The 272,063-nt window shown below is 50.4% G+C and overlaps 14 protein-coding genes across 31 annotated transcripts; 9 read left to right on the top strand and 5 right to left on the bottom strand.

Moving 5' to 3' along the window:
- Positions 1–2,853: 2,853 nt before the first annotated feature.
- On the bottom strand, positions 2,854–10,515 carry LOC142061213 (adhesion G-protein coupled receptor G5-like). Of its 2 annotated transcripts, XM_075101982.1 has the most exons (14): positions 10,431–10,515; positions 9,202–9,289; positions 8,978–9,062; positions 8,742–8,868; positions 7,632–7,766; positions 7,365–7,481; positions 7,146–7,188; positions 6,885–6,991; positions 6,405–6,523; positions 5,997–6,262; positions 5,811–5,910; positions 5,056–5,318; positions 4,824–4,917; positions 2,854–3,849 (listed from the first exon to the last, which is right to left on the bottom strand). In XM_075101982.1, the coding sequence occupies exons 2-13, from the start codon at positions 9,278–9,280 to the stop codon at positions 4,841–4,843; spliced, it is 1,518 nt and encodes a 505-aa protein (XP_074958083.1). In that variant the 5' UTR covers positions 9,281–9,289; positions 10,431–10,515; the 3' UTR covers positions 2,854–3,849; positions 4,824–4,840. The 2 variants fall into 2 exon arrangements, with proteins under 2 accessions (XP_074958083.1, XP_074958082.1); XM_075101981.1 differs by having other exon boundaries at positions 2,854–4,917.
- A 3,907-nt stretch (positions 10,516–14,422) lies between these two features.
- On the top strand, positions 14,423–21,411 carry CCDC102A (coiled-coil domain containing 102A). Of its 5 annotated transcripts, none has more exons than XM_075101978.1 (10): positions 14,423–14,507; positions 16,283–16,874; positions 17,871–17,909; positions 18,140–18,342; positions 18,457–18,565; positions 18,818–18,934; positions 19,021–19,230; positions 19,496–19,666; positions 19,753–19,856; positions 20,916–21,411. In XM_075101978.1, the coding sequence occupies exons 2-10, from the start codon at positions 16,341–16,343 to the stop codon at positions 21,040–21,042; spliced, it is 1,614 nt and encodes a 537-aa protein (XP_074958079.1). In that variant the 5' UTR covers positions 14,423–14,507; positions 16,283–16,340; the 3' UTR covers positions 21,043–21,411. The 5 variants fall into 5 exon arrangements, with proteins under 5 accessions (XP_074958079.1, XP_074958076.1, XP_074958081.1 ...); XM_075101975.1 differs by having other exon boundaries at positions 19,735–19,856; XM_075101977.1 differs by lacking the exon at positions 14,423–14,507 and adding an exon at positions 15,807–15,896 and having other exon boundaries at positions 19,735–19,856.
- A 1,867-nt stretch (positions 21,412–23,278) lies between these two features.
- DOK4 (docking protein 4) lies at positions 23,279–27,721 on the top strand. Of its 2 annotated transcripts, none has more exons than XM_075101968.1 (8): positions 23,279–23,432; positions 24,301–24,408; positions 24,824–24,938; positions 25,022–25,141; positions 25,224–25,413; positions 25,722–25,860; positions 25,946–26,069; positions 26,223–26,316. In XM_075101968.1, exons 1-8 carry the CDS (start codon positions 23,367–23,369, stop codon positions 26,231–26,233), a joined length of 873 nt encoding a protein of 290 aa, XP_074958069.1. In that variant the 5' UTR covers positions 23,279–23,366; the 3' UTR covers positions 26,234–26,316. The 2 variants fall into 2 exon arrangements, with proteins under 2 accessions (XP_074958069.1, XP_074958068.1); XM_075101967.1 differs by having other exon boundaries at positions 23,285–23,432; positions 26,171–27,721.
- A 1,298-nt stretch (positions 27,722–29,019) lies between these two features.
- POLR2C (RNA polymerase II subunit C) lies at positions 29,020–37,417 on the bottom strand. 2 transcript variants are annotated; one of them, XM_075101973.1, is made up of 10 exons: positions 37,231–37,404; positions 36,927–36,976; positions 36,103–36,171; positions 35,866–35,918; positions 35,611–35,739; positions 34,556–34,607; positions 33,876–34,044; positions 30,170–30,244; positions 29,358–29,529; positions 29,020–29,237 (listed from the first exon to the last, which is right to left on the bottom strand). In XM_075101973.1, the coding sequence occupies exons 1-9, from the start codon at positions 37,314–37,316 to the stop codon at positions 29,385–29,387; spliced, it is 828 nt and encodes a 275-aa protein (XP_074958074.1). In that variant the 5' UTR covers positions 37,317–37,404; the 3' UTR covers positions 29,020–29,237; positions 29,358–29,384. The 2 variants fall into 2 exon arrangements, with proteins under 2 accessions (XP_074958074.1, XP_074958075.1); XM_075101974.1 differs by having other exon boundaries at positions 29,020–29,529; positions 37,231–37,417.
- Positions 37,418–37,636: 219 nt separating this feature from the next.
- COQ9 (coenzyme Q9) lies at positions 37,637–45,977 on the bottom strand. Its single transcript, XM_075101969.1, has 9 exons — positions 45,865–45,977; positions 44,609–44,777; positions 43,857–43,992; positions 43,358–43,500; positions 43,002–43,086; positions 41,708–41,812; positions 39,667–39,822; positions 39,206–39,259; positions 37,637–37,746 (listed from the first exon to the last, which is right to left on the bottom strand). Exons 1-9 carry the CDS (start codon positions 45,923–45,925, stop codon positions 37,711–37,713), a joined length of 945 nt encoding a protein of 314 aa, XP_074958070.1. The 5' UTR covers positions 45,926–45,977; the 3' UTR covers positions 37,637–37,710.
- CIAPIN1 (cytokine induced apoptosis inhibitor 1) lies at positions 45,916–54,095 on the top strand. Of its 2 annotated transcripts, none has more exons than XM_075101970.1 (9): positions 45,916–46,042; positions 48,383–48,558; positions 48,865–49,017; positions 50,370–50,446; positions 50,720–50,888; positions 51,097–51,170; positions 51,501–51,616; positions 52,143–52,209; positions 52,790–54,095. In XM_075101970.1, the coding sequence occupies exons 2-9, from the start codon at positions 48,402–48,404 to the stop codon at positions 52,898–52,900; spliced, it is 924 nt and encodes a 307-aa protein (XP_074958071.1). In that variant the 5' UTR covers positions 45,916–46,042; positions 48,383–48,401; the 3' UTR covers positions 52,901–54,095. The 2 variants fall into 2 exon arrangements, with proteins under 2 accessions (XP_074958071.1, XP_074958073.1); XM_075101972.1 differs by lacking the exon at positions 45,916–46,042 and adding an exon at positions 46,141–46,432.
- A 10,564-nt stretch (positions 54,096–64,659) lies between these two features.
- LOC142061207 (uncharacterized) lies at positions 64,660–69,125 on the bottom strand. Of its 2 annotated transcripts, none has more exons than XM_075101964.1 (7): positions 68,870–69,125; positions 68,173–68,469; positions 67,291–67,560; positions 66,870–66,920; positions 66,367–66,471; positions 65,825–65,871; positions 64,660–65,527 (listed from the first exon to the last, which is right to left on the bottom strand). In XM_075101964.1, exons 1-7 carry the CDS (start codon positions 68,928–68,930, stop codon positions 65,339–65,341), a joined length of 1,020 nt encoding a protein of 339 aa, XP_074958065.1. In that variant the 5' UTR covers positions 68,931–69,125; the 3' UTR covers positions 64,660–65,338. The 2 variants fall into 2 exon arrangements, with proteins under 2 accessions (XP_074958065.1, XP_074958066.1); XM_075101965.1 differs by having other exon boundaries at positions 68,173–68,466; positions 68,870–69,093.
- An 8,609-nt stretch (positions 69,126–77,734) lies between these two features.
- On the top strand, positions 77,735–95,056 carry GFOD2 (Gfo/Idh/MocA-like oxidoreductase domain containing 2). The gene is made up of 3 exons (XM_075101963.1): positions 77,735–77,877; positions 83,303–83,646; positions 92,791–95,056. The coding sequence occupies exons 2-3, from the start codon at positions 83,388–83,390 to the stop codon at positions 93,687–93,689; spliced, it is 1,158 nt and encodes a 385-aa protein (XP_074958064.1). The 5' UTR covers positions 77,735–77,877; positions 83,303–83,387; the 3' UTR covers positions 93,690–95,056.
- Positions 95,057–102,247: 7,191 nt separating this feature from the next.
- On the top strand, positions 102,248–116,426 carry ENKD1 (enkurin domain containing 1). Of its 2 annotated transcripts, XM_075101962.1 has the most exons (9): positions 102,280–102,932; positions 103,987–104,096; positions 106,930–107,054; positions 107,354–107,578; positions 108,846–109,018; positions 112,460–112,621; positions 113,812–113,981; positions 114,913–115,049; positions 115,558–116,426. In XM_075101962.1, the coding sequence occupies exons 3-9, from the start codon at positions 106,970–106,972 to the stop codon at positions 115,716–115,718; spliced, it is 1,113 nt and encodes a 370-aa protein (XP_074958063.1). In that variant the 5' UTR covers positions 102,280–102,932; positions 103,987–104,096; positions 106,930–106,969; the 3' UTR covers positions 115,719–116,426. The 2 variants fall into 2 exon arrangements, with proteins under 2 accessions (XP_074958062.1, XP_074958063.1); XM_075101961.1 differs by lacking the exon at positions 103,987–104,096 and having other exon boundaries at positions 102,248–102,359.
- A 2,386-nt stretch (positions 116,427–118,812) lies between these two features.
- Positions 118,813–124,418, bottom strand: LOC142061204 (partitioning defective 6 homolog alpha-like). Of its 2 annotated transcripts, none has more exons than XM_075101959.1 (3): positions 124,105–124,415; positions 122,705–122,927; positions 118,813–119,890 (listed from the first exon to the last, which is right to left on the bottom strand). In XM_075101959.1, exons 1-3 carry the CDS (start codon positions 124,165–124,167, stop codon positions 119,103–119,105), a joined length of 1,074 nt encoding a protein of 357 aa, XP_074958060.1. In that variant the 5' UTR covers positions 124,168–124,415; the 3' UTR covers positions 118,813–119,102. The 2 variants fall into 2 exon arrangements, with proteins under 2 accessions (XP_074958060.1, XP_074958061.1); XM_075101960.1 differs by having other exon boundaries at positions 119,023–119,887; positions 124,105–124,418.
- A 3,524-nt stretch (positions 124,419–127,942) lies between these two features.
- Positions 127,943–135,057, top strand: HERPUD1 (homocysteine inducible ER protein with ubiquitin like domain 1). Its single transcript, XM_075101957.1, has 8 exons — positions 127,943–128,188; positions 129,241–129,318; positions 129,398–129,472; positions 130,602–130,723; positions 131,078–131,200; positions 131,821–132,165; positions 133,326–133,431; positions 134,063–135,057. The coding sequence occupies exons 1-8, from the start codon at positions 128,057–128,059 to the stop codon at positions 134,228–134,230; spliced, it is 1,149 nt and encodes a 382-aa protein (XP_074958058.1). The 5' UTR covers positions 127,943–128,056; the 3' UTR covers positions 134,231–135,057.
- Positions 135,058–142,125: 7,068 nt separating this feature from the next.
- On the top strand, positions 142,126–153,046 carry CETP (cholesteryl ester transfer protein). The gene is made up of 16 exons (XM_075100990.1): positions 142,126–142,363; positions 143,412–143,526; positions 144,332–144,466; positions 145,985–146,055; positions 147,106–147,193; positions 147,321–147,390; positions 148,305–148,365; positions 148,982–149,073; positions 149,360–149,539; positions 149,930–149,980; positions 150,332–150,499; positions 151,967–152,034; positions 152,155–152,197; positions 152,283–152,352; positions 152,691–152,776; positions 152,872–153,046. The coding sequence occupies exons 1-16, from the start codon at positions 142,219–142,221 to the stop codon at positions 152,950–152,952; spliced, it is 1,524 nt and encodes a 507-aa protein (XP_074957091.1). The 5' UTR covers positions 142,126–142,218; the 3' UTR covers positions 152,953–153,046.
- A 1,747-nt stretch (positions 153,047–154,793) lies between these two features.
- Positions 154,794–209,091, top strand: NLRC5 (NLR family CARD domain containing 5). Of its 5 annotated transcripts, none has more exons than XR_012662072.1 (49): positions 154,794–154,873; positions 156,003–156,146; positions 159,560–159,724; positions 160,267–160,567; positions 163,894–163,956; positions 168,080–168,145; positions 169,389–171,144; positions 172,985–173,068; positions 173,444–173,527; positions 173,611–173,694; positions 175,373–175,462; positions 176,335–176,385; positions 177,244–177,309; positions 178,017–178,100; positions 179,069–179,152; positions 179,566–179,655; positions 180,281–180,346; positions 181,398–181,475; positions 182,225–182,308; positions 183,337–183,420; positions 184,804–184,893; positions 185,017–185,064; positions 185,558–185,632; positions 186,693–186,776; positions 187,542–187,625; positions 188,100–188,189; positions 188,299–188,361; positions 189,622–189,705; positions 190,192–190,275; positions 190,914–191,003; positions 191,966–192,031; positions 192,531–192,614; positions 192,691–192,774; positions 193,393–193,479; positions 193,942–194,022; positions 194,559–194,636; positions 195,030–195,113; positions 195,772–195,855; positions 196,547–196,630; positions 196,723–196,806; positions 197,468–197,572; positions 198,499–198,582; positions 199,424–199,507; positions 200,598–200,681; positions 201,796–201,879; positions 202,042–202,125; positions 204,192–204,275; positions 205,399–205,482; positions 206,586–209,091. XR_012662072.1 is itself a non-coding variant. In XM_075101953.1 (49 exons), the coding sequence occupies exons 3-49, from the start codon at positions 159,719–159,721 to the stop codon at positions 206,689–206,691; spliced, it is 5,607 nt and encodes a 1,868-aa protein (XP_074958054.1). In that variant the 5' UTR covers positions 154,794–154,873; positions 156,003–156,146; positions 159,560–159,718; the 3' UTR covers positions 206,692–209,091. The 5 variants fall into 5 exon arrangements, 4 of the variants coding, with proteins under 4 accessions (XP_074958054.1, XP_074958057.1, XP_074958055.1 ...); XM_075101953.1 differs by having other exon boundaries at positions 197,489–197,572; XM_075101954.1 differs by lacking the exon at positions 156,003–156,146 and having other exon boundaries at positions 154,804–154,873; positions 197,489–197,572.
- Positions 209,092–211,682: 2,591 nt separating this feature from the next.
- On the top strand, positions 211,683–271,573 carry CPNE2 (copine 2). 3 transcript variants are annotated; one of them, XM_075101949.1, is made up of 16 exons: positions 211,683–211,748; positions 226,938–227,134; positions 236,456–236,635; positions 239,862–239,936; positions 244,801–244,872; positions 249,011–249,094; positions 251,964–252,053; positions 252,396–252,494; positions 254,501–254,587; positions 255,356–255,415; positions 257,840–257,973; positions 258,829–258,883; positions 263,754–263,805; positions 265,008–265,141; positions 269,760–269,996; positions 270,990–271,573. In XM_075101949.1, exons 2-16 carry the CDS (start codon positions 226,967–226,969, stop codon positions 271,095–271,097), a joined length of 1,635 nt encoding a protein of 544 aa, XP_074958050.1. In that variant the 5' UTR covers positions 211,683–211,748; positions 226,938–226,966; the 3' UTR covers positions 271,098–271,573. The 3 variants fall into 3 exon arrangements, with proteins under 3 accessions (XP_074958050.1, XP_074958052.1, XP_074958049.1); XM_075101951.1 differs by lacking the exon at positions 211,683–211,748 and adding an exon at positions 217,094–217,246 and having other exon boundaries at positions 269,763–269,996; XM_075101948.1 differs by lacking the exon at positions 211,683–211,748 and adding an exon at positions 217,094–217,246.
- Positions 271,574–272,063: the final 490 nt, after the last annotated feature.

Raw genomic sequence — 272,063 nt, 5'->3', positions numbered from 1 at the left:
CGAGGGGGGTGAGAAGCAGGGCAAGGAGCCCAGGCCCCAAATCAGGGGGAAGCTAGGGAGGGAGTCTCCCATCCCCCCCGTGGCACATCCCTGGAGGAGGTGGGCTGAGATGTAGAGTGGAGGGCCTGCAGGTGACCCCGTGGCCAGGGCACATGGCTCCCACCGCCTGTCCCAAGGCCAGAGACGGGCATCCTGCCCCTCACCCTTGGGACCCCGCACCCGTGGTGGGAGCTGAGGCTGGAAGAGTTGTGGCAGTGATGGGCACTGCAGGAGCAGACAAAGCTGCTGCCAAACAGTGCCCACATCCATGCCAGCCCTTTGTGCGCCCTGAAAAACAGCCAGACAGGAGAAAGCCGAGGCTGCTGGGAGCCAGAGGAGGGCAGGCGGGGAGGGCTCCGGGAAGTGCCCTGGGTAAATAGTTGCTCTTGCAGATATTTTCAATGCCTTGAATGAGACTTTTATTTCTGCTGGGGGAAGGGTGGAAACAACCTCCCACTCCTGCAGGGAAAGCGATGTAGATAAAAAGGGGCCGTGGCACTGGAGGTGCCATGGCTGCACTGGAACCCCCAGAATGAGGGACATCCCGCATGCCCGCATCATCCCCCAGCTTGGTTTAATTTCCAGCTCCAAGTCCTGAATTTCCCCAGCTCCCACAGGAAGGGGCTCCCACGGGAAGAGGCTCACGTGGCCTCACGCGGCCAGACCGTGGCTAACAAAGATGACTTTGAAGCCCAACCATCCCCATGCCGCAGGGAGCGGGGCCGGCTCTGAAACACATTCTCATGGCAGCTGGAGCCACGGGAGCACCACGGCAAGCCAAGCCTCCCACTGTGGGTCATCCTGACCGGCTCCTTTGGGAAATGCTGTAAATCCACCTCCCAGGAATAACACTGCTAAAGCCAGCAGCAGCTCCCACAGGATCAGGCCCTCCTGAAGGGGGGATCAGGTGTGGACTCCATGTCCCAGTGAGGAAAGGACATTTTAGGCCATCTTTTTGCCACTGTTTATGGAACAAAGAGCCTTTTGTCTGCGCTTGATGTTATCAGGTGTTATTTTTAGGTCAAAGTCTGCACTTGATGTTATCGGGATTAAGGTAAATCGGCAGGCCAGGCTGCTGCCTTCAAAGACGCTGGCTGAGCGCAGGGAGGGAGGAAATCCTTGTGCTGTCCCTTGCAGGGGACATTTGCTCAGGCCGGTGGCACTCACTTATCCTGATAAAGATTTATTGCTCGAGCTGGGGAGTTCCTCAAAGCCCTAGAAGTTCCTGAAAACCCTCAAATTCCTCAAAGTTGTAAAAGTTCCTAAAAACCCTGAAAGCTCCTCAAAACTCTGAAAGCTCCTAAAAGCCCTGAAAGATACTAAAAACCCTAAAAGCCCTAAAAGGTCCGAAAGCCCTAAGAGTTATTAAAAGCCCTAAGCATTCCTAAAGCCCTAATAGTTCCAAAAAGCCCTGAAAGATCCTAAAAGCCCTAAAAGATCCTAAAGGCTCCTCAAGGCCCCAGTGCTGGCAGTGGGCGAGCGGGAACGTGCCGGGGGAGTGCAGTGGCACAGCCATGGTTCAGGCAGGATCCAGCAGCCAAGGGCGCGTCCTGCTGGGCTGCTGCCAGCCAAGGCGAGGCAAGTATGGGCAGAGGTGCCCCGGCCCCAAAGCTGAGGGTGAGATGGCGAGTGACAGCACCCCAGCCCAGGGAGCTGAGACCCCCCTAAAAGCCCTGTGGGAGATCATGGTGCTCCCAGGGGAGGTGCAACCACGAGTGGGGCTCAGCACGGCCCTGTGGGTAGAGGAAGAGGGTGAGGATGAGGATGATGAAGCAAATGAGTACTGGTAGAAGGGGATGCGCGGAGGTTCCCCATCCAAATCCAGTGAATGATGCCAGGGCAGCTTTGGGAATCTTGGAGGATGGTGATTGCAGGGGAGTCCAAGGAAGCTTGGCAGCTGCCTTGAGCAGCTGTGGGTGCTCCCGCTCCCCCATCACTGCTGCTCCACCTCCCTCAGACTTGCTTCTGAAAATACATCAAATGGGGAGGAGAATCCCTCCCATCCCACATCAGGGTTTCTCCCTTGGGCAGCAACAATAACAGCAATGCACCAGGTGCAAGGGCTGTAAAACCCAACTGTAGAGAACACAATAAACCTGACTTATTTGTTTAGGCTTGGCTTTGTAAATAATCATGCAATGATATCAAGGAAGTCTGGGGGGAAATTGGTCCCCGGGGGTATTTGCACAAGCAGTGGGTGAGGATGCTCCCACTGCATGTGGGAAACCACCTTGTCTGCTCTCCTGCAGCCAAGGTTGGATCCCAAACCAGAGCTGAGGTCTGCCACGCCCCCACCACCAATTCCCAAATTGATCTGGCATCTTCCCTGGCTGCTTGTTTCCCAAAAATTTGGAGGACTTGCAATATTTCCAGAGCTTTCCCCCTGGGGCTAGGGCTGGCACCGGAGCCTGAGGGCACCATGGTGATGCCGAGCTGCCTTTCCTCGGGGAAAAAAAGGATGGCACAACCTCCTCCAGTAGCCCAGCACTGGGCCTCCTGCCTGATAAGGCACAGGGGAAGGTAAATGAGATTATTTCTCCTTGGGGAGGTTAGATGAGCCAGCTCCCCCTTCTCCTGCCCTTGGTGCCCTGGGGCTGGGGCAAGCTGGCCCCAGTGCTAGGGGGGCACTGGGGGTGGTAGGAGATGGGAGCCCACCTGGTCTTCCAGGGGACCTTGGGGAGTATTTTGACCCCACTCCTGGCAAGATGGTGTGGGAAAAGTGCCTTTTCTGCCCCTGGTTGCCAGCAACGGGCTCAGCTCCCCAGGGACCACCAGAGGCAATCACCAAGCAATTGTTTTCCAGGCACCATAGGATACCAGAACAAGGTTTATTCATGTGCCAGTGTTGGTGCATATGCAGGTACTGGCAGCTGGCATGACTCACACTGCAAGCCCTGGAATCTCAAGATGGGAAGGAAGGGGCACAAAAAGCACATCCTGAGAGTAACCAGGGGGATGGAGCCACCACAGTCAGGATGTGACTCTCCCATGGTAGGGCTCATGGGGACAAGTTGGGTGCTTGGCACCTCACCAAACCCCCACACTTATTTAATAGCTGAAGTCAGCTGCTGGAATGGTGAGACATGCACAGCTCATCACCACGAGGCAGGAGTGCGCCAATGAGCCTGGGGCACCATTGTGCCTGGCGTGCTGGAAAGCGGGTGGGGGGGGCACATGGCCCCAGCAGGGTGAGCTTTTGTCCTGGCCACCAGTGGGAGGGATAGAAACTCGGCAGTGCTGGCTGCCCTTTGTGCACAGAACAAAGAACAAGAGCTAGCAGCTTCCTTCTCTGCCCAATACCAGGCTCTGGGAAGGAGTCAGAAAGGGAAACGCTGCTTGGCAGAGCAGCACGGGAAGGCAGAGAAAGGCAGCGTGTCACCCCATGAGGTTGCCCAGTGATGCCCAGTCCCCTGCCACCAGACAAGAAACAGGCAGCATCAGCAAATGGCACCTCACTGATATACCCCACAAGCTACAAGCATGGGGACGATGGGAACCCCTCTGCCACCACAGACAGATTCGTGGCCATGCCAGCTTCACTGCAGTGTGATGCTGCTCCGCATCCCAGCAGGCAGTGCGAGATGCCCAGCTCCAAAATCACAGGCACCAGGAAAGGCAAAACTGTGGGTGCAGTTCCAGGTTAAGCCTGGTATACAGGGATGCACTGGGATCTCAGGGCTGACTTGCCACCTCCATCTGATGATTTTAGTCCCTGCAATTTGTCCTTGCTGTTTATTTCCTGCAGGCTGGACTGCTTAAACCCCAACAAAGCACTCGGTCGCATGGAAGAGCTGTTTGGGGTCTGCCTTCCTAAGTGAGAGCAAGAGGAAAGCTGAGTTATAGGTTCACTTACTCACTTACCACCCTCTCTTCCACCCTGGCTCGTCCACCCAATGCCAAGCCAAAGCCCTGCTCACCTGTTTGCCCACCAACCTGGAGCTGCAGGTGGCCTCCATCCCCATGCTGGCTTTGGGGCAAGCAGGAGGGCTTTTGGTAGTGAAAACCCCAGGTCAGGGAGGATTTGGGGGTGCCATAGCCCTACAGCCATGCTCACAAGCCCATAGCTGTGCTGGACCACATGGGTTTGGGGGATGTAGCTGGGGAGATCCCACTTCCGCCTGTCCCATGTGAGATGATCCAGTGGCAGCTCCCCAAGGGGGCTCAGATGTCCCCTCCCAGCTGTCAAGGGGGCTCCTCTGCACCGCTTACAAGCACCGTTAACCAGCACCGCTAACCACCACCACCAGAGGCCCGCGCTGCTGCTGGCTGGCCCTGCTGCGTGCACAGTCCAGAGTTGGGACCATCTTCAAAATCCTTGTGCCATCTAGTGGGACCTTCACTAATGACAAAGCAGAGTGTGGCTGCCGGCTCTGCCGGCTCTGCCTGCCGTGGGGCTGGGGTGACGAGGTGGCAGCGAGCCACCACACTCCTCCGGTGGTGGAGGAGACCTGCATGGGCAATTGAACGGCTCTTTTAATAAGTGTCCACCTTTAGCAGAAGAAGTCAGTGTTGGCTACTAACGGAGGGGCTGTGAGCCAGAAGGGCTGTCCTGGGCTGGCATGGGGGCAGCCACAGTCCCCAGGGGAGTGCAGCACCTGCAGGGTCCCAAGCTGCAGCCCCCCAGCAGCAGACAGCTCCCACCACCCAGAAATCCAGCTTTGCAGCCCAAATGCTTCCCCTGAAGAAACCTGCAGCACCAACAGCACTGGCTGTTGAGCCCAGGGGCATACTACCACACCACATCCTTGGGGAGCAGCCCCCAAGCTCCCCTCACAGCCCCTCACCCTGGCACTGGGACATGTTATCTGGAGGCGTTGCTGATGGAGCCCGGCTTGCTCCGGCAGTGCACAGTGATGTACCAGAGGCAGACAAAGAGACCTGTGGGTGGGTGGCAACATGGTCACTGCCATGGGTGCACCAAACTCCTGTGAGGAGCAGGAAGGTGATGAGGACCCCACTGCTCCCAACCCATGGTGTGCTGATCCCCCCCAAATCCCCCCAGTGCTCCCCACTGACCTTGCAGAGAGTTAAGGATGGTGAAGAGGTAGAGCTGGGGGATGAGGAAGACGTCAAAGCTGAAGAAGGCCAGGCCCCAGGTGGTGCCCAGCAGGCAGGTGAGCCCCAGCACAGTCACCCAGTCCTTCCTCGCCTCACCCTTCTGCCGCCCAATCCTCTGGAGTATCATCACCACCCTCCCCAGCACCACCGTGTTGAACAGCAGGATGAGGCCAGCGTAGCAGAGGGTGGCGTAGTGGGCCGGAAGGCTGGTGAGCCAGCACCTGGTGGAGGGGACACTCTTGGCGACAAGGGCCAGCTCCCTGGAGAAGGAGCTGGGTGCAGGAGGTGCATGGCAGTGGGTGCCCCCACATGCAGTGAGATGGAGGCAGGCAGCCAGCAAAGCTGGGCTCACCAAAAAGTGGCACCCGGCAGAGCTATGGCTGGCTCCTGCTGGCCCCAGCCCTGGGTCAGCCCTGTGCGCCTGGGGTGCCCAGGGTGTCCAGGCTGCATGGCATGCCCAGGGTGCTCAGTGTACCCCATGTGCCCAGGGTGCCCAGGGTGTCCAGAGTGCCTGGTGTGCCCAAGGTGTGCTTGAAGTGCCCAGGGTGCCTGGTGTGTCTAGGGTGCCTGGCATGCCCAGGGTGCATGCTGTGCCTGGCATCCATGCTGTGCCTGTTGTGCCTGGGGCATATAGTGTGCCAGGGGTGCCCGGGGTCCATGGGGTGCCTGGTGTGCCCAGGGTGCCTGGGGAGCTGGCAGCCCCCTTCACTCACATAGTCGCATTCCTGTTGTCTTCGGAGATGCTGATGGTGTGGTACCCATATGTATCGCTCTTGAAGACTAAAACAGCCACCACAACCAGTGTGGGCAGACCTGCAGACCCAGGGACAGGCTGTGTGGAGCCATGCCAGGGCCACAGGCGGGCACAGGCTGGCAGGGCTGGGTGGGTGCCCACTCACCCCAAGCGAAAAGGCAGAGCTTGAGGAGGTAGTGCTGGATGTAGACATTGTAGACCTTGATGATGAGGAGGAGGAGGTGGAAGGCCTCAGCAGCCATCCATGCCAGGGCGCAGAGAAGGCCGATGTGCAGCAGTGCAGCAGTGACCCGGCAGAGCCCCTCGGTGCTGGTGGCCAGCAGTGTGCTCAGCAGGAAGCTGCAGTTGAGCAGGAGGAGCGTGGCTAGGAGGTGCATGTGGATCCTGGTCGTGTTGTCCCTCAGCCGCTGCCTGCAAGAAGGGAGGGCAGGGGGTCTTGGTGGGTGCCTGCCATATGGAATGATGTGGCATGGCATGGTGAAGCATGGCATGGCACAGCCCAACATGGCATGCATGGCATGGCACAGCATGGCACGGCATGGCATGGCTTTACCTGGAGAAGCAGCAGAGCAGGAGGGTGCAGATGGTGGCAGCAGCCGACAGAGAGCAGCCGATGGTGCTGATGTAAGTGAGCGATGCCAGCTGGGCTCGGCTCAGGGTGCTCGATGGGAGCTGGAGGGAGAGGGTGAGCTGGGGCAGGTCCTGCGGCAGCACCTGCCCGCTGGGAAAAGAGGGAGCCCCTTGCAAAACCACCCCCCGGCCACCCTCTCCTGCCGGACACCCCACACCCCCCACATACACCCTTTACCCCCACATACAACCCCTACTCCCACACCCATCTATACCCACACCTCCAGGAAGGAGGAAGAAGGATGGAGGGGAGAAGGAAGAAAAGGAAAAGAGGAAGACAGAAGGAGGAAAGGAGGAAAGGAGGGAAGGAGGAAGGAGCATGGGAGTAGGAGAAAGAAAGAAGGAAGAAGGAAAGATTGAAGGGGGAAGAGGGAAGGGGGAAGGAGGAGGAAGGGCTGTGGACCAGCAGGACAGCGAAGTAGGTGAGGTGGTCGCAGTGGCAGATAACGGTGCCCTCCCTGTGAATGGTCTCGCAGCCCTTCCTGCTCCAGCTGCCTGTGCTGCCCACACCTGCCAGGAAGTTGCCATCAGAGGGTGACACGGTGGCCAGGGCATATCGAGGGGACATCAAACCTTGCCAGGGCTGCCCAGGAGGCAGACAGGTGATGCCTTCGGGGTGGCACTGAGCTGGCATTGCCCCCATCCTGGCCGCAGCCACACTTACCAGCTCCAGGCTGCCAGAAGACGCAGGTGGCATTGGAGGCATCCTGGTAGAAAGGGGACAGAGGAGGAGAGCTGGGGTCTCTTTCCACTCCCCAGGGACCCCAGAAACCTTCTAGTCCCAATGCAGAGAGGGGACAATTTTTCTTTCCCCAGCTCCAGGGGAAACGCTTGTGCTGGGGATCCCCACCCCACCCAGGCTCATGGGTGAAGCCCTGCTCACCAGCACCATGTCATGCCAGAACTGGATCTCCACAGGGCGGCTGAGTCCAGCCACGTGCCCACTCTGCAGGAAGGCTCCCAGCACATTGTTGTTCAGCACGGAGCTGTTGTGGGCATCCTGCAAGAGTTGGGGTGCCTGTGGGGAAAGCCCTGGGCCCCCGGGACATCCCACCCACCCCCCGAGCATCTCAGCGAGGGATGGGTGACAGGGCAGGCATGCTGCTGGCCAAGGATGCTCAGGGGGTCTGTGCCAGGAGCTGTGGCTCACCTGGAAGATGCAGGGGCTGTGGATATAGATGCAGATGAGCTCCTGCTCCATCCCCCGCATCTGGACACCCTCCACGAGCTCCGCCGGGAACTTCATGGCGTGTCTGAGCCTCCTGGCGCCACCTGGCTTCCCATCCTGTGCCAGCAGGCAGGGGAGAGATGGGTTTCACCAGCCTGTGCTCAGATAGGTTAGTGGGGTGTTCAGGGTGCTCTCCTGGCTGCCCCCCCGCCCCCGGCACAGCCATCCCAGTTACTGGCGTGGCCCAATGGCATCCCCCAGCCCCAGCAGCAGCTCCAGCTCCACCATGGTGCCTGCGGACATGCGGATATGGCAGCCACTCCTGTCTCGACACCAGAGCCCTTCCAACCTACAGCTCATGCGAGGGCTGTAGGTGGGGGGGTCCTGTCACCTATGGGTGGGCACACCTGTCCTGCCAGCCCTGCCATGGGACAAGCATGGGGCAGAAGCATCGCACCGGGATGCTTTCCCAGTGGGATTTCACATCTTGGTGGGCTCGCTGAGATGGTCTCTGCTCCCAGGTCCTGAGCTGGGGGTCCCAGCTGGCAGGCAGGTACCCCTGCCTGCAAAATCTGCCTAGTCCTGTAGGAAGGAACCTCAGGCTGGAGCGGTTGGACCTTCATGGCAGGGCAGCCCTGTGGCTGGGAGAAATGCCACGGTGCTGCTGCGTGACCCCCTTGCACTGGGACAGGGAAGTCACCCTGCATGGTCCCCACTGTGGTTTCCCTCTCCCTTTACCACTGCAGGGAGGTGAGGGCCAGGGTTTCCCTTTTTGTAAATCAGAAGAGCTTCAGGATGGAAATCCTGGCTCTCAGCTGCAAGGCATCCCTGGCTTTAGAAGCCCCTGGATTTATTCCAGCAGTGGTGCTGGGGACCTGCAGCCCCAGCTGCCTGCTGCACCCTGGCAGAGCTGCATCTCAGGAGGCTTTGGTGGCATAAAGCATCCTTGGAGGATGATGAAAATCCAGTGTGGGCAAGCATCAGCCACCCTAGCATCCCCCTGGTACCTCCCACCAGGGGTGGAGGGATGGAGGGGGCCAGGGGGGTACCAGCATCCCCTGGGAATAGCCCCGCAGTCTTGGGGGGACCAACCATCCTGCTGCTGAGGTTTAACCCTCTGAAGTGCTCAGTCATGAACTTGAACACGTAGGTCTCGATCATGCTGCCCGTGAAGTTGTATTTCTCGTGGTGGGCCAGCTTCTCTTCCAGCTGATTTAACCTGCACAGGGAGGGTGTTTAGGGCAGGGTGCAGCAGGAATCAGCCCCTGGGTGGGTCTGGGGCGGATGTGGGAGGTCTGAGGGATAGTGGGGTGGGAGCCAGTGCTCACCTCTCCCTGGTGCGGAGGGTGCTGCTGCAGCCCTGCTGCAGCTCCTTCTCCAGGGCATCCCACTCGCTCTCCGTCTCCTCCAGCACTGACAGAGCCATTTTGAGAGCTGAGCCTTGGCATACAGCACCCTGCCCCACTCCCTTTCCTGCCCCAGCCTGTGGAGCCCTGAACAGCCCGGAAAACACCCAGTCTAACACTGGGATGGAAGAGGGAGACCTCCCTACCTTGAGCCCGCAGGATGGAGGTGGTGACAAGGTGATGGACAAGGACAAGGGTGATGAGCAGTGGGGTACACATCGCCATGGTCCTCTCCTGAAAAAGACACCCAGGACCTGGGCAGCTCCCCGGACCCCTCACCCACGTCCCCCAGGACCTCAGCCCTTTCCCATGTGCTGGGTGCAGGACAAAGATGGGATCCTGGAGGATCCCCCCAACTCCCAGCAGCCAAGCCCCACTGAAGCACCCCACATCGCAGCAGCAAAGCCCCAGCCCAGAAGCACCAAGCAGCTGCACTGGCAGCAGATGTGAGTGCTGGGTGAGGAAGAGGGTGCTTGCCACAGCAACCAGAGTGCAGGATGTCCTTCGCATCCGTTTTACCATTAAGGTTGTAAAACTGCAGGGGGAAGGCTTCTGCTTCACCAACACCACAACAGGGACTCAGACCCGCTGCCATCCCAGCCCATGGCTGCAAATCCCCAGCAAGCAGCCTGCAAGCCAGAAGGGACACCAGCATGCTCTGCCACCATGCAAGGGCTTGCCGGCAGCAGCCAAGCACCAAGCTGGGGAGGAGAAAGTGTCCACAGTGCAGGGTCAGGGGGAAGGCAGCTAGCAGCAAGATTTGCAACGCAGCACCCAGTGCTGCTCACAGCTATGCCTGCTGCGGTAACACTGCTGGCACTGAAAGCAGATAGGGAGAGAGGCTGCAAGTTCAGCAGTGCCGGGGTGCAACCTTGATGTACACATGGTTTTTACTGTGGATGCAGCAATAGGATTGATGCTTCAAGGCACTGAGGCTGGTGATGGTGAGCAGAGCCAGAGCCTCCCAGGGCAGGGGCAGCAGCACAGTGGGTGGCGTGTTGGGCAACTGCCGGCACAGACTGCCCTCTGACCCCCAGTGAGGGACAGCCATCACAGCTCCTTTAGGAAGTTTTGCAATAAATAACCCTTTTACTTCTCACCGACATAACCCGTGGATCCCTGGGGCACCCAGCAAAGGTGCTTGCCCTGACCTCCCCTGCTGCCCAGCACAGCCTGGCAATGCCAAACACCATCCCTGCTGCTGCCGCCAAGCTGGAGAGAGCATCATTTCCTCGCTGTGCCCCCCGGAAATGGCAGGGTGCAGCTGTTACTTCAGGTGGGTTTTGTTTTTCTGGGGAGCTGCTTGCCCCCCTGGCGAACCCACAGCACCATGCCGGTCCCCTGCATCCCCACTTAGCTCTGGCAAAGCCCCTACCTTGGGCAGGGAGCAGCTCTCCTTGTCAGCACCACCACTGTGGAGTCGGCTGCTCCGGATCTACCTCGGTTGTGGTTGGGGCTGCGGAAAAGGAACTGTTCATATGCAGATAAGCAGACTAATCAAGAGAGCTTTTAAATTTCCTTTTCCTTTTTTGCAGCCTAGTGAGGGACTGGGGCAGGGGGGAACTTCCGCGGCACTGCCAAACCCCAAGGAGACGGCAGACGGCTGCAATTCAGTGTGGCCCAAAGACAACCCGCTCCCTGGGCATGTCTGATGTAATTAACCTTCTGCCCCTAATGAGCTTCTCCCCACCACCAGCTCACCAGCAACCCCTGCTCTCCCATGCTGAGGAACCCAGCCAGCCACTGCAGCAGCACTGACACCGCAGCAGTGCCACTGGGTCAGGAGCCAGGCTCCAAGCAGAGCATTGACACAGCACAGTTTGATAAGTGGGGGAAGTCAAGCCAGCGGAGCAGAAGGCCAGTGTGGCTGAGCAGGGATCTGCTGCTAGGACTCAGGTGGAAACAGAAAGCGTACAGACATTGGGAGCAAGGCCAGGCAATGTGGGAGGACTACAGCACTGCTGTAGGGAGAAAATTTGTGTAGCCAAAGCTCAATTAGTGTTCAAGCTGGCCAGCACTGTGAAGGACAACAAAACAGGCTTTTTAAAATGTGTAAATAGCAAAAGGAGGATCAGGAGTAACATTGGTCCATTGCGTGATGAGGTCGGTTTCCTCACAAGTAGGGACACAGACAAAGCAGAGATGTTTAATGCCTTCTTCGCCTCTGTCTTCAACACTGATGGTGGGCCCTGGGATCCCTGGAGCCTGGACTGGAAGACTGTGACTGGGGGATGATAAACTCCCAGCCAAACCTGAACGTGTTCGAAACTTGCTGCTCCAGCTTGATGCACGTAAGGCTATGGAGCCCCATGGGATTTATCGTAGGGTATGGAAAGAGCTAGCCAATGTCATCATGGGACCTCTCTCCATTATTTTTCAACAGTCTTCGGTGTCTGGAGAGGTCCCAGTTGACTGGGAGCTGGCAAATGTTGCCCCCATTTTCAAGAAGGGTAAGGAGGAAGGCCCTGGTAATTACAGACCTATCAGTCTCACTTCAGTGCTAGTAAAATTATGCAGAAGGTTGTTCTGGGAGTTACTGAAAAGCACTTGAGAGACAACGCAGTCATTGATCACAGCCAGCATGAGTTCATGAGGGGAAAGTCCTCCTTATCCAACTGCGTTTCCTTTTACAACACAGTCACCCATCGAGTTGGCCAAGGGAAGTCAGTAATGTGGTGTTTCAGGATTTTAGCAAAGCTTTTGATACTGTCTCTCCCAATATCCTTCTGGACAAAATGTCCAGCACACAGCTAGACAAGTCCGTAACATGCTGGGCGAGCAATGGGCTGATGGGTCAGGCTCAAAGAGTTACAGTAAATGGGGTCACACCAGGCTGGCGGCCAGGCACCGGGGAGGGTACCCCAGGGCTCAGTTTTAGGTCCAGAACTCTTTAATGTTTTTATAAATGATCTGGTTGCAGGATTCAAATGTACTTTAAGTAAGTTTGCCGACAATACTAAGCTAGGAGGAGCTGTGAACTCCTTTGAGGCTAGGGGGGCCTTATAGAGAGATTTGGGCCTTATAGAGAGCTGAGCAATCACCAGTCATATGAAAATTATCAAGAGCAAGTGCCAGATTCTCCACCTGGGACAGGGTAATCCTGGTTATATGTACAAACTGGGGGAGGAGAGGCTGGAGCGCTTTGCCCCAAAAGGCTTCACCTTGTGCTCCAGGGGCTGCTGGTTCCAGCTGGAGGGATGTGGTCACATGCAGAGGCGCAGGGTCAGGGGGACACCTCAGCCACACCGGTGCCCACCATGGGGCTGCGATGCCGCCCTGTGCTTGCCCAGCGCCTGCAGCCATTCATGCAGTGAGTCTCCAGGTCTCATCTCACAGCACAGGGCAATGACCTGCCTCTGCCTGACCCACCCCAAAGATGGGAGCCCTTTGGGGATGGATTCAGGGGGGTCTGCTGGTATGGCCAGGCACCCTAGGCCAGGCTGGAAACCCAGAACTGGAGGAGGAAGGTGCCAGGAGGATGGTCCACGGACCACAGAGATGAGTCACTGTCCACGTCCTTAGGTGACATGCCCTGGGTGAAGGAATACATCCTTGAACCTGCTGGTGTCACCAAGATGCTCATGTCCAAGCAAACAGTAAAGAAACACTTGGAAAAAACTTTGCTGGCTTTCAAAGCCCGGTTTTAATGCCATGAGTGGGTTAAAACCTCAACATGATAGCACGCACCAGCAGTTCTGGCCAACCGCCTGCAAAATTGCTTTACCGGCTGCAAGCAAAGCTGCCAGTTTGGGCCTACCCAGCACAGAACACAGGGACAGGGGGGTGGGAGAGCAAAGCAGCTCCCACCTCCAGCTTTTTGGGGTTGTTTCCAGTGGAAAAATACCCGGCTTGGAAAGAACATGCACAGGCATTTGCTGTTTTGCTTTAACTAATTTTTCTCTGCTTTGCTTGATGCTGGGGGAGAAAAGGGTGTCAGTGTCCTGTGGCATCATTTCCCCATCGCATGGGAAACAAATCCTCTTGGCTGCTTGTATTTCCCAATATTTTGGCTGAAAAGCATCCAGCAAAGGGAAGAATATTGGGGGGAAATGCTAGTTTGGGGCTTTGCTGCTTAGTCGGGAGCATGACAGAGCCAGCACTGGGATGCAGGGGCAGTGCTTGTGTGGCTGTCCGGGACTCGCTAATCCGTGGGGATCCTCTAGTGGGGATGTCGTGTCCCGTCTCCCCCCTTGCCCAGGTCCCCTCCCAGGCCCCAGCCTCTGACTCATGAATTTGTAGCAGAGAGATGCCAATCCTGCAGGGAGAGTGTTCAGGCTTGCTCCGGCAGCCAGCACAGGCCTCCCGGCACTGCAGCCACGGCGCCAGCAGCTGCAGGAGCATTCAAACCCCGAAGGGGACCAGGCTGTGGAGAAGCCGGGGGCCAAGCCTGAAGTCTGGCAGCCGCATCCCCATGTGCATCACACTTGTGGGCCAGCACCACTGCGTGCAACTACCCATGCAAATGTGTGTGAGCATGCCCATGTGTGCAGGCGTCTGTGCAATGTGGGTCTATGCACCACACTCGTAGGCAAACACCCGCAAGCAAGCTTGTTCCTGTGCATGTCTGCAAGCACCCGTGAGCAATGACAACCACTTGCAAACAGCAACATTCAGCCTCTCACATGCACACCCTTGCATGCAACACATATGTATGCAGGCACATCCATGTGCAAATACCCATGTGCAAATACCCATGTGCCAGCAGGCACAAAAGCCTCCTGGTTTGTTGTGAATGTGCCCACATGTACGCATGTGCCCGTGCAAGCCCCTCTATGCACTACACTTGTGCAAACACAGTCCTGTGCATGTCTGCAAGCACCCGTGAGCAACTGCAACCAGATGCAACCGCAACCAGTGTTGTGCAACCTCTCGCACGCAAACACTTGCAGGCAACACACTTGGCCACAAGCACGCCGGTGTACAGCTTTGTGCCACCACTTGCAGCAGGTTTGCGTGCAGGCATCACTGTGCACGTGCCCCTTGCTGCAGTCGCTTGCGTGCAACCCACCTGCACGTAAAAACGCATGCAGGAACACCCTCGAGCGAGCTTCCCCGTGGGCAAACACCCACCTGCACGCGTATGCAAGCACGCCACCGTGCATGCACGTGCAACACGTGTGTGCATCACTGTGCACGGTCTCCCACGTGCAAACACCGACGTGAGGCCCGCACGAGCATAACCGCTCGGAAACCCACGCGTGCAAGCCACGGACACACAGCAAACCCCTCTCCCCCGCGCCAAAAGCAGAGTGGAATCCCCCACGGAGGCAAGGCACGCACCGGCGGCCTCGGGCTGGGCTCGGGCAGCGGGACCGGCCCCCTCGGGCGCGGGCGGGGGGCGGGAGCGGCGGGGGAGGGGGAGGAGGAGGAGGAGGAGGGGGAGGAGGAGGAGACTCGCCCGGCAGCGCCCCGGCCCGCGCGGGCTCCCCGCACCGCCGCCGCGCTGACACCGGTGAGGGAGCGGGGTGGGGAGGGCCGGGCCGGCGGGCGGGACGCGGAAACGGCGGCACCGGCGCGACGGGAAACTTGCGGGAAACTTTCGCGGGGGCGGGGCGGGGGGATGGGCAGCCGCGCCGGGCCGGGCCGGGCGGTACCGGGCCGAGCCGAGCCCAGCCAAGCCCGGCCGGGCCGGGCCGGGCCGGGCCGAGCCAGGCGGTACCGGCCGTACCGGGCGGGGCGGGGCCGGGCGGGCGCGCAGGAATGCGGCGGGTCCCGCGGGCCGGGGCGCGTCACCGCCGGCGGCGGAGTGGCAGCGCCTGCGGCCAATGGGGAGACGCGGGGGGCGGGCGGTTCCGCCCCCGCCCGGAGCCCGGGACGGGGCGGAGGGGGTGTGGGCGCGCGCTCGTGGGGTACCGCGATCCACGGGCGCTGCAGGGGTGCTGGTGTGCCACGTGTGCTCTTCGTGGGAGTTCCAGGGACACCCGTGATCCAGGATTGCAGCCCGTGGGTGTTGCACGGGTGCCGATGCTCCTGTGGGCGCTGCAGGGGTGCTGGTGCTCCCGCGAGCATTGCATGGGGGCCCGCGGGCGTTGCACGGGGGCCCGTGCTCCATGCACGCTCCCACGGGCATTGTACGGGTGCCCACGCTCCCGTGGGCACTGAACAGCAGCTGGGGTCTGCCAGTGCCAGATCCTGCCGGGACCTGGGTTTCCTCCCCAGGGCAGAAGCCCATGCAGGCAGCAGGAGAGTGCAGGCCAGGGCTCACCTCTAAGTTTCACCAAAACTTCACCGCTTCAGCAAATATCATCAGAGAAATTAATTTTTTCCCCGTGCAAAGCACATAATTGCTGTCGGCTGCACCGGCACTGGCTCTCACAGCGTGGCCGGATTTGGCTGCGGGTCCGGGCTGCACCATCCCAAAAACCTGCCGGGGCACTGTGGGCTGGCTGCGGGCAGACTCTGTACTTATCCCATTAGGGCGCACAGCAGCCTCCCATTAAGGTTTCCTGGGGTGGTTTACCCGCCTGGCCCAGCCGGGATGTGAGGTCTGTGCTGGGACTTAGGCGGTCAGCGCTGGCCCTTTGTTGCGGGGTCACCGGAGAGCGTGTCTGCTGGCTGCCTCGGCACACATCCTGCTGCCACGCAGGTTCGGCAGCTCCGGCTCTTCTTCCGGAACTGTTCCTGCCTCGCTGGCGCTGGATCCAGGCTTTAACCCTTGCTGGAGCTGTTGGGGTGCAGCTGGGTCCTCCCAACACAGCACCAGGGATGGTCTTGGAGGCCTGCAGATGACATCATCCAGATGACCTCATGTGGATGACATGTAGACGTTGCTGCCTCCAGTGTGCTGACAGAGGTGCCCTGGGCCAGCCTGGTGCCTGCTGCAGTGCCAAGGTGGAACAAGGTGCCAGTGGCTGGGCAGTGGGCTACAATCCTCACTGGGACCTCGCCAGAATCTTCCTTGGGGACCTTGCCAGGGTCCTCAGCAGGGACCCTGCCAGGGTCCTTGCTGGGGACCTCACTGCGGTCTTCGTTGGGGACCTGGCTGGGGCCATCACTTGGCTCCTTGTTGGGGTCATCACCAGCGACCTTGCTGGGGACATCATTAGGGACCCAGCTAGGGACATCACCAGAGTCCTTGCCAGGGACCTGACCAGGCCGCATGCCAGGGACCTCATTGCTCTGTGTGTCATCCCCAAAACCAGTGGCTGTGCCCCCCCTTCCCTCCAGGCCCTTCCAGCCACCTGCTGCAGCCCCCCAGGATCCCCTGACCCCTCCTCTCTCCTGCAGGTCCCTGGGCGGAGGTGCTGCTCCGATGGTGATGGCCATGCCCTAGGGGAGACCTGCCATGAGCCAAAGTGGGGCCTCGCGCCTGGCCGGCTCCCCGCCACTGCCAGGGGGCTCACTGCTGGCCCTGCTGGCCCCCGAGCCCTCCCCATCCCCCCCCAGTGGGACACCCTCGCCCGGTCCCCCCCCAGCATTGCTGGAAGGGGACTGGGAAGGGCGGGAGGAGCTGCGGCTGCGGGAGCTGGAGGAGGCGCGGGCACGGGCGGCCCAGATGGAGAAGACAATGCGATGGTGGTCAGACTGCACGGCTAACTGGCGGGAGAAATGGAGCAAGGTGCGGGCCGAGCGCAACCGGGCCCGCGAGGAGGTGCGGCAGCTGCGGCATCGCCTGGAGGCCCTCACCAAGGAGCTGGCTGGTCTGCGCCGCGACCGCGACCGGCTGGAGGAGCGCCCACCACCCGCCCACCCGCCGGCACGGCTCCATGGCCGGCCCACTGCCAGCAGCCCACCCGACGCTGACGGGGTGGAGGGAGAGGCTGACCCTGAGCATGAGCCAGTGCGGGATGTGGGGGCTGAGGCACCCCAAAAAGCCAAGGTGAGGGTGGGGGGGCTGCCCGGAGGGGCAGGGCTGGCAGGGTGCTGGGGGGGGCTCCTCACCCCTAGCAGCTGCCCGCCTGCGCCCCCAAACCACCACTGCCTGCAGGTGCCTGCAGGGTCGCTCCCTGCCCAGCAAAGGTGGGTGATGAGGGGTGCAGACCCCTCTTTTAGCAGCACGAGGGGACAGACCCCTCTCAGCGGTGTCATGGGGTCAGACCCCTTTTGGAGCAATTGGGGGTGCAGGGACAGTCCCTTCTTGGAGCAACATTTTGGCCTGAGACCCCTCTCGGAGCAGCATGATAAAGTCAGATCCCTCAGAGCAGCCTTGGGGGTCAGACCCCTGTCAGAGTAGTGTCATGGGGTCAGACCATGGAGCAGGATTTTGGACTCAGACCCCTCTCAGACCAGCAGGGTGGGGGCAGGCCCCTCTTGGAGCAGTATCATGGGGTCAGACCCCTCTTGGAACAGTGTTGTGGGGGTCAGACCCCTCTCAGAGCAGTGTCATGGTGGGATCCAGAACACCCATAGCCCCATGCAGCGAGATCACCTTGGCACTGACTCTGGTCCCTTTCTCAGGGCTTCCCCTTTGGAGGCATTAGTCAAAAGTTGGTGTGGCGGTACAGGGGTTGGTGGCTTCGTCATTGCCGGTAGCATCTCCCAGGAATATCTCAAATGCCAGGGTGTCCATACAGGCTTCTGGCAGAGGTCTGTGCTGAAAGAAGGAGGGGGAGGAGGAAGGAGGGGACACCAGAGCCACCCCAGGGATGCTCCTAGTGCTTCTGGCCATCCCCTCTCTGCTGCCATTGGCTCTGTCACGATGCAGAAGTCACTGCTCGGGGTGCCGCACCATGCCAGTTCAGTCCACCTGACAGCACCGCTGCCGAGCGGCAAATCTGAGCCTGATCTGAGCATCCCCCATGGGCTCCCCACTTGGTCCCCAGAGATGTCCCATCCCCAGAAAACCCCTGCAGCTCATTTATTGCGCGCTTCACAGAGTCTGGTGGAGGATCGCCTGCGTGGCAGTCGCGGCGAGGTTGGTGTAATAAATTGGTGTTATCCCAAATTTCCAGTAAGGTGGGGAGTCAGCAGCAGAGCACAATGGTGTATGGGAGCTCCCCTGGGAGGACGGGTCCCTCTCCATCAGCCTCGGGTCCCTGAGGACTGGAGGGAGGGGTGCTCTTGGTTATGGGGGAAAGCCAGGGCTGTCCCCTCACCCATGAGTGACTCCCTGTCCACTACGCTGGGCCACCCATGGCGCTGCAGGAGCTGGAGCTGATGGAAAATATCTTGACAAGCAAGCAGGATGAGAGCTGGGAGCAGCGGGGCCCCCGGGCCTCCTTTGCCCGCCAGGAACGGAGCCGCCTCCTCTGGGAGGACGTCAGTGTCATGGAGGAGGATGCCACCAAAGTCACCGCCCTGAAGCTGAGGCTGGATGAGTCCCAAAAAGTGCTGCTCAAGGAGCGGGAGTGAGTGCCTGGGGTGTCATCCTTGCGGGGTGCCAGCCACACCCAGCCTGGTCGCCACCAGGATGGGACATCCCAGGGGTCCTGCTGGCTGTCACCAGCATTGCCTCTCCCCAGGGACAAGCTGGCACTCAGCAAGAACATTGAGAAGCTGGAGGGCGAGCTCAGCCAGTGGAAGATCAAGTATGAGGAGCTCAACAAGAACAAGCAGGAGGTGATGAAGCAGGTGAGCAAGGTCCCTGGGGAACAGGGGTGCCCCAGGGGGTAGCCTGTCCCCCAGTGGGTGGCACATCCTGATGGTTGGACATGGTGACCCACAGCCACCTCCCCAACTCCAGGGTGCTCATTAAGGGTCTTAATTGGTGCTATTGAGCAGGTTGGTCTGACTGCAGAGGTTGGGTGGATGGGTGCAGGCAGGGCTCAGGTGGTGCAAGGTGGGTGCTCGCTGCCTGCCTTGGGTGCTGTGTCCCCCCCACAGCTCAACATTCTGAAGGAGATCCACCAGGATGAGCTGGGGCGCATCTCCGAGGACTTGGAGGATGAGCTGGGTGCTCGCTCCAGCATGGACAAGAAACTGGCCGAACTGCGTGTGGAGGTGAGGCCAAACCCCAGTGTGGGGGGCGAAGGGAGTGGTGAGGGGGGGTCCCTCTGCCACCCAGCCACCCCACATCCCTATCCCAGATGGAGCGGCTGCAGGCGGAGAACGCGGCCGAGTGGGGCCGGCGGGAGCGACTGGAGACAGAGAAGCTCAACCTGGAGCGGGAAAACAAGAAGCTGCGGGCGCAGATCGAGGACCTGGAGGAGGTGCTGGCTCGCAAGCGGCGCCAGACGGCCAGCGCCCTGGACGCGGACCTCAAAACCATCCAGGCTGAGCTCTTTGAGAAGAACAAGGTGCCATGGGTGTGGTCCTGTCCCCTGCCACCCCATCCCTGGGTGACCCTGTCACTTCAGCAGTGGCTTAGCATGCCCTAGGACCTCCTCAAGCCCGAACTCTGCCACCATCCTTCATCTAGGGGATGGTGGTGACCCTGTACTTGCTCCATCAGCTCCATCATGGGGTGGGGTGGTGGGAGAGGTCCCTGGGGAGGGGCAAGGGGGCACTCAGCAGTAGGGTGGCTTTCACCTGTTCAGCTCCCCCACCCCATGCCTACTGCAGGAGCTGGCTGACCTGAAGCATATCCACGCCAAGCTGAAGAAGCAGTACCAGGAGAAGATGGCTGAGCTGGCCCATGCCAACCGCCGCGTGGAACAGCATGAGGGCGAAGTGAAGAAGCTGCGCCTGAGGGTGGAGGAGCTGAAGAAGGAGCTGGCTCAAGCCGAGGACGAGGTGGGGAGGCTCGTGCTGGTGGCGGGGGTCAGGGTGGGCAGCTCTGCTCCCTCTGTAGCTGCCGACAGCCCCATCCCATCCTGCAGCTGGATGAGGCCCACAACCAGACACGAAAGCTGCAGCGGTCGCTGGACGAGCAGACAGAGCAAAGTGAGAGCTTCCAGGTGCAGCTGGAGCATCTGCAGTCCCGGTGAGCAGGGGACCGGGGGGGCCATGGTGGGGACCAGCAAGAGACCCAGGAGTGGGGTGGTGGTATTCTTGCCACCTTCCCTCAAACAACATCTCCCTAGTTGAACCCCAGGCTAAGTGTGGCCAAAGTGCCTCCAACATTCTTGGAGGGTGTGCAGCCATCCTTGGACCAGCCTTCACCTTGCTGCAAGCTGGATGGCATTCATCTCCCAGTTAAACAAGCACAAGGCTGCCCACAGACCAGTACAGCCCAGTTTCACACTGCCTGGGGTTTCATCCGCTGGTACCCAGGGCCGGGGCAGGCTCCAAGCATGCCATGCCAGTTTGGAGAGGCAGGAGATGGGTTTTATTGCACTTAAAAACACCCTGGCCTTGCTTCGCCTCTCCAGCAGTTAAGAGCTGAAATGGCTGTGAAAGATCAATGCTGTGTCTCCGGGAGGCGCTGGGGAGGTTGTGTTTATGATCTTCCTTTATTTTATTGGGACATCTTCCTTAAATCATGGAGGAATAATGGAGGCTTCATCGTCCCCCCCTCCAGCCTCCCCACGTGCCCACCCTTAAATAATGCATCCTTTCCAGTAAAACACAGCAAACTGGTCAGATCTGACCAGGTCCTGGGCCTTTTGATTTCAAATTTGCTTAATAAATTTTCATTGGATTTTTACATAAGGGGAAGTGAGGAGCTAAAACCACTGCAGGCTCCAGGAATGGGGGACTCTTGGATTTTTTGGGGGAGATTCCTGGTTTTGGGGACGACTCCTCCCCGCTCTGCACTCTTATCTGGGTCTGAGATGCCTGGAGTGGCAGTGTCCAGCTCTGGAGATTTTCAGCTGGTGCCATGCTTGTGCCAAGCATCATCGGGGCTCCCTGGTCCTGCACTGGAGGGTTGGCCTGAGGATGGGGGCGCTGATCCTGCACCAGGAGCTTGGTAGGAGCTGCGGAAGCGGAGTCCCACTGGGGTGCAGCCATGCTGCAGGGGTGCGGGAGGATGGGCTCAGCTTTGGCATTTTCCCGGGGCTGTGCCCAGCTGCCCCCCACCCTGGAAGCTCTTCCTTGGCAGGCTGCGGCGGCAGCAGAGCACCCCGCTCTTTGGCAAGATGCGCAGCGCCCGCTTCGGCCCTGATGATGCTGGGGATGGCACCAGCGACCCCGATGAGGACGAGGACTTGCAGATCCAAGTGCCCTAGAGCCCAGGGCCAGGTGCCACCGCTGCGGGGACATCGCATGGCCTGGCCTTGCAGTGACCCTCGTATAGATGGGGAAACTGAGACATGGAGCGGCAGGAATGAACTTGCCCAGGGATGCTCCAAGCCCACTGCCTCTCAGACGGTATCCGATGCACCTCGGCCACCAGCATTTCCTGGGACATGGATGTGGCCACCCAAGCCAGTATCACTGAGCAGCCCAGGAGGAGGAAGCACAGGGCAGAGAGGGGCACCGACCCCTGCAGCTAGTCACGCTCTGCTGCCCACATTTTTATAGATATATATATATGTATGTATTTGTATATGATTTTTTTAATTATAAATACAGAGCCCAGAGGGGGCCAGCCTCTGGTGGTGGCTTGGGCTGCTGCTTTGTCACCACGCAGGAGTGAGGATGTAGTGGGTGGGAGGGGGAACAGCATCGGGGAGACACGGTGTTCTCTGCAAGCCACAATTGAGGCTGGACGTGTGGCTGCTGGTGTTGCCCTGCTGCCATCGCCATCTCCATGTCTGGGGACAAGCCCAGCTCATGGGTAAAGCCCATCCCTGTGCCTGTGAAGTGAGAAGCAGGGGCTGGGGAGTGTATCATGGCCGTAGAGGTGCCTGCATCTGCAGGGCTGTGGCCAGGCAGTCAGATGTACACACCTGTGGGTGCTTGCCTCTGGGTGCTGAGCCCCCAGCCCAGGCCTCTGCAGCCCAGCCCCCATGGCCAGCCCACAGAGAGGTGCTGAGTGGGGCTTTGGAGGAGCTCAGACACAACCTTATTAAAAATTAATATTCAGTGAGCTAATCCCCTTGCTCTGCCTTTTAATTGATTGGTTAAAAGCACAGCTTTTTACTGCTCATGGGGTTTTTGTAATGTCCTTTTATTTGCAATAATTCATGTTTTATGGCTCAACAAGGCTGCGGGGGTGGTGATGCCTGCAGGTAGTTTGGGGGGGCCCAAAAAGCAGAGTTTTGGGGGGCACAGAAGGGGGGCAGGGAGGAAGGGGGGCAGGGAGGAAGGGATGTCTGCCTGAGCCTAGGGATGGCAGCTCAGCAAGAGGGTGCCACTGCCCGCCAGTTGGTGCTGGGTGTTCACTCTGAAGCCTAATGATGTGCAGGCAGAAAGCCTATTCCAGGACGGCCGGTTGTGGCTCTGGCTGGGCTGGGACGGGCAAGGCCGGTCCCGGAGGGACGGAGGAGGCAGCCCGGCGTGAGGGGACCGGGGGCGGGCCCTGGAGAGGCGGAGGCGGGGGCGGGGCGGGGCCGGGGCGGGAGGGACCGCGCGGTTCCAGGGCTCGCAGGGACACGGAGCCGGACGCCGGAGCCGCCGCCTGCAGCGGGGGGGGGGCCGGGTAAGACCGGGGGGGCCGACACACAAGCCATCCCGGTGGCACCCGGACAGGCCGTGGCGGTGGTTGCGGCGGCTGGAGGGGGACGCTGGGGCGTTGTCGCTGCTGGGTGGCCGCTCTGGGCTGTCACCGGTGGGATGGATGGGGCTGGATTCGCCTGGATACTGGGGCTTTGGGGACCAGGGCGTCACCTGCACGGAGCAGTTTGGCTCCCGAGCATCCCTGGGGATGGTCCCATCCCGTTTCCTAGGTTACTGCCTTCTACAGGGGATTTTTTCCAGCTGGCAAAGGAACCTGGTCCTGCCGTCTGGCGGGACCAGGCAGGGACCAGACTGAGCGAAGCCGAGCTTGCAGCGGGGCTGGAGGGAGGCTGGGTTGTGCCGGGGGATGCGAGGCTGGGAGCCGGGGTTCCTCTGGCACCCAGTGCCACAGCCAAAACAGCCCGCAGCAGAGCTGGCCTGGCCAGGTAGGAAGTTGTTAACACAGAACCCTACTGATGCTCAGTGGCCGGGGCCATGTTGCTGCCCAAGAAAGCAGCCTGGGAGGAAGGAGGGGCAGCGTGAGAGGTGATGGAGACCGGTGGGCAAGGTCCAGCACGGTTGTCCCCTGGGAGACATGCTGAGGCTGCTGTGGGGCAGGGAGACACTACTGTGCACACCGGCTTGGCACTGCCGTGCTGGCAGGGGTTAACACTGGACTGTTCCACTCGATGGTTCAGGCAGCAAGGGAGGAGGAGGAGGAGGAGGAGGAGGAGGAGGAGGAGGAGGAGGAGGAGGAGGAGGAGGAGGAGGAAGATGTCACCCGTCGATCTGACATTTCTCTTTTCCAGCCAGGATGGGGGACGCTGCTAGTACCAAGCTGGGCCGGCAGTGAGGGGGAGGGGGTTAGAAGGAAGAGGATGGAGGGGGGTGGGTGGAGGTGAAGGCAGCCCCCCCCCCCCCCGAATATCCCCCACCTCATTGGGCCATCGCCATGGCGACGAATTTTAACGACATTATCAAGCAAGGCTATGTGAGGATGAAGAGCAAGAAGCTGGGGGTGAGTGGCCGTCTCGGGGAATGGGGGACACTGGGGGGACACCTGTGGATTTGGAGTGCCAGTTGCCATGAGGTGTGACGTGGCCAGGGGACCCAGCCACGTTGCCTCTCACGACAACCAGCACTCCTGGTTTGGGTTGAATAACTGGCGTTTTGGGGGCTGTGGTGGCGGTAGGGGCAGGGACAGGCCGCTTTTTGGTACCCAAATCATCCAGCAGCCCTAGGGGCCCGGATCCAGCACCAGCTGGATCCTGCACTGGGTGGCACCCACTCACTGGACACAGGTCACCATGAGGATTTGGGGGGTGTCACTCAGCCCTCCCCCCTGTGCCTCTGTTTCCTTCCACACACAATTTTAGCACTGGGGATGTCCCATGCATGTTGGGGGGGGGCTGATGGGTGTGAATTAGGGTGGTGCTGGAGTGCAGCACCCATAGGTGGGGGTCAGGGGGGTTGGTTGCTTGCCTCCGTTGCTTGGAGCCGGCAGCAACGAGCATGCTGGGTAATTTCACATTAATTAGGGAGAACAAAGAGGGAGCGGGCTTCAGCTCAGGGACATGCTTGGGGACGATGGGCCCGCTACTCCTGGAGGCTGGAGCTGTGGGAGGTGGGACAGGGAGATGCCAGGATGAGGGTCCCCTTGGGACCCTTGCCCATGTTCATTAATTAAGCTCTGAAATTAGCATTGGTGGGGGTGGAGGGGTATGATGGCAGCCCCAGGATTTCCCCATCCCCAGCATTCCCTCCTGTCCCCCGGCCAGCAGGGTCAGCAGGACCAGGCAGAGGTCCTGGAGAAGGGGATGGGGACAGGGTGGGGACAGGGACCCCCACCTGCACTGCAGCAGCCGCCAATGCTCTCTGTCTGGCAGATCTACCGGCGGTGCTGGCTGGTCTTCCGGAAATCCTCCAGCAAAGGGCCCCAGCGCCTGGAGAAGTACCCGGATGAGAAGTCAGCGTGCCTGCGTGGGTGCCCCAAGGTGAGGGGGTGCAGTGGTGGGGTGCTGGGGTGCCACCTGCTGCTTGGCCCCCCATGCCAGAGCGAGTCCCTCCTTACCTAAATTTGCTGGGCTGGAGTTGGGTGGCTGTTGCCCCGTGCACTCCGGTGGGGGATGCAGCTGGGTCTGGGTGTAGCCGGGGTTTAGGTGCAGCAGGGAACAGGGTCTGGGTGTAGCAGCTGGAGTTTGGGTGCAGCAGGGGCTGGGTGCAGCAGCACATGGGGTCTGGTTGCCACTGGCCTCTGAGTGCAGGGGCAGCTGGGCTCTGGGTGCAGCAGCCAGGATCTGGGTGCCATGGCAGCCAGGTCTGGGTGCAGCAGCCACTGGGGTCTGGGTGCAGTGGGGCTGGGTTTGGGTGCAGTCCTCAGTGATCCCCCCCACACACACGCTTCCGCAGGTCACCGAGATCAGCAACGTCAAGTGCATCACTCGGCTGCCCAAGGAGACCAAAAGACAGGCCGTGGCTATTGTTCTCACTGATGACTCCGCCCGGACCTTCACCTGCGATTCAGGTACTGGGCAGCACCCAGGGGAGCAGGGCTGGGGGTGCTGGCTTTGGCTGGGGTTGCCCAGCGGCTGCTGTGGTGCCTTCCAGAGCTGGAGGCGGAGGAGTGGTACAAGACGCTGACAGTGGAGTGCCTGGGTGCCCGCCTGAACGACATCAGCCTGGGGGAGCCCGACCTGCTGGCGCCCGGCGTGCAGTGTGAGCAGACGGGTGAGTGTTCAGCAGCAGCAAGGCCTTGCTCAGGGCTCAGCCTCGCTACACGCCCCTGATTTATTTCCCCCCCCCCTTCCAGACCGGTTCAACGTGTTCCTCCTCCCCTGCCCCAACTTGGACGTTTACGGCGAATGCAAACTGCAGATCACCCATGAAAACATCTACCTCTGGGACACACACAACCCCCGGGTGAAGCTGGTCTCCTGGCCACTCTGCTCCCTGCGCCGCTATGGGCGTGATGCCACCCGCTTCACCTTTGAGGCCGGACGGTGAGGTGTCACCCTCGCTGAGACAGGGACCACCACCAGGTGCCTTCATCCTGCTGTGCACACCAGGAGGTTCCACTGCTGCCATCACCCAGGGCAGGTCCAACAATGGGGTGATGGCAACCACCCGCCTAGGGTGCCCCACGGCCAGCAAGGTTTGGTGCTGGAGCTGGTCCCAGCTCAGCACCATAGAGGGGACATGGGGACAGCATTAGAGCATGGGAAGCCAGGCCAGCTGCCACCTGGGGGGATGTTTTTTATCGTCCCTTGGCTTGGGGACCCCGGTGACACCCTATGCCCCGTCCCCGCAGGATGTGTGACCCAGGGGAAGGTCTCTACACCTTCCAGACACAGGAGGGTGAGCAGATCTACCAGCGCGTCCACAGCGCCACATTGGCCATTGCCGAGCAGCACAAGAAGGTCCTGCTGGAGATGGAGAAGAACGTCAGGGTGAGCTCCAGCCCACCATGGCGACATGGCAGGGGGGAACTCAGGGCACCCCGCACCACCCTCACCCCCTTCTTGTCCTCTGCAGCTGCTGAACAAGGGCACTGAGCACTTCTCCTACCCCTGCACCCCCACCACAATGCTGCCCCGCAGTGCCTACTGGCACCACATCACTGGCTCCCAGAACATGGCCGAGTCCTCCAGCTATGCCGGTGAGTGTCCCTATCCCCTACTGAGGAGCCACCGTTCCTCTGGCTCCTGGGGTGTCGTGTCCCCCCCCACTACACGAGCCCACCCTCTGCTTCATCCCCAGGGGAGGCGTACGCAGGTGCCCAGGCCAGCTCAGACACCGACCTCCTCAACAGGTTCATCTTGATGAAGCCAAAGTCCTCCAAAAGCGACAAGCCTGAAAGCAGGGAGCCCACATCATCCCCATGAGCTGGTGGGGGGGAAACACCGCGAGGGGTGGCAAGGACACAGCAGCCACCCCTCCGAGTCCCCAGGGAGATCAAGCTGGAGCTTCCTCTGCGCCAGGACCTTGGGGGAGCAGGCACTGGCTCACACCCTGGCCTGACGTTAGCAGAGGCAACAGCTGGCTCAGCCTTGACTGACTTGAAATATATATTGAATATCCGTATCATAAGAGATTTTTTCCTTTTCACATGAATGCAAACTTTGTAGCTGCCGAAGAGTCCTCAGGCAGAGATGCTCAGAGGTTTTTGACTTTAGGGATTCCAGCTGGGAAGAGGAAAAGGAGGGGGGATCAAGACATTCAGTGTTTTCTGCAAGTGGGGAGGAAGTCTGGTGCATCACCGTGCCACGGGGACAGAGCAGCGCTGGAGGATGCAGCTGTGCCAGGCTGAAGGTGCAGGGCACCAGCAGCTCATCCCCCCTGCCAAGTGAAGAGTGGGGTGCTCCTGGAGACTCCCTGCCACCCCTGAGCTGATTTTTTGCACTTCTCTAAGCTATTTTAACACTCGCTGTAGAACTCAGACTCTCAGGAGAAATTGGTTTTCCTTCCAGGGGGGTCAGCTGGGGTGAGCAGCTGTGTAGAGCAGAGACCCCCAGCTTTCCCAGGCTGCTCCCACCCCAGCACCCCTTGCTCCTCCACCTGCAGCTGCTCCACCCAGCCATACCTGTTTTATCCTCTCATGGGCAACCCAGGGACTGGTTTTGGCCAGTAGCATCTGTCCCTTTAGGGGCAGCTTTGCAGATATAAGAAGTCCCTGGGCAGAGAAATCCATGCCAATGGGGGAAGAGCCACATTTCTCCCTGCACCCCCACTCCCATCGTCCTCATTCCCTCCTTGCCTGCTGGCACGGCTGGGTGAAAGCCCTCGCCCAGGGAGGGGGGAAGCTGGCTTCATGTGCTGAACCCAAAAGCAACTGATTTTTTTCTAGTTCTCCTATTTATTGACCTCCTTTAGAAGGGCTATCTTTTTATTGCCATGCAAACTTTGGTGTTTCTTTGGAGTCTTTGGGTTGGGTGATCAATGGTTTTATTTCCACCCTTAAAGCTCCAGGTCTGTGATTTGGGGATGGGGAGTGTCGTGATGTAGGAACCTGTCGTCTGTAAATACTATGTCTTGGGTTTGTGTAGCTTGTGGCTGAGGCTGGGGAAGAGCAGGTGGGAGAAGGGCTGCTCCCCACAGCATGGCCAGGTGCAGAGGGGCTCATCGACACCCCAGCACCACCTGGTAGCATGTCCTTCCCTGGGTGAGAGATGCAATCTGCTCTCTTTTTCCTAGCTACACACCTCAGCTGGAAAAGGTTTAACATTTATTACCAAAAATGTTTGGGTTTTCTTTTCTTTTTTTTTTTTTTTAAGGAGTTGCTCAATGAATAAACAACCCTTATCCACCCTTCCTGTTTGTCTGTTCCATCGAACTGTGCTCAGGAAGTGCAAGTGGGAGTAGCGTCTGCCAGAGAGAAAAATGCTGATGGGGAAGTTCCTAACACTCGCGGCAGTGTGCTTGGCTCAGAGCTTTGTTCTGCCTCCAGCCACAGCCAGGACATTTCAAGTGAAGCCCTAAAAGCACTGGTGAGGGGAGAAGGGTGGGGTGAGTTGCCACCCTCCATCAAACAACCCTAAGTGAAACAGGATGCCAGCACCCCACTGTCACCCATCGGCTCCAGCCACCCACAGCTCCAGGGACGTGCCAGGGCACTGGTGGCTCCAAATCCCCAAGTAAAGAAGTTGCAATCCACTCCATCTTCCAGCTCTTCCAGAATTGTGCCAGTTTGGTTACCCATCCCACAACTGTCTGGCAGAGACCTGGCCTCAAGGTGAGATGGCCATGCCAGCCAGGGGAGGGCTCCCTCCAAGGATGGGGACAGCTCTTGGGGAGCTGTGGTGCAGCCAGCTGTGCCACAGCAAGGACACTGAAGAAGCAGCAGCCCAGCTGCAGCAGCTCTTCCCTAAAAGGGAAAGCAGCACTGACTTGGGTTGCCCTTTCCAGCTCAGCATGAGCACCCATTCCTGCTCCCCAAGCCACTCCCATGCTTCACGTCCACACTGGGACAAGCACAGTGGCACACACACCTTCCCCTCCCTTCCACAGTACGGAAGACGCAGACCTCTCCAGGAAAGTGTCACTGAGAAGCTCATCCCAAGTCCTGCTGGTCACTGACAGAGGGGAGGAGAAATGGTCACCCAGGCAATTGCTGGAGTCCTTCAGCCGCTGCCACAGTGGTCATGGTTTAGGACCCACACCAAGCTCTGGCCCAGCATACAACCGACCTTGGGGCTGTGGGCACAGCAGCAGCTGTCAGACAGGGGTTATTAATGACAGAATCCCTGCCATCCCAGCTCCTAACATAAAGATTATATAGCACATAGGTAGAGCCTGCTCCAATGGAGTCTTTAAATACAGCTAAGCCTGCCTGGCCCATCTGGGCTCCCCTGCAGCACTGCCTTCTGCAACATCTCACTTACCAGCCCAGCTTCAAACATCTGCTTTAAACGTAGCACTGGATCGGTAAATGACAGGCTACCTGCTTGAGGGGGTTCTGGTCTCCTTAGGAGATAATGTCAAGAGCAGAAATCAGCAGTTGAGAGCAATGCTGCCTCCAGAGCAGATCTCATTAAGTTAATGTCTATTGGAGGGAAGTAAATGATGTGACATCTGCCACAGCCCCGGATGAGCTTTCAGGGATGACAGAACACGGTGGGTAAGGCTTTATTCAGCACAGTAAGGAATGGACATGCAAATAAGGTAGGGTTGTGTAACTGAGGTACATGCTTCCCAATCCCCAACACTGCATAGCCGGAATCCAAAACTCTGGCCTAAAGCTCTGGGACCACTTAGAGACAAAGCTTGTCCCAGCAAAGATGACCACTGATTCCTTCCTGCTTTACCATACACATCATGATGGCTTTCCCTGGGGAGGGGGACCAAGGAAGAGGTGTCGCTGACCAGCAGGGCTGGGCCAGGAAAGGCAGAGGAAGATGGGGAGGCAAAAGCCTCGGTCCAGAGTGCTGGAACCTTCTGCATCACTCACCCGAGTGCTCTCTTGCAAGGGGCCACATCAGTTTATAGTGAGGACATCGCTCTGAATCTCATGGCTTAGCTGGGTCTGGAGGTCACTCAGTTTCTTCTTCAGGCCAGACAGCGCGGAGAGAACAATGGTCTCTGGGTGCAGAGAACCACAGGACTCCACATTGTAATAAAACCTGAGGTTACAAGTCAGGGGGATAAGTCAGAATCTGCTCTGTGAGGAGGTACAAAACCATAGAGCATCCACAAAGCAGTTCCAGTCTGTCCTGACCCACCGCAGGGAGATCTGCTGGGAATCCCAACCAGGCAGCCGCCATCACTGCCTCTCTATGACTATCACACCAACACTCGTGACTCCACAGGCTGCAAGAGCACTTCAGAGATTTTCTCCATTCAGCACTGTGACCTGTGAGCCAGCATAGAGGCCCACACTAGGAGTAAGACTGGCTGCAGGCACTTCTGTAGTGCAAGTAACGCGGAACAGGGGGTACCACCAGCAACCAGAGCACAAGAGACCCACATGGGTGAATAAATATCCTAAGCCATTTTCCCCCACAGGCCTCACACTTCACCAAGTGCTGCACTACCCTACTTGATAACATGAACTCAGGAGAACCATCTGGTATCTCCCAGAGGGGAAAATGCCTGGGCACATCACCAGTTAATTCCAACTTCTGCTCTGGTTTTCAGGGAACACCAGCTTCCTGGGCTGGCAAACTTCAGCACAGAGTAGATACTCTGGTATTAATGAAAGCCAATGAGATGTACCCAGCCGATCTCTGTTTTCCAGCTGCAGCAGCGCATTCAGCTTCTTACCTCTCTGGCTTCCCGTTGGGGTCATAGGGAGCCTGAGCATCCTCCTCATCAATCTCAGAGTACTCACTTTTGGGCCTGGAATCAAAGAGCAGGAAAGGTTAGCACGGAGCCCACGCTCTAACCTGGCCCCACAGCACCCAGGCACTCTGTGGCACTGTTTGGCCCCAGAGAGTGAGTGCTGGGGCTCACAACCAGGAGGCAAACGAGCAGCCATCAAAAAATCAAGTAACAGAAAAAAGTTCAGTCCCACACTGCCCTTTCTAGCTCCTCATTATGTCACACAGTCACCCAGCAGTGCAGGAGGAAGAGGATCAGCCCTGCTCTGCCCACACTTCATGAGCCCTGTGCAGGGTATTGTGGCTCCACTGACCTACATCGGTACAATCTGGCAGGTGCTCACAGTGAAGGGATGCCAATGCCTGAAGGGCCTGTGCTTACAAAGCCTGGACACTGCTTATAGAGTAATGGACCTTGTGTTCTGGTTTTTTTTCTACTTTTCACTGGGTCAGGAAAACACCAGAGCATTCTAGCACTCAGTCTGTGCAGCACAGCTGAGACGGGAAGGCTTGGTTGGCCTGTGCCCAGCGGGAAACGATCTCCTGTACTTCAGACACCAGCTGCATTAGTGAGCCCCATCCTGATGTTCTGCACCTCCACTCCACTATACACATCACCACCAAAACCACTGCAATACCCGTGCGCCATCTAGGCCAACACATCTCCTTACCCGTTCCATCCCTTGGCTTATAGAGCATCATACCAGAGAGACTGTTTGGAAACACTTAATCCATGTAAGAAAACCCCAAACCTTGAGTTGTCTGTGAAGCCAGCACAGAAAATCCCATGCGCACTGAGGTCTTCTGCTGGCCTTCCACTGCTCCAGCGATGTCAAAAAAGACTGATCCTAGCACCCTATCATCAGCTGCCTTAAATAAAATAAAACTGCGCTTCCCAAACAAATCTTCTGTCTGTAACAAACCACTGAGAGAGATAAAGCATTAACGGAGCTGGGTCTTCACATTACTTGCAAAATCACCCATGACCAAGAAAAGGGCAGAGGCTTCCACCACAACTCCTTTGAGAGTCCAGCTGCATGCCAGTGCTCTGCCAACAGCCTCAAAAAAGCAACTAGCATGTAAAACCAAGCCAAAAATAATAGCTAGCCTTGGACAGCAGAGGCCTTTGTCTCTGTATTGTCTTCATGGGGAATCAGATTAACTTGGGAAGACAGATGTATCATCAGGGAAGAGGCAGCTCCAATGGCAATCCTTCTCTGGGATTTTTCCAACTTCTACATACATTTTGTCAAGAACTTCTCAAAAACTGTTTCCAGTTACCCAACTTGTTGTATAACACACCAGGTTCCTGAAGAGGCAGCTGACTACCACTGAACAAAAGAATCCACATTAGCAGCTGCCTTGGGCCACCCAGCCAGGGAACCACCTCATTGCCAAGGTACACATGCTCAGCCACACACCTGGGGCTGTTCTCTGTGACACCAACATCTCCAAAAGCCCAATCTCTCCTAAACTCACACTGTGACATTCCCCATCCAAAAAGAAGGCAAACCCAATGATACTTCAGCCTGCCTGGCATCTGTCTGTCCAGCTCAAAGCAGTATTCTGAGTTTGTCACTTCATCAGTGTCAAAGACTTACTATCTAGCGTTACAGAAATTAGAGCAGAGAATTTTTACAGCACCAAAATGAACCCTAAAATGATTTCAGATCCTGATTTGAAATTCCACATTACAGACATTCTTGCTTCTCAAGCATCGAATCAACTCAGACAATCAACTAAACTTTGGGGCAATTTACCTGCAACAAATAATTTGGAAACTTCAAAAATACCCAGCTCCACCCCAAAACTGCTGTTGACAAAGAACAGGCCAGCACATCAACTCTTGTGATGTGCTCCTGACCACAACACTGCCAAGCAGCATCCTCCTTGGCTCTGCACCACCTCACCACAACCGGCCTCTCACAGACTTTCCTCCTGCCCCAACAGCTTGGTCTGTAGCTGGCAGTTCCCAAAGTCCAGCTTCAGTCCACATGTACAGATTATCACTGCTAAAGAAAATGCCCATGTCAAAATTTCCAGCAATACCAGCCAGTCTGGTTCCTACTGCAGATCCCAGAGCACCACCCTGATGAGGTGCTGAAGGAGCCGAATGCCTGCCATGTCCCGTTCTCACCCAGACTGACTTAACTGGACCCACGAACGTGCCCTGCAGAGACCATCAAAGCGAAGTGGGGTTCACTCCTTCCATCTGTAAAACAGAGCCAGGATGGCTGCAGGCAGATCCCAGACTATTTCATGCATGTTATGGATTCACCTGCAACTCCACCCTTGGTGACAAAAGGCTTCTCAAGTCTCCTGAGTGCAAACTTAGCTGCACAGGATCTCCACAATAGCTCCTGAGTAGAAAGCCTCTGGCAGTCCGGCTGAGGTGTGAAGTCTAGGCTAACTGCACCTCTGGGAAGCTCGTTTTCTGATAACTTTTTTACTTTAAAAAAGTAGTTTACTATTTTTAAATTTTATTTAATTTATATTTATATTTTAAAATTTAGTTTACTGATACACTCCCTTAGCAAGGGACTGCGCAAGACTATGCTTTGCGATGTGTCAGAGCGTGCAGGCTCAAAGCAGACTGTGTAAGTACAACAGCCCACTACCTGCCTGCTATTGCTTGCAGCCATTTGCAGAGTGAAATTTGGCAGAGCGGGACCTGGCGGCAACAGGAGCAAAACCCACTGAGCCCCTTCTGCTGCTCAGCCACTTCTTCAGCTGCAGCTCTGCTCAGGCTTTTGTACCCACTTGCTCAGCCCTAGCTTCTGTGGTCCCTGAACCAAATCCCGCTCCTGTACTGAGGTCTTCCCAATCTTGAATGGAGCTCTGGCTGCTGCCCTGCTGTTATGGCAGCATAGCCACCACCCACCCTAGTCCCTGCTCTCAGCCTGCCTTGGCTAAAGCACCTGGTTCCTCACTCTGCTGCTGGCTCCAGCACGCTCAAGGACAGGATGTCTGCTAGGTGGTCACAGGGATGCAGAGCCAGGAGCAGCTCAGGTTTTACGCATGGAAAAGTGCTGCTAGGTAAAGTCCTCATCCTGACCAAAGTAGGGCAGCAGCTTTCCAAAAACAAAATCACATGACTTTTAGATGAGACCCACTGTGCTATGGGTACAGAATGGTAAGTCAGAGCAGAGGAAAGGGCCAGAGAGAAAAACTCCACTGCCAGAGCTCACGCTCCAGGAGTGAGGAGAGGTATGGGTGAAATTAGAGCCACACATGAGGCTTCCTCAAACAAACAGGGCTGCAAAATCAGCCTTGCAACCTAACCTTCTACTCCTTGCTCTCATAGCAACCTCTTCCACCTCACGTGGATCTATTCCTTCCTCAGACCTTACCCTGATTTACATACCACTTGTGTAGGGAAGAAGAAACAGGAACAAGTTGTGAAGAACACAAAAGCAAGCGAGGCAAAACAGCAGTGACAACATGCGAGGAGAGGGCGAGAGGTGGCCACAAACCAGTCCACCTTGCATGCAGCTGCAACCAAGTGACTAACACAGGAGCAGAGCCTGTGCGAGGGGAAGCGAGAGGCACACTAACAATCACTTATGGACCCAAATTATCCCCAGGGCTCACATGCAGGTCCCTGCTAGAAAAATCTTTTCCAGTCCCTCCAGACAGACATTAGGACATACCACTCCTCCGGTTTGGGGTACACTGTGTGCCTCAGGGCATTGTCTGGGTCATACTCAAAGGCTACACCTGCCGTGGGATTCCACTTGGCATGCTCCTTGCCAAAGCCCTTCTTGGCATAGGCTCGCAGTCTCAGCTCCTGGCCCTTCCGCAGCTTCACAATGAGGATGTCTGCAGAAAAGAACATGCCTGTTTGAGAAGGCTGTAGAGGAGAAATGAGTGGGCAGATCACACTAGGGCAAAGGCAGCAATTTTTCATACCCGGGAAGATGTCACCAGAAGCCAGGGCTCGCTTCACTCTTAGAGGGGCTCATCTGTGTCCCCAGAGAAGCTGGGAAACATCTTGCTAAGTAAAAAGGAGTTGCACATACGCCCAGAGGCAGAGCTCAGGCCCCCAGGCAACAGTAGACAGTGCAGCATTTTGTATCTTTGCTGTCTCTAAGATCTCACAAGGAGAGAGAAGCACCCTCTGACACAGAACTTTAGTTCTGGGGATAACCTTTAAGTGGCATTAAGACAAAATGCTAACCCCACTGATTCAGGGATGCCAGTGTCTCTCAACTGCCAGCTTTACAGCTGCCTTACAGTTACACAGCTAGTAAAGGAAGAATGAGTTCAAAGAGCCTGAAAAAAAAATTAATTGCCTTCTCCAGCTCTTATTCCCCAGTGAAGAGCCACTTACCGTCCTGCTCCACATAGTCATTGGGGTCATTGTCTCTGCTCCGAGATGTTACCTGCAGAAGAACAAAGCAAGGAAATTAATGGCAAGACCAACCTTTCTCCCCCACATCAAATAGCAGCTGCTTACAAAAATCAGAGACTGCAAAGAACCACTCTAGAGTGACTTAACAGCAACAAATCCAGCCCACCTTAATGGAAAGTGGGACAACTCAGGCAGCTGCAGCTAGGTATGCAATCTATCATTCCACCAGCCTGCTCACCTCCCAAGCTGCTCCCCCCCACAGGATGCAGAGCGCTCCAGCCCAGCCCAGTCCTGCCGCATGGTTCTGTGACACAGCCCAAAGTCAATCCCATGACTGCTGGCAGGTAGCACACAGCGGGCTACAGCTGGGCTTTAACCAGGCAGACTGTCACCAGCCACCAGAAGCAGCCCCCAGGTTGTGGTGACGTCTGGATGCAGCCTCAATAGCACTTTAAAACGTTCTCCATTAAGCCCCTTTGCATCTGTTCTGCTTTGGCTCCACCAGCCCTCCCCAAAGCAACTGGGCAAGAGCCATTTAGCAGCAGTGCCCTGGCCCGGGCTTCTCACACCTTGCGGTGCTGAAAGCCAAGAACCAGAAAACCAGAGGCCTCTGGGTTGCTGCCAAGCCTTCAAAGAGGCTGACCTTGCCTGAGCCCCGGCAGCAAGTAGGCAGCAGATCACAGTGACATGGCAGCAGGACACAAGCACACACGCTCCGAGGATTCAGGGCAAGATGGAGGGGCTACACCAAAGCCTCCCAGGAGTTTGAGATGAGGGATGCCGGATGAGGCTTTAACAAGGCCATACTGTTTTGGCTCGCCTTCAGACAGCAAATGAAGGACAACAAGGTGAAGAAGAGGAGGGCACTGGCACACACCACTCACTGTTTCTGCAGATATTCCTGCTTTGCTCTCCCACTATGTCTTAAGTGAGGCTTTGGCAACATGAAACATTCTCAAAGGCCTTGTTTTGTCCACATCCCATGTGTTCGCCACCCCTGCCTCAACAGGAATATTGGGAGGAGACTCACTGACCGGTATGACCCGGGGATTGTTGGAGATGAGATCACGGGATGTGACATGACGAGTCTGGTCTTCATTGCACCGGACATCAAGGGTGAACTCCACAGAGCACTCCGGACAGAACTCATCACATGTGCAGTCCTGGGACAGACACGGGTCAAGACCTTTATGCCAAACCTCTCCCAGCAAGAAATTAGTAGTGCTTCCCATCAGATCAGACACCCACCACCATTAAAATAAGCACCTGCAATATTTTGCTTGACTTACTCTGGAATATTGCATTTTATCCACAATGTCATCGCTGGTGAGTGGGATGAGACCTGAGGGAAGACGGAAATCGGGGGAATATCTAAGCGAGGCCGTGGGAGCAGCAACCCTTCTGCTAAGACGGGCAGGAGAACAGCAGCCTCCTGGCAAAGGTGCTCCAGCACCTCTAGACCAATTTCACCCATGACCTCTGCCCTGCTGCTCGTCTTTGTCTTCCTCCCCACGCCCGGCACTCACCCAGCCTGTGAGCAATGAATTCATCATGCAGCACAGAGGAGTTGGCATCTATCTGAACCCAGTCGATGGCTGCAGAGAGGAAAAATCATAGAATCATTAAGGTTGGAAAAAGACCTCTAAGATCATCAAGTCCAAATCCCAACCCAACACAACCATGCCTCCTAAACTGTGCCCTGAAGTGCCACGTCTACACAGTTTTTGAACACCTCCAGGGATGATGACTCCACCACCTCTCTGCGCAGCCTGTGCCAATGCCTGACCACTGTTTCGGTGAAGAAATTTTTCCTAACATCCAATCTAAACCTCCCCTGATGCAGCTTGAGGCCATTTCCTCTCATCCTATAACTAGTGACTTGGGAGAAGAGACCAGCACCCACCTCATTACAACCACCTTTCAGGTAGTTGTAGAGAGCGATAAGGTCTCCCCTCAGTCTCCTCCAGGCTAAACAACCCCAGCTCCCTCAGCCGCTCCTCATCAGACTTGTTCTCCAGACCCTTCACCAGCTTTATTACCCTTCTCTGGACATGCTCCAGCACCTCAATGTCTTTCTTGAACTGAGGGGCCCAAAACTGAACACAGTAGTGTTCAAAACTCACATGACAAAAGTCACAAGCTGAGAAATATTTCTGTGGGGAAAAGGCAACCAGTTCGTGAGAGCACAGAAAAATGTTAGAGACCACAGCAAAGCTGAGACTGCGGCCGGTAATAGATAGCACTGGCTAAACACTGGGTAAGGTGGGCTTGGAGACAGAGGGGGAAGCAATGGGAGTACCGGGGAGCACAGCCCAAGGGACCGTGACCGAGGGTACGCGGAAGGTGGTACCTATGATGGGGACTTCGGCGATGAACACTCTTCGAATGGAATTTGCCACCCTGAGGGAGAGAAACACCCATGTTTAGGCAAGAGGGAACGTGGAGCTCGGCGACGCGCCGACTCACCCGCGGGGACGTGTGAGGGGGCGCTGGCCGCGGCCTGGAGCCATGATCGGAGGCCTTGACCGGGCTCGCACTAGGCCGCGACCCGGCAGCAGCGAGGCCTGCGGGGGCCCGACCCCGAGCTCCGCCACCGGGGTCGACCGCGACCCAGTTCGCCCCTGGGCCCGCCCGCCCCGCCTCGCGGTGCTCACGCCAGGTCCGTGTTCTCGATGATGAACTTGACGTTCTCATCCGTCAGCTCAGTGATGCGCACCGTGGGCTGGTTGGCGTACGGCATCCCGCGCGCCGCCGCCCGAGCCCCGCGCCGCCGCCCGAGCCCCGCGCCGCCGCCCGAGCCCCGCGCCGCCGCCCGAGCCCCGCGCCGCCGCCCGAGCCCCGCGCCGCCGCCCGAGCCCCGCGCCGCCGCCCGAGCCCCGCGCCGCCGCCCGAGCCCCGCGCCGCCGCCCGAGCCCCGCGCCGCCGCCCGAGCCCCGCGCCGCCGCCCGAGCCCGCCCCCTGGCGGGCGCCGCCGCCCGGAGGACCCGCCCGGAGGACCCGCCCGGTCCGATGCGTCCCCACCCCACTCCGCCGCCGGTGACCCAAAAAAAGAATCCGTGCTAGTCTGAGGTGCGGTTTTATTGGTTCCGGGGAAGGGCCGGGCGCGGCCCGCAGTGACTCTCGCCGCTGCCTCCTCACCGGCGCTGGTTCAGCCCCGCTAGGTTCCGGATCTGTGGGGTAGAGGGAGAATGGGGTTTAAGTAGCGGTGCGTCGGGGAGGCCTTTGCCCAGCCTTGGAGGTCTCAGTGTTGCTGGGCAGCAAGTCTTACTCCAGAAGAGGCTGCAGGGGTGAGGGAAAAGAGAGGAAGGAAGCCTGTGTGGCGCCGTTTGTGGTCTCGGGAGGGAGGTGAATGCAAAAGGGTTGGAGAAAGATCGCCCTATATCCAGCCACAGGCATTCCTCTGACCTGAACCTGCTCTCTAGGCCAGTAGGTTTCAGCTTGGCTGCAGACGGCAACAGTGAATTTAAGTCTTTGAGGCATTTAGCTTGCTTGCCCATTTTGCAGAGAGCGGGAGAACTCAGCACACCTGTACAGTGCTCTCAGATGTGGGAGTTTTGGACTGGTTGCCCCCAATATTAATGAACTGGGATGATTTTGCTCTAAAATCAGCTGGCTGCAACCGACCCCCTTTCAGAAGCAGCCTAGTTCCTCCTGTTTATCTGTGCAGTGGATCTGCTGCGTGGACACACTAAACATCCAGTAATAGGAGACATCTTGGGCCCAAACTGCAGGGATGCAATCTGCAGGAGAGCATCCTGTTGACGTACAAGAGCACAAACAGAGCACAGGGATTTCTCTACTGGAGGATCCTTTTGGCCTACACAGGTGTGAAAGCAGAGGGAGGCTGAGAAATGCTAAAGATATGGGATGATTCCACCATAACTGCAGAGGGAAGGAGGTGGGAAAAATTCTTGAGAACTCCTTCATACAGTAAAAATTATTTCTAATTTATGTTTCAGCCTGTTTGTCTTGTACTGGTAAGCACAAGGAAAACGTACTTCTGATAACAAGGAAATAACGTTGCTGTGAAGTGCAATGGGAGTGTCCAAAAATAGAATCACAGGGAAGCCCTGAAGCCCTTCAAAAATCATTTTTGGGTACGCAATGGATTGTTTCCTATCCCAGAGGAAGTGCGGGTCCCCCTGCACGGACACAAAGTAGTCCAGGCTGCTACCAAGAAGTGAATGAATTCTTTAAAGGACACTGCAGTCAGCTGACCAGCCCGAGGAAGTCACCCTGCTGTGGCTCAGGGACAGGTGCTACCTCCCACACACCACAGGGACACGGACCTTCCGTCAAGATCTCCAGTACAGGGACTAGCAGAGGAAGAGATCTGGTGACAAGTGACCAAGACCAGTTGTATTTATTCTGATCACCTGTCTCTCACCCCTAAAGCTCACCCTGCAGACTTAAATTTTTTATACCCTATCACAAATTCTTGCACCACAAAACAGTGAACTAACCCCAAACTACCCAGAAAAATCATCCTTACATGTACTTCAGTTATGAAAGACAATTCTTTTTCATGCTGTCCTCTAGATTTGGGAGGAAAAACATACTGACATTCATCATGGAAGGGAAGAGAAACAATTCTGCCCTTACAGCCCTGATGGTTTCAGCATTACTTACAGTAACTGCAGCTCCCATCAGGCCCTGGACAACTGCTTCTCCAGTTGACTGTACCTGGGAGACACAAGGAAAACATGACCTTTCGCTTTCTTCTGCAGTTACACTTCTGGCCACCCAAAAACAGAGACATAATGCATAACAACACATATTTGCTACAGAAAGGTGCTCACAGAAGCCAAGCACCGCAGACAAATAATACCCAGAGATAAGAAATATGGAAGAGATTTCCTGGGAATATACATCTCCTAACCATTGGGCCAGTCTGACAAATGACATGTCATTTTCCTAGAAAATACATAAGCATTTATTGATGTTGAACTGACAGCATTTATGCCATCACCCACCAGTACAAGGCAGTCTCTCAGCAGACATGATTTGCACAATCAAAAAGCCAGGTCTGTCTGCATATATATCTGGGGGAGAAGGGGGACGCTGCACGTACACCTTGCCCGTAACATTACCTGATGAGCTGTATTGCCCATGTTCATGGCATCAGCTACTCTGTTTTCCAGGAAGCGCCACGTGTCCTCGAAGTCAGGGGATGAATCCTGCATCATCACCAGTTCAGTGGTGTTGTAGACACCAGTGAGCACGGCCCGACGAGTGTACCAGTTAAACTGCAAGGGCATGAAATGAGAGAAAGGTGTGACCTGAGCGCAGATCAAGAATGCAGTTCACGATGTGATGCAGTGGGCCACCAGCCAACACCGGCATCTGACAGCACAGCTGTTCCCGTGGCACCAGACAGAGGTCACAAGTACAGTGTCTAAAACTGCTGAACAAAATCCTCACCACCTGCTTCTGGTTGCAAGGAGGCACCTGCAGTAGACAGCAAGGAATTCTCCCTTGCCCAGGTAGCCTGAGCGCATGGTGCAAGAGTTCATCTTTACAGACTGCTAGCAGACAATGCAAAGCTCCGATTCTATATCTGATGAGATGAGAAACGGCTATATTTAGTACTGAACTTGAGCTGCAGTTCGCACCAGATATGAGCACGGAGAAAGGGAACACACAGAGGACAGAACTGTGTGAGCCTGCACACAGGGATACACCTTTCCCAAATTCTATCATTGAAATACCAGTACTGCCTGCTGAATCATTAAAGGCAGTAGTACGCTGCTGGCAGCAATGCTGTAGGATGTGCTACAAGAGGTTACACACTGCAAAGATGCACAAATAACTCAAACTCTTCAGTTTTTCCAGTTGCACTTGCACCACTGGCAGGCAAAATATACAGACATTTTTAAAAACAAGTCTTCAACTTCATTCACTGCTGTTACAGTGATTAAACTGTTTGGGTACCTGGAAAAAATACTGGTTCTTCCATTCACAATTACAAAGCAACAGAGAAATTAAAACACTGGCCTTGATTTTGAAAACAACAGTTTGCTCGAAAGCTCTACTGTCTGCACCACAACGTGCAAACTTTCATACGGGGAGAAGCATGAGGGGTGTTGCCACTTGCAGCTGGATCTCTCAGCGGCCCAAGACTAAGCTGTTCATGTTGGTTCTCCTCATGCTCCAAAAGAAACACCTGAAAGGGTCTCTGAGGCATGGGCATACTCTACCTAGCTCCTGGCATTGTGAAGAGGGCTCCACTGCAAGTGACATTAAACCCCTTAACTGGGAAAGAGGGAGGGGGCTCAGCACGACAGCTTCCCAAGAAAAATCTTGTAACTGGTCAGAAGGTGCAAACAAAAGACAAACTTTAGAACCTCTCCTATGTCAGTGAGGAGACTTTAGGAACAGTCAGTGCAGACACTGACTCTGACATGTTGATTTGACTTTCATAACCCGTGAGGGACTTGCAGTTCCTGATGCAATCACAGTCTTTCAGTTCTCTTCTGGTATATTCCTTTAATTTTTCTGTCATTTATTTTTCACTGCAGTAGCTTCTCTTTTATACAAAGATAAAAGAAGCTTATTAAAGTAGTTTGTTAAAATGGTTGATTTAGCTTTTCCCATCTCTCCCTACATCTATATAAATTAATTTATTAATTGCTTTAATTAAGGTTATAATTTTCCTTTATTTCCTGCCAGAAACATGAAAGCTTTAATAAGCTACTGGTATTTTTAGGCAGGTTCTTTAAAGGTCTTTCAAGTCAAATCTGGAAATGTTACTGCCGGTAGAAGAGACAGCTGCTTCAACAGGGACACTGCTTGCTCACTGAACACTGTATCAACTTCTTAGTCTCAAAATCTCAACAATTTTGTGTCTTCAACCAAAAAAAAAAAGGCACTTAAAAGAGTCTAGGAAAGTAGGTCCTTTTAATTTGCACTAATCCCATTGGCACTAATTTGCATATAGTCCCATTGGCTCTTAAGTCTCTTTGGAAATTAGGCTATACCTTATAAGGACCCTTGGGTGCTTCTGAAAATGTCTTCCTCATTCAACAAACGTATCATTTCAAGGGAGCCATGGTCTGACGCCTACTTCAACCCATCATTTTGCTGAAGTGATGAGGGGTAGAACCAGCCAGTTTGCAAAGCACAAAAACTTACATCTGTGGACTGGTCTCCAGCATAGTGCCATATATCATCGATCATGCTGGTGAGGAGGTTGAGGCTGGAAGGGATGTTATGCGGGAGCAACAGGATGCTCAGAGCCTGAAAAGGAAGCAGACAGATGAATGGGAGAGTCAAAGAGAGGATGTAGCATTACAGCAGACCAACAACGCTCTGCTCCGTTATCTTCTCCCTGTTGCTGTTGACTTGTCTCCTGCTCCCAGTGAGAAGTCGTCCCAGACCTTTTCAGCCAGCACCAGTCCTTCCAAGCGGCAGGGTTTGCAAGGAATGTACAGTGTGGCAGCCAAGCTCAGGCCTCGGCCTATACTGCAGCCCAAAGCTTCCCGCTCAGCTCAAACACTACTGTGTTGTCTCTCCCAAGCTGCCTCTTCAGGCACAGAAACACAGCACAGGCTGAGCTGACTCACGCTTGTGCTGTGCCCCTACAGCCAGGGAGTCAAATCTCATTTCTCCAAATTTGACTTTGAACTGAAAGCAGCTACCAAGGGCAGAACATCCAGCTATAATGGCCCTACTGGGATCCTGCAGCCTTTGAATGTAATAACACAATGCCAGATGAGTCACAAACCACCCACATCCTTCACAGGCCAAGTTATGCTAATCTGGAACAAAAACATGAGTCCCGTCTTCTCTCTCTGCAAGGAGCACCGGATTTGGCTGCCCAGAGGCAAGCGGTGACTCTCGACAACAGAGGCTGACTTTGCAGCAATCTTTGCAGCCCAAGGTTGGGAACTCTTTGCTTGTTACACAATTCAATTCCCTTCTCACCCTGGGAAGAAAGGTTTGAGACTGAAATCTGAATTTTGAGGTACGGAGCCCCCTCAGTTCACAGATCTATCCTCAGGTTGCCAAGGGTTTGTCATTCGCACTCTAGGCAGGCAGTTTCTTGCAACAAAGCGGTAGTTCTCCATTTCCAGGCATCAGACGATACTGGTGCAAAACGAACAATTCTGTGAGGAGCCCAACTTGCCGTGACACTGCAAATAGGACTGAGCAGAGACATAGGTTATCCCCTGGGAATCCCAGATGGGTGGAGTGAAGGACAGAGAGGTTTGCCTTTCCGGAACTGCAAGAAATAGTGGTTCTAAGGACACCTGTAGTTGCCTTCTTCCAAGACAGCTCTCCTCTTGAAGGGTATGAATCATCTGAAACCAGCACGGGTTTAATTTGCAACCCTGAACTACTCTGGTGGAGAGACTACGTTGAAGGCCACAGAGTGTTTAAAATAAACACACACAAAAAAAAGACAATCTTGATATTCACTTTATACCTGGGGCCATTTCTCAATATATGGAATCAGCATCCGCAATCTAGCTTCCACAGCATCCCTCAGGAATTGATCTGTAGGCTTCCTCCTGGGTGAGGAAAACAAAATACAAGTATGAAGAACATGCAAGTTAAGCTCAATTCTGAACCAGAAAGATCAATCTCTTGCCTGCCTCAGCAATAGATATGCAAAGTATTACATATCCTTCATGCCTCTGGTCCAACTCTGTGTCTGGGAAGGTGGTTCTATTTGGGTAAATTACATTTTTTACTTAAAGTAGCTGTGTCCCAGGTGGCCTCTCTGTCTATCCAGTCCCCAAGGCCTGCCAAGGAAGATGTCTTTTCACACCCAATACTCACTCTGTTTTGCCCAGCTGCACTAATTTTTGTTCCTGCTCCAGCAGCTCAGACAGCTTGGTGTTGCACTGAGACACAAAGTGCAGGATCAGTTCACTGCCATCACTGTGAAACATCCCTGCGGCAGCAACAGACAGGCCCAAGGTCTGTAGGGAAGAAGGCAGAAGCACAGGCTGGGTCATGCACTGCTAAGCAGGATCCAGCTAGAAAATACACTGTTTATTCTGTGAACGAAGTTATATGAATTTACACAAAGCAGCAGCGCATTAAAAAGCTCTTCCTGTACATGTTTTTCTCCCTTTAAGATCACTGCTCTACATCATGCCTTAGTTAACTCTGACAGGGCTATCCCAGAGTAGCTGGGACAAATTCCTGCCCAGTACCATTCGCTGATCAGGGTGCACTGCCCAAGAGTACGTGGGGGAAGCATGCAGGCCTGGCTGTGTTTGGACTTCAGCTCCATCCAGTTTTCAACCGGTTGTTTGCTTCTCTCCCCGCATACCTTGGCTCCCTCTGCAATGGCTTCTGCAGTCCAGCCATGTTCAGGCACAAACTCCAGCGCTGCTGTGAGGATTCGATTCTGTAGCTGCTCCTCGCTCTCATAGTCCTCAGACTCCTGGCCGCCCTGGCCAGTGTAACTATGAGAAGGTATTGTTACAGTGAGGGGAACATCACCATCAAACATAGCAACCTGGACTCTGCCACTCACTTGATGCCACTGCTGTGTGCAGGCATGCTTTGAGATCTGCTTACTTATCTTAAATCTCATCTCCTCCTGTAAAATCCTTCCATTTCCAGAAAAAAGGATTCTTAACAAACCTTTGCCATGAGAGAAGAGAAAAATAAGGGAGGGCTCAATCTAGGTGCCTACCTGGAGACCAACCAGCCTCAGATGCTCCCTCCTTTAAAAAAAAGCTAAACTATCATCTTTTCCAATGGGAGCTTTATAGTTATAGGCACATGGACAACAAATTGTCCATATTTTGTGTAGATTTACACAAAAATCCAGAAGTGAAGGCTTGCACTTTGCAGACCAGAGAGGTTCCCTCTTGAAAGCAAGTCCCATCCAGTCTCCACGGCAGACAGTGGAATTTGCACTGTCACAGCAAACCAGCCCTCCAGATGCTGCAGTCTGAGGCTCCATTAACTCTGGATCTCATTGTCTCTGAGTATCAGATGCAAGTTTCAGGAAAGCAGGGCCTTCTTCTGATCCTGCTGTCAGCAGAACAGCGCTAAAAATAGCTAGTGAGTTACCTGGGGCGAGGGCCCTGAGGTTCCTGCTCAGACTGGTGATCGGTTGGATGTGAATCGAACTGCTGCTGAGAGGAAGATGCCAACGGCTCCTTCTGCTCATCAGAGACTCTCCTCAGCACCGCCGAGGCCTGGAGAGGACGCTGTGGTGGGGAGAGCTGGCACCTGACCACTGAAAGGGAAACCAAGAGACTCAGATGTCTCCTTCCAACAAATGGAAGCACACAAAATTAATGTGAAGAAGAGTTGTGGTAAACACAACTGAAAAGAACATAAATTTGTAGACAGTCTTTTTTTCACATTTCCAAGAAGCACCCGTCTCAGCTGAGCTCACATTTACTTGGTTAAAATAAAGTGAAAATGTTTTGTGAGGAAAAGAACTGCGTAGATGGCACATATTGCAAATAGAAAGGACTTTCCCAGTCTTGCACTGGAGAAGAGGTACACAAGCATGCGCTCAGTTCCCTGCAGCACACCCCCTCTCCTTTTGGGTCCCTGGTGAAGGAGGGGAGTTAGAGGGAGGTGCCAACCACTGAGCTCAGGGCAAGAGGCAAATAACACTCTGGAGGGTGAGCAGTCAACAGATACAACACAGCACATTGTGTGTTTCTCTGATGACTCAAAGGCAATGTGGCTTTCAATTACGGCTACTCTGCAAGAATCTTTAATTTAACTGCAGTAAGGTTTGGGTATTTTGTAATAAGCTGGGGCTGCACGGCCCACACTTTCAAAAGAGACCACCACCAAACACCTCCCCCCCCAACACCTCACCCCCCCCCCCAACACCTCACACACACACACACACACACACCCCCAACCCCAACCCAAACCCAAACCCCCTCCAGCTCCCTCGCATGAGGCGTGGGGCAGTTTCAGGGCCAGGGAGGTGTGAGGGGCCACCAGGCCCCAGGCCCGCTGGAGGGGTCTCCTCTCACCAGCCCTGCACAGCCCCCTTCACCCAGGCACTGTATCCCCAAGGAAACCCTCACGGGCCAGGCTGCGGCCCTCCACCCGCCCGGGGCCCTCCACCGCCGCTGTCAAGGAGGCCTCACCCGGCTGCGGGGCCTGGGCTTGGGCCTGGAGCGGCCCCGCAGCCCCGTGCCGCCCCCTAGCGGCGGCCCGCCTCTGCCCTTCACCTCACCTTCCCCCCCGCCCCGCCCCGCCCGCCGCGGCGGCCACGGGCGCGGCCACGATCACGGGCGCGGTCGCGGGCACGGACTCGGTCACGCCCCTCCCAGCCGCGCCCCCCGCCCCCTCACCCGCGCGGCCCCGCCACAGCCGCCAGCCTGCCCGCCGCAGGCCGCCTGCCGCCGCCGCCATCTTGGAAACGGGCAGAGGCCGATGACGCCACGGGGGCGGGACGCGGCGGTGACGGCGTCAGGCCGAGCCGAGCCGAGCTGAGCTCAGGGAGCGGAGCCGAGCCGAGCCCGTCCGGAGGTGAGCGGGGCCGGTGCGGGCCGGGGGCGCCTCTCAGCGGGCGGGCGGGGGGAGGGGAGAGAATAGGGGAGGGGAGGGGAGGGGAGGAGGGGAGGGGGGGAGGGAGGGAGGTGCGGCGGGAGGCGCCTACCACGTTGGGCGATACTCCCCTTTTTCCCTTAAAAAGACCCTCCCGCGGCCTCGTCTGAGGCGGTCGCCGGGGGGCTCCTGTGTGAAATTCTCGTTCCTCGTCCCCGTACCCCCTTCCCGGCGCTGTGCCTGAGAGGTCCTGCCCCTTCTGTGTGAGGAGAGGTGTTTCAGTTGTCCGGCCGCGGTCGGGCCTGTCTCGCCGCTGCCGCAACCCGGGGGTCCGTCCGGGGCCGCCGGAGGCTGCCCGCTGTGCATCGCGAGGTATGGAGCGCTTGGCAGGCTCTGCTTTACGGTTTTGACATGCTAAATGCGGTATCTTTTTAATCTATTGAAACTCAAAGCCGCCAGTATTGTTTAAAGTCCCTTCGTAGCCCTGGTTTGGGCAGTCCTGTTCCTCAAGGACTGTTAGATGTGTGTGAAGCGAAGATAAGGCCTACTCCCCACCCGTGCCTAGCCCAGGTCCAGGCCTTGGGCCTCCTTCCTGGCGCGGCACAGAGCAGCCTGATCCCAGCTGGCGGGAATCCGCCCCGGTGCGACAGGAGAGCTCTTGCTCGCCATCTTTGCCAAGCCCTGGCCAGCCAAGCACTTGGTTGCTTAAGCAAGACTAGGTCATTGTATTCTAGAGTTGGAGATACTTAAAAGGAAGATGGCTGGTACATAAAATCTTCCATTTTAAATAATTTCCACCTTCTGCTGGAAAATAGAGGGGAAAAGTATCCCCCTGTCATTGCATTAAGAGCTTGACTGTGCATTCTTTGACAATAACTCCTAGCCTTTATGCTTACTGAAGGCACATGTCCTGTCTTTGAGGACTACGGTAACTTCTGACTTTCCTTAGATTGCATCTCAAGGGACTGATGCAGGCTGGTGTTGTTGATATAGTCTGGCCTCTGGCTGAAGCCTCTTCCCTTATGTTGTGCTGACGTTATGTTTAGCATCTGCTGGCATATCTTATTTGTGAGCCTGTCAGGAAGGGTCACAGCCTGCTGTTCTGGGAGGAAGGTGTGACTTTGGATTTTTTTTTGTTTGTTTGTTTCCAAATTAGCTCAACAGCTTACATATCTCTTGAGGTTTTCAGCCTTGTCTTGGGAAAAGTGACTTTTTAATGGGATTAATACTTGTGTTTACTGGTATTGCTATCAGTTGTAGTTACTTAGCTTGCACTGCATATGCATGTGCATGCAAGGCCAACTGTGAGGTGCTGTAGCATACATCCAAGAACTTTCTCTCTGTACTGTGGGCTGTGTTAGCACTAATTCCTACCAGAGTAGCTCAGACAAGGCACAGAGTTGTCCCATTCTGAACTCGTGTGCAGTTTCCAGGAGGTCCACAGCACTCAGAGCCAGAGGAACAGCAGGTCAAAATCTGCTCCACACCTGACTGCAGGCCACTGAGTTAAATTTGGTACAGCATATCTGTAAGCTATGCTTTCACTACACCATGGTGGTAATAAGGTATTGCCCAGGATACGTAATGTAATGATTTCTGGTAAAGGCTTTGCTTACAACAGGCTCTCCTGAAGTAAGTGTGTAGCTGATTGAAGACACGCTGGGCAACTAGTGTCCTCACCGGTGCTTTCTGTTCTCTGAGCTTGTGTTAAATTAGAAAGAAAATAGGTTTGCACCGGATAAGTACAGTGAAAGAGGCTAGGTAATTGGTTTTAGTAGTTGGTGCTGCTGCAACGTTATTGTGATGCTTCTATAGAACAGATTTCCTTCAGACTCTGTTAGGGATGCAATCTTTTTATGAAATATTAGTGCAGACAGGTTTCTCAAAACTGTCACTTCACTGCCCATTCTGTTCTCCTTCTCCTTCTGTGTAACTGCTCACCCAACACCACCAAGGACAAGAGTTGAACGAGCCTCAACCTGGAATGCTGGATATGCCAAAGCTACGTGTTTTCCTTGTATTCTTCTTGTACTGTGGAGGCCAACTCCACCAGGTCATGTCCTGAGTAGGAGAGAAAAGGCAGTGCTTACTGTCAAATAGTTGTCACTAGTCTGGAAATTCAGAAATCCTGTGTCTGTCTCGTATTAGACTCTTTAAAGAAAGCAGGTAAGTTTGGTTGTTGTTTTTCTTTTTAAGCATGGCTTGCAGTCTTCCTGCAAAACTAGGCTCTGAGCTGGATAGAAGCTGAGGTTCATGCTGCATTTGGCACTTACCCTTCCTCTCTATCTCCTCCTGACCCGTTCCTCTGTCTGCCTCTGTCAGGTTTGCTGCTGCTGTGGAAATGGGGGAGTACGGAGTTGCGCCAGGCCAGCGTGTGGCCGTCATTTGGGACAGCTCCTCGCAGGTTGAGGCCCTGAAGGATTTGGTGGCTAAAATTCAGGCACTGGTGGGAGCTGATAATCGTGTGTCTGTGGAAAACATTAACCAGCTGTCTCAGTGTAAGAACGAGCTTAATTTTTCACTGTTTCGTTTAAAGGGAGAGGGTGCTTCTGTTGTGTGAGCTGACATCTTCCTTGGTTTGTAAGTCAGCATTCCAAACAACAATAGCACCTACTGCTAACCCTTAGCACTGGCTGTGGAGCAAAGGGATATTCCATGGTCGTGCTTCCTATGACTGGTGTCTTTATTCAGTTATTGCTGTTGTACGCAAGAATGAGAGATGAGGAGGGAGGTAGAACCAATGTATTAAAGCTATGTGTATATATGTGAAAAATTGTACCATATTCCTCTTTCTTTCTTTTCAGCTGCTCACAGGGAGTCCAGTTTTGATGTAATTCTCTCTGGCGTAGTACCAGGCAGTGCAGTGCAGCACAGTGCGGAGGTACTGGCAGAAATAGCGCGGATACTTAAGCCGGGGGGCCGTGTCCTCCTGAAAGAACCGGTGGTTACAGAATCAGGTGAGAGAATCCACATCAGCCTTGCTTTCATGGCAACATAGCAATTCTCGTGAGGATTGGGCTGAAATGGAAAGGACAGGAACCCTGATTGACACTCAGAAATTTTCATTCTCCTGACACAGTAATCTGAATAGCAAGGTTTTTGTCCTGTGTTTCAGATGGTAGCTGTCAGAGGTGTTTGCAGTCACTCTCCTTCTATCAAAAGTGCTGGATAGGCTTGTTCCTAAACTATGATGAGAAGCTCAGTTGACACTGGCCTTCTCCTAGGGTGTGCAGTGTTAAATAGTTGCAGATGTTGTGTTTCTGAGGAGCTTCTGAAGTGATTTTAAAAGCGGGTGACAAATGCCAAGAGAAGTTGTCTCAGAAGCCAGCTGAGAAATAGTTACCCAGAAAAGGTAGAGGTGTTTGGACTAAGCTCTAAGAACAAAGCCAGAGCACCTGCTGTGGGGCAGCTGGAGGAACATGCAAGGAGGTTAACAAAAGATTCTCTGTCATATACTTGACCTGCATTCAAGCCTTGCTTGCACAGGGAGCTGGTTTGAATGGAAGTGGGAAATGATATGCCACCTGATAAGAACAAAAGCATCTGTGCTGATGGTGTGTCTGTTGGCACTATCTACAGTGCTGAAAATGGCGATGTAAGTCGCAGCAGAAATGCCGCCTTCAGGTTGGGAAGACTTGCCAATGCTTTGAAGCTGGCAGTAGCTCTGTGGTGCAGGGGGGAACACCTCAGGGACAGAACAAAGAACATGCAAAGCCTGGAGCAGAGGAGGTTTCTTTTTTCCAAAGCCACATCTGACAGTCTGGAATTTTGTGGACTTGGAATAAAGTGCAGGTGGGACTAGTGAGAGAGGGTGAATGGATTCTGTTCAGTACAATCCTGTGCCCAGGTGAAGAAGCCTGTAATGAGTTCTTGATTAAACAATTATTATAATAGTTTTTGCCTATGAGAACAGGCTCTTGAATCTCATGTTTCTGAATGTAATGTTCATTTAGGAGTTCATGTTTTGAAAACTTCATGCATTGTTTACTTTTAGGGGTTTTGTTGATTGGGTTTTGGGGTGGGTTTTTTTTCCTTTTTATTGGTGGGTGTAAATTGGGTTGAGCAAAGTTTTGGCATATATAGATAAGATCTGGAGCTAGAACGGCCTTGTGACCCCATGCTGTTATTTTAATGAACAAGCTGCTTACGCTCTTTCTGATTTGCTCCTGCTGTCAAGTAGAAAGGGCCCAATTTTAAAGCAGAGGTGTGACTTGAGTACTTCCCTCTAAAGCTCTTGCTCTTCCAGGTTTCTGAATGACCTCTATTCCCTTTCTTCCCTCCTCCTACTTCCTGCTTTTGTGTCTTCCAGGAAACAATAGTGCAATCAAAACAGCAGCCAAACTGCCTACAGCTCTGACTCTCTCTGGCTTGGTGGAAGTGAAGGAGGTATGTATGTGTGAACCACTTCCAGAAGCTCCCTCATGCAGTTACCCTGAAATGCAGATGGCGATTCCTGGGGGCTTGATGGGTGACAAGGTGTTGAGCTACCCTGGTTTACTGTAAATGTGCATGGACACTGCCTGCTACAAATGTTAGTTACTGCAGAGGTAGTGTTTTTCTTTAGGATTGAAAATGCCAATTGTGTGTTCACTGGAATGCTTGACTCAGTGTTGAAATAAGGGGCTCTGCATGAGATCAACCTAAAATTTTACATTGCAGCTGCAAAAGGAAGTGTTGACCCTGGAGGAGGCCCAGTCAGTCCGAGAGCATTTGGGTTACCAAGGCAATGACCTTATCATTGTTCAGATAGAAGGCAGGAAGCCCAATTTTGAAGTGGGGTCCTCAAGTCAGCTCAAACTTTCCTTTGCCAAGAAACCTGGTCCTTCAGGTAAGGAGCAGTGTATGCTAAATGTCTGGATTTCCTGCCTCTCAGGTGACAAGCATCCCTTGGAAAAGGGAGAGGGCTCCGGGGTAGGGAGTACTACAGTACAAAAATATGAAGCTGAGCTTTCCAAAGTTGTTTGAACTCTATTTCTTGGGAGCAGATGGGGCAAAGGCTGGAGTAACTACTATTTCTTCCTTTGTTTTGGCTCCAGGAAAACCGTCAGTGGACCCAGCCGCTGCCAAGCTATGGACACTCTCTGCCAATGATATGAATGATGAAGAGATGGTATCTGGTCTTCTTTGTGAGGCTTTGCTGTTGTTCCTTCTCTCTCCTCTTCTTTCCTACTCTAAATAGCTTCGGTCATGCCTCTTGGGAAGCTTTATGACTTAAGAGGTAGAAAAGCATCCCTAGGGCAAAATATCTTATCTACTGTGTGAGGTCTTGAGATCCCAGAGGTGTGGTGAGGGCAGAGAGGAGACATGGATAAGAGGGCACAGCTGCAGCACTTCAATGCTAGCACTACGGATAGCACCGTTTCTTTGAACATAACACAGCAGTGACATTCCCGACTGACAAATCAGTTTCCTGCATGTTGTCTTCATGGTGTGTTTTCAGGATCTTTTGGACTCTGATGAGCTGTTGGATTCAGAGGATTTGAAAAAGCCAGATCCGTCATCCCTCAGAGCTCCATCCTGCAAAGAAATGGGCAAAAAGAAAGCCTGCAAGAACTGGTTAGTGCTGGGATTAGCATATTGGTGCACCTTTTAACTGCAGCATTAAACCCTTAGAGTTGGATGGATTTTAGAAAGACTGTAGACACCTTGCCATTCTTCAGAGCATGAAAGGTTCATGTCCTTTCTTACCTTACCTGTTTGAACATAAATCCAAATACAAGGAGAACAGAATAACCACACCAAAACTGCTACAAATTACCATGCTGATATGATCAACACTCTTCTTGAAGGTGGCTACACAGTTTGTCCAGCCTTAACTAAAACCCTGGTTTCTCAGATTTCAAGGAGAAATAGCGCACATAGCAAGTGCTGTGGAGTCATTTCTGATGCAGTTTAAAACTTGAGCTGTCTTAACACTTGTTCTGCAAACTGTGGTGTTGAAGAACAAAGCGTGAGAATCCCAGAGTCAGCTGTGTTGTGTGGCAGACTGAGGGCTGTTGTGCATGAGTAGGGCTGGAACAAGTGTTGGTGATTCACAACCTTTAAGCAGAAAGATGCAGGTGACTTCTTTATCTTTCTACAGCACATGTGGCCTGGCTGAGGAGCTGGAACAGGAGAAGAGCTCACAGCCCAAATCTGCCTGTGGAAATGTAAATAGTAATTTTTGTTTCTATACTGTGGTTTACAGTACATGATTTGTTTTTTAAGGACTGTGATCTTTAGTGACTGCTCCTTAAGCTGGCTTACTGCTTCCACACACTGCTTGTGTCGTTTCTGAAGAGCTTCAGCCTGTTGACCTATGCCCGCATGCCCCGACAGCGCATGCTGTCTCTTCCAGCGCAAGTGCTGCCCGTGTAGGAGTCAGAGCAAACAGCGAACCTTTACCTCCCTGCTGGTGTGCTAACCAGCGATCTGCTGAGGGACAATTGCCTTGTGGGAGCACAGGGGAAGCTGGTTGTGGTTAAGGGCTGCCCAAAACCAGCATGCAGCCATGCCCGAGCACACCAGATGGGGTGGAAACTCACCTCTTCCATGTGAGCACAGTGCCCTGTACAGCTCTGCTAACTGCACTGGCTGGGCATATGTTGAGAGGGGGTAGAAGGGAAATGGTTTCTGCATTGACACATGCTGAGGAGCTTGTTGTCTCTTAAGCTGGAAAAAACATTTCACAGGGAAAGAGGATGGAAATTTTCCCCTGATTACAGAAGGTGCTTTTCTTTCTCTTGCCAGTGCTACCTGGGGGATGCATTCCGCTGTGCCAGCTGCCCTTACCTGGGGATGCCTGCCTTCAAGCCTGGGGAGAAGATTCTTCTGAAAGAGAACCAGCTGCATGACGCCTAACAAAGATGTCTCTGGATGTCCTGCAAAGGACTTCTCTGCTTTCCCATCAGTCTGAGGTTCTTCCTGCAGTCCTCCTCATCCTCTCAAACTCATGTTCTCCAGCCAATACTGGAGAGGGACACTGTGGGCACTGACACTGCGGTGAGCTCATCACTTGTAATCAGCCTTGGGCTACCTGATAATCTTTGGTGACAAGGTGGTCTCATGTGTATTAAGCTTCATTTTATGCCTTGTTTTAGCTGGCTTGACTTGATACTGGGATGCTGGCTGGCACAGCATGTCCCACCAGCAGAGGGAAGTAGAACCGTGTCAGGTTAACTCCATGTGCTTGTGACAGGACTGGTGCTTCCCCATGCCCATGTCGTACAGCTCTAATTTGCCCCGACTTTCCCTGATGAATCAGCAGCTCTGGCTCAGCTCTCAAGGTGACACTGGACTCCTGCTCTCTTTGAAATTTGAACCTGCAGTTCCTTACCATGTGAACATGGCTCAGCAGCTCCTGTTGCAAGTCAGGAGCAGTGGGTACGCTTAGCAGCATATACTTTCAGCAGCATATGTGAACTCCTTGGTAAAGTCTGGCAGGCATGATGAATTCCAAGTGTTATGGGAGACTGCCGATGATATCCCCTGCCCCAACCTATTTCCATCAAAATGACAAAGATTCAGTCCCTCTGAGAAAACTCCTGCCCTTAAGGCAGGGAGCAGATTAAACAAGATCCGTCTTGTGCTCCCACACCTTTCTGTCCAACATGAACTGATAACAGAAGGGCAATCCGAGACTGTCGCCGCTCTTGGTGGTTACCAAGTGATTTAGCTGCAGTGTCCAGTAAGTAAGAATATAGCAATAATTCAATTTCTAGATGATCTGTGATCGCCATCTGCTCCCACTCCACAAGATAATGGCTACTCTTTATTTGTGTAATTACTGCTAGTGAAGCATCTGCGTAGATGCAGGATGAGGGAGCTGTTCACATTCTGTGCCAGGCTTGTGTCTCACCCAGGGAGGGAGAGAAGGAAAACCCAAAGCCAGTGTCTCAAGGGGGATTGCTTTGGAGCTCTTACTATACAGGTGTGACTGCTTCTTGTGTTGCTACCTGAGTCACACACTAAACTCATGGAGAGAGCTGGGATGAAAGGCTGTTCTGTTCTTGAAATAAAAGTGACCAATAGAAAAGCATTTGTTTTAAGACTGGTATTACTGGCGTTTTAAGCGTGTCTATCCTTTTACTCAGCCTCAGTGATGTCTGGAACTGTTTAAATATTGGGTTGCATCTTGGAGTTCTCTGTAAATTGTTCCACTGAAAACATGACTTGAATAAGTGATGCCCACTGGAGAGAACAGAATCAAGCTGCGTAGATCAACTTTTTTATTTGGTCTAGACTTCAGAAAGAGGCTTTCTCCTGGTTGAGTAAGGAGAAGGCAGCTTGAAGGGAGAGAGCCCTCGAGGTGTGCAAACCACACTGTGCATCAAGGGGCAGGTGCTGCAGTGTGAGCTGTGTAGTATGCGGTACTTACCTGGGAGCCAGAGGGGAATATGAAGGACTGGTGGCAACAGAGACCTCTGAGAGCTTGTACATAGAGGGACAGGTGCCCTCCAGCAAGAGCACAGCTTTCCGAGACCCCTTCCTCACCCTCTTCCCTGCCAGAGTCCCTGCCTCTGTCATCAGCAAGAACAACTCCCAGGGCGACACAAATCTTGGATAAACCTCCTGTCCAACAAACCTATTAGCGCTCCCATCTTGTCATCTAAAGAAATGGGTAAAAGCCTCTGCACACCTATGACCTTTTAGGGACTTTTTGCCTTTTTTTCAGCCTTACTGGTAGCAGAAGATCAGAACTCTGCATGCCTCCATGGGAGAGGTTCATGATAAAGGCACCTGAACTCTGCAGTCCTTTCAGGAGTAAATAAGAGAGGGAGGAGGCAGTGGCAGAAGCTTTTGTTTTACAGTGATTCACTGAACTGGAATTTAAACAAGCTGGAGGCACTTCCAGATACTGAGTTCAGTTAATGATGGTTGAGGCTGTTTAATCTTGTTCTCTTTAAACAGTGTTACTGGCTCTTGTTGTGCGAGAGGCACTCAAAGGGTGACAGTTTGTCAGCCGAGCATCAGGTGCGTGGGAATATGCTCCTGTCAGGCTGGTTTTGGGGAGTATTTACTCTTTGAGCCACCTTCCCTTGACTGCTACAGCCTCCAGCTGCTCTGCCTGCCCTCCCCTACTCCTTAAGTCTCGCTGCCCACCCTGTGCCTGGGAGGATGGCACTTGTCCATATGGGGTGAGCAAGCTGAGGCTGTGCCTAGAATAGGGTAGAATATTTCAGTTGGAAGGGGCCTGCAGTGATCATCTGGTCCAACTGCTTGACGATTCAGGGCTGAGCAAAAGTTAAAGCCCATAGTTAAGGGCATTGTGCAAACACCTCTTAAACACTGACAGGCTTGGGGCATCGACGACCTCTCCAGGAAGCCTGTTCCAGGGTTTGACTACCCTCTCAGTAAAGAAATGCTTCCTAATGTCCGATCTAAACCTCCCCTAGCACAGCTTTGAACCATTCCCAGGCATCCTGTCACTGGATACCAGGGAGAGGGGATCAGCACCTCCCTCCCTTGCAGCTGAGATGGTGGGAAGGGGGCTAAAAGGGCAAACTGAAGGAGGATTAACTGAACTCAGCAGATGCAGTTCAGGTCCCAATGTGCTGTTGAGCCAGCTGTGCATCACGGCAATTCTATGGTGGTCTGCAGCAGAAACTAAACATGGCCCTGCAGCAGAGTTAAGTCACTGTAACTTCAGCCATTTTCAGCCAAGCTTTTCTGGTTTTTTGCCCGGTAGCTACCTGGTTCCTGTGTTCCTCTGAGCTCTTTGCTCCAGGCAGCTGAAACCATCTTCTTGACAAGCGACCTGGGTTGGACACACAGTGCCAGGTATAACCCATGGGGAGTGCAGGACTGACCTGCATGCTTGCATCTCAAACAAGGCTGCTGAGAGCAGAAAGGGCTAAAAATCACACCACTCTGGCACAGAGTAAGCTGGGCAGCTGCATGTGCATTGGAACAGGGCCTCCGAGCACCAGCTCCCTTAGGCCAGCCCCTTGAGACCTTACTGGATCCAACCATTGCCTGTCTTCCATCATTCCAGTAGTGGACTTGCTCCTATGTCTCCTACCATGCACTTTTTCTTGTGAGATATTTTACTCTTTGTGTGAAGGTTTTTGAAGCATCATTCAGGTTTTATTTCTTTTGAGGGATTGTATCATCCATCAACCCCTGAAAGCATCCTCTCTGCACCGCTGCTTCCGGGAGTGTTTTAAGGCACTGCAGGCAAACAGGGCATGCAAAACTGGTCACTGTGAAGACGAGCATCTGCTCATCCCCTTCTTGGTGGCTTTGAGTCACATCCCTCTTCCCATGGGCTCGTTGGCAGCCTCATCATCCCTGTTGTTCCTCCTCCAAACCAGGGACTGGGCTAGCCTGGGGGATCCCACCCACATCAGGACAGGACTTGGGGCTGCGACATCTAGACAAGAGGGGTCCAGGGCATGGGGTTTGGTCCAGGACTGTTACCATAGGAATTCCCTCACTCACCTCTTCATATTTCCACCTGAGCAGCACAAAGAAGACAGACATGGGTTTTTTTATCAGCTTCAGAAGCACGGAAAGCTGTCTAATGTGATGAGCACAGGTACTGAGTGCAACCAGGTTGTAGGCAGGAGTGTCACTGAAATCGGGAATAAACCTTGTAACACCAATGTAGTGTTAAAAGGCAGGTGTTCTTTATTGCAGCGCTGGATGCACGGGGCATCGCTCCTCCAAGTGTGCATACCTTACACACTCTTCTCATGTGATTTATAGATCAAAAATACACATATTCATTTTAGCCATACATATTCAATATTATTCTCTTTGGTGATTGGCACAAACTTGCTCGCTTCATTTGTAAATTATTGTGCAGGCTCAGTTGTCCTTTCCCATTGTTCTCTTTTGAGTAGGTGGTATTACTTGGGTCGGTGGTCCGTGAGTCGGTGGTCGCGCTCTCCCCCTGCCGGAATTACCTTTTGCCTACTTGGCTCTTAATCTTGGCAGTCCTGGCCAGTTTTCTCAGTCCACTACACAAAACAACATATTGTCATCTTTTTCTGACAGAAGCACGTTGTCTGTTGTTTCATTCACATTAATGATTACCTAGGGACTAAAATACAGATCAACAGATACACTGATTCGTACACTCCATGTTCCCATAATATAACAACATCCCTGGTTGATTGATTTCATCATTTTGGTTACAGGAGTTACAGGGGACTGGGAGAGGCCCTGGTGCAGGGGGCATGGATGTGCCTCTCCTACCCGGTTTGCTCTGGACAGGCTGTTTCCCATCTCCAGCTATGTCCAAGGGGGTTTTTGCCAGCTTTTCTGTTCCACTGCCTCCCTCCAGTGGCTGTGCCTGCTCAGGATTGCCTGGTCCTTCTCCTGCCAGCTCTGCGGGCCCCAGCATGCAGCGAAATCCTGTGCCATCGGGTTCTCCCAGCGCCACTGGAACCAGTCCTGGTGAATGTCATCTTGGGGACATAGAAATAATCTAATTAACCAAAAAAAGGGCAGGGGGGAGGGGATGTTAAAATAATGAGGGAGGCTCCTCCAACCCTCTCCAGCAATAAAACTGAAACAGAGCGAATTGCCCCAGTTTTCCAGGGGGCTGCAAGATGCAGCCCTTTGTGCTGCAGGCCAAGTTCAGGAGACGCTTTCTGGAGCTGTTCATGGAGAAACACCCCAGTGCATCTACCTCTGCTTCCATACTCGCACCCCAGGATATCCCCTTGCATGGCTGTGACTTGGGGAGGCATAAAGAACTGTGGAGTTCAGCACTGGCTCTGTGTGCATGTCTGCTTTCCTCCCCTTGAATTAGAGCAGCTGCAATTCTTCCTGCTGGGAAGAAAACACATGGCTGTGTTGGTGGCCTTCAGAGGCACATCGATGCAAAGACCTAGAAGCTTTTCTCTGCACCTTTGCAGCTTGCTTTACATGTGCTACTTTGTTCTTAAATAAATGTAATGCCTGCTGCTAACCTTCATTGCCAGAGAAATGTGGTCTCCTGGATGAGAAGGAGATGCTCTGCGAGGCAGGGAGGGACGTGTGCCCTCTGCAGAGTGGGGATAAATCCTCTCCTTGTGCCTGGCCCAGACATCTCTGAGAGCTTCAGAGGTATTAAAGTCCAATGAACTTGCCAGCAGAAATATGATTAATCACCCAACGAATTAACTGCTCTTTTTCCTCAGCCTGAGCCGTTTTCCTCCCCCAGTGTCTTGCCATTCTTCCGACTCTTCTGGTCTCTCCTTCTCTGCTCCACTTCCTTCCACCTCTCTCTTTCTGTTGTTTTTCTAATTCTCTTCTGTTTTCTCTCTTTGCTGGCTTCTCTCCTACTCTCTTTCATGCCATCCAAGTATAATACAGACCCCCCCGCTGCCCCCCTCACCCATCCCTATTCTTTCTCATTCCTCTGCTTCTGCTCCTTGGCTTGTTTTTTCTTTTTCCCTTTCCTCTTTCCATGTTTTCTTACTGTAACCTAGGTCATGTCCCTGTTCTCCCCCACATGGATTCCTGCTGCTTTTCCACTGGGCAGGGAGCGTGGTGGAGGCCAGGTGGCTCCTGTGTGCTCCAGCACAGCTGTAGCTTTGCTCAAGACCTTGTGTTCTGCTGAGCCCTTTCTGCAGGAGATTTGGCTGAGGTCCATGTATGAACTGGGATGGCAGTTGCTGCAGCACTGAGGACTGGTCCACCACTGCCCAAAAGCACCATCATGGTGAGCACGAATCTTGGGGACCACATCAGGCAGCAGCTCCTCGGGAACTGCAGAGAGCTCCCTGCCTGCACCCCGTGGTACACCTCTTCTCCAGAGCCTGGGTGGCTCCTCTGCACTCTCCCCATGTGCCTGCTGCTATGTTTCTGCCCTGAAAAAACCCAAACTGGGAGAAGCAGCACTTTTACTTCTGTTTCTCTGCCTCGCTCAGGCTTCCTCTATGTGGCGAGCAATGCAGCAAGGACACCCTTCATGCTCCTGGCATGGAAACCCATCATGGACATCTCGCCCACCTGCCTTGAGTGCACACAAGGACAATGGGTACCTCTGCCCATTACAGAGGTGGTACGTGCATATTTGGGGCAGGAAGGGCATTGCATTTATTATCCCTTCATGCAATTATTTAACTGCTTGTGATAGCATCTTTCTGAGAACTGAAATTCAGAGGCTCAGCTCTGGCCGTAGCTGCTTCACCTTTTTAAAAATAGCTGATGGACAAAGATGCTGCTCTCACCCTTCCTGGCTGCACTTGCAAAAGCCCCTGAGATCTCGAAAGATTGTCTCAACTAGTTTCTTAAGCAGCCCTGGCTGCATTTCTTCACTTCCTGTTCACTTGTGTAACTGCTCCACAGCTATTTCACAGCTTCTTTCCTGGTTCCTTGTTAAAAATGCTATTCCAGATCTGATCCTCACTAATGCTGGGTGTAAGGGACGATGTAAAAGCAGCACTATGAACATCCCAGCTTTTCCCACCTCATCAGTTAATGACACTTTCTTGGTGAAGCAATGGGTCAAACTTTTCCTTTTCCTCCCTATTCTATTTAAGGCAGTTAAGCAAATGCAAAGCCTTTCGCAGCCCTTGTTAGTCTTAACTCATTTTGTACCTTAGCTTTCCAATGTTGCCTCTGCCATTTAGTGATCATGTCATTCTGCTCATGTCTTTTGTGTGTTTCCTTTCCTTGTGGCCTTCTTTTTTGACCAGTGGGATGCTGAAGATCTCTGCAGCTGTATGTGCCTCCTCTGAAGCTTCCCCTCTTGCCTCTGGAAAGGATAACTGGTAGCCAAGGCCTTTAATACAAGTCTTGGATGTCCTGCTCAGCTCTTCTTGGAGTCATGAGCGGTCCCTCTTACCTGAAGTTGTCTTTTTTTAAACCCTTTTCTCATTAAAATTACAACATTGGCCATTTCATGCTGTAGGAACATGAGAAGGGATGTGCTGGGCAAGCCCAAGGGCCACTCAGCCTGGCTATATAGAATCATAGCATCATTTAGGTTGGAAAAGACCCTTAAGATCACCAAGTCCAACCGTTAACCTCGCACTGCCAAGTCCACCACTAAACCATGTCCCCAGGCGTCACAGGTGACTCAACCACTTCACTGGGCAGCCTGTTCCAGTGCTTGACAATCTTTTAGTGAAGAAATTTTTCCTAACATCCAATCTAAACCTCCCCTGACGCAGCTTGAGGCCATTTCCTCTCATCCTACCACTAGTGACTTGGGAGAAGAGACCAACATCCACCTCGCTACAACCACCTTTCAGGTAGTTGTAGAGAGTGATAAGGTCTCCCTTCAGCCTCTTCTTCTCCAGACTAAAAAACCCCAGCTCCCTCAGCCGCTCCTCATAAGATCTGCTTTCCAGACTCTTCACCAACTTTATCACCCTTCTCTGGACATGCTCCAGCACCTCAGTGTCCATCTTGTTCTGAGGGGCCCAAAACTAAACACAGTATTCAAGGTGTGGCCCCACCAGTGCCCAGTACAGGGGCACGATCACTGCCCTACTTCTGCTGGCCACACTATTCCTGATACAAGCCAGGATGCTGTTGGCCTTCTTGGCCACCTGGGCACACTGCTGGCTCATGTTCAGCTGGCTGTCAACCAACAGCCCCAGATCCTTCTCCGCCAGGCAGCTTTCCAGACAGTCCTCCCTAAGCCTGTAGCATTGCATGGGTTGTTGTGACCCAAGCGCAGGACCTGCTACTTGGCCTTGTTAAACCTCACCCAGTTGTGCTTGGCCTATTGATCCAGCCTGTCCAGGTCCCTCTGCAGAGCCTTCTTTCCCTCAAGCAGATCAACACTCCCACCCAACTTGGTGTCGTCTGCAAACCTACTGAGGGTGCACTCAATCACCTCATCCAGATCATTGGTAAAGATATTAAACAAGACTGGCCCCAACACTGAGCCCTGGGGAACGCCACTTGTGAACGGCCACCAACTGGATTTAGCTCCGTTCACTACAACTCTCTGGGCTCGGCCATCCAGCCAGTTTTTCACCCAGTGAAGAATACACCCATCCAAGCCATGAGCAGCCAGCTTCTTTAGGAGAATGCTGTGGGAGACAGTGTCAAAGGCTTTGCTAAAGTCCAGGTAGATAACATCCACAGCCTTTCCCTCAATCATCAGGTGAGTCACCTGGTCGTAGAAGGAGATCAGGTTGTTCAGGCAGGACCTGCCTTTCATAAACCCATGCTGGCTGGGCCTGATCCCCTGTTTGTCCTGCACTTGCTCAAGATGTTTTGCTCCATAATCTTCCCTGGTACCAAGGTCAGGCTGACATGCCTGTGGTTCCCCAGATCTCCTTCCAGCCCTTCTTGTAGATAGGTGTCACATCAGCAAGCCTCCAGTCTTCTGGGACCTCCCCTGTTAACCAGGACTGCTGACAAATGATGGAGAGTGGCTTGGCAAGCTCTTCTGCCAGCTCCCTCAGTGTCCTTGGGTGGATCCCATCTGGCCCCATAGACTTGTGAGTGTCCAGGTGGCTCATCAGGTCATAAACTGCTTCCTCCTGGATTATGGGGGTTATTCCACTCCCTGTCCCTGCCTTCCAGCTCAGGAGGCTGAATACCCCTGGGATAACTGGTCTGATGGTTAAAGACTGAGGCAAAGAAGGCCTTTTCCTCATCCTCAGTGGCAACATTCCCTTCCGCATCCAATAAAGGATAGAGATTCTCTTTGGTTCTCTTTTTGTTGGTAATGCATTTGTAAAAATATTATTTGTTATCCCTTACAACAGTAGCCAGGTTGAGTTCGAGCTAGGTTTTTGCTTGTTTAATTTTCTCTCTGCAAGTCCTAACAAGGTCTCTGTACTCTTCTTGAGTTGCCTGCCCCTTCCTCCAAAAGTGTTAGACTCTCCTTTTTTTGCTAAGCGTCAGCAGAAGCTCCCTGTTCAACCTGGCTGGTCGTCTTCCCCACTGGTTCGTCTTGCAGCACTTGGGGACAGCCTGCTCCTGTGCCTGCAAGACTTCCTTCTTAAAGAAAGCCCAGCCTTCCCAGACCCCTTTGCCCTTCAGGACTTCCTCCTAAGGGACTCTCCCAACCAGTGCCCTGAACAAGCCAAAGTCTGCCATACAGAAGGCCATGGTAGTGGTTCTGCTGACCCCCCTCTTTACTTCACCAAGAATTGAAAACTCAATCATATCCGTGGTCGCTAAGACCAAGACGGCCTCCAACTGCCCCATGTCCCACCAGTCCTTCTCTTTGACAGCAGGTCAAACGAGGCACCTGTCCAGGTAGGCTCACTTACTAGCTGTGTCAGGAAGTGTCCTCCACACAATCCAGGAACCTCCCAGACTGTTTCTTCTTTGCTGTGTTATATTTCCAGCAGGCATCTGGTATATTAAAGTCCCCCACTAGAACAAGGGCAACCCATTGTGATACTTCCACCAGGTGCTTGTAGAACACTTAATCTGTCTCTTCATCCTGGTTGGGTGGTCTATAACAGACTCCTAGCAGGATATCTGCCTTGTTGGCCTTCCATCCTTACCCATAAGCACGCAACCTTATCATCACTATCGTTAAGCTCTAGGCAATGAAAGCACTCCCTAACATATAAAGCCACACCACTGCCTCCCCTTCCTTGCCTATCCCTTCTGAAGAGCTTATAGCCATCCATTGCAGCACTCCAGTCATGAGAGTCATCCCACCATGTCTCTGTGATGGTGACTGAGTCATAGTTATCTGTGCTGGTTTTGGCTGGGATAGAGTTAATTTTCTTGCCTGTAGCTGGCATAGTGCCAAGTTGATGTTTTAGTTGTTTTTAAGTAGTGGCTAAGTGTTGCTAAGTAGCACCTATAGGAGTTAGGGACCTTTCCAGCTTCCCATGCTCTGCCACCTGCACAAGAAGCCGTGAGGGCCACAGCCAAGACAGCTGACCCAAACTGGCCAATGGGATATTCTATATCATATGACAACATGACCAGTATATTAACTGGGGGAATTGGCGCAGGGTGGAGTGGTTGTGGCTCCAGGGTGGTGTTGGGTCAGTGGGTGGTGAGCGGTTGAATCACATGTTGTTTGTTTTGGTTGTTTATTCCCTTTCCCCCCTCCCACCTGGTTTTGACGCTCTCTCTTGTTATTTTTCTTTCCATTATATTATTATTGTTGTTGTTATTATTTTTGCTTTATTTTAATTATTAAACTCTTCCTATCTCAACCCACGAGTTTTCTTACTTTTACCCTTCCAATTCTCTCCCCTATCCTGCTGGTGGAGGAGTGAGCGAGTGGCTGTGTAGGGCTGAGTTGCTGACTGGGGTAAACCACATTACCCCAATGCACAATGGCTTCCAGCTCGCCCTGTTTGCTGCCCGTGCTGCCTGCATTAGTGCAGATGCACTTGAGCTGGGCTATCAGTTTCACCCCCAGCCCTGGCAGTTGAGGCCATTTCCTCTCATCCTATTGCTTGTTACTTGGGAGAAGAGACCAACATCCACATCACTACAACTTCCTTTCAGGTAGTTGTAAAGAGCAAAAAGGTCTCTCCTCAGCCTCCTTTTCCCCAGGCTAAAAAAGCCCCAGTTCCCTCAGCTGCTCCTTGTAGGACTTGTGCTCTAGACCCTTCACCAGCTTTGTTGCCCTTCTCTGGACATGCTCCAGCACCTCAATATCCTTCTTGTACTGAGGGGCCCAAAACTAAACACAGTATTCAAGGTGTGGCCTCACCAGTGCCACGTACAGGGGCACAATAACTTCCCTGCTCCTGCTGAGCACACTATTCTTGATACAAGCCAGGATGCTGTTGGCCTTCTTGGCCACCTGGGCACACTGCTGGCTCATGTTCAGCTGGCTGTCAACCAAAAGGTGGCCAGCAGACCCCTGCTAATCCCTTGTTGGTCTTCTGTCCCACCCCAGCCTCCCCGTCTGCTTCAGCCCCATGTCAGGAGGGTGCGGGATGGCCGCCCTCATGTTCCATACAAGTGCGAGCACTGGGTCTCCTTGCCATAAGGATAGGGTGGGAGCCATGGATGAGCAGTGTCTGCTTTAAGCCAAATCGCATGGACCTCCAGGCACATAGGTTGGAAACGGTCCCCCAGGAGCAATGGGAAGTGAGATGTTCCCTCATCCTGCTCATTCCTTCATCTTGCTTCCTTTCTGCAGCCAGGAGAAGACCTGCACATTTCCTTAAAAATCCAGTTCATCTTCCAGCTCCTTCAGGAGCTGCTGCTGAGATTTGGCTGCGTTTCATACCTGCCCATTTAACTTAGGCCTTCCCTTTCTGAGCTGGGGCACCACTAGAGATCTTCCTCCTCCTCTACCTGCTCCTCTTCCTCCTCCTCCATGGTTGCAGGTACCCAGGTGGAGGCTGGCAAGGATGTCCTACACTTCAGTTGAGCCTGGTTCTGCTCTGCATCCATGGGCAGCATCCCCCAGCAACCCTGATGCATCCAAAGTTCAACATTTTGACACTCACATCCCACCCCCTTTTCCACTGGTGGCTCCCCCCATATATTTAGGATTCCGCCCCCCGCCCCAATTTTTCCCTTTCTGTAGCCCTTGCCTGTGTCTTCCTGGCCATGCGTGACCTGAGCTCTGTCCCCAGGACAATGGGAGCTCCACTGCCACTGCTTTGGAGATGTCTCCCACAGGTAGCTGCTCTGAAACTGGACTGAGTAGGGAAAAAAGAGCCTCTAGGGTTTGGTGACTATTCCTGATGGACTTCAGCTGGGTCCATCAGTAGTACAAAACTGGAAACACTGAGGGCAAAACCATTGCTTTTTATTTTCCTCTTTTTTTTTTCCAAATTACAGGAAAGCTCTACATGCATGTGGACACCTGTCCACTCCCAGTAGGAAGCAGATCTACACAGAACACTGCAGCAGCACCTGCATTGTACCTCTGCAAAGCAAACAATGCCTTTCCATCCTTGCTCCTTGTGCTTTGAGAGAGTGAACCAGAGCAAGGTCAACCCATGTTACTGCAGGTGCTGGCTCCGGAGAAAATCCAGAAAATTGCTCCAGGACTTTTCCAGCACTGACAGGAGCTTTTCATGATCACCCCACCCAGCATGTCCAGCACCAAGGGGACATCAAGTGCTTCCTGGACCATGGTTGCCATGCAGCGCATGGTGACATCACTGAAACACGGAGCAAGTTGCTAGAAGAGCCCAGCAGTGACTGGAGACTGTGAAAGGAGTTGCTGAGGCTTGGCGGTGCTTGGGTCTGTGGGAAGGCAAGGGAAAAACCAGATGGAAGAGCCCTGTCCTCACTGTGAGAGATGGCTTCTTCCAAGGGAACATAAAGCCCAGCGGTGCAGCCATTTGGGGGTAAATAGGTGGCTTTGGTCACAAAGATTGCACTTTCTATGAGCTAATGCCTAGTTTTCAGGGATGATGACCCCGACAGGCATACAACAAGCTGCTCATCCTTCCCTTCTCCTCATTTGCCTTCTCCCTCGGGGGAGACATCCACCCCCGCATTGGCAGCACCGGCATCCCTGCAGCTCTGCTTTTGTTGCGATGATGCAATCTCAGTGTAAATTATGTCAGAGGAGGCGGGGTTTGTCCCCTTCTTTTCAAACTTCAGGTTGGCATAGGTCAGGTCCTCGGCCCCTGTCACTGGGGCTGCCTGCAAGGGAGAGAGCAATGAGTGGAGTCCTGGCTTTCCCTTCTGCATCTCCCCTGCTGATATTTTTCCACTGGCCCAACTATCTGCACTGCCCAAACATTATCCAACTTGCTCAGAGGTGCCACCTATTCAGAAGCTCATAAGCCCCTATTTAATAGGAATCAGTAAGTATTTAGGAGCATATTTTTAGAAAGAAAAGCTGATTTTACTCTGAAATCCTTTAAATGGGTATTCAGCAGCCAGTGATTTTTTAACAGGGAGAAGGGAGTGACACATGCGAAGCCCTCCCTGGCTTACCATGCTGAGCTGATTCCCCTCTGTCATTTGCCTGCTTGTGAACTCTCCTGAAAAAGCAAACATAGTTTAAATAGTAGTTAAAATAATTATAATGATTGTTATTTCACATGAAGAAAACATCTGCATTGGTCCTGCTTTTGTTGCAGGAGAGGATGGGGCTCTGCAGCTGGCTGGCTCTGAAGATGGCCAAGGGGCAGGAGGCAAGGATTTAAGAGCCCTTGGAGGTGCTGGAGAAGAGCTCTGAGTTGGACACTTCTGGAAATGAGGTGATATGCAAGGCCTGTCTCACCTGCACCATGGCTTGTGCCATAACCAGGTTCTCACCAGCAACTGGCCAGAGGAAAGGGAGGGGGTGAACCTTCTCCCCACACTGGGACAGCTTGTCCAGGACAGTTTCACGCAGGGAGCACCGAGTGAGCAGGAACAGTAGGATATCAAAGATGGGCATCTCCCAAGACTGGGCTTGTCCAGACCACCAGGTAAGGTGGAGATGCCAACCAGCTCCCTCAGGAGACAGAGGCTTGGCACGGGTTCAGCCTTACCTTTTCTGTTCCTTCTGCACTGCCACAGCAGAAGGCCAATTATCGGTATGTAAAGAAGCGTCCCGACCGCTAAGCCGAAGATGATACACAGGAGGCAGTTGAATCCTGCACACACAATCACAGAGGCACTCGTGAGCTGCCATCCCACCATACAGTGATGCATGCTGCAATCACCTTTTTTTGGGGGGGTCAGTTCTTTTCCAAAATTGAGCTTCCAGACTCTGAAACACCCATATCCCCTACAGCCCTGGGGTGCTGACAAAACCCTGTATGGAACAGTCTCCAAAAACTCGTTTGAACTCAGCCAGGAGAGTGGCCAGAGTATCAGAGCACCTTCCCAGCATCACAGCCTCTGATCCACTGGTGCCTACCCCAGTTTGCCAACAGCTCCCACCCACTCACAGGAAAACATCAAGATGTGTTTCCCTCCTTGCTGCTCCTCTTTGTCCCTGAGGACCCCTCCTCCCCCCAACCCTTGCAGCCATGGGGCTATGGGGACTCACCTGTCCCAGTCTCCTTGTTAATCTTGGTCTGACATTTCCCAGGGCTACTGCCTGGAAGACATGAGTGAGAGATTGCCCAGAGGCAGAGGGCACCCAGCTCCCCACTCTGCTTTTGGGCAGGGACCTGGATCTCACAGCCCCGGCTCTCACACTCCTGCCACCACAGCTCCAGCCACCTCAGCATTTGGCTGACATGCTGCAGCTGGAGGGTGTGGCAGGTCCTATTTCAAGGAGTCAATGGCCAAACAACTCTGTGGTGGGATGCATCTGCCAAAAGCGCCGTGCTCTGGGTCTCCTCCTCCATTGCCTGGGATGCTTTCAGGGGAAATGGCGCATGGGGGGACTGGGGGGGAGCATTCATTTGTAGCATCCTTCTCTGCCTGGTCATCACCCCCGTGAAAATGGAAGTGGTGCCACTTACTGGGAACTGCTCCTTGCGTGCTGTTTCCAGTGTCTGTCAAGTTTTTTCTTGTGACAAACACCCTGCACCCATAGATTCTTGTGCTGGCTGCACACACACTGGGTGTGGTGAGATTAGTACTGTTTTCTTTCAGAGCCTTGGGGTTGGTTTTCTTCCCTGCCTCCTGATCTTCAGGTTTGTACCAATTCACAGGTACTGTGAGATTCTCCAACCAAATCTTGAACTCACACTCCACAGTGACTACTGACTCTTCTGGCTGGCTGGCTGTCCCTGGAAGAGACAAAAATATAAGTGACAAGTGAAATATAAGTCATATATATGATCTTGCAGGGGTCATAACCCACTGGCACGTGTCACTCATGAAAGACACAGTGAAGCAACTGTCCTTTCCTCCAGCAGCTGATGCTCCTTTCCAAATCTGGCTGCTAAATGTTCTTCAACACTGAACATTGAAATGTTTCATGTTGTTTAGTGCCACCCAATGCTGTGCAGTGCACAAGCATTTCTCTCTCTCAGGAAGGATTGAAAATGGGAGGACTGGGGGAAGACACCTCCTGCAACCTAGGCAGAAGCATCTTCTGGCACCCAACAGGATCAGGCTCCAGCATTTCATGGAGCGTGAAGTGCAACTGAGGGGCTAGCGGTGGGGAAATGGTCAGCCCTAGAGAAACAAAGAAAATGTAGTAGATCCCCCACAGCCTCTCTGGCTTCATCCCATCCCCTAATGCTCACTCTGGAGTACTTCAGAATTGTTCCTGAACCTCTGAGCTGAAGTCACTTCACACCTTCTCAGCAGAGTCCTCCCTCTCTTCTCTCTCTCCTCTCCCTTCCTCAGTCCTTTCTCTCTGCTCCCGTGGGTGTTGGTGGGCTTGTGTATCTTACCATGGCTGTTGCATTCAGTCTGTCTGTTCTTGGACATACTCTTTCTGTTCTCCATCTTGCATAGATACGTTCCTGTATGTGTTTCATTCACACTGAGGAAGACAAGCTGGGCAGAACCCGAACCGTTTTGTATCTCCACATCACCTTTGTTCTGATTTTCTTCATTGTTTTGGGTGGTATTAAACCACTTCACCTCCTCAGCAGTGCTGTTTGAGCCTGTCTGGAACAGACACTGCAAAATGAGATCTAACCTTACCGACACATCAACCATGGGTGAAATCTGGTGAGCAAATCCTGCTGAAAAAAACAACAAAACAACAATGGCAGGTTGGGTTTGTGTTAAGGAATATCTGCATCCTCCATGAGAAGCTGACCTCCCTTTGCAGTCATCAGGCTTGTAAGCATCTCTGTTTCCTTCCCCCACAACTGTTTTCTCTCCCTGCTGCTGAAGGTGATGCTGGTTCAAAGCCCCAGAACCTGAAACTGGGTCCTTGTGGGCAGAGTCTGCAGCCTGGGCAAAGGCAATTGCAGGGGAGACTATTCTGCAAGGCACATGGTGAGGTGTTGGTGCAGAAGCAGTGGTTAAATGCTGCAAGAGGAGAGAAAAAAAGCAGCAGCAGCCATGTCGCAAACCTCCTGCAGGCATATACAAAGACAGAAGAGTTCAGAGCAGAAGAAAGCACACAGGAGGACTTACCGACAGTCAGCCAGGCAAGGAGCAGCAGGAGCGGAAAGCTACTGGGCAGCCGGACCTCCATGCTGCCTTCCTGACAGCCTCGCGGCAACAACGCTGGATGCCTGTCTGGATTGGCTTGGAGGTCCCTGTCTCTCCCTGCAGCGTGAGGGTAACTGATCAGCTGGGGCAAGCTGCAACACTGCCAGAAACTTGCTTCCTTGCCACTCAGCCAGGCAGTTCCCTCTGTGCTCACTCACAGGCTTTCCCCCTCTTCCCCTTCAGGCTGATTTTTCTCTCCTCCCTTCGCTGTTTGATTCCTCCTGCTGTTTCATCCCAGCCATGTGTTCTTGGCCCTGAGATGGACCGAAATAATGCATCTGAGCACCGCTGATGGCTATTTCCCAGTATTTTAAGTTGCAGCCCAGTAGTTCCCTGTCCCCTGCATGGGCAGGCACAGGGGAAAGGGTTTCCCACAGTGCTGCCTCCCCACACCACCCAAGTCCTTTTTGGTTTACACCAGGGAATGGATCCCTTGGAGAAGGCAATGTTGCCATCACAGCAGGGTGATGGGGTGATGTCCGCCACATCCAGTGTGCTAGCTGAGGCTGGGTTGGGATCTACACACCCTGCCAGACCCCAAACACCGAAGACTTCTGCAGTTTGTCATGGGATTGGGCTTGGTCAAAGCTTTCTGGTTGCTCACATGTGAGATGTACAAGCCCCAGCCAGGCAGGAGCCAGGATCCCTGACCTGGCTCTGGCAGTGAGCACCCAGATCCTAGCTCCTGCCCTTTGGGGATGGGATGCTCCAGGTGGCCCCCTGCATCCCCCTGCCACCTCCAGCTGGAGGGATGTCCTTTTCTCCCCAGAGCTGCATTGTCCAGGCCAGAAGCCAAAGGGCTGCAGGCAGCACAGGCAGCAGGCACAGTCTCCTCTCTGTCCCCATCTTCCGTGGGTGCAATCTGTGTTGCTCCCCACAGGATCTCCGCTGCCTGCCACCGCTCTTCCTCATTCGTGCTCAGAGCAAAACATGCTCCCACCTGCCATTTCCTCCCCTTTAGTTTCCTGTCAGTATTTCCAGTAATCACCCCCTGCCCCATTTTGAAGCTGGACCTGACATTGTCCCTTCTCCAAATGCAGCACCCCCAGGTCCCTGAGTTACATGACCACCCTTCACCACCCACCTCCTCCCATTTCTTCTGCCCCCATCCTCCCATCCCTGTTTTCCTCCTGTTTTCTGAGATGATGGAGCCCAAATTGAGCATGCAGGATGGGGGCCCACCATCACAGCCCTCCCCAAAACAGAGTCTGGGGAGCAGTATCCTACTGGGACCATCTTCTATCACCAGTAAGCATGGTCCCAACATGGCCTTTACCACAGCGTGGGGAGCAGAAGAGGACAGCAGAGCTTCTCCGCAGGGATGTTCCTGGGTTGAGGACCAAAGGAGGGTTGCAGAAAGCAAGCAATGCTGAGAATTTGTGAACACTGGTGCACCCCTGGGCTGATCCTGCACCTCTCTACATGGTGGGTGTGCTCCCAAAGTCCCATGGCATCTCTGCCAGGGACAGACACTTGGCTAGACACTTGCTAGACACTTGGCTGCACCTCTTTGTACTGTGGGTCTCCCCTGAAGTCCCCATGCTGGGCACAAACAGCCCAGCCACAGGCATCTCCTGGAGGGAAGGGTCTTTGCTGGAGCTTTTCTCCACCAGTCAGTGGAACCTCCTGGCTGAAGCACAGCTGGGGTGTCATCTGGAAACCAACCCACAGGGAGAAACAGCAACATCAACAAGATATTTGCTGACGGAGTGTCATAAAATGAAATTCTTGTGGTATAAGAGCCACAAGAATGACAAGCGACAGGCTCTGTGTCTCTCTTGCTTTGTCCTCTGGACTTCTTCATCTCTTCCCCTGCTCTTTCTGATGTTCAGTTCCTCTCTCTCCACAGACAAGTCTTCCTCTCTCACCTCATGACTGAGCAACAATGTGTACTTGTTGCTTCCTTCCCTTTCATTTCTATTCTAGTTCTCACGTCTGCCAGCACTGACAAAGCCAATCAGACACAAGGTGAACCCCACGGTATCCCCCCATCTCAGAGACGTCAGCACCAACGATCCTGGAGTGGGCAAAGCTGGCAGCATACCTCTTGCCATGGGTGAGGTGGGCAGGACCACTGAGCCACTGATGATCAGCATAGTAGGGAGGGTTGCTACATGCCCCTAGCCTTGCCCTGCCCCATCTGCAGGCATGGACACCAGCTGGAAACCTGTCATGGTTCTGGCTGGGATAGAGTTAATTTTCTTTACTGTAGCTGGTATAGTGTGGTTTGGATTTAGTGTGAGAATAATGTTGATAACATACTGATGTTTTAGTTGTTGCTAAGCAGTGCTTAGTCAAGGATTTTTCCAGCTTCCCATGCTTTGCCAGGTGCACAAGAAGCTGGGAGGAGAGGAGGCACAGCCAAGACAGCTGATCCAAACTGGCCAAAGGGATATTCCATATCATACGATGTCATGCCCAGCATATTAATTGCGGGGAGTTGGCCAGGGAAAGCAGTGATCACAGCTCAGGGACGGGCAGCATGGGTCAATGGGTGGTGAGCAGTTGCATCACTTGTTGGTTGTTTGGCTTTTTTATTTCTTCCCCCTCCCCCAGGTTTTTCCTCTCTCTCTCATTATTTTCCTTTTCATTATATTATTAGTGTTATTATTATTACTACTATTACTGTTTTATTTTAATTGCTAAGCTGTTCTTATCTCAACACATGAGTTCTCTTACTTTTGCTCTTCCGATTCTCTCCCCCATCCCACTGGGGTGGAGGGCAGTAAGCAAGTGGCTGGGTGGTGCTTAGTTGCTGTCTGGGGCTAAACCACAACAAACCACTGCAGGAAAGCAGCAGAAGAAGTAGGAGTAGGCACCCAGGTTCTCCTGACCAAGACCTGCTGCAAAAGCTTTTACCAAGATGCTGTGACCCAAGTGCCAAACTGCCAGTTCGCCAGTTCAAGGGAAGGGAGCCGCCAGAAACAGGCGCATAATGCATATCAACTCCTGGCTACGTGGCTGGTGCCACCATGAGGGGTTTGGCTTTTATGACAGTGGGGTGTTCTTCAATGACTACAACGTGCTAGGGAGGGATGAAATCCACCTGTCCAAAAGGGGTAAGGGAATCTTTAGCAGTAGGCTGGCTAACTTGGTGAGGCGGGCTTTAAACTGAAGGGTGGGATCCATTGCAGAAATGCTCATGCCAGCACATCCAACAGGGGAGTAAGTCAGGCCAACCAGTGCAGTGACAAATGTTCCTTAGCTGTCTCCCAAGATGTGAAACAGAAGAGTAATCACCTCAAGTGTATGTATACAAATGCACGCAGTCTAGGAAACATCAGGAGGAACTGGAGCTCCCTGCTCACTCAGAAGGGTACAACATCATAGGAGTAACTGAAACATGGTGGGACAACTCAAATGACTGGGGGATCGCAATGGACAGTTACGGGCTCTTTTGTAAGGACAGGCAGGGTAGAAGAGGTGGAGGAGTCGCACTCTACATCAAGGAAAACCTCAAATGTATCAAAGTCAACTATGGTGATTGCAACTGCTCTGTCAAATGCCTCTGGGTTAAAGTCAGAGGGGTCATCTCCAAGCAGGACCTCACAGTGGGTATCTGCTACCAAATTCCTAACAACGATGACAGTGCCGATGAAGTGATACTTGGAGCACTAAAGCAAGCTTCTGGCCAACAGAACCTGGTCCTGATGGATGACTTCAACTACCCAGACATCTGCTGGAAGAACAATACGGCAGCTCGCATGTCATCCACCAAGTTCCTGGAATGCATGGAGGACGTGTTTCCTGATACAAATGTTAGATGTGCCAACCAGGAATGAGGCACTGCTGGACTTGCTATTCACAAGCTGAGAAAGCCTGCTTCGTAATATCTCGGTTAGTGATAGCCTTGGCTGCAGTGACCACAATGTTGTGGAGTTCGGGATCCTGCTGAGTGTGCTGAAGGTCACCTCTAAGACAATGGTTCTGGATTTTAGAAGAGCAAACTTCAGCTCACTCAGGGATCAGTTGGGAGGGATCCCGTGGGACACTTCCATGGAAGACAAAGGAGCTAGTGAGTGCTGGGAGTTCTTCAAGAACTCTCTCTTGGAAGCACAAAACCAGTTTATCCTCTATAAAGGAAAGGGAAGTAAGCAGAGCAAGAGGCCCCCTTGGCTCAGCCATGACCTCCTGGGTCTACTCAAATCCAAAAGAGAAGCATACCAGAGATGGAGAAGTGGAGGATTATCGTTGACAGTGACAAGGGAATTGCCAGAACATGCAGAGTTGCAGTTAGAAAAGAAAAGCCCAGATTGAATTGAAACTGGCCATAGATGTCAAAAATAACAAGAAAGGTTTCTTCAAGTACATCAACCACAGCAGAAAAAGAAGGAAAACACAGGCCCACTGTTAAACAGAATAGGAGAGTCAGTCACCAACGATGCTGAAAAGGCAGAGATCCTCAACACTTTCTTCACCTCTGTCTTTACCAACACTGTTGGGTCCCAGGCTTTGGGAACGAAATTGTCGATTGATCCAAACATAGACCCACCATCAGTAGACTGGAGGAAGGCAAATGTTACCCCTATCTACAAGAAAGGCTCTAGGGAGGATCCAGGTAACTATAGGCCCATCAGCCTTACTTCAATCCCTGGGGAAGTTATGGAACGAATCCTCCTGGGGGCCATCGCAAGTCAAATGAAGCACATGATTGGGAAAAGCCAACATGGCTTCACTAAAGGCAGATCATGCTTGACAAACCTGGTGGCCTTCTATGACAAAGTGACTGGCTTGGTTGACATGGGGCAGGCAGTGGACATTGTCTACCTGGACTTCTCCAAGGCCTTTGATACAGTCATCCATGGCCTCCTCCTGGAGAAATTAATGCGTTATGGCCTAGACAGGTGGTCTGTGCAGTGAGTGGGGAACTGGCTGACAGGCCGCACCCAAAGGGTGGTGGTAAATAGCTCTTTCTCAGACTGGCAACCTGTCATGAGTGGAGTCCCCCAGGGATCAATATTGGGCCCAATGTTATTCAATATCCTTATGAGTGATCTGGATAATGGCATCAAGTGTAGCCTGATGAAGTTTGCGGATGACACCAAATTGAGTGGGGAAGTAGACACTCCAGAAGGGAGAGCTGCTCTGCAGGAAGATCTGGATAGGCTGGAAGACTGGGCCAACAAGAACCTCATGTAGTTCAACAAGGACAAGTGTAAGGTCTTGCACCTGGGAAAACATAATCTGGGAGTGCAGCACAGACTGGGATCTACTTGGCTGGAGAGCAGCTCTGTGGAAAGGGACCTGAGGGTCCTGGTGGACAGAAAGCTCAACATGAGTGAACAGTGTGCTGCTGCAGCCAAAAAGGCCAACAGGATACTGGGTTGCATCAAAAAGGGCATCGCCAGCAGAGATAAAGAAGTCATTATCCCACTCTACTCAGCGCTTGTCAGGCCACACCTGGAGTACTGGGTACAGTTCTGGTCCCCTCTACAAAAAAAAGATGTGGACAGTCTGGAAGGGGTCCAGAGAAGGGCCACCAAGATGATCAAAGTACTGGGAAGCCTGCCATATGAGGATAGGCTGGGAGAACTAGGTTTGTTCAGCCTTGAGAAAAGGAGGCTTAAGAGGGGATCTCATCACCGTGTACCAGTACTTAACGGGTAGCTACAGAGAAGATGGAGACTCCCTTTTCACAAGGAGTCACATGGAGAGGACAAGGAGGAATGGACACAAGTTGCTCTTGGGGAGATTCTGATTGGACATGAGAAGAAAATTTTTCACAGTTATTACAGTCAACCATCGGAATAATCTCCCCAGGGAAGTGGCTGACTCAGCCACATTGGACACTTTCAAGAGATGGCTGGACAGGGTGCTGGGCCATCTTGTCGAGACTGCGCTCTTCCTAGAAAGGTTGGACTAGGTGAATCCCGAGGTCCCTTCCAACCTGTGATTCTGTGATTCCGTGATTCTGTGATTCTGTGAAGTGCAAACACCAAGGCACCAAGCGTGACTGTCTATCCTGCTCCATGAGTACTGTGCATAAGTACAAGCCTTACCTAGGTTGCCCTTAGCAAGTTGGATTCTCTACTCAGTTAGGATAATTTTCTACATCCCAATTAGGAGAGCAGCAAAACCAGGAAGATTGTTAACACAAGCCTCATCAAGCTCTCAGGGCCCAGGTTGGGTTTCCTGGGCTGGGACACAAGAATGAGTCAATTTTAACTGTAACCTCAGCACATCAGCTGGGGGAGGCGGGGGGGCAGAGCTGTCTGCAGATGCTAGACTAAAGGTTTCATCTTGCTTTTCTAGGTGTATCCATTGCTGTCTTCACCCAGAGCCTCACTGAGTCAGGGCACACCTCAGCACCCCAAACAGTCACAGATCTGCAGCAAGAAGGTGCAAGAGCTCAGCAAAAACAAGACAGTGATAAAAAGAACTGTGAGCTCCATAATTTCCATGCTCCCCCTCCCTCATGGGCCTGCATTCATCTCCTCAGGGACTGGGGCTCAGCAAGACATTCTCTTCTGGTCAATGCCTCGATGTCCAAATAGAGACTGGTGACAAGAGGTGTCCCTCAGGGGTCCATACTGGGACCAGTGCTGTTTAATATCTTCATTAATGACATAGAGAGTGATTTGTGTGCACCCTCAGCAAGTCTGCAGGTGACACCAAGCTGAGCTGTGCAGTTGACCTGCCAGAAGAACAGGATGTCATCCAAAGAGACCTGGACAAGCTGGAGAGGTGGGCCTGTGAGAACCTCATGAGGTTCAACAAGGCCAAGCGCAGGGTCCTGCACCTGGGTCCTGACAACTCCCCATATCAATACAGGCTGGAGGTGAAGGGATTGAGAGCAGCCCCATAGAGAAGGACTTGGGGGTACTGGTGGGTGAAAAGTTGGACATGAGTTGGCAATGTGTGCTTGCAGCCCAGAAAGCCAACCATATCCTGGGCTGCATCAAAAGAAGTGTTGCCAGCAGGTCAAGGGAGGGGATTCTGCTCCTCCGCTCAGACCCCAGCTGCAGTGCTGCATCCAGCTCTGGTATCCTCAGCACAAGAAGGACTATGGAACTGTTGGAGCAGGTCCACAAAAATGATCCAAGGACTGGAGCACCTCTCCTATGAGGACAGGCTGAGAGAGTTGGGGTTGTTCATCCTGGAGAAGAGAAGGCTGCAGGGAGACCTTATTGCAGCCTTTCAGTACTTAAAGGGGGACTATGGGAAGGATGGGGACAATCTCTTCAGCAAGGCCTGCTGTGAGAGTATGGGGGCTAACGGTTTTAAACTAAAGGAGGGTATATTTAGGCTGCATTTAAGGAAGAATATTTTATTTTTTTTTTTACAATGAGGGTGGTGAAGTGCTGGAACGGGTTGCTGTTCCAGCTCGGCCATGGGGCTGAAAGATAGTGGAAGCCCCATCCATAGAAACATTCAAGGCCATGTTGGACAGGGCTCTGAGCAGCATGACCTAGTTGAAGGTGTCTCTGCTCACTGCAGGGCGGTTGGACTAGATAGCCTCTAAAGGTCCCTTCCAACCCAAACCATTCTATGATTCTATGATTATATGACTGATTCTCCAGCAAGACCTTCTCCAGCAGGCAGTGCCTTCCCAGTCTTCCCAAATACAGTGCCTACAGAACTAAAGGTTAATGTCTTGTCTACTGCCAACTCCACAAGCTCCTCTCCTACCAGAGCCCCCTCCAGCTCTAACACAACATTTCACAATGCTGTCTGCAAAGGAGAAAGGAGTGCAGGAAATTACAATGCTGTTAATAACACAGGGTGCCCCTTATTGTCAGGCAGTTACACCATGCATTACACAATATATAAAGCAAGACAGAGGCTGCAGAGTGTCTCAGCAGATCCCTGCTCCCTTGCAGCGAATCAGGGAAAAGCAAAAGGTGCTCAGGAGCACCTGCCTGATGTCCAGCCACTGAGGTCTTCCTCTCCTGACTTCTGCAGCACTGTGCAGCCTGCTGGGAACAGGCGAGAAGCCTCCTGTGCAATGCTGGGAGAGGACGAGGCACAGGGCTGTCCTCAGATGGAGCATGGCAGCTGTAAACAGGCTCTACTTTGGGTGTCATGCTGCTCTGCCCTCCCCAACATCTCCGAAAGTACGGCTTCAGATGCCAAGCAGAATCCTGCCCTCACCCTGCCTGTTAACAAGGAACTCCTCTGAGCAACAGAGACTTGCAGTGAGAGACGGATCCCCTGAGCCGAAGACTACACCCAGGAAATCTCTCTGCATGGGCTCCCTGGCAGACGGAGGAGCTGACATGGCTCGGTGGCACATGGATCCCAGTGCGAGGACCTCCCACCCAGAGCCCCCACTGAGCTGGGCCGGGCAAGCACCAGCCTGCGGCGCATCTCGGTGAAGCCATCAGCAGAAGCACGAGTGGAAAAGACTCTGGGGTGCTGGTGGACACCAAGCTGCGAGGAGAACTCGTGGCGTCCTAGGCTGCGTCGGGCAGAGAATGGCCAGGAGGTGAAGGGGGTGTGTGTGTCCTGCCACTGGTGGGGCCGCCCCTGGAGTCCTCGTGGTGCTGCGCTCCCCAGTACAAGGCAGACGGGGACATACCGGGGAGCCCGGGACGAGACGGAGGGACCACAGCGCCGCCCTCAGGAGAGGCTCGGGAGGAGCTCATCAATGCTATGACAACGGACCGCGCAGATCTGCTACTGGCTGCTGGCGCTGTCCGTCGGCCGAGGGCCCGCCCCCTTGCCCTGTCCGGCCTAGGGATAGACCGCCCTCTGCTCGGGGGGGGAAACCGCTCCGAGCGCCGCCATTTTCGAAGACGCTACCCGACGAAGGGGTGGGGCTGCTTAGCCTGCGCTTGCGCGGGCTGGGCAGGGCAGGGCGTCGCCGCGCGCCGGGGCGGGAGCGAGCGGTCGGCCCCCGCGGGAGCGCGCCCGGCGGAAGGATGCCGGGGGGGGGGGGGGCGAGGCGAGATGGGGCGGCGCCGGCAGCCCCCTCCGCCGGCCGGCGGCAGGTAAGGGCGGCCCGGGACCACCTGGCGGCGGCGGCGGGGGCGCGGCCCTGTCCCAGGATTCTGGGCCGGGCGCGGTCAGGGTGGGTCTCAGCGGGGCTTCGTCCGTGTGAGCCGGTGCCCGGGGGTGAAGTGGGGGCCTGCCCCACCCGGCCCCATGAGGGGAGGTGGGGTAGGGTGGGAGTCTGCCCGGTCCGCTCCCTTAGGGTGGGGGGGGGGGGGAGGGGAGGGAGGAGGCCCGATCCGGTCCCGTCCTGTCCCGTGAGGTGAGGTGAGGTGAGGTGAGGTGAGGTGAGGTGAGGTGAGGTGAGGTGAGGGCCTGCCCCATCCAGTTCCATGAGGGACCCACACACAAAGAGCAGCAGCCCAAGCCCTGCACCTCCGGTCAGCAGAGAGCACCGTAGGCCGTGCTAGAGGCATCCCTGGGGCTGCCATGGCCCTGCCACGAGCTTTACAGCACGGTGGCAGCGTGAGGGCTGTTTGGGTTTCACGACTTTCCAGCTGTGCTGTCTCTGGGACAGCTCTTACCCCTGCCTTTGACCTCGGGCAGTACCTGCGGGGAGCGGTTGCGCATCCAGACCAGGAAGGACAGAGCGCTGCGCTGGCCTTGTCTCGAGGTGTGGTGGGAGTTTCTTGAGGTTTTGGACTCGTGGGTTATTGCACATCCTACTTGCACTGAATTAAAAGCATGTTCAGTAAAGAAAGCATGTCAGTCTTTTTGAGATCGACATGTGAACCATGTGCCTGTCAACCATTACATACAGAACTTCAGGTATATCTGTGCTGGGAGGCTGGATGAACAGTCTGACAGGAAAAAAATGGATTTATGTATGTGATGATGTCCAGCTTCTCAGGGTGGATGAGTGAAGTTCCCCCAGCTCTATTCCTGCAGAGACCTTGCTGGCTTCAAGAGTGATACCTGCAGTCTCTGCCAGCATTTCAGTCCCCTCTGCTGGAGTCCGTGCAGAACTGACAATTCTGGGGTAGCACCTGTTTTCACAGGAGGTCTCTGTAGTGTGTTAACATCACTGGTGCAACACTTCTAATGCAAAGTGAAAATCTGAGTAGTTCCTGTGTAGATTTTGTGAGAAATTCTTATGCAACCTTAAGACCTATGAGGATGTCAAAACCAGTAACAACTCTATTACTTATATAGCCCTTGTTAGTTGTCTTTGCTTTCTTTGCAAACCCACAGCAACAACCACCTGGATGAAAACAGTGCCCCTGTTGCTGGTGTGCTTGTCCACCATATGCCTCACCTTCCTTGGAACCAAAATGGAACTTTTCAGGATGAGTTGGAGAAGCATGAATTGCTTTCTCCTTCTGCAGAGCCAGTGTTACACTGACCAGTGGCTTTTTGGACATGGGCTGTTATTCTTTTACTACCTTTAGCCATCTGTAATGGTCCACAACAGTTTCTGGGCGCCGTAGTCCTTGACTGTAATATTTAGTTTTTGAGACTTCTGCCTTTTGAACTCCCTGACTACTTTAATGTGGCATTGAATTGGATCCTGTAGGAATCAGTGGGGTTTTTGTTGCATTGGGTCCCATAAATGCTTGTCACTATGTATCCCAGAAGAGTCAGACAGCTCCTTTCTATGACTGTAGGATGGGACTTCAAACATGCCATCAAATTAAGCAAAGAATGGAAATGTTTTGTGGCCATAAAAAGGAATTGCAGCTCACAGCAAGATTAAGAAGCTTTAAGTGCCTCTGTTTGAAAATTTAAGTTTAGGGTGATGATGTGCATTGATTATTTCATCTCCCTGAAAAGGAGATTGATTTGTATCTCCTGACATGCAAGATACCTGTTTCAATCTGGTTTTCACTTCCAGATAAAAGCCCCACCTCTTGGTGTTTCTGTTGGGAGGGTCCTCAGAAAAGTCTTCGTGCGAGTGTTTGATCACCAGAGACATCAATGCATGAGGATTTTAATTTCTGAAAGATTGGTTTATAAAAGGCTTTTCATAATTTTTGTAACTAATTCAGTGAGGCTTTGGTATGTCTAATGTCCACAGTATCCTGTGGCAAGGCATTTCACAGCTTACCAAATTTTGGTGCAAGGAACTACATCCTTTAGATTGTTTTGATCCTGCTTTCTCTGAGCTCCACGCAGGACTTGTTCCTGCACTGGAAGAAACAGTGAAAAATTGGTCTTTCTCCACCCTGAGCCACTCATGACTTTATTACCTTCTGTGACATCCTTCTCAGTCATTTATTTTCCAGACTGAGGAATCTTTGCTTGCTTAGGTCATACTTATATATATGTTGTATGCTTCTAATTACCTTTGTCTGTGTCGTTTCCCATCTTACCCCCCACCTCCCCCCCCCCCCCCTTAGGGGAGAAGCATTAGAAATGCATGTAGAGCTCCAGAGAAACATTCTCTGGGGTCTTTTGCAGTGGCACAGTGCTGTTCTTTTGGGGTCTCTGTTCAATCTTAGTAGACTGTTAATTACAGCTGCCTCCCTCCTCAGCTGCGGTCTCATTTTAATACAGGTTTTTTTTAGGTTGCTTCCCCAGGGTGGCCTAGGCTGGAATGTCTCATCTACCAGCTCTTGAGTGTCTCTGAGGTGTGTGTGCAGGCGGATGAGGTACCAATATGTACTCCTCTTCAAAAGCTTCTGCTGAACCTCCCATTACAGTTCTACAGCTCTAGCTCTGCCTGTGCCACGTACGCTCTGTGCCTTGCCCTGTGCAAGGGCTGTGTTTTTGCTGCACTTCAGCACCCCTACCCATCCCACTGTGACTTTCTTGAGAAACCAGGACTTCCCAGTTGGCGAACAACTGGAGAGGGAATAAGAGGCTGTGGGTGGCTCTCAGGTGAGGGAAGAGAATCATGCCCTCTGCTCAGTGCCACTTCTCCTTGCAGAACCAGTGGCTGCTGCAGTATTTGGAGGGTCTCAAGCTCCGCTGGGCCTTATAACTGTGTGAGCTGTGTCTCCATACCCAGAGAGCATGGCTGCCTTGCCAGAAGTGATTGCTGAGGCTGGGTTGGCCAACTGATTTGTACTAGTGGTGAGCTGGTGTCCTTAAGTTCTTGTATCATCAGTAGTTGGTCTGCATGGTAGTAAATCACTAGCTCTTGTGGATTTGTGCTGCTAGTGACACTGACACAGCAGCATGTTACATTTTGGGTTTAAAAGTGAGTTTAAAATTAATTCCACCTGAGTGAGATTTTTAAAGAGGCAGTTGGACGGAAAACAGAAAAAAGTAAAACTTAAAATGAGCCAAGCACTACAGAAATCAGCTTATTTGAATAGCAGGAGTATCTTATTGCACATGTGAAGTGCTACAGTGTGCTCTGAAGAGCATTTTTTAAAAAGTCAACCTTTTCTAAACTTTTGTGTTGTGTAATTTTGATATTGTTGAGCGTGTCTCTGTGATCTGGTACAAGCAGGCACACACTCACCTTGTCTCTATTCCATGTTGCTTAGTTTATGTCCATTCAAAAGAAGATGATGCTCTTTTTACTGTAAGCAGATTTTCTTCTTCTAGCCTGTAAAGTGTCAGATATATATGTGTGGGGACTTGAACAGTTATACTTACTGCAAGACTATATTTTTGTTTGCATCATTTCCAGAAAACAAGCCTGAATACAAGCCATCCCTCCTGGCAGTAAATTACCCTTTTATGTAGAATAGTAAATATTTTCAAGATAATTTTGATACCACCCTTATTTGAGTGTTGGATAAAAAAACCCTGAATTTTAATTAAAATTCAGATGAACTTTGTTCTTGCTTATAAAACGAGACCATGACTGTATCACTGCAAACCTAACATTGCAGAGAACAAGCAAAAAACATGCTGAATTAATTTGGTAAACATTTCTTATAGTGTGTTATCACGTCTGTAAATATTTGATTGTGTTTGCAAAATAAATACTCACAAGCGCTGCTGTTTCTTTTTCTGAGTTCGGTGTCTATACCACAGAAATAACTAGAAATTCAGTCGGGGTTGCAATTCTGTTATGCTGGTCAGTGTAGGCACCCCTGTACAAGGTGCTTGCACTGTGGGTAGTTTGACTTGTGTGCTGGTACTTGCCCTTGCTGTGTCAGTATTTGCTTTCACACATTATAACTTAACACAGGTATTTTAGGATGGGGAGACGTGTGACTCTTTCTGAAACAGATCGTAAATTGCTTGTAGGGATTTTTTCCAAAGGAGTAGATCTGGTGTTGGTACCAGTTCTCTTTGCAACACGGTCTTTGCTTTTTCATAATAAGCTTCTAAAGAAAATGGAATTTGTCATGTTTATAAAGTTAAGTAAACTTTTCCTTTCTTAAAAAAAAAATCAGAAAAGGTCCAGAGTGGGTGTAGTAGATAAAAATTCAAAAAGGCACAGAAGAAAAGCCAGATCATAGGTTGCTGCGGTTTTCCCAGATTGAGGAGACTTCTGACATCCTCCTTGAAGTTAGTGTTCAGGTGAATGTTAAAGGTAGTTCAGCCAGTTGTGGCCAGAAGCAGTTCTAAGACAAACTGGTAAGTAGGTGATCTGAAGGGATTAATTTTCCAGGAAATACTTAAAAGAACAAAAGAGTGTGACTTAACCAAATGTTTGTGTGCAGCAAGTATAATAATTGTGTACAAATCCCTGCATTCCTGGAGATTAAATGGCATAGGCAGAAAGAGATTTTTAACTGTCCCGAGTTAAGTAAAGCTTTTAACTACCCACAATGGGCATAGTGGAGCACACTTTTTCTTTCTAAAAGCAGTCTTCGATGTATTTTAATACTGACATTATGTCTTCCTGTAGCCTTCTCCTCCCCCGGCCAAACAAGCTCGGTGAATCCAGTCTTTCCCCACAGGACACATTTTCTAGATCTTCTCTGGAGTGACTTAACTTTTTGCCATAAAATTTTTAAGCTCCAAGTACTTGTTTTCTGTTTGTGTATTTAATTTGGAAGATTTATGTGCCCAAACACTTGCCTATTATTTCCAGCTATTTCAATCGGTCTAATAAAAGATATTACCTCATCTCACAATCCTTTGTTTCATTTAGAGACTTACATCATCACAAATACAGCAGCGCTGGTTTTACTGCCAATGTGAGAGGTTCTATGTCCTGTCTCCCTGATGATTCCTGTCACTCCTGGTTTGTGCCTCACCATCTCTGGTTGTCCGGGCATGCTCGTGTGTGTTTCTGTACGTGCATCCTGAGTTTTGAAGCTCAGGAGATGCTCGTTACTTGTAAGGCTGCTTGCTTACCATTCTTCTCCAATAGGATTGACTCATCCCTTAATTCTGTAAGGATCGCAAGTTTTAGGGCATGGGGGTTTTTTTGTGTGTGTGTGTTTTGTTTGTTTGTTTTTATGAGGCTCTGAAAATTTTGAATGCTGTAGGAGGGATAGAAGCTAGCACTCAGGCTAGATGCATTTGATGTCAAATATGCCTTTTGTTGATACTGACTCGTAACTTTTCATGTTTTAGGAACTGTGGATGGAACGGAAAGCTGAGGATCTGAACATTTTATTGAAGGCCTATGTGTAGACCCTGATGCTTGAATTAATGCAGAATGAAAATGCTTCCTGGAGTGGGTGTGTTTGGAACTGGCAGCACCGCCCGAGTCCTGGTACCCTTGCTGAGAGCAGAAGGCTTCTCCGTTGAAGCACTTTGGGGGAAGACTGAAGAGGAAGCCAAACAGCTGGCAGAGGAAATGAACATTTCCTTCTACACAAGTCAGACTGACGATGTCTTGCTGCACCAGGACGTGGATTTGGTTTGCATCAATATCCCTCCACCACTAACTCGGCAAATTGCTGTGAAGGCTCTAGGTACCTTTTTATCTTTGGAGTTGGACCACAACTCCGTAGCTCGTTGGCAGATTGAAATTTGAAGCTGTTATCCCAGCATGGTTCTGTTGCACCAATGTGCAAATGTGATGTGAAAGGTTTTGTATGGAATTGGTAGCACCATCTGCAAGAAAGGTTACCTGGAATTTTTTGTAAAATTGCTATTTATAATTGCTTATAGCTTTGCAAATTTTGAACCAATTGGGCTAAAATATCCTGAGTCATCTTCAGACTGCACTTATGGTGGGGAGGTTTTAATAAAAATGAGCTGTGTCAGAGATGATGATGAGAGGGTAAAATGTTTTTATACCCATTTAAAAACAAACAAACAACAAAAACCCCAAACCCAAACAATTTAAGTTGTTTAATTTCAAATCTTCCCACATTCTGCAATCGGAAACTGAGATTTGCCTGGGGTGGGCGATTGTTCGGCTCTGCTTTCTGTTTTCCCCACAAATAAAACCAAACTTGAAAGTTAAAAGCCTTTGAAAAAAGCATTTGCCTGCACACAGTAGAATGTTGTGAGTTAGGACCTAAATTCTGTGCAGATGCTGCTTTCAGCTAGCGTGCTGTGTCCCTGGCTGCTACCTGGAGCTCTCTTTGGACACCCACATCCATAGCAGGCTGGTGTTGTCCTGCATGCAGACTTGCTGGAAGAATCCTTCCACTGGAGGCAGGAGGGCAGATGCTGGGGAGGAGGAGATGTTGGGGACAGCAGAAGGAATCCAGCAAGATGGGCTGGGTGAAGGTGTCTGGGAGAGGAGGGACGACAACCCGAACTGGTTGGACAGGGAGGTGGGAGCCAACTTCCCCAGGCCTCCTGACGTTTCTTAATTCTCCAGCATGTGACTTTGTAGTGTTAATATTCTCTCACATAGTACAGTGTGGGTGTGAGTTTGCATGTAATTCTGTAAATAACAAGTGTGATATTTTTACTGTGTGTACAGGAGATCCACATGAGTTAATTTCAGAAAGGGTAATATCTCAAACCATGTGAGCCACGATGGTTTCTTGTTCTTAGGCTCTTTGCTATACAGTAATTTGTTTTGGAAGTAAATGACCCCCCACAAAAACATTTGCAATGCCACTTAGAGAAGCAGAGAGAGATTTCTGGATTTTTTTCTTTTTTACATTGTTAGATTTGTTTGTTTACTTTGACTACTGTCCTTTAAGTTTAAGGTATTCTGACTTCTGAATGTTTGACCTGTAGCTAGGAATTATCTCTTTAAATATGCTAAACATTTTTTTTTAAACACTTGTTAGGTAGTGTTTTGCTAGTTCTAATGGCTTTTGATGGTAAAGTGAGCTAAAAGGAGAGGATTAAACCTTCTCTGGTGAATTATTATCTGAAATGAACTGAGATTCTTTCTTCGAAGGCTGGGAACCTGTAAGGTGACATTACCCAGGGGAGAAAAGGGGGATAAAGCTGGTGCAGAAGTATAGAGGTGGTATGTATGCTTGACTGCAAGTATAGATAGGTGGAAAGCTGAAGCAGCTGGGGAAATGAGTGGATGAAGGAGTAAAGGGTGGCTTATTCTTCACTTCTGTCTTGAAACGTTCTGATCTGCAAACTGATGCAGGCATATGAGACCCAATATGATGCTGACCTTGTCATTCAGCTTTATAGGTTCATCACAACAGTATTTATAGATGTGCTACCAAGTGTGCTGGACTTGAGGGGAGCCAATGTCGCTCCAGTCTTCAGAAAGGGTCAAGAAGGAGGACCTGGGAAACTACAGGCTGGTCAGCCACACCTCTGTCCCTGGAAAGGTGACAGAACATTTCATCCTGGAGGTCATCTCCAGGCATGTAGAGGTCAAGGTTATCAGAAGTAGTCAACATGGATTCACCAACGGAAGATGATGCTTGACCAACCTGATAGCCTTCTGTGATGCCCTGACTGGCGGAGTCGATGAAGGGAGAGCAGTGGATGTTGTCTATCGTGACTTCAGCAAGGCTTTTGACACTGCCTCCCATAACATCCTCATAGACAAGCTAAGGAAGTGTGGTTTAGATAAGAGGACAGTGAGACGGATTGAGAACTAGCCAAATGGCAGAACTCAGAGGGTCGTGATCAATGGGGCAGAGTCTGGTTGGACACCTGTCACTAGTGGTGTTCCCCAGGGGTCTGTGCTGGGTCCAGTCCTGTTTAATATATTCATCAATGACCAGGATGATGGGATAGAGCGTAACCTCAGCAAGTTCACTGATGATACCAAGCTGGGAGGAGTGGCTGATACACCAGAAGGCTGTGCTGCCATCCAGTGAGACCTGGACAGGGTGGAGAGCTGCACCGAGGGGAACCTGATGAAATTCAACAAGAGCAAGTGTAAGGTCCTGCACCTGGGGAGGAACAACCCCATGCACCAGTACAGGTTGGGGTGACCTGCTGGAACGCAGCTCTGTTGAGAAGAGCCTGGGAGTGCTGGTGGACAGCAGGTTGGCCATGAGCCAGCACTGTGCCCTTGTGGCCAAGAAGGCCAATGGTATTCTGGGCTGCAATAAAAGGAGTGTGGCCAGCAGGTCGAGGGAGGTTATCCTCCCCCTCTACTCTGCCCTAGTGAGGCCACATCTGGAGTGCTGCATCCTGTTCTGGGCTCCCCAGTTAAGGAATGACAGGGAACTACTGGAGAGAGTCCAGCAGAGAGCTACGAAGATGATCAGGGGACTGGAGTATCTTCCTTAAGAGGAAAGTCTGAGAGACCGGGGTTCAGCCTGGAGAAGAGAAGACTGAGGGGGGATCTTATCAATGCTGATAAATACCAGAAGGGTGGATGTCAAGAGGATGGGGCTGGACTCTTTTCAGTGGTGCCTGATGACTGGACAAGGGGCAACAGGCACAAGTTGGAACACAGGAAGTTCCACCTAAACATGTGGAAAAACTTTACTGTGAGGGTGACAGAGCAGTGGAACAGGCTGCCCAGGGGGGTTGTAGAGTCTCTTTTACTGGAAATATTCAACACCCGCCTGGACATGGTCCTGTGCACCCTGCTGTAGGTATATCTGCTCAAGCTCAGGGGTTGGACGAGGTGATCTCCAGAGGTCCCTTCCAACCCCTGCCATTCTGTGATTCTGTGACCTGTTTTAAGCCAGTGTTGGATGGATTGCTATGATTGAGCATTCTGAAGGAATGCAAAATCAGGGTAGGGCCAAAGATGGCAAGTATGTTTCCTCTGAAAGTTCAGATTGATACAGTGATGTTTATAATTGGAGAATTACTGGCTGAGAATTGTGTATAATAGGTTGGTATTGACTAGCTGAGTGGCTGGGTTTTAGGAGAGATCAGGTGTAAGTGCAGTGCTAATGGTCTTGTGTATTTTATTTTGTTGGGGTGGGTTGGTTTGGGGTTTTTTTGAAGTGTTTACACTTTTATTACTTATTCGTATACTTTTTTATACTTACATTATTTATTTTTTTAAAAAATGTGCTTACATTTTTATTTCTGGCAGAGAGGGGAGAGAGAGAGACAGTTTTTCCAGGTGGTGCAATTTACTTGCATAAGTTTCTTACTAACAGACATCCATAAATAAGCCTAGGTACAACTTCGGCGTGACAGGGGCAAAGCAGTAACACTGGATTGAGTTCATGAAGCAGACAGAATGGCTCAAAGTCCAGAGGATAATTCAAATTGATTGGTGTAATGGTATGGTTTATCTCCACAACGGGAAGCAAGAAGCTATCCTAAAATTTGTGCTTCTTTTGATCTCAGAGGAACTAAATTAATTTCACAAAATGTCTGTGTTGCTGTTCATGTCCCACAGTTACAGTGGATCCATCCTTGCATTAGGTGAGCACAGAGTGGAGTTACCAGCTGGAGTGGAATGTAAAAGATGGGATGTTTGTGTGTGAGGCGAAGTTCAGGGAGGCAGAACATGAGAAGTCCTCAGAGTAAAATTTCTTCAGGATGCTAAAGATGATGTTGCTGTATGTACTGCGCCCAGCCATCAAATGGATGGTTTGTGGAACCTTTTACTTGTCTCTCTTGGTTTATACTGGTTGTCTACATCATTTAAGACATCTTTGCAACATAGATTGTTTGACCCCCTGATTTTATGGAGTCCCGACAAATTATAGCATGTATATGTTAATTATGAAGGAAGAAGTCAGAAAGGGCTCTATCACTGCTTTGTGTTGTGACAAATCCAGATTTCCTGTTCTTGAAACAGGATGAACAAGTGTGATATGAGTGCTCTTTGCATATTGTGCTTCCCATCTGTACTAAGTATCATAAAGGTCTTTTCAAACGGTAGGCAAACAAGAAATGAAATAAAGTGTGTTTTGGAATGAACATTCATTCACTGGGAGGCTCCCAAAGCAAGTATGTCTGAAACAGCTGGTTATTTGAGAACACTCCTCAGACACTCCCAGCTTCTTACGGTGGACAAAACAATGGTCTGGTGTGCTTCAACAGTAACCACTTGTACATCTTCCTAGGTGCAACCTCAGGTATCTGACATGGTTCAGGGAAGAACTGGGGCTTCAGTTCAATAGATGTATTTCATGGGATAAATAGATTTGGTAGTTTGAGTCAACATTGTAACTCATGCAGATAGGGGCAAGGCTGGGAACTTCAGCTGCTTCTGGAAAGTGTTGGATGGGCAGCTGTGGCTATGACAGTGAGGCAAATAAACAACCGCAGTGGTGAAGTGGTGGCTGCCATGGTGAGAAGGCTGTCCCAGCCCAACCCTCTCCTCACACTGCCTGGGCAGGCTGCCTGGCACATGGCCAGTCCCCTCCTGACTACGCTGCAGGGGCACCTCTGTGCATGGCTGCCCCTGCTTGTCCCACCCAGACACAGGACGGCAGGACCTGTTGCTGTCAGGAGCCCTGGTGGGCTACCTCCTATTCCAGGCTAGTCAACAGGCCCCCCTGGGACATGAAGGACCTCCTTGATGGAGCGCTGGGCCAGGTGTGGTCTCAGTGTCCTCCTCATGGCCTGCCAGTATGTACCCAGCCTGAGGCAGAGAGGAGACCCCAGCTCACATGCATGTTGACTGAGGAGAGAGCCAATTCTTTAAGGTTTGGGCTGTACTTCTTCCATCTTTTTGTGAATGCTCCCCCTCCTGAGGCCCTATCGGGCTGCAGGGTCCCTTCCCCTTCCTCCTGCCCATGCTGGCACCCTCCCTACCAGGACAAAGGAGTGGGCTGGGGGGCCCAACTGCTGGGACCTGTTTCCATCCCCAGCTCCCATCACGGTTCTGGGCAGCATCCACCAGGTAGCATGAGAAAGCAGCAAGTTTTCTGTGCTTACATTTTATTAAACAGGACTGTAAAATACTTCCCATATGGCAAGTTTTGGATGTGGCGTGGCTGAGGAGCTGCAGGGGAAGCAGAGACCTCGTTGCTGATGGACGGTGTGGATCTGACTAGAGATGTAAGATTTATTTAGGATAAAATAGTCTAGTTTATTCTGCCGTCCAGTAAGTCTCAGTTTGCCTGTTTTTTCTTTGATTGCTTCCATAGGATGTGAACTCACTTTAAATCTGGTATTTCACTGGATGAAGCCGTGATTTGGCTATATTACATTAACGAGAGTTAATAGACCTCTTTTTAAACATTTAGTATATTTACTGAATCAGGAATTGGTTGGGAAACTCAGCAATTGGGCAAATTGCTTTTGCCCCTGAACATGGGAGTAGATGGTTTGTTTAAGGACTCCTGGCAATGCTGACCTTTTATTCTCTTTTCCCTCCCTCTTACTACAACAACCAGTTAAAAAGCCATCAATAAGAATAGTTTCTTCTGTGTGCAGAGCTAGTAATGACTGTTCCAGGGTGCACCTGCCTGGAAATGCAATTGTGGAGAGGTGGTTTCTTGTGCGCTGGGAGCAGAGTAGCAGTTTGTTCAGGGTCAGGTCTGTTGGCTTGTCAGGTGCTTTGGCCAGGGGCATGTAAGGCAGCCTGTGCATCCGTCCTGCATGTAGGGCAGTGCTCAGCGCCGCTTTTCTGGGGAATGCTGAAGCCTGAAGCCATTCAGGGTTAATTACAGTCATGAGCAGTGTAAGAGCTGGTAGAGAGCTACATGCCTTCACACTGCTTAGCCAGTTGCATTAGCCATGTCCTTTCACATTCAGCAATAATGAACGCAGCATTGAGAGCAAGAAACACTTCCCAAGGAACCATTGTTGCAGATTAAAAGAGCCCATGGGGGCTTGGAGCTGGTCACTTTGAGGTGGGCTGGCAGAAAAATGTCCATCTTCCAGGATGTGAAGCAGCAGTGGCTGTCACAAGCCAGGGCAGACAGCCTGTTTCCTGGATAAGGATAAAATGAAGTAAAGTTCTAGGGAGGAAGATTGACTCTCTCTCTAGCATCCTAGGAGCACTTCAGTGGAGTGATAGTCTGCAGAAGCTAATGTGCTCCCTGCAGACAGCGTTTGTTCTGAGGTATGCATAGAGAAGACCATGAGGCATGTTGCTAGGACAGCCTGCACAAGCAGCGGGGCTGTTGCTGTCCTGACTTGCTACCTCTGAGGTGGGGAAACCCAACTCCACAGCTCTATCTCCTTCCTTCCAGGCATGCAACCCTTTCTGTGGGCTTAGACCCACTTGTGAGCTGATTTAACCCCCCTGCTTGAAAAGAGGTTGCTTTGTTTTCTAAACCGGGCCCAGCTGGTGAGCTGAACTGGCTCACAGAGGGCTCCAAGGAGCACCAGAGCCCCGTGGTGGCTCTCATGTCTCCTAGCTGGTGGGGGCCTCAACAGAAAATTTTGCAGCGAGGTTTTAAGAGAACAATATGGTACAAAGTTCAGGTTTTTCATTATCAAAATAACAGTAACAAGACAAGGGTTGTAAGTTGCTGTGCCTTGGAAAACAGAAGGTATGGACATTATGTTGGTAAGGGATCTCATAGCCATCTCCAGCTTGGCCCTTGTCTTTGCTGCATGGCCATCTCGGTGAGCCTGGGGACGGTCCCACTGAGGGCAACCAGAGGATTATCCCACAGATGTTATGGTGTACCCAGGTCTCCATCGTGGCACTCTGGCAGCACTGGATGGGCTGTGCTGAGCTGTCAGTGCGCTGTGCTGCGTGCCATCCCAAAAAAAGGCATCAGTCAGTTTTAGCTCCTCAAGTGGCTCAGCCTACGCTGGCAAAAAGAGCACAGTACTGATGCAAGGATGAGGGTGGGCGCGTGGGTGGCAGAACAATGGCAGCCTGGTGTGATGATAAACCACCTGGTGTGAAATGGCTGTCACTGGGTGGTGGAGGGGAGGGTCTCCTTTGGCTCAGCCCTCTCTGCTCTCGGTCCCCCACTACAGGGACCCAGCCCCTTTTGTGTGGACCCTGCCAGGTTCCTTGAAGTGCCAACTTGGGGGAATAACTTGCCAGAAAGTGAGCGAAGATGAGTGAATAGTTCCATGCTGGGTTTGTACCCTGGGACAGCTCCTGTGCTGCCAAATACATGGTGGAGGGTGGTGGGGTTGTGCAAGGGGGAGAGCTGTGCCCCGTGTGTACATGGATCGAGAGTTGCTTTACTTCCTGAGAACTTTGAGAACCATGGTCTGCTTAGGATGCTTTTGCTTTTTCTTTTTGCTTTTCTTTTACTGTAACCTGGGTTGAGATAAGTGCCATTTAAACAAGAAGGCAGGTAAACCAGGTGCCGAAGCACCTCAGAATGCTCAAGCATCTCGAGATGCCTCAGCTAGCCCTGCAGAATATTGAACAGAGCATTGTATCGTCTCAGCAACAGGGTTGGGGGTGGGAGAGTCAGAAATAGCCCCTGAAAGAGGGGATTACCAGTGGGGTAGCCAGGGTATTTCTGGGGAGTTGGTTCATTAAAGCTTCTGTTGACTCACAACTATTCAGTTGATTTCTTTGGACAAGACCAACAAAAATTGTAGTCTTGTTATTTTCTGACTGGATTTTGCTTGTGTCAATTAGAAATGTAGGTTCTGAGTTCTGTAGTTGTCCCCTGGCTGAGTTGGGCACGGTGATGTGTCACTGGAGCTCAGTGGCCCCTGGACTGCTGGGACGATTCCCAAAAGGCTTGCACAGTGCAGCCAGGAGGTGGAGTGCTGAGAGCAGGAACTGCAGTGTGGGATCTGGCTTCCCCTCGTGAGAGAGACCAGTTGAAGTGCTTGTGCTGGTATCTTCTCAACAGGGAGTCAATTAAAATCTGTCCTGAGCAGGGACCACAGTCTGCTGCTGGGTAAGGGGAAGCTCTCAGAGAGGTGCCTACCACCATGTGGCGGTTATTGCAATTCTTAGGCAGAAACTGGTATGGCGTGACTGACCTTCAGATCTGACATCACCAGTTAATGTCTGGAGACTTATAGGTATACCCCTGGTTGTTACACTGAAAAATGTTTAGATTTTTAGCATTTTATCAGAACAGATGTATATGGAAAAGTTAAGCCATACCATGAGAAAAGGGTGAAGGCGGGGGAGGAAGAGGGAATACCAGCAAAGCACCGAATATAGGAATTTGGTTGAAGCTTGCACTGGGACACTCTTCTATTACTCTATTTCTGCTTTAAAGTTAAAAAAATGAAATATTGATTGCCCATGTGGATTCAGGCTGAGCACAGGACACAGTCACCTCTGCAGTCTAATTGCATGAGTAGGCTGTACGTGCAGACCGAACTGGTTTGCTTTCCAGTTAGCAATGCTTTTAAAACAATCCACCCACCAAAATATTTTTCTAATTTTTGTATTTTCTATGCAGGCCACTAAGTATCTTTTATGTCCCATTTCTATTAATTTATTTAAAATAATGAATTCACAGCGGTGGTGAAATACAAAGTGAAAATCAAATCTCTCCCTTGCTCATCTCTTCACTGCACAGTAGGTGATGGTATTTTTCCTCTGGCTGTACAAGCATTCAAATAATTTTATAGCTATAGCATGCAAATTGTGTTTTGTTTTAATGCCGTGTGATGCCATTTGGCCATTTATGTTTCTTGATGTAAAAATCCTCTCTTTATTTGGAGCCTCTCTCTGTGGGAGTTTGTCAGCTCTGCAGCCGGAGCATCTTGCAAGTAGCTTTGAGTCTTGCCACACTTGGCTTTCCTATTTTAGTTCGAAGATCTTTGCCTTTGAAATTGCAGCAGGAAAGCCTGACTCTTAAACACCCTTTTTTTACAGCCTTTGGGGCATCTGAGTATGTATCGCTTTTTCGTTTGTGCTGCAGGAATAGGGAAGAACGTGATCTGTGAGAAAGCTGCTACTTCTGTGGATGCCTTCAGGATGGTCACAGCTGCCAGGTATTACCCCAAGCTGATGAGCATTGTTGGCAATGTTCTCCGTTTCTTGCCCGCTTTTGTGAAGATGAAGCAGTTGATAGAAGAACACTACGTGGGCAACGTGATGATCTGCGATGTACGAGTTTATGGCGGAAGCTTGCTCAGCCACAGGTACAACTGGATCTGTGATGAGCTGATGGGAGGAGGTGGTCTGCACACAATGGGAACCTACATTATCGACCTCTTAACTCACCTCATCAGCAGGAAAGCAGAGAAAGTCCATGGTTTGCTCAAGACTTTTGTGAAGCAGAACACAGCTATTAGCGGGATCCGCCATGTCACTAGTGATGACTTCTGCTTTTTCCAGATGGTAATGAGCGAGGGTGTCTGTTGCACTGTGACTCTCAACTTCAACATGCCTGGATCATTCATCCATGAAGTAATGGTTGTTGGGTCTACTGGTCGCCTCATAGCTCGTGGGACAGATTTGTATGGGCAGAAAAACACTGCGCTCCAAGAAGAACTACTGTTTACAGACTCACTGACTGTCAACAAGGGCCTTTTGGATAAGGGGTTTAAAGACATCCCGCTGCTTTACCTAAAAGGAATGGTGTACATGGTGCAAGCACTGCGGCAGTCTTTCCAAGACCAGGAAGACCGTCGGACATGGGATCATAAACCTGTTGCTATGGCAGCCTCTTTTGAAGATGGTCTGTACATGCAGAGTGTCGTGGAGGCCATCAAGAAATCCAGCAGGTCAGGGGAGTGGGAGGCTGTGGAAGTGATGACTGAGGAACCAGATGCCAATCAAAACCTCTGTGAGGCACTTCAAAGAAATAACTTATGAATATTCCTGCTTTGGAAGATGGAACAATTAACACTGCTGGTTGTAATGTAAAAACACTCTCTGTTTTATAAGATATGTAGATTCTTATTTAATAACCCGAGTTCCTTGGTTTTTTTGAAATGTGTAAAATACGTCATGTTCTGATAGAAACTGTTCTGATTGCAATTGTTTAAAGAGTTTTAAAAGTTTCCGTTTTTGCAAATGTTTAATTTTTGTCTTGGAGACTGGTAGGAAAACTTGAATTGCCCTTTGCACTTGCAGTAGCTGAAGTGAAGCATGGGATCTCTGCTGTTGCATGGCTTGGAAACAGGGCACACCCCCTGTTGCACAGGTTGCTTATTTTAACAATTTTAACATGAGAGCGTGTAGAGCAAGATCAGGGAGTATCTGTTGTTCAGATGCCTTTTTCTTCTCTCTTGGAGACTGATTAAGTTTTACTCCTCAGTTTGTAAAATTTTATAAATGAGTTTAGTGATCTAACAGGTCTCTAAACTCCTACAGGACAAAAAGTAGAAGGAACAGATTACGGTTCGTAACACAAGGATCAGCCTTTTGGCTCCCTGCACATGGCAAACGTATTTCAAATTAATTTGACCTAGTATGTTATTTACATGATGCTACGAATTCTCTGTAGACAGTGTCTTGGCAGGAGAATCTTCAGGAAGTCTGTGATGATATGTGCTATTCTTCCATATTGGTAGACGTTATTCCTTCTACTCAAGAGGCTGCCTGCATCCAGCAGCTTTTTACCATACACTCTGTGTCCAGCGGTTGTGTTTGCTGCCTGGCAGCACTAGTGCCATGCCTGCGGGGCCATGTTCTCATTTTTGTGACTGTTAATAAATGCCTCCCAGGGTCACAGGATTTCCATGGTGTTGTGGGTAATGAAGTTGTACAGCATTAACCATCCAGGGACCTGAAGATGGAAATAAGGAGGTATTTCCTACCTTTTACGGCTCTCTTAATCTGCTGGCTGGTTAATTGTCACACTACACGCATCCTGGTAGTTGAGAGAATGGGGACTGAACTGTCATGGGTAAGTCTGCTCTTAAACACTGGATATTAACCCTCTGGCCCTGCACATCCTCACGCCTTCCTGCAGCTTGTAGCCAGTGGAGATGTCTGTTGGCAGATCATGGGTGGAAGCTCAGTTCATCTGAGAAACATTTCTCTCTGAGGCAGGTATGCGGAAGCGATAGTCTGATTTTACTACATTTATTTTGTGTACTTGAAAGCTTTTTTTTTAATGTATTGTAAATCTGTGTGTTTATGTATATTAACATTCAAACTGCTGTTTCATAAGCTGGTCCTTCCTGAAAAGTATCTTGTTTTTTACAGAAATAAAAAGTTGTGTTTGTTTAAGGGCATTCTTTATGCAGCTGTGTGCTTGTGTTTGATTGCTCAAGCTGCAACCATCCTGATCAATGTGAACAGGAGACTTAAAGCTGGGGCTCAGTACCTGTTGAGTCCGTCCCTACTTCTGTGCTCTTGTGCTGCCAGCTGGGCAGCTTGGGTGTGGAAAAAGTAGGAGGTAGCTCTCTGCTATCCTAGCAAGTGTCATCCATTTATCACCAAGGGAAAGTAAGTCCCACCAGAAGATCTATTTCCCACCTCTTTGCTGTATCCCTCGGTCTACAGCAGTTGAGTACCTGATTTTGGAGATCCTTTTACCTATCTTGGACTTACCATGTCAACTTTTATGATTAACAGGATCTTTATTTTTCTGCCTGACTCCTCACAGAAATTGCTGGAAGGCACCAACTAAGAAGCAAAACCCCCATAGTGTTGATGGGACCACTTTGCTCCGTATGTAAATCAGGTATTTACTTTACCTTTGGGTATTTACTTCCAACACGTTAAAACTCCTGACAGAAATAAGTCTACTGCCAGGCTGTTTTAAAGGGTAGGAACGAGGCTGCTTCTGTGCCCTGTGCGATCTCATCTCTACTGTGAGCTGGGTGAAAAAAGCAAATAGTTGCAATATATTCTGTTCCCAGCTATAGCAGGTGGAGCAGTGAATGCTGCATGTCTGCAAACCTTCCGTTACAGGTAGAGGACTAGTGTTCTTGCCATAGCTCTGAACATGTCTGTGATGTCTATGTGCTATGTAAAGCAGGTGACATAATGTCTCCTGACCTTGCTTGGAAGTCGCTGCTTTCATTCAAACAGAACAGCTCTGGCTTATTTCATGCCAGTTTTGGGTCTGTTTTGAAGCTGTCCTCCTTGAACCGAGAACCTTCCTTTGTGCCTTTGTCAGTATGTTTGTACTGGGCAGAAAATCCTAAAGTACAACTCCTCCTACAGGAGTAGAAGGAAGCACACGCATCTCCAGATAGACCCAGGTGATCCCAGTGGTGGGAGGAGGGTGCCAAGACACCTGGGTGAGCAGGAGACCTGACCGCAGAAGCGTACAGAGGTGAAATGGGCTTCCCATAGGCTGGCTGCTGCCTCCAGCTGCCCCACGCAGGCTGAGCGGGATGGTGGCCAAAGGAGCACTCCTGGATGAGGCGGATCCCTGTGGTGAGGTCTAGATTCCCCCATGCAATCCCTGTTTACCTAACGCAGGTGCAGTGGAAGCACCTCCTGGTTAGCACTGCTCACAGAGGGGGTCCAGGCCATGCTCTGCTGCAGAAAGGCAGCACCGCACCGTCCCCTCCTGTGTGGGGTGATCTCCAGCAGCAAGGCTCAAGGCTGGTCCCCAGACTCCTACTTCTCACACATGAGGAAGGAATGACAGCACATGCATCCTAAGGCCATTTGATGTGCAGGTATATTTTATAATGAAAAAATGCCTTTTTTTTTTTTTTTTTTTTTTAAGGCAAATCGGGTTCTCTGCTACCAGGAAAGAAACCCAATAAACCCACAGCTGTTTGTATGGGCCAGGTGATGATCACTACCCTGCAGGTCTGGCTGTAGGTAGCCAAACAGGAAGCAGAAAGCTGTGTGGCTATTTATACTGAGGGAAGAGGGGTGGCACCAGGTGAGCTGCGTATCTGAGCATCCTATCAATATCAGCCTGCATGGATATGTCACCCACTCCTGAGGCTGGAATCTCTGGAGTGCTGCTGGCCCAGGTACCTGCAAGAGGAGTAAGTGCATCAACAGCCCAGCCACCTCCTTGGAGACAGGCTGAGAGTTTGTACCAGCAGGATGCCACGTCCCAGTGATGTGGGTGGGATGGCCACTCTTTCTCTCCAGAGTGACCTCCTGCTTGGAGCCAGCCTGTTGCCAGCTGCAGCTCAGGCTGGCCATGGCTGTGTCCCACCAAGTCTTGGAAAACAACTCTAGTCTGGAGGCTGCAAAGTCAACTGAAGATTGCTGTCCTAGAGGAAAGGGTCCTGCTCTATTTGGCTGGGCCATCTCAGAGCTTCAAGAGAAAGGCGAAGCTGCTGCAAATGGTGACCCACAGATATCCAGGCTACTTCTCTAAAAGAAAGGGTGGAAGAAACAGGATAAGGTGACTAAACCTTGTACAGGCGGGCCAAAGCGTCCATTTCGGGGGGGGATGAGATACAGGGACCAGCCATTTTTGGTCACTGGCAGGGCAAGGCCAGCTCCCTGGGGAACAAAGGAGCTGGGTAAACCTTGTTGGATCTCACCCTCCAACTGTGGAGCAGTTGCCCTCCCAGGGGCTGCAGGGACCTGGTTTGGCTGTGCCAGCCCTGGGACTTCATCTTCTTCTGCTGATGGGTGCATCAGCTCTGGCATGTCGAAGTTGATGTACTGGTACAAGGGTCGTAGGCGTGGCAGCTGTCCTGGAGAGGTACAAGAAGAGCCTGACATGGACAACCCCTTCCCTGCCAGGGCTGTGCTGTAGCTCACAGGCTGCAGCAGCCCTGGGAGGTGAGGAAGAATATTATTCCTGCCATGAGAGGAACGAGGCAATGAAGGGGCAGGCAGATGCCCTTAAGCTGAGGCTGCCTGGTGGGAAAAAAGCCAGGGGTACATGGCCATGTCCCAGAGCTAAAACAGCAGCTGGAGGGAAGAGCCAGGGTGAGCCTGCCTGGGCATCACGGTACCCTGCTGAAAACTCACCATTGGCAGAGCCCCCGTCATCACCTTACCCACGGGGATGCTGCCAGGTCTGGGAGAAGCCAAAGGGCTGGGGACCACCCTGTTGCATTATGGATCCAGCCTTATACCAGCATCATTCCCGAGACATGTCAGCTCCAGCACACGCATGCCTGCCCAGCTCAGCTTGTGGGGCAGGAGCCACCAGTTTTGCTTACCCAGTCTGTCCTGGGACATGGCCCCTCCGGGGTGGCACTGACTCCTCACAGGTCTCTTTTTCTTCCTTTTCCTCTGCTCTTTGGCAGAGAGGCCAGCATCGCCTCTGAGGGTGCCCGGCTCCTCAGTGGTGGGATGCACCCTCTGGAAATCAGGATGCTGCAACAGGAGCACTTGCGAGTTGACCCTACAGGACAGAAACCAGCTGTAGGGCATGGCCAGCGAGGGCTATGGCTGTGGTGGGCAATGGAGCCCTGTGGCACATCGGGTGGGGCTCCACGCCCTGGTACAGGAGCAGTGTCCAAGTGCAGCCCCCCTTGCTTCTTGGTCTGTGCCTGTGCTATAGTGCAGCTGTGCCTGGGGCTGGCTGGCATCTCGCTGCTCCTGTCCTGACCATGCTGGCTCAGCTCTGTAGCTGCACCTGGGCATGGCCAGTAGTTGCTTTGGCTGATGGGTTGCTCCAGGCTACTGCGTTGCCATAGGTGCTGTTTCCCTTTCCACCACGAGCCCTGTGACAATCTGGGCTTCTCCCTGTCCATGCTTCTCTGGTTTATTTGCTCTTTTAAACTCAAAGCAACTCTCAAAATTACTACAAACTGAGCTCCTTGATTCTCAACAAAATAAAACCAGAACAATGTCCAGCCACAGATCCTGGATACCAGTATCTTCCATCCCACACTCCTCCCTTCCTCCCAACCTTGTTTCACCCTCATGCAATGCAGCCCACCTGGGGCAGACCCAGGCCTTGCTGGTGGCTGCTCCTTGCATGGTGATCCTGGCTGCACTGCAGCATGAAGTTGGCTTGTGAAGGAGAGGTAGCAACTTACTTTTCCCCCTTGAGTTTGAAACCGTAGGCTAGCAGCCAGACCTGTAGTGCCACAACACAGCTGAGATCCGCCAGCTCTGGGAAGAGCTCTTTGTTCTTCCCCATCTCCTCCTCATACAGCTCGGCGTGGACAAGGACACCTTGCCCATCCTCGGACCACTGCAGCAGGCATGGGGGACAGCACTGATGAGCAATGCTCCCATCCTGCCAGTCCTTGCACCCTCTTCCCTCACACACTGGTGTGGATGACCCTGCCACTGTGGCTTGGACGCTTTGCTGGTCATAAATAACCACCTGGATTTTGGGTTTTACACCTAACGTGGCCCCAAGGTTTTGGAGGTGAGCCTGGCCAGCTGGTGAGCAGGAGTTAAGCTGTGCAGCATTTATCAATGATGGGTGGGAGCACAGGGCTGGATGGTCCCACAAGTTCCACTGGCTCTCCTGGAGCTCTGGCTGCCACGTTGCTCCCCCATCACCCACGGTGGCACTGCCAGCCTCTGAGCAGCAGCTGGGGACACCCTGGAGCATGTCACCAGGACGGAAAACCACTCTACAAAGAATTGGCTGGAAGTTATTTGGCTGCCTTTTCATGCAGACGCTCGCAGATAACTATTTAGGGTCATTTATTCTCAGCTTGAGAAAGGCGTGGGAGTAATATCATGCCTTTTGTTTCTGGCGAGCAGGCCCAGGCCCAGGGACATCCACCCTCTGCAGTAAGGAGTTTTTCCCATTACTTCCCCCTCCTCAACTTTTGGCACGCATTGGGATCCTGTGTTTGCACCCAAGGCTCACATAGGGGCAAGGGCCATGCAGGTGGCACCCAGGAACAAAGCCTGTGCTCATCTCAACTCCCATGTCCAACACAGCATCACCCTTCACCTCCAAAGCTTTGATGTTGGGGTTCTCCAGGGCTGCAGACAGCTGAGCAAGGACATGCCCAGGCTTGCGGCCACCATGCTGCCACTCCTCAGGGCTCCTCACCAGGGCAGGAGGCTCCGGCACCAGGGCTGACATGGCAGCTGCTCTAGGCCACCAGCGGGGTCTGTGTGCAGACAACATCTCCATGAGTGTTTGGTTTGGTATGGGGGCTCACCCCAATGCACGGTGCTCTGCCAGGCTGCAGTGAGTCCCCTCTGCAGGGACATGAGCACTGGCCGCCTCTCCCTGCTGAGCTGCTGGGGCAGCAGTTCCCCTCCCAGCCCTGAGTCTGGGTGGTGGCTTTGAGGGGGCTCAGCTCTTGCCAGCACAAGGCCCCCATGAGCTGCTCCAAAGCAGCCATCCCTAGGAGCTCTCCTAATGCACCTGGAGATGCAAGGAGGTGAAAACCTCCCAGGGCTGAGCTCAGCTATTAGTCCCCTACCTCCACCACCCCACTTGTTCAGTAAACCTGTAACTGACTCCCTCCGCACCCGCCCTGAGCTGCCAGAAGACCCTGCTGGCCCCAGCACACCTTGCACCTCTGCCTCATACCTCCTTCAGGCCAACCATTGGCACCCAGCCCCTGGCCAAAGCCTTGGCATTGCCTCCCCTTCCATCCAGGAATGAGGCGGGGCAGCCCCTAATAAGGGACATTATATTCTGCTCTGTTAAGGACTACCCCTTTCTGATTTAACCTCCGTCCAGAATTCATTCCCTGTTTGCCTGTTAAACGACATTCAAACACGATTTCAGCATTTCCACTGACTGACTGCAACCCTGAGAGGCTGCAGGCACTCATTACCGACCCTGAGTATCTCACTGCTGGTCTCTCCACACGCCTGCTTCCCTGTCCAGCCACGAAACCTCCAGTGAAGTGGTCCTGTGCCCAGAAGGTAGCAGGGGGAGGACTGGTGCCGTCCACTGAAAGCCGCAAAAACCAGCCGTGAGTGCTTTAAGCCACGATAATGGGATGAGTGGTGTCACTTCCAAGCCTGTCCTCCCCACCTCTCCCCTTTGAGCCTCCCCCATGCCCCAGGCTGGGGTCTCAGGATGGTTTGAAGGTGCCAGTTGGGCAAGAGATTCCGGAAGACCGTTAACCCCTGCAGGGGATGCACTGGCAATAGATCCCACAGATCTGGGCTCCTGTGTGAGAAGGGAGGTAGAGAAACTGGAGGCTGCTCCCTGGAACCTGGGGGACACGGAGGAGCTGGGCCGATGGGGCTGGCCGTGGCAGTGACAGATGTTCAGGCATCCTGGGGATGCTGCAGCCCTGGGAGGGGTCGCCAGGAGGTGGGGAGTCTCCATCCTCAGGGACAGAGGGGGTCTGCAGGATATGGCTGCAGCCATCTCAATCTAGCACTGGTGACAGCCCTGCTCTGACAGGGATGAGGGACCCCAGTGGCCCCCTCACCATGAATGCTGCTGCAGGGTCTACCAAGACCAGCACCGAGTTCCATCCCTCAAGCCAGCAGCGTGGAAAACACTAGGATTTTGTTTGACTTTTGAACATGGGAGAGTTCAGGAGAGACTGACTGTGAGCAGAGAAGTGGCCTCTGTCTTCATGGTACCACGGCAGGAGAAACAGGCTCTTGCACAGCTCTTTTATAAATATGATGGCATTTTATAGCCTGGAGAAGGTGATGTGGCAAAGGGGTGCTTCGGCAGGCAAAGGCTGACCTCAGCACCTGTGTCTCCTCCGCTCAGCAATATATGCGCTGAAATTTGTTTGAACACCTATGTCCAGAGTAACAGCACTGAGAGGTGCCATTATGAGGGAAAAGCATAGTTATGGGCAAACACATCCACGCCCATCATGGTCTCCTGGTGCAGCAAACCTGGCTAGTATTGTCGTTCTACTGCTTTTGGTTTGACCAAGCCAAGGGACTCTTCTGTGCTCGCCCAGCAAATGATGGCCTTTCAGCTCGAAGGTGAGCACACCCTAAGTCAGATTTATCTCACAAAATAAAAGTTCAGCTACTTGACTTGGAAAGAAAATGACAGACGGGAGAAATAAGTACTTCACCAAAATATACCTCAAGACTTGTTCTGTAACTGCCTTTCAGGGCTTTCTTCCGAGACATACACCAAGTTATGCGTGGAAGTTTGGATACTGGGAGCCCATTCCCACATTTTTTGCTTGGTGTAGGTGCTTGGATCCACCATAGCAGCCGTGTTCTAAGCCGTAGGGTAAGCACAGAAGCAGAGACAGGCTTTATAACCAGAATTCCTCAGTCCTATGAAGGCTGGGGTAAGTTGGGGCACGTTGGGGCATCCTCTGGCCCCCAGCTCCCGCCATCCCCAGGCCCTGAGAACTGGTGGGGTTCAGCAGCCGGCGGGTGTAAGCCGGGCAGCGATGTCTGACAGATCTCCCCAAAAACCTCGGGGAAAGCAGAGGCTGAGGGCACGGGGCGAGGGAGATGAACCTTGGCTGTAGGGCCAGCCTGGGAGGGCGCTGAGCAGCCCCGGGGACGGCTGACGGGCGGGGTTGGTCCCGCCTGCGGGGGATCGCGCTCTTGTGCCGCCGCCGGCGGCGCTGAGGTGCCTGAGCGCCCCGGGCCCGGCCCGGCCCGGCCCCGCCCCCCGGCCCGGCCGGCGGAAGCGGCGGTTGCCGGGGAGCGCGGCGGGGCCGGGCCTTTGGCTGCCGGCGGGTGGACCCAGCCCAGGCCCCAGCCCGGCGAGCTTCCCTGCGGCCTCCCTCGGTGAGTGCTCTCGAGGGGAGCCGGAGAGGCTCCTCACGGCCTCGGTCCGGGGCTGTCCCTGGGGTGTCCGCCAGGCCGCGGGGCGGCAGAAGCTGGGGGCTGCGGGGGAGCCGGGCTGGGAGAGGCCAGAACGGAGGACTGGGGCCGCCGTGCCCCTTCCGAGGGCAGCGCGGACGAAGCAGAGCCCTAGGGCAGCCTGCGGCCCCCGTCGGGGCGCACAACGGGGGCTCCTGCCCACCCGCCGCTACTGCTTCAGACCTTGACGGCTCTGACTCCTCCAGTTCTGCGTTTCTGGCTGCGGCTTTCCCGCCCGTCCCCTCCCCAGGCACAGGGGGAACGAAAGGGACCACGAACGGTTTTTCCAGGGTACCCAGCACTGTTCAGCGAGGTCTTGGATCTTGGCACGTGCCCCAGAACAGGCGTATCGATTTCCCATGACAACGCAGCCAGGGGAGGCTGCAGGCTGCCACACACAGCTCCAGTCTCCATCACAGGACCCAGTGCTGCGCATCAGGCTCTGTAAACTCGGCACATGGCTTGACCTTGCATCAGAGAGGAATCCCACACGTTAAGGTGGGGCCTCTCTTGTGTTGTCCTTCCTTGCTCTCCTGAGATAGGACTTGGCTGCAGCTTTGCAATACCCACTTCAGTCTCTGCCTACCTTCTAGGGCCGAGCATGGCCCTTGTTAGACTCCTGCTCAAGGCGGCGGCTGCTGCTGCAGGACACGTGTTTGACTCCTTGGGGCAGACTGTACGAGCTGGCTTTGTTCCTAAAGGGCTGTTATTGGATGCATCCTCAGCTCCTAGAGAACAGATGTCCCACCTGCAAACAACAGTACCACTGTACCTGGCCCCCTTTGTTTTCAGAGAGAAGAAAGAGAAAATGGGTCTTGGGGACTGGCAGGTGGGGAAGAGCTGAGGGAACCTGCACAGGAAATGGTATTAAAAGGAGAATATTAATATCTCCTATTGCAGTCTGCAGGGGGTGGCGAGGGGAAAGCATAGGCATGGACTAACATCGCTGGGTAGATTCAGAGCGTGCTGACCTAATTTCCTCAGCCCCAACTGTGCAGGAGGTACAGCCCCAGATCCATGTGCCCCTCTGTTTAGGTGCAGCCCTGGGCCATGGCCATTATCCTGCTGTTAGTTTCCATTTCAGCTCAGACTACTGAGGGAGGAAGCAAACAACAAAGACCAGCTGAACAGAGACTAGTCCTTTGATAATACTGCAGATGTCTTGCTCTGCTTATCACAGCTTATCACAGCTGTGGGACTTTTTTCCCATGCTTTTTGCAGAGATTGGCTCATACAGGCATGAAGCTGGTCTTGCTTTAGCTCTGTGTGTGGTAGTGGCTTCCTGGCCAGGGACCCAGGCACAGTGAAAATGTGGAAGAGGGAGTGCTTCAGGGTCAGACGCAGCAGGTTCAGGGCCATGAAAAACACCTGTCAAAGCCTTGTCTGTTCCTATGTTTTGAAGTTTCCTTAACTACAGTGTCAAAAACAAGCCACAAAAGGAAGCTGTGGTTCATAGATCTCACTTTATCAGGGGCATAAGTAGCATTTTTACCACTTGGTAAGCTGGGGCAAAGGGCACAAAGAATTGAATTAATGGTTCCAAAAATTACAGGGGTGCTCTTCTGGCAGAGATAGGGCTGGAGCCTGCATTGCTGGAATGCCAAGCCAGGATTAAGCTGTGGTCCAGGCAGGGAAATGAGCAGCTGGCCAGGCTCAGAGAGGGTGAGTAAGCACTGCTAAACATTCTGGGTTACTCTGGCAATGGTCCTGCTCCTCTTTGCAGCTGTGCTGATTTCAGGTGAGCAGGGCTGGTGGAGCCCTGTGGCTAGGAGCAGCATTGCTGCTTCCCTAGCGAGTTCTGCAGTCTGGCAGGGGGTTAAGAAGAGAGAGGAGTTGCATACATATATATCTGTTTTCCTGGGCTTAACTGGACTGTGTTTGTAGAGTCTGCTTGCATCTCATAGCCTGAGAACACTCTAAATGGTACCTTTCTGGTGGCAACAGGTTGGATACTGTATTCTTGATGTTTACATTTCTAACATGGTGATAGAGATCCTTTCCTGGGTGCAAATTAGACCAGCAGTCGGGTCACTGCTGAAAAGAGCTGGTCCTGTTCCCTCTTCCTCTGCATTCATAAGCACGTGCTCTTGCTGTGTTTCCCCTGCGCTTGCTCCAGTGCTTCTCTGATCCCCTTGTGGAGGTAACAGCACTTTTGGACAGAAGGTTAAACGGGCAGAAAACTAACCAGCAAAAGAAGTCACTTGGTTCCTGCAGGGGTAGTGAGTTGAATCAGCTCAGCACGGGACCATTTGCCCTACAGAGCTGTCACAAGAGATGAAGCAGAAGGATGAGAATGGCAGTGGAGAAGGTCCGCACATTCCCTTTTGGCAGAAGTGAGCCATAAGGTTCTCTTCACTTCTGTCCCCTGAATATACTCGCAGTCGACAGGAGCAGAGCAGTAGCTTGGGAAGTCTGTACTGATCATTGGTAACTGAGGCTTGGCTGCTGCTTCTCAGGGCTGGGAGGCTAAGGCTAGGGGCTTGTGTCCCACGTGGGTGAGTTTGCTGGAGGTGAGTAGATAGGCAAGACGCTTACTGTTGTAATAAAGTTGTCTGATCTTGCAAGATTCCAATCCAGAGGCGACGTGACTTGCAAATCAGGGAGTGGGTGTCATTTGCAAATTCCCTGCAGCAGGGCAGGATGCTGTTGGGACGTGAAATGTGACTTGTGTGAAGGTAGAAAATGAGCCTTCCATCCCCCACCTCCCATCAACTTGCCTTTCCTCCTTCAATCCCCCACACTAATTGTCTGCTCTGTTACAGGTCTTGATTTCAGCCTGTCATTTTGCATGTAAATTATTGGGTTTGAATGCAAGTTCAGATCAAGATCATATGTGAACTTCAAGACCAGTAGCTGTTCTGGAGTGATCTCATGGTGAACACTCAGTTGTTTTCTTTTTTCTAGAATAAGAGAGCCTTAGTTGGATCCATTATCAAGGAGAATAAATAATATCAAGACCGTGTGCTTTTATCTCGGGCTGAGAGTCTGGGTCTGCTCTTCAAAAATAGCTTTTCCAGAGTAGCTGGGTAGAGTCTGTACATGCATGCTGGTGTGCAACAGTCAACATTGCTTATGTTGCCTCTGCAGTTGTGTCTGGAAGACAAATAACAGCTTTTTGCTAATGGGTCTCATGTCAACAGGGGTGATTTAGCAAGGAAGACTGCAGTGCATTAGTTGCTATGACTCAGACTCGCTCAGCCTTGTACTGATTGTTTATTGGTTTATAAATCAAACTGCAGATGCTGCATCCCGACAGTGCTGGCGTGCCGAGGATCCTGAAACGGGTTCTTCCCATAGAGTTGTCTCAGAAATCTTTAAATTACTGTTTCGAGAGTCAGGGCATGCAGGTTGTAGCCCCAGCTCTTACAGCAGTGACGCCAGTCAAGCTGGCCTGGTGCCTTTCAAAATCATGGTGTGACTCTGATGAGGTATCGAGGCTCTTGTATCTGCCAAAAGCTCACCAGCAGTCTCGGCCTGTTGGCTCAGCATCCTGCATGCTCATTTTCAAGTTTCTTGTAGGCAATAAAACGCCGTCCACAAGGTTTTGGTGAGCATGGCGGGGAAATAGATGCTGGCTTCTCCTGTGCTGGAAGGGTCTGTGTTCCTCCTGTTGTGGGGAGAAGAGAGGCAGCAGGGACCGGTGTGGCCAGTGCAGGGATTTGTGGATCTGTACTCGTCCCTGTTGATCTGCATTGAAAAGTTATTTAAAAATGAAAAAGATGTTTTTCTAAACAGGTAACTCTCTGTTCTCCCCAAGACCCAAGAAACCAGCTGGGCTTTTTTCGTCTCAGAACTCTTCCCTAGAAATTCGACGTCTGCCCCTCCACAGTCCTGGAGCGAAGTGTCCTTTCCTGAGTGAAGTGTCTCAGGTCCTTCTGAGGACCAGTCCCAGCTTGCACAAGGGTGGTGACAGCACTGGGATGTGTCTTGTGAAGGATACAGCAGAGGGGTTTATCTGTGTGGGGCAGGGCCTTCAGCTTGCTTTGGGTAGGTGTGTTTGAACAACAGGAGCTATTTAGAAAGAGCCCAAAGTGCAAGACAATTCAAATCTAAGGCTAGAATGTGTCAGATGATGTCCAGCTACTTTGTGTTTCCTGTTCACTAAAGGCACACAGGGCAGTTATAGCAGCTCAGCTCCTGCTTGCATGTCTGCATTAAATGTTCCTGTATGGGAGAGCAAAGCCAGGAAGGATTTTCCGTACTGAAGATACCAGTATTACAGCAACCGCAGGCATTTCAGGTTCAATGCCAGTAAAAACGCTGATTAACCCCACAGTAGAGACAGTGCTGCTTGAATCTTTGATCCCTTGCCTCACCTGCATGGAGTCCAATTTGGGGTGGTTTCCTAGCTGCAGGTCATCTCTGTAGCTAGGTGTGAGCTCTCTAATGAAGGTCAGAAGTTCACATATATATAAAAAATATGTAGCTTCATCTATATATATATAAAACGTAGCTTTTCAGTGGCTCAGTGAGCCCTGTTCTTTTCTGTTCTCAGTGGTGGCTGGTTTCTGTGGCAGAGGCACAGCAACGGCAGGATGTGTGAAGGGCCATCGAGGATTTGTGGACCCATTCCTCCAGACCCTACGCTCTTTCCAAACTATTACAAACGCCCCTTCTCAGGTGAGTCCTTGACGCTTGTTACAGTTGTGCGGTTTTGTACTTTGGCATAATGCAGCTTGCACGTTAGATGTCCCTATTCTTTGGCATCCTCAACAGTCTCCGCTCACACTGGTGCAGGTCCTTCTGCTGCCTCATGCATGGTGATCCTAAAGGTGGTCTGTACAGCAGGTTGAAAGATGGGAAAGCATAAGGTGGAGGTGGGGAGGGGAGGGGGTCTTCAGCATTGTTTGTGTGCTGCGGGTGAAGAAAATCACGAGGTGAGATTGTTTCCTGATAATCTCCTCTTTCTTTCTCTGTAGCTCGAGGGAGGCTGGAAGGGAATGCTCAGAAGCTGGATTTTACCTCTGGCCCCCTAGGCCCAGTTCCCAACCCGTATCCCGCTTTGGGCAGTGCCCACCAGATCCAGCCAGCCCCTCGCATTCGCCCTAGTGGAAGGGACTTCCTGGAGAAGGGACAGAAGGGGACGCTCAGTCTCTTACTGCAGCTTGAAGGGGTCTCCCTTGATGGGGGGCTGCCAGTCAAGAGTAAGTACAGCTGAGTTGCTGCTGGCCTGAGTTGTGTTTGGGGCCAGGGATGAAGCATCAGGGATTTCGGTGGATCCCTCAGCTCTGCTGCCTGAGGAGAGCTTGAGCTTCTCAGGGCAGGTCGCCGCATCTCCTCTGTTTGTCCTGGCAGTGGTGTCCCTGGGCCATCACCCCTGTTGGATCGGGTGCTGCTGTGGCCTCCCTGACTCCGCTGTGGCCCAGGTCTGCAGTGGGGAGACTGTAAAAAAGATGCTCTTTAGTTTGGACTTGAGGAGCTCATAATGGATGAGAGACTATTGAGAGATGCTGGAAATAAATCACGCCCTTCTAGTTTGCTGCCTCTGAATACAACCAATATCTTTGTAGTCAAACTAAAGATGGATCTTAAAGTATAAAGGTTATTTAACCTGGGGAAATCTTTGTTGTAGAAGCCAAGCAGGATTTGGGAAGGCTGTCTGTACGTGTAGATACTGAGAACATCTTTGTGAAAGACGTTCCCTTCTCCAGGGAGGTCACCCAGAGTACATTCAGAGGTCCAGGGAGGATATAAGGCTGAGCACTGGGTGCCACTTGCTTGGCTTCATGTGCTGGCATCGTCCCTAGCCCTGCCTGGGTGCCAGCTGGTAGTTGCCACAACTGCTGTGCCGAAGCAGGAGGGGAATAGAAGAGGGTCTAGCTGCATCCACTGAGATCTTCCAGGTCTTGGGGAGCCCAAGGAAGGATCATTTTTGATTCAAAAATAAAAAAATATGCTCTGTAGTCTTGATTATGTCCTCCTGAATGTGGGACAGTGGCTGACCCTGAGCCTGAAACTGGGAACAGCATGGATTGAAGGCTCTGCAGCTGCCATTAACCAGCCCACTCTTCACTTCAGAAATTCCATTGGATGCTGAGCTGGGAATTGACCTTGCTCTAGAGAGGATGTGGGCATGGCTAGTCTAGCATAGCTCGAAATGGGACAAGTGAGTCACGTTCCTTCAGAGCAAGGGATTCTGTGAACACCAGTGATGTGCACAGACCTGTGCTGATGGTCGTCTGGGCACTGTGGGATCCTCAGGCAGAAAAGGGTCCATCTGGGAGTGTGCATCTAACATGGGAAAAATGCACAGATTGCCTAGTCTGCAGGAGAGGGGAGAGCTTGCTATTTCTGTGGGTGGTTGGACCAGCTTTGGAGACAGAGCTGTGGGCTCTGGTGCCAGTGCTCCAAGAGACTGCATCCTTTGGTAGTGTCTGAGGGGTGAAGGCTGTGCCTCCCCTTGCTGTGCAGGGAAAGAGTCCAAGGACCACGAGAAGGAAAATGTGAGGCGAATAAAGGAGATTCAGAAGAAGTGCAAAGAGAAGGAGCAAGCCCGAGAGCACAGCCAGCCCAAGCCTGTGAAAGCTTTGTGGAAGTCCCAGAAATATGAATACGTGGAGTCAAAGGTGAAGGCCAAACTGCAGGTTGGTACCCACTGAGTTCTTGAACTCTCCTGGCCTGGAATGCAGTTCAGCCATGAGGCTCTGTGGGATGCGGGTCTGGGGGCAACTCAGTGCTGAAGCACAGTGGGCATATGTGACAGTGGGGCTGTGTGCTGAGCAAGAACATTTGTCTCAGGTCTGGAGAGCGATTGCTGTAATAATCCCCATCCTGTCTGGCCATGTAGACCCCACACACAGGGGAAGCTGGGAAGAGGAAAATCTCATCAAAGCCTCTGCCTGGAGGCTTCTACTTGGCCATTTGGTTGTTGGGGTCTAAAGGTGGTTCCTGGGGCATGCAGAGCAGCCCTCACAGCTGTATTCCCTGCCTAGAGACGCATCCATCCTAGAGGCTTTGCATCTTCCTGATGTTTGGGGTAATGCTAGTCTGGGGTTTGTGCCAAATGGCTGTGGTACTCTGCCCCATGGATCATGGTCTTCAGAGGTAGGTCTTCAGGCTGCATCAAACATTGGTCCAACTCTTTTCACCCTGTGGACCCACAGTGTGCCGTATATCTCCTCATTCTTCTCTGAGTGATTGTCCTGGTGGGTAACCACTGCACAGCATGGGCGCGCAGACATCTGCAGGCAGCTGAGGTGGAGGCCTCGTAGCTCCACCACAACCTGCAAGGGTGTACGTACCTCCTGTCCTCTGTACATGTGCTTGTGGGAAAAGGAATGCAGGGCTGTGCCTTGTTTCCTCAGGGTTTCTCTGCTGCTGAAATGATGGGGCATCTCACTTTGAAGGTTTTGGCTCACTTTTGGCTACTTTCTTTTTCTTTCTCTGAATAATTTTTTCTCCTCTGGTGAGATCCTCATGTTTAAATGTTGGAGGGCTTTGCAAAATGCACTGAAGCAATTGCCTTGGTGTAAGTGTACCTGTTTGTGCGGAAAGTAAAGTTAAGGCCCACTGGGAGAGGGAAGGAGAGCTCCATCACTATCTTTGGGTGGATCCACCGTTATCAGTCTGGATCTGGGAGACCCCTGTCATCCAGGTGACCTCTGTGTTCCATTGGCCTCTTCCTTCATCCAGAAGTAGGCACAGCAGCTCCTACAGATGGGGTTGGTTTCCACCACATGGCGGGTTGTGCCCACCCTCATTATAGTGGTCTCCTGGAGGAGTGGCCTTGGAGCTCCCTTCCAGCTCAGCCTCGCCTGGGAGAAGCTCCCTGAGGAAGGGGAAGTGTAGGGCTGTTGCTTTGGCTGGTAAGCTGGTGGCTCTCCGGAGTAGCCTTGAACTGTTGGATCCTGCATTCCCACTCGCCTCAAGATTGTCGGCTGCCAGGAGAGGGCTTTGCCCTTCCGTGAGTCCTTGGTAGCCTTCAGTCTCTGTTCTATCTTTGCAGCCAACCAGGCTGTGTGGACAGGAGTGGCACAGCAAGCTGCTGCTTGTGCAGACAGTGAGTGCAAGCTGGGTCATGGCTCAAGCACTGCCACTTACACAAGCCCTCCCTTGGTGCTCCCTTCCTTAGCTGGAGCCTTCAAGTTCCTCCTTATCCCTGCATTGCTTCCCTCTGGTCTGTGGCCATTGGGCCAACTTTTGACACTAAAATTAAGCGTGTGTATAAAACAACTGAAAAAATTGGCAAGATGATATCCAAGCCAGTGGTTCCAAATGCTGTGTCCCTTCCTCCTGGTGTGTCACCAACCTCTGATGTCCATGACCCTTCCACACATGGCAGCAAGCCTAGCTGTGCTTCAGGAACACAAGCCTACGCTCCTGTTTGACAAATCCTCTGGGTTAGAGGAAGATGAGGTAATTTCTTCTTTTTGTTTTGGGGAAAGGGGGTGGTCTCTGCACAGGCAGTTTATGCATGGTGCATTACTTGTGCTCAGCGGATTCCCCTGGAGAGAGGTGGCAGGAGGCCGTGGTGCTGACTCAACATTGCTTTAACTGTTGCTGTGGCTCTTCTAGAGCTGGGGTGTTCCCTGTGAAGGATCTCCATCTTCTGTGGAGCTGCTGCTCAGAGTTTAAGTTGATTCTTGATGTCTAACGCAAAGTTTCTTTTCTTTCATCTGTGCCCGAGGCTGATAATTGCAGCAGCTGCCTTGAAAAGGGCTCTGGCAGTCTCAGTGCTCCTGTGGAGGAAGATGGGGCACACTGCACTCTGCTAGCATGCTCCTAAGATCACAGAGTTACTTGACTTCTAACCGACCGCACTAGGTAGAGGCACTTCTCATTAACTTACTGGAGAGATCTGTGTTGCCTGGCTCCTGTTGAAAACAGAATGATCATCTTCGGACCATGATCAACCTAGGCAGTGCTGAGGGCATCGCATACCCTGGTCCTTACACCAAAATCATTGATGTTACTCTCCTGTCCTACCTTCAGTCTTCAGGTCTGCTGAGCTAAGTGGGCCAGGGAACAAGGAATCTGCCTCAAGGGGACTGCGGTTCAGCTTAGACAGCAGCTGAGACCTTGGGTACCTGTAAAGATCTGGAGGCCTAACTGTACAGCTCCTCTTCTTTCCAAGAGCAGAGCAGTGCACTGGTTGTATTTAAGGTCACCCACTTGCCACAGCATCCTTCCAATTTTCAGGGTTTGTCTGGGGACTGCCTCAGACAGTCTGTTGCAGACTGCCTGTTAGACATCGAGGAGTGTCGCCTTGTGCCAGTGCTAACCACGGCCTTTGAAGATGCCTCCCAGATGCAATTCCACCCTCGCAAAAATACCAGACTCCCTCACTCTTTGCTCTTCTTTGTCTAGAATAGGGTAAGTACAGATTTGAGGTGCTGAACAGAAGAGCACTTGAGAACAGCATCTAATTTGTGTCAGCTTCATGCCTGCCTGTGCCATTTCATTAAACCTTGCTGTAGCAGGGCTCTGTAGCATGCTCTGGATTTATGGAGGTGGGATGGCTTCTTCTGGGAGTTCATGTTCTCTAGTGTTGCCAACAAGGGAGGCTGGAAGTCTCTCAGCATGCTTACTCCACGCTGGCATTTGCCCTTTTCACAGGAAGTTTTCTGCTTTTTAAGGAGTTATGATCATTGTCAGTTTGGACCGTCCATCCATTTATATTGTCGCTAGGTCTGGCAGGTATCTCTGTTGGCTTATCTGGTGTTGCTTTCCTTTCATGTCTGCCAGATTAGTCAATAAAGAGGGACTCTGCAATCAATCCGATGCATGCATTTGATCCAAATAAGTGTTTCTGCAGATTTTTTCCCTTTTCTTCTTTTTAAGTGTTTCTTTACAAAGTTCAGTTGCCGGGTCTGGATTTGTTGCTGTAGGCAGTCTGGCTTTTGCTGCCTGTGTACAGATTGCCTTCTCCCAAGAACTTCTGCCAAGTCATGGCAGAAAGAGCGTGCGGTCATTTGCTTGCTGGAAACCTGTGGTTGAGCTTGTGGTTGACCACCCAAACTTCATTGGGTGGGTTTCTCTTTGCTCCAGCCTCCCTCTGCTAATGTGTGTTTTCTCATCTTTCCCAGGAGAGCTCCCCACCTCCAAATCCAGAGGCTCTGAAATTCCTGAGGGCATATTCTCGCTGTGGCCCTGGGATCAAGCCATGTAGACCACTTTCGCCAAGGCCTGCCAGAACAAAAGCAGGGGCAGATGCAGAGGCTCCAGAGGCACTGGGTGCTGAAACCAAGGTGAGTTGCATACTAACTGCATGCTCCCAGGGGTTTCTGGTGCTCATCCATTGCAGGGGTTTCTGGCACTTATCCGTTGCTCCTGCTTTGAGCTTTTCATGTGTTCTTCTAAAGTGTTGGGTTGGATGTGCTGTGTGAACAGGGAGATCTGTAAATACTGTTTCTGAAGGAACAGGGCCTTGGTCATTGGGGTGGTGAGATGGGCAATCATTTGTTGCTAAAACTACTGTCTGGTTTCATCCTTGCTTGTAGTTAAAGAGATCATCAAGTTCCCTTTGAAAATCCCACCTCCTCACTGTAGAAGTGCCAGTGATCTCAAATTTGCTCCTCCTAGGGCTTTGCAGGAGGTCTTGGGGATTTGGAGACTGCTCCCACCTTAATCAAAGGAGCTGTGGCTTCTGGACGTTAGATAAAAATCTGGGATATGGGTGTGCTTTTTAGTAAGGAGAGTTAAATCAGTATTAATAATTAAACCTTTCAGGTAGTCTTGTCTGGGAGGTCCTAAACTGTTCTGTGACTCGTGTCTTCTTTCCTTGGTTAGCGTTGTTGGTTCCCAAATGGCATGGAGTGGCATAATTTAAACAGGACATAAAGTCCTAAGGAGGAAAACCAAGAAAAGAAAACTTTAAACTCAAACCCAGCAGCCTTTTCCCCTGTCTTCATGGTCAGAGGAGCCATGATAGAGGGTGCTGTCTTTGGGGAATGCCCCCAAGGACTGGCGAAGTTCTGGCTCTGTTGCATTTACTGCTCTGGCGAGGGCCTGACCAATTTTTCCCCTGACCTTCTACCTGCTCTGATGGGCTCAAAACACAGCAGTGGGAGCCATGTGAACTATGTCAAGCCTGGTTCTTCCTGTCCTCCTGGCGTTGAGGGCATGGGGTCAGCCTGGGGACCTCAAAAAGATGGGATTTAGATTTTGCCTGGCTTTTGGTGCCAGGCAAACCATGGCATCCCAGGTGTTTTTGGCACTTACTCTGGTCCTGGTTTCTTCTCAAAACATGGCCATAGCTCCTGCCTGTCTCTCTGTCTCCTGAGATGGGATGGGCTGAGGGTACGCCTGTCCTACTGTAGTACACCTGCAGTTCTGTATCTTGTGTGGGTGCCTTTCTGCTTTGTCCCTTGTGGGGACATGGGCAACTGCCTGCGTGTATGTGCTGAGATGGCCCCTGCTGCCTCCCTCCCTCTTCCAGATCCAGGTGGAGGGAAAGAGCATCGACTTCATTAAGCACAATGCCCGCAATGCCAAGCGGGCCCCACTGCGGCGGTCCCACTCCCTGCAGGCGCTGGCTGAGCTGCTGGAACAGAAGCACCGGGAGCAGGAGGAGTACAACGCCAAGCAAAAGGGCCATGTCCCCCAGTAGTATGTATGCCCCTGTCTGGTCCACGAGGCTTTCTGCAATGAGCCCACTTCCCTTCACCACATCACCCAGCTTCTGCGTAGAAGTATGGGGGCTGGGGACAGAGGTGCTCTCACCATATGCAAGCAATGTGATTTACTGTGGCCTGGGGGATAAATGTAGTCCTTCCTGATTTCTTGACCTAATGAGCATCCCATGGCCAGGGTGACTGTGCTCAGAAAATAATTTTGTCTCCTCCTCCCTTGCTTGCTGTCATACAATGGTGCTGACATGGGGTTGCTCCATGTGCTCTGAGAAGTGTGCTCCTGCCCTTTCGTAAGCCTTGCTCCACATGACACAGCTTCAGTATTAAGAGGTCAGTGTTTGGAGAGGCAGACAGCTTGCTCTGCCTCACAAATGTTCATTCTGCCTTGGGCCTGGAGTCTGAGGAACATCCAACTAGTGACTTGCATTTTAGGGTTCTGAGTGGAAAAACAGTTCCTGGGTGACCCTGCTATAGGACTGACCATGGTGTCAGTCCTTTGGCTCTCTGCTGTGCCTGCTGTTCTCTGCCAGCATCCCTGGCTGTGAGCTGCTTTGTCCAGCTTCATTCTGTCACCTGCCCACAGATGGTTTTTGAGAGGACTCGGTGGCCTGGGCCAGAAGCAAGGATCAGAAGCCCTTGTCTGTGGGGAGCTCATTGGCTTCAGAGTGTCTCTTCCAGCAGCCCTTCAGTGCATGTGGAGCATGTTTGCTAGTCCATGCGTGTGGGCTAAGCCCTGGTGTATCCCTCCACGGCAAGGGCATGTGCTGGCAGGGTGGGTCTCTGTGGTCCTCAGGCAATGATGTGGGGGCTAGCAGGGTTTGAAGGGCTCGGTTCCTGGCCTCTCCCTGCATCCCTGGGTGACCTTTCCTGCCTGATGTGCTGACACGTGCCTTCATTTGCCCTGCCAGTCTGCTGGAGAGGAAGGAGCTGTGGTGCAGACAGATGGAGGAGCGGCTGCGAAACCTGCCAGATCCTGACACACCACCTGGTCATACCATGATGCCGGAGGGCCAGCGGCTGGAGACCCTCAGCAATCTGAAGCAAAGTATGAGGAAAACAAATAGGGAATCTAGCTCAGAAAAACAGGTGGTCCTAGCCAGGATTAGGGAGAAGAGAGTTCCGGGGCACAGATTCCTGCCTCTTGGAGAGTTGCCTGGAATAAGGCATGTAGCTGGGATGTGAGCTGTGTGCATGGAAAGAGCAATCTCCTTCAGGCAGGCTACAGGATTGGCTCTCTGGAGCAGGCTTGTCCAGTGGACCTGATGTTCAGGTTACTATTGCTCTTAAAATGGAAGAAAGATTTTGGTTGGAAGGGGTCTTCAGAGGTCTCTAGTCCAACCCTTGGTTCTTCAAAGCTGGAGCAGGTCACTCAGGTCCTCACCAAGCTGAGCTTTGAATTAGAAGGGTGGGTATCCTAAGTCCTTGTTCCAGTGCTTCCACCATTTTTAATGGCTGAGGATGAGGTCATAGCATTAGGAAAAGGATGGATTTCTTTGCTCTTCCACTTACACAATGTTGGGTTTTTCTGGTTGGTTTTTTTTTTTTTTTTGCAGGCCAGGAGCAGCTGATAAAGGACATGGTGATGCTGCCAGTGCGTGCAGACACCCTCAGCATGCAGCAGAGGCGAGCAGAGCTGGAGAGGAAGCTCTCCCAGATAGAAGAGGCCATCAAAATTTTCACAAGGCCCAAGGTCTTCATCAAGCTGGACTCCTGAGCCGGTGGTGCTGGGTGTGTTGGGCTGCTATGTGTGAACATCCTTCATTGCTGGAAAGGGCCTATCATCGCTTCAGGAGGGAAGGAGAGCAAGGCAAGTTCAGGACCCCAGGCCCACGCAGGTGCCAATACGGTGTCCAGTGTGCAGCCGGCTTCTCTTGCTCACCCTCCAGTGCTGTGTCTTGTCCCCAGAAAAGGGAGTGAGGTGCCCTAATATGCTCTCTGCTCTGTGGTCTGGAGAACAGTTGTCTCTGTGCTGCTTCACTCGCTGAGATCAGCTCCCTGCTCTACATCCATGGCATCACCTTTTATTTTCCTTTTTTTTCCCACTTCTAGAAACTGTTAGGAAGTCTCCCGTGCTGCTGCCTGTGGTGTTCCGTGTGCCCCTCTTTCTCCTGAGCTGGCCCATGGTCATGGCTCATTCTGGGCACCTGCAGACCTGTCTGCACAAAAGCCTCGTGCTGTACATCTGTCATGCATGCCCTGCCCCTGAGCAATGAACCCATCCTGCTCATATAGCCTCTGCACCTTCTGACCTGCTGGCTGGGCTCAGCAGCTCGGGGACAGCTTGGGGAAAACAAAGAGGTGCAGAGCTTCAGTCCTTCCTGCCCTTCACTGGCTGCAGGGGGATCTGGCAGGATGTCTGGAGAATCATTTGCTGTCTGTGGGGGTAGGACATGCTCCAATAAAGCATTGTTTCCCTCTTTCAGTGTGTGTGCAGCTCCCACCGGGCTCAGCAGGGTCTGAGGAGTTGTGGTGGGCAGCAGAAACCAGCAGCATTGGCGTAGTGCAGATGGGGGAGAGCTGTGGGTCTCCTGGTCCCATCCCACATTCTGCAGAAGCCTGAAGCGGCCAGGGAGATTGGGCGACACAGCACTGGGGTGCTGAGGCATGGTGGTAGATTTGGAGTGGAGAATGGGTGACGTCCTGCCAGATCTCCCGCTGGCAGGCTGGCAGGATGAGAGGAGATGCCGTTGTGGAGGTGAGCTCACTGCCTCCTTACCTTCAGATGCCACACAGGGCAAACCTTTGTAGGGATCCTGCTGCATGAAGCATAGAAAGATTTAAGCTAGAAGGGATTACTGGAGGGCTTGGTCCATCTCCTGCTCAGTGCAGGGCCAGCAGCTCCGCAGCCTGGGGCCTTGTCCAGCTGAGTTAGGAAAACCTCCGAGGACGGGGTTGCCACCACCACTTTGCTGGGGCTCTGTCCCCGGGCTGTGCTGCCCTCAGGGGGGACACTTTTTCCCCTGAAGTCCCACCAAAATTTTCCTTGTTGCAGCTTGTGGCTGTTGCCCTGTCTCCTTTTGCTGCATGGGGTGGGGATGCTGCAATGGTTGCCCCAAGTAGGTGCCCTTTTGCACAGGGTTACTCCATCCTGGGCAGGATTTTGCAGGGTGGGGATGTTGCAGAGTGGTCCAGCCCTGCCCTCTGCAATGCCCTGGGATTTTGGGGGCCAGTGCTGCTGCCAAGGGGCCAGGGAAGCTTTTAGCACTCGAGGGCTGGAGGAGGTGAGGTGCCAACCGGAGAATCACCCCACACTTCCCTGGAGCCACCCTCAGGGCAAACACCACAGCCAGGCTGAGCTGGCTGAATAAGACTGGTGCTGAGAGCAGCTGGGGACCATGGACACCAGCCCCTGTGCACCTCCCTGCCGTAAACAAGTCTGGACTAACCAGCCCTGCTGTCTGCTTTGCTCTCTTGCCTGTCTGGGCCCCAGCTGTGTGCCCTGAGTGTCGCCCCATATGGGAGCCCCAGGGCTGCCAGCCCCAAGGCTGCCAGCCTCAGCCCTTGCTGTTCTTCCTGCTGCTGCTGGCAGGGCTGGGATGGAGCCCCCCTTTCCCAGGGGAGGTGACTGGCTCTGCCGCTGGCCAGGGTGTGCCCTCCTGCCTGTGCCCAGCATCACACCACAGGAGCCAGGCCAGCGCACCCAGCACCACCTGCTCTCACTTCCAATTGGGTTTAACGAGGGTCATGGGAGAGCCCTTGTGCCATGAAGGGTCTGGCACCATGCCGGTGCCCTTTCTCCCCCTGAGCACCTGTGTCCAGCTTGGGTGAATGGGCTGGAAAAGCACTGCCCTCAGGTGCACCCGACCTTGTGCCTGGGGTGCTTTGCCAGCAAACATTGCCGGTGGCCACAGCGGGTTGGGGCAGAGGTGTTGGTGCTGGTGCCAAGGGTTTGGTGCTGCAGGAGGTCTGGTGAGAGGGGGCGAAGGCCCACAGGGACAGCCAGCCGCCAGCTAGCCATGCCTGTTCCCAGCCAGGACAGGAGGAGAAGCTGTCACCACTGCGGGTCCAACAGGGCCCAGCAGCACCTTCCTGCTGGGGTGTTGCTCTGTCCCTCCCTGCAGGCAGGAAGGTGCTGGTCTGGGGCTGGGCCAAGCCAGCAGCAAAGCAAAGGCCAAAGCCACCATCATCCCAGCATTTCGGTGCTGGGAAAGGAACTGAGGGTGCTGGGAGCCCCAGGTAAGCGGGAGGGATGGGTCTGGCCCCGCTGAGCTCAGAGCTGGAGGAGGAGGATGGAGCTGCACCATCACCAGCAGCATTTACTGAGGCTGAGTGATAGCCAGGGTGCTGTTGCCAGTCCCTGCAGGTGTCATCAGTGTGTCCCCTGCATAGCGAGAGCACCACAGCACAAGGTGTGAACTAGGGGACCAGGCAAGGCTCAGTGCATTGCACCACCATGCCAGGCTCGCTGCTAAAAACATCCTGGACATGTGCTGTGGGACAGGGATGTGCAGGAGGAGGGATGTGCCCCAGCACCTCTCCAACCGCCCCCTCCTCCCCGCAGTGGGCCTCACTGGGGTCACCCAGAGAAGCCACAACCTCCGCCATGGTGGTGCGGCTCCCAGGCCCTGCCTTGCGCATGCAGGGCTGGGGTAGCCACCCACTCTCCCCCTGCTCCTGGGGACCTGCAGAGCTGGTCGTGGGGTTCGTGCTGGCCCACAACAGGATGGGCCACCCCACAGTGGGGCTGGTGGGGGACATGCCTGCCCTGTCCCGTGGCACTGGGGCTCTTTCCTGTCCTGGAGGGGGCTGTGCCCTGCGGCTGTTGGGGTTTGGCCCCTGTGGTGATGCGAAGCAGGGACAAGCGGGGTGCTTTCTAGAAAAGGTTTTACTGTCCATTGCAATATATTAATTGATGATGCATGTTTTCATAAAACAGTTAAAAAAACCCCACTTGCTTGGAAGGAGGGGGGTGGGAGGCAAGGGGGCTGGCAGGAGCAGGCGCCACAGCGGGACTCCTGGGGACATGGGTGGCAGGAGAGGGCAGCAGACAGCCCTGCTCTACCCCTGCCCGCCAGCCCCGTCATCGCCCCTGTGCCCACGACCAGCCCAGCTGCAGGGAAACCTAGCTGGCCACCGAGGGTGGCAAAGGACCCCATGGCTATAGGGTGAGGAGGGTGCCGTCCTCCCACCCGCTGCCCCGGCCAGGGCTGCCATTGTGGCTGCCCAGGGACTGCAGGGAACCCCGTGAGCTGTGCGGGGACAGGCTCTGCTGGAGGGGTCCATCCACGGGGCCCCCATTGGGGCATCTCCCGGGGATGTAGTGGGGTGCGCTGTCACTCTCAATGACCAGGTCCCCTTCCTCATCACTCTCGGCCGTACTGTAGTTGCTCAGGTACTGCGAGGCCGGGCTGGGGGTCTGCTGGCTGGGGGTGCTGTCTGTGGACATGCCTGAGCTGCCCGAGGCCTTGCTGCTGCGGATGACATTGTTGCGCTGGTTGGCCGGCTTGACGGTGATGATGAGGTTGTGGCTGTTGGCCACCATCATGTCCGTCACCTGGTCCAGGGACTTGCCGGACACATCGATGCCATTGACCTCCAGGATCTCGTCGCTCACCGCCAGCAGCCCTGTGCTCTCGGCCAAGCCACCCTTCACCAGGCGGGAGATGAAGATGCCGGGCACCTTCTCAACTCCCTGTGGGGCCACACGCACACTGACGCCATCACGGATGTAGAAGCCCAGTGGCTTGTCAGAGCCGTGCTTGTGGAGCCGCACGCGGCGGTGAGTCTCGGGCAGGATGTCCACGTCGATGATGGAGGAGATCTGGCGGAAGTCCTGGGGCATGCCGATGAGGAGGTGAGGCTTAGCCCGGTAGTGTGTGGGGCGCAGCAGCCCCTTCTTCTTCCGCTGCAAGGAGTTTGAGGCAAAGACGCTGGCGTCAGACTCTGCTGTAGGGAGCAAGGGAGGACACAGGTCAGACACTGCAGCTGTCTGAGGATGCAACTGCGTCTGCCCTTGGCCGCAGTGTTAGGGGAGCTGGTGGGAAAAGGGCCCTCATGCATCTCACCAGCTTTTCCTCCCCAGAACATCACCCCGGCTTTTCCTGCAGCCTGTCTCCGCTGGGCCCATCTCCTAGGATTATCCAGCGTACACGAGACCAGGATTAGTGGGATCGAGGCGGTGATTCAGCCTTAATCACACTTTAAGCCAAACTCTGCAGTTTAACACTAGAACTGCCAGCCCTGATGGCCCAGGAGCCATGGCCATGCCCCAGTTTGGGTTTGGAGAGAAGGAACGCCCCCGGCATGAGGCAGTGCTGTGGCAGCAGCCAGCTCCCCAAGGGGGAGTCCAGCCCCATGAGACAGCACCAGAGTCCCTTGTCCCTGCTGGAGCAGGGCCATCACTGGCATGGGACAGGGATGGCTGCAGCTGTGTCCTGCAGAGCCTTGCAATCCCCAGGGATGGACACTCCCCACCTCCTGGAGACCCATCCCAGGGCTGCAGCGTCCCCAGGGCCCCGAGCATCCCAAACTGTGATTTGTGCCACTGTCTCTTATTTTACCATCTGGCATCACCACACAGGGTCTGACTCCATCCTCCTTGACCCTGTCCTGGGTCTGCTCTGTGGGGCCCAGTTCCGCCACATCACCCCCTCGGTCGCATCCACTGGATGCTGGGGAGCATCCCCTGGGCCCTATCTTGGTTTCTCCCCACTCTTTTCCATGGGGGAGCCTGGGTCTGGATGCTGCATTGCTGGCGCATTCCCCACAGTGCCCCTCAACAGCACCCAGATGCTGCTTTGGCTGCAGGGGTTCTGGGGATGCCCCGAAACACAGGGAACACGGGGTTTCTTCCTAGCCAAGCCAGCCTGCCAGGGCTCCTGGGTTATAAATATCTCCCTGCACACGCAGCCTGGCATATTTTTAGCTCAGGGAAGGGCGGCGGAGGCTTTCCCACAGCTATTTCAGTGCATGGCTCCTCTCCAAGGGGCACAGAATGGCTGGGCCAGCTAGGTCCAGCACCCCATGGACAAGCCCACCAGTGGCCCTGGTGATGTGCTGGGCTTTCCCCTGCCCTTCCCATGAGCCAAGCCCAGCTAAGGAGGGCCAGCACCACTGTTCTGGCTGGGCTGCCCCACAGGGATGGCTTCACCCAGTGGGGTGATGGCACAGAGAGGAACCAAGCTGTGACCTTTGCTTTTTGACCCCCTGCAGCAGAGCCCACTGATGGGTACACACCTATGTACACACATGTGTGCATGGCTTCCTGCACCTGGCATGTGAGAGAGGCTCTGCAGCCACATTCCTCACCGACCCAGACTGGTTCGACGACAGCCCAGCCCTGGGATGACCTGGATCCATTTTAAATCAGCTGTGACTCACCCAGGGCAAGCTCCTGGCCTCTCTGCACGCCTCCTGTGGTGCTGCTGGCCCCACCACCCCTCTCCCGCAGGCACAGCCAGGTGCTGGGGCTTGCTGTTGCTGCCTCCTCACCCTCCTTATTGTGCTGCCCATGATGCCAGGGCCACGGCTGCTGGTCCTCTGCACCGTGTAAGCTTGGCACAGTCACCCATGGGCCCTTGCAGGCTTTTCCCAGCAGCAGATGAGGTGGCTCCAGGAGCAGGAGTGATGCTCCTGTGGAAGCCCTGGCACACCCAGCCCCATGCTAGCTCCCCATGCCGCAGCCTGGGTCCAGTCATTGCTCCTGGAACGAGATGGTTCAACACCAGCAGCAGCAGCCCCAGAGTGCAGCATGGGCTCCAGCTCCCTCCTGCCAGCAGCCTGGATCACTGCTGCTGGCCCCCATGCCGTGTGGCTCCAGAGGAAGCACATGTCCAGGGCACCCCACACCACCCTGATGCAAGAGCCCAGGAAAGCTGGCAGAGCAGCCAGGGCTGGCCACCAGCATCACCCCTTGCCCAGGGACTTTGTACCACTAACGTGAGCTGGAAGCATGGAGTCACTCTGGGCACCGTGCCTGGGAAACTGGGGCTTTTAGACCAGGCCCTGGCTTTGCGCACCGTTGCTTGATGGTGCTACTAAAGAGAATGCCTGGGTACTACCAAACCAAGCAGAAGGGGATGGGCTCATCTCCCTGGAGAAGAGGGGATGTACCCAGAGTTTTTGTCACTGGAAGGCCTTCTTCCTTGCCAGCATGCTGCCATCACAGCAATTTCACTCTTCTGCGTGAGGAAGCTGCTCTCTGAGAATGTGCCACTAAGGTCAGGGTGAGCCCTGGGCAGCTGGGGAGGAGACGAGCCTCCTCCCAACACCAAAAACTCAAGTGGCACCTGGCACCCTGAGAGTTCTGCCAAAACAATGGCTGCCACCGCCTCGGGGCAGGGAGCTGGATGGGGCTCCCAGTACCATGCTCAAGAGAGCAACATGGTGTTTTCTGGGAGCCCATGCAAGCCCTGCCAGAAAACACAACTTCAACGGGGTGAATCGCAAGGATTTGCCTTTGCTCGCTGTGGCACGTGGGGCTGGGCTGGTGTGGGTGCCTTTGCCACAGGGAAGGGCTCCTGGGGAGAGCCTGCATGGGTGCCATGGCCCCAGCGGGGCTGTGGGAACCTCCTGGTGCTGCCCACCTCCAGATCTGTCCACTATAGAGGTGGCTGCAGGTCCATGACCAGCCACCACAGCCACCAGCAGAACCCAAACATGGAACCAGTGGTACCACAGGATGCAGCTCATCTCCCTTGATGGGGAGGACGGATCTGGCACCTTTCTCCAGATCTGGTGCCCTTCTCTGGCTCTGCTTACCCTTCTTCTGGATGATGACCCTGAGGAGGGGGTTGGCGGAGGACAGGGCTTTGTGGTAATTGTCGTCATTGTTGATGGGCAGGAGGTCGCCGTGGACGTCCGTGTAGCCCAGGAGCACATCCACCCGTGGGATCTGGTGCACTGTCTGCAGCAGGCAGTAGAAGTCCTGGAAGCTGCCTGTGCCAGTGCGCTTCATGGCAAAGCGGCGAAATTCTGCATCAAACTGCAGAGGATGAGGAGGAGGAAGAGGGTGAGGCTGGGCAGGGCTGGGTCCGGCCAGCAGGACTGATGCAGGCTGCCCCACAGAGCTGCCCCAGGGCAGGTGGACCAGGGCTCCAGAGCCCCAGCAGCACCAAGGCAGCAGCGCCCATCAGCTAGAGCCTGTCCCAAAAGCAAAATAAAAGGAGTGGAGGCATTTTCCTGCCCAAACACCAAAGCGACGAGGCAGAGAGGTGCCTGGACGGCAGAGGAAGGACCCTCTGGCCCTACCACCAGCCACAGTGGGCACCATGCACTGGGAGGCCCTTCCCTGCGACACAGGCTCTGCCATAGCACCTGCTGAGCAACAACATTAATTATTGTCTCCTTCAGTCACGACGAAGGGGAAGCCAATTAAGAACAGGCTGAGGAAGGCAGCTAAGATCACACTACCTGAGGGGGACTGCAGCGATCCCGGGGCAGGTGGTGGCTGGTGCACCCCAGGAAGGAGGGCACCACGCACCCCCAGGGTACCGGGCAGGCAAGGGCACAGCTGGGTGGGCATAGCTGGATGAGGATGCAGTGGGGGAGTGCGCACCCAGGGGTGAGCAGAGGGCTGCGGGGGGTGGGCACAGCTGAGTGAGGTCATGCATCCAGGCAAAAGTGCACCGGATGAGCCCATATCTGGATGAGTGCACACATCTGGGGGGACCATATCTGGGTGGGCACACAGCCGTGCGAGCAGACACATCTAGGCGCACAGTAGGGGGTTCGTCCCTTGCTGGGGGTCCACAACTGGGTGATGGCATAGCCGGGGATATGCGTGGGCACGCACATCTGGCCGAGAGCAATTCTGGGTGCAGTGTCCACCCGGCGTGACCGCGCACCCAGCCCACCCCACCGGCGGGGCCACGCCGCACACCGGGGCTGCTGGCGCCGCGCATCGGCGAGGGCGCGCATCCGGCGAGGTTCCCACGCCGGCGCCGGCGGCGCCGAGCGGGCCCGCGGCCCCGCAGAGCCCGGGATGGCGGGACGCCGGGGACACCGGGGCGGGCCGGGCTCGGGAGGCCCCGGGTAGCTCCGCCGCAGCACAGCCCGGCCTGGCTCCCCGGTGTGCGGTGCCGTCCCACGTGCGCTGCCCGGAGCGGCGGCAGTGCGCCCGGCCGTGACCCGGCGGAACCGGCACCAGCACCTGCCCTTACCTTGCTCTTGACCTCGATGACGGGCTCGGCGGAACGCGCCGGCGTGCGGTGGTGCTTGGCCATGCTGCGGGGCGGGGCGGGGCGGGGCGGGGCGGGTCGGGGACCGCACCGGACCGGGGGCCACCACCGCCGCCGCTCCCGCGGCCACGGGGGATTTTCACCGGCCGTGATGTCACTGGCGAGCAGGCCAGCCGCCGCGGCGCCATTGGCCCAGGCGGGGCGGGAGGCGTGGCCTGAGGGTTGCTGACAACGTCGCTGTGGCAACGGGGGCGGGGCCGGGCGGACGCCACGCCCCCCCGCCCCGGGGGTATCCCGGGCTCGGCGGCGGGACTGGTGTCCCCCTTCGGCCGTTACCGGGGGAGCCCTCGGTGTGTCCCCGCTGCCACCCGGGCTCGGCCCCTCGCCGAGGGACCCCCGGCGGCGCGGGAGGGTGTCCAGCCCGGCCATGCCACACGCTGCTATGCGACATTCTATACGCTGTCCTGCCACACGCTGCCCTGCTGCTCGTTTCCAGCCTCCTGCTTACATCTTTTCCCCTCCCCCAGTTTTTACCCCGGTCCGTCAAGAAGGTTCTGTTCGCGCTCTGGAGCAGTGAGGGCAGGGGAGGGTCAGCCGTTTCGGGTCACAGCTGCTTTACCAAGTGGGGGAGCAACCGAGCCACTCGGGTTCACTGGCAGAGCACTCGCATCCCAGTGCCAGGCTGCTGGGACGTGCTGCCTGAGCACATCTCTTCGGTTGTGTCCGTGGGTGATGCCCTTAGGATGCGTCTCCGGCAGAACCAGATCGGTTCAGGCACAGAGGAGCAGCCCCTTCCCGCTGCAGTGTACACTGCGAGCTCCTCGCCTAACTGAAGTCTTGTTGGTGGGTGCTGGGGAAGCCACCATACTGGCTAAGGGAGCCACTACAAAAGAGCCGTGAAATGCTTCCTAAAGCCAGACACCCAAAAATTACAGCGCGTCCCACTGAATAAACACATTGAACCAAATCCCAGGAATCCCCCTGGCTTGTCTGGATCACACCGTCCTCTGATCCTTGCCCCATCCCAGCCCACAGAGCAACCTTTGGACAGCATGAAATTGCATCAGACCCTGGCATCACCACAGCAGCAGGCCCGCGTAAGCCAGTCCGCAGCTCCCAGAAGGCTCTTCCCCTGGGTGACTGCACCTGCATGAGCAAAGGGAGCGTGCCAGGCTGCGGGGCCACCGGCACCTCCTCGTGTAACCACAAATTCTCTGCTGGCTGCTCCTGCTGCACCGAAAGATTGCTATGCAGTGACAATGAGCCTGGCAGCACACAGAGCTGTAAACTCATCAGCAATTCTGCGCCCTCCCCCCTGGTTTTTTTTTTTTAAACAGAGTAATTGCGTTGAGGTCAGAAAGATAATCCTGCTTTACACCAGGGTTAATGTTTACGCAGGCACTGGTGACAAAAGAAGCTTGCAGCCCTTCATCTCCGATATTGGTAAATTGGAGTTAATTGTTCGGCAGGATGGCAGGGGTGACGTGCTGGTCACGCCTTCTGGTTTGCGCCGTGGACCTGAACCTGCAGCTCCAGAGTGAGACCTAAGCTAAGCAGGGAGTATTTATTTTGCTTTAGTACCAGGAGCTCTGAATCAGCCTCTGGAACTCGGGCATGCGCTACCAAATGTCCAGATGTGGCCACCAACTTCAGATCCATTGGCTCTTGGCTGCTTTGGGTGAGGGCAGCAAGGGCCTGGCTCTCCAGGGGGTTCGGCACCCCCTCACTTGGAGGAGGCTGCTGAGGTTGCAGCACCACAGGAACACTCATGTTGGCAGGCACCTCAGGAGGTCACTCCTCCACCCCCTGCTCAAAGCCAGGCCGGCACTGGGTTCAGATAATTTCCCTATTGCTATTTTGCCAGCAATGGCTAGGGCAGGAGATGGGCAGCAGGCATCTCAGGTGAGCTCTGCCCTCCTTGTCTGTCACAGGAGGGAGAAAGACAGGAATTTGAGCCCAAGGCGGGATCGGCGCTGTGACTACAGCTGCTCACCCAGTCCACGGGACAGTGATGGCACAGGGAGTCTCAGCCAAAGGCACACACAGAGCCTGAGAACTTGCTTTGCTCCCAGTATCTCTACAGCTTTACCATGCCTCTGCCACCCATGGGAGCCTTCTGGGTACTCTGAGCAAAGGCTGCAATCAAGAGCAGCAAAGTCACCTTGACGTTAATGGGGGACATTGGCAAGGGCAGACTTGGACACAGCATTTGTCTTTCCCTCTTCTGCGGCCGTCAGGAGCTGGGGACATGGATCACGGTCCCTGCCAGCAGAGCAAGAGCAGCAGAGAGCTCTGACGACATCTCCTTGGCTTGGGGAGGATGCAGAGCAGAGGCTGGGGAGGGAAAGCCCACCTAAGCGTTGAGCCTGTTGAGGGACAGCTGAGGGCAAGGCAGGCAGGGAGTGCAACCTCAGCTCTGAAGCAACTCCTGCTGCTGTGGTGCTTGTTGTGGGGAGGGATGCAACACAGGAATGTGCTCCACTGGTATTCTCCATCCTCTCAAGGATGTACCCTGGCAGCCACGGAGTGTTCGTCGGACCAGATGTAAGCTCATTAATGTCTTTGTGATTTTATTTTGTCGGCTCCCAAGGCAGCGATGCCCCATGGCACAGCTCTTCCCTAGGAAGCTGTGAGATGATGCATCCCCTTGGAGGGGTGTCTTTTCTGGTTGCAAAATCCGGTTCTGGCTGCAAACTCATCTGTGCTTTTGGGCAACAGGTCTGGCTGCCAGGAAATACTGAGCACCTAATGAAACACGAAGAGTCAATATGTGGTGCTGACAGATAAGACCAAATTCTCACATTTTTACAATACTGTTCTAAAATATGCTAAAACACCCTCCTGGTGCATCAGGATCGTTGCCACTGCTTTTCCCAGTGCCGGATCACATCTCAAAGGAGGATGGGTATGGGGAGGAGGACTCAGAAATTGCTGTTCTACATTTTTGTTTTTTTTTTTTTGTCGTTGTCAGTAATAATTTCTGGAATTTTCACCTTTCTCCAACACCCCTGCATGCTCCTTTTGACCCCATGCAGAAGTACGATGTGTCCTGTCCAGGAAGCCAGAAGCAAATCTGTTGAGGTAGCTATGCAGATCTGGTAAAATAACGATGGGGGGAAAAAAAAGGCGATGTTTCCCCTGGATCAGGCTGTGCGCCCAGCGTGTGTAGGACCCCACGGAGAGCTGTGCTGCTCCTGCGGGCCAAGGGGAGAGGGAAGAGTCACGTCAGGGACCCCTGAGAGCGGCGGTCCTGCAGGGGCTGGTGTGCGGCAGACGGCCCGAGCAGGCGACTGAGAGGCCGCAGTGCAGGGACCGGTTCGGGAGCGGGCGGGAGTGGGCAGGAGCGGGCAGGCGGGCCGGCTGTCTGAAGGCCAGCCGCGGCAGAGCCCCGGTAACGGGCCCCCCTCCCTGCTTGGTGCCGCAGGGGCGGCGGCGCCGGGCACGGTGAGGCCGCGGCCTGGCGGGCGGGGCGGGCTCGGGTCCCTCAGGCCCAGCACGGCCCGGGGCGGGGCAGGGGGGTCGCGCGGCCACGGTGGCCCGGTGAGGCCGCCCCGCTGCCTGCGGGCGGGCGGGCGGGAGGAGGGCGGGCAGGGCCTGGCCCCGGCGGGGAGAGCGGCTCCGGCTCCGCCGCCCCGTCATGGCCGTCAGCACCGTACAGCCCCAGCCCGCTCACGGTCGCCATGGTGACGCCGCGCCGGCCCCACCGGAGCCCCGCCCCCACAACACCGCCCAATCAGCCCCTCCGCCTCCCTCGGCGCTGCATGCGGGGCTCCCTCCCATTGGCCTACGTAGCAGCCTCCATCCCCGCTCCCACCGCGGCCAATCAGTTGCAGCCACCGCGGCCCTTGCGGCGGGGAGGGGCCGGCGGGCCCCTATAAAATTCTCGGGCCCTCTCTTCTCTCTGTTTATTGCCGATGGTCGTGCTGGGCTCATCATGGAGGAGTCGCTGATACTGCTCGTCCGTAGCCCCATGCAGCGGCACCCCGACCTTCGCCTCCGCGCCGCCCCCGCCTGGACCGTGCGCCGCCTCAAGGCCGAGCTGCGCCGCCTCGTACCCGAGGCACCGGTGAGTCTGCGACAACTTCCCCCCTGCCGCTCGAGCCCTTCCCGCCGCCACGCGCAGCCGTTGAGGCGGAGGCGGGAGCGGTGCAACCTCGCGGGGCCGCGCCGGGGTCCCGGGGCCGCCGCTCGTTCCCCCGGCCGAGCCCTGCCGTCTCTTCCCCCAGGGCATCTCGCACCCCGTCGGGGCGGGCCTGTGGCCCCTCGGGGACTTGGTTTCTGCTTCGGCCGCCGTTAAATATTAACTGACCTCCCTGGGCCCGCGTGTCCTGCGGGCGTTCGGGGCCGCAGCGGGCGAGGCCGGGGCTGGAGGTGGAGGTGGGCAGCTCCCGGCCCCCTCTGGCGGGGGTGGTTCTTTTCTGAAAGCTCTTTCCCGCTGAAGGAGTGGCGGCCCGGCCTGCGCATAGCGGGGGCACTGGGCTTGTGGAGATGGCTGACGCTGAAAATGCAGAAGTCTTGACTTCCTTTCACGGGTCTGGTGAACTGACAGCGGGGAGGCTCACAAGCGCTGTGCTGCTGTGCTCTGCAGCACCGGAGAGGCAGAGTTTTGGCAGGAGGATATGCTGCTTTGCCTCACTTCCCCGAGGAGCGAGGTGATTGCCCAGAAAAAGATTAGTGTGCTTTCACTGACTGCTGCACTGCAGCAGGAAGGCTCCAGGCAAACAGCTGCTGGGGTTCATCTGGTGGAGCATAACAGATCTATATGACACCATCTCCAGTACTGATCAGATTTGATTGTACTTCAAGCCTGTTTCTAAGAAACACAAATGTTTTTGTCCGCACTGTAAAAGAGACAGCATGTAACAAAGTTCTTTGCCAAAGGGATGCTTTATATCCTCCTGCTGATTTAGACCTCGGTGGTGACAATCTTGCACTTCAGTATTCAGTTGTTCTTATCTCATAAGCTGAGTTTAGCTGTGCGCAATTACCTGTGCACCTCAAGGCATTGGGTGCTTCCGGCTGCATGCCTCTGTCTATCCAGCTGTAAGTTGCATCAGTTAATGTTTGCATGTGCTTGGCAGAGCAAGTTGTCCTATTCTTTGTTTTCTCTCTTTAAAGCCCGAAGAGGACCAAAAGCTGATTTATTCTGGGAAGCTGCTGCTTGATCATCATTATCTGAGAGAGTTGCTGCCAAGGGTATAAATTTTTTTTAATTCTGTGCTGAAATATATAAAGAAAAGTGATATATTTTAACATGTCTTCCATTACATTTTAGCATGGGGAGTTGCATGCCCTACATTTGGTATACAACTTCAAGGCTCCTGCAAATGTGCAAGAAACCAATGCAGAGGTACTCATGCTAAGTTAACATACTACTCTGAATCCTGGGGTTGTGACTGAAAATGGGAAATACTGAATGGCTTTTTTAGAATTCACTGATACAGCAGCTTTTTCCTGCCAGTGCAATGGTAGTATTACTTTGTGATAATTTGGTTAGGAATGTGAGAACACGTTTGGATTAAGCCAAGTAAAAAATCGACTCTGCAGTTCATTGGTAGAGATTCTCATGGCATCTGTTAAGCAAGATAGAAACCAAAGTCTAACTCTAACACACAGCTCAGAGGAGAAATGCTTTCTGGTAAATTCAGTTTTATTAAGTAGAGTATGACCTGTTGTGTCCCAGGCTCTTTTGGACGGCGGCTGTGCTTGTGGGCAGAAGACGGTAGTTAGAGTGGCAGTGGTTCTGATCTGTAATTGGGATGTGGGGAAGGAAGGTGGCTGTTTGCTGAAGATGTTTTAACTGCTCTCATTAATGACTCAGCCTGTAGAGAGGAAGCCAAGGATGATGCTTAGTCCTTGAACAGAGTACTTACTGGTTTTGGCCACTTGCATTGAAGACCAGTTTTTGCTTTCAAGTGGACATGCTATTGTATCTAGAGGTGTTTATATTGCCTGTTATAGGCAACTGGAGCTTATCCTGCTTATGTCTGGTGTTTGTAATATGTGAGCCAGCTTTGCTCTCAATATTGTATTGATGCATCACAACAGAGCAGCTCTTGATTTCTGGCTGTGCATGGCAGTTTTTGTATGCAAGTACAAACTCCTCATAGCCAAGGAGTCAGATTGTCTTGTGTGGTCCCTCTTTCTTCCAATTACATTTTTATGATCCGATGGACCTGACTGTATGTGGGGAAAAAAGCTAAAATACAGTGTAGATCTGGTGAAAGTGAAGAGTAATATCGAGTTATTCTTACATGCCATTTACTTTTTGAGCTTTAAAATACTGATGGAGGTGCTGGTCGCATGATGCCAAGAGCTGTGTTAGTACTGTGGCAGCGCCTAGAGGTACTGTGCAGGACAAAGTGCATGAACTGTGTAGCAGTTATAAAAGAAGAGCCTGTTCAGTGTGGTGTAATCTTTTTGCGTAAGGCTTGTGTAGAGTACTGAGTAAACCTTGCTAACTGCTTTGCTGTCCCTAGGTTAAAGCTGATCAGCTGAAGTTATTGTCAGAAGCTAGTCAAGAACCATTGGTATCTTCCTCAAATGGTGAAAGACTGAGATGCTCTTCTGGTGGCCAATCTTCAGCAGAAGCCAATAACAGGTAAATAAAATTATGTTAATCACTAAGATTTTTAAAATGTTGGCTTTGTGTTGGATGCCAGCCCCTTATGCCACACATGCTGTCTTAAACCCACAGAATGTGGGCCAAAGATGGTGAGGATGCATATAAAAGCTTTAGTGGAAAGAAGCTAAAGGAAAATGTGCTGCTTTTAGTGGAAGAGTCCCTTATTCATATAAACATTAATTATTTAAAGAGAGGTCCTTAATACTCTAGAAGGAAGAATTTTGCATTTGGATGCACAAAATGACAGAAGCTATTTATGTTGTCCTGTAACAGATGACTTTTGCAGTTTGTCCAGTATTTGCTAATGAACGTCTTGAAATTTTGACCTAGGCTTGAAACAACTCTGCATCCCTTCCAAAGCGTGGCTCCTGGCTTCTCTGCTTATACAGCCTACAGCATGCTTCAGATGTCCTGGTTTCAGCAGATTTATGCAAGACAGTATTACATGCAATAGTAAGTTTTCTGTCTAAAGCTACCAGTAGAAACGATAATACAAGAAAAGAGAAAGCTTCTGGCAGTTCTTCCTCTTCTGATGTAGTATGATTGGAAGACTTTGTAACTTGTGCTGAATGGTGTGGGAATGTACCTCTAGCTGTGCTGGGGTGCTTGGTTTACTCTTTAGGCCAGTGCTTTTGAATCTTGCAAATTGCAGATCTCTGACTCTTTTTGATTGGGAGAGCTGGTGTCTGTAGGGTAAATGTAATCCTGCTGATGAGCCTTAGCTTCTCACTGTTTTTTTTAACTGCTTAGGTAGCACACAGAGCACTGGCTGGAAATCAGTGACAAAGGTAAAGCTGCAGCAGCCTTCTAGACTACTTGTAGATTGCGCTAAAGAATTTTTTGTCAAGTATGCAAATTATTGTTCATAAAGTGGAAGGTGCCTGTTTTGTCTTGCTGAAGTCACTATGCAACTTGTCATGGGTAGCACAAAAACTTGTTTTTAATGCTTCTGTAGCCTCTAAACTTGCATGTGATCTGACCCTATACTTAAAGGTGGACAGATTTTTGGTTCCTCTGTCAAGTGTGAAAGGATTCGACTAAGCTTTATTCTGTACTTTGTTCTCTGATTTCAGCTTGGCTTCTACTGCTGCATCTGCTGACTCTTCCCATACACAACATTCTCAAGAGATACAGGTGGCACCGGTGACACCCCCAGCTCCTCTCCCAGACCCATTTCCTGCACAAAATCAGCCTGGAAACCAAAATGCTGCTGGCCAGGTTAACGCAGTGGCCAACCAGAACTTGCAGATGAATGCCCAAAGGGGTCCCCTCATGGAAGAAGAGGAGGGTGGCAATCGGGATTGGTTGGACTGGCTCTACTCAGCAACACTGTTCTATGTTTTTGTCAACATCATCTATTTCTACTCCAGTGTCAGCAGATTCCTCCTGGTTATGGGTGGCACTGTTCTGATGTATCTGTAAGTATGTGTTATTAACATCTACTGTTGTACTTCAGTGAAACATTTCTGAATACAAGCTCTGTGCTGGGGTCAGCTTTCTGGCAGTTGTGCTTCATAGGACTCTTGTACCTGGAAAGGATGAATCAGCCCTCTATCCTGGCACAATTTGGGATTTAATATAAGTATAGCCTATGCCTGGATTAAATGAAGAACAGGTGATCTTACCTGGTTTTTGTACTAATGCTTCTGGTGAGGCTGGCTTTCTTCTTAGAAGACTACTTGAAACTGAAGTAGCTCTTGGTGTAAAGCCCCAGCAGCCTGGTAGTGTAAAGGAGACATGTAGGTTCAGTGAAGTAAATAAGTGCTTATAGGGGAATAAAGTGTTTTAAGTCTGGAGAGAGGACGTTGCTCCTGCTGAGTCATGTACCCCTGTGGCCTTTTCTGCTTTGCATTGCCTCTGGAGAGTAGAGCTAGACTGCAGTGTCCTGAAATCTAAGTCTTAGGGCTGTCAGTTGACATGCTTGGGATGTCTTGTCTGAGAAGGATAATCTGCCCCCTTAAACTCTTTGAGCACCAGTGAAACAAGTGATATAGGCTTCTGAATTCCTGTTGGTGGGTCTAGAGTTGAAGCTGGACGAGGTCAAATGATCAGCTCTTCTCTGTACACTTGGAGAGTGAAGGTTAATAATGGTTTCAATAACAGTCCTTGAATTTTACTATTGATAATTCTAAAGTGTAACTTTGAACAGCTTATATTGTGGGTTACAAAGAAGGTCTGTACCTTTACAGCACCTGCACTAAGGAGGTCTATGTGGCCTGTTACCTTTTGGTAAGGTAGGGCTCTGTTTTCCATGTTCTCTGTGCCCTTTTCTAGTGAGTACAGAGTTACCCAGGGTGTATGTAACATGGTAAACAAGCTGGCTGGCTGTACCTCTAGCAGTGTGCTCCAGCAGGCTGATCCCTGATTATAAGTAGATACAAACCTGGATGTAGTGCTGCTTACTTTGTATGCAAGCAGATGCTCAGTCTTCCCCTCCTACCTCATGATTTGCTGACAGGAGGCTTTGAAAGTACTTACTGGGCAGCTCTGAGCAGCCTGATGCTACTTGAACTGTATTGGTGTAACAGGAAGAAGTAATATTTAGTTGATATTAATAAAAATCTGTTGGTTTCCCCAGGCATCATGTTGGATGGCTTCCGTTTAGACGAAGACCAGTTCAGCCTGTCCCAGGCAATGTTCCTCCTCAAGCTGCTATCAACCAGGACCAGAACAATAACTTACAGGTATTGTCTTGGTATTTTTTTAAATGATGAGCATGAAACCCTGTGAAGTTTAATTCCAGTTTACTAATTACAGGTAGCAGCAAAAACTTCTCTCAAAACTTCTGTCAGAAGTTATTCCTCCATGGAAGACAACTGCCAGCCTCAGTCCTCCTTTGGTGTTGCTAACTCCTCTGTTCTACAAAATATTTCAGGCTGAATGTTATCCTTTAGTTGCTTCTGTCCCTTAGGATACTGCAATGGAGAGAATCACAGGCTGAGCAGGTTCTGTAACTGAAGACAGGGTTTAGACTAGTACCTCAGTGGTAGGATTTGAGTATAGAAGCAACCTGAGTCTTGCATTTTCCAGCTGACACTTCTGGTTGATGTCCCTCGGAGTTAATTAGCTGTAAGTGCATATGTAGTTCGCCTGATCTGGTGCTTCACGTCTGTCCTAGGCAGTGTGCTTGGACACACAGCATGAGTTAACCAGTAACAGCAGCTTAGGTGTGTTTGACTTTGTGGTTGTCTGGGGACTCTTGCAAGCTTTTTTGTGTTCTGACAATGACATTTGGGTAACAAACATGCTGTTTGACACCTGATTCTTCTCACTTCTGCAATGATCTCACTTACCAAATAGCCTTTATTTTGGCAGGGAGGAGATGCAGGTGGAGCAGATGAGTTGGAGGCATCCCCTGATGAGGGACAAATTTTACAAGAACTGCAGCAGGCCACCCCTTCATTTATGAGCACAGCGTGGGTTTTTTTCAAGACTTTCTTTGCATCCCTCCTTCCAGAAGGGCCCAGAGTGATCCGCAACTGACTTGTCACCATTCAATTGTCTGAAACTGCAATGGGATTTAGTCTGAGTGAATTGGATACCAACTCCAAACCAGGAGTGAAAGTGGATGGCACTTCTCTGGCTTTCACTGACCAAGCAAACAAAGCTGCAAGAAGCCTTAAGTCATTACAGCCTAGAGACTAAGATGCTTGCCTTCATTACAAAGAACTTTGTTCTGCAGAATTTATTAGGTACTTGTGTAGAGGCTTGGCATTGTGTACTTGTGCACTAAATGCACAGGCTCTAAGCAGGTGTGCAGAAATGTTAGAGAAGCAAATTGCTGCTTCTGTGCAATGTGATTCCTGTTGGAATGTTTCAAATGCTATTTAAATTACACTGAGTGTAGGATCTCAAATTCCTAGATATGCATTAGCAGACTTTTCCTAAAAATCTATTGTTAAATTGCTTCAACAATAGTTTAAATTTTCTGTGTAAATATTTTCCTATGAAGGATGTACAGTGCAATTTCCTTATTGGACAAAGTGGAGGGGTTACAATAAGGTATTACTTAACTCAGTGGAGTTGCAGGCTAAACTTAATGTTGACAAATCTAGATACTTTAAACTCAAAGCTTAATTTCCCCCTTCCCAAATCATGGGAGAAGAGTAAGCATGTTCAGCTCTATCTAGCAAGAACTTATGTAAGATGTAAACTTCACTGCTTTGGGATGCAAAGTTAAAGCAGTCTAATATCTGTATTCAACTCTGTTCTCACTCCACAGCAACTCTTGTGTTACTTCATTGTGTTCCCTTTAATTTCTGGTATGTTTAAGGACTTTGCAATAAAACTTGCAGGCATTTTTATCCATACTTGCATACACTGTACAGCAACTGGAGGACTACCTGTGCAGGTAGCACAGGGTGTGTTCTCAACTTTTTTTATTGAAAAACCATTATAAATGAGCAGGGACGTGAGAGGAAAAGAGGCTTGCAGAGCCTTAAATGTGGCTCCTTTAAGTGTATTCTTCAGCAACCTTTAGTATTTAAAGTGTCTTGGAGAGCTTGTAGCTTGTATTTGCTCACTGAAGGCTGCTGGATGTATTGAAGCAGGTAATTCTGCAGGTATTTGTGGGGTTTGGAGTTTAATGCCGTGAGCCTGGTGTGTGACTCCTTATTGATTTGCCGTGTGTTATCTTGGCTAAGGGATTCAACCTGGCCTGAACTGTGCTGTGTCTGGGGAGGACAGCTGCTCATGAAACTTGCAGTGCTTTTACTCAGTCTTACCTGTAGTTGGCAGAACTGTTTAGGGGTGTCTTGTTGGGACTAATGTGTGAGTTGATACAAGCAGTTGTAAGAGCTTCAGTGGTAATGCATGATCCTGCCACTTCAGATCAGACTGTTAAATATGTTTTTTGGTGTTACCTGTGGCAACAAGGTTAATTTTAGTGATGTGTGGTTCTGGGCTTTGAACAACTGTTTCCTTTCCAAGCACCTTACCACGTAGTTTTTCTGCCAAATTGTCAATTTGCTGGAGACTTGGGGAGGATGGGTAGGGCAAAGTGGTAAAATTTAGCAATGAAGTATTTAAATACTTAGAATGAAGTAATTGGAGAGGAGGTGATATTTGCTACAGAATATACCCATTCTGCATAAGCCTTTGAGGATGTTCTCGCAGGTAGTGTCCCCTCTCTTTTGTCCCACTGGTGGTAAGTCTGCCTGTGATCAGCACTGCATTTTGTGGATGATGGATTTTTTTTTTCCCCGGGGTGTATCTCATGACTTGGGTGTCTCAGCAGTGTGCCTAAAACAAGCGCCTGGGCCTAGCCTTGGGAGGAGAGGGTATTTCCTGGGAGCCAGAAATAAACTGTTTTGATACTTGTTTAGGCAAAAAGCCCCAAGTGCTGGATTACTTATGAAACAGCTCATCTGAGAAGTTACCACTGACAGCAAAACATCTGTTGTTGTCTTAAGGTTTTTTGCCACTCCCAGAAGTAGGCAGACTGGTTTAAAATTAGCTGGAAAACTAATTAAGCATAGCTAATGTCACTGGAGGGATGTAGTGAGGCTCCTGGGCCTTGGAGAATGTTTCCTTAATGGCTTAGTGAAATGCATAGCTCTTTGCCATCAAGGTGGAGGGGAGCTGTGTCTGCAGCAGAGGACACTGGGCAAATAATGGGAAAGCAGATACTGTGTAATTCTGCAGAGACAGCTGCCAGCACTGCATCTAGGCAGGAACAGCTGGAAACAAGGGAGTGGTGCTTGGCTGAGGGCTTGGAGCCCTGGTCACTCTGGCTGAGCCAGCCTGGTGTTATGTGGAGTTGAGAGGGTGGTGTGGCCCAACTTCTGATACTGATCCCTCACCAATGAAGGCCTTATCTGTTGTGGTAGCACCAGCACTGCTCTGGGGGAGATGGCCAGAAGCAAGTGGGGATGGCTGAGGTGTGGGAGCAGTGGAAGGAAGGAGGAAGCCTGGAAAAAGGGCAATATAAACAGATTTGTAAATAGGGTGAGGAAGGGGATATAGCCTGTGTGCCAGCTGTGGGTGAGACAGCATAGGTTCATGGAATGGTTTGGGTTGTAAGGGACCTTTAGTGGCTATTGAGTCCAACCCCCCTGCAGTGAGCAGGGACATCTTCAACAAGATCATGTTGTTCAGAGCCCTGTCCAACCTGATGTTGAATGGTTCTAGGGATGGGGTTTCCACTAGCTCTCTGGGCAACCTGTGCCAGCACTTCACCACCCTCATTGTAAAAAAAAAAAAAAATATCTTCCTTATATGCAGCCTAAATATACCCTCCTTTAGTTTAAAACCACTGCCCCTCATACTCTCACAGCAGGCCTTGCTGAAGAGATTGTCCCCATCCTTCCCATAGTCCCCCTTTAAGTACTGAAAGGCTGCAATAAGGTCTCCCTGCAGCCTTCTCTTCTCCAGGATGAACAACCCCAACTCTCTCAGCCTGTCCTCATAGGAGAGGTGCTCCAGTCCTTGGATCATTTTTGTGGACCTGCTCCAACAATTCCATAGTCCTTCTTGTGCTGAGGATACCAGAGCTGGATGCAACACTGCAGCTGGGGTCTGAGCAGAATCCCCTCCCTTGACCTGCTGGCAACACTTCTTTTGATGCAGCCCAGGATATGGTTGGCTTTCTGGGCTGCAAGCACACATTGCCAACTCATGTCCAACTTTTCACCCACCAGTACCCCCAAGTCCTTCTCTATGGGGCTGCTCTCAATCCCTTCACCTCCAGCCTGTATTGATATGGGGAGTTGTCAGGACCCAGGTGCAGGACCCTGCGCTTGGCCTTGTTGAACCTCATGAGGTTCTCACAGGCCCACCTCTCCAGCTTGTCCAGGTCTCTTTGGATGACATCCTGTTCTTCTGGCAGGTCAACTGCACAGCTCAGCTTGGTGTCACCTGCAGACTTGCTGAGGGTGCACACAAGTCACTCTGTCATTAATGAAGATATTAAACAGCACTGGTCTCAGTATGGGCCCTAAATTAGTTAAAAGAATTCAGTTTAGACATTAGGGGAAAAAATGAGCCTTGAAACTTCCAGAGCAAAGCAGCTGAAAGAGCATAGGAATGCTGGAGAGGTTTTCTGGGCATAACATGACCCTGTGCTGGGACTGAAGTGCCAAAGTTGCAGAGAACAGAAAGGGTTTCAAGGCTATGTGCTTAGGAAGCTGGGTTTATCTTGGCTCACACTTCAAGCTTTGTGATTCTGCAGCTAATTTAAATCCTCCTCATGGCTGCAATCACAGCTGCATGCAAATGTACTAGTGCAGCAGAGCTGCAGCTAACATAGCACACCCGGAGCTGAATAGGTGTGTAAAGGCTTCCCTGAAAGGTGGGCTATGTAGGGGGTGATGGCATGCAAGGTAGCACAGCGAGCAGCAGAGTAAAACTAACTTATTTCTGCTTTGTTTCTTCATATTTATCCTCTGGCAGCTTCACCCAGCTGAGAGCTGGTCTCTGTCCTTGCTGGAATGCAAGTTGCAGGAGAAAGGTACTGGCTGGCTTATCTCAGGCATTTCTCTTCTAGCTGCAGACACTTCTAATGGGCTGCTTATTTTGAGGAGCCATGCAAGTCCTGTTTGTCACTGAAGGCATGCTCCTGTCCTCAACTGACGGGACAAATCTCATGAGAATGAGGCTGAGCAGATAAGCTGGGGTGGGTTGGGTGCTGACTTCCCCTTTTCTCCAAAGAGCAGTTTCACTCGTGCACATGCTTGTTGTCCCTGTTCTCAGCAGCCACGGACATCCCAGGGGCTGTGTGCTTGCCCAGCAAAATGTTTTAATGTCCCTCTGGTCTGTGCTCTGTGATCTATTTTTAGCCTTTTGAGGCTGATGGGATTTGCAGAGCTGTGCATCCAAAGGGTCTCTCCTTGGAGACATGTCAGGCCAGCTGGAGTCCATCCCAGGGCTATTCCCCCATTGTGCTACCAACCATGCCAACAGCACCCTCATCACCTCATCCCAGCCCCTCTCCTTCATAAGAACAGCTCTTGATTTTTTTAAAAAATTGATTTAATGATGTCTGAATATCAAATAGAATGATATGATGGAGGTAAACCCAGGCCTGGTGTACACTCAGGGTCACAAACCCGTAGTGAAGGGCTTGAGGCTCTGCTACCTGCCAAGGAGGACTGGGCAAATGTTACTTTTAGGCTCGTTGGCCTATACTGTGGAGGAACCACCTAGAATTTCTTATATTAGCACTGAAAGTTGTATTTGCTGCTTTTTTCCAGTCTGGATTTGGCAGTGCAGAATCAGCGCTGCAGAAATACAGCTGGTTGCTCTTCCAGGCTTCAGCACAGCTGCCTGTGGCAGCCTCAGCTGCGAAAAGCCTGGGCTGACCTAGGGCCACCTGTGTGTGCCAGCTTATCTTCTGTTTTTGGAAGTGGTTATGGCTGGTACTGGTAGGGAAGAGAAGAAATCAGGTTTGTTTCAGGAGAATTTAATGGAAAACCACGTGAAACAACATAGTTAAATCCTCATGGATGGCTGACCCTCCCAAGTGACAGTCTGTTGAAATCTCACAATTCACAGACTGGAGTTTGTGAGTGTATTTGCTGCTTAACATCCAAGCCTGTCATGGCCACAGTTGTTAACTGTAAGAAACAACCTCTCTTCAAAGCTGAGTCTCTCTTGAACCCAAGATTCCTGCTGCTGGGGCTTGACCACACAGCCCTGGACAATGCAAGGAATATGGCTGTGGTCTCCAAGGGCTGGTGCTGGGTGTGTGGGACTGACCAGGGCCTTGTACTGCCAAGCACTGGATCTGTGTAACATGGGAGCAGCTGGGTTTGGGCTTGCCCTCCTGCCATCCCTGGGCTGACCTGCTGTATGAGTCCTGGAGCTGGTGCTGGAGCCTGTCCTGCTGACGGAGCAGAGTGTGGCCGGGCTACCTGGAAGACTATCTCAGGAAGCAGCTGCAGGGTAACACTGAATGTTTGGGTCAATGCAGCACAACAAAGATTAATGGTGCTGTGATGTACCTCTGCTCTGGATACAGTGGGGAAAAACAACTCCAGTTATAGGACAATCCCCAGCAAGGTGGTGAGCACAGCTGTGCATGGATGGCCTTCAGATAAAGCCTTACACAGCAAATATCTATCAAAACATTTTCTAGCATCCCCTTTGCCAGCACTACACAGCAGCTTGGGCATTTAACTTTTCTTTGGGTTTTAAAGCCTGCCCTGCCTCCTGCTAACTTAATTTAACCTTTCTTTGGGTTTTTAAATCTGACCTGCCTCCTCCTAACCTGACCTTGCACTGTGAGGAGGGTGGGCTGCTGTGTCCCTGCTGCCCTGGCCTCTGCCTGGTTACTCCAGGGCAAGGATGCTTGCGGCACCTCCACCTTCCACATGCTTTTGCTATTGTAGGCAGAAAATCTCCAGCTTTCCTGTTCTCTTTTGAGGTCAATGCCCGGCAGTCCCCTGTCCTCCCTTGCTCTCAGCTCAGGTCATCTGCTAGCAGCAGCGTCTGCAGTGGTGATGGGGCAGAAGAGCTGGCCTGTAAGGGGGCTGTAAATGCACTATATCTACCCCAACCAGCACATTGGCTCTGGGATCTTGGTCTTACTGTCTTTATCTACCCTGGGACAGCAGGGACAAATAACTCTGTATCAAAATGCCCTGATTTACCCTTTTCTTCATGCTGGTATTAAGTGCTGCCCTGGGCAGAGGGGTGGCTGTGGCCTCCTGGGTTCTGCTCTGATTTCATTTACCATGACCAACACCAGACTCAGTGGGGCTGCTTCTCTGCTGCAGTGTCTACTCCGGATCTGTTCCATTGAAACTTAAACTGTGTGCAACACTCCTCAGTTTGTGTCGTGCAATAAATGGGAGTGTGTCCTTTCTCTGACAAAAGCTGTGCTGAGGGCTTGCATGACACCCAGCAGCACCATGTCTCTGATTGCCAATTTAAGTGCCTGGCTGCCTCCGATGCGTTTGCACTGCAGTGCCTGAGCATACCCCTCCTGCTGTGGCTGCAGGACTCCCTCACCCCAGGCCTTGGCCACTGAGCCAACATCCCTTGAACTGCAAGATGCTGGGGTGGGCTGGGCATGTGAGAACCATGAGCTGAAGGAGAGAAACCAGAGCTGTTACAAAGTTAAAGCCTCTTGAGTTTAAAGCCTTTTGTAATGTGTCTTGTCCCCTTTGCAGCTTTCCTGCAGAGACACCTCCCAGCCAGGGCAGCGAGGATGCCGTGGCAGCTGAGGCGATGGCATGGGGCTGCCATGTGGGAGCTATGCTGGTCTGACACCTGCTATCTTTATATGTGGTTCCAACATTTAGTTGTTCATTTATAATGCAGTATTGGCCTGCAGCAGGTAGCCTATCCTAGGCTACCATGCCACTCGCCTGAAGAAGCCTGGGGGAAGCCTGCAGATGCTTGGTTTCCCTTGGCGGGTCAGTGACCGTGAGTGCCTCCCGCAGGGTACCCAAGGCCGTTCACTTTCTCAACTCAGGAAGAAAACAGGGCGGCAGGGTGGGGGCTGCCAGACAGACAGCAGGGCTCCCTGGAGGAAATGTGCTCAGCCGGCACAGGGAGAATGAGGCATCTGCCAGGGAGAGGAATAAGGCTGGCACCTTGTCTCACCTGGGGGGGCTAAGTGTGCTCCTGCCGCATTGCCAGGATCTCATATTTCCTTCTCCACCAGTCTCTGCTGGCAAAATGGTTCACAGGAGCTTCTGGGAGCCTCGCTGCTGAAATAACCTCACTCTGTCTTGTCCTAGAGTTCGTTTTGGGATGGGCTCCTGCACCACAACAGGGGTGTGGAGGGGGATGGTGGCATACAGGGCAGGTGTGCACAAGGAGTGAATGTGAACTTGGGTTTCTAACGTTTCCCAAATAGCAGGTGAGGGGCTAGGGGCATGAAAAACTCCAGCTTAGAAAATTCTTCCCCATCTGGAAGGTGGCAAACCAAAGATGGTCCACAAATCCATCTGAGAGGCAGAGAGCATCCCAGTCCTGTGGTCATGGAGCTCTCCAGGGGTCCAGGAGATGTGGGTGTACCCAGCAGAGGAACCCCCTTCCCAGGACCATGCCTCAGTTTCTCCTCAGTGGAGATGGGAGCAGTTAATAATATAAGTACATTTTGAACAGGGCTTTGCTGGGAAATTGCTGCAGGAATGCAAAATACGGATATTTCTGTGCAAAGAGCAAATGATAAACTGGCTGGAGGCAGAGTGTGAAGCTGATCCCTTGACTTTATCCCCTTCCAATTTCCACCCCCCTCATGCTTTCTCCATCTACCTCAACGTGTGCATGTCCTGAGTTTAAGCAGTTTTGGCAGGAAAGCCAAGTCCTGCAGCCCGAGCGCCTGCTGTGGGAGGAAGGCAGCGTGCGACTTGAAGAGTGTAAAGGAAACTATAGGAAGATTAGGAAATGCGTGATGAGTTTTGATAACTGGAGGAAGCAGATCATGTCCTGCTTTGAATGAGGTCTGCTTAGAGGTATGAAAGCAGCCTTTGCTACAGTCAAGAATCAGTCGATCTCTTCGGCGCACTCTGCTCTGGCCGAGGATGCTCTGGGCTGGCAGGATGAGACTGGGGACCTTCGGGAACTTTCTAATGCTTGTCTATGTGTCAGCAGCCTGTGAGTTTGGACCCTTCCCTTATAGCATCACAGGGATTGCCTGCAGGATGACCAAGCCCGCGGCATTGCTGTGTAAGTGCCTGCTATACGGGTCTGCATTTCCCCCCTCTCCACTGGGAGAAGTTAGTGACATATCAGCCAAGTGAGAGGGTTTCTTGCTTCCCTGGCACTCATGGAAACTGTTTAAACTGTTTATCTGTAAGATGTATTAATACCTGCCTGGGAGCATGGGTTAAACCATGGGGACCTGAACTGAGTAGGCACAAGTTCTCAAAGAAGCTAGAAAATGGTCCTCAATCTCTCCCCCTAGTCCAAACTTTTAGCAATGTTCTTCCTTGGGGACTGGCGTGATGGAAAAGCTAGAGCACCTTGCTGCAATTTAATCTTTTGGGGTCAGTGTGCAGAAGGGGAGAAAAAGGGATGCTCTGCTGTTGTGGGTTTATTTGCAAGGTTTTGGGGGATCTGCAGGTGGTGGAAGAATAATTAGTGCTTCTGTAAAGGGTGGGAACAGCTCTGTCCCATCCCCTCTGACAGTGGTAGATGCACAGAAGGATGCTGGGCCAAACTAAAAGAGGGTATTTATGTAAGGAAAAAATCCTGTACTGGCGTGTGCCTGAGGCTGAGGCTGGAATGGGCTGGATAACTTTAGAAAAATGGATACAGAAACTTTGGTCTCAGAATTTTTCGTCTGGAGACCCAACAGCTTACTGCAATACAAGCAAACAGCAACAGAGCAAAGCACTGGGGCAAAGTTAACAGCTTGTGCAGTGCAAGGACAAGCACAGCCTCAACCTTTCCAAAACCTACAACTAAGGTGAAGGTGAGGTGTGCAAAAGCTGGGCTTGATGCCCCGGAAACAGTCCTGCTGGTGACTCTTGAGCCACATATGCTGCTGTCCTCAGCTGCTGTCGGCTGTTAAAGTTAGGGATTTGTTTTTGTTTTGTTTTTTAAAATTATTTTTATTTTAATTTACTCTGAAGCTACTTCTAGTGCTTCCTTAATCTAATGGAAATGCCTTGGGTAAAACTTTTCTGTAGTACTTTAATCTAGGATGTGCACCCGACTTTACAGCCAGGAGAGGTTGCAATTTGGTGTCTTTGCCCTTTTCTTCCACTAACAGTGAACCAGGAAACAGCGCAGGTCATTCAAGCAGCATTCAGAAATGCCAAATTCCCAAATATCACCGGGGAAAGGTCCATGCGGCTCCTTGGCAGGGTGGCTTATGGGCTGACCAAGTGAGTATCTCTGTCTCTGCCAGGGGAGGTTAGGGCTGACGGAGAGGAACTGAAACTGGCCTTGGAGTGAGCTTTTATCCAGCAATTCCTGGTGAAAGTGAAGGTCTAGACCAGGGCAGACACACTCTCTGATCTATGACTTGCAGACAATTTGTACATTAAGGTTTAGGCTGCGATGTGTTAATAATACATTTTTTTACTTTTACAACTCAGTGGGCAGACAGTGAGGCAGTGTGTAGAGCAAATCTCTGACAGTGGGGATGGGGAGCTCTGTACCTGCGGGCTGGAGCTCCTGGGGTCCGTTACTGGCAGATGGTGCCCATGGCACATTGAATGGCAGAGGGGACACGGCGAGGGCTGCCAGAGCCACTCTTGTCAGCAGGATGTCACTTGGCCTGTCTTTAAGACGAGCAAGGCTGGGTTTTGCTGGTTACTAACTTTTATTTGGGGACAACAAATGCAACGATGCAAATGGAGGACAGATATCCTGCTGTGGCTGCGGCTGACACAGAGCACTGCAGTAAAATGGAGTTCTTTCTGCAGCGTGCTGCTTGGTGTTTCCCGTTTAAAGCATGCGCCTCACCCAGCCTCGTGCCCACACATCGCAGGGTAGGAGCTCACCAAGGCTGAGTGAAAGTACCACTGTCCTTGTGCGCCGTCTCTGTGATTTGCAAAAGCTCCTGAGCACTTCCTGGAGTTGGCACAGCCCCCTTAGAGACCCCACATCCTCAGGAACCAACCTGTCTTGCCCGTCACAGAAAACAGCCCCAGGGTTGGGGATAAACCGGGTTTGTGTTGTTTCTAGTATCCAGGTCAATGACTTGTCCATAGAGCAGAGTGAGGTGGAGCTCAAGGACAACGATGCCATTCACATTGCCATTCAAAATGTGACCGCCTTCTTCAAAGGGACCCTGACCTATAGCTACGCCGGGGCCTGGTTGTAAGTACCCGGGGGCTGGCTGCTGCCGAGCACCACATCCCCAGCTCCTGCTGCTGCCTGCAGGCAGGACTTCCCCGTGGCAGGAGTAGATGTGGAGGGGCTGCTAGCAATGGCTCTCAAGCAATGGCACCACTGCTTACTGTCTGAGTGAGGCAAGATTTTATACACCAGCAGTGCTGCTTAGCCCCCTCACTGCTCGTCTTGCGTTGCTTTCTGCCTTTCTGTCTGCACCGTCATGCAGTCCACACCGCATGAGGAGACAAGTTGGCCAAAGAATACAAGTTGACTTCTTCCCTCCCCGTTGTTGCTTTATAAACTTTGAGTGGGGAAAAAAGGAGCTTAATTCTCCCATCCACCTAAGTGCTGCTAATGCAGTGATTTGCAGTGATTTAACACCACAGTATTTTTGATGGGCTACCATGTGCTGGGGTTTTGCACACTGCAGTGCAAGGACCGATGTGAGAGGTCTTATAAAACCCACCTGTGGCTGTTGTGCAGTCAGGGAGAAGCTGCTCCTGTCACCGAATTTGGGAATAAACCTATTAACACCAATGTAGCATTAAGAAGCAGGCATTCTCTTTATTGCAGCGCTGGATGCATAGGGGATCCTTCTGCCTCACGTGCACACCTACTGGGGTTCATTTTTGACATTTGTACATGACACACATGACACACCACACCTATCTAATACATAATCATTCACCTGACTGAGCATCCTCTTCTTCCATTGGTCTGTATCTTCTCGCTTAAATTTACAGCTACAGTGTGATTTTAATTCACTGCGCATGCTCAAAAGGAGTGTGTGTGTGGGGTAGTCCTTTTGAGCATTTTTTGAGTTCTTTTGAGTTCTTTCATCCCTCAATTGAGTTGGTGGTCCCAATCCCCCCCTGCTGGAATTACCTTTCCCCCAGTTACTGTGACTCTTGCTGGTTTCGTTGTTTCATGGTTGTGGCATCCCTCTATCTTCCTTGTGGGAGAAATTCTGCTATCAGTCCTTGAAGTTTCTCAGCTCATGAGCCTTGAATTCCTTTCACAAGTTGGCTCATTGAGTCGTTTTTATTTCTCAGGATGTGGGTTTAGGTTACTATTGGCTCAAGCTGGAAGTTTAACCCTTTAGTTATTTACAACACCCCTGTGCCTACGGGGGCCACTGGGCACCCCTGCATTGTCCCCACAGCCCTCCCTGTGCACCAAGGGGGTCTGTGGTGACCTCTGTCCTGTCCCCAAAGCCCCCTGGCACCCCAAGAAGTCCCCTGGCACCAGGGAATGGGTGAGCAGATGGCAGCAGCCTCCTGGCCCTGCTGAGCCCCATGCCAACCAGCAGGATGCAGCCAGCCAGAGCTCCCCACCGTGCCAGGCAGCACCGGCCAGTTCCAGGGACATCCTGGTGCTGCCGGAGGTGGCTGCAGGGTCCCTGGGGGGTGTGTGTGTGAGGCTTAAACCTTCTATCGTTTAGCTTTTGTTCCAGGTATCACTCCCAGGATGGGTTGCTAAATGTCCTCTCTCCTGCTGTTACAGTTTGCAGCTTTTTCATTCAGTTGATTTTGAAATCGAGTCTTCCATTGACCTCCAGATAAACATTAAACTGAGTAAGTAACAGTTGGGAATAGCTAGCTGCAGGGGTCTTTGTGCGCGTTCTTCCTTCAGAGCAGCAGGACAGACCAGGTGGGGGGCAGCGAGTCTGGGCCAGCTCCGTTCACCTCTGCGGGGAGCAGTCAGCACCCAGAGGCTGGAAGTGGGTCTCTGACACCCTGTGGCCCTCAAAGACCTCATATTTTTAACAGACCAAGCAGAGGAAGCTGGTACAAATAATTTCAGCAAAGTTATGCTGGTTTACACCAGCAGCAAGCATAGAATGGTTGGGCCTTCTGGACTGTCTTTTTGCCTCTTGCTGTTCAGGATGACTTGAAAAAAAAAGGGGATGTTTCAAAAGAGCGATCCAGAGGAAGGCTTTGGTGCAGGACATACTTATAGTCTACTTTTTCAACTCTCTCCAGGTCAGGCCCAAGGTGTATTCTGGGAAATGAATCCTCTTCCTTAGGAAAGTCAATAGACTTAGACTAGAAAGGGACAGAGGCAAACTATGCTCCTCCACCTCCCATAAGGTATGAGAGGGTCATAGGTTATCACATGTGCCTCAAAATGCATTTTCCTGCCTCAAAATACATTTTCCTGGTAAGGTCCCAGGGGGAGAAGAGCAGCACAAAGCTCTTGATGATGGTATATTGCAATTTCCGAGCTTTTTGCAATACGACTTAATTCCCTTTCAGCTCTGGTTTGCGGGTTGCACATACTGCCCAGGTTCTCCTGGGTAATGAAAGGGGACACCTGAGTCCCTGATGATAGGAGCTATAGCAAGGTGGGCAGATATCCAAATGAAGTGTGAAGAAGGGTGTCTGGTAGACTTGCTCAGCACGAGCCACAGGCAGAAACCCTCCATCCAGATACAAGGTAGCCCAATCTGCCCTGACTTTGCAGGGTCCTGTGTCTTTTGGAAATATCCTCTGGGAGGTATGGGGAACTCTGGCTGCCCCTCTGCAGTGATGCCCTCCTCCAGGTCTGCACTATCTGCAGAGTACACTCATCCTCCTTGTCTCAGTAGCAAATTAGCTTCTTTTTTTTTTTTTAATCCCGTGCAGTGTGCCAGAGGGACCAAGTGGCTGCGGATGCCTCAGACTGTTACCTGACTTTCCACAAACTGATGCTTCGCCTCCAAGGCGACAAGGAGTGAGTCTGTCCCCCTTCCAAATCAGGCTTCACTTGCCCTGCTGCTGGTACCTGAGGCTTCAGCCCAAGCATCGCCCACCATGGGGACCACTAGGTGGTCATTGACTGTGCTCCCTGTCTTATGCAGACCGGGCTGGCTGAAGCAGCTCTTCACAGATTTCATCTCCTTCACTTTGAAGCTTGTTCTCAAGAGCGAGGTAAGATCAGCCACTGCCTCGGGACAGAGGAAAGGTTGGTTTATATGCTACACACTCCTCTGCCCACATACGCCACAAGATAAGAGCAAAGTAATTTTAGTGGTTCTGAAAAATTAGACAAATAAATAGAATCCACAAAAAAACACAGCTTGGATGAGGTGGAAGGTTTCACTGACACTAGGATCTGTGATTGTGCTTGACTCTGACCAACAGCCCCGAGATCTTGTCACCGAAATTGGGAATAAACCTCGTAACACCAATGTAGTGTTAAAAGGCAGGCGTTCTTTAATCACGGTGCTGGATGCACAGGGGATCACTCCACCTACCATGCATACCTTACACACCCTTCCCATGTAATTTATATAGACCAAAAATATACATATTCATTTTATCCATACATATTCAATATGATTCTCTTTGGTGATTGTCACAAACTTGCTCGCTTCACATGTGAATTATTGCACAGACTCAGTTGTCCTTTCCCATTGTTCTCTTTTGAGTAGGTGGTATTACTTGGGTAGGTGGTCCATAAATCAGTGGTCGCGCTCTCCCCCTGCCGGAATTACCTTTTACCTACTTGGTTCTTAATCCTGGCAGTCCTGGCCAGCTTTCTCAGTCCACTGCATGAAACTGCATTTTGTCATCCTCTCCTGACACAAGCACATTGTCTATTATTTCATTTGCATTAATGATTACCTAGAGACTAAAATACAGATCAACGAATGCACTGATTTGTATACTCCATGTCCCCAGACTTAATACCCAGTTGGATAGGGCTGTACAAGGAGTATAGCATCATCCCTGGTTGGTTAATTCCATCACCCTGGTTACAATCTCACCGTGAGGTCTGGCTGTGCTCCACACCCAAAATCCTACCCCCAGCCTTCAGGTTTTCCCCTCTTTTCCTCTTGTAGGTGTGCAACGAAATCAATTTTCTTGCCCAGGTGCTGGCAAGTTTTGTACATGATTTAGCAGGTAAATATCCTTGTTTTTTTCTGCTTTCTTTTTTATGTGCAGCTTTTAACATTTGAGCCCCAGCAGGGCAGTAGCTGCTTCCATCAAAAAAGTCCCTTGAAAATGCGTATGGGATCCCAAGCCCTCAGACAACAGCAAAATAAACCTTAACAATGCTATGCTTTGAAGTTTCTGCATCAGGTTGATTTTTAAGGGTGATTGCACTGGTTGAAAGATGCATTTCAGTTCATAAGGTAATGACTAGAGGTGCAGGATAGATGCAGAAGGACTGATGTTAGCTAGAACAGCAGCATGTATTGAAGTATTTGGGCTGAGATGTTGCAGCATCTGTATCTACCTGCTGAAGATTTTTCCATGATTCCCAGGTCCAAATATCAGGGAAAAGGAGCAGAATGTAAAACTTATCAGTAGTTACCCATATTTCCCAGTGGAGAAACTGAGTCAGTGAGCAGTAGCAGGATCAGCACTAGCACCCAAAGGAGTGAGACCCCCAAGTCCCATTCCTGTGCTCTTTTATAACTCCCAGTCACCTTCTCCAGCAAGTCCTAAAACTGTCTCACAAGCTCTGCTTAAGGTCATATTTCTGGTGTGAGGTTTTTGTTTTTTCTTCCTGTAGTGGATTTTGTGCAGGATGAGGATATCAGCGTTGATATCTCCCTTGCATCAGTTCCTTTGATAAAAGCAAATTACCTAGAATCCCATCACAAGGTAAAGTAACCCAGGCTGCTCAGAGACCAAAGGTTTTCTGGCAATGATGTTCGCCTGAGGGCTGGGAGGGGTTGGTCTCTTTGCTGCCATGCAGTGCTGCTGCGCTGGAGCCAAAGGTAAGTCTGCAGCATGTGCTGATGCCAGCCTTTCGCCCAGCCGAGCAGCTTACTCTCTGCTCTGAGTCCGGCCAGCCAGGCCTTCACCTTGCAATGAAAGTGCAAGTAGTGACATTTTGTTCTGTCTCCCTGCTGCTTATCCCAGCTAACACGTTTGCTTTCCTTTAAAGGGACTTGTTCTGTACAAGAACTACTCTGATGTCTTCAGTGACTCTGTTTTCTCCCCATCACTGCTGACCGAGTCCCGAATGCTCTACTTCTGGCTGTCCGAACACATCCTCAACTCTCTGGCTTTGGCAGCTTTCTTAGATAAGCGCCTGGTGTTGACCATCAGAGGGGAGAAGTTGCAGGTGACTATTTTAGGGGTGGTTCCCTCCTTACCTCATACATATATGTTGGGGAGAAAGTAAAAAAATTCTCTAAATACTAGAGAGTTAGTTTCTATATGTGATCCTGGTCAGAAGTTGGTAGCTTCTTAGCAAGTATGTGTTACCAGGTAGTGTTATCCCTTAGAGTAGCAACACCAGCTGATGGAAAACTTGTCTTCCAAGTTGTAAAGTGACATGATTTTCTGTGCGAGTAGTGAGGTAGAAAGGGGGTGAACTCAGGAGGAACTCTGCCATGCCTCTTAACTGGCCACACACCACACATCAGTGCTCTGGCCCATCCCACCTGCTTCAGTGCTAATCATAACTTTCTCTTCCGTTTTTCTACAATCTATTTCTGGTTTGTTTCTGAAGGCGCTGTTTGAAGCAGAAGACACAGAAGCGCAGCGGAATGTAGTGCAGATGGTAACTGCATTTTATGTCAAATGAGGAACTTTTCAGATGGATTCTGTTGCATTGTAACGTCTTGTGTCATTCCCTTGACAACTCAAGAGTCTTGGGTGGGGCTGATGGGGAAAACCAGGGTCCAATGGAGAAACTGTTGTGCTTTGCAAGGAGGATTTCTCAACCCTTCATGCTCGCACAGCTTCCTTGAAGCCTGGCTGAGTTATTGGGCTTGTGTGAACTGGAGGAGGAGTTGGGTACTACAAAGGGTGGGGACTAAAAAGCTGTGTGTAAAGTTGGCATGAAGTTGGCATGAAATTGGCATGTGGTATGGAAAAAGCCTGGCTCCTCTATTTCTCCTTATTTGACCAGATTTTTCAAGGGACCTCCTATAATGACTCTGTGGCCAAGGTGTGGAGTCTTGACCACCCCCAAATCTCTCTTCAGCCTGAAGGGACAGTTGTGAAGTCCTTGGTAGCAGTGGAGGTCAGCATCTTTCCCCCGGGAGAACAGCCCCTGATGGTTCTGTATATGGAGAAGGTCAGTTCTTGCTTCTCCTGACTGCAAAAACCTTGGGACAGGCTATTTCCCGAGTCTGGACCACTCCTGGTGCTCAGGGACAGTAATGGCAGACAGCCCTTTGGGAAGGGGATGGTGGCTAAACCATTGGAGGTGGAGAAGGCCTATCAGTCCCTTTTAACACTCCTGTCTCTTCCCTCGACATTTGAGGCTGGGAATGATGATAGTGACTGTGTTGGCTCAACACCTCCTCTATTAGGCCAGCCCATCACTGGTGTGCAAGCTGGTAAGTGCAGCACTGGAAAGCTCTGATGAACCCCCATTAACCTGTATTGGACACAGTGAAACTCCTTTATCTGAGGTGCTTTAGGAGAGAATGAAGGCACCATGAGAATGTATTTGTTTTGAAATATTCTCATTCCCAAATTCTAACTCTGGCCCCCACTTAGAGGGTGGCTGTCTTTGAAATGAAGATACAGCTCTGAACAATGTGAAGCTCAAAATATAACTTTTTTCCTCTATGCATGCCTGTATGAAAGTTCCTGCTTACAAGGTGTTTCACCCCAGACAGCTTTATATTGCATCTAAGGAGGCAGAAGAAAGAACTGCCAACAGCCTTGCTCTCATGGGTAACATCTCAAGAAAGCAGTATGTTTGTCCAACCTTGTAATCATGGACTGGTACGGACACTGCACAAAAGCAAATCCCTGCCTGAGGGTAGACCAGACTCTTTAATTTAAAGGGTTAAACTGTAATTGAGAATAATTCCCTCCTGCCCTCTGCAAGTATCCCATGTTAGCAGGGAGTTATGGGGAAATATGCACAGCTGGGTTTTGTGCTCTAGGTGAGATCTTGAAAGAAATTTCTGGTAGGACTACAGAAGCACTGAACTAGATAGAGGTGGTCCCTAACATCGTGGCTCGCAGCATGTGATCTACTCCTGGCCTGCCAGACCCCTGGTTGTGACCTGCAACTGGATCACAAAATGTTCCTTTTAACAAACATCTGCATACAAGCAAAAGCGAGGAAATGAGCCTAAATGGCCAGAATTCAGAGATTGCTTTATTTTTTAATTTGGTTATAAATGAAAGCACTATGGTAAGCCTACCTATAGTAGCCCTGGCTACCCTGGAGCTGGCCTCTCCACATCCAGTCTGATGATCTTTCATGTTGAGACAGATGGTCATTGGGAAAAAACACCCTATGTAACTTCCTTATGCAGGATTTGGTTCACAAAATGGCAAAAGCATCAGTCCTGTGGATAAGCCAGTCTTCAGCCCACAGGCTGAGGCTGTAGGTGTCGGGGAGGAGTTTGTTGCATGTAAACAGAGAGGTAAAATGCAGACCTTCTCTAGTAATATCTGGAGGTAAAAAGCCAGAGGATGTTGAACTCTGGGTCATAGAAAGTAAACCAGAATTTCCAAATGCAGCTCCCTGCTATAAGGCAAGATGTGCTATATCTCAACCCTGCCATTCATCTCTGTGCAGGAAATCACGGTCACTATCCAAGCTGCCTATGCAGAAAAGAAACTAATTTTGCACCCTTTGGACTCCAGGTTGGTACTATGGTGTCTTGTGGGTTTCAGTGCCCCTGAAACCCATGTCTGAGAGCAGCACAAAAAGACAATCTTTGCAGCCCTTAATGACCTTTTTTCCCCCTCCTTCCTTCCCTTCAGGATAGAGTTTAAAGTCTTTAAATGCACAGCTGATCCAAGTGGGGTAAGTCCTAAGAACATATTCTCTAGGCCATTTCTGCCTAAATGATGCCTTAAAAACCTTTTTGTATGTATTTTCTGGCTTTCAGAATGACCTATCCATAAGAAACTACCTGCAGACAATGATCTCAGTTGTTGGGATCCCTGAAGTGATTTCAAGTGAGTTTTCCTTTTGGTGAAGCGTCAACCTACTCTGTAAAGCATCTAACACTGGGTCTACTAAACCTAAGCACTGGAAAAAAAATCCATCAATAACTCTGACAGCTGGGGTGGGAACCACATTACTGATGCAAATATCTGCTGGACTCACTTGGGGAATAGGGAACCCTTTGTAAACGTTTGGGACAAAGGAAAAGTAAGTTCTCCATCAGGCCAAAGGTTGTAGGGTATGGAGGCACAACTAGCTTTTGGCCACAGGCAAACAAAAGTGCAGTACGTGATGAGCAACAAGCCAGGATGGCCACACCTGTAACTGGATGGGTTTACTGATTCCATAGGGATCGAACCAGCTTTGACTTCACTGATGAACAGCAAAGGGCTTCATCTCTTTGAGATCAGAAATCCTGAGATCATCACAAGAAAGGTAAACAGAGCTCAGAAATACCTAGCTCTCAAGTCCTTCTTGGGAGTGTGGCATAAACTAATATAATACTTTTCTTTTTTCTCCTCTCTTTGTAGGGATACATAATTGTACAACTTGACTTTAGCTTCCCAAATCATCTGCTTCTTGATTTTCTTGAGAAAAGATTACAGAGCTGATCTCTTCATAAAAGAGCATAGGAACTTGCGTAAAAACAGAAAGATTGCATGTGAACCAATTAAAAGCCGAGCTGACTGAAATCAGCGTTGGTTGAATTTTCTTTCCTTTTCCTCAGAAACACTCCAATTTCTGTGCAATTGTACTTCCCCAGAGTCTTTCCTCTGCAAAGATCTTGAAGTCTGCACCTCTATACACTCTACTTTTCCAGGACCTTTAAAGGACTTGTGTGCTTAGGAGTAAGGGTTGGGCTCTTGAAGTGCATGTGCTCTGGGTTAGCACTCATGGGAGGCAGCACAAATGGGCTTTGCCCACCTTTTGGCATCTCTGTTGTTACATTTTGGAAACGTAGCACCTTTTGTGCTGATCCTGGGTTTTGTTTCTACCATGAACCAAGAGGCTCTTGATTTTGACAGACTTCAGCAACTCAAGTGACATTACCAAATTCCAAGTAAGCTCAGAACCAGTTATGCTAAAAGACATGTGCATGACTGAAAAAAGTAAACGGCACATGAATTTACAATGCAGTAAAGTAAAAAACTTGAGAAAAGCAATAAAAATAATAAGGAAGACAAAGAGATTATAGGAGAGAATGTGTCTAGTCCAACAGCAGGTTCCTGTTCCTTCCTACTACAGTGTAATCATTTATCTGAAGTGGCTCAGTTATTTTCCTGTACCAATTCACACTTCCCCCTTTTTTTAATTTGTCTTTTTACTTTGAAGAGATCTCAGGTGACAAATCTAAGACTAATGGTGACTGTATTAACAAAGGTGCTCCCACAGGAAGCAATATTAAAGTTGAGGCTTCACAAAGAGCTGTGCAAGGCAATAGCAGGGTGGCTTCAGTTTCTCGAGCTCCCTGGGCATGGTGGTTGCTCCCTCTGCATTGCCATGGATATCCTCCCCAGGGAATGAGCCAGGCGCCTCTGACCTGCTCCTCTCCCACCCTCAGTGCTAGAGGCTACCGAGCTCCCTGAGCACTTCCATGCTCCATGCAACTGCTGGGTTTAACGTCTCTTCAGTGGTCATGGTGCCAAGGGTGGTGGAAGAGAAGGAGCACAGAGTGGGCTGAGTTTACAGGTTGCTCCATGGCAGCCAAGGAAGGTTTACTTTACTGGGTCTCAGCCAGCTGTTTCCATGACACAGCAGGAGCCAAGCAGTGCAAAAGGTGTGACACCATGGTGTGGCCAACAGGCACAGTAGTGGGCAACTTTCTACCTCCCTTCACACCCTGTTCCCATCACTGCCTCTGCCACCCATTTCAGTTCCAGCTAATGACCTGTCCATGCTCCCTCCTGCTCTACAGCCACCAATGCTGCGGTGACATTTTTCTTCTCTGCATGGCAATGTCTGCTGAAGACTATGGGAACTGGCTTCTGTCAAGCCAGGGCCCTCTGGCCCTCCTGAATGACATCCCACTAGAGTCATGAGCATTAATAAAAAACGCATAAAAATGCTCTTTTTTTCCTGCCATGGAGGTCCCTTGCCCCTTGGGGAGGAAGGTGTCTGCTGGGGACAATTCAGTGGTGACAGTCCCTCGGGGCTGGGCAAGACAGCTGCCCTTGCACGGGGAAGTGGGAACGTTGCTGAAGGCGGGGGAAGAAGCAGGAGAGCAGGCATTGGGCCCCCAGAGGGTCCTGAGTTGGCTCCCTGTGGGGCTGCGGCACGCATCACAAAATGGTGGCCATGAGCCTACCCAGGCGCTGCGGGGCGCCGCGAGCCCTTGCACAAAATGGTGGCCCAGCGGCCACTCCGCCCGCTGAGGGGCACCGTCGGTGCTGCGCCTCGCCGAACCTGGCATCGCGCCGCAGCCGCGGCCCCACGTGCTTTCCCGGCAAAGCTGCTCCGCCGTCTGGCGGTTTCGGTTTCAGGGCGGTCCGGAGCTGCCGCTATGCCAGCGCGCCCGGACGGGCAGCCCGCAGGGTGAGTGAGTGCTGGGGCGGGTCGCCCCGCGGGGGGAAGAGGCGTCGTGGCGCGGCACTTCGTGAGGGGGGATCGGGGGGGTGCGGGGTGTGTGGAGGTCGGGGTCTGGCTGCGCCGTTTGCTTGCCCATGCTCAAGTCAGAAGCATTGCTGGAGCTGACTTTGGAACGCAGGCAGTGGGTGCAAACAGATACCACAGCTTTTACTAGCTGGAGGAATGTATGGGAGTCTGTCAGGGATGAGACTGGGGTTTTTTAGGTACAGAATTGTACAGCAGGAGGTGTGGTGGGCCAGACTGGGGCAAAAAAGGTGGCAAAATGGGGCAGAGTGTGGCAGTGGGTGCTGTGTGCGTGGTGCTTCCCCAGCTGCTCGTCACTACCCATAGTCTCCTCATCCAACCCCAGTTCTCTCAGAGCTCTCCCCATCCCCTGCACCGTGCTCGAGGCAAGACAACCAGGGCAAGTATTTCTGTCCAGAGAAGTGGGTGGTGCTGGTCCTCTTCTGTTTTTATTTTTTCTGATTAATGACTTTTGAAACAGGGCTGTTCACATTTTGCCTTGTCTGGGACTTGGCTGCAGGCTGCATCTGGTTTTCCAAGGTCGCTTCTCTGGCATATAGAGAAATATTAATAATATTCTGTTGTTTGTTGCACCCTATCTGGCTTGATCTGGAGATCTCTGTGCACACTTCTACCTAGAAACCTGGGATTTTTTTCCTCAGATCAGTCACAACTACTACACTCTCATTAAACCTTGTCCCTGTTCCAAGGGAAAGGGAGTTTGCTTTTTTTCTCTTAGGTATAATGGAAATGGTAAATAAGTATTTAGCTGTGTCCCAGAATAATCAGACCTATGCATGTAAATAAAAATATTCCCATTACAAAAGCCTTACCTACAACCAAGTCAGTTTATTCCAGAGTGTTTGCCCCCAAGTCCCATTTCTCTGGACCATGTCCCAAAAGTTTTACCTAAACTATTGCCTAACTGCAGATTTTAGAAGAGGATACCAGCTCTTCTGCTGGTCTGATTGGTATTTTTGCTCATCTCTGTCTTTACCAGAGATGAGTTGCAGTTGGGGAATTCCTAGCTGGTTTACTTTCATTTTTCTCTGTGTTTTTTTTTTCTCATCAGATCCCACAACACACCAAAAGGCTGTGTGCCTCAAGCAGGTTAGCAAGTGAAGAAATCAAGGCAAGTGGATGTTGTCCCCCCAGCTCCTTTGTTTTGGGACCCCCACTTTGTTTTTGGTGCCGCTGCTCTGTTTCTGGGCTTCCAGTAAGTAGCACGTGCTCCTCAGAGCATGCACGAACTTGCTAGATTTGCAACAGGGAGCTTCACGTTTCAGTTATATTTTTGGTGGCTGGCAATGGTGTGAATGCCGAGTTGGGGTGAGGTGGCAAGACGTATTATTGCAAAGAGTTTTAATGGTGTTTATGCATTTAAAGGGCAAGTGCAAGGGTTGCGGCTCTTGTTTTCTGGCCCTTCCTGGGAGGTTTTTGTGCTTTGTTTCACGCTCAGAGGCATTTTATTGTAGGTCACTGCCTGTTGTTTCTGATGGTCTGATTTGGCAGAGCAGTACTAATATAGGAGCTGTGTGGGATCGCCTGAGCTTTCATCTAACCGTTCAGTGAATATGAATATTTATTTATTTCATATGAGTCTACTTTTTGCCTGAATGGCTTTCAGTCTTCATTGGCAGAAAGATCTGATTTTTATTTTTTTTTTTAACATGGTCTTATTAAGTAGGTATTTATTGGCCGTCAGGGGAATAAAGTCAGGGCATTGCTGTCTACAGATTTCTGTATTTTGGCTGCAGAAATGTAAAATGACAGTCCCTAAAGGTTCACTGATCAGGCTATTGGGAAATGAAGTTTGTTTTGCAGGAAGCCCTGTTAATTTGCAGTTTGTTTAACTTCGAAATGTTTAAAAGTTTTCTTTCAAGCTTTCCAGTTAATTGAAACATTGTTTCCTTTGTTTTAATGCATGTGTTACTCTTAGCATTCTTTATTTATATAATTGATAATATAATATGAATTTCATAATAAAATATTTTGAACAAAAACTTGCAGAGTCCTTTCCAATAAGGTTCAGAGTTTCAGGTTTTGGCATCAGAGAAATGGCTTGAGGAGAACACTGGTTCTTGTTAAGCCCAATTTTCTTAGAATTTCCCTGGGAACTTTTTTATATTTCTTTTTAGAATGGTGAATGAGAGACATTAGAAAATTTTTACAAACTGGGAGGATTACCCACATTTTGATGGAGCCCAGAGTTGCTTCACTTTTTATGTAATTCATTCTGAAAGCTTGATCTGGAATGGGAACCTGGGTAGAGTCTTTCTTGCAGTAGTACTGTATTATAACAATATATGGTGATGCTGCATAATAACCAACTTGTGACATGGTTTTGACTTGAAGAATCAGAGATTGGTAAAAGAATGTACAGTATCGCCACCTTTGCTCTTATCAGAGGTTTGATTGGCTTTCAGAGCATGAGAAACAGAAGAGACTGATTAGGTCCTTCCCATCCAGTCCTCTGCTGTAGCACTCAGTCAGGTTATATCCCTTTGCTGCATTAATTTGGCTCCGCCTTAAAACATTTAAGTTATTTAAAGAGGCAGTACAGAAAGGGCAGAGAATGGTTCTGGATTATGGGAGAAGGGATATTCTCTTAAACATGAGCGGGACAAACATCTTGAGCAGTTTTACCTCCAATGCTCCAACATGGCTTCTGCTTTTCATTTTTTCTTCAGCTTCTGGGTGTGTGCACTGCCCAGCTACGATGTGGGGAGGTAATGTTCTCTTCATGCAATGTGCCCCATGGAGCAGCGTGGCTCTGCTGTGAGGTTATTCCACCACGAGCATAACTTTCTGATTAATTAGTTGTCTGTGTGCAGATGGGAAGGTCTTGGCTCTGTTCATCAGAGAGCCTTTCTGTCTTCCACTTCTGTTTTTAGTTCTTCCCTCAGTTCCATAGAAATCTCCCACTTTCCTTCTTGGCCAGGTCAAGAAGAAGGCAAAAATAAAAAGCCTGATGGCCTGTGACTCCCTTTATTGTAGAAACCTGAATGGTCAGTGCAGAGGATAGCATGTCTGGGGAGTGAGGGCTGAATGTTAGAGGAGGTGGGCTCCGCAGCACGATTCCCCCATCCCTCCACCCTGGTAGTGGTGGGGTGGCTGCTGCTGTTGGGTTGAGAAGGTGTTTGCTCAGGAAATGGCAGTTACTGGGCAATGGCAGTGTGTGCACCAGCCTCGTTAGAGGATGAAATGATTCTACCCAACAGGATGCTTCCACTCAACAGTGTTACCAGCTTTTTCTTGAACTAGGCTGGTCACTGTCCAGTCCCTGCGCCAAGTAAACTCAGGTGTTAACAGCAGTTGGGAATTTTTCCCATACCACTCACAGTGCAGCAGTCTTATAGAATATCTCAAGTTGGAAGGGATCCATAAGGATCATGAAGCGCAATGCACCGTTCCTCACAGGACTACCTAAAACTAAGCCGTACGACTAAGAACAAATGCTCCTTGAACTCTGACAGGCTTGGTGCTATGACCACTTCCCTGTAGAGCCTGTTCCAGTGGCTGATTCCTAATGTCCAATCTGACCTTCCCCTGATGCAGCTTTGTTCCATTTCCTTGTGACCTACCATGGGTCAACAGAGAGAGGAGATCAGCACCTCCCCCTCCCTGCAATGAGGTCCTTCCTCAGCTTTCCCTTCTCCACGCTGAACAACCAAGTGACCTCAGCTGCTTCTCATAGTCTTGCTCTCAAGACCTTTCACCATCTTGGTCACCCTCCTCTGGACACACTCTCATAGTCTTGGACCTGGAAGGACTGTCCCCTTTAGATGCAAGACAGGTAGTTGGTGGTGGGGTGGAGCATGGAGGCTGCTCCCTGTGGTTTCTATTTCTCAATAGTCTGCCTTTCTGCAAACATGGTGTTGGTAGTTGGAGTTGGAGTTGGCTTTCAACATCAGTGTAGGCAGCTGTCTGCTGGGGCAGTGGCATGGTCCAGATGCTGCTGTAGCCTTGGCTGGGGTCCTGCTGCAGGATGTTTGGAGGTGTGCAGGATGGTAATTGCTTTCCTCATCCCTTTCCCTGTGGTAGGAGTGGTTGGACAGCAGCCAGCACCAGCCGCAGTGCAGGAAGAAACAGTTCCCTTTGCCATCTCTGCTGAGAATTGGGGCAGCTGGTGCTGGCAGTGGCACTGGCACTGGTGGTGTTTTCAGTCCCCTGCACCTACAACTCTTTTGTGAGAGCTGTCTAATTTCAGAGGATCAGCTTTTCACAGTTTTTCCAGTGTGACTGGCTGCCTGACTTGAGCAAGCTGTTGCTTTTTCTGCATCAACTTCCATGGAGGGGCTAAGAGCAGTGGGTTGGCATAGAAGACTAGCTCAGGTCAGTCAGTGACACCAGGAAAGCCTTGATTCCCTTGAAGTGTTCCTGTAAAGCCTGTTTCCACTTGCATCTTAGGACACAAGGCTCAGTCCTGCATTTTCATCATGCCAGGAGTGGATCTTCAAATGTCCAAACTTCGTGGGGCCACTGCTGGTTTGAGTTGAGGTTGCTATCTAGAGATGAAAGTCTCCACAGCTGACCCCAGGATCTAAGGCCTGTGGCCTAGATCTGGGACTTGTGTAATTGCCTGTGCCCTTTCATACCTACATCCTGCTCTGTTGTTATTATCCCTAGGCAGCTGCACAGAGTGAGGAACTGCATATCAGCATGCACCATGTGTTGGGATGTCACTGTATGCTGACATACTGCCACTGGCAGATCAGTTCTTTGTCAGGTTATGGAGCAGAAGCCACCTTTGCATTTGACAACTGAGAGAAGGCTGACCACACAACAATGCAGGTAGGAGATCATATCTGTGTGGCTTTGCTGTGAGAAGTGGAGGGTGACGTTGTCACCAAAGCAGACATGAGTTGTTCAACCCAACAAAATGAGCAGCAAGAACAGCTGCTGAGCCCTTTGTGCAGGGAAATATCTTGCTCTTAGAGTCCCATGCCTCCCCAGAGGCCCTCCTGCATGTGAAAGATACCTGAGATGTTATATTTGGCAGATGGCTACTGCAGCAATACAGACATCAACAGAGCCTCTCCTAGGCTGATGCCAGAGAGACTGACTCTTGTTGTTTGCTCCTGTCCCTTGCAGTACTGCTGCATTAGGCACTGTGCAGACAAGCACTGTGATCCTTGCACCACGTAATGGCTGGGCTGGGACTTGCCACAGGACATGGTGAGGGTAAGGCAGATAAGAAATGCTGGGTTGGACCAAGAGGTAGAAAGCAGATCAATTCATCAAGGGCTGTTCTGACTGCTCGACAACAGGGCTGTGCGGGTGAACATCTCTTACTCCTATGCCCTTTGCTACCCTTTCTGGTTTCATCCCTCTAGCCTCCATTTCAGAATGATGATCTAGACCTGGAAGCAGCCATAGCAAGTGCCCGCCCCCAGCTAGTGGAGTTCCTCAGTCACCGTCTTGACTGGCTGCTCACGACCTCCCGGTGCTTCCTCCCAGAGATGGCCCTGAATGTCCTGGATGGTGTCACCAACCACAGGGAAAAAACCTCAGTGCTTCTTGACCTGCTGGAGAAGGCTGGCCCTGCTACCTGGAAACCGTTTGCACAGCACCTCTGCATGGAATGTGACCTCCCCCTGGATCTGGAGATACTGCTCATAAGCTCTGCAGGAGAAGGTAATGGAGATCTGGCCTGCTTCCTCTGACCATCTCCAAACACAGGCAATGCCTTGGCCCCCTGCTGGCCAGCAGACCAGTCTAGGCAGTGACACCACCAACGCCCTTGCTTGGGTGGTCAGTGCCTCGTTAGTGAGAGGTGGCAGTCCTCTCCATGGTGTCCAGACAGCTACAAGCCTTTTTAACCAAGCCACTCGGTTTAAAAAATGATCTGACTTTCCTTCTGGTTCACCCTGTCTGTCCTTCACCATAATGTCTGGAATAAGATCAGTCCCTCCAAAAATAGTTATTGCCAGCAAACAGCAATAGTTCACATTTTCAGATGTGTGTTTTCAGCAGTTGTGCTACACCTTGTAGGTGTTGGTTGGCTGTTTCTTGGCTCTTTTAATAACAGCTGGCCTGATTTGAGGATGGAGGGTTCTGTGGACCTTGTGAGAACCTGTGTGGTGATATAATCTGGATTCCTGAATTGGAAGTGTCCCCATGGGCAAAGTCACCTTGCCCAGTGAAAATATAGTGTTCCTGAGACACTAATTATGTCTATTTGAAATGTGGGGGAAAAGGTGTGCTGTGCTGTAGGGATTCCCCATTGCTTTTTGTGAGAGTAGAGAGTGTCATGATAGCTGTGAGAGAGAAAACATTGATGCAATAGTAGGTCAGGAGTTTCTCAATGGCAATAATTTTCTTAATCAGAAAATTCAGCTTCAATCCATATTTCTTGGTAAGAAAGTTTATTTTGCCAAGTTTTCTCCTCCAGATTTCTTGAAGGAAGGTTTTGAAACTGCTGAAATTTGTTGTGGTTTTTTTTTCTTAGAAGCACAACTTTTCGCCGCTTAAAAATGTTAAGTTGAGGTAAAAAAAATTAGACGTAAAAAGCCAAAAACAATAAAAATTGTTCACCCCCTCTCCAATAAAGCTGAGATGAAATTTTTTGATAGATTTATTTGAAGAAGAAAAAAATACTTCCTTTTTGTTCCATGGATTTTTAATTTATATTTTTATTTTCCTGATCCAGAAAGGCAAGAAATACAGAAGTCTTAAAACACACCACAAGAAAACCACTTCCCCGTATCTCTTATCTGCAGTTGCAAACTGTTGCTTTGGAAAAAATCACTTGATTTGTAATGAGTGCTGCCAATAACACAGCACCTCATGTTGCAGACTGACAAACATTTTGTGCATGCGCTCTTAGTTATCAGAAGCTGTGGCACCAGCTGAGCTGCGCCTTTCCCTTACTGGATTACTTTATCTGGTTATTAATTATTTTCTGTAAACATCTTTCTCAGTGGTACTGTCTTTCATGTCCTGTTTGCATAAACTTCTTGTCACTTGTGTCAGTTGGACAGATGCAGCCTTTGATAACCAACTGCAGCAGCAGTTACTTTTGCAAAGATGAAATGGGGGAAAGACCAGATGAGCAACAGGGAACAAGGACTGATGGGGGCTACCTCTCAGGACTGAAGCTGAAACAGATTTCAGCCATTTAGTGCTGTTGGCATATCATAAAGGAAGATGCCTCTTAAGGTTTTGGAGTTGGCTTGTGCTTGTTTAACTGTAGCACTAACAGTTTAGCATCATTGATCCTTCTGAAGGTTAATTGCTTTTGGTTTTTGTCTAGGGCTGGTCTAGGGATGGCTTTCAGGTAACCCTAGCCATCTGCATAGCTGATAGGGGCTTGTCGTGGTTCAGCCCCAGTCGGCAACTAAACACCACGCAGCCACTCGCTCACTTCCCCCCACCCCTGTGGGATGAGGGAGAGAATTGGAAGAGCAAAAGAACTTGTGGGTTGAGGTAAGCACAGTTAATAATTGCAATAAAATAATAATTATAATAATTATTATTATTATAATGACAATAATGATAATATAAAATGGAAAAGGAAAAAAACAGAAACACAAATGATACAACCGCTCACCACCCACTGACCGACGCTGCCTGTCCCTGAGCCGCGATTTCTTCCCCCCTCCCCCCCCCAGCCAGCCCCTCCCAGTTAACATACTGGGCATGACGTTACATGATATGGAATATGCCTCTGGTCAGTTTGAATCTGCTCTCTTAGCTGTGCCCCCTCCCCTCCCGGCTTCTTGTGCACCCGGGAGAGCATGGGGAGCTAGAAAAGTCCTTGACTAGTACAAGCACTACCCAGCAACAACCAAAACATCTGTGTTATCTGAACATTGTTTTCATGCTAAGTTCAAAGCGCAGCACTGTGCCAGCTGCAGTGAAGAAAATTAACTCTATCCCAGCTAAAACCATGACAGGGCTGTCCCTAGGATGTGGGCAGGATTTGGTGGTTTGGAGTAGGACAACACTTTAGAGTAGCAAAGCAGTCTTATGTTAGGCAACGTTAACCATCACATTGCCTTAGCTGAAGTGACTCCACGGGAAAAGAGTTTCTGTCTGCATGGTGACCGAGTCTGGAGAACTGATGCAGGCTAAAACCAGCCTGAGGAGCAGCCCAAGCAGTGGTTGGGATGAGTGGTGGAGAAATAGTGGGTCTGAGTCTTCCAGCATCAGAACTGGCTTACTTTGGCATACATGGCACACAGGGCAAGAGTCAGGATATTTGAGCTTTTGAATGGATTTTGTGTGAGGCTGTGGTGCAGCACCTGTGCCCATTTGGACCCTTTTTCTCTGTTGGCTCCTGCTCATGCTAGATCTAGAAATACCAGAGTACTGGCCTGCACTCCCAGCTGGGAAGTGCTGGAATTTACAGTGAGAGGAATTAATGTATGAGGGCTTCCCACCTGATTTTGGAGAGTGATGCTTTCAGGCATGAGTTTATCTGAACAAAAGAGTCCTGGCGGTATGCGACTCCTGTGTGGCCTGAGCAGGTTCTCCCTCTGAAGCTCTGTGAGTGTTGCCTGTGGGGCTGGCTGTGCTGAGTGGGGTTTTGTGGCAGCATGAGCCATGCAGTGACTCAGAAAAGGCTCTTGACTAGGCTGCTGACTGACTCTAACAATGGTTTTATCACAGAAACACCTCCTTTGCATGGGAAGAATAGATCTTTCTTTATGGCTGTGGTGTGTTTTTTTTAGATCAGCCAAAGCCACCCATGCTCTGAGTTTGTATTTATCTTAGAGAAAAATTGTTTCACTTCTCCTTTGAAAGCAGAGGTGAACTATTTTAGAGGAATCAGAAAGGAAAAGATCAGATGGGGAGCCTGAAACCCAGCTGTGTTGCATCAGCCTTTATATTGAGTCTTGGTTTGTACCACTGTGTGCCGTGCAAGCTGCCTGCCCTTTAACTTTGGCTACCAGCACCCCAGATTTCAAGAGCAGGACACTTGCAGTGACTGCATTTCATTTCCAATACAACTCCTTTAGGTAACTTAACCCAGAAACAAGAAGCATGCACAGATGTGGGTGTCCGGTCATCTGTCTCAAAAGGTAAGGATGGAATATACCCTGGGGTGCTATGCTCTTGGAGTTTATCTTCTCTGCCCTTCTCTGCAGGGCTACAAATATCCCACGTGTTGGCCACAGTGCTGGCAAGGTGTGGGGAAGCCACTGCAACTTCAGGTTTGATTTTTCTGTTCTTGCTGCTTTCCAGATGAACCTCCCTTGTTCTGTTTTCTCTCCCTGAATTTCAGAAAAGCATTGTTGGCCCTGACTCTGCTAAGGAACTAACTCGTTTTAGTTTCTCTAGCCAAGGGAATCTCCCACCCACTCTGCCAAATCCCTGATTTTTGTGCTTTTACTGTTGTTGGCTCATTGGTAGGTGGAGGAAGTTGATTTGGCTTCTAAAGGAAGAGCAGAAAGACTTCAGGAGTTGATCCAGCAGAAACCATTGCAGAGTAGTCAGAATCAGAGCTTAAAAGAACAGATAGTAGTAGTTCTAAGGTTTTCTTCAGGGGTGGATTTGGGACTGAGGCCTTCCTACTCAGTGCAGATCATGAAAGGATGGATTTATTTTCAAGATCTTTTCTCTTCCCCTGGCACTTTGCAGCAGCACCCATCACCCGAAAGTCAGCCAGAAGCATTTGGTGCAATGTGAAAATACTGCAGGTATGTGCCACCATTGTGTGATGTTCCTGGGCCCTCATGTAACAGCTGCTGGAATAACTGGAAGCTGCTGAATTGTAGGTTGCCTTCTCAGTCACCAGGTATTCAGTTTCCAGAAAATGAAACACCAGCCCGGGTCCTCCTGTGTGAAGAGTCTCACAGCAGAAGGAGGGAGAAAGGATGTGATTCTGGCATCCAGCATTGTGAGAGGATAAACGGTGGAGGTAGCAGCAAAAAAAATCCAATTATCACAGAAAGCTGCAGTTAGCTTGCTGTGCCCTCCTGAAATGTGTGCTGCGGGAAAACAAAGCAGGAGGAAATGAAGCCTTGTGTTCTGCAGGCTGCAGTGTAGAGGAGTCACTGAGCTGGGACCCTGGTAGTGCAGAAAGCAAGTGCAGGCCTTGTGTCCTGTAGAGGTGCTTAAAGTTGGTGGCAGGGAGTGGATTTGGTCCTGGATTGCCCATTGGTGAAAAATAGATGATTTGCAGATGACACCAAGCTGGGTGGAAGTGTCGATCTGCTGGAGGGCAGGAAGGCCCTACAGAGGGGCCTGGACAAGCTGGATCGTTGGGCCGGAGCCAGCGGTATGAGATTGAACAAGGCCAAGTGCTGGGTCCTGCACTTGGGTCACAACAACCCCATGCAACGCTGCAGGCTTGGGGAGGAGTGGCTGGAGAGCTGCCTGGAGGAAAAGGACCTGGGGGTGTTGGCTGACAGCCGGCTGAACATGAGCTGGCAGTGTGCTCAGGTGGCCAAGAAGGCCAACAGCATCCTGGCTTGTATCAGGAATAGTGTGGCCAGCAGGAGCAGGGAGGTGATCGTGCCCCTGTCCTTGGCACTGGTGAGGCCACACCTTGAGGACTGTGTTCAGTTTTGGGCCCCTCATTACAAGAAGGACATTGAGTTGCTGGAGCGTGTCCAGAGAAGGGCAACGAAGCTGGTGAAGGGTCTAGAGAACAAGTCTTATGAGGAGCAGCTGAGGGAGCTGGGGTTGTTTAGCCTGGAGAAGAGGAGGCTGAGGGGAGACCTTATTGCTCTCTACAACTACCTGAAAGGCGGTTTTAATGAGGTGGGTGTTGGTCTCTTCTCCCAAGTCACTAGTTATAGGACGAGAGGAAATGGCCTCAGGCTGCGCCAGGGGAGGTTTAGATTGGATATTAGGAAAAACTTCTTCACTGAAAGGGTTGTCAGGCATTGGAACAGGCTGCCCAGGGAGGTGGTGGAGTCTCCATCCCTGGAGATATTTAAAAGAAGGGTAGATGTGGTGCTTGAGGATATGGTTTAGTGGTGGACTTGGCAGTGATAGGTTAGTGGTTGGACTCAGTGATCTTAAGGGTCTTTTCCAACCTTAACAATTCGGTGATTCTATGATTCTAAAAGCTGCTCTTCGTTTTTTTCCTGCTGTGTGAATTTGGGGACTGGCTAAGGCTCACACTCACAGCAACATGAGCTTCTTGCAGAGCTGGCTTGGGTTCTTGCTGAGGTTTGCTAGTGCCCTCAGCACCTTATAACTTGTGTGTTTGCATCTGCTCTTTGCATTCCCTGCTCCTGGCCAGACAGAGGCAGGCTTTTAGCACTGAGCTCCCTGAGCAGTGAGCACTCCCTGCCTTGTGCATCTCTGCTGGTGTTACCATTTTAAACTGTATCTTGCAGACTACCGTTTGTGGTTCCAGTTGATGGTTAAGTCACAGAGACACTTTTGCTTCTGCTTTTCACTCAGAGACTGCATCTGTGTCATGGCACTGCAAATACTGTATCTTGTGTGTCACATGCAGTTTTCACCACCTTTCTGTTCTGCATTACAGACTGCTGCTGGTAACTGCTCTGCTGCCCTAATCTCGCAAGTTGCTGGTGGAATATAAATTTGAAAATAGTGCTGAAAGTTACTGGGACCAGTTAAGAAAGGAAAGACTCATGCCTCTCTCAGCTCTGCTCATTCTCTCCATCTGAGAGAGCACCATAAACAAACAAGGAATTAATCACCATAAACAACCCTGGGAATGTGTGGGCTGTGCATTCTCCAGAAATGGCTGTTCCTGCCCCTGTTCCCCAGGGTAACAGAGCAGTTCCTGTGCTCAAAGCAAGGCAGAGATGCATTGCCCAGCTTACAAAAAGACTTACCAGTGAGGTGGTTGTGGTCAGTCTTGGAAACTGCAGGACAGCTTTTCACAACAGTATAGCTAGCTCCTTCACCCAGTGCTCTCTGGGCAGATAAGCTCATAGAGTCTGACCTGCCAGCTGGCCACACTCACAAGGAAACTTTCTGTGGAACTGAGATATGTCTAGTCATTGATATTTCCTGCTCCCGCAGGAAGTATCCAGCTCCTTCTTTCAGGTTCATCACACGGGCTTATCCTGCTTTGGGTGGACTTAAATCCTAAGGAGGACTGGAGAACAATTGAAAGAAATTGGGCTGTGGGCTTTGCTACAGTGTGTAGCTGGGATATGTGGTACTGCTATTTGATTTATTTCTGTCTCGTTTCTGCCAGGCTTCTTTCATATGCTCAGAACCACTTCCTCCACGCACTGTGTGACTTTGCAGTGCTTGTGGTATAAGTCTTTGATTAGGCTGCCTGTAGCCCTTAATGCGCTCTCTACTTCTCTATGCTCCTCCAAACCCGGAGTTGCACATACCTAACTTTTTTTTGCCTTCCAGTAGCTGTGCTAGTGTCATTTCCTAGTATGCTTTTTGATGGGCTGTTATGATAGTTTTTTGCTAAGGTTCTGGCACTGCTTAGCCCTGTGCTTCTAAGCAAATGAAGGGATTGAGCAAAAGGATCTGAGCATCATTTGCTAAACCTAACACATTTCTTGCAAAACATGCCTTTTAAAAGTCACGTTGTTTCCTGCAAAGATTTTCAAAGCAGGGCTTCTACCAGCAGCTTGTACCTCCCTGTTTCTGATGTCCCAGCTGCTGTTGGCTGAGAATGGTAAGATTTGGATATTAACAGTTCTGTGAAGTCCAAAGTCATGTTCCAATATTAGATAAATATTGAATCCTTGTAGCTGATCATGTGTCCCAGGAGGAGGAAAGACCTTCTTGATTTCTCTGCAAAAACACCCAAGTGGATAGAACAGGGAAGTACCAGATCACAGTGTTACAGGCAAGATTGATGTAATGTGCTAGGAAAATCTATATAAGTAATCTGAAATGTTGGAATGAATTGCCTGGAGAAGGTCAGGGAGCTCTATTACTGAAGATCTTTAAACCAGCCCAGACCCCTAGGTCACTCCTAAGACCTATAGCATATTCAGAGTGGGACAAGAAGATGGATTAGCCTCATGAGGACCAGCCCAAGCTGTCTTTCTATAGGTAGATGCACCTCTGCTTTTACTTCAACATTTGCAAAAGCAGTTCTGTAAACTCAGCCTGAACTTGCAAATAGTTTTGTCACTCCAATTTTGCCTCTTCAGCTCCCCAGATGCTTTGCTGGAGAGTCTTGCCCAGCTCTAATAAGCTGCCATTCCAAATGCTCTTTTGACATGTTTCTGACTTTTCCATTTTCAGGGTTTGCTTGCCGCCGCCGTAGCAATAGCCCTGTGAGTGATAAGGATGTTAAACGGCAACGACTAGGTATGTAGATGTCCCAGAAGCAGAGTGGTGGTGTGCCCTCCTCTGAGGAGGGTCCTATTTAACTTATTTAACTTATTTGCAGGAAGACCCAAGAAATCAACCTTCCACATTGAGGGAAACTTTTGTTTAGTAGCTGCATGAGCTCTTAATGCAACAGGTTATAAAACATCCAGACAATGGGACCTGGCAAATAACAAGGAACATCCATTTCCATTTCAGAGATATATTAAATCTGCCTGAGGAGAAGGGATGCCATAGGCTAAGAACTCCTTTAAAGTGCGATATGCTGGTAAAGCATTCAGTTGTAGGTCATCCCTGTATTTGTTTGCCTTTTTTAAAGTAAAAAAGTAAAACATATTGACAATTTAAAACCCACTAAAGGATCCAGTTTCTCTAGCACATTAAAAACTCTTATGATTTCAGCTCACCCTAAAGTAGAGAAATAACTGAATAAATGAGTGATGACGAAGTCAAGGCAGAGTAATTCCAGGAAAGACTGGGTAGCCTGAACAGACCTGTGGGCTGTATAACACCAGTGACTACATCCTTTCCTTCAAAATCTGCCCGCAATCCCCACAGTCCAGCATTGCCCAGTGTCTGGTGGGGGAACGCAGGGGGCATGGCAAAGCTGGCAGCTTCAGCTAGGCTGGAGCCAGTTTTTGACTGAAAGTTGGCATACAGGAAAGTTCTCAAGGAGGTGGTCCCAGGAGACCAGATCTTGTCCCTTGACAAAACTCAGGAAACTTAACAGCAGTGAGGATAGGGTTTTTCAGAAGGTGCTGAGCACCCTTGATTGTCCCCACTGTTCTCTCTTCAACAAAGAGATGCTGATACCATCAGGGATCTCAAATTCTCAAAGTAAAAGATATGTCTGTTCCAAGGTGCAGATAGCTGAGCAAGCGTGGCACAAGGCCAGCATGGGTGAGCAGGGAGCTAGTGAACAGGGAATTGTAAGCATAATACACCAACACCTAATTCTGATCTTAAAAAGATAAGATGATTTAGTTTTTGTATAAAACTGTTTCACCTTTTCCCTGAGTTTTCTTATTCTTTGGCCCCTGTGCAAAATAGGAAAAACGATGGGTTATTTTCATGTGTTCAAAATTTGTCATCCATACCTAGCTCTGTGGAGCAGCCTCTGATCAGGGTCAGTATTTCTCTGTGTATAAGTGGTAGTATTTTGGATCTCTCATGGCTCAGAACTAACTTTTTCACCCTCATACTCTGTTGTCTTCTCTCTCAGATACGGCTGAAAAGTACCGGCATCTCCTCATCAATTCTATCTGCCAAAGGTATGGAAGCAGGAGACCAGCAGGATCAGCAGCACAGGAACAAACACAGCCACTGGCTTTCAACCAAGCCTTTGTCAACCTTGTCATTCAGCAGAGCAAAGCCTCCCGCTTAAAAGAGAGAACAGATAAACCCCGTGAGGATGTGGCAGGTGCTCCTGAACCAGAAGAATGTGCAGATACAGCTGTGAAAGTGTCAGATCTGTTTCGCAGTGTGGTCCCGTCGGGCAAGACAAGAGTCATCTTTTTGTTTGGTAAACCAGGTACAGGCAAGACCATGCTAATGCACAGGATTTGTCAGAAATGGGCAGAAGGTATCCTCCCTCAGTTTCTCTTCACTTTCCTGTTTGAGTTTCGGCAGCTGAATTTATTAAAAAGAAAATTGACTCTGAAGGAGCTTTTGTTTGACCTGTTCCTTCAGCCAGAAGACAGCCCTGATGCAGTGTTCCAGTACCTTCTGGAAAATGCCTGGCATACACTGATCATCTTTGATGGGCTGGATGAGTTTGCAGCTAACATGGATGTGTCATCATCTTCTAAGGGAGGTCCAGTTCTTACCTCCCGTATGTCCATATCTGAGCTCTTTGCAGACCTCTGTCATGGGAAGCTCCTGCCTGGTTGCACAGTGTTGGTCACCAGCCGACCTAAGAGAATACCTGACTTCTTAATAAACACAGTAGATCTGCTAGCAGAAGTTTGGGGATTTGACCATGAGAAGGTTGAGGAATACGTCAGCCACTATTTTCATCAGCATTCATTCAAAGAACAAGCCATTACTCACCTGAAGAGCAACACCAAGCTCCTCAGCATGTGCCTCATCCCTGCCCTGTGTTATGTTGTATGCACCTGTTTGGAGTACTTGCTCCTTAAACATCGGAAGAGTGTGGAGCTTCCTCAGACTATGACACAGTTTTATATTAAAATGCTTCTCATCTTCATAAACAAACAGCAAGGAGAGTGTGCAGGTGGCGAGGAGACTCAGCTGAACTGTAACAAAAAGGCCATTTTGGGTCTGTGTGATCTTGCACTGAAAGGCCTGGAAGATAAGAAGCTTGTATTTTATGTTGGTGATATTCCAGAGCATGTGAAGGAATTTGCTTCCTTACATGGATTGCTGACTGTCTTTGAGGTGAAGACAAGTGGCACTTGCCCAGAGGCTGGCTATGCCTTTGTGCACTTGAGCTTGCAGGAGTTTTTTGCAGCACTGTGTCTCATGGTAAGTAAGAGCGTGGACAAGAACTACCTGAGGAAGAAGTTCTCCTTGAAGTCAAAGTGGACTTTGAAGAATGAGGCAAAGACTGAATTCATGGAGAGTTTTCACATCTTTCTCTCAGGCTTGTCATCAAAAGAATGTAGGACATTTCTCATGCTGCTGGCTGAACAAGATGAAGCTTGGGTGCAGGATAAGCAGGATGCAATCCTGCAATCTCTCAGGAAACTGGCAGCCACTCATCTGACAGGGCCTAAGGTCATTGAGCTCTGTCATTGCACGTTTGAAACACAAGACCTTGAAGTAGCTCAGCACATTGGGAGCCTGCTGAATTTCAAGTATGAGTTTAAAAACTTCAGACTGGCACCTCTGGACATGTCAGCTTTGGTTTTTGTTGTAAACTTGGGGCAGGATTTGACTCATTTGGATTTTGCAGGATGTCTCATGGACATTGGCTGTTTGGAGGTTCTGGCTGGCTGTAGAAATGTAGACCACTTGAGGTAAACACACTGAGTGCTATGAGTTGGTGGGTGGAGAGAAGAGCTAAGGGGGTGGAAGGGCAAGCCTAATAGTTGTTTTAGAAGGGAGGGGAAGATGTGCGAAATTCTGATCTGAACAGCATAACTTCGATACTGAAGAAATTTATGAAATAATGAGTGATTGAAGGATATTAAGCTGATAAATCCATTCTGGCTGTATTTTTTGTATGTTTGTTTTGATTAAAACAATCAGACAACAGGGCAGTTAATGTAGTAGATAAAGAAAATTATAGGCATTTCTTGACAATACAAAGGCAGGACAAATCTTGCAAGCAAATGAGAAAGTTGTGATCTAAGTGAAATCACCATAAACCAGATCAACAGAAGGTGACAACTGAACTCTCAGGTGTTCTCTGTCAGTGCGTTGCTGTAATGCAGCTTGAAGGGCTTTTCAAGGAGGATCTCGTGGGATCCTGTTGTGGAAAGGTCTCATTCTGTATTGCTGTGAATGACTTAGAGGAATATGTGTAGAGTTTGCTAATGTGGAGAAGATGGAGAGCAGCCCAGGTGAGAATTACCTTGACCTGAAGGGAATGATGTCTGCTGTGAAGCAGAGGAGCGGAAACAATGATGTGAAAACTGCTATTCCAGGATATTGATATAATTGTAAAAAGGGCAGTAATCGATTGTTCTCTGCTTCCATTAAGAAAAGTATGAATACTATTTAATTTACCATTAGAAAAGCTGGCTGGTGACACATCTGAATGCTAAATTGCTAATGCAGGCACAGGGCAACACACAGAGTCCTCTACTTTCAAAGAGCAGATTAAGCAGATACCTGAGGACGGTTGGGCTGTTCCCTTGCATTAGGAGAACAGAATAGGGGATTTTTGGACGTTCTTCCTCAGCTCATACGTACTCAAGTCTGTGCTTGCTTTCATTTATGGTGTGCAGGATACTAGCACTCTTGAGTCAGGTCTCTTGGAAGGGCGGGCAAAGGGTAGTGGGACCCCAAGCATTTCAGCTGCATGTTGCTTGTACAGAGCCTGTTTAAAGAAGCAGCATAACCTCAGGCGTTCGTAATGACTGTGGGCCATATCTGTCATGCCACTGTGCTTCTGCAGCTTGTTCCTGACTCCCTCTGGTTTAGGGGAAGGTGGCAGAGGCACTTAGGGCAACAGGGCCATAGGTGGGTTTCTTCTCTTGTGTCCCTCAAACATGCTGTGGGAGACATGCAGCGCAGGGTGTGTTGTACCAATACATCCTGTAATCAGTACATGCTGCAGCTGATACAAAGGAGGGCTTGTGTGCCTGAAAGCTTACCCGTTTGTCTGTTTTTTCCAATGCTACCAGTTCCTTCTATAAAAGAGGTACTTTCCCTAAAAACCTTATGTCTTTTATATTTCGGACAACTCTGGCTACTCTGCCACCCAAATATAAAGTATCTGGCCTGAAATCAACCCTCTTGTAACTCAGCAGCTCATCACATGGGAGCAGTTAGAACCTCTCTGTATGAGTTTGGCTTGCCCCTGTGGGACCTCCCTTGTCTCCACGGTCCTGACTCTGGTGGGATACGCAATAGGGCTGACTCTTCATCTGTGGAAGCACTTACACTTGGTGTTGCTGTACTAAAAGGCAGAAGCTTTCTCTTGAGGTATTTGCAGTTGATGTGCAAATGTAATTTTCTTTTTTTAAAACAGATGTTTGAAAAGATAAAGATGCTCCAAAAAAGAGCATGATAAAATGACCATTAAGAAGAAGTTTGACACTTTTATTCTAATCATGTTTTAACCTGCTCTGTGGGCTAGCTTAGTTTGGGTTTTGTTGTGTTTATGTTTTTTCCCTTTTCTTCGTGTTTTAGCTTTCGTAGTAGGAGATGTGGTGATGACTTTGCTGCTGCTCTTTCAAAGAGCTTACGAGGAATGGAGAGCCTGAAAAAACTAGAGTAAGTCTTTGCTTGTAAGGTCAGAGGCTTCTCTTTTTCTATCTGTCCTCCATTTCTATCTTGCAGTTTAATTACATCTGCTCACTCACGGCTGATCTGCTCTGTGCAGCACTGTACAGAGAATAACGTGGTGCTATGCAGAGCAGCATGCATATGTGTGGCTCTTGTTTTATGCTGGTATCGAGAGGACTATTGCATTGCCCTGGTTGAAAAGGAGTATAAAATTCGTTGCAGGTGGCAGAGTCAGGCCACATCCTCTCTGTGTTGGTGTGCTGGGAGTGTGGCACAGGCCCACATCTGAGGCAGGCTTGCCATGTGCTGCTTGGGACACTAGTCCTTCCTCTGCTTGGTTTGAATGATCCTTTCTTTTTCCAGGTTGACAGGTGGGAGCATCACAGCTGAGGGGATGACTAATTTGGTCCAGGCTTCATCACAGTGCCTCCAGCTTGAGGAAATAAAGTGAGTGTGTTGTGGCAAAGACCCTCAAATCAACTGCTCATTCCCTGGGGGCCTGGGATACTAATGAGAATGAATCTGTGCAGCTTGCAGGACAATCGGATACGGGATCTAGACGTGAAGAGGGTGATGAACCTGATTTCCAGAATCGAAAAGCTGAAGAAAATAGAGTGAGTAAAAATGGCTTAAACCTATTAAAAATGGTAGCCACTATGAAGCCAAGCATAGCATCAGGGAGAGTTTAAATCCTCATCAGAGCAGAGTTACTGGATGTTTCTGCAAGGGGTGACACTTGCTCTTAGAGATGTCAGTAGGGTACATGCGGGGCACTAAGCTGAGGCACAGACATCTAAGTGCAAGCAGGGCTGTGCTAGAGGCCTGGCTCAGTTTGAGGTAGACTCAGCCTCACAGTTCCTACCCAGGTGTTCTAAAATAACCTCAAGCGACTCCTGGCACCAGACACCTCTCCAGGAATTACAATGCATGTGCTTAGCTTGGTGCCTGGCATGATGTTTTCCTCTTCTGCTTCCTCACATCTCTTCCCCTTGGTCAGGCTCAGATTGAGATGCCTCACCTCTGCAGAAGAGAGGATGGCTCCATCCCTGTCTTCCCAGCCTTTTTGTTAGCCCTGTTCTCCTGTACTACTACTTCTAAAACTCCTGGAACAGCACAGTGCTGAATGAGAGGGACTGACTACTAGGAAAACTCCCAGCATAGAGCTACATCTTTTTAGGTGGAGAGAACCAGCTTGATTTGTGAAGGGCTTTAAAGCCTTTTAAAAGCTAGCAGGGACAGTTTAAGCAGCAGCAGGCAAAGCAGAGCAGAGCAGCTGCTGCACTTGTCAGAATCTCAGTGTAGTTTACATTACAGGAGGGGGCTAGCCACAAAGCTGTGCTGTCCCAGTGGGAAGGCAAAGCCGCAACACTGCCTTCCCACCCCAGTTAAAAGGGTGTGACTCTGCCTTTGAAGGTTTTCCACATACCCCTGGGAACAAGCGGGTGAACATGAAATACCTGCAGTTACTGCTGGACCTCATCCCAGAATTAATTACTAACTTTGCAGTATGATTAGAAGTGTTTAAAAGCATGTTGGAAAGAGGGAGGAATGGGGGAATGTACCTGCTCCTCTGCTTTCTGGGGCACATTGGATAATAGCTTGTGGGAAATGCCAGCATGTCCCCAGTGAAGCAGCTTAGCAGGAAAAGGTAGGAAGCTAGTGCAATTTGTACGCCTCGTTCCTTCACGCATTTCTGTTACACGCATACAGTGTTGTTGTCATGGATGATTCCTTTAGGGCTCACAGGGATGGTGCTCTGCGGCCCTGAGAACAGGTAGAGGATTTGTAGAAACAAGAACTTATTTTTCATATTTAATGAGGTACAAGAAGTAACAAAACAGAATAAACATACAATTAAAGAACAAATCCATAGAGGTTGTTGTGTTGAGGGTGTTTTAAATAGGGGAGTTTAGACTATGCTACCTTAATATGCCATACTTAAATTGGATTAGTTGTAGCAAGAGTTTTAACTGCATTGTGGGCTGGTTGTGTAATCATTCCGGTATAATGTATGTTCCCTACACAATCCAAAACCAGTTTATGATGCTTCTGTTGCACATAGAGGAAGTATCTCTGATTCTGAATTCACGGGGCTATAGCTTGCAGAGAAGAACTATGATCTGATAATGCTGTTGTTGGATCCTAACTGCAAAAGTCTAAAGTTTTGGAGAAATTCCCGAACTAAAAGAACGTGTGCTTCATCGTGTTGGGAGGAGCAGAGAACACTTGTGTAACAAAAGAGTCTGCTGGTGGGTCCAGCAGCTGAGGTTGTGTTCTTCCTTATGTTCACAGTTTGAGCAACAATGATCTTTCCTTGAATGCTGTTCTCACTTTGGCAAAGGAAGTCACTGCATGTCAAAACGCTACTGAACTGCGAGTCAGGTACCAATGCATGAGAGCTGTTACCAAAAAAAAAAAGTCTCTTTAGATACTGACATTTTAAATGGACACTTTTACAGCTTAATTGGTGGCTAATCAAAGTCAACAAAAATTAATTTTAATCCTTTTTGTTTTCTGTTTGAAACAAAATTTGAAGTCATATTATGGACTTTTTCTTTGTATTTTTTTAATAGGTCATTTTATCCTTTGTCTGTAAATTGATTTGCAGGGTGTAATATTTCTTCTTATATAACAGAATTTAAACTTGCTTTTAAGCTCTGCAATATATCAATCAGGAAGTTCTTTGCTAGCTAGCATAAATTTGCTATAAATCAGCTAAGTTTACCAAAAAGGTGTGGATTGAAGTAGCTCTAGCTCTGTGTTCAAGTTACAGATTTTGGTGTTTTCATAAGTCCGGGATGACAGACAAAGGGTAGAATTCTTAAATCCTAACTCTTATGGTTGTTTTTATGTTGTAAGTTTAACAGGCCAAATTAATCCTTGGTGTAACTCAAGGGAAGTCAAATCGCATACAGCTTTTTTTCATTTTTCATGCTGGAATGGAGTTTCTACTGAACTTCTTTCCAACAAACTATTGGTCTTAAAAAAAAAAAAAAAAAATAATCCCAGCCCAGTCTTCTTAACTCTGTTACTCTCTTATCTGTCTTGTAGCTCCAGTTCAAAGTGTGGGGTGTCCTGCTGCCTTCTTGCCACATGGTTGCTTGATTGCTCGCCTGTGGCAATGTGCTGGCAGGGCAGATGTCAAGGCCCTCTTTAGAATCCAGGGAACAGCTTTGGTCTTTACTGAGCACCCCAACTAAAGAAATGGCATGCTTCCACCTGTGCCCTAACATTGGCTTGGGTCTCTTTTTCAGGAAGGACACCCTGATTGTGTATTTTTCGGGCTCATCTGGAAAAGTTCCAAGGTGAGAAACCACACTTGGGGTTGTGCTATATTCAGAGTTATGCTGATTCAAACCATCAACTTGGTATAAACCACTCCAGTAACAGAACTGGTTGCCTCTGCCCTTGCATCTGGCAGAGCTGGATCCACCTAAGCAAGGAGGAAGGTAACCAAAAGAGCTGGTCTTTGCCAGTTCCACAAAGGCAGTGCCTTAGTGCCTGTTTAAGCTTAAGCGCTGTGTTTCTATTGCAAAACTGCTGAAAAACAGTTGACTGTGAGGATAAATGAAGGAAAAGACTTTGCTTCTTCTCTGGATGGCTCCTGCATTCTCCCTGCTTGTGCATACTTTTGAGGGAAGGGTGGATTTGACCTTAATGAAGAAACTATGAAACAATCTCTTGTATTCTAATAGGGAACTCACTTTGCCCTGTATTGTGCAGTCATCAAGGGACCTCGTGATATTTGGCATGCACGTGTGAACTGGCTCAGCCTGGCCCTGAGTTAGCTAGAAACTGCTCCTATTCAGATGCCTGCTGTTGTAGGCAGCCTGGCACAAGTAGGTATGTTTATCCCTTCCTGTGGTGGCGCAATCCCACATGGAGGCACAACATCCTGAATCTTAGTAGTGCCTTTGAATTGGGGCTCAGTTATCAAGCTGATTCAAATCTTCAGTGAAATCCTGTGTGGACAGCCCCTGTGCTCCCATCTCCTGATGGAGGTCTTCTGGCTCTTGAAAATGACTTAACCTTGCATAGAATGGTTGGACAGAACACAGACCTTGTGGTTTCTTCCAGAAAACTTCCAGAAAATACTAACCAGCTCCCAGGTCCTCATATTTCATGAAGGCATATTAAAGGTAAAATATGTTGCTTGTTTTCAGATCTTTGGATTTGAAATGGGAAGAGAATGAGGAACATGTAATTCCAACTAGACATATGAAGTTATGGTAAGAGAAGGCATTGAAATCCTGCTGGTGAATGTGATTTGCACATGACAGGTACTGCAGAAGGCCAAGCATAGCAGCTGTGTTGGTCCGTAAGGACACAGGATGTGAAAAAGTTTGAAATAAACCTGAGTCAGTAAATAAAAATAACAACAGAAATCCCTGTCTGGCCCAGCCAGTGGCTTTATTTCTTGTGTGTTGGGCTCCACAGCCCTGGAGAGGCAGAGCTCCCTTGATAATGCCCATCCTGCCATATGTTCATATAGCTACCAAGGGCGTGAGCCATACAGTTTTCTGTCTTGTCTGGCCTCCAGAAGAGAATAGTGGCTTTCTCAAAATGGGAGAACCCAGGCGTGTTATCTGAGCATGCTAAAGCTGGGAAATGGCCCTCCCTTACCTCTTTCTCTTTCCCTCACTACACTGCACAACTGGAACAATTACAACCATCCCTTCCAATGGATGGCAGTGTCAGGTGGCTCTGACACAAGGCATTGCACTTGCACAGCACTCTGCAAGTGCGTCCCTCTGCATGCCTTTTGCAGCACTGGCTGCAGAGAGACACAGTAATATGCTCAGGATTGTGTGGCAGAGCAGTGAGTAAAACCTTCCTCTCTTCGTACTGCTTCAGTGTGCCCTCATTTGGAGAGAGGCACCAGAAACGTGTGGCCCCCACTGTCCCCTCACTGCTCATTAACCCTTCCTGTTCACAGCTTGCAGCATCGCAGCCTGTCTTCCCAACATGCAAAGGAGATCGTTGCCATTCTCCAGAGCTGTCCCTGTCTCTCTGAAGTGGAGTAAGTGCCTCCTTTCCTTCCTGTTGAATGGCTACAGGTTGATGGTGGGGAGCAGGGTATGTTACGTGTAGAGGGCAGTGAGACTTGGGGCCTGACCCCAAGGAAGGGTCCCAGCACTCTGTTATGTCTAGTGGCATCCTGGGTAGAATTATTTGGTGAGGCTCAGCCAGAGGTGGATGCTGAGCAACATTTGATTCCTTTGACAATGGCAGCCTCTGGCCCCCCGAGACTGTAACCAGAAATGCCAGTTACAGAGCAGACCCTACTAATGAAGCAGTGCTGCACTCTGGAGGCAGTATGGAGCCATCCCAGAGGCACAGCCCCTCCAGCAAATCCTCTGAGCCAGTGAAGGGACACAGATTGCTTCTGTCTTCTAAAGCCATCCAGAGCTCTGTTGGGTGAAGAGAGTCGAGGAAGGCAAGAGATCCACTTCATAACCTGCACATTGCAATCCCTATCTTTCCTTATTCACCTATTTATGAGGCCACCTGGATTTGGCTGTAAAGCTTTCCTCCTAGCCTGTCTGCCCTGGAAAATGCAGGAGTACCTGTTGTAAGACAGTTTGGTCCAGACTGTATCTTGAATTTAGCTACACCTCAAACCCCAGTTTTCTAGCTCACTGTTTTGAATTAGGATCTGGAGATCGTTGTCATCCGGTATTTTCTGCCTTCCTTTCTTCCTTCCAAGAGGACAGTAAACACTCACTCGTTTGGTTTCTTGTTTTGTACTCCCACTTAGGTTTTCTAAAGTAAGATGTTTTTGGGGCTAAAGCATGAATCATATTGTCCGAGGGATGAAACGCTTGGTCTGAAGTTGCTTCATGCAGAGATAAGCAGGGAAGATTGATCTGGGACAGAAGAACACACCAGGCAAAAAAGCAGTTGGTGGAAAGGGAAAGCAAGCAGATTTTGAGGGCTTTGTTGTTCATACTGTTCAGAACCGTCCCCACTAACTGGAAAATGCCTCAGTTTATCAGGTAACAAGCTTGGAGATGAAGGCTGCAGGTGCCTGCTGGAAAGCCTCCCTTGGATATCCATTTCGAAGCAGCTGGAGTAAGTGTTGCCTTGTACAAAACCAAATTGCCCTCTTTTCTTGAGCCCGGCAAGGACCGTACAGAAATGCTGAGCTGGGATCCAGGAGGCAAAGGCCTCACCCAGACCAGTGCTACAGAACTAGTTCTAAGCACTCATAAGGAAGAAAGAGATTCAGCCCATGAGACTGTTCAGGCTGAACCTGGTCACCTGCTGAGAGCATCACTTATGGAAACTGGTCTAAATGCTTCTGAAGTGCTGAAGTTCCCTTTCGTTAAAACCCCTTCCTCAGGAAGAGTGGTCCTGTGTGTTTTCCACCATGCCACTTCTGAAGTGAAACAAGTTCAAGCATGCAGCACACTGATGACCACTTCCACTAGGACAGTCCTGTGTGATTTCAGTGACCAGCTAATTGTCCTTTTTATCTTTCTTAGTCTCAGTCAAAACCGCCTCTCTGTTAATGGCATTTGCAGTCTGTTGGAGTTGGTAAATACCTGCCAGAAGATGATGGAGGTACAAGTCAGGTATGTAGGTCTTGAATAATTTCTGAGGTTAATCCCAATATACAAGTCTAAGAGTTAGGTTCTGATTTTTGTTGAGTCACCTCAGAAGTGGGGCAGGTGAAGAACATGTCCAAAGCTGATTAGTAACCCTGACACTTGGTAATACATTGCTGTAAGCTGATTTTATCTGAGCCATCAACTAGAATTCGAGGAGGTACAGAACTGTGTGTTCTTTCATCCATGGGGGGGAGCAGTTTTAGACCCTTTCCTGTTCTCTGCCCTGGGAAGTTTTGGAGAGAGAGTCTCTGTGGAGTATGAGAACTGGTGACATCTCCTGGAATGGAGCTGTAAGTTCTCTTCTGTTACTTTCCCTTGGAACCCCCCTGGAGTTCAAGTGTAACAATTTTGTCTGCACTTTCTCTAATGGTTCAGAGGATCTCGGTCATCTGATATTGCATAGTTTGATCCAACCAAGATTTAAAACTAATGGGGATTTTTTTTTTTCTTTTGCTTGCTTTGGGAGTGTTTTAAGTGTTTGGTGTCACCAAAGAGTTTTGCAGAGCAAAATCAAGCATTATTAAAATGAGAAATCCTGTAAGTAACAAAAATGTGACATTGATTGATTCCCCCCTTCTCTTCTTTGCAGCCTTTGTCACGAGACTGCAGTCCTGAGGTTCACAAAAGACAGAGAGTTTGCTTCCCTTCCTCCTAGGTAGAGTATGTATGCACAAATGGTGTTTTCTCAGCATCTCATTTAGTTCTTACATCCTGTTTAGATACCAAGGGTAGCAGTTCATCTCACAGTGGTTCTTGCCCACCACTCCCCTCTGAATCTAAATGTAGTGCTTTCTCCTGGTTTTCTTAGCCACTTTGGAAGTTGTCCACTGCCTTCTATAGCGTTTGATTACATTTTATGGCTCTAGGGGACATTTCAACCCACAGCATCCTAAGCAAAGCAGGCTGTTCCTGACAGCTGTGCTCTCTGATAAGAGTGAACAGTAAAAAACCCAAACAAATCCCACATCTCCAAACCAAATTCCAAAAAGATTCACAGATCCCTGCATGTTTGAAACCATATAATTCTCTACACTATGCATTCTGAATCATGGTACTCCTAAATAAAATTAAATTTGGAGTTTTATTTTTCCACTCAGAAAATTGTGGGTGAAACCAGCTCAACCCAAATGTTTTGTTTAAGAAATGGTTTCCTGTTGCTCCTGGACCTGTAGGTTTGTTTCTTTATGCCCTTGCTCTCCATGGACTGAGCCCACTGTAAAATAGCATTTCCCACAGTACACCTACATCCCACCTCTTAGCTGGGGTGGAACAGCGGGGCTATCATGGGATGCAACCCAATTGTTGTGGCTCTGCTTGAAAGAGAGTGACAGCCTGAGACACATAATCTGTGAATCTTTAAGGCACCAGGTGACATTTCAAACTCAGATATTTTAGGATTTGGATGTTCCATTTATTTATGAATAGTCAGGTTTTTTGCACAGACGTGGACTCTTTTCACAAAACATGTTTAAGCAAAAGCTGAATTCTCCATCAAACTGTAGGTTAGATAAGAAATCTATCTTTTTCAATTCTCCCCAGTTGCCTACACTGCAACTTGGTCAAGTATTTGGTTAATCACTGAAAGAAAGAAGAGGTTGCTGTTGGCAAGATATGGGTGTGGGCTAGAGCTGGGGTAGCCCCAGACACCTGCCAAATTGTAAAGCCTAAGTGTTGTACCCTTGTCTGGTTTTGTGCTCACTTACTAGGGAAGAGCCTGTGTTCTCTACTGATGACCAACAATATGGAGAGGAAAACCAGACACCTCCTACTTCAAAAAAAATAAGGTACCATGGCAGATTTTCTCTGTATTTCATGCATGTCCTACCTCTCAATCCTATAGCTGATATAACCTGCATCTCCAGGGTGAATCACAGAAGAGCTGGAAAAGGCCCCTTCAGTCAGTCATTTGTCACTATGTTCACAGTCCCAGTTTGTAGCACTAGAAGCTCTGTGGTTAGCATCCATGGTCCTCTACAGGAGTCAAAATAGATTATGGGTTGTGTTACTGGTTGTGTGTTGGTTATTCACAGAATTGGTGTAGAGATTGTGCGGTTGCTGCATTGGCTTCCATGTGGGAGTTGGAGGAGCTGGTGGTGACAGAGCTTGTGATTTTGGGGGGTGTTCTCTACTGATATTTGAAGAAATGCATCCTAAGCTGGACCCGTATTCAGATGCATATCAGATCATGCTCTTACTCCAGCACAGAGTGCGCCTGTCTGTTTTGTAGGCTGCAGTGAGGCAGGAATAAGTTGTGCCTAAAGCCTTCTAACCAAGACCTTGTGGACCTGATTCTTTGTTGTGCCACAAGTTTTCTTTACCTTGTCTCTTTATTCTCTGATTGCAGACAAAAGCTGACAGTACAGATTATCGTTTATTGCAGACAAAAAAAGCGCAAGATATTTAAGATATTTCAATGGAATTTTTTATTTCATTATTATCTCCTCATTTATTCTCTGGTTTTCTGCAGGAGTGAGGTTTACAATCTTGTTTGCAAACCTGCAGACCTGGACTATTGATTTCTCTTTCACCCTAGACTGACAGACAGTCATTTTCAAGCCAGTGACCTGGAGAAGCTGTGTGCAGTCCTGAAGGAATGTAGCAGCATCTCCGAGCTGGAGTAAGTCCTTTTTACCTCTTATGGTCTTTATCTGTGTTTTTTTGGGGTATTGAGAAAATGCCACTTGTTTGTTCTGCAGTGCTGTATGGAGAGTACAGTAGAGACGTAGCCTTATGAAAGGCATAGCTTTACATGGGCCAATATGCCATTGTGATATACGGTTCTAGTGCTCTCTTAAGGCAAAGGTTGCAGGAAATAAATCTAGAAAGGGGCTGTTTGATCGCTTAGCCTGACTTCAGGTATTACAAAATATGTAAAACCTTGCCCTGTCATTTTTGCCTTTGGGCCATTTGGGAGCAAAGCTTCAGAGCATGGAGAATTCCACCTAAAAGAAGGGTGGCAGCCCCTGTTTTTGCTGGTGATCCCACATATAGTGTGCAAGGACCTTCAGCATGAAAGCACTTTCTTCTGTTAGTGCTGTGTGTGTGGAGTTATCCTGTTTGCTAACACCAAGAGGTGAGCAGATCCAGCCATGAAGGAAAGGCTAGCCAACACCACCCCCCGACTAGGTTTTGAGGATGGAACAAGGGCCAGCACAAGCACGTAGTCTTGTGTACCACCACCTGAGGGCTGGCTATTCACTTAGGCCTGGCAGCCTGTCGAAGAGAATTTTGAGTCCCTAGATCTCACATGGGCCATAGTCCATTGTAAACCTTAGGCTCTAATATCAGAGCCTAATATCCTTCTCCAGGACTAACCTGTGGCTCCTCTTTTGGGCCTGTCCAGGTTGATAGTTTCTCAGAGTTGTGGACTCTGGTAACTGCATTAAAAAGCACTGTCAGTCCAGAGGGGTCACTTGGTGGACATGAGAAAAGGATGAGCCCTGAGCTAGGGTTCTTGCTGCCTTATGTGGGTTAATTGCAGACTCCAGGTTTCCGTGTAGGCTTTAGTTGTCAGTGGAGAGGGGTAGTGCATGTGTTGTTTGGATTAGCGTGCCCCGTTCTGCTTTCAGAGCTCTTGTTACTAAGCTGGTTGTGCCTGTTGGTTTTTTTTCCTATGAAAATTAAATGCCTTTCTTTAAATCCTAGTCTATCACATAATTATCTGGGAGACGAGGGACTTTTGCAGCTGTTTCAGTTCCTCCCGAATTTGAAAATGTTACGTTCTCTCAAGTGAGTAGTTCCTGTTCCCTTTACTCATGAATGGGTTTTTGTGGGAGCATTGTTTGGGGAAGCACAGTCCACATTTGGAAAGGACTCTTCAGGATCAAGTGCAGTTATATTCTGTGTCTGTTGAGGATAGATCTGCTGTGTTGTCTGGTCTGTCCCCACCTCTAGTCCAGAACAGATTGACTCCTCTTGAAGCTTGATTGAGATCAGTCCCCGAGAGCCTCTGTACTCAGTCCTCCATGAAGGAGACAGGTGATCTTGCAGGCAGGTGTGGCAGCTGGTTTCTAAAACACACTGAGATCTTTACCAGGCCACTGATCTTTTCCTCTCCCAGTTCCTCATCGGGAGGGAGAGCAGTCCTTCCTCTCCTGAGCTGGGCACCTTTGGAAGATAAATGCTGGGGAGCTTCAGCTTCAGCAGTGGAGTCTGAATTCAGCCTCAGTGGTTGGTTTATATTATCCGGGTATTTTACCTGGCACTCCCATTACAAGTACACTGTACAGGACTGTGGGTTAAGTATAGCACCATTCTGCTTTATTGAAAGAGATATTTGTTGTTCCTGCATGATTAATAGAACTGTTCTCAAGCCAAGACTGTTCCACTTACTGACAGCCTGCAGCTTCTCTTCATGTCAGTGCAGTGAAACACACTGCTGTTATTTATCTGGTTTTTTTTCCCCACCAGCATCAAGCACGCTGCCCAGAGTCACACCAGATACTGTGATAGACCTAACAGACCTTAGTTAGTGTGGGTTTTGTACTGCCACAACAGCACTTAGAGCCAAAAAGCTGTTTTTGCTTTGCATCAATGTCTTGAAATACAAGGAATTCCATTTAACTGGAGAAAAAAACGTCCATGGTGAGGATAGTCGATCACTAGAACAGGTTGCCCAGAGAGATTGTAGACTCTCCATCTTGGAAGATATTCCAAGCCAGCTGGAGAATGTCCTGAGAACTCTGCTCTATTTGACCCTGCTCTGAGCTGGAGAGTTAGAATAGATCATCACCAGAGGTCCGTTCCAGCCTCAATGATTCTGTGATTATTCTATTATTTATTTATAGTTAATAACAACTATTTGAATATATTGTTATTATTAAGTTAACACTATATTCACATATTATTAATAATATAGTATAAAATAATAAAGTTAATAAAATTCTTAATGTAATAATTAATAATGAATAATCTAGTATTCTATTCCCTCATCTAAAAGGGAGGGACAAATTTAAAAAATACTGGAGTGAGTTGTTTGCAGAACTGTAGTTGGAAGGTGGCAAAGAAGCAGTCTCTGAGAGTGTTGTACAAGGATCCCTGTTATCACGTGATGCGGGGTAGATTGCTAGTTGTTTTGCTTGCAGCAGTTGATTTAATCTCTTCTTCCTGTAGGCTTAATGACAACCGGATCTCCCTGAACTCTGTGTTTTTCTTAGCTCAGTGTTTATCTACATTGGAACACATTAAAACAGTGAACCTCAGGTATGGCCAGGAGTACTTTTTCTACTTTTTGCTATTTAAGACCTCCAGCTCTGGTTTTTGAGGAGTGATATAGGAGCACATGTCTTCAAACTCCCTCCTAATTATGTTCTTTTCTGGTTACAGCTTAGGACACCCGCAGGTGGTTCATCTAACTTTTTGGGAAAGAATCAGGTAAATTCATACCCACTCATGTGCCTAAGCCTTTCAAACTCCTCCTTATGAGATTTTATATAGATGGGGATGTATGAGTCCCTGAGGTGTGCCAATGAAAGAGCCATTTGGCTGCAAACTCCAGTCAGGGTGGTGGAAGCAGGGTGAGCTGTTTCTTGAGTGACTGATTGGCAGCAGCTTGAGGGTATGGAGCAGACGGCAGTATCCTACTGCTGATCCAGGCTGCAGTCATCTGCCTCCTGGGCTAGGGCAGAGTAAATGCTCAAAGTGCTGAGTGGATGCAGAACTCTCTGGAGGCTGGAAGAAGGATGATAAGGCCCTTTTTCATCTGGGGATAAAGTGAACCTGATTCTGGCAGGTGGTGAGAAAAGGCAGACTGGAGCATGAGGCCACTTCACCACCTCACCCTCTTCCCCAGCTGTGGCATGGGGAGTCGGCTACACGGGGGCAATAACATCAGCACAATTTATGGGGTAAATTGTTCTTTCCCCAGGGTCAGAAGTACCAGCAGATGGCGAAGCAGTTGCCTGGCATTTCCCAAGCATGTAGCAAAAGGACAATGCTTTCGGTATGGCAGCCCCAGCTTCCTTTTGTCACCCGGGAGTGTAGGGAGGGATGGCTGTGGGGGTCTTTTATCTGTAGCATAATGTGTGGAAAACACCTGTCCCCCTTCAGCTCTGTGTCCTCAGGGAGCTGTCCTGTGCCCTGCCTGCCTTTGGAGGCAGACTCAGCTCTCTTGGAAATCAGGTGTTTCTTTCCTCTGCTTGTATCCCATAATGACTGATTCCATGTGGGGCACCTCCGGAAAGGTCCATCCCTAATATATCCCTCTTCCATTCTCTCCCCTGCTGAAATGGATCAGGGAGGATAGTCCCCAAAGTAACACTTGGTTACAAGAGAGAAGAAGGTCTTGGCTGGTGTAATTTGGCAAAGCCTTAAAGAGTTTGGCTAGCTGGCATCACCCCAGGCCAACAGGTATTTGTGCTTTTGGTCACTGGAGGGACACAGTGATATGGCAGAGGTGACTGGGTGAACAGTACACCCTCTTGGGATAGACTTGGGATGTCCACTGCTACAGGCATATACATGAAAATAAATAGTGCGTCTTTTGCTTGGCTGGGCTCGTCAGGACTGTTTTGCTTTCCTGCAGGGGAAGCGTCTACCTGTAAATAATGAGATGCAGATCTGGCTGGCTACTACATTTGTCTCATGGACACCTGCCAGTTTGTCGCACAGGAAGGTTACTGTGATTTCCTTCTTGGAGAAGGAGATAGGAGGCACCATTCCCAGCCTTGCTGTGGGAAAGCTGAGACAGTGCTGAGCAGGGAAAGATGCTGCCCAGTCTCCTGAGACAATTTAAGCACCAATGATGTGGTTCTAACACCCAAAGTAAGGTGGTATTTTGGTGGACTGGCTCTCTTGAATAGACTCAGAGCTGGTGAAAATCTCTGGTTGTCACAGGTTTTGACTTCTTAGTCCTAGATTGTGGGTAGCAAAATATATGTCATGGAAGCGAGAGGATTGCTATGGGTCTCGTCCTAAGATGTGAGGCTCCGGGATATGAAGGAAGAATTGCCATACCATGGTCATGGGAAATGTTTAACTCCTGAGTGCTTTGTTTGCTTCAGTCTCAGGGACTGCAGAGTGGGTCCTGAGGATGTGACCAGGCTGTGCCAGTTATTGACTCAATGTCTCCAGCTGACAGAAATTGAGTAAGTGTTGTGCACTCAGCAACCTTATCTGTTTGTGTTCTCACCCTGCAGATAGAGTCGGTGTTCAGGTTAGCAGCTGGTGTAAATTGGCTCTCCTCTCACCACAGCCTCCTAGAAACACCTGCAAAACTTCAACCAGATGCTTATATAAACCCACACCTTCGACTGCCCAGTCTGCTTCAGAGTTTGGCTTCTTATAAGTCTACCATGTCTGTGTGTAAATGCCCCAGAACATGTATGTGTTCTCGTAGTCTTCCTCAATCATATGGCTGTACACAAGTATTTTCATCTACCCCTCAAGACCCTGGCTTGCAGTATGGCCAGAGCAAGAGCACCTGGCCCCCTAAGCCGTAAACCAAACTCGTGATGTGCTGTTCACTCCAGACAGGAGCTGGGCACCAAGAAACTTAGAAGAATACTGCTCAGAACAGAAATGAAGCAATGATAAATAAAAATATAACATGATACTCCTATTGCATGCAGGAAATATGTCAGTAGCATAATTTTATAACTTACATTAATGGAAAAGTAAGAAACTTGAAACTGGAATGTTAATTGGCTATAGGCTATAGAGAAACACTTATGGGGATCAGCCTCTAAGGACTAAATTTCACCCAACTTTCAGGGCATTTCTGCACATGTCCTTTTTCAGAACTTGCCCATAACACCCCCATGCACATGTGTGCATGTCCATGTAAATTTTATAGAAATACTTACAGATTTTCCCAGTTTCTCTTCGAATTTGTTTCCTTCCATGTTTTACAGTCTGTCTGGAAATTCATTGAATGACCAGAGCATTGAGAGATTACTGAGCTTCCTGCCATACTTCTGTCATCTGACACTACTGAGGTAATGTTTGGGGTCCCTGCTTTGATTGCTTCCATGAAACATTGGTTTGGAAAGTGTTAATACCACAATGTATCTCAGGATGTTGCCCACCATGTGGACAAAAAGCCCAGAAGGAGCTTGGCCATCTTTTGCAAGTTGTTGTAGCATGGAGGAGCTTCAGTGTCTCAAGAGACTGAAATTGCTCCCTCAGGAGGTTGCTTCCAGTCTGGGGTATCTCTAGTCCAGAAGCCCTGAAGAGTTGTTCAGTGTAAACCCTTGGTCTGTACTACCTTTTTAGTTGAAGGAGACTACTGGAGGCTCTTCTTTAGTTAAAGGAATGCTGAGTCTCAGTGCTTGAAACTTTAGATCCTTACTCACTGATCTTGAGTTAAATGGGGCAGATCTAGCCCCATAAACAATGGGAAAATTGGGCCATGGGTATCAGAACCTTTCTTCTTGGGAGCTGATTTCATTGTTCTTTCCCCTCTTTTTCAGTATTAGGAACAACGCATTTTCCCCACGTTGTACTGTCTTGCTCATCAACTCCATCAATCTCTGTGAGCGGCTCAGAATAGTAGAAGTCCGGTAAGACACTCAGACTGTTTGGAGCCCAGCAGCTCAGCTTTAGAGGGACTATGAAGCTTGCAATCTTTGAAGAGCATTGCTGAAGGACTGTCCTTTGTGTTTGCTTCAGGTCAAGTGAAAATGCTTTTTTGCATTTAGGAGCAAGCACGCGAAGCCAAAAGACATCTTGCAGGTACTGATATACAACACTTAGTTGTAATTCACTTGTTTTGATTCAGTTTGAAACGCTAGCGCAAGAGGCCAAATCTTCTCTTATAAGAAACACTCATGGGCTGGTAGTCAAGGAGCTTGGGCTAGTAGCTCAGGCTTTGGGGCTCAGTTCAGCTGCCTAAGTGGAACTCAGTACCATTTGAGGTGCATTGGGATAGCAGAGGCCTGTGCCTTTCTTGAGCGGCCACTCATGATCATCTTGAGTGGCACCAAATTCTGCTGGACAAGCAACTGAATTGGGCCCTAACCACTGCATTTCCACATGTCTGCCTCAAATTCTGGGTGATAATCTCCACATGAGCATCAGTGTGATGTGTTTGTGATACATGTCTGCGACTTCTTTGGGAATGATGGTTGCTGGGTGCCCCTGTAAAGACATGTTATGGTTTAGCACCAGTCAGCAACTAAGCCCCACACAGCCACTCGCTCACTCCCCCTGCAGTGGGATGGGGGAGAGAATTGGAAGAGTAAAAGTGAGAAAACTCGTGGGTTGAGATAAAGGCAGTTTAATAGGTAAAGCAAAAGCTGCATGCACAAGCAAAGCAAAACAAAAAATTAATTCACCACTTCCCAACAGCAGGCAGCTGTTGATCCATCTCCAGGAAAGCAAAGCTCCATCAGGCCTAATGGTGACTTGGGAAGACAAAATGCTGTAACTCCAAATGTGCCCCCTTTCTTTCTTCCCCTAGCTTTATATGCTGAGCATGGCATCATGTGGTGTGGGATATCCCATTGGTCAGTTTGGGTCAGCTGTCCTGGCTGTGTCCCCTCCCAGCTCCTTGTGCACCCCCAGACCACTCAGCGATGGGGTGGGGTGAGAAGCAGAAAAGGCCTTGACACTGTGTAAGCACTGCTCAGCAATAACAAAAACATCTCTGTATTGTCAACACCATTTTTAGGACAAATCCAAACAGCCCTGTACTAGCTACTATGAAGCAAATTAACTCCATCCCAGCAAAAACCAGCACAAGAAGACTGTAAGCATGTCTCCAGTTAGGCACCAAGGAGATGGCAAAAAATTTGAAAAGATCTGTTTCCCACTTATAACGTGGGGTTTGTTGTTACTAACCTCAGGGAGGTGTTATGAGAAGTATCAGACACTGGCACAGCTGAGGGCATTCATCTCAGTGAAGACGTTGTGAAGACTGGTGTAAAAATGAAGCTCTCCCTCCTCAGCCTGGTTGCCGGCCATGCTTTGACTCTCTTGCTGTCTCATACACAGGCTGACAGACTGTGCCATTGGTCAAGGGCAGATAGATGAGCTCTGCAGAGTCCTGGAGCAGCGTGGGTGGCTGGCAGAAGTAGAGTAAGTGGAGCTTGGGTTGTTACCATGACCTTGAACAGGAGTCACTGCGGGACAGCTGGGTTGACATGGTTCAGCATTGCCTGGGGTTTCCCAGCCTGTCTGCATGTGTATATGTGCTCATTCAGACTATTTAGAAACAAAATTTATTAGTAATCATACAGGTCCTTTATATATATATATTTTAAGTGGGCTTGAGCTGGTGGGACAAATTACTTGGCATTTTTACTCTGTGACTGTTTTGAGGCATTTGTTCCTTCATCTGAGCTCTGCTCTGAGCTTTTGTTCAGAGCTTTTCATTTGAGCTTGCTCTGGAGCTTACGCATGAGGTAGTTTTGTAGGGCAGCGGTTTGTTTTAGACAGGCCTTTAATGGCTGAGCTGGGATTTAAGTCCAGGAAGTTTGGCTTTTTCCTTCAAAGCTTCTCAGAGGAGCAATGCTGCTTAAAAGGCTGAGTTTTGGTTGGCCACCTTGTTCTTCTGCCTTTCAGTTTCTCCAGGAATCAGCTGGGAGATGAAGGCCTGAGGTGCCTCTTGGACCACTTGCATCGAGTGCCCATTTCCTGTAACCTCAAGTAAGAAAACATACTGTGAATGTGAGGTGCCCTAGCAGAAAGGTGTTCACATGATCCCTCCTGAAGCTGGTTGTCATGCTTCTTGCCCACTCCTGCCTCAGCAGGTAAGGTAAGGTAAGGTCTGAGTGAGCCTGAGCACAGCTCAAGACCTCCAGGCCAGGGTAACTCAGGGTCTGATCCAAACCCTGTGAAGTAAGTAAAAGTCTTTCTATAAGTGTCAGCAGGAGGCAACAAGGCCCGGAGTGGGGCAGTGTGACAGAAGTTGGTCCAGTGCCCCAGGTTTCAGTTTTATCACTTTTCTGCATATGATGTCCTCTTTGAATAACTCAAGGCACATAGATGCTGTGACCTTAGCTGTGCCCTACACCAGCCTCTCCCCTTCCCTTTCTGGTGGGGAAGCAACTGCTCTGGCAGTCGGCTGCCTCTGTAGTGCAAGAGGCAAGTTGTACTTGCTGTGTCACCCAAGTCATCAGTGCTGTGTCTTGGAGGGGTTTGGTGCATTTAGCACAGCTGAAGGGGCCCGGCACCCCACAAACTGCTCTGCCTTTGATGCCAACTTGAATTTTGCCTCTGGCTTAGGAGCCTGGGGACAACCCTGACTCTTAACACCTGAAAAACCTTCCTTCTCTTCTGTGCAGTCTCAGCCATAATAGTATTTCTCAGGATGGAGTTCTGCATCTCATAAATGCCTTTGCCACGTCTGGAAATACTACTGAAGTTCAAGTCAGGTTTGTGTTTCTCCTCACTAATTTCTGATTCTTCCCTGTATGTTTTCCTCTTAATTATTGAAAGTTTGTGATCTTCAGGTAATAAAGACAAGAGCCATGTTTTCAACTATCTTTATGTGTAAGTGCGTGCAAAGCTTTTGTTTATGTCCTTTCTATTAGCTAAACCTAGCTGCCAAGGAGGAAGCTAGCAGAACTGTTATTCCACAGGGCCAAGTAATTTTGTCTGTAAATACACAGGTATTCAGCTGTATTAGTTGTTGTCATGTATGTATCTGTAAATGAACCACTTCATGGCACAAGTCAGCATTTGCTCTCTAAAGATATGGTTCCTAAATCACTTCAGTATGTTGAAATTCTAGAGTGAGTCTGTTGAAAGCAATTTCTAATGTTCTTTATTTGGCTTTGCATCTTTATCTCCTTTCCTCTCTGGCAAAAATAGCCCATGGCTTCTGGACTTGTTGCACTGGCATGAACTGTTTTTTCTCATGGATTCAAGTCACAAGGCTGTGCTGCAGATCTGCCCTTATCAGTGTTTACGTTCACTTAGACCAGTCGGTTTGTCATGAAACAAATTTAACCAGGGTCACTTCCGTGCATTCCTGCAGTCAACTGTGGGTGCTGAATCTTTTGGCTGGGCTATTTTAAAGCAAATCAGTCACCTGTTTTAGCTTTCCCCAGAGCTTGGCAGACAGTGCAGGGACAGGAGGAGGCAGACAAAAGCAGGGCAGATCAGGTTGTTTCTCCAGCCACCAGTGCTGCCTTATGCCAGTTTAGCATTAGTGAAACCTTATTGAAGCATTTCCCTGGGCTGGTTTATTGTACAGAGAGGTGAGCTGGGCCAGGTATCTCTGTCACTGCTGCACTGTGTTGCTTTCTGCAGTTCGATATATTGTTAAATTCTGACCACTGGGAAAAACAGTCATTTTCCCTCCAAATCTTACACACACGTCTTCTTTGTGCAGTTTGTGCTCCAAAGCAACTTTAATCATCAAGTTGACAAGCAGAGATGACCCAAGAAAGATTTTGAGGTAACAGTACAGATATTTTTTTTGTGATTTCTTTGACAAAGGTGGTGTCCTTTTTCTAGGGACAAGGTAGACAAAACCTCTTGTAGCCCCTAGCTCCTGGCATGGTGATATTTTACACTAACAGATGATACATTTTCTTTGATACACCTTCTGATCAGGGCTTTCTCAGATCACAGAGAATCCTACATCCCTTTCTCTCACTGCTTCGCCACTGACTGTTCCTCACCTAGGACCCTGTAGGTGTCCCTACAGTTCCTGTCGTAGGACAGGGCGCTACAAAAAGCTGCACCATTAGCATACATGTATGCTGTGTCAGAACATCTCAACAGGTGCTTTTGAAGTGTTGCCACAACCTGTTTTGGAAGCCCTGTAAGGCATTTAAGGTTTTGGTGCAATCCTCTGTCTCTGTGGGGAAAGGTTGTGATGCCTGAGATCTCTGCATCAGAAAGCCTGAACTGTTTGTGAGGAACTAAGACTGTTCTCTTTTGTGTCCTTTCAGACTTGCAGAGTGCAACTTTCAGCCAGAACACTTGGAAAAGTTGTACTCGCTCCTGGAAAAGTGCACTGGTCTGACAGAGTACATGTGAGTTAATGGCTGTTTGGACCCATTTGGCTGGGCTTGTTTGTAAGCTGTTCATTACAGTGACCTTTGGTTCTAGATCCTCAAATAACAACATGACAGTCCAGGCTGCAGAGAGACTTTTGCATTCACTGAGGAAAAATCTGCGTCCTCTGAAAATCAGGTACTGTGTCACAGTGCTGTTTTAGATACTGATCTGAGGCCGGTCATCCACGATCTCCTTTAATCAAAACCAAAAAGGAACTGTGCCCCTTCCAAAGATAGGTAACATTGGCCTGAGAAATTCCCACAAGTGACTCTAAGTTACTGGTATTTCGGCTTTATGTCCTTGATTCTTACTAAGCATGAAATAAAGCTGGGGCCATGACCTGTGCTGTCTCTGTACAGCTCTACCTGCCTTACAAAGAAGGTTGCTAATTCTGGTGCACACATTCCTCCTGTGTCCTTAACTAGGTCTTGCCAGAGCACCCCATGGTTCACCTGGGTAACAAATTCTTCATTTCTCCCAAAATGTGTTGCATTAAAGCGCAAGGGCTGAGCTCCCTTTCATTGCCGTCAGTCGTAGGCAGGCAGAAAGGAAGTTGATGTTTGTGTCCGCCTCTGCAGGGACACTGGGCTGCTTCTTTGTTCCCAGTTTGCATCCTGTTTCCTACGTAGACATTACTCTGATGAGCAAAGCAGCCTTTCCATGTATATTAGAGTGCTGAGCACTCAGCTTACAGAGGCAGAGATGGATCTGTGCATGTGAATAAAGCAGAGCTGCCTATATTCTTCTCTGCAGCATAGAAGAGCCATGGGTACGTAAAGAAAGTATAATGAACCTTCTTGAGCTGGCTGTCCAGGCCTATGGAAACATTACTGAGGTCATGTAAGTAGCACTTCAAGTTCTAGTATTTTGTAGATATTTTATTTTAGCCTGTTACTTTTATGGAAATGGGATTGAAGTCAGCACTTTAACTTGCTCTTCTGTTCTTTATTCTCTGTCTCCAAAGCATTTGTAAGCCATTAGCCAACGTGAAGCAAGTTTGGCCCAAATGTCTGGCAGGTAGAAGTGCTTAGAAGGTTTGTGATTGAACACCTTTAGAAGGTTTAGTTTTAGTAGAAAGCAGACCATGTTCCTGGTCTCCCTTGGGAGAAAAAGTGCCCATATTAGGCTGGCTTTGGAACTAGTTTAAATGATGCAAATCTCTTCAGAGATGGGTGGTCAGCATTCATGCACCAGCATAGTCCTGTCCCATCCAGTCCTCCTGATTTTTCTTCTGGAAAATAGCATTTGCTGTCCCTCAAGAGTTCACAGGCTTATTATGTTCTCTAATCTCTATCATTCCAGGATATGTAAAGATAAAACGCGCTTCCAGTTAGGTGTAAAGTTCCCACACTGCCTGGAGAAGGTGGAATCAGTTGTTAGCAGGTAAGAAAGTGACTATTTGTCATTATTTTCTGCTTGTTCTGAAACTTGCCATGTATGAAAAATATCTTCAGAGTGTCTGAGGCTCTGGTCTCCATGGGTTCAGTCTCAGAGTGCCTCTGTGCCACATGTGCAGAAGGAACCTTATTCACGTTCATGTGTCTTTCAGGCCACCCCCTTTCAGGCCCGTACTGGACCTGCATGAGATAGAAAAATCTACCTACCTTTTTCACAGGACCAGGAACACTCAGGAGACACTTAAGACATGCTGGGGTCTGCATGAATGTGTAGGGAGAGAACAATGTTAGTGTCTTTTTCCTTTTGTGTAGCTGAAGAAGGCGGCAGCTGTCTTATTGTGCAGTTGGGGAAGGTCTGTGTTTCTCTGCACTGGACTGTGGTGTAGATGGGACATAGCAAGAAAGCCCAGGGAGGGCACTTGCAAAGCTCTGATCTAAGCCTGGCCCTAAGGGGCACCAGACACTGCAGTGGGTGTCTGCTCATCATCACTGATAGTTGCATTGCGTGTTTATATCCTGCAGACTGAATCTGCCAGAAGTCAAGCATGCTTGCTTCTACCAAAGGGTTTGTGAAAAATATGCTCAGCTTCAGGAATTGAGGTGAGTTGCCAGGCACTGTAGAGGATTGTCTTGGGAAGGGAGTAGCTTGTCTTTGTGTGTGCAGAAGAGCACACAGCAGGGCAGGGGAGAGGCCAGTGCAAGGTCCCAGTCCCTGTCCTCTATGTCACCTACTTAGAGCATTTGGATGGAAAATAGAAAAGACCCATAGACCTAGTGGCTTCCTGGGGTATCCTTTCAAGGCATCTAAATCTCTCCCCTGTGCCCAGATAACCTGTACTCTTATTGTGACTGGGAGCTCCCATGGGACTTTGCCAAGTGTCAATGTCATGACAGTTCTTCAATGTCCCAGCACTGGTGTACTTTAGCTGCAGGCTTGGTACAGACCTTTCACCATCAGGGACATAGTCCAGACCTGTTTTTCTGTTCTTGCAGATGGTGTCATGTTGAGCTCCATGATGATGAAGCAGAAATGCTGGTCAGGATTTTGCTACCTCTTTCAGAGCTGAAGAAGTTTGGGTATGTCCCCAGCTGTGATCTTTTCCCCATCTTTATCATTTGCTCAACCCTGTGCCTCACCCTGGTCCTCTCTGAAATGCTCTTTGTCTGGAATATGGCCATGAGCTCTGTGATCTCTCCGGAGCTGTGCCTAGGTTGCAAACTCAACAGCTCTCTGGAGTTCATGCTAAAGGTGGTTATAGGGACATGAAGTGCATGTCTTGAAGTTTTTTCCTCTTCCCCTTTTTTGAAGTGGAAGCAATTTGAGACTGAGATCTTGGCTGTTTTTTGCATTGCAGGTAAGCATTTACCAGCTGACTGTGTAAAAGAGCTTTTTCTGGTATGAATAACATTCACTCCTTTTGACAGCCCTCTTCAACTGCCTGTGAAGAACTGTAAGCTTGTAAAGGGCATCTCTGCCCAGTGAAATTGTGGGGCTTGGTCGGCCCAGGCAGAGACTGTGCTGTTTGGTATATGTACATCATGTGAACATCTCTGAACTATCTAGTCCTCATAGTCCTGTACACGGGAGGTGTGGAAATCTCTCCAAACTTACTGGTCCCTGATGTCTATAGTGGCTGGCGTTTGGGATGGGGCAGCTTGTCTGTCAGTGAAGTAAACTCCTCTTTTTCAGTGTGCTCAGACCTGACATTCTTATTCAATCCTTGCTGTTTTGCAGGCTGACCTGTAGCAGTATTATGCCATCTGGAATTGATTACTTGATCACGGGCTTGCAGAATTGCCAGGCCATCGAAGAGCTCAAGTGAGTGTGTTGTTACCAGGCTGTCCAGAGCCTCCCAGGTCTTTCTAGAAGCTTTAGTTAAACTGCAGCCTTGATTCTGCCTGTACCGTGGACAGGTGTAGTTTTCCTGAATGCTGGAGGACTTCAGATAGGGAAGAAGCAACAATTCCTTTTTATTTGCAATGAACAATGAGTAAGAGGGACAGAGATCAGTAGTCTGTGGCAGGGAACGTCCAGTGGAGAAATAAAAGTGTTTTGGTAGATGTTTTTTGCATGGATCATGTCCCAGTTGGGAGGCAGTGTTTCCCGTGCAGCAATACCAGAGCCAGCATTTCACTCCTGGAGGATGATCTGGTGGCCTGCACAGAGATGGCTTTTCCAGGCACCTACATGTAAGGCATCCTTCTGTTATGAAGTGCCACTTGACCATATGTGTGGCTGTTGTGAGAGCTTTACCATCTTATGGTCACAGTAGCACCTTGCTCTATGAGGGACTGGGTTCTTGCTCCAGAGATTTGGAATTCTCTTGGTATTTTATTAGGATCCAAAGACACCCAGGAGAATTGTATTAGAGAACAAAATTTCAAACTATCCACAGGGACTAGAATATGCTCCCACTTCTCTTGCACCTTTGTTCTGCTCTTCTCTGCTTGGAGTGCTCACATGACTGCCCACAGGTAGTTAGTTGTTCTTGTGTTATTTCATCTTTTAGCCTGGGCCACATGAAACTCAGCAGTGCTGTCATTCCTGTGCTTGTGCTGGGACTTTGTGAAATGCGATTTCTGAAAAAGCTTATGTAAGTATGTGACTGCAGCTTGCCTCTAGCCCAGCTTGTGATACTGAATAACACTAGCTTAATGTCCATATTCCTGGGGATGTTGTTTCCAGCTTGAACCATAACAGTATTGGTAATGATGGCTGCTCCAGACTTGCAGAAGCCTTGAGGAATATGCACTACATAGAGGAAATCAAGTAAGTTTCTCCCTTTTTGCAGTCTTTCATCAGCAGAGAGGTGACCGCTAGTACCAACATGTGGAGAGACCCAGGTGTGCTTATACATGAAGTAACAAAGCAGGGAGGTTGGAAAATGCTCAAGTATGAAGTGAGGCTAGAGGAAATCAGAGCTTGATGTTCAGAAGAGGAGAGTTTGGTCTACTCTGCTGCAGTCACATAGAAAATGGATTAAATAGCCTCTGGACTTAAATCTTTTCTGGAATCCCTGGGATCCAGAACAGAGCCAGAGGCCCCATTCTCTCCTGGGAGAGCCTTGGACCCAGCATTTCTCTGCTCTGAAAAGATCTGAATCTAGACCAACCTCAGGCTTGCTCTGCTTTTCTGTCCCTCTGTCTAGCTCTGTAACTCTGTAGTAGTTGGGGAAATAACAACCAGCTGTTGCATGTCTTGGTATTCTCGCTGAAGTAATTTCCCACCCATTAACAATATCCAGCAATTTTGATTGCTCTTTGCAATTTTTTTAATGCCTTATTATCAGCTATTAGTCTTTCATGACATAGTTGAGACAAGCAGCTCTCTGATTCTGCTGCCAAGGTCAGAGGTGTCATCCAGCAGATGAGAGGCATTAAATAAGTTCTCATGCTTTGCCTGACACTTAGCGTTTTCCTTTGCAACACAGCCTTTCTTCTCTTCTTTAAAGTTTAAGCCACAATGAGATTGGAGATGCAGGCCTGATAAATCTGGCTGCTGTCCTGCTGGAAATGCAAAACCTGAAGAGAATCAAGTGAGTCCCTTTGTTTTGTTTGCAGCAATTTCGGTTATGGCCACAGTTGGTGGGGAAGCCTGTGTGGGAAGCCCTGTGCCACCTTCACTTATACAATTATCCACCTCCTTCCAGTATTTTCAATGTCAGGTTGAAGACCTGATACAAAATCTACTGAACCAATGGAAGGTGTTCCCTCTCCTGCCCTCCCTATGTATAGCTGGGACTGGCAACAACTTTTTCTGCCAGTGCAGAGACTCTCTGAGACTTAAAGTTACACCCATGTCCTCGTGCAGTCACCCCTGGAGACAGCGGTGGGCATTTGCCAGCCTTGACTAGCTGTTTGAATGAAAAGATCTCTAGCTTGGGAGTGTCCTGGAAAGTAAATCTGCAAGCTGTGGGAAATCGTACAAGTCAGATGCAAGCAGCAGCTTTCCTCAGGCTATGTAGGTTTCCCAGTGTTGTGTTGCTGCGCTGCTTTCTTCTAGTGGAAGTAGAGGTGAAATTGAGAACGTGTCAAAGTAAGGACACAGTCTCTGGACAAGGGTCTTTTTCAGAGACAAGGATTCAAACTGTCCCTCCTCCAAGGGAGCAGAAATTAGAGCATCCAAGCTGTTTGTTAGACTCAGCTCTGAGGTATGCCTTGTAATTTTTTGAAATTAAAAACCTGGAAATTACTCGAAAAAGAAAAGGAAATTCCCTGGGAGAGGGAAGATTGCTCCTTCCCCCAGTACATGCAGGGGTAGAAGTGACTCAGTACTTGACAAAAACACACTACAAATCTCCAGGCCATTTTCCAGAGACCTGTGTCTCTGGACACACCACACCCATGTAGGCCATCGTTGCAGCCCCAAGTCTCCCATCGTGGCAGGCAAACAGTGAAATATCTTAAGCTGATACACTGTGGTTCTTGTTGAGTCACTGAGAGTCATTTGTGCTTATTTTAGCCTTTCAGGGAACAGTCCTAGTCCTGCTGGAGGGGAACAGCTGATGGAAGCTCTTGCCTATTGCAAGCACATTGAGGAACTACTGTAAGTATGTCGCTTCCAATGTCCCTTTGGGAAGCTGTGCAAAAATCAAGTCATAGAAACCAAATTTAATCTGGCTCCAGTAAAGCCAGAATCATTTTTACCACTGATTCTTATGAGAGTAGGCAAAAACTCACAGCTACATGGGATAGGAATGTGAGGTGCTGGGTGCAGCAGGTTTGGGGATTGCTTGTTCGCTGTAACCTCTCAGAGATTCCCCAAAACTGTATGGATTGCATCAGTGAAGAAGAACTGAATCTGCAGTTTAATAGGCAGTGTCACAGGCATATGGGCTGTGTTGCCTAAGAAATCAGCATTAATCTATATGGCTGCAAAAATGGAGGGAAGATGACAGATAGAGGCTTTACTCAGCCAGATCTATTATCAGTCATTCCATTGCACACCAGTTTATAGAACAAATGTGCCCCTGCCATATTAAAGAAATAAAATAATTTTTAAAAAAATGAGGAAAAGTTATTTCTGTTACAGTTAAAATGCTGGAGCTATTCATGTAACCTTCAGATTACAGCATACTGGACTAAGGGCGCTTTAAAAAGTGAAGTTTTGGTGTAATTCCAACTCAGGGCAACCCAGCCAGGAAGGGAGATCAGTGTGTTCCTGAGAAGTGTGAGTCAGTTTTACTTCCCTGTTTAACTTCTGCTGCAGGTTTACAAAACCTCGTTGTTCTTTCTTCCCACCTTCAGTCCTTTGAATCATGGACATTAGATTCTTTCAGCACATGTAGGTGATGAATGGGGGTCACAGATATGTGTGGGTGACACACAGGTGAGGAATGAGACTCTGTATTTCACTACCAGTAACGTTTCATTTCTGCTCCTTCCAGACTATCAAGGAATGCTTTTGGAGACAGAATGGCAGTGAAACTTGCCCTGTGCCTGCCTCGCATGACCAACCTCAAGATCCTGCAGTAAGTGTCAGCCTTTGCCCCACGAAAGCTGCGTATCCTGGGAATATGTGGGATGGTTGAAAGAAGGCATGGAAGAATGCATAGACTGCAGTGGTGCACTGGTCTCTTGTTTAGACATTAAGTGTCTCAGGATTGAGAAACCCTCCACAGTTACTCTGCTGCATCAAGCCACATGAACTATTCCTGCATAATCTCTTGCAATCTTAACTTTAGAGATGAACCAGGCATTGTATATACAGTAAAATAACCCTTAAAATTGGGTTTGAGTATGTTAGTTTCTAATGTCTCTGGCTGCCCTCTCAATCTTGTGTAATGTAAGCATGAATATGAGCACGTTTTCTGGGCCCTCACTGTTTTGTGCAAACAACTCTGGGTCATTTTTCCCCCTGAACTCAGTGGCATTGTATTTTTAAACCTTTTATGGGTGTCTTTCCAGGGCCCTAACATGCAGGACTTCCTCATACTGTTTTACAGTAGCAAAGCAAGAAATGGGTGAGCTAGAAGAGCTCACTGGGCTCAGTTAGCCTAGTGGTGTGTTTTCCAGCCTGTGGCTAAGGTATCATCAAAAGATAATGTAGAAAAGGAATCCCAGTGGTGGGATACTTTAGTCCTCTGGGTAGGTTCTTGCCTTCTCTGGAAAGGTGTTGGAAAATCTGCAGACATGAGATTTCCCATCTGCTCTTTGTTCTTAAGGCTGTTCCTCACTCATCTCAAACCAATCCCATGTGGACAGAGCTGGAGGCAGACTCCTGGTGGTACTATGCAGCCTTTGCTTTTGCAACGACTGGCTGACTCTGCTCCTTCCTTGTGAGCATGGGCACATCTGCTGAAATTGCATGTCCTTAGGCCTACGTGTCATTGACAGCAACAGGGGCTATGTGATGTGCTAACCACGTTGCTGGCCCCCACTGTTGCCTCCCTGTTTCCCAGGCACTTCCATTACAACTAATCCACAAGAATCCCAGGTTATTACCAGCACCCAGCACTGATCCAAAAGATGTTGCAGTTATCTTCTTGGCAAGTTAAATATGACCTTTTGTTACAGCTTTATTCTAAAATAATCCTCCAATGCTTATATTTCTTTTGTTAGCTTGCAGAACAACAACATTGGGCCGGCAGGAGGGATGAAGCTGGCCAGAGCCCTGATGGCCTCTAGGCTGCTAGAAGAGATAAGGTAGGCCATGGCAGGTGCGCATGGGATGGTGCCAAACTTATGGACTAGTATCACTCCGGAGGTGGGAAAAATTTCAGCTCACAGGCCTGAGGCTGTCATGTAGGTTCTTTCCCTGCTCAGGGTGATTCCACAGAGGGCAATCCCTCCACCTCTCCTAGACACTTTTTGTAGGGTAAGAGGAGACAGTTTCTGAAGGCCACTATAGTGCCCTGCCTGCAGGGCAGCTTAGATCACTTTAGATGTTAAATCTTGTCTGCCAGTGCTGTTTGCGAGGCTTTGTGTAGCCATGTGCCTTTCAACTACTACATGCAGTAACCTGGAGGGTGGTAGAATTTCTAAATATGGAACTGAAAGAATGGAGGTGTAAATTAACTCTTCCTGCTGTGTCTTGATGTCACCGTTCTTTGCTCTGTGTTTATTTACTGTTATATATTTGTTATGTTTTATTATTGTTATGTGTTTGTTTATTTATTGTTTGGACAATGCCCTTAACAACATGCTTTAGCTTTTGGTCAGCCCTGAATTGTACCAGCATTTGGACTAGATGATTGTTGTAGGTCCCTTCCAACTGAAATTCTCTTTTCTCTTCTCTTCTCTTCTCTTCTCTTCTCTTCTCTTCTCTTCTCTTCTCTTCTCTTCTCTTCTCTTCTCTTCTTAAATAACAAGATGAATTAGGGTGTTGGTAATTTATGTGTGAGAAGTTAGAGCAGGGGAGGTATTGCCATGGCTTGTGTTTGCCTGTAGATAAGAACAGAGCAGCACACCCTGGTAAAGGCTGGAAGGCAGTCACTGCTGCCCCCTGAGTCTTCGAGAGCCACGTCTGTCCATCTTAGCCATTGGTATAACCCCATGTTACTGTCTGCAAGCAGTTCAGTGCTGAATGGACTTATATTGCGAGTTAGAGCAGGGCTGACATTCCCATTTTACCAAGCAGGAAATTGACCCTGAGTTACCATGTGCTGATCTGGCTTGTCCCTGTTGTCTAGAGTCCTCATTTAGTCTAGGTACAAGTTATTGACTTGATAATTCGCATAGTTATGTTTCGGTGGTGGCTTTTCTCTGACTGTGTCTGCTTTTTCTGCGGCCACTCAAAGCTGTTCCATTCCTGTTACAGTTTATCAGAAAATAACCTTGGGGAAGAAAGTATCCATGCCTTGTCCAAGGGGCTGCCATGCTTTGAACACCTCCGGAAGATCGAGTGAGTACCAGGGCACTGAAGGCTGCTGAGGCAGAGTGTGGCTGGCTTTGTTTGTAGCATTGCTAGGGCAGGAGCACAGCAGACGGTGCTCATGCTGTATTCCCCACTGGTTCTGACAAGAGCACATTGTGCCCTCTGTTTTTTCTCTTCCTGCTACTTCAGCTTGAAACTCTGCAGAATCACTGATGATGCTTCAAAATCACTTTCTCATGGGTTCCAGCAATGCCCTTCCTTGGAGGAGATAATGTGAGTGTGGGAATGGATGGGGAGACCCTTCAACACACAGGTCTGCTCCTATTTTTAACTGCTTTTTACTTCTGATCCTCATAAAAACTTATTGATACTTACCACTAAGTACTTTTTAGTAATAAATTTACTAGTAATATACTAATTGACAAAATTCACTACTAAAAATTTCCTGGTATAACTAGCAATTTATTGAAAGCTGAATGGGAAGAGCTGAACAGAATATGGAAGAAAACACTGATCTTCAAACCCTGTCCATTATCCTTGGTCTTTTAGCACCTGATTTGTGAGGCAGGACAAATTCCCCATTTTGTTCTCCATGGTCCAAGTCTTGCCTTTTTTTTACAAGGTGGCCACATTTGGGTCTCAGAGGAGAGTGGGAGCTTCTCTGTGCAATTGTAGAGGCTGAGTTTAGAGCTCGAAGCAAAGTGAACTTAGCCTGTAGATGAACAGGGTATACCACCAATTGCAGTCTCACTCTCCACACTGGGATAAAGGGTTGCTCTGATGCATGGATGTTTAACGTGTTTTCAACAAACAGCATAGATGGGCTAACTACATTTTGACATGCGTTCACCATCCCAAGAGAATCTCAGCGAGAAGCCTGCCAGGAACCTGTTCCAGCTTATGTCTTTTTAAAAGCAATTTGCCCCTTTGCTCGAGAGGGAACTTAACTTGAATTGTAGTACACAAGACCCCATGGAGACAGCAGCAGCCTCATCAGTCCTGAGTTACCTCTAGGTTTAAGGAAGACTAACACTATCTGAGATGCTGGCAGGGTACAGTCTCCTAGGCTGAGATCACTCCTCTATCAGGATATAGATCTGCAAGACCTAGGCTCTCTAGTCATCTATGCTGTGGCCAGCTGGGTGACACTTGGTTGTCATGCTACTCTTATGTGCCTCGGTTCTGCAAAGTACTCATGGATGGCCTGAGTAAAATGGTGCATGGGTCATAAGCCCACCAGACTGCCCTCTCCCTCCCCCAGAAGGTATCTGCATGGAGATCACAGATCTCTTGGGACTCAGGGCATTAGGTCAAGCCAGGATTTTATTGCCAGACCCATGAGAGGTCTGGCAATAATCCAGTGGAGTAATAGGATAAGTAAAACAATATTCAGTCCATAGGTGTGTTGCTTGCAGCATGGCACTAAGGCTAGTTAACCATGTGGGGAGTTATTTCTCCTGAATTAGTAACAGATAGGCAGATTCTCCTTTAATAGTAGTGTTAGGAGGGATCTTGTCTTGTCAGTGGAGGCATGTGTGAGTTCTGTCATTGGGAAATCTGGGTGACACAGCGAGCAATATACTGATACCCATGAAATCCCAGAAAACGCTGTGAACTTGTTTGGCGGTAGGCCCCAGTTCTTGAGCTGGATCCTGTCCTGCCTTTTTTTTTTGGCTCCTACACATGACGGAGAAATTCTGGAGTTCCTTAGACTTCAGTAGAGCTAGGGCTCTGTGGGGTGGCCCCAGGATCATTCAGCTGAGTATTGTAGTGAAGCACTGATAGTGCCATACTAGGGTTCTATTTTCCAGGTGAGAGGGAAATGGCCAGGCTGTTCAGCCAGTAGCAAAGAAAGGATGTGAAGAATTTTCTCACTTGCTAATGCACCAGAAGGTGAAAACCCCAGCCTTTCAAGAGCCCTGCAAGCTATCTTTTGAAAGAGCTCAGAGTCAAAAGGCAGCTTTAAGAGCAGGTCAGGCAGGTGCCTTAGCTGCTGCAGTAGTTTAATGCATCAGCAAAAGGAGGAGTAAAGCTGTGTGCTCAGCAGTCATTTCCATCTTTCACATTTCACTCCCTGGGCCTGCAGGACTCGATATAACCACAGTCCGCAGGCTGTGTGGTGACACTCCCTGGTGTCTTACCGTACATGAAAATATGTAGTGAAGCTGAGGAAATGCCTGAAAATGAAGCTTGTATATCAGGGGAACGTTTACCTGCCATAAGAGGGCGATAAGCTCCTGTAAACAGACTAATCTGTGAGGGAGTTGTATCACAGCACTGTTATTTTTCCCCTTGTGTTTATCTACTGACTCACATCTGGGATTTTTTGTCTGTCTTAGATTGTCTTGGAATGCCCTAGGTGACGGAGGAGCCCGAGAGTTGGCCAGTGCTCTCCCAGGGATGGAAAAGCTGAAGGTGTTAGAGTGAGTACAGCCCTGAGAGCAACCCCAGGAAGAAGACGTATTTTTCTGTGGTTGAGCCTTCAACCACAGCACTTCCGAAAAGGAGATGGATCTGAGGAACAAGAGACAGGCTTTTGCAGTTCAAATTCTTGCTTAGAATTCTTGCTGCATGCCAGGGCTAGCCTTGCTTGGCTGATACACAGCACAGAGGCATTTTTTTATGTAAGGTGTTTGCAGTGTAGGTATCTAAACAGAAGCTAGCCTGTGAAGGCCTCCTGTTTGAGTCAGGGAAGAAAAACTGGTATTTCTAGAACATGACTTATATCACCTAATGATCTCAGGTGAGCTGCCTCGTGCAAGCTTTTACTTCTCTTCAGTGTCTGGGGTGGTCTAGATGGGTACCGTGCTCAGAGGGCCTTCCTTTGTGAAAGCCTGCAGCAAGGGAAGCAACCCATGCCAGGATGGAGTATCCAAATTGTGGGTGTTGGGCCATAGGAGCTCACAGGAAGCTCAGAAGCAGCTCCTGTGCTGGAACTGCAGTGCAACCAGCAGGTGGGGCCAATGTTGGCAGCTCTTGTGCTGGCCTGGTGGCATCGCAGCCCAGCCCTATTCCATGGGAGAGACTGTCATCCACTGCTCAAGAACTGTTGATGAAGCTTTCATCCCCTTGGCCCTTTGGAATACGTGGTATGTGTCTTCCATCTCTCAGCTGTATGAAAATATTAGTCTGTGGGTCATAGGGTCAGGAACTCAGTTTTGTTTGTTTTGGCCAGGGAAACTACATAGTAGAGCCTGGCTGTTTTACAGGTACAATCAGGAAGGTTGTACCTGAGGCAGGAGGAGTTGTTGCTAGCATTTTTTGGCACCAACCTTGCAGTAGGATCTGTTAGAGTGCTCCAAGGGCAAGAGATCTGCTTACAAGTGCTGTTGCTAGAAGAAGGTCACAGGGAGCAGTGCACACACACTTCTTGCATAAATAGGGCCACGGTCATAAAGACAAGGCTGATGTAAGTTGTATGGCATTGCCGTGCTTGGGCAAAAGTGCAGCTCTTCTGGGACAGGGGAGGGAGCCAGTGATTATTCAGCTGTTTTCCACTCTTGATTTTGTTTTGGATTTTAAAACTCTCTTTTTGTTTCTAAACAGTCTGGAAAAAAATCGCATTGGTGCCTGTGGGGCCACAAAGATAGCAGAGAAGCTTGCCAAATGCCCAGAAATTCAATTCATAAGGTGAGCAGGTATCACGGAACTCTGTGGCTGGGTATTGGCTCAGCAAAGGGAAGTCAGGGTGACCAGTCTTGGGACAGACATGACCCATGATGACCTGCTGGCATGGAGTAGGATATTGCAGGGGATGCAGACACAAGCCAAGTAAGCTGAGGGTTTTCTAGGCCAGCTCCACCCCCTCAGAAAGTCCTGGGAAAAAGGGACTGAAAAGCTTACTGGCATTAAATGACGTAAAAATGAAGACCCAGTTGTGTAACATCCCCATCAGGAAGTTTGTTGCATTTTTTTCCTATAAGTTTTCTTTTTCCCATTAGATCTTATTTCACTTCTGAGATACATTCTTGCCCTGTCCCACTCTGTCCTGGGATCCATATCTTGCAGATACTTGGACACCTGATTTTTTCCCACTCTTTGTCATTGCTTCTCCAAACTCTGTGTTTCTCTGCTAGAAAAATCTTGTAGGAGAGAACCACTCATCCTTCGCTCCTTCTTTGAAAAGTCACTCTTATGATAACTCTTGTAACAGAAGTCCCACAGCCAAGTGTCTGCTCCTACCTGAGCTGTCTCTCTGGCCCAAAACAGGCTCTGCTTTCCCCAATAGTGAGAGCAGCCTGGGAGCAACCACTGAGGAATGTTTCTGGTCCTGGCTAGAGCTTGAGGCCCATGTGTGCTTGCTCAAATTGGTGGGCACAGCACAGCACACAGTCCCTCTGACTTCTCTGGGTGCTCTGCTTCACAAGGTGGAGGCCCAGTATGGGAAGCTTTTGGGTAGACTCCACCAAATGAGGTAGATGAGGAAGGGTGGCTGATGTGAATCAGGTTGCTTGTGTGTAACTCAGTTCTTCGTCCCCTTTCTGAGATCATAGTGGCCTGAGGACTTTCCGAGGCCTTAATCTCTCTCCCAAGCTGGATAAGTGAGTCCATCTCAGCAGGTAGACAGCTGCTGGTTGCTGCTGTGTCACCAAGATATGGCCATACCCTGCTCCTGTCCCACTGTCAGACCTGCTTTGATGAAAACCCAAAGCTGCTGCTTCCATTGTCTTTGGCATGCCGCCTCCTCGCTTACCACACCTAGTCCTACAGTAACACATTTGCTGTCGTTGTAGGCTGTGGGACAATCCAGTGCCCAAGGGCCTTGCTGAGAATTTGACAAGCCAAGATCCAAGACTATGTTTCTCCTTCTACTACAAAGAAGAGTCTTTGCCTGGCTAAGAATTGTGCTCCGTCTTCCGCTGTTTTTCCGAAAAGTGGGTTCGTTCACCTGATGTGCAACTCACAGAGTGGAGGTATTTCATTCATTTCAGATGGGTGCTAGGTGGTAACTCCACAAAGCTAGCACCCCACACCAAGAACTACAAGATATTTGTATGGTTAAGTGCGTCAGTAACAGCTTTCATACTGCCCAGCTGATCATTGAGTAGCTTATTTCTCATTTCATCTTAAAGGCACAGCTCCCTTTAAATTTGCTACGCATGCTCAGAAAGTGACTTATTTGAGTAGGGGGTTTTCTGGCCTATGGATGTTAGTATTTAGTATTGGTATTTTTAGTTTTATCATTATAGTTTTATTATTATTTTAGTATTATAATGAGGATAGTTCACCTAAAGAATGCTTAGTTTTAGTTTTTATCAACATCCCAATTAGTTGTCCTCCTTGACTATATACTTTATCACCCATCTTTCAGTGTCTTCTGAGGTGGGATGCTCCCTTTTATCAGTCTCTCAGTTCTTCTTCAAGGATATAGTCACAAAACAAATACTTCCCTGTCTCTCAGCTCGCTTCTCTGGCTGCCAAACTCTGTTTTGCCAGGCTCACATGGTTCATTTGTATTACTTAGAAGAAAGTTCCATTTTCTTTGGGATATCACCACTGTCCTCAGAAACTGCACTGATGAATGTGGGAAATCAAAGTTCCTACAAATAATAACTGTAACTATTAAGTCTTCCTTTCTTGCACTGAACCAAGTGTGTACTCTGTGTGTGTTTCCTGTGAGATTTTACTGTACAGAAAAGTAAAACGCTAAATAATTGCCGCTGAGATGGCAGTATTCTTGGAGTAAAAACATTCTCTTCAGAGGATGAGATGCGTCTGCTCAGGCATTCAGAAAGTCTGCGGAGTATTTAATTATCTTCAATCAAGATTACCTGATGGAACATATTGGAACACCTACAGGATGTAAAATAATGTACAGAATTGTGAACTGCTGACCTTGTTTCCAATGCAAAATCATATATGACTGTGTGTGAGGTAAATAACTCTATGATTTCTAGGCAAAGAATGCTTATATGCAGTTTTGTTTGATTCATATCAGACTCCTTTTCATACAGAATTGCCTCCATTTCCTAGGAGAAGCTTCAGGACTTCTGAAATTTCAAATCATTTTCCCAAAATGATCAATATTTGTACTGTGATTACCTGGAAAGGCTGATAATCACCATAAATTTCAGTGAGGAACTTTAAAGTACTGAGGTTGTAAAACAATCTGTAAGAAAACTGTGACTATTCTGTGTAATAGCATTTGTGCTACTGACTATTTTCACATAGGGTTTTCTAGACCTTTGCAGAGTTTTTGGAAGACTTGATTGCAGTAATCTCTTTGAGGTGAAGCGAGGGGCCAGTTAGCCTGAAGTGTTGATCATATGGTAGATCCTTCAAGCCTGTAGTACTCCCTGAATCCCAAAGCCTTCATGTCACTGGGCAATCAGTGTTGGACCCATGGGAACTGGAGGGAGAAGATCCTAACCACTGAGGTTGCTGTTTGGCAGAGGAGATGGACTGCAGCTGCTCCTTGCATGTGTGGAAAGATGGCTTGAGTTACAGGAGTGCGGCCATGTCATTATTTATTACCTTGTGTTATAGTGTTTTCCTTAACATGTTTGTGCTGTAAATATTTAATCCTTGTGGTGGATTAATTTGTGGAATTTTGTTTACAGCAATGTCTGCTTGGGGAGACATAACTGATCTGGTTTGGGCAGGGAAGGCGTTTGGAATGAGATTGAAGTGCTGGTCCAACAACCTTTCGGGCAGAGGATGTGGACAGGTGGTGCCTGTTCTTCCTGGCGGAGCCACTGTCCTTATTTAAAGGTCAGCATTAGGCTCTGTGAGGTAGTGACATTGTTGCATAGAGGTAGGACACATTTTGCAGAGACTGTACTCTGAAAAGGGTTTAAAAGCAAAGTAAAAAAGGTAGTGAAAGTCTGTATCAGGCCATAATTCAATGAAGTAAGATTCAAACACTGGATTTTAGGAAAAGCTTCGCCAAATGTGGCTTTTATTTTCATCCGGTACTTTCAGATCTAGTTTGCAGATGCAGATCTTCTTGGCACCCATAGCCAGGGCCCTTTGCTGTTGCCACAGGCCCATGTACCAGGGAAAACCAGAAAACACCACTGTCAAGCAGATCTTTGTTCAGCTCCTTTGTATTGTCTCCTGATGCCACCCACTCCTGCATTTGAATTTGTTCAGGTGTCGTGATAGTCTGTTTTCCTCCTTTATTGGTGTGAAACATGCCTCGCTTATGAAACATGAGACAAGCCTTCTTGCTTATTGTTTTTCCTCCTTTTTTGTTGGGCAAAATGTGCATTAACTGAATAAATCAGAATGCTGCTTTGATGAGTGCTTGACTGTTGAAGTCAGTTTTGTTTTCTGGGTCTTGAGTAGAGCAGCCACTGTAGAGAGATCTCTTGGGTTTGGATCACATAGCTGGATTGTTTTCCTTTGCAATTAAATGCACTGTTTAAAAACAAATGAGACCTGAGATTCCTCCCTGCAGTTCCCCTGACTCCTGAAGTTAGGAAGCGTACAGCTATACCATGAGGTTTGCAGTAACATAAAAAGGCATGCTAAAAATACTGCTGCAGTACTTCTCTTGACTTGAGATGTATAAGAGTGCCTCTGAAATCTAGATGCACGCTTGTGTTTCTCAGGTTCTTCCCCAAACTCAGGCTTAGCTCCCAGACACACAGCTGTCTGACCCAAGAGAGCAGCCATCCCAACAGAAACCAGGGAAGGGACTTGCAGGATGTCACAGCATCTTTTCCAGAACACCAGGTGTCAGCAAAACTCCAAAAATGGGAAGCAGTTGCCTGGAGTCCAGCAATTTTGGCTAAAACCAGGCTCTGTGCTGTATTTTGGGTGCGTGGGTTGCATTTTTAAAAAACTGAGGTTTGGATTGAATTGTACATGAAACACAACAAAACAATCGGTCCCTAGTTTGTTTCTTACATTGAATGCCAGGGTCTTTTAGGCTGCCCTTCCCCAGCGTGCTTCCCATTTTCATTGTGCTGCTGATGTCCATATTCCAGCTTGCGGTCATGTCTGAAAGTTTCTGAGGGGAACCTGAAGTCTTTATCCAGTTTCGAGGGGTTAAATGAATCTTCTGGTGCACAGGAAGACGTGAGGCCATTGGGGATTGTGTGCGATGGCTGAATACCAAAATGATTACCAAATAGATAATTAACGTGGGCCATTTTTAGAGCTGTTACTATTACATTTCAGATTTATCATGGTCCAAAAATGGAAATGTATCAGGATGCTCCACACACCCCTATTGTTTCAGGCTGCCTGCAGTCTCTGGAAAATAATGTCTGAGCTAGTCAGTACTGGTTTCATACACAGAAGGGATTTTGCCCCCTGAGAACAGATCTTTGGAAAGAAATACACTGCTGTAAATAAACACACTGCTGGAGGGCGGTGAGAAGCCTGGATTTTCTGCTAGGGAACAGCCGGAGGCAGGCCGGGCCATGCTTTTGCATGCAATGGCTACTGGTTTGTAGAGCTGGAAATGCAGCTGTGCCCTCTGCTAAAACCAGTTCCAGGTAGTGCTGAACCTGATGCGACTTGGAGGTGTCACGCTGGGCAGGAGAGAAAACACAGGAAAAAACTGATTTTGGAGAAAATAGGCACATTGGCATTCATGAACTACTGGCTGTTTCTCCCTGTTTCCCCCAAAGTGACATTTTGAGCCACGGGCATGGAGGTAGGAGGGCAGGTCTGGCACAGATCCCACTTCTCCTACTGGATTCCTCCTTCAGGCACAACCTTGTCCCTTCTTATGATGTTTTCTGGCCGGGTTTACACAGAAGGAAGGGTTTTGCTCCTAAAAACTAGGCTTTTAGTTGGATGTTGCCTGTCGTGTTGCCTGCACTGAGCAAGAGCATTTGTGACCTGTGAGCCTGTCCTGGGTTCCTCTGCCTAGCTTCTGGGGTGCCGGGAAGGGAGTGAGGCTGCCAGACTGGGGGACCTCATCCATGCTGAAAGCTGACTCAGTGCCTTGACACTCTTCCACCTTCAACAGCTCAAGTTGCAGGAGAGGGGAAAACTGGTCAGGGGGGAATATGGGACTTGCTTCTTTTTTCTGTGATCTTTAAAAGTATGAGCAGAGCCCATAGTAAAGGGCCCTGTGCAAATAAAGATGGTTTATTTAATCTGAAGCCTCAGAGGGAGGCTTCTAGCCTTATTACTCTATCTCCTTATCAAAAAATATCTATATAGATATCCCTGATGCCTGATGATGTGTCTGCCAAGCATCAGGTGAGGTTGCTAATGGTACATTGGGTACAAACCTTGGTGCTACCAGGCTAGAAGGGAAAGCATGCTGGCTCCACGGGTCGAGCAGGACGACAGGTAGGTGCAACGCTGGCCAGCCTGGGAGTTTGGGCTCCCCTCCACTTCTGGGGCACACATTTGGGGCCTGCCTGTTTTCCATGTTCAATCAGCTTTTTCCCATGGGAACTTGCATCAGCAAGCTGCCTCAGGGCACAGTGTCCTCACCCAGACCCCGTACTGATTTTGGCAGGGTGACGCTGGGAGCCCTCACAGCAGCCGGACAGGGTGAACCCCGCTGGCATCCTGACAGCACAAAACTACTGTTTTTTGGTTAAAATCAAGGGGTGTTGGTCCACCAAAGTTATGTTTTCATTGTAGCTGGCTAGATAACATGGAAAATAATTTTCCAGCCATTCCACGCATTGTTTTGGGGTTTTTGTTTTGTTTTGTTTTGTTTTGTTTTAAGAGTGAAAGAAACCAGCTGGGAAGTTTTGGGGTGGATTCTTTTCTTTTTTAAATCCGAAATGCATGATGCTCGTCCGGGGAGGGGATGACATCGTGGTGGGGGGGCCCAGGCGTGGCCGCGCCCGCCGCCCTCCCCACGACATCCCCGCCCACCTCCCCACGGGGGCGTGGGGCGGGCGTGGGGCGCGGCCGTGGGGAGGTGCTGAGCCCGCGGCCCCGCGGGAGCTGCTCGGCCCGGCCCGGCCCGGCCCGCGGCGGTGAGTACCGGCGGCCGCCCCGGATGCCGCGGGGATAACGGGGGGTGGTGGGACGGAGGGTGATGGAGGGGAGCCACGGGGCTTGGCACGGGTGGCTGAGCCAATCCCACGGCGGGATTGTTCACCGTGGGTCGGGTGGGGGGCGACATCCGTGGGGAATGCATCGGCGGTGACCTGGGATATCCCGGCGGGAAGGTGACACCGGCCAGCCAGCATAACCCCGGTGTCAGCCCCTGCGGGGCAATGTCCCCTCCAGCTTGTCCTGGGGGTGAGTGGTGTCCCTTCTGCCCTCCTACCCCTGGGACAGATGCTCCAACCCCTCAGACAGACCCTTCATCCCTTGGGACAGACCTTCCAACCCCTGGATCAGACCCTCCATCCCCTGGGACTGACCCCCCCATCATTTTATGCTCCCCTTCCCCAGACTGGGCCCCTCCGTTCACACACGGTGTAAAAGTTGTCCCACCCGTCCCCACTCTCTGTGCATCTGCATCCGCTCCTAAAGATGCCAGCCAGACACGCGACCAGCCAAGCAAATGCCGGGGCCTGGTGGTTTCGCTCCTCAAGGCTGGGGACATTTGGCGGGGGTTTTCCTGGCAGCTGCTGCAAGCGCCTCTCCTTCTCCTCCAGCATCGAGTCGCGGGAGGGGGGATCTTGGCAAGCTGAAGTGCAGAAGCGCTTCTTCAGGAGCTGTTTGCAGCCTGATGCTGCTCCGGCTGGCAATGATATCCTTTGTGCAGCACGTTTAGTGAGGAACTGAGAGGGTTTACACTTGCAGATGGGCTGCCCCTCTCTCCTTCTCTGCGCCCAGGAAGACGCCTCGTCCTCCGAGGTAGCAGTGAGTGGAGTGTTTATCCCTGCAGCATGAGGGTGCTCGGAGGATGGCAGGCAGGGAGGTGTTTTCCATCAGCTCTGCCAGCCTGAGGACCTGATGCAATAAGTCTCGGGTGAGTAACCCTAATTTTGGCAGGTGGCTGGATTAAAGCCTGCAGGGCTGTGGGGCTGGAGGACTTGGTGGGCAAACACACCCTTCAGAGCTGGTCACCACATGGAGGGTGGAACAGGAGATAGGGGTGAGTCAAGAGCTGAGGTTCAGTTCAGAAACATCTCTGAAGGGCTGGGTCCTTGCTGCTGACTCCCTGAGAACCTGAGCTGCTTCACGAAAAGGAACTGGGAGGATCCCTGTGAACCTTAAGCCCCAGATTTGAAGCCTCTTGGAGGTGCACTTAAACCTTGCTGGAGAAGCTGGAGTCAGAATCAGGCTGGTGCAAGCACAGTCCAGGGGTGCTCAGTTCTGATATTGCTCCCCTCATCGCTGGAATCAGCCTCCTCCTGCCAGTCCAGGCTTTCATGCCGGTGTGTGATACCAATGTGCTTTTCTGGGATCAGAAAATGTTTTATTATGGGCCCACCATCCATTGAAGCCCAGTGGTGGGACAGGGAGCGGAGCAATGGGAGGAGGAAGGCTGGGAACAAAAGCTCGGGGCATGTGGAAATGATCCGTTTTGACTAACTGAGTTGGTGGAGGACGTTTTCCTGGAGTAGCCTTGGGGAAACACTGCGTATGCTTTGGTTACAGCTGTGTGATAGCCTGGGCCATACACTTTCTGGTGATGTGCATTTTTGTTTTTCTGCTGTTGCCTCTGGAGCATCCCGGCTGGGGTAACATGGAAGGAAGGCACGCACTGAGGCTTCCAGCTGCCCCCAGATGTGCACCTACCTACAGTGTAGGCAAACCCCAGCACTCGTCCTGGGCAGACTAGAGGTCCTGGAGCTGCTCTCTGAGATCCTGGCATCCCTCACCACCCTGGGGATGGGGTTTGCTGGCAGCATGCCTCCACCAGCACTGTCAGCATGTGCCATGCTGGTCCCAGGACCTGTTTGGTAGGGGTTTGCAGTTTGCATCTCTTGAACGGGTTGCAGACATTGCACTGTAGTGTTGTGAGGGTGGGCAGGGTTGTATGACTGCTGATATTTAAGATGCTGGCTGTGATGCTTCTCCCTCCCTGCTGCCTTTCTGAGCTCAGCCCAAAGAGAAACAAGATCATTTAGAGCTGCATCAGTATGTTGCACCCTGGGGACATCCTTGCTCCTGGGGTCTGCACTGGTGGACAGCAAGGGACCCTGTGCCAGTTGCTGGCAAGCCGGTGCAGCCTGTAAAGCCATTGCTTGTGGGGAATCAGGGGACCCTGGTGCCTGGCCAGTCTGTGCTGGAGGCAAGGGGCACAGGCCCCCTGCACCAGGGCTTCCATAGCAGAAAAATCCTCTTAGGGTTCAGCCACCAGAGCTTAGCTGTGGGTGAAAACGCTCTTTGACCTGGGGGGTGTGCATCCTCCAGCAGTTCTTGCCTCTGCTCGGCTTCCAACGATCCTCCTCCCTCACCCCAAAATAGAAGGGTTACATGGTGCTTCAGTGGCCACTAGCTACCCCGTGATTTACCAGTCTGCCCAGTTGTATACTGGGATTGCATCAGCTGTGTTTGCCTTTCAGCAGTCTCAGTGTGGCAAGTGAAGAGTCTGGGAGGAAGAACTTCTTTTGCTCCCATTACACCCAGTGGAAAGAGTTTCCCACTGACTTCAGTGGAAACCTCTGCCTGGGGAAAGCTGGCTGGAGTCGCTTGCGCCACCATAAATCAGGGCTTGTTCTCCAGGAGCCGTTGGCGTGCCGAGAACGTAATACCCAGTTAATTGATGAAAAAGCAACATTTGCAGTCTCCTGTCCTGGTTCAGGGTTGCCAGCTCTTATAAGGCGCTCTTTATGTGAGAGCCTTGGCTTGCCTTCAGAGGCAGGGTTGGGAGAAAGGAGAAGAAAAGGTAAATTTTCTGGCATGGCGGAGTAGCCAGGTGTTAGAAACTGTGCGCCTGGCAGGATGCAAAACTGCAAAATGGCATTAAAAAAAGAATTTAATACTTTCCCCCCCTCAAAATCTTACAGTTTGTCTTTTAAACCTCTAAAATATCTGTTGAAGGACCTGAGTCATCACTTTTTGCTGCTTTGGCTTGGTTTCCTGGCAGCTGGCTTTGCGAGGTTACTTGTTTGGATCACAGGAGCAGGGGAAAAAGTAATTCCCAGGAATGCAGGTGAGTTTGGAGATCATAACAATGTTGTTAAAACACCAGAAAAACAAATAAATGTAGTATTCAGCCAGAAGAGCTCCACTTTTTATTTGCCTGCTGCTTTTGCTGAAGCTTTGGGTTTGGGAGCTGTCAGATTTTCTGCCTGTAGCCAGCAGGAAAAAGCTCGTGTCTAAAATATTCGCCTTCCCCCCAGCCTCGGATTTTCAGTCATCACAGGATTCCAGAAGCTGAGGATTCAGGAAGAAACATCAGCTGTTGTGAGGCTGATTTTAAAAATGAGATGAGCTGCAAACATAAGTTTTGCTGTTAAACAGCAAGTCCAGGGCTGTGCAACCATTTAAACTGAGTTTTATATTCCCTCGAGTGGTGTCTAAAGCTGTTGGGAAGGGGTTGAGAATTTATCACATGTAAATCTCGTTATAAAGCACGGTGGTTTTTATACTGCTGGCATACAAATCCATCTCGGGGTGAAGCTTCGCACGTCAAATGGCAGCATCCCTCTGCTGCAAAGAAAAATACAGAAAAATATTTTCTGTATTCTCAGAAAATACAGTTCTTTAGGAAAAACTTAGATTGTAGTGATGAGAGTCACCTCGTGCAGGGTGAAGGTAGGCTCCAGCCCTTGGGGACCTCAGTGGTGCTCTTTGTGGCTTGGTGTTTGCATGCCAGTGCAAATCAGTATTGCACATAACTACCTATTCATGAATATTTATCTATCTTATCAGGGGAAGGGCTCTGAAGCTCTAGCTGCTGTGGGGATAAGGCAGTGCCTAAGATGGACAGACCTACATGCCTGTCCTCCCTTGCAGCTGCTGGTGGGGCCTTTCTGGCACGCTTGTAATTTTGGCATGTGGTTATGCTAGAACTTGGTTAAAGATATTTCCCATTACCTAAGTGATGATTTCTTTTTCCCCCTCTCACTTGTGATACATTGTGTTGGCTGGAAATAGGAATTCAATTAAAATTCAGAAAGCCAGCATTTTTGTTTTCAATAACTTAGAAAAGCCTTTAACAAGTTAAACAGCCAGTATACATTAAGTATACTTAAGTTGCAGGAAGTTCCCTCTGCACCTGCAAGGGAGCCCCGCTGGCTGCACGTCCTTTACAGCCCTGCCGCCTTCCCCACAGGGCCGCCGTACACCTTTGCATTTCATAGGGTCTGGCTTTAATTAAGTCAACTTTTTCCTCCAAATCTGGTTGTTGAAACAGATATCTCCCCCCTCATTGTGAGAGCACACCCAGCTCTTGTAAGGCTGCTGTAGTATTAGGGGGGGAAGTTTTAATGCAGTGGGTGGAAGTTACAATGTGCCCACAACACCAGGCATGCCTTATTCTCCCTCCCTGCGTCTCCTGACGCACCTGTCCCACCCAGAGCACATGCCCAACATGAGCATCACTGCCACGGGGAGGTAAGGGAATCATGTTTGACATTTGCCTCTCTTGGACAGAGCCTCCCGTGGGTGCTGCCTGCGCTGGGCTGCCCACGGGAGGGCTGCTGCCTGCAGGACCCAGCCTCCTGCTTGCGCACGGGCAACGTTGTTTTCTGCTCCGGCATGGTGAAGGGAAGTGGCTGCCCTGGCAGTCGGCAACGTGTGAATGCAGCAGGCGCAAGGCTGGTGCCTAAACCTTTTCTTTGGGTCTGCTTTGTAGGGTGGATGTGTAAAGGGTTTGATGCGACTGCCAGGATTTACAGTGACATCACGATGGTTTCTGCCCTAAATCACAGATTTCCCTAAGTTGAGCCCCAGAGGAAGCCTGTAGTCAAGCAAAAACTTGCACTCTTCTCCACATAACTAAGCCAAATATGCGCTTGCCAGCGGAGACTGGAATGGGGTCAGTCTGTGTGTTTCGGCCATTGCTGCACGTCCTTAACAGAGAATGGAGTTCTGCTCTTGTCTTGCACTGCCCCTTGCTTGCCCTTTCTCCATTTCTGAGCAGCCAGCCTGGAGCTGCTGCTGCTCCAGGCACCACAGGCAGATTTGTGAGCAGGGCATGAAGTGGGCGCAGGGCATGCAGCAGTTACAGGGCATGCAGCAAGGCTGGGCTCTGTCTCCTGCAGAGGCACCCATAGTGCAGTTGTCTGGTAACAGCCATCAGAGCCCATCTTTTTTCTCTCAGGTTTAGAGGAAATACTTTTTTGGTTTGTTTTTGGTTTTTTTTTTTCCACTTTCTGAGCACTCTGCTGGAACACACTCAGTCCCTGCAGCTCCTCCAGACCCCTGTCAGCAATGGTGCTGCCTCCCTCTGCACGTCACTGCTGGGTGTGGAGGAGTGAGTTTTGCTTTCGTTTGCCAGTCTGGAGCCCTTTGCTTTCCACTGGGGGAGAATTACGGAAACACCTTTGCCTCTGGGAGCCCGAGGGCCCTGCCCTCTCCAGAGCACTTGGCTCTCCTGTTCTTCGGGGCTCATGATTTCTTTCCAGTAAGTGGTTTTAGATACTTTGGGGACAGTGTAATGACATTTTAAGACTTAATCTGGAGAGGATTGGAAAATGAATGCTGTTCCTTTTGCTCCCCCGGTGCCAGGGCAGGCTCTGCCTGAGGGCACTGGGTAGATGCCAGCTGGCTGGCGCCCGGGGCTGCCTGCATGCTGGGCACACATAAAGGTGTTTGATTTTACTTGTCCGTTCCTGGCTTACTGAGATCTCCAGTTTCAGCGTCTGCGAGTGCGAACCTCTCTGCAAGGACGTGGGTCCTGCCCTCTGGTCCTGCAGCAGTGACCAGGCAGTGGCCGTGTCCCTACGGTTGTGGGGGGACTGGCATCCACCCCAGAGGGATGCTGGCACAGGTATGGGACCACTGCAGAGACGCCTGCCTTTCCTGATGCCCTCCCAGGGGTCGGCAGCTCCCCTTAGCTACAGGGTGGCCACTCTGGGCAGAGCAGCCCCAGGTCCCTCCAGTTTCTGCTTGGATGGGGGAAGCAGCCAGGGTGGCAGCTTTGGGTGGTACCCGGGAGGGTGCAGGGGGACCCTTGGAGACATCGTCAGGGCTGTGTGGAGGTACAGGGAGCAGGGTTGCAGTAGGAGGGGGGATTCAGGGCAGGATGGGACTGTGTGGAGGAGTCTTGGTCCCATCCTGAGTGTCCTTCATCATAGGCTGAATTCTTTGCTGGCAATGCTCTCTCCCAGAGTCCAGTAGCCACTTTGTCACACTGGGGATGGCAGAGGCAGCTGGAGGTGGTGGGTTTGTGCTTGACATCTGTGGCAGCTGCCTCAGCTCTGGACTGGGCAGAGGAAGTACTTCTGAGTGCCTTTTCAGGTGATGATGTTTTCAAAATGAGATGAGCAGTGGATGGTGCTCATGAGCCCTATGCTTTACAGGCAGCACAGGGTGGCCCCCATGCTCATGGGTCCAGGCACAGGGATTGCTACTCCCATTTGCCCATCTTCTTCAGAGCATCTTCCCTAGCTCTGGCTGCTGACAGCTCTCTTTGCAGTCCTAAATCCCAACAGCTTTGGGCTGGACCTTGGGTGAGAGAGAGGGGAAACAGCACAGAGCAGTGAGGGCTTTCCCCAAGGAGGAGGTTTGTAGAAAGCAGAAATCAGGATGGCCCCATCCTCTCCGGCTGTGGCAGGATGGCTGCATGCCACAGACGAGGTTGGGGCCATGGTGCCTGCAGAGTACCTGGAGCCTGTAAGATCTTTGCAAGTGCTGAGTGCCATTGTTGGTGGTAGAGCAGCAAAGGAGCTCTGCCAGCATGATGGACCATAATAATAATGATGTCTCCTAATCCTCTTTCCCTTGAGGGTCTTATGTGCTGGACCCATTAATGTGATTGTGCTAGTATTACGGTGTGATACCTTATGCTGTTGCAGTACTTGTCAGTGTCGTCACTCCATGGAGCACCTGGGAAGCCAATGCTCCAGCACTTTTGCACAAATGGAGTGGTGTCCCCTTGTGTCCCACGGGATGCCTTGGGAGATGGCAGTTGAGCAAGGGACACTTCCATCCTGTGGCCTGGCATGTGCCTGTGCCCCCTCGGCAGGTCCTGTCTGCCCGGTGGCCCCTGCCTGCTGGCTGCCACGCTGAGCAGGCTTTCAGGGCTGAGCACCCATCTGGGGCTGGGCTTCTAAAGGGCATTCCTGGGCCCTCTGGCAGAAGCACCCATGGGTTGGACACATGGCTGCATCACAGCTCCTCTCCTCTCACTCTGTAGCTCCTTGTGAGCCAGCCAACTGCCTGGAGGGGTGTTCAGAGGCAGGGCTGCAATGTCCCCTCTGCCCCTGAGCAGGGAGCAAAGGCAGCTTCACCCAGGAGGTCCCTGGGACAGGGACCTCTGGGAGGTCCCTAGCAGGTTTTATGGCTTCTGCAGGTTCCCTTTCACCCATCACTCAGCCCAGGCAGGGAAGCAGCAATCTTTCCCCCTGCATCCAGCTGAAGAAGCTGGATGGGGCTCCTGAATCTGCGAGTCAGAGGTGCATGACCCAAGGTTACAGAGGGAGTGGCGAGTATCCCCGTGGGCAGGTCCTTCTGTGTGGGAAGTACTTCTTTCTTCAAAGTTATGACCCCAGATTAGTTGATGTTTGGATGTGGCTTAGTGGGTTGTGTCCCCACTATCCCTCTGGCTGCTCTCTGGAGATGGATCTCCCTCTGGGTGAAACCATCCCTACACAGTCAGGGTGGGATCCTGCCATCCCTTCCTGCCCCGTGCTGGGCCTGGGATCAATCCAACCTGACTCCAGCCATGTAATTGCTACAAGGCTGATTGCCATGGGTTCCCTGGGAGCAGGGGGAGAGGATGCTGCAGCCTGTTTGAGACCCCGGATGAGGTACAGGTACCCTCTGAAGATGCCAGTCTCACTTAGAGGATTGCTGAGGGAGCTGGGGCTTTTTCTGCCTCATTTTTCAGCTGGGAACTACATTTCCCATCCTACTCCCTGCCCAGTCCTGCTGCAAATCCTGGCTCTCTCCCTTCTTTTCCTCACTGCCATGGCCCTGTTCCTTTTGGGTGCCACAGGTGGTGCCTGGCCTGCTTGTCTCCATCCTTCCCAGGGATGAGCAATGGTTTGAGGTTGGGAGCATAATGGGAACATAGCTTTGGGCTGATTCAAAGCAGTCCTTGGAAATTGGTGTGGATTCTTGGTGAACTCCTGGGCTTAAACAAAAGTCTTCACGTGCCAATAGAAGTGTGATGGTGTTTCAGTCCTTGGAGGTTCCTGGTTTCTGTTTTGGAGGGGCATTTTGCAGTTACATTGTTTGTCTGGCCCCAAATCCCGGATCCCTCTAATGGTGTCATTATGGGGGTGCTGCAAGTTGCAGCTCAGCCAGCCCTGGAGAGTTGCTGCTGGATGCGGCAGGATGGGCTTGTCCTTGCCACCAGCAGCCTGGGGGACCAAATGCTTCTCTCCAACCCTGCACACTACATTAGGTGCCTGTCCGCCCTGCCATGTTGGCTCGGGGTGGGCGAATGGCCCCATGACCAGCCTCGCTGGCACCCGCCTGCTCTGCCATGTCCCTAGTCCCCAGCGCCTGGAGTAGCCTGCGTGGATTCATTTACACCAGGGAGCAAAGGGAAGGGCCAGAGCTGTTCCTTGGTGGTGGCCACTCTGCAGTGTTGGTGACGGAGGGGCTTTCACTGTCCCCTGTCCCTGACACACCCAATGAGTCCGACTGTGGTTTGGGAAGATCATTCCCGGGGTGTGACCTGCTCTTTGGACATCTGAGCATCAAGGGCATGGGACAGGTACAGGCTGCCCTTTGCTGAGCGATGCCCTCCGGGGCAGGTATGCAGGAGGATGGGGCTGCCTCGGTCAGGTGAGGGAGAAGGATCAGTCTCACTTTCTTAGCCAGCACTAATTTTGCTAAGAAGTACAACTCAGCCCCTCTGGGGACCTCAAGGAGTTGGTGGTGCTGCTGGGTGGGTGAGGGCTGGGTGTGTGTGCTAAGCTGGGGGTCTGGGTGGCAGCTGCCCTACACTTCTTGCTTTTACCACGTGCCTTTAGAAAGGGTTTTGGGGATGCTGGGTTACTCCCCGCTAGACTGCCCCAGCTCCTCACGTTCCCAGTATGTGCCAAAGCCAACCATACAAATTCAAATCAGTTTAGAGCTAACCAGCCACAAAAAAAAAGGTGTTTGAATCCTTTTGCAGACCATTAAAGCTGCCTTTCACTCTCTCCCCTGTGATAAATGAATTTAGCTATTGCCAAATAGCATTGTACCATACTAAAGCAAAGCAGAGATCACAGTGAGATGGTGGATGATGGGACATTTCAACCCACTGAAGACCTCTTTCCACAAAAGACCTTTTTCCCTTGAAAGTGCCTGAACACAAGAAGCGCTGCCGGGATGGACTTGTGTTTGGTGCCTTGCCATGGGACTTGGGCTCATCCTCCCTTTCTGCCTCAGTTTCTCCCTTGGGCTTTTATTCCTGTTCCTGTAGGCCTTGGGAAAACTCCCTTGCCTGTCTCAATGCACTGGCTGGGAGGCTGTGAGCTCTGATGCAGCTGGGTATAGCAGCCCTCTTTGTGTAGCATCTTCTCTTGCTGGCTGGGGAGCAGACACACCACCTTTCTGGAGGGGCTGAAACATGAAGCCACTTTGCGGGGTCCAGCTCTGGCGCTATGGGGTTTGCCTTGGGGTTTTCTTGTGCTTTGTGACTCCCAGGACACCCCAAGTGACTTTGTACAGTTCTGCTGATCATCACCCACCGGTGAAGCTTGCCTGGGTGCTGCTCTTGTGCCAGTCAGCACAGCCGCTTGGGCTTTTGGCGAGTAGGGAGCTGCTGCCTATACCAGCACAAAACCATGACAAGGTTTGGGGGCTTTTCTGAGAGGAGCTAGGTGTTGTGGGTGAGTATTGCCTGGGCTCGAAATGAAGAAGCAGCCACTGTTGCACCGAGGTGGCCAGCAGCCATTGCCATGCCTCGCTTGGGACGGGATTTCACAGCACCAGTGCGAGAAAACCAGCTGTCAGCACAAGCAGCATTGCCCATTGAAGCATCATTAGCCATGGCTCCCATCAGGAAGTGTTCACTGGGGAAATTACTTAATTATGTTGTCCTGAAACCCTTTCTCCTGCTGTATTAGTTGCCCAAAATATCTCACTACAGACCCCATGGCTCCCTCCGTCAGGCAGGGCTGTGGGACTCACTCACAGCATGCCAACCTGGAAACAAGAGCCCAGCCTGGGCATCCCCCTGTGCTGGGTCTACCCTGAATCTCTGGAAATTTGGGAGAATTTGAGCTCAGTCCCAGCCCTGCCACCTGCACTGGGATGCTTGGTGGCAGTTTTTGGCCTTTCCTTGCCTCACAGGAGAGATGAAGGTCCTCTGATGGTAGTGTGTACCCAAGGTACAGCCTTGCAGGGAGTTTTCATGTGCAAGCATCCCCTTTCTGCCTCCCCCAGCCTGCTCGCCCATAGCAGAGGCATTTGCTGGTGAGGGGCTGGCAGCACAGTGCTGTGTACATGTCTAATTGCATGTACATTCAGAAGGTAACAGGGCTGTTATTAAAACCAGGTGCAGGGTGGTGAATCCACCGTGTTGCCTAGGTGAGACCGAAAGGCAAACATTTCTGCTTTGCAAAATAATTCTGGAGATGACTGTATTTGTTGACAGGAGGGAGGAAAGCAGCCAGTGTGGGTTTTGACAGCGTGGGGAGCTGCATCGGGCATCCGTCGCGGCACATCCTTGCTTTTTCCTGGTGTCTCCAGCTCCGTGTGTGCTGTGTTTCAGCTTTTCTGCTGCTCTGGACAACCGGTTGCTGTGTCCTCCCGCTCCTCTCCTTTGCTTCAATCTTCTGACAACCCGTTTTCACCTGCTCTTCATCCTCCCTTGGGTACTGCTGCTTTCCTGCTGTAAGCTCAGATATGTGCTTTATAGGGACCCAGATTTACCTGTTTGATACTCATATCTCTTATTTTCCCTTTCCAGAAAGGAAATTTGCTTCTACAATTGCAGTAGGCTGTAGTGGGGCAGCCTGAGTGGATAAATTGAGTCATGGGTGACTTCTGTGGGGTATTACAGAAATCATGGCTTGTCCCAGAGAAGGGGAGGGACTTCACTGGGAAGGACCCAGAGGGACTTTGCATGGTATCACTGGTGGACATCGGTACTTCTGGGCCTGTTTCAAGTGTGCCTGGTATTCCCTGTGAAAATAAATCTGATTTCTTTAAGGAGAGGAGATCACTGAAGTCTGATGGGACTATTAATATTTTAAAAAGCCCCCCAAATATTTCACTTAAATAAATGTTTCACTGCTTTATTTTTTTCCTTTCTGCTTTTTCCTGTTAATACTTAAAATGGGGCCTTAGCATGGCTCAAGCGACTGGTTCTTGTGGGGCTTCTCTTCTGCAGAGAGAAGGGGAGTCTCCCAGGGCAGAAGTTAGTTTACAAAACAGATAACTCCTTCCCCTCCTCCTCTTTCAGATAAGACAGGAAGAAAAGATCCCAGGCCTTCCAGCCAGCACTTCTGCATGTGCTTTGGGGATCTGCTGTAGAGATCGGGGGGGCCATGGGGTGAGGAAGAGGAGGAGGAAGAGCAGAACATCTGTGTGCATTGCTCTGGGGCTCCCAGGTGTTCACCTCAGATATTCTGGGTGGCCACAGGTCTCGTGCGTGCCCTCAGCCAGCAAAACCCCTTGCTGCAGGACGTTGTGGACACAGAGCAGCTTGGAAGTGACCAAGTCATGGAGGAAAAAGCACTTGAAGGTTTCAAAGCACAAAGATACATCCAGCTCAGGAGGTCCTGGGGATTTGGGGACCATGTCCCTTCTCCCCGGTCCTGCCTTTGTGTCACCTCTTCAGGCATCTGCTGTGGCTGATGGCAGATGGGACCATGGGGCAATTGGACCTTCATGCTTGTCCCTAAGACGTCTCCTTGGTAGCCTGGCTGTGTTTCAGCAGGAGACCACGTGTCTGTGTGATCGGCATGAAGCCAGCAGCTGGGATTGTACATCAGGAGAATATTTGGCTGCAAATGCCAAGTGCGTTGCAGGACTTCATTCAGGGTGGCGAATGCAGGGAAAGAACAAAAAAAACCAGGAAAGACTGGAATACAGATGATGGTGAGCTGGCTCTTTCAGTGCCAGCTAATATCCCGCCCCAAATTTAAAGTATTTGCTGAGGGTTAAAATGCTGCCAGCTTGCTGAAGTCTGGTGGTGCCTCAGGTGGGAATCCTCCAAGGCAGGGGGACCTGTGGCTGCTGCCAAGGCTGCAGGGGCCAAACCCCTGCCTGGCCCTGGGGAAGGTGCTTGATCTGTGCTGACACAGCGGGACAAGAGGTGGTTGCAGCTCTCTGGGGGGGAGGAGGTGGCTCCTGTGGCAGTTCCCCAGAGCAGGATGGTGTGCATGGACCTACGGGTGTGGCTGTGCCCCAGTGGCATCACCACCTTCTGCCCCTGCCACCTCTCTGAGCGTTACCCTTTCTGTGGGGTTGTTTGGGAGCCAACCTGGCTGGGAAAATTACTTTTTCACTTAAACTAATTACTTTTTGGCTGAATCAGGACAGTTATGCTCCTCAGGGTTTTATATGAGGACTGGAGCTGGGGAGGAGCAGCCCAAACCTGCTCAAGCAGGGGTCTGGACAAGATGATCTCCAGAGGTCCCTTCCAACCCCTACCATTCTGTGATTCTGTGATTTGGGAGAGCTGCCCGTCTCTTTGGTGTTTCCACCCCTGCTGGGCTGGCAGGACCAGCCGCTCCTCAGTGGAAGAATCATCTTTGCTGGGATGGTGGTGAAAGGGGTGGTGGCATCTTCTCACTGCCTTTCGCCTTCTTGGAGAGGGGGCAACTGCAGGATTTTGTGCTGGCCACCCATGAGATATCATCAGGCTCTCTAGCTTGGCACCTGGGGAGAGGCCACTGTCCCAGTCCCTGATTTTGGGTGCCTGGGTGTGGAGTGTGTCCATGCAGGGGACACGAGTCCCACCAGGTCTCTGCCCTTGCCTGGCCCCAGCTCGCTCTGGCCGTCTCTCCTCTTCCCCATGCCCCTTTTGATCATGTGCTCCCCGAGGAGCACGGCAGGCTGAGCGCAGGGGCTGGACTGCAGGCGATGTGCAGTGCGCAAAGAGGATGTTTCTGTGCAGGCCAGCCTTGGGAAAAGCTTTTTCCACTGAGTCATTTGCTTTCTCTGCTTTTTGTGAGATGGTGCCGAGATTTGGGGGGAAGGGGAGATGGAAAAACCCAGCCCACATCTTCCTGCTTCAGCAGGACCAGGTCCATACCAGCACAGCTGCCCCATGTTTGCTTTTCAGAGGGAGCAGCAGACAGACAGCAGCATAAATAGAACAAGCCCAGCTATTTTAAGACACCAACTGCATGGTCTGTGCATTAAAGAAAAAAAGGAAAATCTTTGTCTGATCTGCAGCTGGCAACGTGGGCTTGAGAGAAGCAGAGGCAGCGCCGGCAGTGTTGGTCATTTTGGAGCCATCGCCCCAGTGGCTGCAGGGGCTTCGCAGCGGATGAGCCAGGAGGACTTTTGCTTCTGCATGTGTTTCTTCTCAAAGTTGCAGTAGATGGACCATTGCCCACACACACTGTTGATTTGGCATCTCGCACTGCTGTGAACAGGGAGTGATGGCATGAGATGTGCTTGGTCTAGGAGAGGGGAAACCATGGTCAGTGAAGGGACGTGGGTGCTGTTTTGGAGTTTTACACATGTGTGCACAGCCAAGGATGGGGATTTTTGTCCTGTGGAGATGTTTCTGGATTCCTATGGTGCTGAAGTGATTGCATGGCTCTTGGCCTGAGCAGCAGACTGTGATGAAGAGCTTGCATTTACTGTTGGGGGTTAAAATCAGGCTTGCTTCAGGTGACTTAGTGCCAAGCAGAGATCTTGGCAGGTAGGAGAGGAGGACTTAGAGCCTTGGAAGTAGAAGCTGTTTTCCACTCAGTATTCATCACAGCTGGGGCTGAGCACTCAGAGCGGCCAGCAGCAAGCCCAGAGCTCCCTCTCCCATAGCCATGTAGGGGCTGGGATCACACCATTCCTGTCCCCCATTCCCATCCCAACTTGGAGGTTGAGCTGCAAGGGAAGGGAGCAGCAGCACAGCTCCCAGCACCACAAGTGCTTGTAAGTACTCGTCCCTTGGCAAAACAAACAAATAATATTAATTGGGGTTTCAATGCCAAAAATCACCAGATGGCTTATCAAGGTAGGGGGAGGTGATGTCTGGGGTTTTCAGATAAAATGGATGAACCACTCTTGAAAAAGAGTGCTATGGCAAAAGCTATTGAAGCAGCTGCTGAAGAGAGTGCTCTCTCCAATAGCTACCCCAGCCACGAAGGTTTATTAGTATAACTTCATCTGAAAATGCTTTTTCTTCTTCCCCCCCTTCTCTGTTGATGACCTTTGATGGTTTCCACTGAGTAAGCTTCATATCAGAAGGCAAAACTGTCATGTGGGATGGGGTTTTGCACTAATAATGGTATAAAACATATTTATGTCTGCAAAATAGCTTTGGTAGCGGACATTTGGTAAGCTGTTCTGATAACAAACGGTTTTTTATCAGGGCCCTGTAAATCATCCCATACACCAGGTCATGCAGTGGTTGTCACATTTGCCTTGCTCTTCTGTGAATCTACTTATGCTGCTTTTTAATTGCTGCCAGAGCCACTGCTTTCTGCTGGCCTGGTGAGTTGGGTGGAGACAGTGCTGAACCAGGGCTGGAGCTGCCCTCCGCCATACTCATCCTCACATTTTCATCCCTTTCCCTATGACAATTTGGGGGGCAGAGCTCAAGTTTGGTCCATGGTCCATTGCTTGGGACCAGCCAGATGATGACCAGTTTTCGTGCTGAAAGATGGTGTGGAAGTTCCACCCCACAAAAAAAACCCCAACATGCTGGAAGAAGACGTTGGAGACCCCTGTGCCTTGGAGGGTAAGGAGAACATGTTACTTTTCCTTGAAAATCTGCTATTTATGGAGAAAAACTAAGGCAGGTTGTATCCACTCTGTTGGGCTCCCACGTGGGAGGTCTGCCTGGTGTGGTGGCCACGTGGAGATGGTGACAAGGCAAGGCAGGTGCTTCGGAGCCAGGAAAGCCTCATAACTTATTGAGTGTAACTTAGAGCATGTGGCTCTGGATGTGGCCTCTCTGTCTGGGCCCAACCCAGCAGTGCTGACAGAGCATTCCGCTTGTGCTGAGGTTTCTCCCTTTTTCTTGTGTCCCACAGACTGCCTGAAGCTGCTGCCGCTGGATTCCATGGCGTACACTGTGACACCCATGCCAGCGGGGCCCATTGGCTCCCAGTACTGCGTCTGCAAAGTCGAGTTGTCCATCTGCGGCCAAAACCTTCTGGACAGGGATGTCACTTCCAAATCTGACCCCTTCTGCGTCCTCTTCATGGAAATCAATGGGAAGTGGGTGGAGGTAAGTCCTGAAGTTGTGTGGATTGCCATGCCCTGTGGTTTGCCCATGCTGGTGTCTCTTCCCTCTGTGCTCTGCTACAAGGCTGGTTCTTGTTTCTCCCTGAGCAGAGGTGAGAGCTCTTCTGGTCCTCCTGGGGCTGTGTGCGTGGTGCCAGTGTGTTAATTATTCTGTGTTCTGCAACCAATCCTTTCCCTGTCAGTGCTTTCTGCTTTGTGCTGGGGGTTAGTTTTAACTGCAGAGCTCAAAATGCCAACCTCTGGCAAGGCATGTGGGGGACATGAAAGGATCCTGCCACCTTTAAAGTGATCCTAGCCCATTCTCAGTTTGCTGTAAGCTGGGGATGCTTTGGATTTGAGTGCCTGAAATGCTGATCACATGTGACAGTTAGATGTTGTGAGGTCCTGCTTGCAACAGCGCGTGTTTTCAGCTGAGTCAAGATAAGCTGGTTCTTGGGTAACAAAGGAAGCTTTGGGTCTTTGGGTTTTGCTTTGTTGTGGTTTACCCCCGCCAGCAACTCAGCCCCACCCAGATGCTCGCTCACTCCCCCTGCGGTGGGATGGGGGAGAGAATCAGAAGAGTAAAAGTGAGAAAACTTGTGGGTTGAGATAAAGACAGTTTAATAGGTAAAGCAAAAGTTGTGCACGCAGCAAAGAAAAGCAGGAATTCATTCACTCCTTCCCATCAGCAGGCAGGTGTTCAGCCATCTCCAGAAAAGCAGAGCTCCATCAAGCATAAAAGTTACTTGGGAAGGAAAATGCCATCACTCCGAATGTCCCATCCTTCCTTCTTCTTCCCCCAGCTTTATATACTGAGCATGATGTCATATGGTATGGAATATCCCCTGGGTCAGTTTGGGTCATCTGTCCTGGGTGTTTCCCCTCCCAACTCCGTGTGCACCTGGCAGAGCAAGGGAAGTTGAAAAAGTCCTTGACTAGTGTAAACGCTACTTAGCAACAGCTAAAACATCTCCACATTATCAAAACCATTTTTAGGACAAATCCAAAACATAGCCCCATACTAGCTACAGTGAAGAAAATTAACTCTATCCCAGCTGAAACCAGGACATGCTTGAAGAGTGGCTCTTTCTAGGGGCCAGGAGAGGTGCTGGATGAGGGTCTGGCAGGTCAGTCCGGTGGAAAAACTCTGTTCAGGGCAGCTCGTTCTCTGAACACCTGTGGCCTCCTCCAAGAATTATATCAAGGTCAACAGTCCTTAAGCGGGGCATTTCACGGGCTTGTGAGCAGCTGGTTGTGGAGAGGGCAGGACCATGGGATGGGGAAGGGGACTGTTGGTAGCTGGATGCATTGGGGGTTGGGTCAGTTTAGTTGCAGACAGACAGCAATCAGCTGGCAAAGCCCCAGTGAACTCTTTGCAAATATTGGTCTTTCCTCCTTACCAGAAATTTCATAAATACGTGCTTCAGCTGCTGTATTTGATACCAGCAGGCCCTGAGAAGAAACTGCAGAGGATCTTGTTATTTGCTTGATTTCAGAAGCCAGCTTCTTAGAAATGGGACAGGTATTTCCTACAGAAAGAGAGGAGGGGAGGAATCATGACGTAGGCAGTGGGATCAATGCACACTCAGCAGGTTTGCAGATGACACCAAGCTGAGTAGTGCAGTTGACATGCCTGAGGGATGGGATGTCATCCAGAGGGACCTTGACAAGTGTGAGGAGTGAGCCTGTATGAACCTCATGAAGTTCAACAAGGCCAAGTGCAAAGTGCTGCACCTGGGTCAGGGCAATCCCCAGTGTCAACACAGGCTGGGGGATGAACAGTTGGAGAGCAGCCCTGCAGAGAGGGAACTGGGGGTGCTGCATGAAAACCTGGACAAGAGTGGCAATGTGAGCTCACATCCCAGAAGGCCAACCATATCCTGAGCTATCAAAAGCAGTGTGTCCAGCAGGTCAAGGGAGGTGATTCTGCCCCTCTGCCCAGCTCTGGTGAGACCCCACCTGGAGTACTGCATCCAGCTCTGGAGCCCTCAGCACAGGACAGACATGGACCTGTTAGACTGGGTCCAGAAGAGGGCCACAAAGATGGTCAGAGGGCTGGAACACCTCTCCTACAAGGACAGGCTGAGAGAGTTGGGGTTGTTCAGCCTGGAGGAGAGAAGGCTCTGAGGAGACCTTATTGAGGCCTTAAAGGGGGCCTATAGGAAAGGTGGGACCAAACTTTTTACTAAGGCCTGTTGTGACAGGACAACAGTCAATGGTTTTAAACTGGCAGAGGGTAGGTTTAGGTTGGACATAAGGAAGAAATGTTTTACAATGTGGATGGTGAGACACTGGCATAGGTTGCCCAGAGACGCTGTGGTTGCCCCATCACTGGAAGTGTTCAAGGTCAGCTTGGATGGGGCTTTGCTCAATCTGATCTAGTGAAAGATGTCCCTGCCCATTGCAGGGGGGTTGGAGTAGATGATCTTCAAACATCCCTCCCAACTCAAACTATTCTGTGATCCTATGATTATCCTCACCAGCTTTGGGCATTCCTGCTGCACCAGGATTTCTGGCTCAGCAGATGTGTGTGGCTGCTCACAGCCCATGGGCTGTGGGCACTGAGGCTCTGCACAAAGGAGCATGCTGGCACACTCCCACGGCTGTGGGGGGGCTTATTTTTATTTTCCTTGTATGTCCTAAGGAGCTGGGAGCTGCATTCATTTCCTCTACTTCCCTACTTATTCCAGCACAAGCTTACTCCAGGGCAAGACCCTGCTGATAAAGGCTCTTTAAGGACAAGAGGACTGTCTGTGGCTGTGCTGTCCTGGTGGTAGGTGAACACAGGATAAATCTGTGCTCTCTGAGATGCAAACTGTGCACACAGAGCCCTTGTGTCTTGTTCCCAGCCCTTGTCTTCAGCAGGACAAGGCTGCTGCTAACCAGGCTAATGGAGCGCGAGGCAATTGACCCTCAGCAGCTGTCTGAATTATTTCGTAGCATAAGTAAAACATTGGCTTGATCCCAAAAGCTTGCTTCTCAGCATACCCACCAACTGCATGTGTATTCCTTTGAAAATCCCCCTCCGGTGGGGGCCACAGTTTGCCCACAGATGCGCAAATCTGGCTTTGAGCAGCATGACCTTGGTCATCACCAGCAATGCTGCTGCAATGGCTAGAGGTCTCACCTGAGTGGGTCTCCCAGGCAGACGCATGTCTCAGGCTGGTTTTGCAATTGAGGTGTGCACAGAGTGGACTGGGAACTCCTAAGGATGGTTTATTATTTTATAATACTATAAAATTATTATAAATTTCTGTATTATTAAGGATGGATTTCATGGTGGTTTATCGACTGCTCAGCATCTCACGTGGAGAAGCTATAGTTGTCATCTCCTGCGGCAGTCTGAGTTGGGTGAGGTGCCGCCTGTGATAAAATTGGTGTTGTGAATCCAAACTCCAGAGTCTGTGCAGGAGCATTTAGCTCTGTGCCTAAGAAGCCTTTTGGCTACAGGGGGAAAGACTCTGGGCTAAAATGCCTGGAGAAAAGAAATGGGGATTTCATTTTATAACTGCAGGTGTAGACAGTGTAAGACCTCTTTTCAGCTGGTCTGGGAGGGAGCAGGTAAGCAGAGCATGGAGGTGTGATAGATGGATACAGGCACCAGTGTTGGATGCAGCACAAAATGAGCAGCCAAAGGGCATTAAATCATGTAAGCCAAACAAAAATTGTTACAATTCCTGAGAAATTAAGTAGTCTCATTTTTCAGATACTTGGACTAGTTGGGCAGCCTTTGGGTACTTGGCAAAGGAGCTGGTGAATTAATGGGCATCACCTAAGTTGTCCTGCAGCTGCTCTCCTCGCTGTCAGCAGGGAGGATGTAGGGGTAAACCTCACCTTACTATGGTCTGTAATTAACTTAGTTTAGCAGCCTGGATGAGACTAATGAGCTTTCCAACCTTGATAGGTGTCATATCTTTGACCTGATTATACTTTTCAGGAATTTCTCTTTCTGTCAGCAATGTCTCAGTCCAGCAGTTTTGATTCCAAAACTGCTCTTAAAATACAAATGTGTGGTGGTTTTATTTTTTTCTTTTCCTCTGCTATGTTTAGCTTCTTTTTAATTGGCATGATAGGTGCTGGATGTCAGCCTTGAATGGCAGATTGCTTGGTGCTCCACTGCTGTGGTTTCAGCAGAGTTTAGCATGTTGCACTGGTTGCCACATGGTGTACTGTGCTCACATGCCACAGAGCTGGCCCTGGTCCGCCAGATGCCTGCATCATCCTGCATGGATTTTTGCCACACAGATGTGCCCCTTGCCCTAAGAAGAACCTCTTTCCCATCTGAAAGCGGTGGCCTTAATAACATAGCTGAAATGTAGGGGATGGTTGGGGACAGCAGCAGCTCAGTGACATGAACACATCCTACCACACTCCCCCTGCGTCCTCCACAGTGGGTTAGTGACACGTCCCAACCGTTAGACCTGTTTTAGGACATGGGTCTCCTCCTCCAGCCACTGTGGTGCCAGCATCTGTGCTGGGTGGTGGGGCTGTGGCACCAGCTGATGCCAACAGAAGGATTTCTGCTTGCTGTTCTTTCTAGCTGTCACATTTGTCCCCAAATACAATTATTTTGTATTGCTGAGCTTAATAAGAACTTAAAAATCTTTGTGAATCAGCCTTGGAGGGGGTGGGGGAAGGAGGGACAATAAACCACAGGCTGAGAAGTGACGTGAATATGGGTGATGTTTAAATGTTCTGCCCGATGATGTCATCTCACAGAAGCCATGAAAGAGCTGGCCTGTGATGCCAGGAGCAGGGACACATAGCTCAGCCGTGCTGCTGCCTTTGTGCCATTCTGTGTCATCCAGCCAGTCCCGCGCCTTCAGCATGAGCTTTCCTTGGCACTTGGGAGAGCACCTCCGAGTGTTGAAGCGTCAAGCATCTCCATGTGCTGGGCATGCTTGAAGGTCTCTACCCAACCTCCCTTCAGACACTGGCGGACTCCCTGGCTGCGTTCACTGAACACAAGGGCTGTTGCTGGAGGTAATTTGCTGATTTTGTGCTTGATTTGTAGAATCAAGACTCTTATCCAAACAGATATCTTTGATTAGTCTGGTTGCGTCTTAAAAACCCTTGTGCTCTTCTGCTCTTAGGTGGCAGAGCCACCTCTGCTCTTTATAGGGAACACAGACATGTAAGTGTTGGGGGCGAAGGGGAAGGCAGAGGCTGATGGCATGCTTGTCTCCTGGTGGAGGTGGTGTGAAGAGGCCTTGTATGTGATGATCACTGGCAAGGTGACTGGTGCTCATCAAACCAAAGAACAAACCATGTGCAGCAATCAGCTGGGGCTTGTGATTTTGTTGTGCTTCACTCTGAAGATAGGCAGGAGATTAAACGGTTTAATCTGGGTGTGGCAGGAAGCCCCATGACTCCAAAGGGTTAGCTCAAGACACGTTGGCTGGGTTTTTCTTCCCCATCCCTAGGCCACCCCTTCCATAGCAAAGCTGGAGATGGGACCTCAAATTATCTTCTCCAAACTAGTGCTTGGGAGTGAAAGGACTGGTTTCCCTTGAGTGGCTTTCTCTTTGAGTGGCTGATACACAAAAAGGCTGTGCTGCCATCCAACGAGACCTGGTCAAGCTGGAGAAGTGGGCCGAGGGGAACCTCATGAAACTCAACAAAAGCAAGTGTTGGGTCCTGCACCTGGGGAGGAACAACCCCATGCACCAGTACAGGCTGGGGCTGAACTACCTGAAAGCGGCTCTGTTGAGAAGGACCTGGGAGTGATGGTGGACAGCAAGCTCACCCTGAGCCAGCAATGTGCCCTTGTGGCCAAGAAGGCCAATGGTATCCTGGGGTGCATTAAAAGGAGTGTGGTCAGCAGGTCAAGGGAACTTATCCTCCCCCTCTGCTCTGCCCTAGTGAGACCGCATCTGGAGTACTGTGTCCAGTTTTGGGCCCCAGGGAACTGCTGGAGCAAGTCCAGCGCAGAGCTACGAAGATGATCAGGGGACTGGAGCATCTCCCTTATGAGGAACGGCTGAGAGGCTTGGGTTTGTTCAGCCTGGAGAAGAGAAGACTGAGGGGGGATCTCATCAATACTTATAAATATTTGAAGGGAGGATATCAGGACGATGGGACTGGACTCTTTTCAGAGGTGCCCAATGAGAGGACAAGGGGCAATGGGCACAAGTTGTAACACAGGAAGTTCCACTTCAATATGAGAAAAAACTTCTTTCCTGTGAGGGTGACAGAGCAGTGGCACAGGCTGCCCAGAGAGCTTGTGGAGTCGCCTTCCCTGGAAATATTCAAAACCCGCCTGGATGCAGTCCTGTGCACCCTGCTTTGGGTGCTCAAGCAGGGTGGTTGGATGAGATGATCTCCAGAGGTCCCTTCCAACCCCTACCATTCTGCGATTCTGTTTCTAGCCATTTCTTTCTTTCCCTTAGTCCCCAGCTTCCCAGTAGTTCAGAGAACAAGGAAGGAGCTAAAATCCATCTCTGTTGCCTGTGCAGTCTTGTCTCCTAGGCTTGAAAGGGGATTTGCATGAGTTGTGCTGCTGAAATAAGGTAGAGCTTGTGGTTTCCCCCTGCTCCTGGTCCACCACATCTCTGAGCAGACGTCTGGCGTCCTTTGGTACAGGGTGGCAGCAGAGAGGGAAGGATCTCTGTGAAACTGCATGGCCCTGGCCAGCTTATAGAACACTGGTATTGATGTATTTGATTCCCCAGAGTGCAGCAGGTGGCTATTCTGGGAACACAGCATTTACTCTAGTCGTTTCCTGGCAATTAAGACAGACTAAATGACCAACTTCAAAAAACACTGTGATAGTTGGTATATATAGCAAACTCACCACATTTCCATTCAGTCCCTCCAAAACCTGCCTCCTGTGCTGAATAAGTTTATTTGGGACTAAGGTACGTGTTTGTGGTTTGTTTTTCTTCTTCTTCTTCTTTTTTCTGCTCTGCTGTACTTACTCTTGGCTCCGTAGCTCTGGCAGCCATCCCACTGTCCCGCAGCCTGGTACTGCCCAGGGATACCAGCACAGGGGCTGCTTTCCACAGAGGTCTTGTCCTGGGACCTGGGATGCGCAGGTGGCTCAGCCTTGCCTGGGAGCGGGTGTCCTGGCTGTGAGACAAGGCAGGACGCTGGCCAGGGCTGTGGCATGGCCAGAGGCTCCATGCTGTCCTGCAGGCAGATGGAATGGTCTTCCCAGACAACAAGGGCAGTAGCTTTTGATAAAATCATACTGGCGAGTGCCTGCCTTTCTTTCTCTTTTAATAGCCCCTGTTACCATATCCTGGGATAACAGGGTGATGTGGCAAAAGGCTGATGCTGCCAGCTCTTGTGCCAGTTCTGGTGGGCACATGGCTGTTCCAGCTTGGATGCTCGGAGTCGTCAGCAATTCCCATGGGGCTACCTGGGCAGGACGCCCTTCACCAAAACTGGCTGCCACCCCTTAAGATATCAATATGATATCAGCAGCTGTCCTCCTGACAAAGCTCCTACCTGGTTTGCTTGCTGGAGGGTTTCTCCCCACGCTGAGGGTGTTCATTTCTTGTTCTGTGCTCAGGTTCTGCCACCAGCATCCCTTCTGCCCATTTTAGCTTCATAAGGGTAGGTTGCATGTTGGGCTCCAAACTTGCCATTTCTTGGTGCCTCTTGGGATGGATGATGGCCTGGTGATGGGTCCTGACACTAGAATTCAGTCCCTTCTTGGCCATTGCCTTCCAGAAGCAAATACACTAGCTTTTTTCAGCCTTGTTTTCCCAGTTTCTGCCACTTTGGCTAAAATTGTGGATTGCTGTCTTTGTGAGCTGGTGCTGTGTCGTGGTTTAGCCGGCAGCTCAGCCCCACACAGTCGCTCGCTCAATCCCCCACTGGTAGATGGGGGAGAGAATCAGAAGGGTAACGCTCGTGGGTTGGGATAAGAACAGTTTAATAATTAAAAGTAAAAGAAACAACAACAGAAATGCAATGTAAAGGAGAACAACGAGAGGCGCAAAGCCCCGGGGGAGGGGGGAAGGGAGGGGAGGGGAGAGGGGGAACGAACCGCCGAAACAAACCGCACGCGCCGCAGCCGCTCACCGCCCGCTGACCCGGCGCCGCGCTGCCACTGCCCCCCCTCAATATACTGGTCATGGTGTCACGTGGTGTGGAATGAACCTGCCATTGGCCAGTCGGGGTCAGCCGCCCCCACCATGGCCCCGCCCCTCCCAGCCCCCCCCCCGCCACGCGGCAGAGCGCGGGAAGCTGGAAAGGTAGCCGACCCCCACAGTGAGGAGAATTAACCCCTTCTCAGCCAAAACCAGCACACGCTGGAAGCCCGGCCTGTGCTGCTGTCCTCCCAGCCCTCCTGCAGTCTGAGTTATAGTGCTTGGGACCAAAGCTCCATTACAGGAGGGTAGCATCCCAGGATCTCTGGTGTGGCTGTCCCGAGGATGTTCTTTTTTTTGCCTCATGCAAGGTTTTCTGTCCGCCTGTGCCATTCTGCATCGTAAACCCACACTTCCACTGGCTGCCTGCCAAATTTCCTTTGCTCTTATTGCTGCTCTTGGCTGTGGGATGCTGCAGACCGCTGTGGTGCTTCCTCTCCAACAGCAGGTTCCCCACGTGCCTTCCAGTTTTCCATCATCCTTGCTGTGCTTGCCCTTCCGAGCCATTGAAGCCATCATTTCTTCCATTTCTTCACAATAGCTCAGCTTGACGAAGCCTTGTCTTCTGGGTCATTCCAGCCTGTTGTTTCTCCTATTGCTTGATGAACTCTATGAAAAAACGGCCTGCAGTGATTTTTTTCCCCTCTTTTTTTTCCATGGAAGGGAAAGAAAGAGAAAACCACATGAATGTTTCGGTTTGAGGTTTAGAGGGAAATGCTAGAAGGTTGCTGTTCTGCCTTGTGACACTTTTTTTTCTTGTCCTTGTGTTAGCTGCGCAGCCTGAAAGAAACAGGTTTGGCATTACAGCTCTGAGTGTCTGGCTGAGGACTGGACGTGTGTGAGAGCATCAGCTTCTGGGAGACAGAGGTTAGAAGCCACCAAAGACGCTGGCTTCAATGAGCCTTGAGTCCACACCAAGCCTTGGCTGGGTGGGTGCTCCTGTCCTGGCTGTTGGCTGGGGTGGGTTTGTACAGCCCCATGCTCCCCGTCCTCAGGGGTGCAGCTCTCTGCAAGAAGTGCCATTACTCGTTTAGACAGATCCCACTGTGCATAGAGTGGGTACTATGGCCTGCATTTAGGGATAGCTGTGCTGAGTGCCTGGTGCTCTCACTCTCTGATGGTCACTGCAGGGTATCTGGGTGCCTCTGGCTGAAGTCAGAGAAGGGACGTGGCAGTGACACAGATGCAAGATCCACATGCCCAAATGCCTCTTTTTTTTTTATTTGCAGCTCGACAGGACAGAGACAGCTGTGAACAACCTCAACCCAGCTTTTGCCAAGAAGTTCATTGTCGACTACCACTTTGAAGAAGTGCAGAAGCTCAAGTTTGCCCTGTTTGACCAGGATAAGTCGAGCATGCAGCTGTATGAGCATGACTTCCTGGGTGAATTCTCCTGCACGCTGGGCATGGTGAGTCTCTGAGGTCCCTACAGGTTGCAGTCCTCCAGCAAAGGGGCCCCAGATCGCATCAGCCTCAGGGACATGGCGGGATTAGAGCTGCTACTCTTATCTGCTGTAAAGTTTGCTGTGTCCTTCCTGGCAAAACTAATTTAATTTGCTTATCACACTTCAACTGTTAAGGTTGAACTGTTTCACATTAGGGCTGTTGGCTACTTACCCAAGTCTAAGCTAGTCATAGTGTGGGCTTCTGCTGGTGCCTGCAGAGAGACATCAGCTTCAAGCTTTTGGAAGTACTTGGGTCTCACCATGGGTTATAGTAAGAGCCCTGATAACCAGCTTGGATTTGGACTTGGGAAATTTCCAGAAGTTTAAAGTTAGGATGCATTGCAGTCTACCTTTCTAATTCAGATTTTTTTCTTTTTTTTTTTTTCTCTCTCCCCAAAGCTTTGTCTGTTGTTATTGTGTAGCAAATCATCTCTCCTACTTTAGCATGTTGGTGCAGGAATGTGTCTTCTGCTCTTCCTGTGGAAAAGCTTTCAGGACACAATACGATTTACAAGCCTTTGGAAGGTCTTTGTGTTCATGAGCCCAGACCCTGTTAGAAGTTGGCAGCCACATTCTCCAAACGTCTTTGTCCTCTGAGCTTGCTCTGACTCAGAGGCAAGGAATGAGGAGGACTTTTTTTCCATCCTTTGTAGCATCCGGCTGCTCAGGGCTGCTGTGGTACCTGGCATAAGTGCAGGGGCTGGGAGAAACTGTCTCTGTTGTGCTTGATGCTGGAAACCTGAGGGAAGAAGGTGCTGTAATAGGTGGGTTGGCGTGGACAGCCAGCCCAAGGTGTTCAGGGAGGCTTATGAATATTACACAGACTGCAGTACGGCACTGCACATGTCAAGGTGGGGGCCGAATGACCTTACCATTGCCAACTTAAGAGCTTGGCGTGTTAGAAGAGCACTGACGTTTACAGAGTTTGATGTTTAACTTCTGGGTTTTTGTAAGTGCTCTGTGATGACCTAATTCTGCTCCTGCAGAAGTTAAGGGGCAGTGCAGGCAACAACCCAGGCCAATGTTCAGTGATTTAGACCAAACCCATCCTTTGCTGTTAGTTCTGTTGCTGGAATGCAGCCACCTCTGGTGTGGGGCAGTTCTCCAATGCTCCTTGTGAAGGTCATGGTCTTGGTGGAAGCTGCAAGCGCAGAATTTATGGACATAAGGAAACAAAGCTGAAACCTTGCTGTTCCTAAGTGTGGCTCTGCAGAAGTCCAGGGCTCTGCAGGCTCATGCCAGAGAGAAATGTTATCCATATGCACTTGGGAGAAAGGTGGGCTGTCCTGCTTGTTGGGGCTCCCAGAAGAGCCCAACTCTTTCTGGTGCTGTGAAAGGTGATTAGCTCAGAGCATGAGACTGGTCAGGCCATCCTGGGGCTATGGTAATGGTGGGGACTGGGCAGCTGTTGGCAAGTCTCACATCCAAGGTGCTCACTCAGAACAGTTGATGGTTTAGCCATGGTGGCTCATGGGCATGGCATAACTGTCTACTGTGCAAGTATTTACACTCTGCAAAAGAGAACTTGGCTTATATGTGTGCCCAGTTTTTGATGAGTTTTTGCAGTGCTTCCTGTGTGAGCTTCTTGGTGACCACAAGACACCAGCTTGAAATGGAGGGATCTTCTAATTTTCCTTTTTTCCCTGAAATTCTCTGTTTGCCTCCTCTCCCTGTGGCCAGCATGGGCTTGCAGCACAGGCCGGTCATGGGGAAGAGGTGGATCAGAGGGGTAGCATGTGCGCAAGGGTGCCACGAGGGTAGGGGTGAAACAGGGTGGAGGGGGGCTTGAGTGCAGCCAACCTGCTGTGGGTTTTCTGATGTCTAGATCTTGCCTGGTGAGAAGTTTCCATAAGCCTGCCCAGTTTTGAGGCACGAGCACCTCTTAGAAGGGAAGGAGTTTAGCAACAACAGCCCAGCGAGCATCTGACTTTTCAGTTTTGAGTTTGCATTGGACCCCTGTCAGATTAGCCAGATTATTTTATTTCAGCTAGTTAGGTCTGTGGTAAGATTTAAAAGGATGGCTGGATCGTTTGCAGGCCTGTAATGACCTCTGCGGCCAAATGAAATGTAACAGGGATCAAACTGCAGGCTGGAGGGTGTCCATGGTTTCTGCTAACCAGGGTTGTGAGAAGATTTCGCCTCCTTGTGCTTGGCGTAACACGAACATCTAGTTATACTGCCTGATGATTCCTATGCATTTATGGATCAAAAGCACCAGGACATAGCTGGCTAGCCACAACGAGAAAGGGTTTTTGCCTCGAAAACTGCAAGAATCTTAGGATCACAGAATGGTTTGGTTTGGAAGAGACCTTTAAAGGTCATCTAGTCCAACTCCCCTGCAATGAGCAAGGACATCTTCAGCTAGATCAGGTGGCTCAGAGCCCCATCCAACCTGACCTGGAATGCTTCCAGGGATGGGGCATCTACCACCTCTCTGGGCAACCTGTGCCACCCTCATCGTAAAAAATTTCTTCTTTATATCTAGTCTGAATCTACCCTCCTTTAGTTTAAAACCATTACCCCTTGTCCTGCCACAACAGGCCCTGCTAAAAAGTGTGTTTCCATTTTTCTTATAAGCTGATAAGGCAACCAAAACTCAGTGAGCTAGGAAAAAATCTAAAGGGGTTTAATTCAGGTCCCAGATTGTCCTGCCTGGCCTCTTACAAGCCAGAAATGAAGAGGGGGTGATGACCCCTGTGCTTTGCTCAGCAGCAGCTGTGCAGGGGGTCAGAATTATGTGGGGGAGAGCATCTGTCTTGTAATCAGCATTTGTCCATGGAAGCGTGGCCTGAAAGCAAGTTGCTGTGAAGGTCATGTTAGAAGTATTTAAAATGGGGTATGAAAGGTTGAGTTGTGATTTTGCTGGGAACAAATTATGGTCCTTTGGCTGTGTGAGGTCCTACTGACCTGCTCCACGCAAAGAGCTGGTCCCTGGGGTTCTACGGGAGATGATGCTTCAGCCTCTTGCACCGTCACTGCCCTGCACTGTTCAGCTGCTTCCCTGCACCCCATGGATTCGGGTGACGGTGATGATATTCACAGTATCATGGTCATCCCTGAGTATTATGTCTTTCTTCTACTGTTGTGAATGCTTAATCTGAATTAGCTAACATGAGCAATGATCAGTTGCTTATGAGTCTGCTTTTGATCACTTGTACAATCATGACTTCATTTGCTTTGGCTTTTCTAGATCGTCTCCAGCAAGAAAATAACAAGGACTCTGCTTTTGGGGAATGGCAAGCCAGCTGGAAAAGGGATGATAACGGTACAGTTACTCCTTTATGTTACCTGCTGAGTGTGTAAAGCTGGATAATAACCTGGGGGCAATGCAGGGCTCTCACCTGAGGTCCAGGAGGCTGGGGCTTATCTCATGAACATATTTCCCTTTGCCTCCCGTTTTCCTGCCTGCTTTGGTCTGTTTGGAGGATGATTCTTTTAGGGCAGGGACCATCTTGCCTGGTACCCAGCACTGTGAGTCTTCAACCTCTGCTTCAGCCTCTGAAATAAGAAAAACCTCAATCTGGAGAAGTACAAAGTAAATCTATGCTGCTGCTGTTTGTTATCTGGTACAACATGCCTGCTCAGCCCTTCCTGGAGCAGCAGGAGGTAAGAGAGCTGATTCCTTTGTCAGCGATGGGTGATTTTGTTTGTAGGAAGAGGATGGGAGCTGTGCCGTAGCAACGACTCTCATAGCAACAGCTGCTGCTCCTGATGCAGACCCCTTCAGGCAGTGGCCTTCCTGCTGCGGATCTCTTTAGTGATGGGTTTTTTTAAAAAGAAAAGACTAAATTTAGGTGTGTTTCCCTCCTGCCACATCTCCCATCCTTTTTGAATCTCTTCTGTGTTACTGGTTTTGCAAGATGCACAGCCAGGCAGCAAAGGTGTAGAAGAAAAGGCCAGCAAAGAGTTAAGCTTCTGTCAGATTTAAAAGCACTGGAAGGATTTAAAAGCCCAGGACCTGGCTGCTACAAGGGCATCTCCATTGCTGCTTGCTCTAGAGGCTGGAAAGTTGCTGCCAGCTTTTGTTTTTTAATTGCTGCAGTTAGTCTTTAAATGCAAGAGAAAAAGCCACAGTGAAGTTCACAAGTCATGTCTGATGCCATGTGCCATCGCTGAGGAGTGGGCTCTCGACATCCTGTCCAACACTTGAGTGGGAAGAGCTGGACCATATGAAAAGTTTCCAGTCAAGTTCAAAGGTTACATGCTTTAAAAAGATGAAGGTCCAAATATGTCGCTAATGTGTCATTAAAAATCAAAGGGTCTGAGGCATCTGCTTCATTTTGTACCATTGATGCAATTTTCTGATCTGGTTTGTTTTTTTCCTTTGGCTTGATGATGACGATAGGATCTTGTGCATTGGGCATCTTTCCTCACTGCTTGGCATGGTGCTGGAGCACGGGCTATGGACACCAACCAAGGAGCAGGCTTTTGCTTTGGACTCACTCATATTAAACATGGAGTTTGGAGTAAAAACCTGCCTTCCTCACCCCCATCCCCTTCAGTTTTGCCCAGGTATCCTTTTTCTTAACTGAGATGCCAGAGGGGTGAATGCAACAGAGCTCAGGGACCTGCAGGGTACTTAAAGAGCTGGCTGATGTCATAGGGAGACCTCTCTCAATGATTTTTCAATGCTCTTGGGAATCTGGAGAGGTCCCAGTTGACTGGAAGCTGGCAAACATTGTCCCAGTCTTCAAGAAGGGCAACAGGGATGACCCTGGTAACTATAGGCCCATCAGTCTCACTTCTGTGCCTGGTAAAATTATGGAGAAGATTATTCTGGGAGTTATTGAAAAACACCTGAAAGACAACACGGTCATTGGTCCTAGCCAGCATGGGTTCACGAGGAGAAAGTCCTACATAACAAATTTGATTTCCTTCTATGACAAGGTCACCCACCTAGCTGACCAAGAAAAACCAATCCGTATGACCCTTTTGGAATTCAGTAAAGCTTTTGATACTGTCTCTCACAGTATCCTCCTGGACAAAATGTCCACCACACAGCTGGATAAACCTGTAATGCAGTGGATGAGCAATTGGCTGATGGTTCAGACTCAGAGGGTTATAGTAAATGGCGTTACATCGGGCTGGTGGCCAGTCAGTAGTGGGGTTCTGCAGGGATCCATCTTGGGGTCAGTACTGTTTAATCTCTTTGTAAGTTACTTGAATGCAGAACTTGAGGGAATAGTAATTAAGTTTGCTGATGACACAAAATTGGGAGGAGCTGTTGACACCCTCGAGGGCAAAGAGGCCCTGCTGACAGATCTGGACAGGCTGGAGAGCTGGGCAATCACCAACTGTATGAAGTTTAACAAGGGCAAGTGCTGGATTTTACACCCGGGGCACAGCAACCCTGGATATACATACAGACTGGGGAACGAGAGGCTGCAGAGCAGCTCCGCAGGGGGGGACCTGGGGGTTGTGGTCGACAGCAAGTTGAACGTGAGCCAACTGTGTGCCCTGGCAGCCAGGCAGGCCAACTGTGTCCTGCTGCATTGCAGCTGTTTGAGGGAGGGGATTGTCCCGCTCTGCTCCGCGCTGGTGCGCCCTCACCTCGAGTGCTGTGTGCAGGTTTGGGCACCACAGTACATTAAGGATATAAAGCTACGAGAGAGTGTCCAGAGGAGGGCCACGAAGTTGGTGAAGGGTTTAGAGGGGAAGCCATATGAGGAGCAGCTAAAGCCACTTGGTTTGTTCAGCCTGGACAAGAGGAGACTGAGGGCAGACCTCATCGAGGTCTACAGCTTCCTCACAAGGGGAGGAGGAGGGGCAGGCGCTGATCTTTTCCCTCTGGTGACCAATGACAGGACCCAAGGGAATGGCAGGAAGATGTGCCAGGGGAGGGTTAGGTTGGATATTAGGAAAAGGTTCTTCACCCAGAGGGTGGTGGAGCCCTGGAACAGGCTCCCCAGGGAGGCAGTCATGGACAGTGCCAAGCCTGGCGATATTCAAGAAGCACTTGGACAAGGCCCTCAGAGACATGGTGTGAATCTGGGATTGTCCTGTGCAGGGAAGGAGGTTGGACTTGATGATCCTTGTGTGTCCCTTCCAGCTCAGGACATTCTATGATTCCATGAACAGAAGAACCTTGGCTGGCTGGATGGGATTGCGTGGGGGGTCCCTAGGTTTGGAGAGATGGGGAAAATCCCGAAGTTGTGTTTGTAGAAATTAATCCTGAGATCTTGCCACATGTGACTGCCAGGCACAGTGATGGTGGTGTTGCTATTGTCCATGCTGGCCAAGAGAAGATGAGAGCAGCAGCCTGCAGCAGTGTGGCAAAAGGACATACTTGCTTTGTCTGCACAGTCTGGCTTTTGCGTAGCCTCCAGTGAGCCCTAAAATGCTGGATACCAACTGGGCCTGCTTTTGTAGGGATCAGAAAAGGGCAAATTTTATTCGCTTCCCTACAGCTGCTCTTCCTCATATTGGTTATGGTGACCGTGTATGCCCACCGAGGACTAGGTGCGTGAGAAAACCAATGCCATGGCTTTGGAATAGAGAACTTCTGACTCCATGACTGTATGGGGCAGAGGGGAAAATTTGGTTTTGCATGCGGTGAACACGTCCTCTGAGGACAAAAGAGCAATGTCCTCCCTGGAAAGGCTGGGAGGTTGCTGGGGAGCTGCAGCTCATCCCCTCACCCAGCTGCCCAGGCAGATTCAAAAGCTGCATCTCTGCCTCCTCATCTCTGCAAACTCCCCGCTCTCATAAATGCCAATAGCCCTCTGATTGCTTGTTCTGCAGAAAATTGTTTCCTCAGTTTCTGCAAGTTTTTCTAAAAGCCTTGCTGTAATTATGCTGTGTATCTCCAGTGAAGGCCAGGCTCCTTGTGAGTGCTAGCAAACAGCCATGCTTGGGAGCACCGTGCATGAGGAAAATGTCCACGCTGTGCTCCCAGCCATGCTGGTGCTGCCTCCTGCCTGGGGAGGATGCTACAGCCAGGGATGCTGTGGGATGGCTCAGCCCGCCCCGGGGAGTGGAGGAGGGAGAGGTGGGGAGCAGATGTTTTGGCAGGACACAGCTTTGAGGAAAAAAATACAAGTGATTCAGAAAACGGCTGGTAACAGAAGTGAATAAATGTGTTTTTTAGTTATAAGCATTCCCTTTCTTAAAATACCAAGAGACTCATTAGACCATGTTCCAGACAAAACTGGCCCACTGGTGGTTGGCAGCCGAAGCCCTTCTGAAGTGTATGTGAACAAAGTCTCTTAAACTGAAGTAATCTGGGCTGCACTCCTGCCTGCTGTAGCTTCTCAGGAGTAGCAACTGAGTTTTCATCCTTGGGGCTGTGATCGTTCAGAGATATGGCTCGAGTCCTTGGTGCCACCGGCATCTCCCCCAGGGGGTGGGGCAGCTGCTTTTTGCTGTGCCCAGCCTGGGACATGGGGGACAAGGTGGCACATCTTGCTGGCAAGGGTTTTTATGGCTCATGCTTCGTCTCGGCTTGGTCCTTGGAAGCTTCGCCAGGTCCCAGAGTATGAAAAGCTGCCTGAGACAAGCTCAGGTGTGACACCCAAGAAAGGGGATGAGTTTGTTCCCAGAATCTTTGCTTTAGATCTGATGGCACAGGGAAAGGAGGCCACTTGGGGTGTCGTGGCACCCCATTCTTCCCTCAGGTTGTCTATTCAAGAGGCTAAATAGTACCTGTTGACTCCCAGCCTAGCAAATGAATGTGCTTCATGTGGACCCAGCCCAAAGCACGAGGCTGTGGATGTTGGTGGATGTCACAGGGACTCCAGCCACAGCACCAGCATCGTAGCTGGTAGCCTGCTGAAAAAAAAAAGTATCCTCTTTTATTGTAAAGCGAGTGTATCACTGCCTTGGCGCAGGGTAAATTGGCAATGCCAATCCAGGGGAAGTTTGGGCTTTTTCTCCATCCTTCTCCATTCTAGGGAGAAACTGGGAAGAAGGCTTTGGTCCTAAATTGATCTAAAAGGTAAAATCAGTTTAACTCCTCAATAGTGAAATACTGCGTGCATTAGATAATCCAGTCTCTTAGCTGAGAAATGGGTTTTGCAGGATTTGTCCAGGTATCTTCAGAGTGTGTGTCCTCAGCGTCTGGCTTCTCCTCTGGCTTGATGTTCACTGTCTTTTTGTGCTGAAAATGAATACAGCCTTCCCTTGTCTTTCAGATAGCTGCCCAAGAGCTCTCGGATAACAGGGTGATTACTCTGAGCATGGCTGGCAGAAAACTAGATAAAAAGGTGAGTGGTGTTGTGTCTGGGGAATGCAATATTAAACTTCTGTCCTTCATAGGCTAATGGATATAAAGAAATCTCTGCTTTGGGGTATAGCAGTTACAGAAAATAGTCCTACTGGAGAAAGTGTTAGGGTGAGACTGGAGGGGTTCAAGTCCTGGCAGTGCCACTGGCTGCTGGGTATGCCTGTGCCTCAGTTTCCCTGTTGTCATGGTATTCCTTTCTTCATCATGCGCGTTGAAATTGAAAGATTATGTGTGGCACAGGATCTGTGTACTAGCATGTTTTAAAGACACCAGATTTACTACTTCAGTGGCTGTCATTTGGAAATGTCTCCTGATGGAGCTGGCAGTTTTGATGCCCCTTGAACCTATATCTCAGAAGTGCTCAGAGCTCCTGGCTTGTTGTCTTCAGCATCTCTGGAAGTGGAGTAAACATCTGCTTGTATATCAAACACTAGGGTCTGTCTTTTCTGAGGAAGAAGTGTTGACCTCGTGGAGGCAGGTAGTGCATTAATTTTGCTTTGGATGTCATACATAGGGAGCTATGAGCCTTTCTAACAATGTAATCTGACCTTATTTACCAGGCAACTAGAGCTATTCCTCTTAAACCAGTGCTGTTGCTAAGCAATCGATAGGAATATTATTTTTTCCTTCTTTCTAGTCTCTCTGGATCTTGTGTTACTGGCAGGATAGCCCTCAGTTTTCAAAGCAGGGTAAAACAAGCATCCAGGCAGAAGGGTTTTTGCTGGGGCAGAAGACGTGGTTTGTCCAGTCCTGTTGTCCAAACCAGATGGATGCCTGGTTTATCCAAGTGTTTCTCCCAACTGTTTTCTTGCCCCCCCCTGCTTACCCAGCTTAGTGCAAGGAGCCAAATGCCTGTGTTAAGAAATCCCCAAATAACTCAATTTCACAAAAGGGCTGGAAGATGTCCTTGAGCTGGTGGCTTACTCTGAGACATGGCTGAGAGTCAACCCCATGCACATCAGTGAAGACATCCCTAATGCAACAGTTTTCTTCCAGCATCCCAAGAAAAATCCTCTACTCCCTTGCAAAGCAAGGGATGGGATTTCACAGTAGGCTTGGTGCCCTTCCTTCGTGCTTCAGGGTCCTTTTGCAGCTGCGTCCATTGTGAAGAGTAGGTCCAAGGACGCGGTCCTCTCTGCAGCACTGGTACCTCAGGCATACATCCACTTGCATTGGCAACTTCATCAGTGGCATCACTGGCAGGAGTGGCCTTTCTAATCTGGTCTGCAACCAAGTTCCTCTACCAGATTATGCAAAGATGATGTCTTTTGACGTTCTTCAACTAGGACATGAGACCTGTGGGTCTGCCGCCCTTCGGACCCACAGCCAAGGTACGGAAAATCAGCATCTACCTGGTTACACTGGGATAAGGACTGTGAATAATCCTATTCTTTCTGGGTCTCCTTCCAGTTTATCAATAGGTGTGAGCAGAAAGTTCCCTCCTCAGTGACCGCCTGCCATCACCAAGAGCTAAGAAGGTTTCTTTGCTGATTCCTGTTACACAGCACAGTGTTGCAGCGCTCAAAGTCCTGCTCATGGGCAAAGGATGTTCATGTCACTTCACACAAATTAAAATGGTCTCTGAACAAGGAAATTGGATGAAACACAATATTTTTTGGTCATTATTGGTCATGGATGAAATGCAACTGTGGGAGCTGGGTAAAACATTTAAGCTTGGGAAAGACAGCAGAGAAGTGGCTAAGCAAAAAAATACAGGGGTAAGGCTGCAGCCTGGCAGGGTAACACCCTCCTGCACCATGCAGCACATAGCTGGGGAGCATGGCCAGATGCTCAGACATCGTGTGAAAGGATCAGATCTCACAGGATTTCATGGTGGGGCCATGGGATCTTCTTGCTGCACACACTGAGCTGAAGCTGTGACCATCCCTTACAGGCAACTGTGCCACAAACCCAGCCTGGAGCCATGCTTGGCCCCCAAGCAGCTCCTTCTGCCATGACCACCCTGAAGGGCTGGGACCCCTCTCGGGCTGTGAGCAGGTCTGTCTCCCCATCACATGTCCATGGTTTATCCACCCATGGCTCTCTACCTTGCTTTAAATGCTGAAGCTGCACCATGGGATCATGTCAGCAGCAGAACCAGCCTCAGGCTCTTGTACCATATGTCAGATCAGCTCTTGGGAGAGTTGTTTTAAGAAAAAATGCCTTGCAGAAGAAGAGGTGTTTTCACCTGGGACCAGCCCTGATGAACCTGGCCCCAGAACCATGGCTGCCACCGCAGCCATGGGGATGGCAGGAGGCCAGCAATGCTTCAGCACAGCTGGGGAGAGCAAGCACTACAAGCCAGGATGGGTGCTGGAAGCTGTGGTTTGGGGAGCTGCATCTGGTGGAAGTGCCATCTCCACCCTCCTTGTCCATGGTGTGCAAGGACCAGTTTGGATGATTCATATTCTTGGGCCAGTTTGCAGATTGATCTGGTCTGCTGAGCTCCTTTGGTTGCTCAGTTTCCACCTCCTGCCAGGCTTACAGGGGTGAGATGTTTGTGGTTTTGATGTTTTAAAATAGCAGCCCGCAATCCTGTGGCTTGGAGGCATCTCCTGCCCTGCTTTGAATGGAGAAAGGCTGACCAGACTTGCCAACCGGGCTGCTCCATGTGGGATGGCAGCAGACATCCTCCAAAGCTCCCTGCTGTCATCTGAGCCCATGCTTCCACCAACCCATGCTGGGTTGGTGCTGATGAAACTGCATTGGGTTGCAGGTTAAGCTGGCATAGGCAGGGGTCAGGCACCCACTGCTGGTTCTTTAATCCATCAGTGAATCTTGAAAGTGCCAAGTCCAGGCTGTGGGTGAGCAGGATCGGAGCTGTGTGATAACCCTAACCCTGCAGAAAGAATGGCTAGGTTTTCTCTCCTAAAAAGATGAGAAAAAGGCTAGGTGAAAAATAGCCTCATGTCACCAGACAACCTCCCTGTGAGCCTTTATAGTCTGCTTTTCTGGCAGAAGAATTTTGACTGAAGCAGGTTATAGTTTCTCCAAGCCAAAACACTTTACAGTGATTTACTTTCCTGGCTAGCTTTGGAAACAGGATTTGGATAGAAACATTAATGGGTTTTCTGCTGGGGCATCACTAGAGCCTGTGTCCGTCACAGCTGCCACCTCTGGGCTGGCTGTGGACAGAGGCTCCTGGGGTGTCCATGTTTCCTCCTACGCCATGAGCAGCCTCCTGCATCCCCACCACATCACTTGGAAGCCCAAAAAGCTCCTGTTCAAACCCATAAGAAGTTCCTCCAGCTCTTTGCAGGACTCAGGCAGCCACCTCCCTCTGGGAGGAAAACCCAGCCGAAATGGCTTGAGTTCTCAGTAAATAATTTGGAATATTTTGGGCTTGGTTTCTTGTTAGCCACTTCTTAGTTTTTCTGAATGGGAATGAAAATCTGCTTAGGAATGCTGGAGTTTCCCTGTGTCGGTGCCACTGGCATCACCTTCCTCTCTGGGCTGTGCGTGTCCCGAAATAGCCCCTGTGCCAATATCCAGCAGGGACATATGTGCATGTGTACATATGTCTCATAAACAGCCACCTCTTATTGGGGGAATATCTGAGGAGACGCTGGCAGGAAAGGCAGCACACACTGACTCAGGGCTGCGTATCTCGGAGGGTGTTACATGACCTCTGTCAACACCAGGGCAGCTTGCTCCTTAAAGATTTCCTCTGCTACCACTGTGTGTAGGAGGGTGATTTTTTTTCCTTTTTCCCCCAAGACACTCATGCACTTCATAATTCTGTTTTTCCTTTGAAGCTTTGGATGTTTTTCCAAGCTCAAGCGCAGCTGCCTCCCAGCTGGGGTTGTTTTCCATGGCATCTGCATCCAGAGAGCTGGCCGGGTGGTGAGTGCTCGCCAGCAGATCCCATGGGTGTGCACCAGCATGCTGACTTGCCCACCACATCAGTGCTGAAACACGGAGTGAGTGTTGACAGGATTCGTGTGACCTGGATTCGGAGGGGTGGCAGGGGTGCTGCCTGTTTGCCAGTGTGCTGGAGCTGGTCTCATGAGGACATGAGGTGTCTGCAGAGTTGGCAATGCCAGGGAAGAAGGTGTCTCTTGGACCATCTGTCACTGCTTGCAGAGCACCATGTAACCCATCCTGTTCTTCTCCCCCAGGACCTGTTTGGAAAATCAGACCCCTTCTTGGAGTTTTATAAACCAGGTGACGATGGGAAATGGATGCTGGTCCACAGAACGGAGGTGAGCGCGATGCTAACCCAAGCTGCTGAGACACCACCATCCTTACATCAGCTTGTCTTGCCCTTTATAGCATTGTCTCATCACTCACCCATAAAGTGGGATGGGATCCAGGGATTTCAAACCTTACGACTGCCTTCACCGTGTCCAGCTGAGGCTGCTAGACTCCAGCAGATGAAGATTTACTGAGGCCAGTAAAATCTTGAGATCTTTTCTGTGCTCCTGCAGAGAGGAAGATGGTCTTTTAACCTGTGTTAACCTCCTGGCTCAGCCAGGACATGGGCTGTGCCCTGGACCACTCACCGTCCACATGCAGGAGCAGCGGGATGAGCTGTGACCTGGGGAGATGGTGGAGAGAGGTGGTCGGAGGTGGTCCAGGGAACAGTAGTGGGGAAAGGTTCAAACAAGCATTTGCCAGATCCTCAGCTAATTTGGAAGGATGCTCAGGTGTCTCCAGCTTCAGCGCATGAACACTCAGGCTTGTGTCTGTTGGAGCCGGACCACTGGCGGGAGAGGTTGAGACGTGTACCAGGGTCCCAGTCATGGACAGTTGACCCCTCCCTGTCCCTCATTTATACCTGCTGCGATAGTTTGAGCTGAGCTCCCGTCTGGTTATGTTCTCAAGCTGCTAAAGCCAGTGATATTATGGGTAAGAGGCACAGCATGGGCAGGGAGAAGCAGGCTGGCTTCTGCTTTAGCCTCAGGCTAAAGTACTTTTCAACTGCTTTTTTACCCCCTCCACAAAGCTTGTTTCAAGGCTTTGGTTTGGTTTATTTTTTTGCACATAGCGTCTGGCAGCTGGCAGAAAGAGGAGCGGGTGATCGCCGCAAAAGGAGCTCACAGCAACCTGTTGGAGGAAGAGGGTCCCATCACACCCCATCTCACGGCCCTCTTTTTCCTGTCCCCATCTCCCACCCTTCTTTTTTCCATCCCCATCTCACTCGTCTCCTTTTCTTGTCCCCTCAAGGCTTGGTTAAGGAGTCCTGTTGTCCCACTGCAGCAGAATGCTGTGACAAAACACAGTGGGAACTCATGCAGAAGGAGAGGGTGGTATTTATTTACCAAGTGTCTCCATACATTGGGTTTTTACACTGCTGGGCAAAGACCATGAGGATTTCCTTCACTCACACACCCATGTGCACACAAGCATCAGGACATGTGTGGCACTGTGTCCTGTAGTACTGATATGGGCTGTCCTTTTAACCCTAGATCTGCTGGTTATTTTCTGCTGCTTTCCCACACACGTTTCTGTGCATTCTTAATTCATACCAGCTTTAATATTTCTCTTGTATTTCTGTGGGAGCAGACTGGGACCTTGTTTGGTTGTTTCCTCCTGGTTTAGTGTGGGTAGCTGGGCTTTGACTCACCAAGACATATTTCTCAGACGTGGGGATTTTAAGTGACCTCCAGCCCTTCCTCCGGGAAGAGGCATGGGAATTGGGAACATGACTCCACCAGCCATTACTGGGATTTCTATAAGCAGGTCGGGTTTATGGGAAGCAGATATATATACTGATTTTTTCTCTGAGTTGCTGCCCAGTTCCTCCACTGTCCTGTCTTGCTGGATAAGGGTCTAGCCAGGTTTTCTTTCAATTAATGGGTGCTCCAAAAGCCTCCTTACCAGCCCCAAATGTATCCCACTGCCTTTGGAGGAATGCCATACTGGGTGACTATCTTTGTGTTTTGAGGCCAGATACGAAGAAATAAGGTTCCCCCTTCCTGCAGCTTTTGTTGAGGGAATATAACCAGCTCTCAGTCTGATGCTGGCATTTCTCATGCCACCACAGAGGTGTCTGGCAGGGAAGCATTAGTGCACTCATTGCAGCTTGTTATTTAAGTACAGGTGTGAACGCCCAGCTGGGCGCCGTGCGATGGAGATACTGGATCCTTCCCCACCCACCCTAGGGTCACAGCAGCTGGCAGTGTACGGGCACCATCTCGGGGTACGTGGGCTCCCCCTGCTCCTCCCAGCCTCCCGGAGGAGGTGTTTACAAATTCTTGACTAAACTGTGCTCACAGTGTCAGGGTTTCCCCTGGTCTCATGTAAGAGTCTGTCTCTAAAACAAGATGCCCATTTCAGGTCTCGCGTGGCTGTTTGCCTGCTGCAGCAGCCACAGACCTCATCCTTGCTGGGCTGTGCTGTTGCTGCTTTTGGCTACAAAGGCCCAAGGTCCTCCACACCAGATATCCCCATGTTTACCCTGAACAGAGAAGGGTTAATCTGCTGCCTGGGTCTGACTTTCCTAATATTCATGTGAACAGCTTTTTGAGCACAACACATTTGTGAAAGCAGGTCCAGACCTGCCCTGCAGCCATCTCCAATGTACACGGCACGTACCTGGAGCCTGGCAGTGTTTGTTTAGGTTTCCACCAAGTGATTGCATCCTCTCAGGAAATGTCAAAAAGCATCAATTAATATTTCTCCAGCTCAGGCAGCAGGTGTTATGCAGATGAGGCAAGAGAGCTGGACGTGCCCAGGGCTGTTTGGCTTTCCCGCCTAATTGCGGCATCCCACTGCTCCATCTTCTTAGTGGTCAGACCCCAGATGGATGTAGGCTGTGCTGGGGTGCTGGGTGGTAGGAATGAGTAGGAAGCGGGTTTGTTTAACTGCCCCTGAAAGTGGTTAAATCACCCAACATGATGCAGATGAATCTGTTGTAACTCATGCATGCTACAACCTGAGAAGGGGGAGCTGCTCTATTTAAGTGAAGGAGGCAGAAGAGGGCTGAGATGGGGCTTTCTGCAGCTTGCCTGGCCTGTCCTACCAAGAACCTGGTCCAGGGTTGCTCTTGGTGACATGTCCCCTACTTTGTGCCAATCTCCCCTGCAGACGTGCCCATTGTAATGGCATCCCTCCATTCCCACCCCGCAGGTGATCAAGTACACGCTGGACCCTGTCTGGAAGCCATTCACTGTGCCTTTGGTGTCACTGTGCGATGGAGATGTAGAGAAGCTGATAAAGGTAATGGGGGGCCCTTCAGCTTTTATCATGACGTGGTGCTTGAGGATATGGTTTAGTGGTGGACTTGGCAGTGATAGGTTAGTGGTTGGACTCAATGATCTTGAGGGTCTTTTCCAACCTTAATGATTCTATGATTCTATGATGGTCAGCCTCTGGGATCGATCATTAAACATCTAAAACCCTATGGCTTGTTTATCAAAAAAACCCAAACAAACTAAACCAGAACCACCCCCAACCCCTCCTTTTTGGGGGTCTCCAACAGAAGAGGTTGGGAACTTCAGCAGGTCTCCTCACAGGAGATAATTACTGCATCTCAGGCAGATTTGTGCTCCTTCTACCTAGGTGATGTGTTACGACTATGACAGTGATGGGGGACATGACTTCATTGGGGAGTTTCAGACCTCGGTGGCCAGGATGTGCGAAGCCCAAGATGCCTTTCCAGTAAGTGGTGACATGTTTTTGGGGAAGAATGAGAAAGGGGCTCCTCAGGGCTGCCAGTGGATTTTGATACTTGCCCTGAGACCCCCAACCTGTGCTGAGAAGAAGCCAAGCCCAACCCCTTCTCCCCCACCTGCACCATGAGTGACCCAGGACATGGTTGTAGCTAAAGCATCTGAGCTAGAGGGATAGATAAGGCAGTCTTGGCTGAAAATAGGGCTCTGCTGAGATGTGTGAAGCAGTACCCATGATTTGAGGGGTGCCCTGGCGTTTGGGGGGTCTGAAGGGGAGGTGTGACATGCTGCTGGTGCTGTGTCTGCTGCAGGGACAGCCTGGTCCCTGGCAGTGCCAACTCCAGTGCAATTCCATACTGGTTTTGTGGTCTTCCCCACAAAGTGCTGGCCAAAAGCCTTGGCAGGTGCCACCTGACTGAAGGTATATCATGAAAACTCCTGGATAAGCAGAGCTTTTCACTGCCATCATCACGAGGATTACAAAACCAAGAGGAGGTCTTGGCCAAGACATGGGGGTGTGTAGAACACCATGCGTGGTACAATGAGAAGAGTTTCCTGTCTGAGGAAACTGAGGCATAAAGGCATGAAGTGTCCTGTCTAGGACTGTGCAAACTGATGGTGCCAGAGGCAGGTGTTGAGCTTGTTTTCCCACTGGATTTACAACCTACCAGCCTAGCAATAAAATCACCTTTTCTCTCCATGGGACCCTGAGAGATGCCAGATAGAAGAGATTAAAACTCTCCTTGCTGCATGCCTGTGCTGCTGTGCCCCTGTACATAACATGAGTCCAGCTGGGGACAGGGTCTCTCTGCCTCTTCCGCTTGCCTGGCTTGTCGTGAAAGGCTGAGTGCCCTCTGTTCCCCAGTAAAGCTGTTCCCCAGCTGATGCCACTCTCTGAGTGGAGCTGCCATGGGTTCTGGGTGGAGGAAGGTGGCTCCAAAAGCAAGCGGCTGCTGTTCTCCACTGCTACGTATTGCCCTTCAGCATCCTTCCTCCCTGGGATGGCTCCTTGTGACCTGTCTCATCCTTTCACATGGCCATGCTGATGAGGGTAAATACAGAAGTAGGGACGGAGATGCTCTTGCTGTAGACCAGGCATGACATGCTGGCATGCTTGCAGGCGGGAGCAGCACCGTCCAGCCACAGTCTGGCCAAGATGGGGAAAAGGTTCATTGCCATGTCCAGGGCCATCACTGGATGGTCTGAGCCCATCCAGGGGTAACCCTAGATGGACTGAGCAGGTCCAGGGCCATCACCAGGCTGATCTGAGCATGATGCTGGCAGGGGGTCACTGTCCCATGTGGGATCCATGTGGACCTGTGTGGGAGCTACTTGCTAGCAGGTCTGGGCTGGACCATCTGCCTGGAGTTATTCAGAGTTAGGGGATTTTATCAAGAGATCTGTCTTTTGATTTTGTTCAGTTCTTGAAATGCAATGTTCACATTCAGGAAACTTAAGGATTTTAGTATTTAAATGTTCCCATTTTTCTGCAGCTGGAAGAATGGACGTGACTTTCTCTCTGAGCTTGTCCTGCCCTCTCGCCCAGACCAACCCACATATAAACTTTATTCTTGGACAAGAGTTTGTATTCAGTTTTAGATTAAAAAAAAATATTGCAGTAATTTTCTGAATATTCAAAAGTAATTTTGTTTTCCAAGAACTTTTGAGGAATTAGGCCTGCCCTAATTGTTCGTGTGTTTGACCCATCCCATCCCATAGACCCCCGTAGCCTCATTGGGGTGTCTTGGCTGCCATGTGCCTGGTCCTGGGCAAGTTGAAAGCCCCTGGGAAGGAAAAGCAGCCCCTTCCCAAGCAGGTTGTGTGTCTCCATTTCCAACATTAAATATCAGTAACTCGCTGTGATTCATTTGTGTCTCTTCAGCACTTTGAAACACGTAGAGGGATTCTGCCTGCAGGATGTAGCCACTGGTGGCATCTGCAGCCACGTGGCACAGCCCAGCTCTCACACCAGTGTCTGCCTCTTGTGTGTTACAGCTTGAGCTAGAGTGTATTAACCCCAAAAAGCAAAAGAAGAAAAAGAATTACAAGAACTCTGGGATCATCATTGTCAAGTCCTGCAAAGTGAGTACAATGCTGGGATGTTTCCTTCTGCTCCTCTCCAAGCTAGGGTCTTCCCAAGCTCCCACCAACCCTTCTGCCTCCAGCGCCCTTGCGTGTCCAAGAACAGGACCTGCAGAGCATGAATAAAACTGTGATCTCCTTTCTGCTTGGGTTTCTCTCCACATGGAGCATCTGATGTACCAAGTCACTGGTGCCACCCCACGCCTGGGTGGCCACAGACCCAAGAGGAGATGTTGTTCATCATGGACAGCATCTGCAGGAAGCTCAAGCTGTAGGCACCTACCAACTGCTTGGTGTCTCCTTGGGAGCAGGGATTGGGTGTGGGTGGGAGAGGTCCTTCTTCTGAGCTGAGGTGTTGGGGAAGTCCTCCCTTTGCATGGCAGTAGCACAGCGGGGAAAGCACTGACACAGCTCTTCCCATATCAGATCTGCAGGTGGTCTGAGATCATTTTGGCCATGGGGAGAGGATCTTCCATTCAGTTCAGCATGATGGACACTTACAGCTCTCAGGGATCCCTGTCCAGGCCTCCCACCCCAGCTTTTGACCAACTCACGGCCCTGCTTGGCCCCGTGTGCCTTGTGAAGTGCCAAAATGGTGCCATGGGAGACCCAGGTGGTTCTTCCCATCTGCTTTGCTGCATGGCTGAAGGTCCCCAAAGGCTCAAACTCCACAACCTTGGGCACTTTCCACCATGTTGTGGTTTTTTTTGTGTTGTTCTGCAGTGATGAAGATTGCCGAAACACTTTTAATTTTTGTTTTTCTTTCAGATAACCAGAGATTTCTCCTTCCTGGACTACATCCTGGGAGGCTGCCAGCTGATGTTTACCGTAAGGACTTTTGATAGTAACATGTATGTAATGGTCAAAACTAGGAAAGGGAGGTTCTGCATGAGATTTGGCACCAGCTTATGTGGCTTTTCATGGCAATGAAGAGCTGCCCTGTTTTGCTGTTAAACCATGTGCTTTTAGGGCTTTGGGGGTCATTACTACCATGCTCAGGTGCACCCAGCAGTGTGGAGGGAGCTGGCTAGACTTTGGCTGAAGGTCAGACTCCTGCAAAGACCTTCTGACCCTTCACAAAACATTACCAACTTCTCTCCCCAAAACAGAGTTTAATAACCCTCCAGTTTTTTATGGGAACTCTGCTTATTTTGAAGCCAGCTGAGAGGCTTTGGACTGTTAATGAGATGGTTTTCTGTATGTTTACTGGCATTTCCACATTCTTTCAAGCTGGACTACAACTTGTCAAGAATAACTAAACGAGGACATTACAACCTTGAGTAAAACTGCCACAATGCAGAATTGGGATTTTCAATTTCTGCAAACTTTTCTGGTGCGGTATCCGGAGAGCTGCGGGCACTCACAGTATTTCAGTTTGTATTTTGTTGTTTCATCTAAATACATGGTGGGGGAGAGGAGGAGGAGGAGGAAGAGTTGCCATAGGAACAGGAGCGATTGGGAGAGCTTTTTGTGTGCCAATCTGCTGCTGTGTGCTAAGGTCTTGGTGTTGGAGAGTGAATAGAGGAGAAAATCATTAAGTTTATTGGTCGCATGGAGCTCTTGTGTGAATTAAGCTTGTATGTAGCAATATTCCTCCTCATCTACATATCTGCTAGTTGTTGGAGGGCTTCTCCCCCTCCCAAGACATCTTTGGTCCAAAAACCTGGGTCAGTTTGCCATGGGCGCAACACTGCACAGAAATGCCTGAGCTGGGAGGAAGATGCTGCCACATGCACCCCTGCAATTTGGAAAGGCCTCTGGTGTCCTCCTGCAAGGAAGATGATGGGGAGAGGAGGGCTGAAGCTTCAGAGAAGAGAGGCATTGTGCCCAGCTGCTTGCCTCATGCTAGAGGCAGACCAGCTGCATCTGTCCAAAATTTGTTGCCTGAGTGCTGCTCTTGGTGACGTTGCATGCACGAGCGGGGCACGTGTCTGTCTGACTCCACTGAGCCCCCTTCCCATGCCTCAGTTTCCCTTTTGCTCTCTGACCGTGCCCATGGTGGCTCAGCAGGAGCTAGGCACACAGGTGTGGGTGTTACAGAAATGAGCCGCAGGCTGGTAAGGCTGTAAGGTTGCTTGATGAAGAAGTTGGGTTTTCATGGAATCATAGGGTGGTTTGGGTTGGAAGGGACCTTTGAAGATCATCAATCCAACCCCTCTGCTGAGGGCAGGGATGTCTTTCACTAGATCAGGTTGCTCAAAGGCCCAGCCAACCTGACTGAATACTTCCAATGATGGGGCACCCACAACTTCTCTGGGCAACCTCTTCCAGTGTCCCACCACCCTCATTATGCAACATTTTTCTCTTATCTCCAGTCTAAGCCTACCTTTTTCTAGTTTAAAATCATGTCCCCTTGTCCTGCCAAGTCTGTTTTACCAGCCACCCTGGCACAGGGTGGTGGCACATCCTGGACTCTGATGTCTTCTTGCCCCAGCCAGGCCAAGATCCCTTCTCAGCCAAATCACAGTTCATCTTCTCCCATTACGGTTACGGAGCAAAATCCCTCGCAAATCTCCTGAGCTCAATTTAGCTGGCAGAGTTATTTTGAGTTTTGCCTATTTGCTAAGCAAACAAGGCAAGTGCAGTCACACCACCTGCTTGCCTCTTCCCAACTCTTCCTTCCCAGTCATTTCAAATTGGGTGGCTCAGCGTCTCGCCTCTTCTGACCAGATTTAACTGGGTCTGAGATAGGCATTTCTACCAATGTCTTTAAATAGAAAGCCTAACTGAGGAGGGAGAAAAATTAGTGCCTTGCTGACAAAGGCCCTGAGAGCTCAGCATATGTTGGTCCCTGGGGAAGCCTGGTGAAGAGCAGCTGCAGGGAAAGCTCTGCTCAGGGTTGTGACTCTTTGGTCAAAGACCTTGAGATCCAAATACCCAGGCAGCCCTGGCTGCTTTGGTGCCCCTGGGGCTACTCAGTTCCTGAGCTCAACACCTGGGAGATGGGCAGTGAGAGTCCTGGGCTGGAGATGGTGGTGGCTGGCTCCAGCAGCAGAGGCTGCTTTGGGACACACTGATGCTTGCTGGTGAAAAACGCAGGTAATACTGAATGGCTTTGCCAAACCTAGTATTTAATCAGCTTTTCTGGGGGAAGGTGAAGAGCTGGATTTTGTTAAACTTTTTCAAAAGTTTGAGGTTTGTGTCTTGATGGGACTGTGTGTGGACCTCAAAGGCAATGGAGGCTCGGTGACCAGGTCTATAGTGGTGTCTGCTAATGGAGGATGGCTCTGTGCTTCTTTCTTACCCCCCCAGGTTGGGATTGACTTCACAGCCTCCAATGGGAACCCACGAGACCCCTCCTCTTTGCACTATATCAACCCCATGGGGACAAATGAGTATTTGTCGGCTATCTGGGCTGTCGGCCAGATCATCCAGGACTATGACTCGTAAGCATTGTGCCCTTCTGCTGCCACCCCTGTTTTGCAGATGTCTCCCTGGCTTCTCAAGGGGCTGCTGGGATGCGTGTGCCTCGATTTCCCATCTGCAAACCAGGTCTAAATAATACCTTGCTTTTGAAAAGCTCCTTGGGAGAAAATTGCCGTATATGTTGGGATGCAGGAGGAAGAGAGGTTAAGGACAGGGTTTCTCCTTTCTCCCCATTGCCACTGTTGAGGGGAAGGGTGCATTAGTAGAGGTGGAACATCTTTTACTGGGGGCAGCTGGAGAGCAGCCACTTGGTGCTTTCTTGGTGCAGAGGCAGATGCCCTCAGCTTGTTGGTATTTGCTGTTGGCAGCTGCACTGCCAGGCTGCCTTGTTCCTCAGCCACCTTGAGATGTGCAACACAGAAAAATATAATCTTAGACATCAATAGAGAAAACAAAGCAGAAATCTGTTGATCTCACCATGATGGCTTTTGTGACCAAAATGGATAGTTTTGGTTTTGGGTTTGTTTGTTGTTTTTTTTTAAATCTCCAGGGTTACACATCTGCAGGAGACTCAGGTGTTTGGGCAAAAGGATGCTTCTGATTCCTGTGGGTGACAAAGCAAAGCTGGACTCTTTTCTCTCTAAAGATCAAAAACCAAAGGGGAACACCTACTCTGTCTCTGTTCAGCTCCCATGACTTTTAAAGGCACTGTGTTGTTTTAGGAAGAGGGAAGGCTGGTAACTTTTTTAGCTGGCGCTTTCAAGGTAGTTGGGCATTGGGCAGCTCATAGTATGGGGAGGCTGTAGCAAGAGCCTTGCAAGCCTGCCTCATGTGTGTGTAAATACACCCATACATTTTTTCTTCTTCTCTTTTAGAGACAAGATGTTTCCTGCTCTGGGATTTGGTGCCCAGCTCCCGCCGGACTGGAAGGTGAAGTGTTGTGGCCATTTGCATGTTTGAGATGGCTTTGTCCTGATATTGCCTAGGCAGGAGTGAGGCTGATGGGGCTTCCCAGCTGGCTCGCTGGCAAAAAGCTGCCGGGCAGAGGGGCAATGGGTGGACGTGGGATTTCAGCTGGTGGAGAGTGAGATGTGGCGGTGTGGGTGGGCAGCGAGGTGGGGATGGGACATGGGCAGCCAGCTCCTCCCTTCTAAGATGGCATGTAAGCAGCAACTCCTTGGCATTAATGGGCAGAGCCAGCATTGATTCATTTTCCTGGTAGGCGGTGGGAACAATTCTGGGTAAGGGAAAGGGCCCCTGGATGAGTGTGTCAGGTGGTGGCAAAGTCTGGAAGGGGGCTGGGAGCTGGGTAGCCTCAAGGTGATGTTGCATGGGCAGAGCCTGCATGGACTGGAGCAGAGGGGCTTTCCCAAAAGCCACTTTGATCTTTTGTTGGGATTAGGAGCCAAAGGGATTAACGGTACCCTCATCCTGCAAGGACATGAACTGGAGCATCTTGCTCATCAGTAGGGATGCCGTGGGCAGGGATTGGGGCTGCTCCTGCAGCCCATGCAGGCTGGTGGGGAGTGTCTTCTTACAGCTGAGAAGATGTGCTGGGACACCACCACCTTTCGTTACTGGCTGAGTCTTTTGGCTGTTCTTTGCTCACACCATTGATGTGTGATGTTCTTTCTGTTCTTTCTGCTCACTGATTTTGAGAAAGCCCCAGCTTTGGGCTGGGGTTGAACCTCAGCAAGCCTTTTGTGTTCTTTGGGAGGGGAGCTCTGCTCTGGGCTGAGCGCAGCAGGGTGTGTGTGTCATGAGCAGCCGTAAATGGGCTGGGAAGCTCATCGCTGCCAGCCCTCAAGGCTGGGGACGTCCTGCCTGCTCTGGTTCTGCGCTTTTCTCCGCTCTCCTGGCAGCCAAAATTCGTGTGACTCAAGTGGGAGCTCTTGCTCTTTGCCAACCACAGGAGATCCCTCTGTGTGCTCTTTGGAGCTGATTCATCCTCCTTGGCCAGCAAATGTCTCTGGTCTGTCACTTCACCACTTTTGGTGGGAAAACCTTGGTAGGCAGCTTCCAAGGACTAAAAGCCATCTGCCATCAGGAATTTCTTACTTGGGGAGATGAATGGGAATGTTAAATGCAGTGGGAATGGAAAGGGTACAGTGGCTTGGGCTGCTGGGGGAATGGGTGAATTGTCACGGTGAGCACTGTGCTCTGCTCCTTATGTGTGTGGGTCAGTGCCTGTGGGAGAGGCATCGTGGGGCTGGAAACTGCCCTTCCTGCAAGCCTGGAGGCAGGTACCAGGTCGAGGATGCTGACTGGGATCTGGGGGACAGAGGGATGCGACTGTTCTGCCCACCTTGCGGTTGCCTTGTGCAGTCTGCCACAGAAATATTTCCCGCTGCTTCCATGAGCCTGGGGCATGCTCTGGAAGTGCTACTGGAAGAAACACCTCGGTCTCACCCAGAATGGTGTCTAAGCCTGTGTAAACCCCAGCAGAGAGCAGCTCTACCTTCCCAAGTGCTTGGCCTGTGCCTAAAGGTCAGCAGCCCTAACGCCCGGAGTTACCCATTGGTTGTCTCACATTAGGAATGGGGACATCCCTTGCACATCACCCCACACCTCTCCAGCCTGAGACTTCATCCATCCCCGTCTCGGCCAGTCGGCTGGCAGGGTCTCTGTGTCACTGGCTCAGCTCACTTGTTAAAGGGTTTTCTTGGCAATCAAGGCTCGTTGGGTAATTTCAAAGCCAAAGCAGTGGTTCTTCATTGAAACCAGTGCCCTGTGTTATGGGCAGGTGGTGGGGAGCAGTGTTGCCGATGATACTCCCTGGGGGACATGACAAAGGGGCAGCTATTGAACCCACAGACTGGAATGAAATTGGGGAAGATTGTTAAGAGATAAGAGTTGTACAAATGGGGCTTTGTGCTCCTGTTGCCATGGCTCCCCCAACGCTTCCCCGGCACTGTAGGAGCGAGATGTTTTGCACACAAAAGTCTTGTTGGAAATGTCAAAGAACATCTTGCCGTGTAACAACTCTGTACAGAGCCTTGAGCAGTTTCCCAGTAGGGAACAGGAGAGGGAAGCAGATGGGTTGCTGAGGGATGAGCAAAGGCAAGGCAGCAGTGGAGAGAGTGATGCTTAACATCAGAGCCCCACTGGTCACCCTGGGTTTGGGAGATAAAAATCATAGAATCGTTTGGGTTGGAAGGGACCTCTAAAGGCCATCTAGTCCACCCCCTCTGCAATGAGCAGGGACATCTTCAACTAGATCAGGTTGCTCAGGGCTCTGTCCATGAATGTTTTCAGGGATGGGACATCTACCACCTCTCTGGGCAACCTGTGCCAATGTCTCACCACCATCACCATAAAAAATTCTTCCTTATATCTAGTCTGAATGGGTCTGCCAAAACAAATGTCTTTGTGCCTGCAGGGCTCAGCCTCTCCAGCCAAAACTGGCAGCTTTGCGAATGTGTCACCCCTCAAGGCTTTCCTTTCTTTTTTTTCATATATAGGGAAACTGAGTCATCGCAGGGGTGGGATCACTGGGGGAGACAACCCTCTGTGGGGTTGGTTCTCTGGCATGGGCTCCAGTTGTGCATCTGCAAGGTGCATCCATAACTCCTTATGTGAAAAGATGGAGCTGTGGCTATCCCCATCCCAGACTGGAAGAGGACACAGGCTGCAGATGAATATCTTACCCTTTGGGGTAGTTTGAAAGAGTTTCTCCGTGTAGGTTACTGATGAATGTGCTACCTGTAGGTGCTCCATCTGCATTTAGTTGGACTCCACAGAAACAGTTTTTCAAAATACAAGCTCAGTAGGGAATGAGATCTTTTTTGTTGTTGTTGTTATTTTGAAGCTCTTGTGTTCAATTTTCTAGCAGATATATATATATAATCTGTAAAAACTCCAGAGGAGGTTTTGAAACACTTCTGCCACGCACAGGGTCTGCTCTGTAGATAGTGAGGAACACAGCTCCAAACCATTTAGTTGCTGCTTAAAAGAAAGAGAAACGCCTCTTTTGCAGTGCAAAACATGGAAATATTTTTGCTTGCTTTGTCTGTAAATACTCATATGGCAGAATTTTGAACAACTTCTAAAAAAAAAAGTGAACCCGTTACAACTGAAAATCAAGAAATTTAAATTTGGATATATTGCCCAGAATTGAGGCTTCTACGAGAAAGGGCATATGCAAAATGCAGTCATGCATTTCAGACTGTCTTCTAACCATGGGTTACTGATGGCTGGGAGCATTACTGATTGTGCTCAACAGGCATGGAGGGACCTGAGCAGGCTGTTGACATTCGCCGGTCCGACAGCTCGTCAGCTTTGCAGCACAGGGAGGACTTTTGGTTGACCTACTTTTGTTTGGTTGCTATTTCCCACCCCGTGGCTGCTTGCAAAAATAATTTTTGCTGCTTTCAACACAATGCCTAGTATAATTGGAAAGTCTGAATCAGATGCATGTTGCTTTTGCAGTCTCACGAGGACTTTCTGCTTCACACAGCGCTTCAGAGGGCAGTTGTTTTGCCAGCATTATGAATACATGAGTCCTGAAGCGATCCCCTGACTGAGAAGCTCAGCAAACCACCACCCTTCTGAGAGGGAGAAAATGTCCTTGTTTTGTAACTCTGGCATGAACAGAGTGGGAACTTTTTGTTTCAGAGCCCTTGAGCTGGTGGCCTGAAAGCCCAAACCACCCCCTGCGACCTTCAGAGGTGTTGGAAGTGGCAGTCACGTGTCCTTGGTGCTCCTGAGAAGTCTGTTTGCTTCTTAAGGTGCCTAAATTGCAGGTAGCAGAGTGAGGAATTCCTAAGACCCCAGATCTGATGGTTGTTCCCCAGGCAAGCTATTGACCCCCGCAAGGTTCATGCTGGAGGCCAGTTGAACCTTTGCTGGCAGAGATAGCAATGGTTGCCCACCGTTTTGTGGTTTCTCTCTGCAGGGTCTTCCCATGGAAGTAGATGAGAATGGTTTTGTGGTTCACAGTTAGCACTGCTGTTTGGTTTCTCTGGCTGGGCAAGTCCAACAAGCCAGGGACAGGGTTGTGTAGGGCTATCTGCTGTTGCCAGTGTCCTACAGGAATTCTTTGTGAGAGCATCTTCAGCCTGGGAGGAGGTGGTGGAAAACCTGAAGGATCATGCACCTGCCTTGGAGGAAGAGTGGTTTCATGGTCAATGAAAACCAGCTCAGACTCTGCTGGGTCTTGCTGTCAACCACTCCCAAGCATTCATGTCACCTCTCTTGTGCTGCCTTTCACCCTCAGTATGCCCCAGATGATGAAACTAATCATCTGCTGGCTTTGTCATGGTAGCTGACATGCCAGATCAGGTCTTCAACCCAGCTCACTGTGTGCCTGCCTCCCTCCCCCTGCACCATGCCACTTGCAGAGAAATGGGGAACTAGGGTGCTGCCAGAACTAGGACTGCCAATGATGTTAATTGAGTTTTGTCCCTTTATAAGCTGTAACAGGATGGCTGAGAGCATCCCTTCTGCATGCTTTTCCTCTGGGCAGCCAGTGGGAAGCCATGTAGACAAACCTGCTTTGATAGCTGTAGAAGAATGCGTGATGTGATAATTTCAGGTGGCCCCTTGATGGGGGATGAAAGGCCAGAGGAACCAGTCCATCCTCAAATGCTGCTCAACCCTGACCACGTTTGAATTTGCTGCTCCTTTCTCTTTGGGTAACAGAGGGCTGGGAAATATTGCTGCTGTCACGTCTGCAATCACTGGGTCCTGCCCCAAGAGAGCATCAGACCCAAACCAGCCTTGCAGCATCAGCTAAACTGATAGTGAACATCCAGCCTTGCACTGGCCCTCCATGTTAATTTGTGTCTTTTGTTCTCCACAGGTATCGCACGAGTTTGCTATTAACTTCAATCCAACAAATCCGTTCTGTTCAGGTAAGTATCTACCAGGTCTTTAACACTCCTTAGATGCCTTCAGTGTCTTCTGTCCTTTCCTCTGCGTTTCTCCATTAACTCATCTTGGGAATTTTTCAAGGTTTGCTCAGAGACAGACATTACCAGTGAAGCAGAGCAAGTGCTAAGGGTGAACTCAGAGGAAAGCAGAGAAAATTTGGGGGTGCGTAGGAAAGCCCAGGCTAAAATGCAACTGGATTCAGGGAGCATAAAATCCTCCTTTGCCCTGATGTCTGGTGTGTCCTACCAGCTGTCTGCTCCTCCAGCAAGCCTGGGAGAAACACCAGGCCTGTTTAGCAGATGGGAGTTCAGACTTAATGCTTCATTTTGCAGCTGAGAGCTGGTCGTAGTCATGGCTGAAGAACTGCTCAAATCATAAACAGTAAGGGCTACCATGGGCTGCAAGCGTTGTCTGGTTTGGCCTCTGTTTTACCCCAGCGAAACAGGGGCTCAGGCAGCCTCCAAACCTTGCTTGCTGGTTCATGAAAACTTGCTGTGAACATCTGCTTTTCTGCTGCCTTTGCTTCGTTCAGTCCCTCTCTGGTAGCTGAAAAGCATTCATTGTACCTGATTTGTTGTAGGTGTTACAGGGTGCAGCAGCCACCACCCTCCAACTCTTACCAGTGACAACTCCTTCCCAAAGAACAAATTATCAGCTGATTAATTGTGGAATTGGTCATTTTTTAATTACACACACGCATCCTTTCAGGAGAGGAGCCATTTACCCTGTTCTGGTGTGGCAGAGGCAGAAGGGTCTCTGATGACCTGCAGGTTCCAAACACAGTTTGGGAGCTCTGAGGGTGCTTCTGGGATTGTTTTGCATACCTGATACCTCTGCTCCATGTCTGTCTGGTTTCTGTTACTCTTGGAGACCAGGAGCTGCTTTTCTTTTTGCTCCTCCTCTGGCTGATTGAGATTTCTGCAGAAACGCAAGGAAAGCCTTTGACTGTGGGGACTACGAGGACTCTTTTACCCCAGAAGATCTGAGCATCCACTACAAAATGACTAAAAGCAAAGCCCTGGTTTTAGAAAATTTGGGATGGATGAAACTTGTGGAGCTGAATGAGTTTGGGGGAAAAAATCTTCAGCTCTCATGGTAGCATTAGCTAATGATGCTTAATTGGACTTGTGGTGGGCCTGGGCTGTGGTGCATTGTAATGCTGGCTTCTCTGCTTTCCCTGAAGGTGTAGAGGGCATTGTCCAAGCGTACTCAGCCTGCCTGCCCCACATCCGCTTCTACGGACCCACCAACTTCTCCCCCATCATCAACCACGTGGCCCGCTTTGCGGCTCAGGCCACCCAACAGGAGGCTGCATCTGTAAGTCCGTAAGATCCCATGATGTGATGGCAATCCCAATGGCTTTGGGCAGGCGAATGCAAAGCCTGATCTTGATTTTGTGTCTTTTCCTTTGCTGTAGGCAGGGAGGCAGGGTCTTCCCACCAGGACCATCCCTGGGGTCCCTGGAGCTGTGGGCCCTCATTTGGCTGTTGTCATTTCAGACAGAGAGTGTAGAGTCATTGCAGATGCTTCTTAGGAAGAAAAAACTTGACAAAAGTCAACAAAACTGCAGCTGTGGAAAATCAGAAATTACTGGGGAGAGAACTGAGATGAGGGTGGGAGATGCCATGAAGTGGCTGTCCCTTGGATTTTTACAGATACCTTGAGCAACGTCCCCCTATCTCAAGGAGATAACCCATGTTGGTCCCCTTATCTCAAGGATGATCAAACAGCCCTGGGAAGGTAGCAAGAGAGTTGGCTAAGACACTCAGTGGTGTGGAGCAGCTTCTCTATGGGAAGCAATAAAGCTGGCACCATCTGGCCCAGGAAGTCAACTGGGAATATCAGAGATGCATAAAACCATGAATGGTGAAAAAGTGATTGATTTCTCCCTAATTCTTATGGGGAAGGCCTGCAAGGCCCCCCAGGCTGGGTGATGGGTATCCAACAGGCCAGTGTGCAGTGGAGTCAGGGAGCTGAGACCACCCCGGGATGGTGCCCAGGCTGAAGACTGTGAGAGTCTGGAGAGGGAAGGGGTGTACTCATGGCAGACCCAGCTATCAAGGGCCATTCATCTCTGCACCAGGGCGAGCTCAGGCTCAGGAGTCCCTGATGTGTGCCAGCCAACAGCTGGCAGGAGACGGGTAAGGATAACTTTGCTCTCTCCTAATTTTTTTCCTAAAATATCCTCTGCTGAGCTCTAAGGGGCTTTGCTCTGAGGAGGAAACCTCTGTCCTTATGGATACGTGGTGAACAATAGTCCTGAGGAGTGTCGTCCTTGCTTTCAAAACAGCCTCTTGTTCCTGTGTGCTGCAGGACTGTCCTGGGGCAGGATGGATTGGACGGTTCTGGGTCCCTGGGGGACAGTAGGATGGTGATGCTGCTGCTGTAGCACAGGTGGGAAACATGAACAGGGAAGAGCTTGAGCATGATTTCAAACCTTTGGCTTATTTCCCTTCTACACACAACAAACAGCTGGGGGAAGCATTTCCCCCTCCTCCATGAAGATCTACTGGGGAGATCTGGGGGTGCACACCCAGCCTTGCAAACAGAAGAAGGAGAGAGCAAGCCCATGCTGTGGCATGAAGCCTGATCCTTCTGATGTGGCTGATGGCTGAATCTGAATCCTTTGCGAGGAGAAGACCTTTCTGCTCTTCTCCTTAGAATGACTTTTTATATTTGAGGGGGAATTGCAGAAAACCACGGGATAGTTCAGTTTGATCATTGCTTTTCACACCACTTGGACAAGCAGCAGGCTCAGAGCCAGGCTTTAGGTTCCTGTGCAGTCACTCCAGCCTCTCAGCAGTCCTGGAAGTTCCCGTTAATTAGTCCATCAGACTGTTCACATCCATATGTCAAAAAGCTGCTCTTTAGCGCAGGGGTCCCATACAGTCATGCTCACTTGCACCAGGCCATGAGGGAGACAGTGCCAGAGTGGTTTTGGAGGGTGAGGCTGGTGGTTGAAGGGATGCCAGGATGCCCACGTGTGCTGGGAGCTGCAGCCATGGGTCCAGCCTTGCCTGTGATGAGCAGGGTGTCCTCTTAGGGGTGCAAAGAACATCTGAAGACTGCAAGATGGAGCTCACTTGGGTCCCTGTGGCAGCAGGCTGACTGTGGAGGATGGCAGGTCTGGCCCCTGGTTTTTGCTGGCCAAAAGCAGCTCAGCTGGGGCTTCAGCACGTGTGTGGCAGGAGCTGCCTCAGGATAAAAGCTTCCCTGATTCCTGCCTGGAGCAGAGCTGGCTCATACCCAAAACCTCCTCCCTAAGGGGACCTTTCCAGCCTTGCCTTGAGCGCTGTTGCTCTTCCCAGCTCCAGGAACAAGGAAATACTGAATTTGGTTTAATTCAGCACAAATCCAGGTCGCTTCTAATTTTTTTCATTTTCTCTCTCGGCGTCTGTGGGGGAGGGAGAAACCCACAGGCTCTGCACTGAGCAGAGGCACTAATCGTATGCAAATTGCACCCCTCCGTTGGCAATAATAGTTTAATCAAGGAGATTTTAAATAATGGGCACTAGTAGTACCGTCAGAGGCAAGCCTGTGTTGGCTCGGTATTTTTTTTTTGGCAGCACAAAGCATTATTGATGAGGGATCCTGCTCCCCCAGGGTCTTCTCCTCTTCCATCTCATCTTCAATGTGTGCAGCAAAGCCACCTGGACCCACTCTCCTCTTCCTCCTGCTCTCACTTGCTCCCAACATTTCAAATAATAAAAAAAAAATTGTAGTTTTTCCGTGGCAACATGGATCACAAACACTGGAGCCATCAGCTCTTAAGGGATGGGAGGACTAAAACGTGTCAGGGTGGGGGAGGGGAGAGACAGAGGGATTACACATGATTTGACTCTCAGGGAAGGATTAAGAAGCTTTGGGGAATTAACATACACCTTTCTAGCAGGATCCCTGCATCCAAACCTCCCTTTTCCTTACTGCATGCTGTTTAATGCTGTCTAATCCCTTCAAGTCCTGCTCACACACATGAGCCTAATTGCTGATATTGTTAGCAAATGACAAGGAATCATCCCCAAAGCCCTCGGTGGATTCAGGGATTGGCCATTTTAACAACCAAAAGAAGAGAAAGGGGGAAGGTGCTTCTGGGTTGGTGTGCCAATGGCGACCACAGCCCAGGGGGATCCAGCCATGGGGCCAGCCTGGTCCTTGCCTCTGCTGCTCCGGTTGCGGCTCGGCAGACATGGCACCCCGGCTGGGTACCGCAGCTGGAGCCTGGAGGTGCTGCCAGCACCCCTGCCCCGCTGCCATTTACCGACACCACCAAAATTGTCATTGCTCCTTTGGGAATCTCCCACTGACGCTCTCATGCAGTGCCCGCTGCTCCCTTGCTAGTAATGACACTCCCCATGAGCTCGCCTCACTGCAGCCCCCGGGGCTTTGAGGCTGAACCCCAGCATCAGCTCTTATTCCATTTGGCCTCTGAAATACCTTGTAATAAACATTTGATGAGCTTTGCTCCTCCCACCTTTTCCTGCATACATTCCAGCATTTTTCTCTGATCCTGTTATGGATTTCACAGAAGAAAGGGAACAATGGCTAATAGTCCTTTCCGGGTTTCCTTTTTTGACCATGTGCAGAAGCCAGGGGAGGAAGGGAGGAATCAGCTTAAAGTCATTCCCCTTATCAGCTGCTCTCCTCGAGGTTTTACTGTTCCTCCTGTACTGGTTCCCAGACAGGGACAGGCCCCTGTCACTTGTCCTGCTGCCAGCGATGACCAGTGCTGGCCACCACGTAGGAGCATGCAGGTCTTTACCCTCTAGACGCGGATGTTGAGGTCCTGCTCTTCAGCCCTATATCTCTCCATGATTTGCTCTGAAAAGTTCAGATTTAGGGAAAAACTAAACCCCTGGCAGAGTTCTGCAGGCAGGTCTAATGCATCAAAAGGGTTTGGGGTCGGGAAGGGGTTGCCTGCCTGCTCCGGCCTGGGAAACCCTCCTCACCTGCATCCTTGGGTTGTGTTTAAGCTCGACCCAGCCTCATTTGTACTTGGAGTTCAGCACTGGAGAGTCTTGAGGGAAGACGATGCTTAGGGAAGGTTTCAGGAGATGCGGGTTGGAGGAAGACCAAGAAAATGGGCTTGGGGCTGCATTCCCTCACTTGCTTTTCCAGGACGGCTCTGCTAGTGGTTTTCAGAGGAAATGGAAAGAATGAGGAGAGGAACAAAGGGCTTTAATGCACTTAAGTGCTTGTTTTTTCGTCATTTCTCCAGCACACACAAGCTGTGTAATGTGCCAAAATTGAATCATTACTTTCCTCTGAGGCAGAGGAGATGGGCGTTTTGGGGGTCTGCATGCCCAACATTTGTTGAGCTGGGTCCAGCAGGGCCATCTGTCCATCCTCTCCCAGCTCTGTGGACCAGCCCCACTGCCCTCCTTTCCCTGCAGGAAGGAGACTGGGTGCCAGCGCCCCTGCTCTGGCATTCCCCCAGCTTTCCAGTGCCCTCTGCATCCCTCCTCGGTGCTTCCAAGACCCACAGCTTTGTACAGGAGATGGACAAGCCCTGAGCATGGGGTGGGCCCCACAGCCTGACACCGGATGCAGGAGATGCTCCCCAGTGGTGCAGTGGCGTGCTGGCGGGGAACCACACTCTGCCTCGCTCTGTGTGGGTGGGGGAGATTTCATTGCCCATCCGGGCTCGTGTCTTAGCCCCAAACTGCACCTGGCCATGACACAGAAGCTCTGCACAACTTGGGTTTTTTTCTGTCATTAAGTACAGTAAATCAGCAAAATATTTTGGGGTGGGGGGTGGTTTGTTGTTTGGTTGTTATCTTTCAAAAACCGTAGGGAATGGGAGCACCTGAAATTTCTGGGGACTGCTAAAGTGGAGTGATGCCAGCTGTCCTGGGAAGTGGTGAACCTCAAGCTCCCAAATCCCATGGGGACCTGCTGACATCCCACTAGGTCTGACCCTCCTCCCTTCCTTGCACAGCAGTACTTCATCCTCCTCATCATCACAGACGGGGTGATCAGCGACATGGATGAGACAAGACATGCTGTGGTGCAGGCGTCCAAGCTGCCCATGTCCATCATCATCGTGGGGGTGGGCAACGCCGACTTTGCCGCCATGGAGTTCCTGGACGGGGACAGCCGGGTCCTGCGCTCCTACACTGGCGAGGAGGCTGTGCGTGACATCGTCCAGTTCGTGCCCTTCCGGGATTTCCGCAATGTGAGTGTGGGCAGCAGGGAGGGGGTTGCAGGCAGAAATGGGGTCTCAAGCCTGGAAATGACCTTGAATGTGGAGCAGCCCTGCTAGAGGCAGCTAGAGGCAAAAGGTAGAGAGCTAGCAGCCACCTGCCTTACCGTGACCCTAAATACTACATCCCTTGGCAATGCTGGCATGGACTACCTAAACCAGCACTACAGGCAGAGGTAGGCATGGGCAACAGTACTCTGCATCTCCGTAGCGTGCTCCATCTGAGCATCCCCGTCTCTACCACCCCTCCTCAAAAGAGCAGTTAATTATATCAGCGTCATAGCAGTATGGTGGGGTGGTACTGGGCTTGCATCCCTCACCACAGTCCCATGCTGCTGTCTCCCACTCGGGTCTCATCCAGCACCCATTCTCTGCCATGTGCTGAGGGCTTAATGCTGAATTTCCCCAGCTCTGGGGGTGAGCCGTGAGCCCCCCACGCCCCTCCCAGTGTCTGTAGAAAGGGGTAATGCTAGCACTGGCCCTGCACGTCCCCTCTGCAGGATGGCTTCCCACTGCAGTGTGTTGGAAAAAATTTGGTAAAAGAAAAAAAAAAAGATGACAAAATGAGATGCAGCTCTCTGCCCATCTCAGCTGGCCAGGAGTCAGCCCTGGGTTGGATGCTGTTGCTGGCACAGGACTGCCAAAGGAAGCAGAAGTTCAGCCTGTGCTTATCTTCCCTCTTTTTGCAACTAATCAATGTATTTCCATTTCACCTGCTGTTACTCAATACCTGGTCTTTCTAACCTACTGAGGATGTTTCCTTCCTCCCTGCCAGTGAATTATCTCCTAGAGGGAAGGTGTAGTACAGAATATAATCCCACGTGTATAAAATGCTGGCTGTCAGGAGACTTTAGGGATTATTAAATGAAATGCCTCAGTCTAGAGCTGGGGACAGACCAGTCATGTTTGCTTGGTCAGTCCCCTACGGCCATTCTTATGCCAGAGTTTGTTTCTTTTTGCCTGCAGGCCCCCAAGGAGACCCTGGCCAAAGCTGTGCTGGCAGAGCTGCCCCAGCAAGTCGTGCAGTACTTCAAGCACCGAAACCTGCCGCCCATCAACTCAGAGCCTGCATAGAGCTGTGCCAGGCTGTGCCCTCTGCATGTTGCCGAAGCCCATTGGTCCTACCAAGAGTGCATGTTTCACATGCTTTTAAGAGAAGAATACCCTCCCTGCAACACTTTGTACTTCTTAATTTAATTGCTAAATTCTTAAAACTCATCCCAGCAGAAATGTCTGGATTAATTTTGTACAGCCCCGGACCAAGGTAACACTAAGCAGCCAGGCCATGCCCTGGTCCTGCTCTGTTGAGTCACTTTTCAGTATTGAATGTACTTTGTATAATTTCAGTGGAACAGGATACAATTTTTACAAGCAGAACTTGCTTTTTCCAAGCAATGAAATGCTTAATATATTATCATTCAATGGACTGGTCATTGTATAGTTTGTGTATCTGTGTTGTACCTGTACCCCGTCACACTCTGTTCATTTTTATACTGTGTACATGTTACATTTGTTATACTCAGGTTAATAAAGAAATTTGGACATTTAAATCAAGGGTCTCCTAGATGGGAAGGTCTGGGAGTGTGTGGTCAGTGGCACTGGGTGTTTGGGTCACGCTAACACAGGCTGCCCTAGTCCCTTAGCTGCTCACACTGCACTCGGTGTTTCTGCTCACTATGCCCCGAGATCAGCCCCAGGCCATCAACAGCAGTGTGCCAGGGGATGATTTACTGAAGGTGGAAGCGAATACAGATGCCCTGGGGAGGGCAGCACCCCTTCACTCCCCCAGCTCTCTGTGCCCGCCTGAGCCAAGGGCAAGGGGCTGGTGTGCATGTGCACACATGCATGCTTGGGAAAACACCAGCGAGCCCACAACAAACTGTCAAAGGGCATTTCATGGTTCGCTGCTGCTTCATCTCTAGAAATTTTTCCAAGACTGAGTAACAAAAGCTCCCTGCTGCCTGGGAAGAGATGGGCTGGGTAACGAAGTCCTGCTCTCCAGCAGCTCCTTCGAGCTGCTCATCAGCAACGTGCTGTCTT

Source organism: Phalacrocorax aristotelis, chromosome 8 (genome assembly GCF_949628215.1).
Source record: "Phalacrocorax aristotelis chromosome 8, bGulAri2.1, whole genome shotgun sequence".
In the NCBI taxonomy this organism is placed as follows: Eukaryota; Metazoa; Chordata; class Aves; order Suliformes; family Phalacrocoracidae; genus Phalacrocorax; species Phalacrocorax aristotelis.
Note: the sequence above shows the minus strand (reverse complement) of the source record. Positions and strands in the feature narration are given on the sequence as shown.

Coding starts and splice junctions, on each gene's coding strand:
- LOC142061213 (XM_075101981.1), bottom strand. CDS start 9,280: ATGGCGATGTGTACCCCACTGCTCATCACCCTTGTCCTTGTCCATCAC. Junction 9,063..9,201: donor CTCCATCCTGCGGGCTCAAG/GTAGGGAGGTCT, acceptor TGGCTCTGTCAG/TGCTGGAGGAGACGGAGAGC. Junction 7,482..7,631: donor ACAGCCCCTGCATCTTCCAG/GTGAGCCACAGC, acceptor CAACTCTTGCAG/GATGCCCACAACAGCTCCGT.
- CCDC102A (XM_075101975.1), top strand. CDS start 16,341: ATGAGCCAAAGTGGGGCCTCGCGCCTGGCCGGCTCCCCGCCACTGCCA. Junction 18,566..18,817: donor AGCAGGAGGTGATGAAGCAG/GTGAGCAAGGTC, acceptor TCCCCCCCACAG/CTCAACATTCTGAAGGAGAT. Junction 19,857..20,915: donor CTGGAGCATCTGCAGTCCCG/GTGAGCAGGGGA, acceptor CTTCCTTGGCAG/GCTGCGGCGGCAGCAGAGCA.
- DOK4 (XM_075101967.1), top strand. CDS start 23,367: ATGGCGACGAATTTTAACGACATTATCAAGCAAGGCTATGTGAGGATG. Junction 23,433..24,300: donor TGAAGAGCAAGAAGCTGGGG/GTGAGTGGCCGT, acceptor TCTGTCTGGCAG/ATCTACCGGCGGTGCTGGCT. Junction 26,070..26,170: donor CGAGTCCTCCAGCTATGCCG/GTGAGTGTCCCT, acceptor CTTCATCCCCAG/GGGAGGCGTACGCAGGTGCC.
- POLR2C (XM_075101974.1), bottom strand. CDS start 37,316: ATGCCGTACGCCAACCAGCCCACGGTGCGCATCACTGAGCTGACGGAT. Junction 34,608..35,610: donor ACAATCCCCGGGTCATACCG/GTCAGTGAGTCT, acceptor GTTCTTCTGCAG/GTAACATCTCGGAGCAGAGA. Junction 29,530..30,169: donor CCCAACGGGAAGCCAGAGAG/GTAAGAAGCTGA, acceptor TTGTAACCTCAG/GTTTTATTACAATGTGGAGT.
- COQ9 (XM_075101969.1), bottom strand. CDS start 45,925: ATGGCGGCGGCGGCAGGCGGCCTGCGGCGGGCAGGCTGGCGGCTGTGG. Junction 44,778..45,864: donor GCTGTGGCGGGGCCGCGCGG/GTGAGGGGGCGG, acceptor TTTCCCTTTCAG/TGGTCAGGTGCCAGCTCTCC. Junction 41,813..43,001: donor ATATTGAGAAATGGCCCCAG/GTATAAAGTGAA, acceptor CTTCCTTTTCAG/GCTCTGAGCATCCTGTTGCT.
- CIAPIN1 (XM_075101970.1), top strand. CDS start 48,402: ATGGGGGAGTACGGAGTTGCGCCAGGCCAGCGTGTGGCCGTCATTTGG. Junction 50,447..50,719: donor GCTTGGTGGAAGTGAAGGAG/GTATGTATGTGT, acceptor TTTACATTGCAG/CTGCAAAAGGAAGTGTTGAC. Junction 50,889..51,096: donor CAAGAAACCTGGTCCTTCAG/GTAAGGAGCAGT, acceptor TTTTGGCTCCAG/GAAAACCGTCAGTGGACCCA.
- LOC142061207 (XM_075101964.1), bottom strand. CDS start 68,930: ATGGAGGTCCGGCTGCCCAGTAGCTTTCCGCTCCTGCTGCTCCTTGCC. Junction 67,561..68,172: donor GACTGAATGCAACAGCCATG/GTAAGATACACA, acceptor TGTCTCTTCCAG/GGACAGCCAGCCAGCCAGAA. Junction 66,921..67,290: donor CACGCAAGGAGCAGTTCCCA/GTAAGTGGCACC, acceptor CATGTCTTCCAG/GCAGTAGCCCTGGGAAATGT.
- GFOD2 (XM_075101963.1), top strand. CDS start 83,388: ATGAAAATGCTTCCTGGAGTGGGTGTGTTTGGAACTGGCAGCACCGCC. Junction 83,647..92,790: donor AATTGCTGTGAAGGCTCTAG/GTACCTTTTTAT, acceptor TTTGTGCTGCAG/GAATAGGGAAGAACGTGATC.
- ENKD1 (XM_075101961.1), top strand. CDS start 106,970: ATGTGTGAAGGGCCATCGAGGATTTGTGGACCCATTCCTCCAGACCCT. Junction 107,579..108,845: donor TGGGGGGCTGCCAGTCAAGA/GTAAGTACAGCT, acceptor CTTGCTGTGCAG/GGAAAGAGTCCAAGGACCAC. Junction 115,050..115,557: donor CCTCAGCAATCTGAAGCAAA/GTATGAGGAAAA, acceptor TTTTTTTTGCAG/GCCAGGAGCAGCTGATAAAG.
- LOC142061204 (XM_075101959.1), bottom strand. CDS start 124,167: ATGGCCAAGCACCACCGCACGCCGGCGCGTTCCGCCGAGCCCGTCATC. Junction 122,928..124,104: donor TCATCGAGGTCAAGAGCAAG/GTAAGGGCAGGT, acceptor CATCCTCTGCAG/TTTGATGCAGAATTTCGCCG. Junction 119,891..122,704: donor GGTCATCATCCAGAAGAAGG/GTAAGCAGAGCC, acceptor TGCTCCCTACAG/CAGAGTCTGACGCCAGCGTC.
- HERPUD1 (XM_075101957.1), top strand. CDS start 128,057: ATGGAGGAGTCGCTGATACTGCTCGTCCGTAGCCCCATGCAGCGGCAC. Junction 132,166..133,325: donor GGCACTGTTCTGATGTATCT/GTAAGTATGTGT, acceptor TGGTTTCCCCAG/GCATCATGTTGGATGGCTTC. Junction 133,432..134,062: donor ACCAGAACAATAACTTACAG/GTATTGTCTTGG, acceptor TTATTTTGGCAG/GGAGGAGATGCAGGTGGAGC.
- CETP (XM_075100990.1), top strand. CDS start 142,219: ATGCTCTGGGCTGGCAGGATGAGACTGGGGACCTTCGGGAACTTTCTA. Junction 144,467..145,984: donor AGCTACGCCGGGGCCTGGTT/GTAAGTACCCGG, acceptor CTGCTGTTACAG/TTTGCAGCTTTTTCATTCAG. Junction 152,353..152,690: donor GATCCCTGAAGTGATTTCAA/GTGAGTTTTCCT, acceptor CTGATTCCATAG/GGATCGAACCAGCTTTGACT.
- NLRC5 (XM_075101953.1), top strand. Junction 199,508..200,597: donor ACCAACCTCAAGATCCTGCA/GTAAGTGTCAGC, acceptor TTCTTTTGTTAG/CTTGCAGAACAACAACATTG. Junction 202,126..204,191: donor CCTTCCTTGGAGGAGATAAT/GTGAGTGTGGGA, acceptor TGTCTGTCTTAG/ATTGTCTTGGAATGCCCTAG.
- CPNE2 (XM_075101949.1), top strand. CDS start 226,967: ATGGCGTACACTGTGACACCCATGCCAGCGGGGCCCATTGGCTCCCAG. Junction 249,095..251,963: donor TGCTGGTCCACAGAACGGAG/GTGAGCGCGATG, acceptor CCCACCCCGCAG/GTGATCAAGTACACGCTGGA. Junction 269,997..270,989: donor CCTTCCGGGATTTCCGCAAT/GTGAGTGTGGGC, acceptor TTTTGCCTGCAG/GCCCCCAAGGAGACCCTGGC.